The sequence below is a fragment of the Oenanthe melanoleuca genome, chromosome 1A (assembly GCF_029582105.1).
Source record: "Oenanthe melanoleuca isolate GR-GAL-2019-014 chromosome 1A, OMel1.0, whole genome shotgun sequence".
NCBI lineage: Eukaryota > Metazoa > Chordata > Aves > Passeriformes > Muscicapidae > Oenanthe > Oenanthe melanoleuca.
The window spans coordinates 1-285608 of record NC_079334.1 but is presented as its reverse complement, the minus strand read 5'-3'; the positions used below and the strand labels follow the sequence as shown (position 1 = coordinate 285608).

The window sequence follows — 285608 nt, the reverse complement described above, 5'->3', positions numbered from 1 at the left end:
AGCTGAGCAAGTGCTGCTGAAGATCCCTAAACTGTAACACCTTGAGCTCTCAGTGTTGGTGTTGGAGTTTAAACAACTCCAAAAGTTGTTTAAAACCCAAAGTTTGGTGCTTCACTTTTATTAGAAGAAAACTAGACTTCAAATTTTTCTGAAGTTCTTGAAATTACTCAATTAAAGATTGCTGCTGCTGCAAACTGGGTCCAATTTATGGGTTTGACATGAACAAGTAGGTTTAGATTGTGCTGAATTGAAAATAAGTTTTAAATTAAGCCATGCAGGTTGAATAAATAACAATAAACTGCAGACAGGCAACCAAAAATGAGTCAGACGTGATGTGATGAGTCATTCATGTAGAATACATGAATTGTACAGAAATGTCAGTTTTTAAGCAGAACTTCATGTGAAAGGGAATTGGGAGTTTCTCTTTGGGTATTTCTGTAATTTATTAAGTGCATATAACATTAAGGATGTTTTTCTTTGAATATGACTTTCAGGGTATTTGAAAAAGTCTTCAAAGTATTGTCAGCTACATTTGCACAAAGGGTTTTGCCATTTTTTGGTGTTGCTGTTGTGGCACCTCTGCAGTGAGAGTACCCAGCCACTGCAACTCCTAGGCTGGAATTATATATATATATTATATATATATATATATATATAGTGTGTGTGTGTGGTTTTGTTTGGTTTTTTTTTACTAGGGAAGAGTGAAATTCTATGGAAAGAAGAGGGATCAGAATTCACTTTAGATTGTAATTGTGCAGTTAGTTTTCAAATCAGAAATAAAGAAATCCAGGCTGCTGGCAGTCAGATCATGCAAATCCCTTTTTCAGGGCTCATCACTGACTTGGCATCATGAATCCCACAAATCATCTGCTGTCCTGTTATGGGCTGTAAATGTGCTCGTGTGGAAAGGTGTGATTAAATGCAGTCCATGCCCTGGGGCCATCAGGAGTGCTCCTGGATAAAGGGAAAGTCAAACGCATGGTGAACAAGCCCCCAGCAATTTCCTGCTGTGTTGCTTAAAAACAAAGATGATTTTATTTCCTTCCTGAATATCAGGATAATTGCACATTTCTGGAAGGTCTGATCCTAATAATGGAGAGTTAAAGATGAGTTCAGATCAGGATTTAAAAGAAATCATAGCTCAGTGCTGGGGGCTGCAGGCTTTAATTTGGCATCTTATAGAAAAAGTATGGAAACACAAACCCAGCTATTCCTAAAATCATTATTGTGTCCTCCAGGATTAGTATTAGATCAAGGGGCTCTTTCTGAGCTTGGTTTTGTGATGACATCTATTAGTTCTGTTCAGAGTAACCAAAAAAGTGTGGTATTCCTTCTGGATTTTCAGAATGACATGCAGTTTAAAATATCAAAGTAAAATCCAAGACAGATCATATTTATGGATCCATTTTAGTTGTTGTGATCCATACTTGGCTGTTGGCATTAATTACATCTTGTCCAAAAAAGGGTACATCATTGCTTTTGGATGTAAATTTGGGCCACTTAGGGATGGGCCAAAGGTGAACTCCACTTTGTGGGGAAGAACTCTGAGCAGAGTCCTGTAATTACAATTACTGCTCTGAGGAGGACAGCTGTGTATGAGCCATCAGAACCAAATAAACAAAATCATTTCTTGTATGTGAATAACAAAAGCAGAGAGTCCTGCAGCTGCTCCTGGACCTCTTTAGGCCACAATGTCTGGGGCCATTTCTTGTAGTCACAAGAGTCTTCCACTGTGAGTATTAGTATGTAAAATATGCCAAAAGCAGTGTTTTAAATAAAAAAATGTTCTTCACAACATTTAGCTGAACAAAGAGTAGAAAGCCTTTGCTCCATTTGCCTTCAAATGGTTAATGTGGTGGGAGCAAAGGCAAAGCAATATAGACCTTAGGATGCTGAAGAATGGAGCTTTTTGTGCTTTTTTAAAAGAAACAAATGGTAAACATACATGATGCCACTGTAACAGTAAAGTTGAAGGGTTTGTGTGGGGATTTCCTGAATTTGTAAAAAGTCCCACATTTGAACAAGGCAGTTTCTGTGTGTTGTATTAACTACTATTAATTACTGTTTGATACACAGAGTAATTAATGCAAGAGCAGTTCCTTCTTTTTCCTTCCATATTTTTGTGGTTTCATGTATCTACAAATTTTTTATATTATTATTTATAAGTGATGATTTACAAAGTGTGAGCTAGGGGAGCCAAGTAATGCTGTGAACTAGGTTTTCTTCCTAGACATAGAAAATCCCTTCCCAGCTGTCCCAAACAGTGCAGTTGACCCTGGGCTGCAGTTAATCCATCCTTTTCCTCCAGTCTGGGGCCAGGCAGTGAGCTCAGGAGTGGGGCAGGGCTGGGAGGCACAGGAGAATTGGGGCTGTGCTCTGTGTCCTGGGAGCAGCTCCACTCTGATGCCCATGTTTGCATTGTTGTGTTGTATTGGTGGCTGACTCACAATCCCAGAGATCTTGCTCCTTGCTAATCCAAATCATCCATGGCAGGGTGCTCTGACTGCTCTTGAATTCCCTTTTAAACTGACCCCATGCTTCACTCCCTGAGCTGTTAGAAAGTTTTAATCTCCTGTCAACACTTGGCTGTCCTTCCTGGCAATTTAAGCTCATTATTTCTTGCTCGTTTACAAAGAAAAAAGAGAAGATACTTCCTTCTTTTTTTATTTTTTTTTTTTTTTTTTTAATTTACCTAGTTATTTTTCTATTTTTGGAGCCAGTTTGTTGCTAAGATGTTTCATAAAGGAGTGTTCTGGTCCCTGAACCTTTCCTTAGGGCCCCACTTGTGTCTGGCCAGGGTGGAATGAGAGGCACTCCCAGCACTGCTCCTGTCCCTGTGTGCTGCTCCAGGTGCACCAGCACTGCCAGGAGGGTTCAGGGCTGCAGGGTGTGATGAGCAGAGGCTTCACAACTCCTTTACAACCTGCAGAAAGCAGCCAGGCTGTAAAGGCTGTGGGAGCAAAGCCTGCTGTTTTCCCAGGGTGCATCCCTGGGGATGTGTGACCGTCCTGCACGAGGCACCCAGCTCAGACCTGCCAGACCAGAGCTCCTGAGGGAGGCTTTCCAGAGCACCCCATTGCTCCCAGCCCCTCTGTGCTCTGAGTGTGCTGTTGTACACTCATTTTCAGCCTGCATCCCTGGGGGCTGGCAGCACAAGCTGCAGTTCTCCTTAGTGCTGGCAGTGTGCTGCTCCCACAGCTCTGCATCCCTCACACCTGGGGCTGGGGGCTGTTTCTTCCTGCTTGTCCCTGGCTTTGGAGCTCATAACTGAGGCAGTCTTTAGTGAGAGCTAGGCAGGCTCAGGAGCAGCAGAAGCAGCACCTTGAGAAAGGAGGAATTCCACATTTGTGACCTCTTGTGCAGCAGCACATGCTCCACAGCAGCTCTGCTGAGGTGCCACATGCCAGTAAAAGCAGAGGGACCTGCCCCTGCCCCAGCCCTGCACAGGGACAGAGGTCCTGCCTTGCTGGAGCTGGGTTTAACTGAGTCACCATTCACAGGAGAGGTGGCCAAGCCAGCAGCTGAGGTCACACCTGCATTTCCAGCAAGCAGCCTGGCTGCAGATTCTGGTTCCTTTCTGCACTTTGTTTCTGCAGCTGAGTGCTCTGGATCCCAGGGCCAGGGAATTCTGCAAATGTTCCTGTGCTCCTGAATGCACTGTGCAGCAACACAGGACATCATCAATAGCTCCTGATATCAGCCACACATCCCTGATTGCTGCATTTCACTGATCCCCTTGTGGTAACTGAGCAAAGCCACTCTCGAGTCTGTCACTGCATGATTTTCCTATCAAAGTCCTTTTCCCATAAAACCCTATGCTGAAATGTTCCACAGCCTTAGGAAAACATCTGACTTCCCCTCCCCAGTTGCTGCCTGCCAGAAGCTTCTCTGTTTAAAATGAGACCCCCAGACCATTTGGGGTTTATCTACAATAAAGCCACAGATGAGGTTCCTCCTTGGCCCTGCAGCTGATTGTGGAACTGTCAAAGGAGAGAGTAAATCAGAGTTTATCATAACCAGGCTGTGCAAGTCAGACAGGAACCAGTGCAAGGCACAGAACCAGCCTAGCAGCCATTGCAGTGCCCTTTGCAAATCCATCATTTGGAAAAAGATAAGCATCCAAGGAAAAACAAATGCCTCTTGCTTGGATGCACACAATTTCCAGCACAGAGGTGGCTGCCTTGAAGTCCCAGCTCTAATTTAATTTGCTTTATTTGAAACATTAATTAGAGGTGATGATGGAGGAGGGAAGGGGCTGTTTTGAATTCTGTGGGGGGGTTTATTGGCTCTTCTTCTATGTCTTTAGTTTGGACTTTTTTGAGGGTATTTTGAGGTTTTTTTGGGGTTTTGGTGGTTTTGTTTGTTTGTTTTAGTTTGTTTGGGGTTTTTTAATCATACTTGCAAAGTTCTTTGTCCTGCCTGATTATCTTGTGGTAATCTCTAAACAGATTATCACAAGGAGAAGGTTTTCCAGTTTTCTAGAAATCAATTAGATATTGGACTGAGTGAACACAGAACTGGGATCAGAGGGGATGTGCACAATTCAGTATTCAAAATAACTGAGTTATCAGTTGTCATCTGAGTCTACATGTAAAACCTTCTTGACTCAGATTATTGAGTCATTTATAGGAATTTCTGTCACAGTTTTCCTGTGGTTGTTACTTAAGAGCAAGTGTAGTATTGCTCTAGACAAACAAAACTACAGGAAAAAGTTTTGGCTCAACCATTATTTGCTGCTTGATTAAAGTGGAGGCAGCTAAAGGGGTGGGAACCCAGTGTCACAGGGAGATAAAACCCATTTCCTTTATGTAGTTCTTTTGTGTTATGGTTTAGTGGGTTTTGGTTAGTTAATTGGTATGGAGTTTGGTTTGGTTATTTAAGTGCAGAGGGACAAAAGGAGAGTGGAAGAACAGAAATAAAAAATGAAGGCTGCAACCTGTCTGCCTTATCCAGGGTGAATGCCAGGATCCTGTCTGGGTTTTGTTTCATCTGCTTTCTTGACTGGAAATTCCATTGTCCTTGATGCAGCTTGCACCGTGCCTGGTGCTGTTCATCAAGTTTTGCTCTTCATACATCAGGAGCTTGTGACAAAAGCAGTAATTTCATTAGAAACCCCCTGGCCAAGCTGCAGTTGTCACTCTGCATCCCAGAGCAGCACAAGCAGAGACAATGCTCTGTGCTCTGCTCCTGAGGCCCTCAGCTCTCACTAAAGATGCTTTGCCTCCTGTGAAAGCAGCTCCACTGTATTACCATCACTTCCTAAGTGCTTCTTTAGTGCTGGCTCTTGTGGCTAATGAGGGAATGAACCCTCTGGGCAGAGTTTGGGCAGGTCCTTTCTGGGATGGTGCTCAGAGCTGTTCAGGATGTCAGGCTGGGCAACCCCAGTGTTGCCTCTGCTCAGAGGTCCAGGTAAAGTTTATCATTTACCCTTCCCTTCTCTCCTGCCACTCTCAAACTCTGGATACAGGTGTGACCCTGTGCAAGGGTTTTGTCTGGAACATCTTTGTCATGCCCTCTCTTTGAGATATTTTTCAGCTGCCACTTCCCAGAAACTCTCTGGAACAGCAAGATGTGCAGTGGAGGATATGCTCACTGAGGTGCTATAGCTGTGTTTTACTTGGGTTTAAAACCCCCAAAACACTACAAAACAAAAAAATCCCAAAGCATTTGGGGATATATCCCCAAAACCTTGATTTTGCCTGGCACAGATTTGCCAGAAAGGTTTCCACCTTTGGCTTGCACTGACAGTGATCTTGTTTTCTGGCTGTACAATACATTGCAGGCAGAACTGAACAAGTAGATTAAAGAATTTGAAAGCACTTGTGACATCAGGGGATAGATAAAATCAGCAAGACAATTGAATCATGTTTTCAGAAGAAGATAGCATTGCAAAATGATTAAATCCATGGGCCATTTTAACTGCCTTGTGTCCTCTGCCCCACAATGTTGAGTTCAAAGCACCCAAAGCCTCTGCTGCTCAGGATTTCACTCTGAATTGCCTGTGCAGGGCTAGCAGGTCTGCCCTGGAAGCAGAACACCAAAACCTTGGTTTGAGCCAAGTTAAAGCATGGGGTGCTGTCAGGCCTTTCTCCCCAGAGGCTGCTGCAGAGCCCTGGTGGAAGGGGTGGGAGATTGAACTCTGGTGATCCTCTGCTCAGCTCCTGGATCCATGCAATCCCTCTGTGCCAGCAAACCATCCACCTTCCCTGATTGTCACTCCCTGTCCTAGCATGGGACAAAAGCCTCCCCATTATCTCAGCAAGGACTTCAATTAGAGTGGCAGGTTCTGTTCTAGGGGAATTTTTCCCCAAGTTTTTCTGCTGATATAATAGATACCAGACACTCCTGGAGAGGGAGAAAAATGCTGTCTCTTAGAAAGTAAATGTAATTAGAAAATCTGTAGAGGAAATTATCTGATGAGTTTTTCTTTCCTTTGATTCCTCTCGATTCTCTGAAAGTGATTTCTTTCTGAATCAGTTGTTAACTGAAATTGTATTATTGTCCTCCAGAAGGCTCAGCAGACCTTTTCTGTAATTTATTTTGCTATGACTCTGAGAGAACATCCCACCTTGTGTTGCTTTAACCTGGGAAGAGCTGGATTAGAGACTTCCCCTCTGTTATCTGCAGAATAAAATAACCCAGAGCTCAGGTGTGAAGCCTTTGTGCTCAGGATGAATGCTCTGGCCACCTTTGGCTCACAGGCTGATGGCACACTTAGCAAATAAAGGTGACTTTTCTAAAAACTCTGGACTTGATAAGTGTTGTGGTAAGTGATAGAAGAGCCATCTATGTATCTCAAACCAAAATTACAAACTTGGCATCTTTTCTTAGCAATGGTCACATGGTATTAAAAATGTTTTATGGAGGAAAGATTTTAAGCTATAAAATATTGTTTGTTTTTTTCTGCCTGCAGAGATAGCAGAATGTTTTGTCTGCACATAACCATTAGAGTTATGCTGGAGATGGAATATTGATTCAAACTTCTTGGAACTGCAGCTCAAAGAGAGAGAATTTATAATGGACAGGAAGTTTCCAAGAAAGGAAAGGGGATTTGTTTGTTTGTTTTCTTATTTTTACTTTTTTGGGGTTGTTTGTGCTTAGATTATATTTTAAATTAGCATACTATACAATAGTTAGTGTGTTACTTGTCTTTGGGTTTATTTCCATCTATATGCTTAGACCTCTTATTTAAACTGTTGGCACTACTAACCACCAGCAATATAACTAATTGTCTTTATTGTGGGAAGGCCTCAATGAATTTATGAACATGATTTTGTTTCACCAGAGCTATGTAGACAGGCTAAGGCAATCCATGGCTGAGGACTTCACAGTTTCAGTATCCCTCAGAACAATATATTTTATTAAACAAGCAGATAAACATTACATAGAGACAGCAGATTTTTTTTTTTTTTATTTGATTCACTTAATTTGATTTGGTTTATTTAATTTGTTTAAATATTAAGTAAGTGGTGCTCAGTGAAAAATGGAAGGAGATTATTTGATTAGGAAAACAAACAAGAGGAGCAATGAGAAGGGAAGCACAGAAGTGAATTCAGCAGGGATAAGAGAGAAGGAAATGAGGCAAGCAGGTTCTCTGAGGGATGAAGTGTCAAAGGAAAGCTGGGAGGAAATACATGGGATGAAAAAGGCAATAAAATCCCTGAACACAGCACACTGCACTGGTCAGTTCCAGAGGACTGGGGGATTTCTGGGAGATGAGAGGGAGCAGCACAGAGGGAGCTCTGATCACCCTCTGGTCCCCCGGGTATCTCATTCCCTGCAAGGGAAGCTGTGCCCCCCTGGGAGGGCAGATCTGTGCCCTGCCACACCCCTGACTGATGCTCCCTGCCCATGGCCCTGTAACAAAGCCCTGGCCACAGCAACATGGACACCAGGTGTGACACTGATCTTCAGTTATGGTCTGTGTGGATATTTGGGAAAGCCACTTGTTGCTCTTAGAGAGGAAACCTCAGCCTGGATTCTGCTCTTTCCATGGTTTTTAATGAAGTTGAGCCTGTGCCATCTGCCAGTCCTCTGGATTACATGGAGAACTTCCATAAATTGGTATATAATGTAGGTTTTATGCTAGATACTCACCTTGAGGCATTTCTTCACTGATTCCAGTGAGGACATAAGTCACCTCTTGCTGTAATCTCTGCACTATCATTATTAATTTATATTTTTATTTATATTTTTATTTGTATTTTATTTATATATTTATATTTATATATTTATTTTTATTTTTATTTTATATTTATTCTTATTTTTTTATTTATTTTTATATTTATTCTTATTCTTATTTTTATATTTATATTTATTTTTATATTTATTCTTATTTTTATTTTTATGTTTATATTTATTTTTATTTTTATTTTTATTTTTATATTTATTCTTATTTTTATTCTTATTCTTATTTATTCTTTTAGAGCAAAACGTAAAGGAAAAGCAGTTACATACATTCCCTCTCATAAACCTGAAATCTGGAGCCAGTACCTCAAAATGCAAGAACAGGCCATTAAAGACTGCCCACAAACAGGAGCCAGCTGTTTTAATTTCTTGCCAAGACCAGTTTATCAGGTTAGGATGGCTTTCCCAGCGTTTGTGCTGCAGACTTTCTCTGCTGTGGTTTGCTGTGGGATCCTTTGTGTCTCTGGTTCAGGAGCCTGACGTTCCCTTAGAGGCTCTGGATGAGTACAAAGTGTGGTCATGACTGGTGTTTGACAGGGATTTATGGTGATCACCTGCCTGTGTCAGCAGGAGTTACCTGAGAGCCAATCCAGGTGAGACCTGGCATCCCACAGCTCCTCCTGGCACTTCCCTGCATCTCATCTGGGAACATTTCAGATCTTTGTCTTCAGTTTGGTGCAGCTCAGTCCAACCTCCCCAACGAGGCTTCTTTGCTGATAAAACAATGTTTGCTTAAACCTTGGGAACAGCCAGGACAGAGCCACTGGATTCCAGCACTGCTTCCACGAGGGTGTCATGGCAAGGACAGTCATTTATTTAACCATCAGCACACAATTAACAGTGGAGCTGCTCCTGAACATTTCTTCAGGCTCTCTAAAGAAATGGGTGTTTGAAAGGAAATCTCTGATGTATCTGTACACTGGAACACACTGAAGAGATGTGTTTGGCTCAGGGCAGCAGTTTCTGGTTTCTCCAGCTGCAGCAACTGGCTCTGCTCCCTCCTTGCTGGTTCCTGAGCACCCCAGCCAGGCTGGGGCACATCCCTGGCAGGTGTGGCACTGCTGGGGCAGTTTGTGCTGCAGTTATCTCTGGGTGCAGGGCATGCCCTCACACTTTACAGGAGTTGATAAAGTCAGCAGGTAACAGAGGTTCACTCTGTGACATCAATACTGTGACTGCCCGTGCACATTGACCCCTCCATTCCATCTCACACTGTAAGCTGTTGCTCACTGTGTTTATTTAAGATTTATGTAGTGGTTTTGATGGCAAAAGAACTCAATACCTTTCTGCTCCTTGTCAGAATGGATACTCAGAAATTCCTGCTTATGTGTAATTCATTTGAGCTTCTCTATAAACTGCATGAAATGTTTTTTACCTGATTACTTAGGGAGAAAAAGAGTTCTGTTGTAACTCAGCTGCATAGGGGTCACATCCCTTTCTATCCTCTCTGATAAAAGAACTGGCATCAATCACACATTGCAAGGGCTTTATGCTTTGGCTTTATCCAGACATACAGACAGAGCAAAGATGTGTATTTTCACTCAACTTATTAATCAACCTATTCATCACAGCTTTGTCTGTGTAAGTTCTGAAGACCCAGGTCTGAAACTCTAATAATTAAAAAAAAAAAAAAAAAAGGTGTTTTCCTTTACCACTTTGCTTTAAAATCTGCAAGTCAATGCTCTGTCTGAGAGAAAAAATCTTCAGCAGATAACACCCAGAGCAAAGAATGAATAGCACTGGACACAGGCAGCTGAATTTCCAGCAAATCCACCTTGTCTTTGCTGAACTGGAGGCACCAAATCAACAGAGTATTAGGGTGGAAGGTGTTTTTTGGGGCATGAGGGTCAGGGGTTTTTGGGTTTTGTAGATTTGGGGTTTGGGTTTTGTTTGATTTTGGTTTTTTGGTTTTTTTTCTTTTTTTTCAAGGGTTATGTATATTGCAAGAAGGTTCATATCTCTCTTTGATTTAAAAAAAAACAAACCAAAAATACCCCATTTTTTAAAATGCATTTAAATGCAGTTTAAATGCAGTTTCTGTGCATATGACTGATTTTTAGTGGCCACTGGGAGTGCTGCAGGTGAGATGATGATATTCCAGCAAGCTCCCAGTCCAAAGGAGAGAGAGGGAACAGCAGGAAATGCAACAAATGGAAGGGAAGCTCAAAGAGCAGAGCAAAGAGTCAATAAAGAGCTCTTCCAAACCAGCAGCACCTGTCTGGCTCCACCAGGAGCATTTCCAGGGCAGAGAGCAAGAAGGGCAATGCAGAGCTCCACCAGCTGTGCCCAGCCAGCCTTTAGAGCATCCAAGCCATTGCAGGCTCAGGAGCAGGACAGCCTCTGCCTGCCCAGGGGTGTTCTGGTGTGCTCAGCTCCTCCTGCCTCTGCTCCTTCACCTCTGAGGGCTCTGATGCCTTGGCTCTGCTCTGTGGTTTCTGAACAGGCATGCTGTGATTGCACTTGGCTTGAAAATAAACCAAAAAAAACCCCCAATATCAACAAAGAAAAATAAGCCAGGTTTAGCTTGGTTTCACCAAGTTTGGCTTTGTGGGACTAGCAGAAGGAAACCTGATGTGTTCAGAGCCACCCAGGGGGGATGCAGAGTGCAGGTGATGTGCTGGATGAACTGGTGCTCAGTGCAAAGCTGCAGCTCCCTCCTGTGCAGGTGGAATTGTCTTGTTAAACTCAGACACAGCTGCCTACCCTGCAGCTGGGGGGGGCAGTTCTGGAAAGCTTTGAGTGTTTCAGGAGCTTTACAGTAAAAGGCAATTTTGATAAAAATCATTAAAGGAAACTTTAATAATGTAATTTAACAGGGCAAACTGAATGCTGCTGCAGCGTGCCTCTAAACTGGCAGGAGGTTTTCTTTAAGTAGGTGAATATTTGGTTTTGATTATTATTTCTTGTTGATTTGGAAGGGGGCAATTTTTCTTTGGGTTTTTTGGTGTTCTCTCTGGTAGGGGATGTTGTATGCTGGTGTATTTTGTGTGGGGGGCAGTATTTTTGTTTAGAGGAGAGGAAATACAAGCCAGCAGGCAAAGAGCAGTGCTTGAGTGTATCCTTGATTTCCATGCCCCTCATCCACTTAAGGAACTTCTTGTTCTCTATTTAAGGTCTTTTCCTTGAGCTTAAGGGTTGGCTCCAAGATATAAAAAAAATAAAAAACCAAACCAAAACACTTTTTTTTTTCTTTTTTTTTTTTTTTTCTTTCTTTTTTCTTTCTTTTTTTTCTTTTTTTTTCTTTTTTTTCTTTTTTTTTTCTTTTTTTTCCTTTTTTTTCTTTTTTTTCTTTTTTTCTTTTTTTTTTCTTCTTTTTTCTTTTTTTTCTTTTTTTTTTCTTGTTTTTTCTTTTTTTTTTTTTTTTTTTCTTTTTTTTTTTTTAATCAAAAGGCTACTTGGAGAGTCATGCTATGACAATTTGAGTAATTTTTGGCTGACTCACTACCAGAAGTTACTTGTACTTAGAGGCAGTAAAGGGGGAAATTTTTCAACATTTGTGCCCATTTTTCTAAGTCACTTGTTAGGTGACAGAGATTTCCAGGCTTGGCCAAGGAGAAATCTCTGTGCCAGTAGCTCCAGGATGCAGCTGTGCAGTAGAACAGGCTGGTGCAAATCTCTGCCAAGGCTGCTGATGCCCAGTGAGCTCCAGCTCAGATGTCCTTGCACAGTTTGCAGCAGCAGACACCTGTGGGCAAATGTTCTGTGCTGCAAGCTTTGCCCTTGTGCATCTCTCTCATAAATTGTTAGTAAAACATGCTGGGTTAGCTCAGATACCTTCTGTAAATTAAAAGGTTTGTTGTGCAGCCCCAGCTGGCACAGAAGCCACTGGAAAACCAACACAACAACTAAATTACTGTCCAGGTGATCAGTCTCCCCAAGGGAAGGTTGTGCCCTTAGACCTGGTGATTGCTTTTAACTTTTTTACAGGGAAGGCAGATACTTTTAAACGTGTCAAAGAAGTGGTTTGTGGAAATAGTCACTGTGCACATGTGCACCTGAAGGATATAGTTCAATTTGCCTAAAATGAGTCTGTGAGAAATGAAATGGGAGCATCCAGTATTCCCAAACTCACTGTGGGAGCCATTGATTTTAACTGTTTGATCTCTCAGCCCTGATCTTCTGCCAGATGGGTTTTCTGTGCCAGTCTGAGATGGGCTTGCAGCCAGGTGTGGGACACAGCCACAAGGATTTCTCCTTTATGAATGGGTAGTTTCAGACATGATTCCACCCCAAAAATTGTAGAACATGAACCTAAGACATGTGAAAAACTTGATTTTAATCAATAAGTTAAAGGTTAGCTAGATGTTTTAGGGGATACAAGAATGGTTACTTTATCCTACCTTTAAATGTTAATGTTAGTTGGTAGAGCAGAGACAGGGCAGAAGTTAATGGGGTTTATATACAAAATGGGAATGTGTCAGAGCCAGTTTTCTTGTGCACTGTGAGTACTGCTGATGTAAAACAAAATATTATTTTTTCATTGTTGTGCTCTCATGAGTGCCTGTGAACTTCTGGAAAGTCAGAGATGAAGTTTAGGGTGTTTTTTGGAGGGTATGTACAAAGAATAGGTGCAGATTGTCATTTTCATGTTTATAAACCACTTCAATAGTCTTGACCTGAGAAGTTTATTGAATCTAGTGCCATCTTTCCTGTAAAATAACATGCCTGGTGTCTACAGCTTTTAAGGATCTATTTTCTTCCTCCACTGTATATTGTAGAATTCTATCCTTTCCTAATATGGTGTTTGAGAGATGTTTTAAAAATAAATCATATTGACATTTGGGTTTAATTATAAATTTCAAAGATAGGAACACATAGTTTATACAATATTTCAGCACCATAGTCATCTGAGCAGTACACAATGAAAACTTTTTATTAGATTTACTTTAGTCAAGGAGCCCAAACACTTATGTTTTTGGGAATTTGTATATTGATGTGGAGGGAGAGCAGTTGTCTGAAACCAACAGCTGACTCTTCTGTACAGAAATAAACCTGTGGGGCCATCATAAGTTACTCAAGCTGTGGAGTGAATGCAAATTAGCTTTTATTGCCATTTATTAGCAGGTTTTGTGAAAGAGCTGCAGAAAGGAGTTGTGGCAGTGCTGAAGCCAAGAGTATATTCTGCTCACCAGCCATCAGTTTTGTTTTTTTTTTTTTGTTTTATTGTAGATATTTCTCCCACCTCTCAGGTTCCTTTATACTTCAACTTCTTTCATCTCTGCACAGATAATGCTGTATGCCCTGAGCACACTTCTTTATTAAAAGATTGTGATAGATTCAATACCATTTCTCTTAAAGTCTGGCAAAATGATCTATTTCTCCCAGAATACACTGATGTATGGGAATCTCCCTAAACCATGTCTCCAGGGCAGCCCTAAAGACTTGCTGGATGCAATCCAATGCCTTGCAGGACTCTGAAGGGCTTTTTGTCTCCCTCCTGTTACTGCTTCTAATATTTAGCAACAGTTCAGAACTTAAAATACAGATGAATAAAAATACCCAAGAGAGAGAAGAAAAATGGGAGTGGTGAAATAATATTCCATCAGCACTTTCTCAGAAGAACCTGGTGAGGCTGAGGAAGGAAGAGGTTGTTGAGGCATTGGATCACAGCTGGATGGGAGGGGTGGAACAGCTGGAGGTGCAGGTGTGGAACTCCTGGAGAGAGGATTTGTCTGCTGAAACCAGGAGGAAAAGACATGGGAAGGCAAAAACCTGCAGAAAATGAAGAATTCTAGCCTGATCGTGGGAGCTTTGGGAAGTTTTTGGAGGAAAAATTGCTGTTTGTTAAGCTAGGCTGGAGCAGGATGAGGAAGAGTGGCAAAAATTATTAATGAACCCCATAAGGACCAATAATAATCATGCTGATCAAAACACCTTGTAAATCTTAAATACAGTGTTCAGTAAGGGTTTTTCCCATCTTGTTTGCATGTTGGTAAAAATACAAATTTCAGTAAAACCCTGACAAAAAGTCAATGCTAGCACATGGAAGAGTGTAAATAATTACAAACCTGCAGATGTGCAACAGGCACTTCAGTCAAATATTAAAGTGTCCTTTCTGTAATATTGATCTACAGAGTGGATTAAATTATTTTTCATTTCAAAGTAATGGAAATAATAATCTTTAAATGCTCTAAAGACATTGGACCAGCTTTTATTACTCTGAAGAATGAGGGTAGGAATGTGTTGGTTAACAGGCTCTGCATGATTTATCTGTCAGTCAGATCCTGAAATAGCTCAGTCTGTTTTATACAATTGGTTTAATTTAGACACTTTAGGAAACTTGATCTTTGACTCTTCATTGGAGCTAGAGAATTATTGCAAAGTTTAAATATTGATTTCCATTTCCCAGTATGCCAGATCCAAAAATGGTAGTTAAATCTTTGGATAAATAATTTCCTGTAGCCTATAACTCATTCCAAAATTTGAAACCAAACCCATGAAAAAGCCCCTTGCCCTTTAGCAGGACAGTTGCCTTTCTGTACTGCAGAAGGATTTGTGCACCCCTCAGCACCCTGGTGAGCAGCAGCAGGTTTCAACCAAATAGCTCCAGTGCCAACTGCTTGTCCTGGCTTATGAATATTCAAATATTACTTAATTAAAGTAATCCTTAGAAATTAATTCAATGCTGTTGTTTGATAAAGAACTATCTTTATTCAACATTTGATATATAATGATTTTAGCTTTCTAGTAACACATCTGTTTGTTTGTTTTAATCCAACAATGATAAATTTATTTGGAGACTAATTAACTTTTTGGCTGTTTCTGTTTGTACTGCATAAATATTTTGAAAATACATAAATATTATCCTAGTCTTTTGGAGGATGTTTGGAGTAAAAGACTTTACTGCAGAGACTGTAAAGGCCCATGTGATTCTGACTTTCATGTCAGCTTTTACATACTTTGATTATACAAAATTATGAAAGGAAAGAAGGTGTTTTCCACTGACTTGTAATTTATTTTTGCTGTCAGGAGAGGTTTTATTAATTATTATTTTCTTGCTGAAATGTTTGCAAAGTCTTGTTGATGAGGTTTGGGGTGATAGAAGTGATATAGTAAGAAAACATTTAAAGCATAATTTGTGTTAGTAAGCAAACTGCAACAAGAAAATCTAATGTAGGTCATAATGCAGCATGTGTGGAGAAAATCCAATTTTTCTATTAGCTAGTGAAATTAATCAGGGCAATTGGGGTTTTTTTAGGGTTGTTTATGTTTTTCTTTACTAATTTCTGTAATGATCACACTTCTTCAAAACACAAGAAGGAAGCAGCAACACCTACCAATGCAATTATTTTTCTATCTTTTGTTTATCTTGCAATCCTTTGAAAAACCTTAGCCCAGCTGAAGCCTCCTTTAATGAAAATGTTCAGAAGAACAAGCACTGGCTGGTGTGTGGTGTGGGGGTGTGCACTGTGTGACTCTCCATTTTTCTGTTTGCCTGGAAAACACTTCCAGACCCATAAACACGAGTAAAACTGCCCAGCCCGTTTCTTCTGCTTCTGTCTCTTCTGGAAGAAGCAAGAAAAAGCACATTTCTTTTTAAAATCCTGTTTGTTGCTGGGGTGTTTTTGCTGGAGCTGAGCTGCTCTGCTGCTGTTCTAGTCCTGTGTGTTTCAGTTCCAGGTGGAAAACCCTGACAGAACAGTCAGGACAAACTCCTTTGGGTTGGTGAGGCAAGTTCAGACCAGGCTTCAGACCAAAAGTATTGTTTAAAGGACTCTGCACTGCTCCTCCATCTGCAATAACTTCAGCCTTTTTCCACTCTCCTTTTCTTTTTGTTTTTACTTTTTATTTTTTTCTTTTTCTCTGGTTTCCTATGCACACTTGTTGATATGTTAATGAACCCAGCAGGAGCAGATTTCATGTTCTGCAGGGTTTCTGCCCCTCCATATCAGTGCAGTTAGGCTTCCATATGATAGAATCTCTTTTCCCTAACACACTATTTTTTCAGAAACAGACAAGGAGTTTTTTCCCCAGCAAGTTGCAGACCTGCATTGACTTGCATGGGATATCTGTAAATTACAGAGCAGCTGCTTGAATTCCCACTGGTTTGCTTCTCTTCACATCTTGTTAAGGACAGAGGAAACACAGAATTCATTGTTAATCTAATTGAACTAATTACATTCTAAGCAGTCTAATTAAATACTTGTTTGTCAAATAACAATGCTGCTAGTACTTGTGGCTGCAGTTACAGGCAGTTAATGTGCAAACCCTGTGGAGTTTTTCCTTTTCTTGCATGCTGCCTTCCCCCTTTGCCCCTCTGGGTGCAAGGCTTTTCATCTGTAGTGGCTGCAGCATCTCACCTGGAAAACTCAGGCACTTTTCTTCCTTTACTGCTGTGTGGAGCCACTTTGAAATAAGAATTCTCTAAGAATGATTCTTTCTATGAAGTACATTTATCAGGAGCCTGAAGATGTCTTTTCTTGAGGTGCAAGTCAAGCAGCAGAGGGGCAGCTGTGTCAAGGAGCCAAAGCAGATCCCTGTCTGTAAATCTGCTGCCACGGCTCTGCAGGGAAAAATGGCTCTGCTGAGGAGTTTGAGTGTGAAAAGGGAATTTATAGGATGGAAGTAATAGCATATTTCATGTTTTGAAACTATAGCACCTAGACAAAGGATGGGAAATTTGGGAAATGGTTTGCATGTTGCAATCAGCCCTCCTCAGCCTCTGTTGGTGGTAAGAGACTGGCATGGGACAGGTTATGAGGAAGCAGAGAGCACTGAAAACCTTTTGAGTGGTGACTTCAAACAGCCTCTTTTCTCTTTGGTTATCAGCCCATTTAGGTGTTTTATAAATAGCAAAGATAGATTGTCAGATACCTTCAGTAGGAAAGAGCAGGGGCAGGACAGGGAAGTAATAAGTTATATGAGATACCAATCTTACTTCCATCAACAAAAAATGACTCATGATTCATAAAAGCCTCCTTTATACTAGAATACATTGTTTAAAATTTTGTTTAAAAATTAAACAGAATGTCTGGCATTTCAGCAGCTTTAACTTCCTGCCTTGATTTCTAATGGACATTCTATAAATAAAACATATTTCAAAGCTTGAATTCCCCTCAGAAGGGCAGTTTTGGTGGGATGTTGTTTTTCAGTGCAGCCCCATGAATTTGCCAGCTGAGCAATGCTTTTGCAAGCAAAGCAATGAGTGAGAGGTGAGCTTGGAGCTGGCAAGTCAGAGTAAGGCACCTAGAGAAAACAAACATGCAAAAGAGCAAGCTCCCTGCAAAATGCCAAATGCAAAGCTAAATTGGTGCCAAGATTGCTGTTCTGAGCAGAGGTGCAGCAGCACAGTGGGATTTCAGCCCATTCACCCCCTGTGAGCAATCCTCTAATGAAGGAATCAACTTCACAGCAAATCCTCCTGCAAGGCTCCAAGCCCTGAGCAGTGACAGGGAAATATTCAGTGCCCAGTTCAGTGGGATCTGTGGGGAAGGAGGAAGGTGGGAAGATAATCCCTGTGCCACTTTCTTGTCACTCAGGTTACTGGCAGATATTTACAGAAAAGAACCATTTTTTTCTGGAGTGTTTGACTCCACAATCCAGAGAGCAGCACAGGCACTGGAGGTCTTGCAATGATTCCAATAATTCCTTGAGTTTCAATCAGCTCTTCTGGTCCAGGAGCCCCACTCAGACTGGGAAGGAGGACTAAGACTCGACCACCCTTTAAAAAAAACCACATTCATTCCAGGGATGTACAGGGCTGCAAAAGGCTGCTTGCTGCCCTGCAGCAGTGTCTGCACTGCTGTGAACTTGTGCAGAGATCAGGTGGTTTAATTTTTGGGTTGGTTTGGTTCCAAGGGAGCACAGAGTCCCCTCCAGGCCACCCTGTGCTGCTCTCCCCTGACTTCCCCACTCGTGCTCCCCCTGGGGCACAATCACAAGCTGTGGGCAGAAGCAGAGACCCTGTGGAAGGGGAATCACAAGGGCTGACACTGGAACTGAGCAGTTTCTCCAGCTAATGTGGCAGCAGTGTGGGTGGTTATGTCATCAGAGAAAAGGCAGTGGGGGAAAGGATGGGTCTGCTGTATGTGTGACTGAGGTGAGTTCTCTCTGGTTTATACTGGTGACTTCAAGTGGAAAAAGAGAGCTCCCCCAGCCATCTATGGTTCATGTCCTGCTGCCTTCCAGCAAGGCAAGAGCTCCCCAGGGCCTGAGCACTTTTTTTTTTTTTTTTTTTAAAGTACAGTATAGGCTGTACCATCACTGAAGTGCTTGGAGACTTACCCAGCAGTAATTTTGTCTGTGGTGGTGGAAACCTGGGGGAGCAGTGAGACTTGCTCTCAGGGTGTCCTGAGACAAACCCTAAAAGCTGAGAATGGAGCTGGGTTTGGGCCAGCAATCCTCTGGGCACAGATTGGTTAATCCATGCATTGGAGCATTTAGAGCATGCATTGGCACAGACTGGTTAATCCATGCATTGGAGCATTGAGCATGCATTGGTACAGACTGGTTAATCCATGCATTGGAGCATTGAGCATGCATTGGTACAGACTGGTTAATCCATGCATTGGAGCATTGAGCATGCATTGGTACAGACTGGTTAATCCATGCATTGGAGCATTGAGCATGCATTGGTACAGACTGGTTAATCCATGCATTGGAGCATTGAGCATGCATTGGCACAGACTGGTTAATCCATGCATTGGAGCATTGAGCATGCATTGGCACAGACTGGATAAACCATGCATTGGAGCATTGAGCATGCATTGGCACAGATTGGTTAAACCATGACTGGAACACTGAGCATGCATTGGCACAGACTGGCTAAGGCGTGCATTGGAGCATTCATTGGAGCATTTAGGGCATGCATTGGCACAGACTGGTTAATCCATGCATTGGAGCTTTTAGAGCATGCATTGGCACAGACTGGATAAACCATGCTTTGGAGCATTCATTGGCACAGACTGGCTAAACCATGCACTGGAGCATGCACTGGTTCATGGATTGGAGCATGCTATGGCACAGACTGGCTAAGCCATGCATTGGAGCATGAATTGGAGGTTGCATTGGCACAGACTGGCTAAGCCATGCATTGGGGCATTCATTGACACAGATTGGTTAATCCATGCATTGGAGCATTCATTGGCACAGATTGGTTAATCCATGCATTGGGGCATTTAGAGCATGCTTTGGCACAGACTGGCTAAGCCATGCATTGGTTCATGGATTAGAGCATATATTGGCACAGACTGGTTAATCCATGCACTGGTTCATGGATTGGAGCATGCTTTGGCACAGACTGGTTAAACCATGCTTTGCAGCATGCACTGGTTCATGGATTGGAGCATGCATTGGAGCATGCTTTGGCACAGACTGGCTAAGCCATGCATTGGGGCATGCATTGGCACAGACTGACTAAGCCATGCATTGGAGCATGCATTGGAGCATGCATTGGAGCATGCTTTGGCACAGACTGACTAAGCCATGCATTGGAGCATGCAGTGGAACATGCATTGGAGCATGCATTGGCACAGACTGGCTAAGCCATGCATTGGAGCATGCATTGGAGCATGCTTTGGCACAGACTGGCTAAGCCATGCATTGGAGCATTGAGCATTCATTGGCACAGACTGGCTAAGCCATCCACCCCATGAGCATCCATTAGAGGAGCTGTCAGTGCAGGCTGTGCATGCCTGGAGGTTATTTCAGTTTTTCCTGCACTTTACAGAAGAATTAAGCAAGATGCAGTGGTGTTGTTCAGAGAATGCAGTGATGACTTGTCTTTACCAGTCAAGAGTCCAGGACAAGGATCTGGAAAGCCAGAAAACATCCCCAGAAACATGGACATAAAACTGTGCCAGAGGGAGGAGGGAGCAGCTCCAGGCTCCAGCACAGGAGAGCTGACTCTGCTGTTACTGTGAGACCAAGGACAGATTGTCTACTGGCTTTGGATCAAACACTGCCTCAAAACCAAGATAATAGGAAAATGTCCTTTTTATTTGACTTTAATTTTTTTAAGTGCTTTTTTATCTTGCTCATTTAAAAGTCTGTGCCTCTGCTCTAGGAACAGTTTTTTTCCAGGATCAGAGATGTCTTGCATTCCTCAAGTGCAATTCATTCCCAATAAAACGCTCCATGTTCCATATCAACCATTAATGTTTCCAGATTGTAAACCTGACAGGTTTAAAAGATTTATTCTTGTTTTCTATTAGAGTGAAGCTCAGACTGTGAGGTTAACATTTAGCATGCTGTGGAGACTGAGCAGCTCTCTCTGTGTCCATGACTTTGCTCTATGGTGAAACTAAACTGGCAAAATACACCAGGAAAAGCAACTCCTTTTCCTGAAGTGACTGAGGTCTGAAGAGTTGTGGTTTAGACAATCAAGGCAAGAAATAAAGATGCAAAATACAAAATATATTAATACTTTTTTGTTAAATTTGTGGTGGGTTTTTTTAAAGTGTCCTGTAACAAAATATTGTGCTGACTGGGGACAAACTAAATCCTTTTCACTTGCCTGATGAGAAGCTCTGGTTGTACCTATTTAGGATTAGCTAAACCCCCCTTGAACAACCAGGGGAGGTTTTTGTTTGCCTGTTTAATTCCTGCTTGGTAATCAAGACTGTTGTAAGTATTTACAGTAAGCTGTGTTTTGCTTCTCAGTGGGTAAGCAAGCTGTGTTTTATATGAAGCTTATGTCTGTAAAGCAAACACAAAATCTGATTCATTGTTCCAGTGTGGGAAAAATACAACTCACTGTGAAAAAATCACACCAAGGGATTGATCTATTTATTTATTTTATTTCTATCATAGAATGGTTTGGATGAGAAGGGACCTTAAAGATCACCTGGCTCCAACCCCTGTGGTAGGCAGGGAGACCTTGCACTGGCCAGGGGCTCAGCAAATGTGCAAATGAACCTGTAACTAGAAATATGTTTTCCATAACACCCCAAAAAAGGGATTGTCTGATACTGGGAGCACTTTTTAAAAAAGTAAGAACTGGTCTTAAATTTCAATGTTCATTTAGTGCACTTAATTCCACCTCCCCAGGCATAACTAGAGATGTGGGAAAGAAGTGGTGACGTGAATAGACATGAATTATGGAATTAAAATAAGTTCTGGATAAAACTCTGTAGCCAAACTGACCTTTATAGATGGAAATTGTTTAGTAGAGAGCTTAAAAACAGTAAATGGTCCCACATCTGGACCCCAAGATTGCAGTTTGGCTTCACATCCAGCCCTGGAGGCAGCAGGCACGTCCTGCACTCAAGCAGAGGCAGCAGCAGCACCTCCTTGCACCTCTAGCTTAAATCTTTCCTTTTTTATTATTATATTTATTTTATACTATATTTATTTATTTTGTTATAATTACTCTTGCTTACTGACTGTGGGCTTAGCCAGATAAGGCCAAAAAGGACCATATTTATCTGGCTATTTATCTGATATTGTTTGTCTTATGCTTTGAGGTGATCCTAGGTCAGCAAAATAGGATAATTTTGTTTTCCCTCCAGAAAGTCTGTAACGTGGTTTTGCATCCACCTCAGCAGATTGTGTTTGGTTGGGTTCAGCACTGCCCTGGGCTGGCAGTGGAGATTTCTGGTGTGGTGCCAGGTAATGCTCACTGCAGATGTCTCAGGGCTCCTACAGGACACGGAGCTGCCACCCTACCAAAAGTCAATTTGTGCTCCTGTGGAATAAGTAAAGCTGCAAGTTTGGGTGTACTGGGTTACTGGACTTGGTTCAAAGAAACATCAGGGAAAATCTCCCAGCAGTCATTCTCCTTCTCTTTCTTTTTCACCAACTGGGAAAAACCAAAAAAATGAGAGAGGAGAATTTTCTGGCAGCTGCACCTTCTATTTAGAGGAGGTTCTGGTTTACTTGTTTTGAACAGTTCATTGTCCTTTCAGCTCCTGCTGTGTTTTTCTCATTTATACAGATTTCAGCAGTTTTACTACTTCTGTACCTAACTTATGGATTATACATCACAGCCATTAACTTTCATGGGGTCTCTTTGCCCTCAGTTTAATGTATATACTAAAACTGGTTTACTCAATTTGTAAGCATTCATGAGAATTAGACTGTTTTTTAAGCAGCAGCACCAGGGTTTTGCTGAGTAATAAATGTAATTTTTGGTTTGTTTGGCACCTGGAGGTAACTCTGTACTAACAAACTGCTTTTCTCTCTGCATTGTGTATCAGCTGAAAAGCTGCCACAAGATTCACTTCACTTCCAAGAGTTATTATAAACACATCTTCTGTGTAAGAGATTGAAATATTTTGAATTAATATGAGAAATATTACCAAGCTAGTAGATGATTCTGTATTCTTACAGATGTGTAAAATATTCTGTATGCAAACATGCTCCAAAAAAAAAAAATCTTAGTTTTGTGTGCAACATTGACTTAGAGCAGAGCCACAGGAGAAGAACTTTATTTCATCTTTTTCTTTCATGTAAGCTGGCAGCATTTTTAAAGCAGCTCTTTCACATCAGCTCTGTTCATAATTGTTCTGTTTTGGCTGGTGAGGATTATTTGCTGAAATACCACTTCTTATCTTCCATCTCTGTGCTGGCTCTTGTCCACTTCTCAGCTACTCCTCTGCATCCTCTGACCTGCTGGCTTCTTTGGGAGGTGATTTATAGTGCTTTAGGTTGTTTTGTGTGCTGCCTGCTTTGGGGGTTTTTTTCTGTGGTTGTTTGTTGGTGTTTTTTTTTTTGTTTGTTTGTTTTTGTTTTTTTTTTTTTTAAGTAGATATCCCACTATTGTTTTAGCAAGGAACATTCAGATTTTTTGTGAATAAGTGTGAAGGTGGCTCTCAGTGTGTTGTAACTACAGGGCACTCATGAAGGAATAAGATTATTTAGTTCAGAGACATAGCTCTTAAGATATTAATAAAGATTTTATTCTTATATGACAGAAGAGTTTCCATGTTGACATTTCAAACTCAATCCCTTACTGCTTTCATTGCCACCACTCTGTAATTGTTCAATGACTCTAAGAACACAAAACATTTCCTACTTTCTTTAGCAGGAAATACAGAACACTTTCTCCATGAGGACAGTAAGGGATTGCAGGAATTTTTCCTTTTTTTTATTTAAAAAAAGCTGGTTTTAATAACAACCTGGAATTACCCACGTATAGCCCATCAAGGCTTTTATGATCTTCAAAACAGGGAATGCTTTTTGTTCCAGTGACTTTTGTGAAGCCACATACCAGAGTGATGAGCATCAGAAACCCTAGAGAGGCAGGAAGTCAGAGTCCTATAAGGATAAATTCTTTTCTTCTCTGGGCTGACTTTTTCTGTAGAACATACCATGATGTGGCATTAGCTCCAACTCTAAGAAGAAATCATTATTATTATTATCATTTCAGGCTGTATAAGCCTTGTTCCTTGTTCTAATTTCAGGTTTTACATGTGCTGTTAGGCAATTTCTGCTGTGAGCATTCAGAGACTCGATGATGGTTATTTGGTTAGCCACCAATTTCCTTTCTCATGCTCTCAGGCTCAGATTTCTGACTTTCATCTGGCATCCTCAGACATCTCACTAATTGTCCTGCAGCAGACAAATCAAGAGCATGTTTTACAAGTCATGTGTGGGACCTGCCAACCAATGTCAATTTGGAGGTTGCCTGGATACAGATCTTATTTGTGTTTAGGGTTATTTAATTAACTCCTTCATTGCAAAGACAGAGAACTGAAGCATGCAGTCCAAAGTCCAGCCAATGCAAAGACTCCACAGGCTGTAATGAGTTTTGGCTGGGACAGCCCTGCTCTGGCTGTCAGCTCCATCACAGCTGTAGCATCAGAGAGGAGAATTCAAGGAGCTCAGATGGAGCTGGGGGAGGCTGCAGGAGGGGGAGGATGTTATTAGGAATGCCAGACCAATGGAAATGCATTTGCAGAGAGTGTTGTTCAACATGTCATGTAGGTTACAGGAATGTTGAGCAGCTGCTGCAGCTCTTGTCAGTCTTCCTGAGCTCCAGGGCTCTTGGGGAGGATGGATGGGGAATGGCATCCCCGCCTTTCCATGGTGTTTCTGGGGTGCAAATTGCAGGAAATAGGAAATGCTTGATATCACTGTGCACTGCTCAGTGTTCACAGGAGACACAAGGAGGTGCAGAAGTTGTAAAGGCATTGTTTTAATAGTCCCTCTCTGTAAACCTGTAGGAGCACAGTGTAGAAATGGAGCTGGTGTTTGAGATAATTGAGGGAGGTTTGGGTTAACTGAGGGGCTCAGGCCTCTGCAACTCCAAGATGTTGGTCAGGGAGGAGCCCCTCGTTCATTTGGCATCAATCTATGGTGAATTTCATCCAAGAGGAGAAATGGAGATAGAAAAATACAACAGAATTTGGTTCAGATGAAATCAGATGCAAGGGAGCTCTCAGCAGCACCTGAAACCTGAGTGGATAATCAAGCTGCATCAGGCTGCTAGTGCAGGATAAAATGGGGCTGTCAATTCTTCTTCAAATCAGCCAGAGGTACAGAAAGTACCCAGAGCCTTGATTGTGTGCTGGGTGCTCTCAAGCAAGCTTAGAGCAGCTGGAAATAACCATTACCATCTATCTTTTACTCTAGTTGTGTCTGCCAGACCAGGTTTGTGCTGAAATGAGATGGTTTAATGTAAAACATCTGATTTTGGCACTGCCATAAGTAAGAAGCAAAGATCAAAATGCAGAAAGCCATTGAGAAAATGAACTGATGACCCAGTTCAGGAATATGGTGAAGACTCTTTCAGCATGTACATGACACATATTTATGTGGGCTGAGCCACCTCTTTCCACACCACTCCAGAATTCTGGATCCCCTCTGAATGGTCAGGAAGGGAGGCTCAGATCCTCTGCAGGGATGATGGGCTGGATTCACAGCCTGACAGACTGTAGGTGCCTCATGCACCAGAGCTTAAGGAAAAAATCCTCAGGGCCTTTATTGAGTGCTATTTACCAGACTTGGTTTGTGCCATTGCTAAATCCATATAACTCACTGGGTTTCTTTGAGATTATGTGCTGTGGAAATACTAAGGTATTTCAGAAAGGTTTCTTTTACTTCAGTACAATCTGTCCCAGCTCAGCTTTTACAGACTTTCATCTGGTAGCTACCTTGCAGCCCATTAGTTCCTCAGAAAGGCTGATCCAGGTTTTGTAATCTTTAAGTTTTTGGGTTTTTTTTTCCCAGATGACTTTTCACAAGCCAGAAGTTTCTCTAAAATCTCTTTCTTGACTCATTATTTCCTGGCAATTCTAAGCCAGTTCTTTGTTTTCTATTCCAAGAGTCTGGAACACCATAATATTTCTCACTCAGTTTTTGAGGAAGACTTGTCTGGTTGTCATGTAAAAGTTTCAGTGCCCAGTTCCAAAAAATCATAAAAACTTTATTTAATCTTTTAGCACACCAGTGTTTCACTTAAAACAATCCATCCAGTGTTTTTGCAGCAGTGATGGTATGGAGATTTTAGGGAAGTAAGGTGTGTAAGGATATATTGCCTCTCTTTCTACAACTGGCTTCTCCTAAAAGAAAAATAAAAGAAAATATATTTCTTCACACAGTGCTGCTTTGTGCAGCTGTCCCACAGTAACTGGAAGAATATATTTTTAATAAAATGTTTTAGAAGAGTGCCAAGTCATTCCTGAAAGCCAGCTCCTGTCTGAAGTTCTTTTTTCACCTGTTTGCTGCCCTCCTGAACCCACTGGGATATTGAATAACTTCTTTTCTATTTTGTTTCATTCTGTGTGAGTGGTGCCTAACACACTGTAAGCATTAACATCAGGGCACAGGAATGAACTGAATGAATCTGTCCAAGACACACATTTTAATGAAAAGGACCTGTCCCTAAAACCCTTTTATCACCCAGTGCTTCAAGCAGCCATGGCCATTGCTGTAAAACCTTAACTGGGCAGGCATTGGTCTCAGTGTCCACTAAATATCTAGATTAAATCAGGAAAGCTGGCCTTGTTCACCATCAAATAAAATACAAAGTCCTGAATCTAAGATGTTTTACCACCTTATTTTGTCAGTAAAATAAAACTGCAATTTTTTCTCATGGATCAGCACAAGGGAAGAGGTGTCAATCTTTGCTGTAAAGAACATTTACAATGTGAAAGTGTTGCACAAGAACAGCTTTCAGCTTCTCCTTCCCTGGGCTTTGGCTTTGAAAATTATAAGATATTGAAAAGAATAATGCGACTTTAAAAAAATCCCAAAGAAATGCACTGTCTTAAAACCAAACCCAATACCAAATGTTCTGCCCCTCACAATCTCTCCTTTACAAAAAAATCCTCTGGAAAAACCAAAGAGAAAATGCTTTCCTCTCTCCATTTCAGGCTACAAACTCCACAACCCTTTTGCTTTTTATTTTGGTTAGCAGCTTGGACTCCCTCATGAATAACTAACCTGAACAAATATTGTGCCTTAGATCATTTCAGGGGAGCAAATTCCAAAACAAGCCAAGAAACAATAGACAACAATTTTTTTTTTTCTCAAGGATGAAAACTAGGTAATTAATTATCTTCCTAAGGAGGAGAGTTAATCATTTACTGGTGCTTTTTCCATTAACCAAAGGACAAATTATCCAGATTTTTAAGTAAGGAAGGAAAAAAAGGAGCTACACACAGTAGTTTTGCACTGCCCTCAGCCCTGCTGTGCTGTGTGCATATGTAATAATATCCTGAGCAAAACAAGGGCTGGTTTATGCAGCCCATGCTGCAGAGGAGCCCTGGAAATACAGGAATTTTACACCAGGTACAAGTGTCATGCCTTGCAGAGGGCATTGCCTTCTTTTGCTGCCAGGAACTTTGTGGCCAGTGAGAATATTCATCTCCAGACCTGCTGCTGGGGCTGGGCAATGCTGGATTTTAGGATGCTGGTTGGAGTGCAGGGGCAGGGAGGGGATGGCAGCAGTGCCAGGTTTGGGCTCCTCCTGATAGACACAAACCCAGCCAGTGCCCCTGGCTCACACTGCCCCAAAATCTGATTATCCTGGGCTGTGGGGGCCCCACTGCCCCAAAATCTGATTATCCTGGGCTAAAGGCCCCACTGCCCCAAAACCTGATTATCCTGGGCTGTGGGGGCAGCTCCTCCTGGGGAGATAAAGGTGCTCAGAGCATGGAGAGCACAGTGCAGCCCCAACTGAGGAGATAAAGTGCTCAGAGCATGGAGAGCACAGTGCAGCCCCTCCTGGGCAGATAAAGGTGCTCAGAGCATGGAGAGCACAGGGGTAGAAACAACTCTGAGAGGATGAGAAGGAAGGTTTGCTGGTCAGACCTGGTGGCTGGCAAAGAGCAAGGCCAGGCCTGGGCAGCTCTCTGCAGTTCTGGTGTCATTTTTGGGCACGTCTGTGGCTGAGCAGTTCTCTCTCTTTTCTCTTATGTGTCTCTTCATCTCTAAAGGTCCCACAAGATCTTCTTTAGCAAGTGAGTTCTTAGAGTTGAAAGACCAGAGCAGAAATCACCTTGGTCCTGGGGAAGGAAAGTGACCCTGCTCCAGAAAACAGTGATGCAGACAGAGCAGCAAGAAAGATTTGTAAATTTTTGGCAGAAGTTTTAGAGATCAACCAGCTAATTTTTATTTTTTAGATGTAAAATATTTTGCTTAGAACTAACCTCACAGACATCCTGTGGCCAGAGTATTTGTTTTTGAGCTCATATTCTGAGTCCTTTTGTAGTGAAGGGAGAGGAAACCCTCAGCGCCAGGGCTGCCACATTTGATGCATTTTGGACACTTATTTAGGGATGGAATGGGTCACAGCTTAGGGAAACATTGCACTGAGAGGTCTGGGTGAGTGTCTCAGATTTGGATGTGTGTTGTACAGATGTGCCCCACTGCAGACTGACACACACTTTGTGTGAGGGTTTTTCCATATTTCAGCTTTTGGGCAGAACTTCTCTCTGTGCCCCTCTCTCAGCTGGAGATTCATTTTCTGATCATCAGCTATGACACAGAATATTGCTGCTAAGGTCACTGGGAAAGAAAAGAAAATCAAAATCTATCCAAACAGCTCTCTAAGTCAAATGAAAATGGTGCCTTCACAAAATGTGATGCTTTAATGGAGATTCTAAAATGGGTGTGTTTCTTGTTTGGGTCAAGCAAGTGGCTTTCAAAGGAAATCCTTAGGATTCAACTGGAAGAAACAAGACAATAGAATTCAGCAAGTCTCTATCACAGATGGTAGAATGCTGTGTGCTCCACTTTTATGTTATAGTTAACACAATATGGAAATAATCAGAATGTCTGTTTTCTTTTAACTTAAAATTATCTGAAAAATACTGTCCAACTGCAGAGCAGAGAAGCACTTAACACCACTCTAATTTATTGAAGCAACAGGAATGTTTGTGCAGCCTCCCACACAGTTCACCTTGTTTTCTTCATCAATGCTAATTGTTAACTCCATCTGGAAAACTCTTCCCCTCACACACCTCAGATAACAAAGACAATAAACTATTGAGGAATAGTATGGGCTTGCTTTTCTTTTTTTTTTTTTTTTCCTGATGATTCTTCCTTTAGATGTCTGTTTCTAGGACTACACAAGGACACCTGCTCCAAATGATTCCTAATGGCTTAATTTGGCTTATTTAAAACGTTAATTATTGTTTTGCAGCCTTTGTTTAGGATCAGATTCCTGAATTTGTCAGAAATTGCAAACAAAGTTCCATGCACTAACTGCTGTGGCAGCTGTAAACAATATCCACTGCTCCCAATAACATTCTTCAAGTTGCAATAAATTTGTTTCTCTGCCTGCTTTAGTGATTTAAGTGCTTGAAGTTAAAATTTTAAAGCAACCACCTCCTATTAAATTATGGTCATAAATTGGTGTAGTAACTACCTTCTTAATGGTCAAAGAGTGCAGCCAAAACCAACAAACCTGTTCACTGAAGGAAAATACACATCAATATATAATACTATATATATATATATGGTATATCAATATATATACACATCAAGATAAACTTAAAGCACATTATCAGTTGTTTTCTTAGGTAGTTAGATGGGGTGGGTTTAGTTCCTTTAAGAACAGCAGGCAGAAAATCATCCTGTCTCCTTTTCATGGGCATGACAGGTGGAATATCTTCAAAAACCTGTGAAACCCATACTGGTTGGCAGAAAAAAGGAGAATTTAGCACTGGTCATTGACTGAGTCAGCCTGACCCTTGCTGTTGGGCACAGTTCAGAGCAAATTTGGAATGGCAAAGGAACAGCAGCACCTTCTTCCATAATCTGCAGTGCTCAGCACAGACCTGCTCTTCTCTAAAAAAAGAGAGTCAGCCCCACAGAACTGCTGAGTCTTGGCCACAGTGACAGACCAGCAGTGATTTTATCCTGTCACAGGGACAGACCAGCAGTGATTTTATCCTGTCACAGGGACAGACCAGCTGTGATTTTATCCTGTCACAGGGACAGACCAGCTGTGATTTTATCCTGTCACAGGGACAGACCAGCAGTGATTTTATCCTGTCACAGGGACAGACCAGCTGTGATTTTACCCTGGTCACAGTGACAGACCAGCTGTGATTTTATCCTGGTCACAGTGACAGACCAGCTGTGATTTTATCCTGGTCACAGTGACAGACCAGCAGTGATTTTATCCTGTCACAGTGACAGACCAGCAGTGATTTTATCCTGTCACAGTGACAGAGCCAGAAGTGATTTTATCTTGTCACAGGGACAGACCAGCTGTGATTTTATCCTGGTCACAGTGACAGACCAGCAGTGATTTTATCCTGTCACAGGGACAGAGCCAGAAGTGATTTTATCCTGGTCACAGTGACAGACCAGCTGTGATTTTACCCTGTCACAGGGACAGACCAGCTGTGATTTTATCCTGTCACAGGGACAGACCAGCTGTGATTTTATCCTGTCACAGTGACAGACCAGCAGTGATTTTATCCTGTCACAGTGATATAACCAGCTGTGATTTTATCCTGTCACAGTGACAGACCAGCTGTGATTTTATCCTATCACAGTGACAGACCAGCAGTGATTTTATCCTGTCACAGTGATATAACCAGCTGTGATTTTATCCTGTCACAGTGACAGACCAGCAGTGATTTTATCCTGTCACAGTGATATAACCAGCTGTGATTTTATCCTGTCACAGTGACAGACCAGCAGTGATTTTATCCTGTCACAGTGATATAACCAGCTGTGATTTTATCCTGTCACAGTGACAGACCAGCTGTGATTTTATCCTATCACAGGGACAGACCAGCAGTGATTTTATCCTGGTCACAGTGACAGACCAGAAGTGATTTTATCCTATCACAGGGACAGACCAGCAGTGATTTTACCCTGGTCACAGTGACAGAGCAGCAGTGATTTTATGCTGTCACAGGGACAGACCAGCTGTGATTTTACCCTGTCACAGTGACAGAGCAGCAGTGATTTTACCTTCCCCCTCACTACACCCCATCACTCCAGCAAACCCTCCCTCTTGTGTGCCCTGGTTCAAACCCTGCTCAGTGCTTGTCTCAAGCCCCTGCCCAGGAGGAATGCTGGGCAGTGCAGCAGGGTGGCCATGCCAGCCTCCTGTGTTGATATATATTCCCTAATATCTCACTGTCTCCTGAGTATCACGATTTAGAGCTCAATAATAGGTTGCAGATATTTCAAATCCAAATGACTACTTGGTAAGCAAGTTGTTTTACTGGACCCTGAGTCCATTTCACTTAGATATGGTTGCCAAATTCTGAGAGTAAAACTTGTAACCAAGAATCTTTTTTTACTTTGTCTGTTTTGGTTTTTTTAAAGATGAGGAATTAGAGTAACTTTTCAAAACACTGCAGAAAAGTTACTACTGAGAAATTTAATTTGTTTGGGAGTTCAAGGTAGCCTGTGGCTACATACATGTACACAGGACATGGTCAGTCACCAGTAATCACTAGTGGAGTCCTGAGTGGGCTTGTATTTTGCTGTTGCCTTTTGGTTTTTAATACCTTTAAAATTATGCTTCCCCCGTAGCATTTGCTACATTTTGCATGTATTTATTCTAATTTGAGTCAAGGAAGGTGTTAAACAGCCTTTTGTTCATAGCACAGGGTGATCTAAACCTCTATTCCAGGACTGGTGCATCTTTCTCACTGTCTGATACCAAGAGTGCACAGTGTGCCTTTAGGTTAGAAATTAAGAATGCCTTTCCATTTTTATGTGATATCTGTCACTTTGGGTTTTGGATCTTATAAGAACATATTTTATGTGACAGGATTTTTGTAACCATGGCATTTTTAACTTTAGATTACAGAGGATCCTTAAGAACAAGTGTTTACTCTGTGCCTTACAGCTAAAAACTGCTGCCAGTAAATCTCCCATCTTTAATGAAGGTTTTGCCTAATGGTGACAGCAATTAGTGCTGCTGTCAGCTCTGTGCCAGGACTTGGAACTCCAGACCAATTTCAGCTCTGCTGTCACTCCAGACATTAATTTCAGACTTTTTGTTGCTGTTGTTGTTTCACTTAGGGCCATCCAGCTGACCATGTGTTTTTCATGGTGGTTTGACTAAGTAAATGTGAGATCAAAGCATTCTGCAGCCACCTGAAATGGTAAATGACCATGTGGAACAGATGGGAGCTCTCAGTCTCTGGCAGGTGGGAGATTTCTCTGCAGGTGGAATCCCTCCAGCTCAGCTCTGTGCCCCTGCAGCACACTGAAGGGCAGGGCAGGGACATCCACCACTCCAACCTGGGGAAATATGAGAAGGAACAACCAGCTCCTGCTCAAGAATATAAAATTATCTGCCAGAGAGGGTAGGACGTCAGGAAAAATACCTGGAGGTATCAGAGCTGCTGAGAAACCATGTGATGGACTATTTCCAGTGAGATTTTCACTGAGAGAGATTTAACTGTGCTGTGTTGAATTGCTGGCTTGCTGAATTGATATCATTTCTAGATTATAATGTTTCACAGCAAGTTCATCCTGTTTGGAGAGGAAAAAGTAAGATTTCTTGTAAATTTACTGGTTTTATGAACAGTATTTTAAGTTCTCTCTGGTTTTATTTTAGATTTTATGGAGCTACAAGAAATCTGTGTGTGGGATTGTCTCCCACAAGTCTTGTAACAAAAGGGATTGAACACAGGGGCACTGCAGCTCAGTTCCCACCTGCTGGAGTTTAATCTTTAACCACTCAGTTCTTCTGTGACATGCTTAGGACTACTAATGCCATAAAGCCACATGGCATCTCTTAAATTAATTTGTACCCAGCTAATAGAATCCACCTGAAACACCAGGCACAGGTCAGGGCTGGAGGGTGTTAATGTGACTAATTCCTGCCTGGGCTCAGCTCACTGAAGAGCTTGTGCTTACACCTGCCTGGTTTGCTCTTGGGGCTTTCTGTGGCATTTCTTACTGAAACAAGCCAAGCCAAAGCTCAACAAATCTGTGAACAACTTGCAACACAAAAGGGCAGAGGGGTCCAAAATCCCAGTAAAGGAATTCCAGCTCAGAACCACCTGCTAGATCAGGAAACATTACAAAGGGTCCTGGATGGGTGTCCAAAGATGTGCAGTTCTATACAGGAAACACTCCAAGAATTCCAGTGAAGGTTATGCTAGTAGTTATTGGATTCTGATAATCAGAATCTTAGAATAATTCATTTTTTTAAAAATTAAGCATATTATTATTAGCAGCAATGACACTGGGTGCAAGGTATTGGTATTGGTATAAGTATTAATTCCAGTGAGCTGATGTGTGGTGAACTGAATCCTTAGAGATGCTGTGCAACTGGACCATTTAAAAATGTACATCATCTTCTTGTGCTGAAAATTCTGTTTATTTTGGGATTGGAGAATATAATTTAGTGTTCTGCCTGGAGATACTGGGATGGAAGTTCTGCCTTCCAGAGTGGTCAAATGAAAGCAAGTTTTAATGATATTTTTTCCCTGTTTAGAAGGACAAAACATGGAAAGTTATTTTAATGGGACTATACTGATATTTTTTCCCAAAGTATCAAGCCTTGGGTCTGCATCACATGGTGGAGCCCCTGCATGGCACTGATGGAGCAGACACCATGCCCAGGCAAATGGAATGTTTGCTTTAGCTGCATTTCCAGAACTTGGTCCAGAATAGCTGCAGATGTACACACACACACATGTGCCAAATCTGCAGGAGACAAAGAACACCCTGGCAGCCTGACTGCCTTTGTGGCAGGGGTATTCTCTGGCTTTCTTTGGCTGGTTCCTCTCAATAATTTGTGTTCTGCAAACTACTCCAACAAGATAACCCTCCAATCAAGATCACAGCATTTGGGTAGTTTGGAGTTTACCCAGAGCCTGGTGCCCAAAGAGGTGCCCCTGGCAGTGGTTTGTGCCTGCAATAGGGAGAAAATCTTCTTTTAAAGATGTGTCCAAATATTGCAGCCCCCTTGGGAATGGAAGGGCACACATTGCTGGGGACCAATATAGAACTTCTTATCAGAACTCTGAATCACACTCTGGCCCCAAAGGAGCAGAAATAGAATAATGGTGTCACTCCAGAAGAGATTTTTTGGCTAAGGGCTGTACTCAGATGGGTTCTCTGTGGCTGGAGCTTTCTTCTAAAGAGAATTGAGAGGTGCTATTGCCCAACTGGGGCAACTGGACTGGAGGGGTTTGTTCAGTGTTTGTCTCTTCTTTTGTTTGTTTTCTGCAGCACAGCTTGGTCACTCCATTGGAGCAGTTATTGGACATAAGGGGAGGTGAGCAGAGATGTGAGACTGAGGCACAAGAGCAGAAAGGACAGTCTGAAATCCAGAGCAGGGCTGAAATCCAGAGCAGGGCTGAAATCCAGAGCAGGGCTGAAACCCAGAGCACAGTCTGAAATCCAAGCACAGTCTGAAACCCAGAGCTGGGCTGAGGTGCAGCCCAGGGTGCCAGTGCAGAGCTGCCCCTGCTGCAGAAGATAAAATTCCTCTTCAGTGAGTCTGTACAGAGCCAGCCAGGTCAGGCATCATCCACAGACAGAAAATTATCATTGCTGCTGAACAGCTGACATGAGCTGAAAGCAAGGTGGCAACAGTGCCATGAAATAGTCTGTGCAGTAATTCTGATTATTTATATATTCTGATTTATATAAGAGAAGCAGAGACCCTGCTAAGCACTAAATAAACTTGTGCTGTTGTCCACTGCCACACTTTACTATTTGCACAGTCATGGTGAAATTTTGAGAAATACAGATTATATTACCGACAGATGGAATTGTTTCTGTTTAAGAACTGATGATTTTTATACAGCTTTTATTTAAAACTATGAATTTTTTGAATGCTTGTTGATGGAAATTCAGAACAGCAAATTACCAGTTTCCTCATAAAAGTGTGTTTTTCTCAGTCAAATCTATTTTTCAAGGACTTCATACACTTGTGCAACGTACCATGTAACTAAATTAATTACATAGCCAGCATTTTTATGATATTCAAATGCCATTTGGGGAAAAGAATTGCTTCTTGAATAATTCCAAAAATCCTTGGACATACTTTTCTTACAGATGCAAAAATCTCCCCATCCCTTCTAATAACAAAGATGTCACAGCAAAACTTTTAATGAAGATGCATTTGTTTGTAGTTGCTATAATAAGACAGCAGCAAGGTGTGAAGGAAACTCACTCCACTGAGATATGAACAGTGGGAGGATAAATAAAATAACAATATGGATTTATCATTGCTGTTGTCTGGGCTTGGTCCCAAGGAATGATTCTGGTGGTGTCAGCTCTCAGTGCCAGTGATTCACATGCCAGCTTTGAAAGTGCTGGGCTGCACCAGAAAGGAAAATTAGGTGAAGAAAACATTTCGGATAAACTGAAAAAAAAAATGTTATTAATTTATTTTAAAAACAATGTTCCTTTTAGTTTTCCTGAAAATTTGTTTTTAAAAAATGAGTTTGACTGCAGAGATATGTTCAGTTTTGGGGATACAGCACTTTTTCATTACAGGGGCCACTCAGGAAAGCATTTCTCTCTGGCTCTTAAAATGGTATTAATCTAAAAATGTAATTCTGTCTCTGTACATGAGAGGTCCAGTGACATGCCTCAGGCAGCAGTTATTTGTCACCATCCCTGTAGCAGAAGAAAGATGCTTTTAGCAATTTCAGCTGACATGAACTTCAGGCATGAGAAACCCAGGATCAGACTGAAAAACTGCTGCCAAATTTCATTAGAATGGGGAGGTGGCCAGGAGCTCTAATACCTTTTCTTGATTTTGTATGATAAATGTGGGTTTGTATTGTTGGCTTTTTTTAAAATATAAACCACAAGCTTTGCCTGGCTGAGCTGAATCTCAGTGAGATCAGCCACCTCTGCCATTCAGAAAAAACCCCAAACCAATGCCACTCTCTAGATCTGAGCAGGGAGACCCAGCCAAGGGCTTACATTAAATTTCATTTTCCACCATTATGCAAAAATCAAGACAGCTGTGCAGCCCCAGCACCCCTCTGCTGCAGCCAGCATCTTTTGTGCCTGTCAGGTTTCACAGGGCATGGGGCTGAAGCTGCAAGATGCATCACCAGAGTCATGTCAAATATGGATTTGTGTTTGTGTTTGTATTGGTACTTGTATTTGTGTTTGTGTTTGTATTTGTGTTTGTAGTGCTTGCCAGCACACAAATATATAAAAGATGGAGCATGCATACAAAAGATAAGCCCACAGACATTAGGTCAGGTTTGCACAGAGATATGTTGTAGGGCCAGTGAAATCAGAACACAGGGAATGGCAACTGGATTTATAGCCCAGAACTGCCATCTCTCATCCCCTGTGCTGACTTTCTGGGTGTCAAAGGATCTGGTGCTGGAGTCAATTGGTAAAGATGAAGGAACACAGGTGACAGGGCAGGGCATGACAAGAATGGCCAGAGGAAAGCTGACACAGGTGATGGGTGATCATTGTTGTGTTTTCTGGAGGGGTTTTGCTTTCTCTTCCCCCCTTTCCCTTCCAGCTCTCTACTGCCTTATTCTTCTCAGGAAGATGGCAGAGATCATACAGATTATTTCAAAATAGGTGTTGACCAACAAGGTGTGCTTAGTACAAGATGAGAAAAGTGTCCTTAGCTCCAGGCTGAGCCCTGCCCTGAGCCAGGCTGTGCTGCACAGGTGAGCCCTGCTCTGAGCCAGGCTGTGCTGCACAGGTGAGCTCTGAGCCAGGCTGTGCTGCACAGGTGAGCCCTGAGCCAGGCTGTGCTGCACAGGTGAGCCCTGCTCTGAGCCAGGCTGTGCTGCACAGGTGAGCTCTGAGCCAGGCTGTGCTGCACAGGTGAGCCCTGAGCCAGGCTGTGCTGCACAGGTGAGCTCTGAGCCAGGCTGTGCTGCACAGGTGAGCCCTGCTCTGAGCCAGGCTGTGCTGCACAGGTGAGCTCTGAGCCAGGCTGTGCTGCACAGGTGAGCTCTGCCCTGAGCCAGGCTGTGCTGCACAGGTGAGCCCTGAGCCAGGCTGTGCTGCACAGGTGAGCCCTGCTCTGAGCCAGGCTGTGCTGCACAGGTGAGCTCTGAGCCAGGCTGTGCTGCACAGGTGAGCCCTGAGCCAGGCTGTGCTGCACAGGTGAGCTCTGCCCTGAGCCAGGCTGTGCTGCACAGGTGAGCTCTGCTCTGAGCCAGGCTGTGCTGCACAGGTGAGCTCTGAGCCAGGCTGTGCTGCACAGGTGAGCTCTGAGCCAGGCTGTGCTGCACAGGTGAGCCCTGCCCTGAGCCAGGCTGTGCTGCACAGGTGAGCCCTGCCCTGAGCCAGGCTGTGCTGCACAGGTGAGCTCTGAGCCAGGCTGTGCTGCACAGGTGAGCCCTGAGCCAGGCTGTGCTGCACAGGTGAGCCCTGCTCTGAGCCAGGCTGTGCTGCACAGGTGAGCTCTGCTCTGAGCCAGGCTGTGCTGCACAGGTGAGCCCTGAGCCAGGCTGTGCTGCACAGGTGAGCCCTGAGCCAGGCTGTGCTGCACAGGTGAGCTCTGAGCCAGGCTGTGCTGCACAGGTGAGCTCTGCCCTGAGCCAGGCTGTGCTGCACAGGTGAGCTCTGCCCTGAGCCAGGCTGTGCTGCACAGGTGAGCTCTGAGCCAGGCTGTGCTGCACAGGTGAGCTCTGCCCTGAGCCAGGCTGTGCTGCACAGGTGAGCCCTGAGCCAGGCTGTGCTGCACAGGTGAGCCCTGCTCTGAGCCAGGCTGTGCTGCACAGGTGAGCTCTGAGCCAGGCTGTGCTGCACAGGTGAGCTCTGAGCCAGGCTGTGCTGCACAGGTGAGCCCTGCCCTGAGCCAGGCTGTGCTGCACAGGTGAGCTCTGAGCCAGGCTGTGCTGCACAGGTGAGCTCTGCTCTGAGCCAGGCTGTGCTGCACAGGTGAGCTCTGCCCTGAGCCAGGCTGTGCTGCACAGGTGAGCCCTGAGCCAGGCTGTGCTGCACAGGTGAGCTCTGAGCCAGGCTGTGCTGCACAGGTGAGCTCTGAGCCAGGCTGTGCTGCACAGGTGAGCTCTGCCCTGAGCCAGGCTGTGCTGCACAGGTGAGCTCTGCTCTGAGCCAGGCTGTGCTGCACAGGTGAGCCCTGCCAGCAGCACAGGGGGATCCTGGTGTTTGATCAGCTGCATTGCTCTCTCTTTGGGAAGCTCAGGGAGCACAGGGCCAGCTCTGCCTCCTGGGGTGTTTGCAGGATGTAGCCAGGGAACCCAGGCACCATTTCATGCCAGTTTTTCCACTGGAGCAAGTTCCAGCTGAGTTCCTTGCACTTGTTGGGCCAGACACTCTGCGCAGCAGATGGTGAGTTTGATCTTTTATTATCAGCTTTTACAACCCTGATGGTTTTTGGAGAGCTCTTGTCTTACCTTTGGCCTCAAGAGGATGTTATTTATCTCTTCTTTAAGCCTGGGAACAATGCAAAGTGAATGTGAAGTGCTTTCATTCCTGTGCTTGTAGGGGGGATTCTAGAGAGCAGTTTTCAAAAGGGCTTTGCTACCTTTAGCTCTTACTCCTTGTGTTCTTTGCAGAGAATGCACTTTATTTTCTTTTCATGTCCACACAACTCCAATAAGCAGCCAGTGAAAATGTTTTTAATTCCAGAGTGACTGAGATATTTTTAATCTATGTTGAATGCTGTGTCTTTTGTCTGAGAATCTGACTGATGTAGCCCTGTCTGCTTGGGAATATTAAATGTACTTGGAAGTGGATAGGTTGCTATTAGCTGAAGTTTTTTATCATCATTGTCATTAGATTTGCTAGTCTGAGCTCTTCAGTGAAGTCTGAGATGTTGCTATTGCTCTTAAGGCTCCCACAGATGTGCTGGGGCTGGGAATGCAGGGGCAAGCGGGAGATGGGAGGAGTGTGGAGGAGAGTTTGTGTAGGGAGAATATCCTGGAAGGAAAGACAGCAGGGGACACACCAGCAGGGACAGGAGCAGCCAAGGGATGCACAGCCAAGGAAACAGCCCTGTGCTCCCAGGGACAGAGGAGCTGCAACCAAGAAAAGGGAGATTCAGCTGCCAGGACAGGAGGAGCACTGGGGCAAAGAGCTGCAGGATCCTGGTGTGCCAGGGACCAGAGGGGCTGGGCAGGGACAGGGCAGGGACAGTGGGACAGGACAGGGACAGTGGGACAGGGCAGGGGACAGGGCAGGGACAGGGGGGACAGGGCAGGGACAGGACAGTGGGACAGGGCAGGGACAGTGGGACAGGGCAGGGACAGTGGGACAGGGCAGGGGACAGGGCAGGGACAGTGGGACAGGGCAGGGACAGGGCAGGGACAGGGCAGGGACAGTGGGACAGGGCAGGGACAGTGCAGGGACAGTGGGACAGGGCAGGGACAGTGGGGCAGGGCAGGGACAGGGTGAATTGTGTTCCCTGGGCAGCAGGAGGGTCCCAGCTGTGGGCCCTGGCAGGGGGAGCAGCTGTGTGAGCGAGGCTGCTTTGGACAGGGGGTGACAGGGGCTGGGGGGGCAGGAGCCTCCCTGGCTCAGCCCACGGGAGCTGCAGAGGGTGACCCCTGTTAACTCCATTTCACAATGTTCCCTGCATGCCTTCTGTGGCTCCCAAGTAATGCATGACATCAGAACTCTTAATAAAAACCTCCTGCTCGGTGCATTTTGTGTTCAGCTCTGTTAAACTTGCCTAGTTCAAAATATCCAGTGCTATCTGGAATAGGAGGCTAATTACTTTTCTCTAAACTTGCTGAGCTTTGTTGAATCTTTCCCTAAGGAGCAAAAATGTGAATATATATGCTTTAGCTCCATGTTTTTGAAAATCACCTTTCAGCTGTTCAACCTGGTACAGGCTGATAAAAACATCAGTCACAATTAACTTGTGGTTCTGTTGTTGAGCCTCCCTCCATCCACGTTCATGGCCTGTGTCTCAGGAGTGAGTGCCTGGCCCTGGGCACCACTTGAGCTGCCTGGAGCCCCTCAGGGCAGGCAAGAGCAAGGTTTGCACATCCCCCAGCACAAGCCAAGAGCTGATGTGGGCAGGGGAGGCTGATGCCAGCAGCTAAACCAGCTGCTCACCAAGAACAACAGGAAAGTATCACTGGAAATAACTGCTTGGCTTTCCCTTTGGTGATGTGGGGTTCCTATCTGATAAATACTAGATGGGGATCTCTCAAGACAAAACAGAAGATCCATCCTTCTCCTCTGCTGCTTTGCAGAGTTGGTTCCAGACCTTGTTTAGCTGTGGCAGAGGCTCACAACATTCTCAGTTCCAAAGAAAGGGGTGCAGTGACTCTTTTTGAGTCTGAGCTTTCCTTAGAGTGACAGCCAGAAATCAGCTCTCCATTCAGCTGGCACAGGGGCACTCCAGGGCACTTCCCTCGAGGTAGATTTCTTGTTCTGAGTGTGTTTAGCCATTTGCAGGAGGTTTCTGAACCCCTTTTTGCTTTATCAAAACGAGTCAGGCTCAGGGGCAGCTTCTGGAGCTCCTGTAGGACAAGGAGAGGGGCACGACCCGAGGCTCTGCTCTTTAAATCAGAATTTCTTTGGAGTGTAGGATTCAGCAAAGGGCACTGTGTCACAGATTTTCCAGAGTGCTTTTTCTGAACAAGCCAGAAAAAGATTTGCCTGGAGGGACACATGGACACAGGAATAACTGCTTTAACATACAGGGTCTGGGGTTCTGAAGGGAGAAAACAACAGGAGTAAAAGGTGTGTGCCATGAGAGGCTGGTGCCCAAACTGAGGGACAAAGCCTCCCTTCTCCCTCCCTATTAAGGATTTCTCACTGAAGCCTTTTGGAAAGAAATTGAGCAAATTCATCTTTAGCTACACTGAACAGTTTATAACCAATGTTGTTCTCCTTTGCTGCCCTCATGCAGATGTTTGACTCCTTTGAGGATGCACTGTGAGGGCATTGCTAGATCTAGTGGAAAAAATAAATAAAAGAAGATTGTAAATAAATATCTACACATAAAAGCCCCAGGCCTCTCTGGACACATACTTTTAAATCTATTTATTCACTTTTTCCCCTCTGTTTTCATATTTAGATAGGGCTGGCTGTGGTGCAAAGCAGAGCTCTGTATTTTTGTCTGGTAGGACATGAGAAAGGGCAGTGTGCTAACTCTATTTATTTATCAGTGCCTTGTTTTGGTTAGACTATTTTTTCCCCTGGTGGCTGTGCTGCTGCCATTGGTGGGCATGGTTTCCCTTTCTTCCATCAACACAGAAACTGGCCCAAGGGAATTGCATGGATTGCTCCCCTTTGGCCTCTGAATTGTCCAGGTCAAGATCTTTCCCTGCTTGTCCCTTTCATCATCACCTGGCCCTGAACCTGCTCATGTGAAATTGCAGACATTTATCTCATGTTTTATAGGACATGAGCCCTCAGCAATAATCTGCTTCTTCTCTAGCCCAGAAGCCACTAAGAAATTAACTCTGGATGAATTATGAAAATACATGGCAGTCAAAGAGCAGCTGTAGATTCTTGTTGACAACAACTCTGGTTTCTAATGTTTCCTCAATTTTCACTTACACATATCTGAAGTTATGATTAATCCAATGAAATATTCAAAATTGCCCAAGAAAATCTAACTTTCATAAACAGGATTTATCCTAAAGCCTCATAAAGCATTCTGACAAACCAATCTAAACTTTCTTTTGTGAGGCATCACATGTTGCAATCCTCACATCTCTGCTTTCCAGGAGCTCTGGAGGAAGAATTTTCATCTGCTGGAAAACAGCATCTTTCTCTGCAGGGGCTTACTCATACCAAGAGCAACTGTATTTCCCCCAAAAATAACAAAAGTGTGTTTCTTGCCTGTGGATTAGGAAAAATCTCTAGATGAAGAGGAAATGCTAGGAAGAAAAACAGCAAGTATCAATATTTACCAGATGCTAGTGATATTAGAACTATTAATTTATGCTAATTTTTAAAGAGTGTGCATAACAGGTCCTAAAATTCCTCATGAATCTTGTAGCCATGTCCTTGTTCTGGGCTCTGTCTGCCACAGCAAGTGCTCTGCCCCTGGCCATGGGTTTTTAGTGACTTCACTCATCTGCTGCCCTGTGCTTCTTCATAACAGGTTTGCTGCAGAAACACTTTTCTTTTTAAAAAGGACAGGCATCACATAAACTCTTCAGAGACAATAGACTCTGAGGTTGTAAATATATTCTTGTCACCTTGTTAACATGAAGAGAATTTCAGTTTGAGAAGAGGAAAAGCTTGTGAACAGGCAACTACAATAATAACAGAAAATCACTCTCAGCTTGATTATTCTGGGAGTCTTTGTCCTGCCCAATGGTGCCTCTTTATGACAACCTTTATTTCAGGACAGGATACATAGCTCAACTTAACTAAAATATAGAAGTGGGACAGGGACAGTCAGGGACACAGCAGGACACTGTGCCACACCCACGGCCACCCAGCTGTCCCCAGGCTTCAGAATCCCCAGGATTCTGGCTGCAGTGATTTTTTGGGAGTCACAGGACCTGGGACAGGTTTTGGTGCCCAGGGTTCCATCCTGTGCACACAGGGCAAGCTCCTCACTGGAGCTGAGGCTGTTTTAGCTCAGTGGGAGGAAGGCAAATGGAAATAAAGCAGAGGCAGCTACAGGGAGCTGCTCCCACTCTTGTGCCCATGCCCTGGGCTTGTGTTCCTGGGTGACACCTTCAGCAGGACATTTCCCCTCTGTTCATGGCACCAGCCTCCTCCTGCTGCCCCAGCTGGGTTGGGCTCACTCTCTCATCCCAGCCCCAGTTCAACAGAGGCTTTTCCTCCTCTGAAATGTGAGTGTTGGTGTGAAGATGCTTTGGAAAGGAGGCTCCTGGCAGGCCTTGAGCCTGCTGCCAAATTCCTTCTCTTTTTAAGGGAGCTTTGCAAATTTTAATGACAGTGTTTCTACAAAGTCCTTGGGGAATTATTTCATGCATGTTCTTGCTTTTAAAGAGAAAGGAGTAGCTGTGGCTCAACCACAAAACCAAAGATGTTTGTTTAAAAAGATGTAATAGATTTTCTGCAATCCATACCCACAATCAATGAGTTTACAATGTGTTTTCTAGTCTGTTTGCATGGCTGGTGATGGGTGATGGAAGCTTAAGCTGTAAATGGAATTTATTCCTAAAAGAATAGGTGACAAGGCAGTGTGAGATTTAATTCTCATTGCATGAATCACTTCTTTTGCACATGTCTCTTTGCACTTGATTGGACACACTGATATTTTAAATGCATTACAAATTTAATCAAAAGCATTAAATAAGACACACAGCATTGAAATTGCAGCCAGGAAAACATCTGGGACTAGGGAGAGGGAATTATTCTTGCATAAAAAAATAAAGATTCTATACTTTCATAAATTAATTGAATAAACAAAGGCATATTGAAGCTCCTCAGGAGTTTATATGGAAGGTCAACTAATGGCATTTCCCAGGCTGCAAATCAATGCATGGATCTGAATAGGATTTTGAATTTAATCAGTTTCTGGGATGACTCCACTGGACTTTCTCCCCTGCAGTCTGCAATGGGATCAGGAGCATTATTCCCATCTGCCATGGGTTCAGAGCTGTGTTCCCAGTTCTGGGGCTGGAGGCTCATCCACAGGTGTGTCCATTCCCCTTGGGAAAACTGCAGCTTAGGGAGGAGCAAGGACTTGAAGTGAGGTTGGTAATGAGGAGATTGTTCTACTGCACAGAAAATAGGATTTAAAAACTTACAGACAAGTTCCTGCTGCTCTGATCTGACCCAAGACTGAGGGACAGGATTTTGCCTGTCTTCCTCTCATGCTAAGAAGAAAACATGGCAAGCTGCATTCTCCATGAATAAAGCTGGAAGGAACTGGCCTGAATGAATAAATGGGACAGGTGTGTCTCCTTCCATTGTGCAGACAAACAAATAGCTGTGTTCTGTGAAAAAAACTGTCAAATTACCAGCTGCACAAAGCCAAAACCCTCCTGTATGAATGGGCAGGGTCCCAGCACCTGGGTAAGCTTGGTGCCTGCTCATCTGGTTCTTCCTATGGCTTCAGATATTTATTGAAATTTACTCCCTAATAATCTTATCAAAATGAGACAATGTAAAAAACAGCTGCTGTTCTCATTGTACCAAGACAGTGAGCATCACCAGATTTATTTGTTCAGCTTTCTGTTTGTTTTCCTTTTTCTAGAAGATTTTTTAGAGGAGGAAGTTTACTCTTAAAGCAGGAGGAGTCAGGAGCTGTCCTTCTATCTAGTTTAGAGAGTTGAACAATGAAAAATGGATTCACTGAAGTCTGGTTAAAATTCTGGCTTTGTCTAACAGGGGGGAATGTGTTCTACAGCTCATGTTTTCAGATTGGATCTAACAAATCCATCAAAGCAAATATACAAGTTATTTCCTTTTGCATTTGTAACAGAGGCTGTTCTAAGCTCATCCTGAACTGTCACAGGAACTTTCTTTCCAGTGTTTAGGGTGATAGAGAACCCTCAAGTCCTGCCTGTTTCTGGAAATGTTAGCATCTCATTGCAATTTTGGCTTGGTTTTAGTTAATTTGTTGTGTCAGTCTGGGGGTACAGGGACAATTCCCTCTTGGTTAAGGTGTTCTCCCTTCCAATGTCTGCAGTCAGACACAGAGATTTCCTTTCCTTCCAGCCTCTCTCTCCCCATGGTGCTTACAAGAAATGTTAAATAGATGTTTTCCTAAGACCCCAGGGGTGGATATATGGAAATATTTACAACACAGCTGAAGCAGTTCCTGTGAATGCTCTGTGCTCCAGAAGGGTCTCATTTTTTGATGTTTGATTTTTTTTTAAACCTCACAGTAGTCCATTTTAACAAGCTGTGACATCCTTTAGGGATGGAGGTAACCACCTTTCAGCCAGTCATGTTTTTAAACTCTGGCAAGCAGACTGTGCACTCCATGCAAGTCTGAGCTCATTCTGCAGCCTGTCCCAGCACAGACAATTAAAAGGAGAGCTAAGTGACAAAGACTGTATCACTGCATTAAGCCACCCATTCCTTCATTCTAGATTTTAAAATGTAAAAGTGAGATATTAAAAAAATCAATTTTTTAAGCCTGCAAAATTAAGAACCCATGGAGTGTCTCCTGCCTGCACATGCCAGCCTATGTGGCTTTAATTCTCTTTTTTTTGCCTGTTTTAATTATGATCCTGTAGTGTTTTTCTGACAGGATCCCTGCTTCTTTTGATGAACAAGATGGATGGCACTCATTTAATTACCCTCACCTAAAAATTCAGTAATCTTCATTGTTTGGCATGAGGCCTCTTGCACCCACTACTAAAACTGAAGAAAGAATGAATTCTTTTTCCCATAGGTTATTTTGGCAGTGCCTGGCACAGTTTTGAAGTGCTGTAAAGGTTTTCTTCTGTCTTCACACCAAACTCCTGAGCTGAGGGGATGATGCAGTCACCATTTTACATCCAGAAAAGAATGAAATTACATTTGTTTTTAAGATGTGAAGCCTGCAATTTCTCAGGCTTCTGGTTGTTGAATCAGGATTTTATGGTTTCAGAGCCTAGGTCCTCATGTGAGCTGCAGCTAGGATTTCTGCAGAATCACACATTTTACATACAGAAAACCAAAGCACAGTATTCATGTCTACTGCAAAAATGTGAATTTTTAATGCTCACTCAGTCACTGATGGACAGACTTAAAATCCAGGGTTTGGTCAAATTCCACTTGCATTTTCTTCCTGTACAACTCTATTTAATTTGGACCCAGCCAAGAAACACTGTTGCAAATATATGAATATTTCCTTGAGCTTCTTTAATTTTTCCAAGCAAAGCCAAGCTGACACATCTTCTCTCCACCTTTTCCCCAGCACCCAAAGCCTGCATTGGTCACCCTTGCAGAGCTCAGCAGTATTTCATTCAGAAATACTTTATTAAATAAAATTATTAAATATTAAATATTTATTTATTAAATATTTCAAGCAGATGTTCTTCCCACAGCACCAACTGAATTCCAAATGAATCCATCAGAGCTCTGAAATGCCCTTTTTGGTTTAAACAGCTGGGGGTGGAGGGACTCCAGTGACAGCAACTATTTCTCTTTGTGCTTTGGGATGACCACATCATTTTGGCTGAAAAATGTCCAAACACATTCAGCCTGAGGCAAACCCTGAGCAAAGAGAATTTGAGTCTTAGTGGCTTCAGTTTTTAATGAGGTTCCTGGACTTCAAACAAGACCTTATAAATAGGAAGCATTATGCAATCTTAATAATATCTTGTGTTACCAATCTGCTCACAACAAACCAGTCAGCATAAGTGAAATTCCTAGGCATTCTGTGGTTATTAAAAATTACTGTTCTGTGACTTGCTGCTGGCCTTCCAGTGTAAATATATTGAAAAAAAAATAATAATGCTTTTGCTCTTTAAACTTGATTTTCTTCAATTTTCTCCAAAATTAATGGATTATATATTGTGAAAAAATTTGTTGCACTTGGCTTCTTCTTCCATCCCTGTAAGAGATAATTTTCTTTTAAGTGATGGTTTCTGCAAACTGGACATAAAATGGCATTGCCTGGATGGGAAGGGCCCTCCCAGCTCATCTCATTCCAGGTTTTTTCACCCAGGTGAGGCAGGTTGCTCTGGTTGTATTTCAGGTGTGGGAAGGGCCCTGGCAGCCCCTGTGGATAACTCAGGGGATCATCCATGCAGGCACCAGTCTCCAGCACTGTTCCATTCTCAGGATGCAGATGGGCTTCCCAATAAATCAGCCATTGAAATGAAGGTTTTCCTCCTGGAACAAACTTCTGAATTAGCCAGAACAGGCCCCAGGCACAGGAAAACTGGAATATTGGCTGCTCCAGCAGTAACAGGGCCTGGCTTCAGCCTGATGCTCTTCTCTGATCCTGAGCTGCTCCCCTGGTTTGCACTGAGCTGCCAAGTGGCTTCTCCCTGTTCTGCTGCCCTGCAGCTAAATGAAATACAGGTGTTATCTGGATAACAGAGCAGAGAAGGAGTTCACTGGACTTTGAGCTGTTAAAGCAGAGGAACTCCAGCTCAGGCTCTCCTGAGAGCTCATTTTCAGTGGCAGGGTTCAGTGCTGTGCATGGGGAGGCTGCCCACAGACAGCACAGATGAGGAACATTCCTGTGCAGAGCTGGTGAGGCACTCCTCACTCAGAGCTGTAGGAACATGTGCCTGTAGCCCTGAGCACTGCATGCTCAGCTGCTGCACTTTGCTTTCTTGATTTCTACAGTTCCCATGGCCTATCACAGTTCTTTTCTTTTCTTTTTTTTTTTTTTTTCCCTCCACCTTTTGTTTAGTAGGAATATTGAGTCTTTTCCTGAACTTACCTGCTCTAAGAACAGTGTTCAAGGCAACCTTAGGAAACTTTGATGGTTGTTTTTCAAGAAATTAATAATGTTAACATGCTCAGCTTTCTAAATTCATTTCAGCAATTTTATTTTCCCAAAGTGTCGATCTCAGTGAGGCATCTCTGAACTCCAGGAGTGTAAAATCATGTCCAGGTCCTGCTGCTGCTCTGCTGTGGGGCTGGGGCAGGTTCTGCTGACACCTGGGTACCTGCACATCTATTTGGGAAGTGTCATACTCAGGATCAGGAGTGGCACAGCAAAGAAGGATGTGTTGCAATGTTTTATAAACATCTCTGAAATGCCTGAAAGGCAGTGCTTGTAGTACTGGCAATGTCTTTTTATTACATACTTGCTCTGGGCTTTTTCTTTTTTTTTTTTTTTTTTTTTTTTTATAGACTGTGTTTTGCTCTGAGTTTTGCTGACATCTCCCATGTGTTGCAAGACAGTTGGGGCATGTCTCTCCTTTTATAGTCACAGCCTGTTTATGAATCAAAATAAGGAAATGGAGCTCCTGCCACAAGCCCCCAGCACTGATATCAGAGGTTGATGACATTCTCAGCCAATCCACAGTAACATTTTGTCAACCACTTCCCCCTAGGTGATGACAGGTTTCAGGGATTAAGAGTTAATACAAGGTGTATAATTCCATTTCCAGTCTTTCCTTTCCATTTCCCAGTCTTTCAGTCTTTCCAGTCTTTCCTCCAATAATAATAATAACAATAATAATAACAATAATGATAATAATAATAATAATAATAATAATAATAATAGTAGTAGTAGTAAACGGATTATTCTTTTAATTTTGAGCTTCTTGGCCCATTTCTGAGTGCTGCTGAATATCCACTGCTCCCCAGGAAATCAGAGCTGTGCACACCCATGTCTGGAGCACCCAGCTCTGTGTGGTAGCTGTGGACTAACTCAGAATTACAGCAGCAGGTGGGTGAGCTGCTCTCACCCCGTGGGTGTTTTCAGGTGCACTCTGCAGCACCAGGGCTGCACTCTCAGGAGCAGAGAACAGCCTGCCTTGGGAGAACCCCCAGATCCTCTCGTTCCAGCCCAGCACTGCCCTCACAGGAAGGGATTTTTCCCAGTGTCCAACCTAAGGCTGCCCTCTGTCAGTTTGAAGGAATTCCCCTGGTCCTGGCGCTCCAGGCTCTTGTAGAAATTCCCTCTCTCTCTTTCAGGCACTGGGAGGCCACTCCTGAGTCTTTTCTCATTTGTGGCACTGCTGGCTGAATTTTGTAGAGGAGAGCAAATTTTTTATGTTCTTTCCATAAATTGCACCCCCTGTGTGGTATTGTGAAATTTTGTCTATAAATTACTGACAAAAGTGAGATTTTATAGTAATGGACAGGAAACTATTGTCATGCAAGACACTTTGGTTTATTTGGTTGATTCTAAAGGTTTGACTTGATCCCTTCCAGAACTCATGCTTGAATTGCCAAGTTTTTAATTTTGGAGTTGAACTTTCACTGAGAATTCTGCAGACCTGGGCTCCTCATGTGTTATGCACACTCATTTTACTTTGTTTAAATCTGGTCTAAGTTTGGGGAAGGTTTAGGAGCAGATAAAAACCTGCACAGGTTCTGCATAGATTTAGTTTTCATTGCTCAGGAAATTCTCTGTGTCTATTACTGCTGCTGGGACACACTGCTGTGGCAGCTTCAGGAAACCACCAGGAGAGTTACTGAACTTTATTTCTGTGATGTATGTGATAATTCAGTGTACTATCCACATTAGAAAGTAAAGCATTTTTCTGTTTGTACATAGAAATTATCTTTCTTACAGGTGTAGTTTGAGAGTTTAGATCAATAATGAAAAATCATTCCTGTGAAGGGAAATAAGAATATCCTTTCACATAACAGCTGGAGGAAAGGCTTGACACTGAAGTGTCACATCATTTTTAAGGTTTTGGGGGTTTTCAGTAATCTTTTAAGACCCTTGATATTTTTCCTATAATTTAATCAACTGCTGTAAGTGTCAGTCTGAAGGGTGACTGCTGGGAATTTGGGTAAACAAGGCAAGGTGAAGGACTCTAGACCTGCCGAGTCTTTGTGCAGAAAAATAATATACAGCCAGCAAATATACAAACTGGAGCTGCTGGGAAAGAGCAGAAAGATGATGAGAATTATAACCTCTGGAGCCTTGTGCCATTTAGAATTAACCTTACTGAACAACCTGGTGCCCTTTCAGTTGAACTAGAGCCCTGGCCAAATTTCAAATCTTTGTCCTGCCTGACAGGTTTGTTGAACCTATAGCCCAAGACCAAGGCTGTGACTCAGCTGTAACTCTTACAGATCCCACTGAGGCTTTTGTGCCAGCAGCAGATCCTGCTCTGCACCTTGGCTGTGCTCTGGCTGACTGAGGGGAGCTCTGTGGGGCTGCTCTGAAAATTCCAGTTCAGCTGGAAAGGCCAGGAATTCCCACTTTTCTCCAAGTCTGGCCAGTTTTTTTTCCAGGGTGGAGAGCAGAGTGTATTTAATTGGAGCAAGCAGAGGCAGTACTCCCTAGCTCACACCTTTCCTCCTGCATGGGGTCAGCCCAGCAGAGTGCAGGGAGGCTCCTGGTGGCTCATAGCCAGGGAGGAGCATCCCTCCCTCTGGGTCCCTGCGCTGCCTCTGGGCTCCTGAGGCAGCTGTTGGCACATCACAGGGCCAGCCAACACCTTTGTGCAGTGCATTGATGCTCTCATCAGTTCACAGAGAATGGATGAACCTGTGTGTAACTCTGCTGGAGCTGGTCCCATCCAGCTGAAGGAGTGCAGCTCTTGTTTGCAGGAGTCCAGCACATCCATTTTGCACTCAAACCCAGGCAGCAGCTCTTGGGATGAGGCTGCCTGGCTGCTGCTGCAGTGCCAGCCTGTGCTGCACCCCGGGGCTCAGGGCTTGGTCCCAGGGATGCTCCCAGGGATGCTCAGTGTGGCTGGAGGGGAGGGCAGAGTGGCACAGGCACGTTCAGCTGCTGGGCAGTGAGAGCCCAGGGCAGGAGCTCACAGGGACATTCACCTTTTGTTTTCAGAACAGCAGGGAAACCTCCTGCTCTGACTCATGCTGAATCGAGCTGGTGTTGAACTTGCACTGAATGCTGACCTCTGCACTTGGCAGAGTTAACATTAGCCAAAGGTGATGGTGCCACTGATTGCAGGTGTGCAGGAGCTCAGCCCTGCCAGCTGTGCCTGGGGGCTCTGCCAGGTGTGTGCAGGGTGATGAGGAGCTGGAGCTGCTCTGGCTCTGGTTCCACCTGCCTTGGGAGGTAAAGCCTCCTCTGCTCTGCTGGTAATTGTCAGCTGCTTACTACTGACTCTGGTCTCCGTGGTGCTCTGTTGTTGTTGTTTGCACTCTCCTACAATGCCAATTGGATTAAAGGTCAGGTTTGGCAGCACTTTCCATAAACTCTAGAGTAAGCCTTGCTGATAGCAAAGGGATTGTTTGGAGTGACTAGTGGGAGAATTGGCTCCTGTATCTTGCTCAAGAGAAGTCAGAAGGTCCAAGTCCACCAAGGATTCATGTTATCATCAGAAATGCAAATAAAGGAGAGGGGAGTCACGAGGCTGGAGGAGGGATGATGGCTCAGCACCTTGGGCACTCCCAGGTGAGGGGAAACCCCAAAGGGAACGCTCAGGCATTGGGGATATCATAAATTCCTGAATTCAGTGGACTGCAGTGAGTGGGACCACAGCTACAGAGGTTTTTCTGAGACATTTCCTGTCCTCCAGACATCCTGTGTTTGTGCCCACGTTTGCCATGCACATCATGCACTCTTTGCCCATGATGTAATTCCTTTGACTGCAGTCCACTAATTTACATTTTAGCATCACTGGCCATCCAGTGTTCCATTTCATGGCATTATCAGAGATGTAATTAATTAATGAATTAATCAGACTTTACACAATGCAATAATAGTAGGTATCACATTTCCCCTGATTGTTCATCTTCTCAAAGAATCTGAGGTTTGGAACGAGCAGCTCTGTGTTCTCCTGGAGTCTGCAGGTTTATTTTCAGGTGCAGGGCACTTCAGGGCTGTGGTTTGCATGGCTCTGCTCTCCTGCCAGCAGGGCTTGGAGAGCAGGAGCAGCCTGGGCAGTAAAGGCTGGGTGTCACTGGGCTTACAGAGCTGATTATTACAGAGGAAATGGTTTTCTTCTCACCTCATGCTGCTGTTTTCTGAGCTAGATCTTTATGTAAGAGCTTTTCTTTCTTGCTCATCTGTTGGGATTTGCTGTCTGTTATCCCTCAGCATGAAGGATACCAAGAAAGTTCTTGTTTCACTCAACTGAACCAGAATCAAGTGTGGTTTGGCCAGGATGGTTTCAGGTCTCCATTATGATAATGTGCCTGGCCTTTTCACTCAGCTCAGTTGCTCTGTGGTTTGAGTGGTGAGGGAAGAGTCCTGATGTGTTTGCACCATCCAGCTTTTCAACACCATCCTCTGCGTTTCTCATAAGAGCACACTTGGAAGGAAAAATCCCTTGGTGCCACGTGGATGGATTTTAGGTAATTTTTTCCAAGAGCAGGCACCTTAAAGAGAGCAGGAGCTGAGGGGTTTTTGTCTTCTTGAAGAACTGATTGCAGCTCCCAAGTAGAGTTTTATCTAATATTTAATGTAACCTTCCACAGCTGCTCACTGTTTGTACAAGGAGACAGAACTATGTAGTTTAAGTCAAAATGTGCAAGGCTGAGCCAAAATATGTTCATAACTTGAGGCTCTAAAGATTCTTGTCTCAAGGCTGTCTTCAAAAAAAGCCATCAAGTTCAATCCTACAGCTTTTACTGATGATATAGCCCATGGATTTTCCAGCCTGATAATTCCTGAATTCCATGTGCTCACCAAATCCCTGTGGCCTGTTTCACCCACAGGTAACACTGGCAGGATTTTAATTAGCTGGGCTGAACTCCTAAGGACATTTTCTATCCTGTGGAATCAAATCTAGCCCTGTTAGACAGTTGAGGCATTGGTGTGTGGGGGATTTCAGACCCATCTCTGAGCCCAAGCTCTCCTGGGAAGGGCTGAAATCCACAGAAATGCACAGGAGAATCCAGGCACTTTACCCAGCAGCTCAGCAGTCCCACACTGCACAGCTTTGTGCACCAAACCCAAAATCACAGCTTGCCAAAGACTTGCTCCTCACCACCAAAGCCTCTGTGCTTCCTCCACACACCCACCCTGCCTTTGGTAGATTGGTCACAGGAGGGAGGGAAATTCTAACACAAAAAAGGGGTAAAGCTGTGAGAAATAGGCTCAGTTGTACTCTACAAAAATAAAAAACAAACCAGACCTTAATTTCCCTTGGATTTTAGTAGGGGGCTTTGCTAGTTAGGGGACACCCAGAGAAACAGCCATGGGTCTCTCTATAAAATTGCCTTTTAGGCATAATTCACCACTGGCTTTTTAAAGATGTGTTTTAAATACTCTGAGGTTCAGTCAAAATAATGGAAAACTTGAATATGTGTGTCCTTATTGGTCCAAGAACAAGAAGTTTCAATCTAAGACAGCACAGATTACATGATATCTTTGGTTGAAACAAGAATATTAATCTAATCTTTATATAATAATACATCCAGAAGTGGAACTTCTGGGCCTTGAAGCTTGAACTTTATACAATAGTCTTGTTCCAATAAGAAGTATCACATATCTACCTTGTCTACTTAAATGCATGTTTTAAATGATGGATTAGTGGCTATTTTGGGTGCATTTTTGCTGTGTTATTATCTTGAGTCTCACTTAACTTACAGAACTGTTTGCAAAGTTATGAACCTGTACTCTTTATATGCCAAACTCAATCAGGATCTCTTTTTTAGTCACACTTTCAAAAGAAGTACAGTTTACACAGTCCCAGAGTGTGGTATTGATGTATTCTTGATTTATTTGTGTTATGTTTTACTTTACTTTTGTTAGCCAGAGAAAAGAGGACAGCTTTTAATGAATTTATGCAGAAAGAACAGGTAAAAATAACTAAGGGCCCCCATAAAATGATTATTTCTGGAAGTGGGATATCTGTGGAGACACTGCAATCATTTCAGTGCAGAGGAAAGGTTGTGTTAGCATCACTGGCACTATAAACACTGCAATATTGATAAGGTGTGTTATCCCAAGCCTTTAACTGCAGCCTTTGCACTGTTTGCAGCACTGGCTAGCTGGATCTCAGGGATACATGCCAGTAAATGCAGCCCATGTCCCTCACTGTGGCTGCACATGACTGGCACACCAAAGAGCAGCTTGGCAGGGGTGAATGGGGCAGGAGGGACCCTGCCCAGCCCTGCCCAGTCACACAGCTCTGTCCATCCCAGGGATCAGGCCCCCAGGGGCACCAGATGCTGAAATGCAGCTCCAGACCTCTCACCCCCACTGAGGTAAGAGGATTGCCTGCTGCTGGTTTCCTGAGAAAGAAATTAAAAATTAGGATATCTGGGTCCAAGCTGTGTTGGCTGGGCTGCTGATGGGTGGGAAGACAGAGAGGATATGCAGATAGAGTTCCTCCCTTTCCCCATTTCCCCCAAATTTCAGTTAAAATAGGACCCCACCCTCTGGAAGCACAACTTCCCCAAGAGCCCTGGATGGCTGAAGAGCTCTGCACTCCTTTGCTTTTGATAATACACTCCTGAAGTATTTATTTATTTAGAAAAAGGTTTAAAAGATTTTGAAAATTCTTGAGTAGCAAGAGACATGTACACCTGTAAGAGTGCTTTCTGGTAAATTCTGAAGTAGAAATTAATCTTTGACACCTTCAGGAGGTGCTTTGAACTTGTGGTACATCACAGAGCAAGCTCTGTAGACTCTCTGCACACACCCTGTGCAGCAGCCAGTGCTAGAGGCAAAGAACAGCTGAAGCTGGCAGGAGCACAGGAATACAGCAGCAAAGAGAAACTGCAGGGAAAAAACGAGGAGCAATGCTCAAGTTTCCATGTGTGCCACAGGTGTGCTGAGAGCTTGAACTGGGGCTCAGACAAGCCCCACATGGATCAGGGAGCTGAGAGGGATGCCAGGGACCAGCTGCAGCATCCCCACTCCAGGAGCTGGGGAGGGAACAGTGGGCAAGGGGCCAGGCCTGGGAGCTGTGAGGAAATCCAGCCTCTGGCTCAGGATTGCTGCTTTGTGGTGCTGATCCCTGCTGCCCACCTTGGGGCTCCAGGGAGGAGCCTCGGGGTCCTGCCCCTGAGGGAATGAGCAGAGCCTGCTCTGGGTCTGTCTGTGGCACTGGGGAAGGCAGGCTCTACAAAAGCCTCTTTCCCCCTGCACTTCTTCTGGCTCCTTTCAGTTATCCATTCCCAGGTAAATTCTCTCTGACCTGGTGCCAAAACTCCGAGGTGCTGGTCAGTGTTTGTAAGGCTGCCTGAATGACCCATGTAATTTCTCAGATTACTGAAAAAATAGGGGGGAAATTAAAAAAAAAAAAAAATCTAGTAGGGCTGAAATAAAATAAAGTTGGGCACTTGGTAAATTTATATGCAAAGGGATTATAAAGGGGACATCCTCCCAGCTGGATTTTTCCACACTCCCATCAGTTTGTGTTGCTTTGTTTATTGACCATTGCAATATCTTCCTTTGTCTTCATAAATCCATTATATGCATCCAAGACAATTATGGGCATGGCAGTGATTTTGGCAGGGGTTAGGTGAGAACTGGGAAACATTGGTCATTATTTTTGTCTACATCATGTTATAATATCATATTATATATATAATATATATAATATATATTATATATATTATATATTTTATATATATTATATCTATTATATATTATATGTTATGTTATGATAAGATTAGAATAGAATAGAATAGAATAGAATAGAATAGAATAGAATAGAATAGAATAGAATAGAATAGAATAGAATAGAATAGATAATACTTGGTTCTCCTTTTGTAGCAATGTTTGTCGTGTGGAGAGGCACTGGTGGAAATTCTGGGGGGAGAGGTCATTGCTTCTGTAGGGATTATTAAGATCTCAGCTTCAGCACCCCCATTCCACACTCAGATACACGATTTGGGGTTTGTTCAGCAGTGTGTGTGTCCTGACAGATATCTTCTCCTTTCCTCCATAACAGCCAGCCAAGAGAACACTAATAATTCAGATTGAAAGGGGAATGATGGAAATAGATGGTCCAGATAGAGATGGGAAGAGACAAAGAATTTTCTTTGGAAAGAAAGGAAAGGAAAGAAAGATTGGCTCTTATTTTCCATTCAAATCCTTTAAATTCAGCAGGTCATGTGCTAAACAATTTCAGGAGAAACACTTGCTGGGCAAAACTGCAGAGTTAATTTTGGGGACCCATTCCATCAGAGCCCAGGGCTTTGTCCCTGCTCAGACCTGGACACAGGAGAGGAGCCAGAGCCCCTGTGGGCAGGAGGGAAGGAGCACAGGGGCAGGGGGATCACACCTGGCTGAGCCAGGGAAGGAGATGCTCAGCTGGAAGCAATGAGGCAGAGCTGTCCTGCCCAGCTGGAGGATCATCTGGGGCCTTTTCTTGGGCTTTTTCAAAGAACAGTCTGTGGCTCAGAGAAATCTGCTCTGAGGGTGTGTTTAAACTGAAGGTTGTTTTTGGAAGCAAAGCTAAACTTCAGAATGCAGCATTAAAGAAATAGAGGTGGAGTGTAGGGAAATTAGAGGAATTAGAAGTTAGAGCAATGTTCAGCCCTTGTCCTGTGGTCAGGCTGAGTTTGTCAGCACCTTGTTTTCACCATAACTTGAGTCATTTATACAGTTAGATCTTGATATGTGCATTCTTTGGAAAAGAAAAGCATTTCTGGTGGTTCAACTATTCAGTTAACTGCTATTAGATGATAATTTTTTCCTATGTATGGCCTGATTAATTTTTTTTCTGTATTAGTTAAAAATTTCCCCTTAAAATTTAAGTACAAAATCCCAACAGAGATCATAGTAAGGATTGCACTGTGTTATTGGCTCTTACCAAAACCCCAATGAAGGAAAGAAAGGGAACAGCATCATAATTTTGATCTGTGCTTCTTGTTTCTGTGCCTGACCAGCAGGATCACAAGAAAATCCTTTAACCTTTCTTGCTGCAGTGACAAGACAATTTTAATACTTCTACTGAACTTCATTTGGCCTAATAAGTTCCTATAAAGTGCTTTGATCAGCTTATTTAAACATGAGCCATCACTGAAGCAAGGCCTGCTCTGGCTGCTGTATTTTCCAGTGCTGAGATGAATACTGATAGAACAACAAAAAGAGGGATACAGGAGAAACCTGGAAAAATATTTTGCACATTCCCTGTCTGCTTTATCTTCCTTATTTTTCCCCAAGGAAAGAAAAGTGTAATGGCAAAAAGCAGGGTATTTAGCCAATCTCTTACAGAGGAGAAAAGCAAAATTCCTTTCTGAAAAGTAGGACAATGCTACCAGAAGTAGGGCAGCTGACTGCTCAGTCAGTGCCTCTGGGTTCTGAGCATTGTGCCACCTCCTTTGCACACTGGCTCCAGGCAGGACTCCCCACAGGGCTCAGGAGGATTTATCTCAGCAGATAAACCACAGCACCACACACACCAGGAGAATCACCTGGGGAGCAGCTGGGACTGCCTGAGCCATGGCAGAGGGAAATGTCACTGGCACTGAGCTGGGGCCAGAGCAGATGGGAGTGGGGAGCAGAGCTGCTGGGCTGGAGCTCCAGGGGGACTTTGGAGCTTGGTGCTTTAAGGGTGAGATCATTTCCATGGGATCATTTCAGTGCAAAGGGGGCAGGAGACAATGCAAGGAGAATGTTTTAAGGGACCTTTTCAATGCTAAGTGAATTCTGAGGGGCTGGTGGCACTTTTGGGAGGGCAGCATTTCCAAGCCGTGGATCTGCAGGCACACCTTGGTTATTCACATCCCAGGGTGGGTGTGGCTCCAGGAGCAGAGTCCAGGTACACACACCTGGCCAGCCTGAGCCTGCTCAGGGGCCAGCCCAGAGCCTGAGCTGGGCTCTGCTCTGCTCCTGCACAGCTCAGGGCACCCTGAGGCACAGGGGAGCCCAGGCTGCCTCCCTGACACTTCTCACAGTTCTGTCCTGCCCCATCTGAAAACACTTACACACATATCTGTGATTTGCCTTGCTAGGGGCTGTGCTGGGATGTGACCTGGCAGTGCAGAGGGTGTGTGGGAGGTGAAGGTGAGCCCATCCTAGGGTGCAGAAACTCAGTGTACCTGCAGTGCACTGCTCCTGTCCTTCAAAAGGAGTAGGTGCATCTGCAAGGGGTCACTCTGAGCCAGCTCTGCTTGTGTGCAGCCAAAATGATGCTTCTCTTGGCAAGAGGGGAGGGCCAGTGCTCCTTTACACAGTTACCTACAGACAGGATTTTAAAGGAGAAATTTCCCCCCATCCGTGTCAGAAACACGTGTCAGCACCCAAGGCACAGAAATCATTTTTTCCCTGGTTTTAAATTTTAAAGACTTCATAAAAAGAGTTAATCAGGGCGGTGGCTGTGAAGAGATGTCTCAGAGGATGCAGGTGGAAGTCAGTAAGATCTGAAACATAATTTACATTTGAGAAGTGGTGCAGCCAGAAATGAGGTTTCCTTTGGAGTTCCTAAGTGGGTGTTCTCTCTCAAATCATTCTGTGTCTGACCCACCAAGTGTGGAGCTGGGATTTAAGATAGGCAGAGCTTCACACATCAGAACTCCCATGCTGCTAGGCCAGGGCAGGATTTTTGTGAGGAGTGCCAATGCACAGCTGAGTAACAAAACCTGTGACCTTTATAATCTCCTTGGGGCATGGAGCCTGAGCCCGGGCTCTCCATTGACAGAGACAGGGATAAGATGGCCAAGGACTGAAACACCATCCAGAGACATCCCCAGGGCCACTGAAACAGGGACTGGCACCTCCTGGCCAGCTCCTGTGAAAACACCTTGGCCCAAGGTGTGGGAAAAGGGGGAGGCCACATATGAAGGAGCTAAATCAGATTCATGATTTCAGTCCCTGTGTTCAAACTGCACCCAACTAATGAGACAAAAAATGAGGGAAAGGAGAACTGAAGTTTGCATTAAGGACAGCTCCTGGGCAAAGCTCAGCTGAGGGAGGACCAAGTGGCCTGAGCAGGACAAAAAGGGGCTGAGGACAAAGGCCAAAGGCATCAGTCAGAGCCCCAGGGCTGCCCCAGGAACAGCCAGGTTTATCTGCAGGTTCTCTGTGTGGCAAACAGGAGGCCAGGAGGAGAAGCTGGCTGCATTTGGATGACAAGAGGGTGACCTTCATACCCCCTGCTCACCAGGCATCTCTGAATCTCTGGGGTCTGGCCAGGGTCTCAGGACAGACAGACTCCTCTCATGTTTGCACTTCCCAGGGCTTGCAGGGGAATCAGGCACCTCTGCACTGGCTGCAGTGAGATTGGGAAGAACCATTACATGCACTTGGTTTGCTTTCATTTATGCATAAGTTCTTAATTTTTCAGTCCTTGACATTGCACTATTCTATACAGGGCAATGCTAAAGCTCAGAGAAATGCTGCTCTCTCAGAGTTTGCACAGTGCTTTGTACTATGGAAATGAATGGGCCTCTAGAACTTGTGGATGAATAAATCAAAAATTTTACCTTGAGAAAACAACTGAGGGAATAATAAGGGAATAACTGAGGGAGCAATAAGGGAAGTGATGTTTGCTTGTTTGTTTTGTGTTTTGTTATGCAAACTGTCTTCTAAGAAGGTAAAGTTAGAAATTAGCACAGGCTTCAAAGGGAGAGAATTGGAGTCTCTCCAGAAAAGAGGGAACTACTTGTCATCTGTCAGGACTAATCTTCCTCAAATGTTTGAGAAAATATGATCAAGATTAATTCTTTATTCTTTTTCCTACCAGCCTTGTCCATTTATCTGATGGGAAGGCTGCAAGGATGTTATTCCATACAAGGAGGAGGGGTTCTTGGTCCAAATATTTAAAGCCACCCAAAAAACCAATGTTAGCTTAAATGGTCTAGATCATGAGGATGAGGGTTCCAGCAACTCCAGGAACATGTTTGTGATCTTCAGAGTGCTGTAATGACACTGAAAATATTACCCCAGAACTAAGTCATGATAGAAAAAAATGCTAGAGTTTCTTATGTAGATGGATTTTTTTAAACTTGCAGTTCTTTCTTAAAAAAAGTTTTGATTCTGCTGTTTCTGATTAGAATATAAGTGAAATTGAAAAAATGGTTGTATTATATAATGACTATCTGCCTTCTTCTGCAAGTGAAAAATTATCACTATGTTTTTTTTTAAATTAAGTTGTTCTAACCCTTATCCTGTTACTTTAAAGTTGATTTCTATTCACAGTACCTCACTTGTGCAATGAGTAACTTCCATTTTTTGTGATTTGGCAAACATGAATGCATTCATTATGTCTTGGTTAGATACCAGAAGGTCCAGCCACAACTATTTAGTGAGGCAGAATAAATGACTCCATTTCTGTACCTCTGCAACTTCATCAGTGCTAAGTAGTTTTACAAATGCATTGCAATCATCTCTAATTGGAGTCAAGGTTACATAAATTCAAGCCTATTTTAAAATCAGGAGTGTTCTTTCTGGCCAGCCCAAACCTCCCAACCCTTGCTCAGCTCTCAGCAGAGTTTCTCCCCCTCTGCCACCAGTGCCCAGAGCTCTGCAGCTCTCTCCTTGCCTGGTTTTGGTGCTCAGGGGCTCCTTTTGCCTGGTTTTGGTGCTCAGGTGCTCCTTGCCTGGTTTTGGTGCTCAGGGGCTCCTTTTGCCTGGTTTTGGTGCTCAGGGGCTCCTTGCCTGGTTTTGGTGCTCAGGGGCTCCTTTTGCCTGGTTTTGGTGCTCAGGGGCTCCTTTTGCCTGGTTTTGGTGCTCAGCTCCTTGCCTGGTTTTGGTGCTCAGGTGCTCCTTGCCTGGTTTTGGTGCTCAGGGGCTCCTTTTGCCTGGTTTTGGTGCTCAGGGATTTCTTTTGCCTGGTTTTGGTGCTCAGGGGTTCCTTTTGCCTGGTTTTGGTGCTCAGGGGCTCCTTTTGCCTGGTTTTGGTGCTCAGGGATTTCTTTTGCCTGGTTTTGGTGCTCAGGGGTTCCTTTTGCCTGGTTTTGGTGCTCAGGGGCTCCTTTTGCCTGGTTTTGGTGCTCAGGGGCTCCTTTTGCCTGGTTTTGGTGCTCAGGGGCTCCTTGCCTGGTGTTGGTGCTCAGGGGCTCCTTTTGCCTGGTTTTGGTGCTCAGGGGCTCCTTTTGCCTGGTTTTGGTGCTCAGGGGCTCCTTGCCTGGTTTTGGTGCTCAGGGGCTCCTTTTGCCTGGTTTTGGTGCTCAGGGGTTCCTTTTGCCTGGTTTTGGTGCTCAGGGGCTCCTTTTGCCTGGTTTTTTTGCTCAGCCCAGAGCAGAGTTTGCTGTCCCCATCCCTTGGTGCTCCAGGCTGGATGGGGCTCTGGGCACAGGGATGCTCTGGGCTCCCACAGCTCTGCTGGAAGCTGTCCCTGGCCATGGCAGGGACTGAAACAGGCTCTAAGGTCCCTTCCAACCCATGCTATGATTCCAGGATGTCTGAGAACAAAAACCACTGCCCACCATGACCATCTCAGACAGGTGCAAGGATGCTTTGCTTTATTCTCAGCATTGGGCTCCTAGCACAGGAGAGCTCATTATACAGAATAAAAGTGGCATCTGTGACAGGAACTGCAGTTTGAGTGCTATCAAACACACCTTTATTCCCTTTTCCTCCCAGTCTCTTTGCTTTCACATGACTGCAGTTCAGGATTTCACTTTCAAATAAATATTTGGCACTCGTACCCAAAAAGACAAACAAATAGAGAAGAATTTGCCTGAGTAAGCGAACACTCCTATTCAAAATTCTGTGGCTGGATGAAGGGATAAGTGACAACAGTGATGAATAAATAGTGCCTGGGCCTGCCAGAGCCCAGCATTAGAAAGTATAAACAAAGCAGTGCAGAAAACAGATGGATTCACTTGAAGTTTTATCCTTTTTCAGTCAGGAGATGCTAATGAGGCAGGGAATGGCTGGCACAGGGGCTGGGGCAGCACTCAGCTCCTTCCCCAGGGCCACAGGGCCACCAAAGCTGCCCCAAGCCCAGCATGGAGCCAGTGGGCAGTGCCTGGGAGAGCTGCAAGCACCTGGACTGAGGGAGTCAGGTGGGAGCTGCTGGGGTGAGCTGGGAGCTGCTGGGATGAGCTGGGAGCTGCTGGGGTGAGCTGGGAGCTGCTGGGGTGAGCTGGGAGTAGCTGGGAGCTGCTGGGGTGAGCTGGGAGCTGCTGGGATGAGCTGGGAGCTGCTGGGGTGAGCTGGGAGCTGCTGGGGTGAGCTGGGAGCTGCTGGGGTGAGCTGGGAGCTGCTGGGATGAGCTGGGAGCTGCTGGGGTGAGCTGGGAGCTGCTGGGCTGAGCTGGGAGCTGCCGGGGTGAGCTGGGAGCTGCTGGGGTGAGCTGGGAGCTGCTGGGGTGAGCTGGGAGCTGCTGGGGTGAGCTGGGAGATGCTGGGATGAGCTGGGAGCTGCTGGGAGCTGCTCAGGTGAGCTGGGAGCTGCCGGGGTGAGCTGGGAGCTGCTGGGGTGAGCTGGGAGATGCTGGGATGAGCTGGGAGCTGCTGGGGTGAGCTGGGAGATGCTGGGATGAGCTGGGAGCTGCTGGGGTGAGCTGGGAGATGCTCAGGTGAGCTGGGAGATGCTGGGATGAGCTGGGAGCTGCTGGGAGCTGCTCAGGTGAGCTGGGAGCTGCTGGGGTGAGCTGGGAGATGCTGGGATGAGCTGGGAGATGCTGGGGTGAGCTGGGAGATGCTCAGGTGAGCTGGGAGCTGCTGGGATGAGCTGGGAGCTGCTGGGGTGAGCTGGGAGCTGCTGGGGTGAGCTGGGAGCTGCTGGGGTGAGCTGGGAGATGCTGGGATGAGCTGGGAGCTGCTGGGATGAGCTGGGAGCTGCTGGGATGAGCTGGGAGATGCTCAGGTGAGCTGGGAGCTGCTGGGGTGAGCTGGGAGATGCTCAGGTGAGCTGGGAGCTGCTGGGATGAGCTGGGAGCTGCTGGGGTGAGCTGGGAGCTGCTGGGATGAGCTGGGAGCTGCTGGGGTGAGCTGGGAGCTGCTGGGGTGAGCTGGGAGCTGTCAGGTGAGCTGGGAGATGCTGGGGTGAGCTGGGAGCTGCTCAGGTGAGTTGACAGCTGCTGAGGGCTTGCAGAAGCCACTGCTGCTCACCCAGAGCTCGTGGGCAGGGCAGGCAGCTGCAGTCTGTCCAGCACTGGGCACTGGTGCCATATGGAGACTCTCTCCTGAGGAAATCAGCTTTTGTCTGCTCCTCCTGGAACCCCAGGAGTAAAGGTTGCTCAAAAACACAGCTTGTGGGGTTCCCAGCCACAAATTGGTTAAAACTGATTTTAAATATAACAAAGGTATGCTTGAAATGGAACTCCCAGCTTGAAAGTTTGGCAAGCTCTGGTGCAAATAGCCAAAATATAAAATGTCTGGACAAAAAGCCAAGAAAAAGCACGTCTGTGTCTGCACATGTGGATTGGGATACCGTGCCTAGAAGGAAATGACAAGGGCAATACCATCCCCCAGTGACAATTGCCTCTCTTTGGGCTCTCAGGGAGGTTTCTAGCAGTGGCTCTCACTTCTCCTGGGCTCCAGCCCCGAGCCTGCTGCTGCTCTGCTGCTGCTCTGCTGCTGCCCTGCTGCTGCTCTGCTGCTGCCCTGCTGCTGCCCTGCTGCTGCCTGTGCTGCTGCCCTGCTGCTGCCCTGCTGCTGCTCTGCTGCTGCCCTGCTGCTGCTCTGCTGCTGCCCTGCTGCTGCCCTGCTGCTGCTCTGCTGCTGCTCTGCTGCTGCCCTGCTGCTGCCCTGCTGCTGCTCTGCTGCTGCCTGTGCTGCTGCTCTGCTGCTGCCCTGCTGCTGCCCTGCTGCTGCTGTGCTGCTGCCCTGCTGCTGCCCTGCTGCTGCTCTGCTGCTGCCCTGCTGCTGCCCTGCTGCTGCTCTGCTGCTGCCTGTGCTGCTGCTCTGCTGCTGCCCTGCTGCTGCCCTGCTGCTGCCCTGCTGCTGCCGTGCTGCTGCTCTGCTGCTGCCCTGCTGCTGCCCTGCTGCTGCCGTGCTGCTGCTGTGCTGCTGCCCTGCTGCTGCCCTGCTGCTGCCCTGCTGCTGCTGTGCTGCTGCTGTGCTGCTGCTCTGCTGCTGCCCTGCTGCTGCCCTGCTGCTGCCTGTGCTGCTGCTCTGCTGCTGCCGTGCTGCTGCCCTGCTGCTGCCCTGCTGCTGCCCTGCTGCTGCCCTGCTGCTGCTCTGCTGCTGCTCTGCTGCTGCCCTGCTGCTGCCCTGCTGCTGCTCTGCTGCTGCCTGTGCTGCTGCCCTGCTGCTGCTCTGCTGCTGCCCTGCTGCTGCTCTGCTGCTGCTCTGCTGCTGCCCTGCTGCTGCCCTGCTGCTGCTCTGCTGCTGCCTGTGCTGCTGCCCTGCTGCTGCCCTGCTGCTGCCCTGCTGCTGCCCTGCTGCTGCTCTGCTGCTGCTCTGCTGCTGCCCTGCTGCTGCCCTGCTGCTGCTCTGCTGCTGCTCTGCTGCTGCCCTGCTGCTGCTCTGCTGCTGCCCTGCTGCTGCTCTCCTCCCTGGCTGCACCTCTGCCCTCTCCTTCCCTGGGCCTTCCTCACTCTTTCCTTCCAGGAGGAGAGCTGGTCCCCTGTTTGCCCCACAGCCTTGCATCATTGGCCACTTAATATTTATTTCTATTTATAAACCCATTATATAGCAGAGGTGTATCCAGCCTGTGCTGCTAACAGATGAAATTACTTTTGCTAGGACTATCTAAAGTCACTTTTTGCACTTATTTCCCTTCCAGGCATTGTGAAAGCTGCTCCTGGTCCTTGATCCTGTCCTGGGAAGCTCCAGGTGACCCAGGTATAATCACAGCCAGCACAGGTGGGATCTGTGCTGGGACACCTGTGAGCTGGAATGTGTCTCATGGGCTGGAAAAAGTATTTTATAGCTCCATGAAAGGTGAGGGGAATCTATAGCTGCAAGGTTATTTTAGAGAGGGGCCAAGAAAAACCAGGGCTGTGACTTCTCAGCAAGCAGGGAATTTATTCATTTTTTTAAAAGTGCTTGAAAACAAAAACCCTGATGCTCCCTGCTTTCCCATTCACTTTCCATGTCCTGTAACCCACCTTTGGTGCACTCAGCTAAGGGTTTCCATGAAGTGAGGTATTCATGTGTGTACACAGACTCATTTATATGTGAGGTACAATTTCCCCACAGTGACTTTGTGTCCTGCATGAGGCTCAGGGAAGAACTGACCCTAATTCTCTGGCTCCTCTGTGCTCAGATCTATGTGCTGAAAGGAGTTTAATTAAACATCATCATGTTGCTGCCTTCTGCTGTCCTTGCTTAGGTTATCCCTCATCTGGCAGATTGGAGCAAATTCCCCAAAGAGTTCTGGTTCTCAGTCCATTTCCTGATCAAACAGGTCATTTCCTTGTCCTGCAGGGAAGGACATGCCTGCCATTGACTGTGAAATCACAACCACACCTCAGTCCCATTCCCCCCTCCCCTCCATTCCCTTTTATCCAGGGAGGTGCCATGGTGCTTGTCCTTTATATTTATATATCCACATGTGCTATCCCACACACCAAAGCATTTAAGAAGCACTGGAGGCTTTGGGAGGCTGCAGAAGAGCCATGGTGACACCCACTGCTGAGTGTCCTGGACTGCTGATAGAATTTTGGGGCACCAATCAGCCACACAATGATCACAGTCAGGTAAGGCAAGCAATTGCAAGGACTACTCCTAATTGAAAGACTCCACAGCTGCCAGTGTGTCTGTCTGTGTTTTCCTAACTGCAGTTATCAAGTGGACTGGATGTGAAAAAACATCTGTTTCATATGAAATACTAAGAGGCAAAAGGGCAACAGTGGCCATGTAACTGAACAGGTTGTTTCATTTCAAACACCCTGGAGCAACATCTTTTCCCTGCTTCTGTCCATCCTTTCACTCTCAAAACTGATCCTAACAGTAGCTGCTGCCAGTGTTGAAAGGGTGTACATTAAGGTATTTTATATAACTGTTGAGTGCAAGATCATTTTTATTATTACATTAACATGAATTTGTATGTGCACATTTTTTGTCAGTTATCAAATGTGAAAAAAAATGTAATGATATTCTACTAAGTGAGAATATATTTGTTGTTCATGATCAGTGAATGATAACAGCTGCTACCACAGGTAAACAGATCACACATGATTTCCTTCTGTGTCCAACAGCTTCAGAATCATAATCCTGTCTTAATGTGAGGGGAGAAGAACTGGACACTGGGTGGATGAAAATTCCTTTGCTTTTATTTATAAATTAGGATTTACAAGCAGTCTGATTTAACAGTCTGCTGGGAATGTGCTCCAAATGTTGTGCTTAGAAACCTTTTCTTCATGAGAAGAGCAGGGCAGGCAGCTGGGTTTGCTCAGGCACAGTCACCTAAAGGTTTGTGTGTTTGATTTGGTCTCCTCAGGTGATTTCTGTCAGAAATTCTTTGCAGTCCCACCCCAGAGCAGGGTCCCACCACCACCCAGGGTGCAGCAGAACCTCCTTTCCCTCTGTGCTGCTGCAGGTGAGCCAGAAATGTTTCATGATGTGACACAAGAACCATTTTTATATCCCAGATGGATTTTAATGGCTTGGGAGGAAAAGTGCTCCTTCTCTACTCCTGTGTACACAAAAATTCTGAATGTTCCCATGCTGAGATAGGAGTCCCACTGAATATTTAATGAGGATGTGCTACTGACAACTCAAAAAAAAAAAAAAAAAAAAAAAAAAAAAAAAAAAAAAAAAAAAAAAAAAAGCAAAAGAGAATGCATGGAAATATTTACCATCTATCTCCGTCCTGTTCAGTATTTCAACTTACAAGAGAACTTGCTCTCTAAAGGTTTTTATATAGTTTTTCTTGTTTTAAAGTGGGCTGAACATGGCTTGGTGATGTTGGCATTGAACTCATAGTTGGGTCTTTCGTGGGATGTTTTATTTTGGTTTCAGTTTTTGGGGTTTTTCAAATCTTGAAAGGCAAGTTTCACTCTGGCAGTAAATTCTCATGGTTAAATGAGGGTGAGTTCTTCCACCATCTAAGACAGAGTTTGTTGTTTTTTTCAGTTTGTTTGGTGGTTGTTGTTGTTTTGTTTTGTTGGTTTTGTGTTTATTGGGGTTTTTTGTTGTTTTGGAGGGGAGGGGATTTGGTTGTTTGGGCTTTGTTGTTTTATTTCTTTTTCTTTGTTAATTATACTTCCATATTTTCTGACAATAGTTCTGCTTTGTAACCTGGATCTCAATTTGTTCCTTTTTATTTTCACAGAGTTTCCTTTCATTATTTTGCATTTTAAAGAAGATAAAGACACCAAATACCACCAAAGCTACATGTCTCCAGGAATATCTCTATTTCAGTCTCAGATGTGATGGTACCTCAGCACTGGCTGGGATCCTCTGTTCTCATCAGCACACACCATCAGGTGAATACTATTTTTATTTTTCTTTTGGAGGAAATTTGTTGTTTGTTTTCCCCCCTTTTTTCACTTCCTGGGTCTTCCCCTGAAGTTGCTGAAGCACTGTAAATCCCTCTATGTGCTGGAAAGCACTAAGCCAGACAAATAACTCTAACAAGATGAACCATGCCTGCCACAAAGAAATGAAGATGCTCCAGCCTGGTCCCACACCCTGAGCTCCTGCAGGGATGCTCCAGCCTGGTCCCACACCCTGAGCTCCTGCAGGGATGCTCCAGCCTGGTCCCACACCCTGAGCTCCCTGAGCTCCCTGCAGGGATGTTCCAGCCTGGTCCCACACCGCTCCAGCCTGGTCCCACACCCTGCAGGGATGCTCCAGCCTGGTCCCACACCCTGCAGGGATGCTCCAGCCTGGTCCCACACCCTGAGCTCCTGCAGGGATGCTCCAGCCTGGTCCTGAGCTCCCTGATCTCCCTGCAGGGATGCTCCAGCCTGGTCTTGAGCTCCCTGAGCTCCCTGCAGGGATGTTCCAGCCTGGTCCTGAGCTCCCTGAGCTCCCTGCAGGGATGTTCCAGCCTGGTCCTGAGCTCCCTGCAGGGATGTTCCAGCTGGTCCCACACCCTGAGCTCCCTCAGGGATGTTCCAGCCCTGGTCCCACACCCTGAGCTCCTGCAGGGATGCTCCAGCCTGGTCCCACACCCTGCAGGGATGTTCCAGCCTGGTCCCACACCCTGCAGGGATGCTCCAGCCTGGTCCTGAGCACCCTGATCTCCCTGCAGGGATGCTCCAGCCTGGTCCCAGCACTGCTGTGCTCCTGTGGCACAGCCTGCACAGGAACTCTCTGTGTCTGTGTCTGATCACTGCCCCAAATCTGGCCCCAACAATATTTGCTCAGGCACAGGCAAAGTCTGGGAATGTGATCTTGGCCCGTGCCTGGAGCCAAAAATAGAGCCCAGCAAAGGGGCACAGGACAGAGCTGGCTGAGGCTCCCCCGTGCTCCCAAACGTCATCTGAGTGTTCTCAGAGACTTTGTGGCTCCCAGGAGACCCAGCTGAGCCAGGGCTGTCTGAGTGCAATGGGCTGGAGCTGCCACAGGCAAGTCCCAGGCAGCACATGAACCCACTGGCTCTACAGATGGGATTCTTTACAAGAGCTCTGTAACACAGATTTTGTGAATTAAACTGTGGATTAATATAGATTTTTGTGATTTTAACTTTGAATTAATATTGATTTTAACTGTGAATTAATATAGATTTTTGTGATTTAAACTGTGAATTAATATTGAGTTTTGTGATTCAAACTGTGAATTACCACCCTCTCACAGTTTGTGTCCCATTAAACATACCTGCAAGCATGCTCAGGAATTAATAACTGATTAATAAATAATTAATTGCTGTTACTGAAGGGATACCTTGTCACTCAGGAGAATATTCACAAGTGGGAAACAGGGTCTGGTTTCCAGTGCTTTAGCAAAAGCCCCCTCAGTTTTTCTGTAAGAAAATGTAACAAAGGTGTCCAGAGTATGGATGTAAATTTACATTTTGTTTGTTCAGGGAGCAGCTGCACTTAGGCTGGCCCTCAATCCTCAGTTATCTCTTACCAGCCTTCCTCTGTACATTGATATATGATAGCAATGCCAAATCCAGCTTTGGAGCCATACCTGGAGTGAATAGCTAATAACTTCCTGATTCATGTTTCAAGCTTTGCAGGTAACCTCATTTTTGAGACTGAAATGCCTATTATTTTTTTTTTTAATTTTTTTTTTAATCAACTGTGTTTAGATCAATATCTGCTGCCTATGAAACTTGCTTGGATTAAGATTTCATTATGAATTTGAAATGGCCCAGATTTATTTAAGAGGTTGTCTTAAAAGATCTCTGATAGACTTGGGCAATTTATGATTATATTTCAGAGCCAGCTGCTGACTACAGGGTAAAACCAAACCCACCTCACAATTCACAGTTTTGTTTGGCTCAAGGTTTAAATCCAGTTCACAGACAGGAAGGGCTGAACTCTCCACCCCAAGATTTGCTCATCTCCTTTTCAGCTGTATTACTAACAATCCAAGTGAAAATGTTGCTTTTCTCCTCTACAGGGCCTGTTTTAGCTCCTGAGTCCTTCTGTAACTGCTGTGGTGGTGCTGCATTGATAAAATATTCAAATGTGAATGACATGAGCAGGAGCTCTCTGGGAGGAATAAGGAATCATGCTACAATCATGAAGAGATCACATTTTAAAGCAACCAAATGCAGGTCCATGGACGAGGGGAGCTGAAATTCCTGGGATTTGTTCCAGTGTCTGCCCAGGTACTCTTTATGTCATCAGTCTTTGTGGAGCAACTTCACAGGTGTCTCACATTCCCAAAGAGAAACCTAAATTTGGCCCAATGTACACCTGTGGTAAGCAGGTTTCACTTTAAAAAGTCAGTGTCTCATTTACTCTTTTACTCAAAGGCAGCCTTGGTAGCTGGGTGGTTGTTTTTTTATTTCTCATTAATTAAGAGATAAACCCTTGTTTTTCCATGATGTACATAATTTTCAGTTTCCTTTTGAAGGATCTGCAGTTCAGCTGTTGGCAAGAGCAGCTGCCCTCAGTAACTGGCTCTCTCTGAAATTCAGCAGAGATATTCCTGCTTTCAGTAATGCATTTGCAATAATGCTTTCCTCCCCCTTCAGACCTCTTTGAAATCAAGAACTGCACTCAGTGACGTGCTGACAGTTTTACATAAATTAATGAAAAAGAAGCTGGAAGTGGTTGACCAAGACTTATTTATTATTATTAAACTGTGTACCCATGTTGCTCTTCTGAAAAGAAAATTAAGAGAAAAAGGAACTGAAAAAAGCTCTTGAAATACATGGTTTAGAATTTATTCTGTACCTCAACCTACAGTATACAATTTTAAGAATCCAGGCTTCTGGTTTGAGGTGAAAATTCTTGCTCTAAATTGTAAACAAGATTGCTTTCCTGGTATTGCTTAACATGCTGAGAGGATGTGAAAATGGATGTTTCCAATACTGGAAAAAACATTAGCCCAAAGCTGGTCACTTAATAATTGCTTAAAGAGAAAAATACTAATCATCTTGGTGCCAAATCACAAAGGCACCAAACATTAACATTCCTGCAGGATATTTTATTGCTTGCCCTTTGTGCTAAAAGCCCAAAATGCAGGATTCCCATGGTGCAGGCTCAGAGTGACACCTGATGTTTCTGGAGCAGAGCCAGCTCCAACACGAGCTCTCCCTCCTGTGCTCTCCTGTCCCCAGGCCAGCACCAGAGATGGAATTTCTCATTCCTGCCACTTCTGGTCCAGGCTCTCCAGAATTACCCTCCCAGCCCTCTGCAGGTGCAGGCTCTCTGAGAACACAGCTCTACAGTGGCTATGTTCCTCTATAAATCTTAAAACATGCATTTATATTTTTATAATTTTTGCTGAGAAAGCCATACCAGTTGGAAAAATGTTATATTATAAGGTTATGAAGCCTTGGGCAAAATCTCCAGCTCTGAGTGAACATAGAGCTCTCTATTGCAATAAAAACCTTCATATCAGCACCTTAAGCTGCTGTACCACTTATGGCTTTACAGTCTATTCCTAACCCAGTTTTTACCCCTTCTCTCAGCACAGGTTTAATTCCATTAAGCTCAACAAAGCTGCTGTTAAAATTTCTTGTGTCCTTGTGCTGGTGTGAATGGCTGTGGGAGTCAGGTCAGGCTGAGATGGGAACATGCAGCTCCCAGGATTTAACTGGGGCCAAACCCACCTGTCCTGAGCCTAAAGCTTCCTCTGTGGTGTGTAACCACTTCAGCACACAGGTGAGCTCCTCATTTCCCCAAGAAAATCATCTCCTGGCAGGTGTGAGCCTGGGCAGTGTTAGTACCTGTACACTGCATAGTGCCTGTAAATGTTCTGGTCCTTGTAATGGATAATGCCTCTGGGGCTGGTAGGGGAGAAAGCATTAAAGCAATCTGATATAAAATGGATGGGTTTAGATGATAGATTTAGTTATATCCCCTTTGTGCTTAAAAGGAACTGATTAAAAACACCAAGATTTCAGATCTAGGAAAACAGCCTGTCAAGGTTCACAAGTCTATCACTCTAAGATCTAGCCCCCACTGAGAGTCAGTGTCAAAGGGCAGCACTGTTTCACAGGTATTTTTGATTTATTTGTTCCTCAGTTACTCACTTGGGACCCAGTCCCCAAGCTGAGGGATGTCTGTGTTGTGGGGTGGAGCACGGCAGTCCAGGCTGCTGGATTTGGATTTGGGACAGTGATTCATTTCTCTGCATGGCCAGGGCAGTGCAGAAGGGGGTCAGGCTGTGGGGTTCCTGCAGAGGGACCAGATGTGTGGAGTCTGGCAGCAGAGAAAGGAGGGATATTCACGATGGAGACACCTGTCCCTGCCCCAGTGGGTACTTTATGTATTCTAAACGTATTTATTTAATCTTATTTTCAACATTTGCATTATAAATCTTGTAAGGCAGCCTCTGGAGCAGCTGGGAGCCAGGTGTCCCTGCCCCTCTGCAGGGCTGTGGTGTCACACCACTGCTGCTCCCTTTTCACCACAGCTGTTTGTTATTTATTTACACAAAATGAAACAGATTCACCATCGAGGCCGGCAGGATTAACAATATTCCCCGGGCAGGAACCGAAAGCACAGCAGAGGAATGGGTGAGAGGATTTGCTGCCAGCACCCCTGCTTTGTGGCTGGTGGTTTTGGGGAGCTGCTCCAGGTGCACCAGACAGGGACAGAGCTTCTCTTGCAGGTGGAGGAGCTGAGCCTGAAATCCTGCCAGCCAGGAACTGGAGAGCTCGGCTCTGCTGACACTGCAAGGCTCCTGGACAAGCCCAGAAGGAACTTCAGCACCTGGCTCAGCTCTGGGAGGACTGCAGAGGCAGCTGAAGGATTTTGGATGCAGGCACTTTAAGGTAAACAATCTTTGAAAACCCCACTAAATACTTATGTGCATCTTTAGATACTTATCTGACTGCAATAATGTGATTCCAAATCCATTTAGAACTTGATTCTTGAATAGTAAGACTTTGCATTACATTTTTTTCATTCTAAAAAAAACTTCCTAGCATGGTTCAGTGAGGGGCTGTCATTAATGAGTTATTAATGAGCCTGTACCTTTGATTGTGTGCTTTACATGTCAAGTGAGAATTGTTTCAATCAAATTAAGTACATTTTTGCCTCATCAGTAGAACAAGTATTTATTCTTAGCTTCCCTTTACTGAGAGATTTGGTCATTTTCCTTGCAATAGACTAGTTATAACTTACTTTCAGTCTACTTTTCTGTTTCCCAGCTATTTAAGCAGAACTGGTTTTGTTAGTCTTACTAGAAAAAGATGCTTTGAAAATATCTGTTCCATTTCCTAGGACAGAAGTTGCACACTTACATACATACTTATAAATGACAAAACCAGGAAGCATAAAACTTAGTGTACTTACACAACTACTGAAAAATAAAAGTCATTTGCTGACATTTTTTTGGTACTGTTAGCTCTGGAATAGAAGGTAAAATGGAACTGACACCAAAGACAGTATTCAGGTTAGGAAATAACTTGATTTTTCACTGTTGTCACCCAGAACTGTAAAAAAACAGGTTACACAAAACAGCATTGGAATTCCTGATAGAGGAACTTGTGACTTCCTTGTCTTTCTACAGAATATTTCTAAGAATGAGGGGGAAAAACAGATTAAAAAAAAATAAAAATGAGAGAATATTTGGTGTTTAGGGACCAAGGAGAGCTGGATAGTCCAGTCAAATCAAAATTGATGAGAAGTAGGGCCCCATCCTACAAACATTGATGTATCCACTCAAATTTGCTGAGTGACCAGTTTAAGTGTATATTCAGAAAAAAAAAAGGAATAGTGGAAGAGTTAAAATTAACTCAGTGATCAGAAAACTAAACACCATTTGAAGCACAAAATAAACAGAGGGTCCTATGCAGATTTGAACCAGCCAGTGTACTTGTAATTATTGCTTTTGAAAGAAGTTGAATATTTGCTTTCAAAACTATTACTTCAGGTGGCTTCAAAATTATAACATACAGGATTTTAGAAGTTATTTTTTCCTGAACCTAAACTTATGAGAGAGAGAAATTTATGGCATAATTATCTAATGTTAGCAAAACCTAGCAGCCAAATTTCTGGGACAGTCATTTGAGTACTATGAAGGTTGGATCTCTAAAAAAAAAAACCAAACAGCAGAACAGAGTGCTTGTAAGGTTGTACTTTCTTAAATGCCTCTAGTGGAAATATAACAGACTTAGAGAGTGAGCAGCTCAGTTCTGTGCTTGGGAAAAATCTGAATCTGCCTGTTCTTCACAGTGCATGAGATTCTAATTGTTTTCCCAATAGAGTAACTGCAGTTCTTTCTGTGCACAGCACAATGGAAGGCAATGGAAATTTTCATCAATCAAAAAATTTGATTTGTCATCAAGTGGATGTTCTCCACAATACAGGACTTAATTTTTGTTCATTACATACCTCAGTCATCCCCTTAAGAAGAAAACCTTGAATCTGTGAATTAAGTGAAACAGATGCAGTGTGGGTGTTGTGAGTATGGCTGATCTCAACCCCAAAATAGCATTATTTACTACTTCTTTGCTGAAAACGGTATGAAAATAATCTAACTCACATGGTAAATATGTTTCCATGCCACATTCACTATTAAAATCACTGAATCAGCAAGATAACTCACACATTAAAGTTTTTACTACATACTTCTCTGGATGCTTAATGAGTTGCATGACCAATCTGTAATTTTGAAAACTTTCAATCTAATTTCATGTGATAGTCTGTGAAACGCCCCTGAAGTCAGGAAAATGCTGATATTTTTGAGTAAGCATATTTTCAAGTGCTCCAGGAAACAGATGTATCAATCTGTCATGCAATGTACTGGTCATTACCTAAAACTACTGAGGATTTTAATGACTTGGAAAGTTTGGAAAATAATTTGAGATCCTAACATAGAAAACTAGCATTGAAGTCCAGAACATCATCATCATGTGTAGGTTTTAATCACAGTACATTTCACAAATTAGCAAACTGGCTTTTTTTTTTTTTTTTTCCCCAGTTAAAGGCAGTTGAGCTTTTTTAACTAACTGGATGTTCACCTTTATTTTCTTACAGACCTTTCTGTGACAGTAACCCATGGAACTTGCTGGGTCTGTCTCCTCTGAAGTCCCCAAGAACTTTCCACCATCACAAGGAAGATTGAGCTCCAAATGGAAGACAGAAGGGGTAACTTTTGGTTTCCACTGCAGTGTGAGTTGTGCAGTTTCCCTGGTGGAGGTCTGACACAATGAGCTCATCCTATGCAATGGCTCCTGTTTTCTTTGGGATATTACAGACACCTGTTTGCCCAAAGTGCCACAAAGATGCCTCAGCAGAACTAGAACTCGAGTCAAGTCTTGAGCTGTTGACTATTTGCAGGGGCAGAGCTCTGCCTTCCCAGAATTTCTCTTCTCTGGAGAAGGAAGACAGAATTTTTAGGTGACTATAAATTCCCCTTGCTGTTTTAGAGGTACCTGTCTGTAGACAGCCTGATCCAGTGGAATCATATGCTGAAGAATGAACTAACACAAACACCCTCCTGCCTTTCCCCTTCCTTGTGTGTCCCTGCACACAAATCTCCTAAATGGTCATTACTTCTCAAATTCTGTGCAACTCATGTTCTGTTTGGCTCAACACCCACCACGTTTCCCACCTAGTATTGATTTTGATGGAGATGCTGAAATCAAATTGCTGCTGCCTTTTTGAGAAGGATCTTCACAACTTAAGTGCCCAAAACAGCCTTAGGTAGCAGAGGAATAAAAGATAATTACACTGTTTCATTCAGAAACACGCAGAATTATTTTTATCAAAACACGTGGTAGCACAGCAAAGTTCATCTTCCCGTGTACTAATCAATACACACGAATTTTTGCCTTGACTTTGATCATGCTACCCAATACATGATGTGAGAATCAATATAGCAGGAAAAAGGACTCTGAATTTGACTTTTCAGCACAGAACGTGGCAGATGCCTGGGAGAGCTCTGGTCTGTTTCGTGTGAGACTGGAAAAATCCTAAAACGTGTCCAGCTAAAAAAAAAAAAAAAAAAAAAAAAAAGGTGCTGCTTTTAATCTAAACAGAATAATTAATGTTTTAGCTTAAGGAATTTAGGAATATAGTCAATTGTCTGTTTTGATCTATGTATTATAATTCAATAGGGGGTGGCAGCAAAAAAAAATAAGGTTGGGAGTGTTTATTCCTCTAGTTCTTCTTTTTGTTTTCATTATTTCAAGTGTCAACATGTCTGGTATCAGGAGGTGTGAGTGTAAAGTAACAAAGTGGAGATAAAGTAAGATGTAAGCAAATGCCACTCAGAAGGAGTATTGGGTCAAAGATCTGATCTATGTGATTTGCAGCTGCTGCACCTGTGGCATCCAGTATTGCAAGATCCCCAGTTTTATTTGCATTCTGTTTGATGCATCCAGACTTAGAAACACCTGAAAGATGTGTATTTTTATTTAAAAAAACCTGAGAAGGAGCCATGTAAGCATTGCTCTCTGGGCAGTGGCTCTGGGAGGTTGATGTTTAGGGGAGATGGAGCCCAGCTATGTTTTTCTAGGTGTGCATGGCAACCTGCTGATTGCTGTCTCGCCAGAATAAACTCTAAACCTTCCCAGCTGTTCTTAATCTGGCCCCTTAACCTTTAAAAAAGCCAGAGGCTTTCCATTCCTCAGAGCCAAACTCTGCTAACAATATCTAGGTTGTTTTCAAACCAAGCTTCAAACATAAAAATGACTAATAAATCCATATTCCATAATCGTTAGGCTGGAAAACTATTATTTTAAAACAGACTCAGTTTTTATGACCCATTTCTAATAAAAATCCCAAGTATGCTTCACTAATGCTCCCATTCCAGATACTCAGACCCCGGATGATAGGCATGCTATCCAGATAGATACACCAATAAATCTGTAAAGGCTGTAAATCTGTCTCAAATTAGTGATCTGTAGATGTAGGAGGGGGAAGAGGGCTGGGAAATTCTGTTTTCTGATCTGCTGGTTTCCTGACATAAGGCTCTGTCACCTCACAGCTGGTGACTGTACTTTTCTGTGGCTTGGATTAAGTGCTAAATACATTACTCCACACTCTTTGGGGGACCGGGGTTTTGCACAGACTTTTAGTCTGATTCCACTGGTGTGAAGAGCAATTTTGGGTCAGAGTCACGACCAGAGGAGGGTGAGAGAGGCGGGTTTTGAGGAAGGGAACAGCAGCTTTGGGATGGAGCTGCAGCCCAGAGATCCACAACGCTGGGGGATTCCCGTTCGGGCTTCCTCCTGAAACAACACAGCCCGCAAGGATCACAAACTCACAAACATCCATCTTCTTGACTCTTTTACTGCCTCCTAATTGCCCCCACCCTGCCAGGCGGATTTATGCCCGGCCTGTCGTGACCGGTGCCAGGGAGGAGATGGGATAATGGGATGGGATGGGATAATGATGGGATGGGATGGGATAATGGGATAATGGGATGGGATAATGGGATGGGATATTGGGATGCCCTTCCCCTCCCCGGGAGCCGCTCCGGCACCGGCCCAGCCCCGGTTCCCCTCCGCTGCTCGGGTACCGCCCCAGCCCCGCTCCGCCGCTCGGCTCCGGTTCTGGGCTCGGGGCGGGTTCGGTTCTGGGCTCGGGCAGCCTCCCCTCCCGGCCGGGCAGTGCTTTTCCCGAGTACAGCCCAGCCTTCAGCAGGGAAATCCTCTCCTTTCGCTCGTCCTCTCCTCCTCTTCCCCAGCAGGCTCACGTTCAAGTTCCTCCCGCTGTTCTCTCTCTCACCCTCCCGGCAGGACTTCGCAACTTCCGCGGTTCCGCTGGCCTTTTATTAGACTTTTTTTAAGCCCTAGGCTTTATGAATTTTTTTCTCCTCTGTCATTTTTCATCGCCGCAATCTGCAGAGACAGGGATGCTCCGGGCCGGACCCTCGGGCAGCGAAGGATGGCCTAGAAATTGGGCAGCACTTCTGAGATGCTACATCTGCCCTTTCCCCATTTTCTTACGCCGCGTCTCTCCCAGTCCTGTACTTAAAAAATAAATTTTAATTGACCGCCCCACCCCGCTGCCCCAAGCCCGAGGTGGTCGCGGCGCTGCGCGGAAGATGCGGGCGCTGCTGCGGCGGGGAGCGGCCGCGGCCGGCGGGCACTGACCCTGCCAGACCCTGTCGGACCCTGCCGGACCCTGCCCGGCGGGCACCGACCCTGCCCGGACCCTGCCCGGCCGGGCCCAGCCCCGGGGCGAGCGCCCACCGCCCCTGGGTGCGCAGCGAGCCCAGCGCGGAGCGAGGGAGCGCGCCCGGACCGCGGGAGCCCCGGAGCGGCTGCAAACTTTCCCCTCGGTGCTGCGGGCTCCTCTCGGTGCTGCCGGCTCCTCTCGGTGCTGCGGGCTCCTCCCGGTGCTGCCGCTCCTCCCGGTGCTGCCGACTCCGCTCGGTGCCCCCGGCGCGGTGCCCCTGTGCCCGGCCGGCGCCTGGCTGGGCGCGGGGCGCTGCCCGGTGCGGGGCGGAGTGCGGGCGGTGCCGCTGCTATTGCTGCTATTGCTGCTATTGCCGCCGCTGCTATTGCTATTGCTCCTATTGCTCCTATTGCTGCTATTGCCGCCGCTGCTATTGCTGGTATTGCTGCTATTGCCGCCGCTGCTATTGCCGCTGCCGGTGCCGCTGCTGGCCGCCTGCTGCGGGGGGGAAGCGGCGGCGCAGACGGCACTGGCGGCGCGGGAGGAGGAGAAGCAGGAGGAGGAGGAGGAGGAGGAGGAGGAGGATCACTCGCTCTCCCTCGCCGCCACGGGGGTGGTGCTGAGCTGCCTGGCCGCCGTGACATGGCTGGTGCTGAGGCTGAGGCACGGCGTCCTCATGCTCGCCGTGACTAGCGCGGCCAAGACCACGTCCCTCGTCGCCTTGGAGAGGGTCCCGGCGTCCTGGCGGCCCTACCTGGCCTACCTGCTGGGGCTGCTGGGCATCCTCGTGGCCGGCTGTGCCGAGCGGCTGTGGCCGCCGCGCCGCGCCGCCCCGCCGGCCGAGCGTCCCGCCGCGCCCCCGGCCCCGCAGCCCCGGCGCCGCTCCAGCTCCATGATCTCCCCCGAGATGTCGGCCGGCGGCGGCAGCAAGACGCACCGCAGGACCTCGCTGCCCTGCATCCCCCGGGAGCAGGTAGGCACGGCTGGGGACGCGGTCCCGAGCTGCGGGGGAGCTGCCGGCGCTCGCTGCGGGCTTGGCGCGGAGCAGGAGCAGCCGGGCTGTGCGGGGCAGCTGGGCTCTCTGGAGCAGCCGGGCTCTGCTCTGCGGGACAGCCGGGCTGTGCGGGGCAGCCGAGCTGTGCGGGGCAACCGGGCTATGCGGGACAGCCGGGCTCTGCTCTCCGGGACAGTCGGGCTCTGCTCTCCGCTGCAGCCAGGCTCTCCGGAGCACAGCGCTGCCCGGGGCTTTCCTCCACAGCTGCGGCTTTCCTCAAGCCGGCCGGGGAGTCTGGGCGGCCGTGCCGAGCCTGCCCCAGCGCAGCCCGCGGCTGCCCAGCATCACTTGGGAATCGCTCTTTCCTAGAAAGGCGCCTCAGCCTTTTCGAACCGCTTTAGGCTCGGCAGGGTGTGTGTCCGTGAGCCCGCGGCTCGTCCCGGTGGGAGAGTCCCGTGTCGGGGCGGTGGCCGGTCCCCAGGCTCTCGGTGCCCTTTGCCTCCCGGGCTGCTCCCGTTGGTCGGCAGCCCCGCTCCCGCTGGTCGGCAGCCCCGCTCCCGTTGGTCGGTAGCCCCGCTCCCGCTGGTCGGCAGCCCCGCTCCCGCTGGTCGGTAGCCCCGCTCCCGCTGGTCGGTAGCCCCGCTCCGCCGGCTGCGGGGCCGTGCGGGACACACGCGGCCGATCGCAGCTTGCTTTCCTCTGGGAGGCTCTGACCGCAATGGCTGAGCGAGAACTTCATTGCCGGCGATGCGCCCGGGTCAGCGCACACCTCGGGAGAGCTGGGGAAGGGAGCAGCCAGGCGCGGGTGTCTGTCCTGCACACAGCCCCATACAGGCTGTACAGCTTTTCCTAAACAGAGCCCCATACAGGCTGTACAGCCTGTCCTGCACACAGCCCCATACAGGCTGTGCAGCCTTTCCTCTATAGAGCCCCATACAGGCTGTACAGCCTTTCCTCTATAGATCCCTATACAGACTGTACAGCCTTTCCTCTATAGAACCCCATACAGGCTGTACAGCCTGTCCTGCACACAGCCCCATACAGGCTGTACAGCCTTTCCTCTATAGATCCCTATACAGACTGTACAGCCTTTCCTCTATAGAACCCCATACAGGCTGTACAGCCTGTCCTGCACACAGCCCCATACAGGCTGTGCAGCCTTTCCTCTATAGAGCCCCATACAGGCTGTACAGCCTTTCCTCTATAGAACCCCATACAGGCTGTGCAGCCTTTCCTCTATAGAACCCCATACAGGCTGTGCAGCCTTTCCTCTATAGATCCCTATACAGGCTGTACAGCTTTTCCTCTATAGAACCCCATACAGGCTGTGCAGCCTTTCCTCTATAGAACCCCATACAGGCTGTACAGCCTTTCCTCTATAGAGCCCCATACAGGCTGTACAGCCTTTCCTGCACACAGCCCCATACAGGCTGTGCAGCCTTTCCTATAGAGTGCTGACACGGACTCAGTGCGCTGAGCTCTGCATTTCGGGTGTTCCTCACTTGTCATGAGATTTAATATTGCCCCGCAAAAGTGTCGCAGGATGGGTTGCGTGTAACTGAGCGTCTTTAAAAGCAGCAACCCCTGCTGAGCAGTGCAAAGACCTGGGGGGAAAATAAGTATTAGAAGGTGTTAAGCTTTTTTTTTCTTTTTTTTCCCAACTAGTATTGAAAATTGTTCTGTGCGCTGTGATCAAGTGAAGCACGTTGTCATACACCAAAGGTTTTCTTTCAGGTGACTTGCTGGATAAGCAGCAAAGTATTTTCCAAGCAATGACATCCAACTGTATGGTGTGGGATGGCTGTTTGTTTCTGGAAATGGTTCGGTTACATCCCTTTGTGGGTTTTGACATTTCTTAGAAGAGGGCCTGACAACCTTAGATATTTGAGACTTGTTTTACAACAAACGTACTTATTTATTTAACAGTTTCATTTAGGTAAAGTAAATATTTACCACAGACAAATACAGTGTGAAAAAGTAGAAAACTGACCCCGTTCTGGCTTTAACAGGAACTGAGAGGGAATGGTGTAAGAGTAATTTGTAAGTACAATAAGGCACGAAAATAAAACTGTTACAATAAGGCACGAAATTAGAACTGTTTATGCTTACTTGGTGATGCTAGGTATTTCTTGTGGTTTCACACAATACACATTTGTAAGGTTTTAAACATAGTTTCCACTTGCTTTCACACTTGCAATAAATGCAGCCTTTTAGTTACCATCTCTAATGCAATCATTGGGAGACAGGAGCCCGTCACCGTGGTCCTTGTCCCTCTTAGGGAGGGACTTCACATCCCCTGCATGTACCAGCAGTTAAACTGGTGGTGGGGGACACCATCCTTCTCCCTGATGCTGCATTTCCTGGGGTCAGTGCTCAGCCTTGCCCTGAGCAATTCCCACTCCCAGGCTCTGGAGTTAGCTGGCAGCTGTTCAGTTCACCCGCTGCAGCATTTTGGCAAGTTTCTCTTTCTTTTGTTCTCACTGTTAATCAATAGTGGGATCTGGTATTGCTTGTGACACTGTGTCATTGGAAATGGATGATTACTTTGGAGTTTGGGGAGACTTTCTGTATTTATTTTTTTTTATCACAAGGTGGCTGTGTGTATGTGAACTTCTCTCCCTAAACTCTTAAATAAATGCTAGTGTGATAGAAAAATGGAAAAGCCGAAACAAAGCTCTTAAAGAACTAATGGGAGAAGTGGGACTGTCTTACAGCAAACAAAGTTTATGTTTATAGCAAAAATCAGCGCCCTGCAGACTTAAAGACAGCACAGGTAAATGTTTTTTTTTGGACAGTTTTAAAATGTAACATGTTAAAAATAGAGATGAGGGCTTTGAAAGGAAACCAGGCCTTCTCTGCCCCCCTGCTTTTAAATAACATCCCCTGAATGTTTCTGGTCTTGTTTTTACATCAGTGAGCTGCCAGTAGTTTTCGTCGGGAAATAGATCCACTTTATTGCTTTGAAACACAGACTCCAATTTAGTGAGGAACATTAGGCAAAGTTTGAGAGATCCTTTCCATCACCTCCTGGGTAACCTTTCCCATTGCTGGGCTTTTATTTTTCCAGAATTTGATTCCCTTCATATCTGATTGTTTCTGTAATATGAGATACTATGAAATCTGGAATTTTGGAACTTTTCTTTTTTAGTCACACACATCTCTATTATAATCTGCATTTTTCCCTACTGGAATTTGAGGGTGAATCTATGTGGCACTGTCAGGTAAAGGACAGTACCAGGAATTGCAAACTGTAACGTGGATATTGTATTAGCATAACTTGTGTTATCTGCCTGTCAGTTCCAAAAAGAATTTGAAAAGAAAAACCTTCATTAAAAAAAAGCCACCATCCAGAATTCAAATGATACCATGATGCAACCTTCTGTGGTTGCTGAAAATCTTCTTTCCCCATTTTTGGTTTAATTCTGTGCTTTTTGTGGTTGCTTTTTGTATGTGTTTTTTTTTTCTTTCCCAACTTCGGCAAAGTTTTTTGATTAAATCTTCCAGACTGGTGTGTGGATCTCATTGAGAAATGTGTGCTCTTGCTCCCAGCTGAGTGTTGTGTGCCTGTGATTTCCTCGGGCTGGCTGGGGATGATCAGCGCCCTGGGGCTCACTCACCGAGATCCGGCTGAGGATGCAGAGAGGCTGTGAATGGAGGGATGGGACAGGCAAGGAGTGGATGAAGAAATACCGTCTCTTTTTTGCTTTTTTTTTTTTTTTTTTCTCCAGTAAAAGTGTCACCAAGAGGATGGCTTCGGGAGTTTTTTCCAGGTTTTTATCTCTTTTATTCTCCAACATTTTATCTCCTTCTGGAAGTGCAGGGGGGAGGTTGGTGGGGGTAGGGAGGGGAGCACGAACATGTTCCATGTGTTGTTTTTAGCACTAAAATGTTACAATGCCCATGTGCTCCAGGGCTTGTGCCTCCGATCACCGTGTTACTCTCCACATGCAGCAATCCAGGGGGTGATTTTGTGATTTTTGGTGCTTTGGGTGGAGTGCTGCACAGAGATCGCAGCTGGGCAGATTTAAACCCTGCTGGAGACTCCTGCTTTTGTTTGTTTGTTTTGTTCAGGGGAACGGGAAGCTTTCAGCTACCCTGGATTTATGACTAGTGCCTGTTATTTACAGCTGCTGCAAGTGGTTTGGTTTGCTTTTGTAGGATTGCTTTTTGCCCTAGAGGATGTGGGGGTACGGCCCACAGGAGCGTCTGCAGCCTGTCTGAGTGACAGAAGCTCTGGTGTCCCTGCAGGCCAGCAGCTCCCCCCTCCCAAGGCAGGCAGGTTTCCTTTCACATTTCAGTTCTGTTCCTTCCCTGCTGGCTGGGGGCAGGAGCTCTTGGCTTTGCTTTGCCCACACGCTCGGAGGGTCTGTCCTTATTGCAGGCTGGGCTCGGTGCCCGCCCGCGCCGCCGCAGCCTCCTCCTCTCAGAGCTGTTCCTCCTCTCAGAGCTGTTCCTCCTCTCAGAGCTGTTCCTCCTCTCAGAGCTGTTCCTCCTCTCAGAGCTGTTCCTCCTCTCAGAGCTATTCCTCCTCTCAGAGCTATTCCTCCTCTCAGAGCTGTTCCTCCTCTCAGAGCTGTTCCTCCTCTCAGAGCTGTTCCTCCTCTCAGAGCTATTCCTCAGAGCTGTTCCTCCTCTCAGAGCTGTTCCTCCTCTCAGAGCTGTTCCTCCTCTCAGAGCTATTCCTCCTCTCAGAGCTATTCCTCCTCTCAGAGCTCTTTCTCCTGTTCAGAGCTCTCTCTCCTCTCAGCGCTCTCTCTCCTCTCCGAGCTCTCTCTCCTCTCAGCTGTTTCTCAGGGCTGCAGCTCCGGTGCCAGGCTCTCCTGCCTTCCCCCAGCAGCAGCAGTGGGTTTTTGCTCAGTTTTTGGCTGGTTTTGGTGGGGCTCTGTCGGTGGCTCTGCTGTTCCCAGCCTGGGGGAGTTGGGCCGTGGGTATCCAGCCTGTCTGGAGCTGAGGAGACAGCCCTGCCTCAGCTCACACCAGAGATATCCCTGCAGTGATAACAGCTCAGAAATAGTGCAGAAAACGAAATGTAGTTGTCCGTTTTTCTTTTTTTTCCGAGGGAAAATTGAGGCTTTATCTCTTCTCATTGTTTGGCTGTGAGAGCTTTGTTAGTTCCAGGAATGTGTTGCTTCTTCCCCTTTGCTGGTTCTTCCTCGTTTTGCCTTAAAAAGTAGACAAATGTACCTTTATGTTATATAAAAAAATTGATATTATGGATCCTGTCCTCTGGCCTGAAAATGGGAGAGATCAGGGTGCAACATAAAGAAATTTAAAATTTTAGAGGGGAGATGGCAGATTGAGTTTAGATACTGAACTTTGTGTGGAAGGCATAGGTCTCCTGTTAGACATGTGAGGTTTTATATACCATATACCTCCTGCTAATAGGGTTTATTGAGCTGTAATTACTGCACTAAGATTTACTGGCACTGCCATTTAGGTCACTGAAAACTAAGGAATACTGAGGAGTTATGTCATCTGGTGACTTGCTGAAACACAGCAGTGTAAAATATTTAAGTAAGGCTCCAGGAAAAATCACCCAGGGGTTCCAGAGGTAATGCTTGATTTTCTTTTGCATGGCTTCATTTACGCAAGCCTGCTCTACTCGGGTTTTTAAATTTTTCTTTCAGTCTCACAAAAATGTTAAAACTGCTGCTGAAACTCCCATGAAAGGCTTAGAATCTATTTTTGTCCATTGGTTAAATCAAGAAATGTATATTATGGTGTATTGGCAAAAAAAGTCTAGTACAGTGGTGACTTTCTGCTCCTTCTGCCTGAAGTGTGAAAATGCAGAGCTGGGGAACTGAAAGAAATCCTGTGTACTCTGGGTTGTCATGTTAATTAAATAAACAGCCAGAACAGTGACCCTGTGTATGAAATGTGTTTTGAGAAGCTTGTTGGGGGCTGGAGGGGGCAAACAGTGACACATGATGTTTTGTTAACTGTGACATTTGTGTGAATTTCTCCTAATCTGCTGCTGGTGTTCTCACATCCCAGCTGGTTTTGGGGAGACTGGGGCATCGCTGCGTGGTGCAAACAGAAGGAATATTGCTGGGGCTTTTTTCTTTAATATAAAAAGTGATCTCAGCCTGGAAGGGAAAAGGTGGCTGGGTTGTGCAGAGTGCAGGGAATGGGGTGAGCTGGCTGCATCCTCAATGACTGGGGAATGAGAAGGGCACTGCTGCAGCTGGGCTGTGAGCCCTTTGCTGTGGTCCCTCAGGTGATGGATGGGAGATGTTCAGCTTGTAGCACATCCCCTGACAGATGAGGGATCTGCAGGTCCAGATAACAAAGTGGAAGTTTTATTTTGTGCCTGGATTTTTCATTTTTTCCCTCTGCTTGCTTTTGAAGAGGCTTTTTATGAATTGCCAAGCATTTCCTCAGAGTCTCCTCTGTGTTAGTCACGTGTCAGTCAAACACACACCTCTCGTTTGGGCTGTGTAGGTTTTCAGGGTTTGGGAGGAAGGTGGTGGGGTTGTTTTCCAGAGATCATCTCCAGAGGTTCCAGCCCAGCCTTTCTGTGGTTCTGTGTGATGTGCTGGTGGGACAGATGGTCCCTCACTGCTGCTGGGCACAGGACATGGATGGATTTTCACAGTTCCACAGTGGCATTGTTAATTTTGAACCTGTCAAGGAAAGGGTTTTGTGTCAGCTGGCACTGCTGCTCGCTGGAAGGACTTTATGTGTGAGGTTTTATAATGAAATTGGGCCAGTGAAGGTGTGGTTTGGAGTGTTGTATCAAGTTTTGGTCAGACATGCAGAACAACTGGGACTCACAGATAGCCCCAACTTCTGAGTCTCATCTAAGAAGAGACTGAAATTCTTCCTAAAAACAGATCTGACTGAGGAGTACTAACAAGGTATTTGTCTAAAAATGAGAGGATATAAAAGAATTTGGGGGGAAATAAAAGGAGGAAAAAATATACCCCCAACCTCAAAACAAACTCCTCCCCAAATTTTTTATTTTTAAGCTGCTACAGAGAAGTCTGATTGTGGTAGAAATATTCACTGATTGTGGAAAATGTGTATGTCACAAGGTGTGAATGAAGCTCTTCCAGCATAGACATTTGTATTCATTATTTATTGAAGTGTACAGGTTTCTGATGCCAAACAGGGGATGAAAATATTTTTTTTTAAATCTGACACTAGTTAGGAAGACAGTTCCCAGTTGCTCACTGCTGTGCTTTAGTGACTGTCCTGCTTTACCTGAAGTGCCTGCTGACCTGGACCTGTCACTGCACGACTCTCTGTACTTTTACTGCAATTAAATACTGAAAAAACTTAGGGAGAAGGTATTTGTGAGCATCAGTACAGCTAAAGGCTCTCCTTCTGCCCCTGCAGGAGGCTGGAAAGTTTCCAAACCTCCAGGTATCAGAAATAGCTGAGAGCATAGCTGAGGCCTCCCTGGCTAGCACCCCCAGCCCACCAGTGAAATATCTGGACTTGGAGTGGTTTGTGTGACTTTTGTGTTTGGTAGGTTGCTGAAGTTGGCTTGGTTTTGTAGTGAGATTTATACTTTGGTTTGAATTTTAGAATAAAATCCAATTGTACTCTGCGTCATTTTGCCGAGTTTTTATTTTTTAATGGGATTTTTGTCTGCCTAGCTCTGTAGGAATGGTGCTTTTCAAATACCCTCATGATGCTTTTTCTGGTGGTTGCTGAAGTCCTGAGGCACACCCTGCTGACGGTTCAAATAAAGCAACCCTTCCTCTCAGACTGCCTGGTGCTCTTAGAAATATCTCAGCTTTGTTAAAAGCTGTGTGAAGTATAAATGTGATGATGCCTGCTGGAAAACTGTTGCTGTGTTTTGAGGATCAAGTCACAGAGGGTTGTTGGGTTTATCTTTTCTTTTTAAAAAGCTTCTTGTTTCTGCTTGTCTTTGAGTAAATCATAATACTGGATGGGAACAGTTATACTGAACTTCAAAACTGAGCACTGCTTATTCTGAGCAGCATCCTTCTGACTGGTTTTTGAGTAGATTTGTCCATAATCACAGTTGTGAAGTGAGCTCTAGGTGGGGAGTGTTTGAGTGGTGAAGGTTAGTTGTGTTCTGAGCTGTGGCAGTCCCAGCAGCTTGGTGATACCTTGCTGGCATCTCAGTGTGCAGGAGCTGCTGCCAGGGCTCCACCAAATCCATCCAGCTGTGCTCCCTTCTCTGAGCAGCCATCCAGCTGTGCTCCCCTCTGTGAGCGTCCATCCAGCTGTGCTCCCCTCTCTGAGCGTCCATCCAGCTGTGCTCCCCTCTCTGGGCAGCCATCCAGCTGTGCTCCCTTCTGTGAGCAGCCATCCAGCTGTGCTCCCCTCTCTGAGCGTCCATCCAGCTGTGCTCCCCTCTGTGAGCAGCCATCCAGCTGTGCTCCCCTCTGTGAGCGTCCATCCAGCTGTGCTCCCCTCTGTGAGCGTCCATCCAGCTGTGCTCCCTTCTGTGAGCAGCCATCCAGCTGTGCTCCCTTCTGTGAGCAGCCATCCAGCTGTGCTCCCCTCTGTGAGCGTCCATCCAGCTGTGCTCCCCTCTGTGAGCGTCCATCCAGCTGTGCTCCCTTCTCTGAGCGTCCATCCAGCTGTGCTCCCTTCTCTGAGCGTCCATCCAGCTGTGCTCCCCTCTGTGAGCGTCCATCCAGCTGTGCTCCCCTCTGTGAGCATCCATCCAGCTGTGCTCCCCTCTGTGAGCGTCCATCCAGCTGTGCTCCCCTCTGTGAGCGTCCATCCAGCTGTGCTCCCCTCTGTGAGCGTCCATCCAGCTGTGCTCCCCTCTGTGAGCGTCCATCCGGCTGTGCTCCCTTCTCTGAGCAGCCATCCGGCTGTGCTCCCTTCTGTGAGCAGCCATCCAGCTGTGCTCCCCTCTCTGAGCGTCCATCCAGCTGTGCTCCCCTCTGTGAGCAGCCATCCAGCTGTGCTCCCATCTGTGCAAACGTGTGCCAGATTGTGCGATTATTGGTTAGTTATTTGTAGTTATTTGAGTCGTGATTTTGATCAGTCACCACTCCTGTCTTAGAAATGACACGTGCAGTGTGAGATTTGGGGACTGTGCCACAAGGCAGCTGCAGAGGAGCAGAGCCATGACTTCTGTGGTGTCCTGGTGCAGACAGGCACCATGAGCTTACCTGCTGAGCTCTGTTGTGTGTCGTGGTTGTGTGTGTTGTTGTTGCTGCTCTGTACTTGTCTCAGAAACTGTGGACTGGTTTATATTTGTTATTTATTAAAGCAGTTCCCTGAGATTCGCTGCATTTCTGTTGATTCTGAATTCTGTACGAGCTGAAATGTTTCAAGATAATTCATGTGCCATTACCAAGGGTTGGTTTTTTTTAAGACCAGCTTAGTGTTTCTGCAAGTGCCATTCTTAAATGCAGTGCTAATTGTCCACTGATTACAGAAAGCTGCACATGAATAAACATTCTGTTAAAGGCTTTAATGCTGTGCCTGTGAGGGATGGAGCTGCAGGGATGGTTTGGAAGTTAAAAGGGGGATGAGGGTGGGAAGGGGCCTGAACCTTTCCAGCAGGCTCCTGCTCAGGGTTGCAGAGCATTCATCTTTCCTGTGACTTGTGGAGAAGCAAAACTCCTTCAGAAGCAGGCAGGAGTATCCATGGGTGTGCAAATTCCATCGTTTTAGGCAGCATGGGCTCTGCTCATGCCTCATTCCAGGGACCATAGCAGGAAATGTGCTCAGCAGCAAAGAGAAATATTGTCTGTGCCTTGCTGGGACTGAAAACTGACTTCTGGGCCACGTGCATTATGCATAGATGAACAAGAGGATCCTTCAGATTAGCCTTAAGACTTCCTGACTTGGGTGTGATCTGCCACTCAAACAGACTTTTTGAAAACCCAAAATTTTAAATTCTGGATATTTATCATATCAGCATGCCTGAACATGCTGTCATGTTTAGATCTTTAGATTTTCTTTTGGCAACTGAAACTCATATGTGTTTAATAAGTGGTAGAATTCTTAGTTGTAATAATATGTGCTTATTTCATGTCCTAATCTGCTTTATGTATTGTCTCTTCTCAAATGAAAGTAGTAATGTGATGCTGAGAAAAACTTTCATTTTTAAGCTGAAGTCACTGTATTGCAAAATTTACTGATATGCACTTAAAAAGCCCAGCCCAAAAACTGCTCAGACAGTGGGAGCAGTGAGGAAACAGCTTCCTTTGCCATTCAGTGCATGAGAACTTGGCCTGGGGGGCTCTGGGTCTTCTCTTTGGTTAAGGGTTTTAGAGCTGAGATGAGAGCAACAGATTGTCTCAATCATTTATAATAGCAGGTTAAGGAGATGAGAACTTCAGGGAGAAACTTGATAGCCCAGGGAGTATCTTTGCTGTGATCTTAATGCATTGCTGTCTCAAACAGTGAGTCAGTGCTTGCAAGCATAATTATGCCATACACCATCTTTTGAGTGCTTCAATCTGCAGTTGCAGATGCTTTTAATGACATTTTAGATATCCAATGTCTTAGCTGTGTGCAGGTTTGTTTTCTTTCTCCATGTGTTTATTTAATAAAAAGCAAACAGAAATGTCATGATGCTGATGGCCACATGCTTTGAGTTAGCAGCTTCCTCAGTGCCACTCCTCTCAATGGCCAGAAACTCTTTTTTGATCTGGGCGAGCTTGCATGGATGAGCTGATCATTCCTGCCTCATTCCATTTGCTCTGGTGAAGGACAGGCCAGCAGCTCCAGGGTGGGCTCTGGCACCTGGTCCTGCTGCTGTGTGTTGGGAAAGGTGAATGAGGTTTGTTTGCTGGTCTGTGGGTGACCCAAAAGAATGGCTGCAGTTGTGTCTGGTGAGATTTTCCTTAGCTCATCTCACTTCCCTCCCTTCAACCAGCACCTGCTGATACATGAGTTGTTGGTTTCTTTGCTTTTGGCTGTGTTTGTTTGTTTGTTGGAGCAGAGGGATCCACCCACGGCTGGCAGCCTGTGAGGATGCTGCCTCGGATTTTAGGGGTGATAGAGTCACCTGGCTCTAATGCCAAAATTCACTGATGTCATGGAGGAAATTTCACACATCAGAGCCAGTTTGCTCTGGTCACAGGTGTGCAGTGAATATGGGAAGGCAGTTTCAGATGAGCACAGGTGAAATTTCCCAGTGGTGGATCGAGTCTGTCCTAAGAATGTGCATTAACTGGAGAAGGATGCTCACTGTTCCTTCATTCGTTAGCAGCAAAACAAGGAGGTGACTGCTGTTCTTCCAGCTCTCCCCCTCCTCGTGCTGGGTGCATTTGCTGTTCAGCCCTTGCCCTCCATGGGTCCCAGGCCCTTTCCCTTTCAGCTCTGTGCTCTCAGTGTGGCTGCAGTGGTGCTGTGCCTCCTGTGACATCACAAACATTTGTCTTGGCAGTCCTTCCTCTGCAGGGCTACATCTGACCGTGGTGAAGATGACTAAGTAGAGACAGATTTATGTGGAAATCTTATTAATACCCATAAAAGAGAGAATGAGGGCATAAGAAATTTGGCTCCAAAAAACAACCAAAAAATGCTGTGTTCTTAGAAACATTTGGCATAGCTCCATCATGCCTTTTGTGGGAACTGCTTCTTTGTCTGGCCTAATCTGGGCTCCTTTTTTTTTTTTTTTTAAAAAAAAAAAACGATTACTAAAGACTTCCACTTTTCCCAAACTTTCTCACAGTAGAACACAATTCATTTTCACTTTGGTAATGCACAAATCAGTGAATTATTTCAAAGACAATGAAGCACAGATGTCTCCCCTTGTTTCTCAGCAAAGATTTAATGGTAGCCTTGCTGTGAGATCTTTCTCTGCCTCCAAATGTCCATAGATGTTACATGGTGCTCATTATCAAAGCAGTTTACTAAGAAGGATAAATAATTTTCTCTTAGAGTGTGTGAGGGCTGGAAGGAAGCTGTATCAGAGATGTGAAATCATAATTCAGTTTCTTTCATAACATGTTGGATACCAGGGTTGGGAGAGGAGTTTCTGGAGCCTGGTGTGTGCTGAAGCTCGTGCTCTTGTCTGTGCAGCTGCACTAAGATGTTCTGCCCAGAAAACTCATCTTCATTTATGGCATAATCCATAGTATGTATAGAAATGTTTTACAAATAAAAGTACCTGCATGTGCTCATTACCTGCATGTGGGCAAAGCTTTTTTTCCTGGAAATAATTTCCAATATACTGTTCCTGTTGGATGTGTAGTTGTAAAAAGTTCTGGTTTCTTTTAGCTGTTTCTGAGATGACCTAGGCATTTGCTTCACTGGGATATTGTGTTTTAGATCTTTAGCTGATCCATGTGCCAGCAAGTGTCTGTTCCATGTGTGTGTTATTTTTCCCAGCAAGGATGATATTCCCAGCTCACTCCTGATGTGACCACATACTGTTTGAAATAGGAAGCAATAAATCAGCTTTTAGGACTGGCTTATGAGCAAGATCTTATTCTTTATTTGTTTACCTCTGCTCCTGGGATGTGTGCAGTTTTTAGGCCTGCTGTTAGCACTGCTACCAAAATTGTTACCATTTCAGAAGATCAAAGCAGCAGTGAAATGAAGAAGAAAATAGGAAAAAATTCCTGTCTGGATGAGATGATGATTTACATCTTGTTATGTTTGCCAAGGTAAAAATCTTCACTGTGAGCTGTTGCTTGCAGCCTGAGAGGCAGCTCCCATCCCTGTTCTTAGGCTGCAGTCCCTGATCTGGAGGCAGTGGAAGGCACTCTGCCTTGGGCTGACCTGGAGGGAATTTAGATCCTGCTTGCTGGGAGGTGAAATTGTTCTCTTGGGTTTGGAGTGCCAGGGCTGTGCCCCTGTGATGACAGCAATGGTTCCTAGGATGGCACAGTTCTTCTTGTTAAGTCTTGGGAGGCTTCCACCCTCACCAGCCCTCTGCTTCTCTTCCTGCACTTTTTTGCAGTAATGCTGCAAGAAAACATTTCCTCAGGCCAGAAGGTTTTTTCATTAAGTGGTTTTGTCAGATGCTTCCACACGGAGCTGCCAGCATTGAAGTCTTTTATTTCTTTGGTTTTTGAATATTGTGGCTAATCAGTGTCCCCTCTGCTAATCTTGCTTGTGTTTGTATTGGTGTTCTGACCCTTCAAACAGCCTGCAGACTTGGCTTGGCCTTCTGAGGTGCAGGATGCATTCCCCTTGTGCTGAACTGCATGGGCAGAAAGGGCATTCAGCATCTCCCAGGGATGAACATGCCTGCAGATTCTTCCTGTGTTGCCTTCTAAATGAACCAGTGCTGTGGGACAGCCACAGAAATCACAATTGCATCTTGTCAGTGTCAGAGGCACCGCTGGCAGGCGTGTGCTGCCACTGTTAGCCCTGCCCTGCTCCCTTCCTGCAGACTGTCCTGGATCTCTGGGGGACTCCTGGAGGCTGAGAGGGAGGGACAGCTCTTTGTGGTGGCTGCAGTACATCCCATTGGCCTGGCTTGAGATAAATGAGGTACTGAGTCAGGAGAGGGGATTAGTTCTATGTTCTTCTGTCCTGTCTTCTTCCTTGCTTAAGCTGTGTGATTTACCTGAGCTGTGTGATTTACCTGAGCTGTGTGATTCACCTGAGCCCAGCCTGAGCTGTGTGATTTACCTGAGCCCAGTTTGAGCTGTGTGATTTACCTGAGCTGTGTGATTTACCTGAGCCCAGCCTGAGCTGTGTGATTTACCTGAGCTGTGTGATTTACCTGAGCTGTGTGATTTACCTGAGCTGTGTGATTTACCTGAGCCCAGTTTGAGCTGTGTGATTTACCTGAGCCCAGCCTGAGCTGTGTGATTTAGCTGAGCCTGGCCTGGGCTGGTGCAGAGTCCATGGCAGATGAATTTGGATAAAATGCAGTTTGAAAGAAGGATGGTTCTCAGTGTTACCCTGTTTACCATGGAGGCCAAGGGCATCAGAGCTCTGGGCTGGATGGAGCCTGCAAGTCCAGAGTTCCCTGGAATTGTTCTGGTACTCTACAGCTCCTCCCTGCTCTTTAGTGCAAACAGCATTCCTTGAGAGGCCTGGAGGGCGGAAATGGCTGCGAACAAAACCCATATATTCTCTGATGTGTCAGAAGATAGCAGAAAAGAATGGTGAGCTCCATGTCTGCTGGTAGCTGATTTCATCCTATTCACTTTGTGGAAGTGGAAAGCTTGGTTGGGTATTGGGGAACACTTTTCTGTGAATAGCAGCAAGCTGTGTGGGGAGATTTCATCTGTGTGCATGAAGGGTTCTTCCTGAGCAGTGCTCTGGGTATTTTCCAAGGGGTCTCAGTGTCTCTTTTCCCTGGAGACCGTGCTGGGTGCTGCCAGGGTTCCCTGCAGCTGCCAGTGGGCAGTGCCCAGCTGTGCTCTGCAGTGGCTGTGTGTGTCCCCAGGCAGTGGCTCTGTGTGTCCCCAGGCACACTCTGTGTGTCCCAGGCAGTGGCTCTGTGTGTCCCCAGGCAGTGGCTCTGTGTGTCCCCAGGCACACTCTGTGTGTCCCCATGCAGTGTCCCCAGGCACACTCTGTGTGTCCCAGGCAGTGGCTCTGTGTGTCCCCAGGCAGTGTCCCCAGGCAGTGGCTCTGTGTGTCCCAGGCAGTGGCTCTGTGTGTCCCAGGCAGTGGCTCTGTGTGTCCCCAGGCACACTCTGTGTGTCCCCAGGCAGTGCCTCTGTGTGTCCCCAGGCAGTGGCTCTGTGTGTCCCCAGGCACACTCTGTGTGTCCCAGGCAGTGCCCACAGGCAGTGCCCATCCTGCCCCAGAGCTGGGTGCTGCCCTGGGCAGGACTGCTGCAGAACACATCACAATTTGTGTCTCTCCTGCTCTTGCCCTCCTCTGGTGCAGGAGCTGCTTAGTTTGGTTATCAGCTGGTGTCACTTCCCCCCTTTTCTTCCCTCTAAATGACAGTGTTGAAGTTGCAGGTAGGCTCCCAAGTGCTCTCCATCTTGGCCTGGCTACAAGCTGATTTATCATTCCCCCTGTTGAGGTGATGCTTTTGTGGCTGCCAGGAGAGTGCTGCATGGCCTGAGCGAGACAGGGTGGTGGGGTGTGCTGGGCTTGGTGTGTGGGGAGGTTTCCTAGCAGCCAGATATGGCACAGCAGCACCCTGACAGCCTGGCTCCTGGGAGGGAGCAGCACTGGGCCTGGGAGAGAGCTCCTGTGGGATGGAATGGGGATGGGAATGGGGAATGAGAATGGGGAATGGGGATGGGAATAGGATTAGAAATGGAAATGGATATGGGGAATGGGGATGGAAATGGAAATAGGGATGGAAATAGGGATGGGAATAGGAATAGAAATGGGAATGGGGATGGAAATAGGAATGGGGTTGGGAATGAGAATGGGGAATGGGGATGGAAATAGGATTAGAAATGGAAATGGATATGGGGGATGGGGATGGAAATGGGAATAGGGATGGGGAATGGGAATAGGGATGGGGATGGGAATAGGAATGGGGATGGAAATGGGAATAGCAATGGAAATGGGAAATGGGGATCGGAATGGGAATGAGGGGATGGGGAATGGGGATGGGAATAGGAATAGGAATAGAAATGGAAATGGGGATGGGAAATGGGAATGGAAATAAGAATGGGAATGGGGATAGGGATGGGAATGAGGATGGAAATGGGAATGGGGATGGGGAATGAGAATGGGGATGGGAATAGGAATAGAAATGGAAATGGGGATGGGAAATGGGAATGGGGATGGGAATAGGAATGGGAATGGGGATGGGAATAGCAATGGAAATGGGGATGGGAATGGGGATGGGAATAGGAATGGGAAATGGGGATGGCTGTGTGTAGGGTACAGCCTGCTCTGTGCCCCATGCCCTGCTGCCCAGCTCTCATCTGCTCAGGTTTTAATGCTTGTTGTCACTCCCTCTTAGTTTGTTGTTGCTTTTTTTTTTATTGTCATTTTGCTCCTCACTAACTGGCTGGTTCCTAAAGGCTGTTAGAAATCTCAGCATGGCAGCTGTAAAATTGCCTAATCAGCTCCAGGAGATAATCTGTCCTAGGGGAGACCTTTGAATGCACTGCCTGTCAGCAGGAATAGGTCAGATGCCTCCAGGTAACTTTCTGGGAAGGGAGTCTTGTTTTCAAAACTGTATCTGCCTGCTTTGTTAAGAACTAAGGAACTGGTTAGTGGAACCTGTCATAAAAGTACTCTTTTATGGTTGTGCTAAATCCTCTTAAAGAAAGCAAATAGCTCTCTCATTAATGCTGCTCTGCTCAGCATAGAAGTAAAACAGCTGTGGTGACTGTCAGAGCTTTAAGAAAGTCTTGAAATTGGGAAGAATTTCTATTTGACCAGTTGATGAAATTCAGTGGGCTATGGCAGTGCATTCTCATCTCCATTTTCTCCTTGGACTCTGAGAAATATGTTGAATTTGGGCCTGAGTTCAGAGTTGCATTTTAGGAGGGTAGGTGACCCCTGGGGGAGTTAAGCTGTAACAAGAACTAAGACTTTCATAGTTTTCTTGTTAAGTCGAATGCTTAAAAATATGTGAGGTTTGGTGTATCAAACTTGAAGAATAAATCTCTTCCTTCCTATGCTGGATTCCAACATTCAGCAGTGGAAATATTGAAGAATGTTGGTTGGAACTGATGCTGACCATTTTGGTGGCCTGAAATACTTGGTTAAAACTACTTCCAGAGCCTTTTATAGCTTGGAAATGGCAGAATTGAATAGCTCTGAGTTATGCTAAAGCTCCTTCAGATGTCCTGCCTTCCTTCTCTTGAACTGGGGAAGCAGAAGGGAAGAAAAGCCAGGATCAGGCAGCCAGCAGTGCTCAGGGTTTTGCTTTTCTTGTTCTGGACTTGCCCTTGTGAGGCTGCAGGACTGGCCTGAGTCACCTCCTCAGCACCTCTGTGTTTCTCCAGGCTTTGTCCAGGGGGCCAGCCCTGGGTCCTGGCACAGCAGGGTCACTCTGTGTATAGAATATATACATATAGAATACGTATAGAATATACTACATATGCATTTATGGCTGGTTTAACTGATGTGTGGGCACATGCAGGCCTGATAATGGATGGCAATAAGGAGAGGGAAGAGAGGAAATAAAGCACCACAGCTGTGATTTATCAAGATTGACGTGGAAACAAATATTATTCTAGTAATCAGAGGAAATTCTTTGTAAAGCATGCACAGGAAAGGTATTTTCACCCACCTCAGCGATTTCCTGCCCAGCTATATCCAAAGAAAATCAGACTTCTTCCCCTGCCCCCCCACTAAGGGTCACTTTAAAATTATTGTTTCCTTCTCCTTCATTTCTCTTGATGCTGGGCTTTTGTTTGCTCCAGGTGTTCTTTTTTTCTCTTGTCAAATTCTTCTTTAAGTGATTTTTGACCTGGCATGTAAAACTGTCTCTAATTGTATCTTAAAAAGTTGCAGGTTCATCTCTCAAACTTCATCTGCCTTGGGGCAACGCTTCACTTAGGACCTGCAAGTCCCTAAACCTCCCTAGCATTCAATTATTTTTGTCTTGGTTTTAGGATTTTTTTGAACTCTGGTCAATACCATTCCTGCTTCAGTTGCCTGACAGAAATGCAGCCAAAAGCCTTTTTGAGGTGGAAATTAAAAAAAAATAGAAGGGATAAAAAAGGAAAATACCACTTAATTGGATGCTCTGCTTTCTGCTGCCCAGAGAAGTTTCCCATTTCTCACTGGCAAAAAGACTTTGAATGCCTTGTGCTCATAAGTCTTCCCTCCATGTGTATCACAAACCACAAACACACCATTTGTCTGCAGGGAATTAAATTCATAATTTGAAGAATGACTAGAAATAAAAACAAATCTGGTTAACATCATCCATGACCTGACTTGATTAAAAATAATTTCCCCCTTGAAAAACTGTTCCAAATGCTGTTTCTGAATGAAAGTTTAGGTAGCAACAGTGGCTGATAATACAGGACAGAAAAGGATTTGCAAGAAGCATAACCTCAAGCTCCCTTCTAGCCTGGACTGAGCACACAGACTGGAAAAGAATGATAGATGAGCACTAAATAAAAGACTTCTGGCTGGGGCTTTTCATGTTTTTCTTCTGTGAAGTTAATGCTTAATGATGAGATTTATGTTTTCAAACACAGCTTTATCTTCTGAATATATTGTAGAAGGCTAAATTGTGGAGAGAGGGGAAAAGTGAGGGACTGGCTTGAGTCACCTCCTCAGCACCTCTGTGTTTCTTTGTGCTTTGTGAGGTGGGGCCAGCCCTGGGGTCTGGCAGGTCTTGCCTGTTGCTCAGTTGGGTTTGGGGGGTTGTGTTGTGGTTGTAAATGGAATTTATGTGTCGTTTTTCCCTATCTTTTGCTTTTATCAGTTTAGATTTTAAATCAGCCCTGGTCTACAAGACATCTTGTAGAAGGATATTACAGGGATGTGGTAATGGCTTGGGGGTGTCTGATCTCCCAGGGGAGCTGTGATTCTGGAAATGACAGAAGAACTGCTTCTGGAGAGTGCCATGGCCTCAGAGAGCTCAGTGAGCCAGGCAAGGAGGGAGGAAGGCACTTGGGGCCAGGAGGGTGCAGATTTCCAGGACTGGTGTAATCCCTCACTGGAGCAGTGTGTGAGGGAGCTCTGTTTGTCTGTTTGTTTGTTGGTTTGTGCTTTAGATCCCACACCCTGAGATGGCCCAGTGCTTGTCCCAGGTGTCAGGCCAGGCACCAGCTTCTCTCTGCCGTGGCAGGGCTGGTCCTGCTGGCACTGTGAGTTTTCCTGCAGGAAGGAGAAGTTTGGGGCTGCTGAAGGCAGCACAAGGGGGGACTGTGACTCCAGAGCCTGCTTCATCACCTCAGTTAACTTCCAGGCACAAGGTGAATAAATTCCATGAAATCACTGGATTTCACTCAAAACACTGCATACAAAGGAGTATTTTGTATCCCAGATGTTTTTAATTGCCTCTATATTTATAAAAGTGACATTTAATCAAAGTAGTTCTGAATAGGTTTTTGACCAAAACTGAAATTTATTTGGAATGTTTGCACCGGGGAAAGCACTAGTAAAACTTTATTCTGCTTGATACAAATTATTTATTTCAAGGACATTTTATAAGCATATTACTAGATGTTTACAGATTGGGATGTAGGAAAAGGAGAAGGAATAAGTAGCAATGTGAGGAGGGTTGAAATGGATAAAGCAAGCTAGTCTGTATCCTGAATTCATCTGTGCTGCTCAAAGAATGAGTGATTGGTAGTTTATGGGTATAGGAACTTTGACATTACTTTTTAATTCAGTTTCTTTGAGATGCAAAAATCAAGCAGCTTCTTTTATTTCCCTGCTGGGAGATAGCAAGAGATTGATGAGCTCCCATCAGAGATTCATTGGTCTTTCCACCTTGTATTTAAAAATTAAGAGATTAATTCACTAATTGGAAAAAGGACTCAGGTAATTTCAGAGTCTGAAAGACTGTCTTGACAACTGAGTAACCTGCTAAGTGTGTCAAACTCTGTCATCACAAACTGGACCAGTGGCTGCAACAGAACAGGAAAAGGTCTGTGGAATGAATCCAACTGCTGACACATTTCTGGCCATGAGAGAGCAACTGTATTTTCAAAATACAGCAAGAGAAGGCACTTTTTCAAGAAGCATTGGAAGATGGTCCTGCAGGGTCTGGAGGATGCACATTTGAACAGGAGCAGGCATTGTGACTGCCAGAAAAATGAATCAGCACCATCATCTGCCTTCTCCTCAGGGTGGCAGGTTTCTAAACTTGGATTTTATGACAGAGCTGTGGTGCTCTCAGGCTCCAAGCCATGTGTTAGTTTAATCTCTTTGTGCAGGTGAAAGAAAGGTGCTGGTACATGTATTGTTTCTTTGAACTAGGCTAACTCCTAACTTTTCTTCTGGATTTTGTAACTGGATGTTTTGTGGTGTGCTTGGGAGCTGTTTCTTAAAAATGAGTGTGACGACATTGGGATTCTGTTTGCAGGGAGTGTTGCTGTGTAGGGCAGTGATTTTGGATGGTTTTTACTATCAAGGAAAAATAATTGAGCTTGGCCAAAATTTTGTAGAAGTTAAGAAAATCCATCTCTGTGTCTCAAGCCTTGTCCTTGTGATGGTGTATATGCAATTTAAATCCTCCATCATCCAGCTGGCCCCTGTGCCATGGCTGCTGGGCAACCCCAGGTGGCAGAAGCCATAAATCAGTGTTTGTGTGGCCAGCCCAGGCAGTCACAGCCCCGTGGGTGCTGTGCTGTGTGTTTGGCTGTGCTTTGTTCCTCCTGCTGGGAATGGCTGAGAGGACTCTGGAGCTGCCCTGGGTGAGGCAGTGGATCTGAGCCCTGCCTTGCAGCTCCTGCCCCTTGTTTTCCTGCTTGGTTCCAGAGGGTTGTCGTGCCCTTAGTGGGACCTGTGGCATCAGTTCCCATCTGTGGGTTTGCAGGACAGAAGAAGATGGGACTGTTCAGGTCACAGGCCTGAGGATGCTTTGGCAGGGGTTGTTGGAGTCTTGGGGGCAGATACAGCATCCCAAGAGTTTTCACTCTTCTTTCTTTGCTTCTCCCTCCTCCCCTTTGGAAAAAGTTTTCCAACAGAAACACGTACAGCATGGGGTTTTGGTTTGGGGTTTTCTATGAAAACTGTGACTTTCTCGGTTTGCTGTTATGTCCCTTCCTCACCACTCGCCTTCATCACCCTCTCTCCCAGAGACAGATGCAGAACTTTGTTTGAAACAGATGGAACTGGAAGCAGACCAAGGAAACCTTCCAGCAGGTGTTTCCTGTGCCTGGGGCAGCAGAGCCCCTTTCTCTGTGTGCAGCTGCTGTTCCAGGCCTGGGAGGGCTGGCTGCAGGTCTGAGCTCTGGGATAAGGGTGGCAGGCACAGTGGCACAATTAATGCTGTCAGAGCTGGTTGGGCTTCTGAACTGTGACTAGAGTTGTGTTTCCAGCACATTGTACTCATTTTCCTTTCATTGTGGTCTGACAGTACACCCTGAGCTCAGTTAATTAATTTCTTAATCCTGAAAAGGCTCTTGAGTCAAGTCTGGCTGTGGAGTTTGGGCTCCAGGAGTCCAGGGCTGCTTCACAGCTGGAAAAAGTCACTCTGCCCATTAAAACAGGAATTAACTGGCTTTAAGGGACTTATGGCTTTTTTATCTTAAGAAAACTGCTCAGTAATAAGAAGAGCTTAGATTGTGATGGTCTGCTGATCAAAATGAAGGTGTCCTGCTTGATGGTGTTTCCTCAGGCTTTCAGTGTGATGAAATTCTGTCAGTGTTAACACAAACAGGATGAGTATTTCTTTCATGGATGTCACTGAAAGAAGTTCAGAATTCCCTGCATGTGTGAACACTTTGGAATCCTTTAGTGAGTTTTATTGATTAATTGCATGTTTTAAATTGGCAACAGCAAATTGCTTGAAGGGGTCACAAGTAGAGGATTGGTTCTGCCTCTCCTGCCTACAGCTTTTTGGAAGCAGTGTGTGTGTTGGCAGTCAAATAACCCTGAAACCTTCAGGTTTGTTTCTCCTCATAAAGTTTATTGTGTGCACCTCCCTTATGTGACATCTTATTACCAAATTCAGGTAAGATGGAGAAACTCACCAGGCTGGAAACACTTCAGATTTTATATGTTGGAGGTCTTGTCCAGCCCAAATGTTCTGTGATTCTGTGATTAATTATCTGTATAATTACAGGGACATTAATATTTGTGTATTACAAGGACATTAATCTGCAGAACAGGCTGAGGTTGGAGCCTTGGCATGAGCTGTTTTATCATGGGAGGGTGGGTTTGTCTGGAGAGACACATGGGTGGATGACCATCTGCTTGGGCATCCCCATCCCCTCTTACACCCAGGGAGATTTTCTCTGATGTGAAGAAAGCACTGACTGGGAATCACATTTATCCATTTTTGTTACCTCTTAAAGGTGGCAATTTTCATTCTGTAACCATAAGATACTAGTATGAACATGTGCTTGGACGGAAAGATTATTTTTTAAAATCCTACTAGCCACCTCTGTGTAAATGCAGACTTGATTTTTGAGATTTGTGAGCATTTTGATATCTGAACTCTGTTTTCAGCTGAAGGAAAAATAAGACCTTTTTAATATTTGGAAACTGAGATGCATACATAGGTTTACAAACATGTTCTTCTTTTCTGATCATTCAGGTGTTCAGGTGAATGCTGTAGATGTTTCTGTCTAGTCCCAACGTTGTAATGTGAGGTTTTCATTCTCCACAGTTCTTACACCTGCAAGACTTTTCTTGGGACAGGCAGGAGTGCTGTGAAAATAGAAGTTTTGTTTCTTGGTGCTGAGCTTGCAGCTGGTTATGGTTAGTTCTGCAGTTCAGCAGGACCTGTGCTCTCTGATGCTTTTTCAGGTAGTTTAATGTACATTTTGGTGATGGAGCTGTGGGTTTCTGAGGGTTAGTGTTACTGTTGATCCCCTGATGGTCTGTGCAGGTGGAATTTGCTCCTTTTCTCCTGGAGGAGGTGGCAGGGGAGGCTGGAATGTGCCACCAATGTCCCTGAGGCTGTGGGAACTAAGGTCAGTCCTGGAACTTTGACTTGGGTGTTACAGTTGGTATTTCAGCTGGGAAGGAACCTGTACATATTGCTCTTGTGCTTCTGAGGCAGAGAGTGAAAGCACACAGCTGGAAGGACAAATTTCCCAGCAGATCTGGGAGTATAGGTGGATAGTTACAGGGACTTGCCCAAAAGTCTGTGAGCCAGAGGGGAAAGAAGATACACACTAGTGCTAGAGAGGAGTTTAGAAGGAACCCAGATTGTAAATCCCAGCACTGGTGGCTGTGATATTTGGGATCTCTCAGGCTGTGCTGGTTTTGCTGGCACTGGAGCTCATTTTCTCCCAGTAGCTGGTGTGATTTGTGTTTGGGGTTTGTGCTGGTAGCACAAGGATGCTTTAGCTCTAGCCAGGCAGGATTTACACAAGGCCTTTTCTTCCTCCCCCACCCCCAGAAGGGAGGCTGGGGGTGCACAAGAGTTGGGGGGGGGACACAGGCAGGACAGCTGACCCCAGCTGGCCAAAGGATGTCCCAGACCTCATGGACCACGCTCAGCATGTTCTCCTGGGAGGAGGGGGATGCTTGCAGTGATGGTTTTTCTGTTCCTGTGACAGGGCCCTGCTCTCCTGGGGAATCCCTGCCTGTCATGGGATGTGCTGAATGAGCTCCTTGTTCCATTTGCTAGCATGTGTAGTGTTTGTTTTACCTCTTCAAATGCCATTGTCTGAACCCAGCAGTTCTCCCACTACTGCTGCTCTGATTCTTCACCATCTCAGCAGGGACAGTGAGGAGTGGCCCTGGCTGGCCCTAGGCCAGATCTGTCCTTTGGGCAGCCAGACTGTGCCAGCCAAAGGCAGCCCAGCCCCTGGGCAGCTTTTCCAGGGCTGTGGCAGAGCTGCCGGGCCAGCCTGCTTTGCTGACCTGCCTGTTGGTGTTTCTCTGCCACACCTCTCTGTCCCCTCCAGGATCTGCTGCTGCAGGCTTTCCCAGGTGCAGAACAGCTCCTGGTCGGTCAGGGCTGCTGCAGGGCTGCTCCCTTGGTGCCAGGAGCATTGCAGGGCTCTGTCATTCTGTGTCCCTGCACTCCATCCCTGCTCTGGCTGTAGGATGCACTGGGTGCTTTGTCCAGGTGGAATGCTCAGGGGAACAGGGAAGGAGCTCTTCCTGCCTCTGCCATCCTTTTCTTCTCTCCCTCTTAGACAGACAATGTGCTAACTGCTTGTCTGAATTGCTGCTTAAGTTTTGTGCTGCAGCTCCTAGCACTGTTCAGAGCACCCCTGCTGGCTCTGGGTTAACCCCTTCAGGAGTGCACAGATATTTCTGTTCAGCAAATGTCCTGGCTGCCTGCTGTTTCTGCCTTGGCCAAATTACTGCTTTCAGAACAGTTTCCCACACACAGACAGTAGCTGACCAAATGTGAATAGCTGTGTTAGGCATAAACAGGGCTTGTAAAGTGCAAAGTTGTAGGTAGGTGTCTGTTTTCACCCTTCTTTTACTCTCTGACCTGTAAATTCTGACTTGTCGTGCACTCAAGAAGCAAGATGCCTCTGAGGTGTTGAAATTGTAGTGGTTGATAAAATATAATAGCAAAGAAACCATGCAATTTTCCTGCAAATACAGACTGCTTTGTTTTTCACTGTATGATGTATTGACTACAAGACACCTTGTGTGTAGTGCAAGGCAGTGGGAGGTTTCAATAACAGCCACAATTCTTGCTGGTTTAAAGGCATTCTGGTCTCTCCTGTTATTGCAGAAAGAGGGGTGTGGATGTTGCTCAGGGAGCTGGTGCTCTGTGAGCCTGCATCAAGAATAATGCTGGACAAACACTGGCCCTGTCCTAAAACCTGTTCCCCCATGCAGACCTGCTCTGGTTGTGCCTTCTGTGAGACACCAGCATCTCTGTTCTGTTACTTGCTGGGCTCAGAAGGGACATTGCTCCTTTGCTGAGTGCACCTTCAGCTGCTCATTCATCTGCCCAGGATTCCCTAATGCCTGCTGGTTTGTGCTAAGGAGTTTCTGGGAAGGGAGTCATTGAATCTCTTTGTGAACCCCTGGTTGCAGTGCTGGAGGTGCCAGCTCTGTAGCAGGCCTGGTTGTGATAAAAAAAGAGTTTAAAGATTTCACATGTTTGATTAAAAAAAAAAAGTTTACAGCTGCAGGGATTTGTTTGTTTCTCCCTTGAAAACTTGCAAATGCATGAAATAAGCCATTCAGTAGGAGTAGATCTGTTTAAGAGATGAGTGTGGCCAGCTGATCAAAGGAAGGGCTTTGATATTTATTGGGACAGGAGTGCAGACAGACTGACTCATAAAAATCCTCTGCAGTTTATTATTTTGGGTGTTGCTAAGCATTAAGTTTTAGAGAATGTATGTGTGACTAACATTTGATTTGGGGAAGATTTGCTAAGTCAACCAGAAAGAAATAAAGCAAATTTATAATCTCACATGTCTTTAAACAAGGCTTCAAGTGATGACAAAAATAGGATGGAGTTACTGTGAGGAGAATCAGTAACTGTTTGTGCTTTCAGATGCAGTTTCCATGAAGCTGGTGTGCTGCTGGGTAGGAAAGGATGGTTCCTGTCAGCCTGGAGAGCTTTGTCCTCTCACCTGCCTCTCCAGGCAGCAGTGCACAGGGGCTGCCTTCCAGCTCAGCTGTGCTTTTGCTTTGGTTTCTTCCTCCTTGGAGTAGCAGGGAAGGCTGTGGGACTGCAGAGAGAAGCATTCCCATTTCCCACCCTGGTCTGTCTGGTCCCTGCCCCAGGCTGCACCCAGCCCTGCACAGCTGTGCTGGTGTTGGATGTGCTCCAGCTTGCTGAAGGAAATATTGTTCTTTTTATCCCTTCCCTGAGGGCAAAAGTCCTTCCGTGGTCCATTTAATTACTGCAGGTTATTGTGATTGAGATTTCCACTGTACCAGCGTGTGCCAGGGATTGCAGAGTGCTTTGTTCTCAGTCCTGACCTGCACCTGCCAGTCCTGCTGGCACCTTTGGTTGGTCAGGAATCCATCCCCCCTGCCACTTCTACCAGCAGAATTCTGTCAACTTGGCTTTTTAACACTCATATGTAACTTACAGCCTTGTTAGTACTGAATAAGAAACAATCTGAAGTTCTGTAAATTGTAATTTAGCTTTTTTTTTTTAAAGCAGTTTCATTTTGTTGTTTTTTCATTTAGAAACTTGTTTGATTTCAAACTTCATTATTGCAGGCCTTAGAAATATCCTGTGGGGTACAAGAGAAGAAAACTTTTACCCAATTGGTTTCTAGTTAATACAGGAATCTGTGATTTGGATGATATTCTAAGTCATTTTATAACTAGCACAGAGCTCCAGTGCTTTTCTGTTGGAGTTGAAAATATGACTTGTGAAGCCCATCTCTGCCAGAAAAATGACAAAACTCTTCAGGCTTTTCTGCTCTTTTCATCCTTCTTTCACACATCCCTAAAAGGTTTTGAAATCTGATAAGTGTTCAGGCCCTCTTTGCAGCAGTAAACAGTTCAAATAGTGGAGCCATGTGTATTTGTGTGGAGTTTTTTTCCCTCTTCTCGGTTCTCTTTGATCTCACTGTGGCTTTTGGCAGGAGCAGCATCAGTGCTGTGTGCCCTGGGACCCCATGCCATGCCCACAGGTTCCTGCAGACAAGCAGGGCACAGGGGAAGGACATCCCAGCATCTCCCCTCCAAGGTTACCCCTTGGTGATGGATTTATTTCATCTGCTTGTCTGCTGCTCTCTGTAAAAATCTGCAGCTTTGAAGAGGGTGAGGAATAGGACCCTGCTGTCCCTTTGATGGGAATCTGGGCTGGAATTTTCAGTTTTCCTGTAATCCTGTTCTTGGGAAACTCTTCTGATCTCCAAACAGAAGTCTTGTCTCCCTGCACACATTTTCTCTTCTTTCTGCTGCACCACTGTTCATCCATTCAGCTGCTCCAGCTCTGCCATAGGATTCCCTCATTCCCCCTTCTTTCTGGGATCCCTGTGCTGCACAGAATGCTCCTGTGGAAGTAACCTTGCAGGGAAGGTGATGTCTCACCTTTAGTCTGTTTAATCAGCAAGGGCTGATTGAGGCATCCAGCTCTAGTTACTTTTATATTTCTACATCTGTGTGCAATTCTGTGTGTGTATTCCTTTTTTCTTTCTTTTTTTTTTTTCAGTTTTTCTGGAAATAAATTATAATTGACTTTCCAAGTAGAAACATCTACATTTTAATAATTTTTCCCCTCATCTCTATGCCAAGTGTATCTTGGCTCTACCCAACGACCTGATTAAAAATACTAAAACACACTTAGCAGTGTGCAGTGGTACATTTATAGCATCTGACTTGAATGTTTGTTTCATAGTCTGGGTTGTAACAATCTGATTCTCAGACTGCCATTGACGTCAGTTTAATAGGAAAATTCAAATAGAACCTCTATTAGATTTTCACTATTAAGTTAACAATCAAAACTTTCTACAGATGCCTTACGTAGATGAGGCTGCTAACAGAAATATTACATTAATAAAAATCAGACTTCCAGAAATTACAAAAAACCAACTACACAAAAACCAAACGATTTTGTTTTCCATTTTCTAGCTCACAAAAATATTTGCTGTTTAATTGCCCTAATGGTTTAGATGGTAAGTATGGGGAGAAGACAGCTCCTGGCTGTTTGTGGTCGTGTTGTAAATCTCTTGGCTTTTACAGAGCTGGAGAGCCCTTCCAAAAGTGTTTGTTTTATCAATTTCATTGCTCTCAACTTCACTTTTCCCCTCGGGTTCTGTGGCAGCTGCACCAGCTCTTTTTAACCTGCCTGGTCCAGCTGCTCACAAGGTCCTGAAACAACCAGAAAAACCCTGGAGGAAGCAGCTTGGGTCCAGACAACATCTGCCAGGGTTTATGTCATCTCTCAGGGTTTACATCATCTGCCAGGATTTACAACATCTGTCAGGGTTTGCATCATCTGTCAGGGTTTGCATCATCTCTCTCAGGATTTACCTCATCTGTCAGGGTTACATCATCTGTCAGGGTTTATGTCATCTCTCAGGGTTTATGTCATCTGTCAGGGTTTGCATCACCTGTCAGGATTTGCATCACCTGTCAGGATTTGCATCACCTGTCAGGGTTTACATCACCTGTCAGGATTTGCATCACCTGTCAGGGTTTGCATCACCTGTCAGGGTTTACATCACCTGTCAGGGTTTGCATCACCTGTCAGGATTTGCATCACCTGTCAGGATTTGCATCACCTGTCAGGATTTGCATCACCTGTCAGGGTTTACACAGTCTGTCAGGGCTGGCCCCAGCCGTAGTATCAGTGATTCCTGCCCTGAAGACAGTGCGGTGCATGGCAGCAGGTGATGGATGAGGAGACCAGGCTGTTGTTCATGTGCAGGTGGCTGTTTCCTGCAGGGAGCAGGTAAATCAGGTAACCCAGGAGCTCCAGGCAGGGAGGAAGGAGGCAGGGAGGAAGGACCAGGCTGTTGTTCATGTGCAGGTGGCTGTTTCCTGCATGGGGCAGGTAAATCAGGTAAATCAGGTAACCCAGGAGCTCCAGGCAGGGAGGAAGGACCAGGCTGTTGTTCATGTGCAGGTGGCTGTTTCCTGCAGGGAGCAGGTAAATCAGGTAACCCAGGAGCTCCAGGCAGGGAGGAAGGACCAGGCTGTTGTTCATGTGCAGGTGGCTGTTTCCTGCAGGGAGCAGGTAAATCAGGTAACCCAGGAGCTCCAGGCAGGGAGGAAGGAGGCAGAGAGGAAGGACCAGGCTGTTGTTCATGTGCAGGTGGCTGTTTCCTGCATGGGGCAGGTAAATCAGGTAACCCAGGAGCTCCAGGCAGGGAGCTGGCAGGGAGGAAGGGGGCAGAGCGGGCAGCCTGGGCAGAGCTGCTGAGGAACCTGCAGTGCCTGTGGCTGTGTGGCTGCCCAGGCCTTCCACATGCTCAGGGGCTGTCAGGGTGATGGAGAGTGCCTCCTGCATTCCTGGGCAGGAATTTCCCCTAAAAGCGAGCAGGGCTGTGCTGGCAGCAGCTGTTCCAGGTGGGCTCTGAATCCTGCCCATGCCAGAGCCAGGACAGGAGCCCAGCCTGTCCGGCCTGTCCTGCTGGGCTCTGTGTGCACCTCTGCAGTTCCTCCTGTCCCTGCCAGCGGGGTTAACCAGGCTTCCAGCACACAGCCCTGTGCTCCCTGCTCTGAGGGTTTTGTCCCTTGAGCAGTGTTCAGCAGCACCGTGCAAAGCGTGGCACAGAGGGCTCATGAGCTCTGTGTTCTCAGGACAGATGAAGGTGCTTTCTCTCTGCCCTCCTCCGCCCCCTGTGACTTCGGGAGGTGTTTTGGATGAATGTCCATTCCCTTAAACGCTGTTATTTTGTCTGCCGTGAGATGACAACGTTCCACTGAGATGTTGGACAGCCTGGGGTAACAGAGAGTTATTGCCATGTGCAGGGTTTGTGTCCGTGTGTGACAGCTCAGCAGTGACAGCACCTCCAGCGTGTGAGTCTGTCTGTCCGCCAGCTGTCCTGCTGTCCTGCAGCTTTCCAAAAGCTCTCCGTGCTTTTTAACCCGACCAGAGCCCTCTGTGCCCAGTCCCACTCGGTAACTTTGGGTTTCCTCGCCCTTCTCCATCCCTGGCAGGACAGTGCCTCAGGAAGGGGGGACCAGGGGGTTCTACATCAGCAAAAATTGAAACTACTGCTCTTAATTTCGGCCACGTCAGTTTGCAGGGGATCTTGTGAAAGCTCATGCGTATTTCTCAGAGTGGTTGGAAGGATCAGCAGCATCTGTTAATGTGGCTGGGGTAAATACAGCCCAGGGCTGTGAGCAGTTGTGCCAGAGTAGCTGTGTGCTGTCCTGGTTGTGTGTGTTCTGTTTGCAAATTCCAAAGAAGAATCCCAGGTCATGAAGAACAGTGTCCCAACCTAAAACACCTTGAAATAGTTTTCAAGCTTTAAAAATATATAATCATCTATGCTTAATCCTCTGATGATTTCTTTATGTAGTCAGTGGTCAGACTCTAATTTGTGCTCTGTTTGTGTAGGGATGAGTTAAAATCTAGCTGCTTTCTCATGCAGACAAAGACACTTCAAATGTAAACGGGGTACACACTTACTGGGGAGGTGCTGAATGCTTGCTAGGGAAGTGATAAATAGTGTATTTGCTGTAAAAGACACAAATATCAAAAGGCAGATAGTCAGTTTGATGGCAGGTGGGGAAAGTTGCCTTTTGTTTGTTATATTATTGCTTTGAAAAAAATGCCTGAAACTCCAAGCTTTTCGTGCTGTTTACTGCTTGCAGTGCAATGCAGACTGATCTGTTTCCAAGTGGGTTTGTTCTGATTCCCATGGCTCAGCACAGTGCTTTCCATTACCGAGGCAAAGGCAGCTGTAACACATCCAGGATCTCTGTTTCCTTTTACAGAGTTAATTCTTTGAATTTTTGGCAAATTGACTCTTCATTTGTCAGTGTCACCTTAATCTGCAAACAGATAGTGAGCAGTCCAGTCTACTTTTTCATTTCTTTGTTTAAAGAAGTAGACAAAATAAAAACAATTTGCTGAGATCCTTTCTGATGGTCCAGAAGAGGAATGTTGTTTTCTGTGTCTATAAGGTACTATTACATTTCTGTAGTAAAAGGAATTTTTTAAGTCTGTAGGCACTGCCATGGTGGGATTTTGCTTTATAATTATGTTTAGGTGAAGTGCAAGATGCAGGGTCCCTTACTGGAGAGCCAGATGCCTATTTCAGATGTGGCTGTGGATTTAACCTGCTGTGCTTGGCATACCAGGCCTCTTCTAGGTCTGAATTACTCCAACTAGGAAAAAAAAAAAAAAAAAAAATTAAGAAATCCTGCAGCTATTTGGACTCAAAATTCCCTTCCCTCCTATTAGCAGCTGAGATTTATTATTCTGTTTAACTAGCTGGATCTTTTGTTGATGAGAATTGGCATCCTGCAGTGGCATGGTGTGTGTCCAGCAGTGAATGGGCACCTGCACTGTGCTGTCAGGGCAGAGAACAGTGTGATTTGCTATCCAGCTGGGGAGCTGTGTGCAGCTCAGGCAGCCCACAGAGGTTCAGGAGGGTGACCCTGGGCTCCCCTCTGCCCTGGGAGCTGGGGCAGAGCCAGCCTGGGGGGTCTGGTGTGGTCCAAAACGTGTGGTCTTGTGGCCCTGGTCCAGCCCAGCCTGTGTAAGAGGTGTTGTGTCAGCAGGTGATTCCAACAGTGGCATTTTCTCCTGCAGCATGGGGAGTAACACAGCTGCAGCTCTTTAATATGTGCAGGGAGCACAGTGCCAATGCTCTGTGCATTTCTCTTCTCCCAGTGCAGCCAGGAAACTGCAGCTGGGGCAGAACTGGGGCTGTGAGGGGCACAGTGTGGCAGCTCAGCCTCCCTGCTGCTCCTGCTGAGCCCCAGACTGGGGGTGAGGCTGGGGCTGGCAGGGAGCTGGGCAGGGAGAGCTGTGCCTCTGCAGGAATGGTCCAGAATGGGTCCTGTGCAGGAATGGTCCAGAATGGGTCCTGTGCAGGAATGGGTCCTGTGCAGGAATGGGTCCTGTGCAGGAATGGTCCAGAATGGGTCCTGTGCAGGAATGGGTCCTGTGCAGGAATGGTCCAGAATGGGTCCTGTGCAGGAATGGGTCCTGTGCAGGAATGGTCCAGAATGGGTCCTGTGCAGGAATGGGTCCTCTGCAGGAATGGGTCCAGAATGTGTCCTCTGCAGGAATGAGCTGCTCCAGAGTCCTGGCAGTGCTGGGACTGGTTCTGTGTCAGGGATCCAGAGTGATGCCAGCTCTGCTCTCAGCCCTGGACTGGTTCTGTGTCAAGGATCCAGAGCAGTCCCAGCTCTGCTCTCAGCCCTGGACTGGTTCTGTGTCAGGGATCCAGACTGGTCCCAGCTCTGCTCTCAGCCCTGGACTGGTTCTGTGACAGGGATCCAGAGCAGTCCCAGCCCTGCTCTCAGCCCTGGACTGGTTCTGTGTCAGGGATCCAGAGCAGTCCCAGCCCTGCTCTCAGCCCTGGACTGGTTCTGTGACAGGGATCCAGAGCAGTCCCAGCTCTGCTCTCAGTCCCAGCCCTGCTCTCAGCCCTGGCTGTGAGGTGATGCTGTCTCAAAGCCTTGGGAGAGCCAAGTGCAGCTCTCAGCCTGCTTGGGGTGACCAGCAGCTCTGTTAGACTCAATTAAAGGTAAATAATAAATAATCACAGTAAAGCACCCCCTGCCTTCAGAGGCTGCTCTGCTGTTTATTTCTCGGAGCAGGGTCACGCCTGCAGCCATTCCTGGGTGGTCTGTGTGTGAGATGTCAGCAGCTTGGGGAATTGGCTTTGCTGGGGTTCACATCTGCTGAGTCACCTGCTTAAAGATGCTCCATTTTCAGAGGGTGAGAATTTTTCTCCCCTGGCACAGAGGGTGGTTCTGAGGTTCAGCAGGGCTCCCACAGTCCAGGCTTTCCTTGCACTCTTTTAACTTTTTAGTGGCTGCAATATACAGAAAGCCTCAGTTTCATGGTTCTTCTTGGACCTTGTCCAGCTTCTGCTGTCAAAGTACAATTCAGCAGGAGCCCTTTTAGAATATTTACCTATTTTTAGTATCTGAGAGTTCAGCCTGTGGTGTCCTTGATCCTCAGAAGAGTCATAGCAGTGGTGCCTTGGTGCTAATGAATGCTTGATATCTCTATTTGGGCTTTTCTCCACTGCTTTTTAAATTTTCATTGGGTTAAAAGTTAAAGCCCCCTCTGCTTTCCTGCTCTTAAAATCCAGTTTTGCTGTCTTCTCTCCCTCCTCTCAACACCCCTTTGAGAGCAAGAAGGAATGGTGTCTCTGGCAAAGAAACAGGTAAAGTTTGGTTAGTAAGTGGAACTGATTTAATTAAATCTCCTTTTCAGCCTCATAATGGAGTCATTGAGGAAGGCAGAGGAGTAGGAATGTGGCTTCTGAGTTTTTTTTTCTCTCCTTTCTCTTTCCTTTTCCCATCCCTGCAGTCAGTGAAAATAAAATGGCTTTCTAAACAGAATACCCTTCTTTCTGGTGGTTTAAAAAACAGGCTATGTTAAAACTGAAATCCAGTTTTTATTATCTCATCTTTGCATTCCTGAAAATTCTAGAGCAGCTTTGATGAGTGTACAGTGTTTGCTCTGGACACATGCCAGTGTGAGTGAGGATCCCAGATCTGCCTAACACCACCTGAAACCTCACAAACACTGAGCAGTACAAACCTAATGCCACTGAAGGCTGCTTTCCATCCTAATTAGCTCTTGAATTATTAGTTTTGCTCTGCCAGCTCACTTTGGTTTTTTATCTTGACAATTGATGTCAATACTAGCATTGCTCAGAAAAATTGGACTTGGAATTTTGTTGAAATAGGTTTTTTTTTTTGGTTTTGGAGCCAAAGTATTTTGCAAGACTGATCATTTTAGCTTTTTTTTTTTTTTTTTTTTTTTTTTTTTTGTTCAGGGGAAAATGAAAAAGAGTTCAGAAGAAGCTCAGGGAGAGGGTGTGCAGGTGAGGGTGCAGATGCAGGGGGGCTGTTGGGGACTGGCTTCAATGTGCAGGGCTTGGTTCAGTTCCTGCTCTGCATGGCACAGAGCACTGTAGGGTGGAAAATACTCTCTGACCTTTGAATTGGGTGGAGTGAAAATTCAATCAGGCCTTTCTTACTGCCAGCAGATTGCTCTGACTAATGGTTTGCTTTCCTGAGCTGGAGAGCAGGGATTTTTGATTTTCAGAATGAAGTTGTCACACTGGAGTGCTGGGCAGGAATCCTGCTCTTCCAGCAGAAGGGATGACTTGTGTGAATCAATCTCAGGGAGCTAACATGGAGACAGAGAGTGGTTTATGGGATTTATGTAGTGCCAGAGAGCAGCACTTGATAGCAGGCTGTTCTCTGCCCCAGACCTGCTCCAGAGGCAGAGCTGGCTCTGCTCAGGTGGGTGTCTAACACAGCACCATGACATTCACTTTGGCAGTTCTGACACCAGTGTGGTCATCTCTGTGCCACAACCTCCATCAGGTTGGTTGTTTGTTTGGAATTGCTGTAGATGGGTGATTTTTTCAAAATGCACATTCCCTGTGTGTCCATGTTCCCATATTGAGCAGTACAGGGCTCTTCTCTCCTTGGGGAGATGCCCTGACTCTGTAACAGAACAGCTGTGCTCAACACCAAGGACTTTGTTTGCTTCCACATCATTTGTTCATGTAGTCTTCTTCTTTTGCCAGCCCCCTTGCCCCCAAGTAATGGTGCTTTCCTTTTGATATTTTAATTTTTTTCTTGAAGCTGCTTTGATGGAGAATTCAGCTTTTTCTAGGAAACAGCCATTCCGGGTTTATGACTCATTTGTAGCTGGAATACCTACTGGGGCAGTACAGCAGCCTTGGATGCAGTAAAGTGAATCACCATGACAAGTTCTACATAAGAGCTGTTTGGTAAATGCACTGATACAATAGAATGCCAAATGAAACAATTCCTCACTTTCTTCCTTTGGCCTGAGCAGTTACTGCCCTGAACATGAAAGAAATTGATGGCCAGTTCCTTAGACATGTTAAAAAATTGGGGATGCATCAAGAGTTGGGTGCTGCTTGCAGTCTGTGTAGAAAAGGCTGAGCTGGATCACTGGCTGTACCAGGTTAAGGTCTGCTTTGGCAGTGGATTTTTGGGGCAGTGTTCTTGTGGGTGAAATGAACGGGATATTTTTAATAACTTCTCATTAGTGGGTTTGTACTGGTAGGAGACAGGGCTCCATTTCACTTCATATGTCTTTTCCAGCTGTGGTCAGTAGCATTTGATACTGCAGAGGAGAGAGAGGAAACCTCACAGCAGATTTTAAAAATGGGTGGAATTCTTTTAGAAGCAGCTCTGTGAGCTGAGGAGCTCCTCTTGAGCCAGCCAGGCTTTCTGGGACTCAGGAACAGTGAAATGGCAGTGCCCTCTCCTCCAGGGTTTGACCTCCTTAGCCAGCACAGTGGTCTGAGTGGATTTCTCCATCACTGATTCACAGCTTTAGTTTGCTTTACTCAGCAAGAACTATTATAAGGTATTTTTTAATTAACTGCACATGATCTGTGTTTCAGGAATGGGAGTTGAATGAAAAGTTAATTTGGCCAAGCTGTGCTTATGCATAGCTTAATATAATAGTCCATGCACACTCAAGTGTGCTCTCTTGCACTTCATCCTCTCTCATCTTTATCACCAGTGCTCCTGTGTTGCTTGTTGGGCTCCAGTCCTGTAACTTGAGAGTCCTGAAGCTGGAAACTGCTTAGAAAAAAATATTCTGTTTTTCTCCTTGAAACTATAAAAGCATTAGAGCTGGACAAAGTGTGTCTCAACTTGTTTGATAAATCTATGGAGAGGATGGGTTCTGACAGCTCTGCTCTGGGGTGTGCTGGTGCTCACCTGGTGCTCCCACCTTAAACACACAGCATCACAAAGCTGCTCCCCACCTCTGCAGGGTGTTTGCAAAACCAAGCAGACCACGGTGACGAGACTTAAAACATAGTCTGGAAGTGGTTTGAAGTCACCATCAAAAAGTAGTGGGGCAATCTTTAAGGCAGTGTGCTGGGTGTTCTCTTTTTCCCTTGGCATTAATGGTGTTGGTAATGCAGACAAGGCATTGTAGTGAATTCCCAGAAAAATGCCCACAGAGAGTCAACTATATTCTCTGCTTGTCCATTTTTCATTTATTGTTGGCATTGCTTAGGGGATAGGTACAAGCCTGATGACAGACTCTGGCCTGGCTCCTTGGTTCTGAGACTACAGAAATGTTTTTATCTTTTTATATATTATCTAAGAAGTCTTGTAACAGATCTGTCTCTTCCCTCTCACCTCCTGCACTGTGGTCTAAACTAACCTGTGAAATAATTTTACATCTTCTTGCATGCATGGAAGAGAAATGACTTTGGACTCATCAGATATGATCACCTTCAGTAAAGCTACAGGAAGAATGGGCCCTCTGTCACCTTAGTGAGGAATTATTATATTCTGAAAAAAAAAAGGTGATTGGAGAGAGAGTGCTGCAGAATTAAAATCTGAAGGAGTTAGCAGTCAGGAAACTAAAAGAATCATAAGCTTTGTTTAAAAGATGAAAAGTATTTTTTCTCTCTTCTGGTTTCTGAGCCTTTAATAAACCTGCAAGTCATGGTTTTAAGCTTTTTCCTTTTATTTATTTTTATTTCTCCACAAGCATGAGAACTTGAGTTATCTTTTAATATAAACAAAACAAAAATGCTGCAGCTGAGATCTTTGGATTCTCACGGAGTCGTACGGTTCCAGCAGCTGGAGCTTTAGGGAAAATACGAAGCTCTTAATAATATTCACTCCACCCAAACGGGTGAAAGTTTGGACTTCCTTGAGATTGCACATTTCAGTTAAATCAAGCTGCATTCCCATTGCATATGTTTATTTACATGGACAGAAATTCAGCTGAGGGAGTGCAAAGGAAGTGGGCAGCTTTAGGATGTGTGGGTTTTGAAGACATTTTGAATTTTTGGTTGTTATTTCCTTCCTTTCTTAGTGGCTGTGCTTTTCCATCTGTGTTGCACTTCTGATTCCTCCTGTTTCCTTTTCCTTGCTTTCAGCACTAGAGGATTTCAGAAGTTCCTTAGCTGCTGGACCTAAAGGCTCTTTTCTTTCTGCATCTACCTTCTGCAGATCCTATAGTGTGCCTGAAGTGAGTCCCTTCCCTTTGACAATATGTAGCTGTTCCTAAAATTTGAACTAGCAGCATGCTTGCAATGAATACTTCAGATATTAAAAAACCAGGCCCAGCCAAGAAACACTTTGTATTTCCAGTGCAGATGTCATTGCTGTGGGCAGGTGTGGTCATTGCAGTCCTTCCACCTTTGGATGGGTTTATGTCTCTCACTGTTATTTTGCCATCTACCTTTTGCTGCTGTGAGTGGCAGATGCCTTGCAAGCCTTTCCATTCCCTGGAGGGGAACTATCTGCAGAGTTGGTGAAAGATAATCTTGTGCATAAAGCTGCTTCTCCTTGTGGGAAAAGAATTCTCTCTTGGTTTGTTGTTTTGATTGTGGGGTTTTTGTTTTTTGGTTTTTTTTCATAAGTGTTTCCTTAGCATGGAAAATGAAAAGTTGTAGTGTTTTGTAGTTCAGAATTGCTCCATATTAAACCTTTAAAAGGGTTGTCTCAGCTCATGACTTCTGTACTTTTTAAATAAATGGATGAAAAAAGTCTGTATGTTGCTACCCATAAATCTCACCTGACTGACTTGCTGTGGATTTCCCACAGATCCCAGCACATGTCAGAGCTGTAGATGGATTCAAGGGGAGGCTGATGAGCACTTGTTATCCCTCTTGGTGCTCTGGGTTTGGGATTGAAATGTTTGGAAGTGGCAGCAGATCCTCAGAGCTGTGCTGCTGGGGCTGGCCCTGCTGCCTGTCACTCCCCTTTCCACAGGCCTGCCAGGAACAGCACATTTCATACCATGCCCAATTCATAAATCCCTCAGACCGCTGATGGTGTGCCTGACTGAGCTTTCTTCTGGGGTGTTTTTAATTTTCAGGCCACGTTCATTTATTTTGATCTGAAAATTACACGATTGCCTTCAGTTCTCCATTTTATTGCTTCTTTTAATACTTCTTATTTGCCTTTTTTTTTTTTTTTTTTTTTCCTTAAAACAATAAGGTCTTCCCAGTGTGCAGTCACACATTTTTCTGTTTTTGGTAACTGATGAAGAAGCTGTGTGTTTCAGTAGACTGGGAGTCCCCCTGAGATGGTGACATCAATGTGGGTATTCTGGTTGGTTTGTGTTGCATATGGTTGTTATGCAGCAGCTGTTCATTCAGCATCCAGGGTTATCTCCAGACTGTTAGCAGCTATTCAGGAGTGCTGTGCTCTGTGGGAACCAGTTCTAGGGCTTTTACTGTTGTGTGGCCCCTGCTCACTGGAGAATAAGGCAGACTCCATTCCTGTTTTTCTTTGACATAAAGTCTGGGTTTGGAAATTTCCTTTTAGTTTGTTCAAAGACTTTTATTGTACAGTAATGCCACCCTTCATCACTTCTGCATCAACTTCTAGTGTTGAGCAAATGACTGGAACTGGTGTTTTCAGCCTCAAACTGAGTGGGAGATAACAATTGTCTGAGTGCCTCTCCCGAGTTCCCAGTCAAGAATTTCCATTTCTGGATAAGATTTCGATCCTGTTGGAGTTCTTCATCCTCCTCTTGCAGTGCTGTTGTCTCTGTTAACTTATTTCATGCACATATGTCTGGGTTTTAGCTATGGTCTCTTCCCAGTAGCTGTCTTTCCTTCCTGCCTGCTGTAACAGGAAGGTTTGTGGCTGTGACCAAGCCTGGCTGGCAGGGCCATGAGCCCCTCATTCCCTGACCTGGGAGAGGATTCTCTAGGTCAGGGAGTTCTGCAGGATGGGGTGAATGAGCCTGTGCCTCCTGCAGGGCTCAGCTGCATTTTGTGCTGCCTCAGGTTTATCACACATGCAGTTGTGTCCCCCTCCCTCCACCCTTCCAAAAGGCCCTTTTCCATCCAGCTCTCCTTGTAGCCTCCTCTCTGTTTAAATTACTTCATAAGGGAGATCTGCTGCTGTTTGTAGCCCTCTCTGACTCGCTGCTGGTGCCAGCTGAGGCTCCCCTTGGCCGGGGGACAGGCACAAGCCCTGCTCTGTCCAGCCCTGCCCAGAGCTCCCAGAGTGGGGCAGATGGAGAGGAGCCCTGGTGGTGAAACCTGCTGCAGGCATGGAGAGCCACAGCCTCAGCAGGAAATTTAGATTGTTTTCCCCTCCAGTGGCATATCCTGCTCTGTAGTGGTTCTGGTGGTGAGGCCACTGTGATAGGTGACAGAACAGTGTTGCCTGTGCCTTTGTCCTGCAGGAATTGCCTGTGTACAGTACTGGAAGGTTCATGGAGCACACTGTGACCCTGCAGGCTGGGTCATTATTTCAGTGCCTGCTGCATCATTTCTGTGCTGCTTGAGCTCAGGGCATGGACCCATTCCTTCACTGCATCAGGTGGCAGGGCAGGGGGGAACACACCAGGGCAGGGCAGCCAGGGCATTTGGGAAAGCTCCTCAGCCTCCTGTCAGCTCCAGCTGTCCATCTGCCAGCTGCACCCTCTGGGAGCTGGGGAGGATTCCATGGCACTTTTCTCCCTGGAGAAGTCTTGGATGGCTTGGCCTGATGTTGGTTTTGTATGTGAATACATAAACATTGCAGCAGTGGCAGTAAGAACCCCCTTTTATCAGAGATGCACCTTGGAGGCTGGGAGCTTATATGTCTGGAGCCAAGACTAAATCCACTCAGTGCTCGCTGGAGCCCTCCTGAAAATCAGCATCCCTCAGCTGACAGTGCCAAAGCAGCAGCAGTATTAAAGTTTGCATGCCAGGAAAAAGGCCAGCCAGATTCTGTGTGGCTTTGTGACCCCCTGGGACAGGCTGAGGAGTGGCAGCAGAAGGTTTCTGTGTCCCAGGACCTGGAAGTTCTGTGCCCAGGCCACCCAGGTGTGCTCCCCCAGGGCAGACTCCTTGCCATCCAGAAGGAGGGCTTGGCTGGCACTTTACTGATACTGCTGTACAGACAACTGTCTGGACTGTGTAATTTTTCCTTCTTTTTAGGCACCTAGATACAAAAGCTGAAACTGGATCAAGGCTATAGGCCTAACAAATCCTAAGTCAATTACTTTCTCTGCTGTACCACTGTATTTTTTTTTTCTCCTTAACTAAGTTAAATGAGGGTGAAATCAAAGAGGAAAAGATGCTGTTGTAATTTATTGTCTTTTTTAAGACAAGCATGGAATAGTCTTATCCCACTTTTCCCATGCTCAGGAAAAAAAGCAGAGCAAGAAGGGTTGGGTCAAGTCAGCAGAACTGTTTTACTTGTCCCATTGTGTGTGCTCCTCTGAATGGAACTTGATGCTGTATTACAGCAATTTACTCTGTGACAGAAAGTGTTCAGAAGCCTGTTTTGGGTAAATGTTTAACTCTTGATAAATGCTGTATTGTTCTAGCCAAGCAGCAGCACAACCATGTCAGCATTTGGTGCCTTTCCAGCCTGCACACCTCGTTCCCCTGCCGTGCTCTTGTTGAACTTGAGTGAGATCAAGGTACACTGGGGACTGTCTGAAGGACAGACTGACTTCAGCCAGCACTCTTCAGAGTCAGGCCCATCTCTGGTGCAATATCCTCATTACCATGGAGGAAATATCCTCCTGTTACTCATCTCTTCTTGCTGGTGTGCTGGAGAGCAGGTCTGGTTTTGTGGGACCAGCTCTGGATCTGGCATGAGCAGAGGTAGCATCACACTGTTCTCTCCTGTCCAGAGGAGACCAGCAGCTGGACTGGGTGACACTGCTTACTGAAATACAGCTCTGCTGTCAGAGGCTGAGCTGGGCTGGTGAGAACTGGCTGAAGGTGTGGGGGAGAGCTCTGATCCAGCAGTTGAGACTGGGAAAGCCAGGATGCTTCAGAGACCATAAAACAGAGCTGCTATTTCAGGCAAGGGAGAATGTTTGGTCTAGCCAGTGGTTGCCTCTAAAAATACTTCAAATATCACTCAAGTCAAAAACAGGACAGGCTATATGAATACTTAGCAAAAGGAGAAAATGAACCAGCAGGCATCTTGCCTTTCAGAACATTTCACTGTAGGTGAAAAACACTTTATTCTCCACATCTGTCAGAATTTCCCATGACAAGCCTTGGTTGGAATAAGCAACTGTGAGCCCAGAAGTACATCTAGACCTGGAAGCAGATGTGTGGGGCAGCTCTGCTGCAGAGGTTTCTGCTCTCTTCTTCTCCCTTCTGCTGTCAGGCTCCTGACTCCTGTTTTCTGGGAGGAGGTGGAGGAGCAAATCATTCATGAGCAGAAGCCACAGGAACTGCCCAGAGCAAAGAGGCACCAAAAGGAGTGGCCATAAAAAGGGCCAGGTCTGTGCTTTACCCAGAGCTATTGGGTGTGATCAGGCAATGCCCTTGAGCAGAGAAAAGACTGAACAGCCTGTACTCATGGCAGAACTCTGCTGGAAAGAGGAATTAGATGTGCTGAGAGCATGGCAGTAAAGATCAGAGTCTTCACCATATCCACCCAGTACAAGCAAGCAATGTAGGGACAATGGTTATGGAATTTCCAGCAAAACCAAATCCTAGTGGCTTGGGGATTTTATTTTTTTGTTCTTCAAGCCAATGAGGCAGTGCTTCAAGGTGACTGGTTTCTTTCAAGGTAGTAAGTGTGTTTTTTTGTAAAATGAGAAATTTCATCAGGATCAAAAGAGTTTTTAAACAACACTGCAGAGTTGTCTAGAAGAGTTTTACCTTTTGGTTAAGAACTCAAAGCAGGCACAAGCTTTCACAGCTTGTGTTTTCCTGGGAATTTGGTGGTGAGCAGCCCACGTTAGGAATCCAGACCTTTTGCAGCTGCAGCAGTGTAAATGCCACTGAACAGGGCACTCTTTTAAGTTGGGACGTTTTTATTTTTGGCTTTTCTTCCCCATGAAAGCAAGGCTGTGTAAGCACCAGCAACGTGCATATGGTTACAGTAAAATGAAAAGTTCCTGATGCTCCCTGCAGCTCTGAGCAGCTGGCAGAGCTTGCATGGGGACTGGATTGATGCAGCTCCTGCCTCAGCAGCACGTGGCTGCTGCAGGTGTGAGTTCTGAGTGAAACATTCTGCACCTGAATTGGTGCAGTGGTTTGCAAAGGCCTCCAGGTACTGCAAGCTTTCTTCTTAATGAAATTAATCATCACATTGTCTAGGATTCTAATTGATGATTCTCTCTCTCTTAGTGTGTTGTGTTCTTCCTGTGCTTCATATTTGCACCACCCATCCTGCTGTCCTTACTCTTTTTTTTAAATATTTATGTATTAGCACCTTATCAATTACAGAACTGCTCTTTTCTTTAGAAGCAAACGATCATCACCAGATGATGATGATTCTTCTCAGTATAAAGTTGTATTAATGCTCTTCAGTGTAAACAAACTGTATCCTAAAATACTTTCTGGGACCATCTGGTAACCTGGACAGCATGGAAGGAGATGAAAATCTTCCTGAAAACCTCAAAAACAGCCATGGAGGGCCAGAGGGATTGTACATGTGCAGGAAGGTGTTTCAGTAGGGAGAAGCATTATGTACTGAAGCTGAAAGTGATGAACTCAATGTGTGTTTGCCAGTCCAGATCAGTATTGGTCTGGCCATAGTCACTGTTTTCCTGCCAGGCTGGATCCCTGTGGGAATTCCCAGCAAGTCAGGCTGCTCAGTTCATAAAGGCACTCCTTGTTTAGTTGTGGGTGTGCCAGGAGTGTGTGTGTGTGAAAGAGCTGGGGCTGAGATCTGAGATGCCCAGCAGCCTGGGATGTGCTGCCAAGCCTGCAGATGTGGCTCTGAGATCCCTGTTTGCACCCAGCCAGCAGCCAGTGACCAGCACCCTGCCCCTGCAGTGACCCAAAGCAGAGTGAGGGACCTGTGCCCACCCTGCCCCTGGAGTGATCTGTCTATGCCCACCCATCCTCTGGAGTGATCTCCCTGTGCCCACCCAGCCCCTGGAGTGATCTGTCTGTGCCCAGCCAGCCCCTGGAGTGATCTCCCTGTGCCCACCCAGGCTCTGGAGTGATCTCCCTGTGCCCACCCAGCCCCTGGAGTGATCTGTCTATGCCCACCCATCCTCTGGAGTGATCTCCCTGTGCCCACCCAGGCTCTGGAGTGATCTCCCTGTGCCCACCCAGCCCCTGGAGTGATCTCCCTGTGCCCACCCATCCTCTGGAGTGATCTCCCTGTGCCCACCCAGCCCCTGGAGTGATCTGTCTGTGCCCAGCCAGCCCCTGGAGTGATCTCCCTGTGCCCACCCAGGCTCTGGAGTGATCTCCCTGTGCCCACCCATCCCCTGGAGTGATCTCCCTGTGCCCACCCATCCTCTGGAGTGATCTCCCTGTGCCCACCCATCCCCTGGAGTGATCTCCCTGTGCCCACCCATCCCCTGGAGTGATCTCCCTGTGCCCACCCAGCCTCTGGAGTGATCTCCCTGTGCCCACCCAGCCCCTGGAGTGATCTCCCTGTGCCCACCCAGCCCCTGGAGTGATCTCCCTGTGCCCACCCATCCTCTGGAGTGATCTCCCTGTGCCCACCCAGGCTCTGGAGTGATCTCCCTGTGCCCACCCAGGCTCTGGAGTGATCTCCCTGTGCCCACCCAGGCTCTGGAGTGATCTGTCTGTGCCCACCCAGCCCCTGGAGTGATCTCCCTGTGCCCACCCATCCTCTGGAGTGATCTCCCTGTGCCCACCCAGGCTCTGGAGTGATCTCCCTGTGCCCACCCATCCTCTGGAGTGATCTGTCTGTGCCCACCCAGGCTCTGGAGTGATCTGTCTGTGCCCACCCATCCTCTGGAGTGATCTCCCTGTGCCCACCCAGGCTCTGGGGTGATCTCCCTGTGCCCACCCATCCTCTGGAGTGATCTCCCTGTGCCCACCCAGGCTCTGGGGTGATCTGTCTGTTCCCCCCCAGGCTCCAAGGCCAGCTCTGGGCAGCAGGGACCTGCAGCCATGGATCTGCTCCCCTGAGCTGGTGGGAGGCACTCAGGGGATGTCCTGGTATTTCTGAAATTTGCCTTTATCCTTCTGGACAGTATTGATGTTTTTGATGTTTCTACCATATTTCGCTGTCAGAGTTGCACGCTGCTCTCGTGTGCAAGCTGGGAAATGTGTTTTTGGGAAGCAGGAGTGGACCTGTGGTATTTTTCCAGCTGAAGGAGCACACTGGAGCTGCAGCCTGGCCTCTCTGACGTGCTTTCTGCAGTTGAGGGCTGCAGCTGCTCCACTTCTGTCTCTGTGACGCAAATCAGAGCACAGCAATGGCTCTGCCTCAGGGAAGAGAGACAGCCACTCGCTTCCCCTGGCTGATAACTGAGCAGTGATGGCAAGAAACTGGGGCAAAGCAAGGTTGAAAAGCAGAGTCTGAATTTTGTTATAGACTGGAGAAACACAGGTGCCTCTTGCCCGGCGCAGAAGGGAAACAGAGCTGTGTGAATGTCAGAAATAATCAGAAACCCAGGGGAAGAGATGTTGGGCTGTAGAGTTTGTGTGGCTCAGAGGGATCCTGGCACGTGAGCAGGTTGGGCTCTGTGTGCTATCAAACATGGTGCACTCAGCCCCCTTTTAAAGGGGATTCATTTCCACTGCTGACTTCAGCCATAAGAACCTTGATCCTCAGCAAGCACTCAGCCCATATCCACAATCCCAGGCACAAAATGAAGAGTCAAGTGTTGCACCTGCAGCTTGCAGTGGGCAGTGCTGTGGCAAGTGTTGGACCACTGTACACTGCTGCTGCAGGTCCTGTGAGTCAAGTACCTGAGTATTTCCTTCTGGTGCTACTTGCACCAGCAATCCCCACGTGCTATCATGCAAAATAATTCCACATCTATTTCAAGGCTGAGATTAATATTTTATTTTTTTTTAACTGCAGCTTTATTTTTTCAGCCAAGGTAGGAATAGATTTCAGGATTGAATAATTACCATCAAGCTAACTAGTTTACAGCACTTGACTTAAAGAAATAATTTAGAAATATGTTTATATGTTTGCTGCTAGCAGTTTTTATTGGTGATAAAGAGGCTTGTTGACTTCTTTGCTGGAAACTGGATTTATGTCTTGGTTTTCATGGCTGGAAGCTAAGGATGTGCAGGTGCTTTATAGTGGTACCTGTTTAACAAGATCCACAAAAGTACTCAGGAGCCTTTCAGTCACCTGGAGGTTTTTGGGCAGCCCACAAGTGACCTACCCACACTTGTAGTCATTCTGAAGCGTTTTAAGTTTTTCCTGTGGGGCCCCTTCTGTAAATGCAATTTCCTCTGGCTGATGCTCTGAACAGTTCCTCATTTTGTTAGGTGTTGGCTCAGCTTAATGTATAATATAATACAAGCAAATTTTCACAGGTCTTGTCCTCTAATGTAATTTTATATTATTGTGCCATTTAGGGTGATAAGGGAACTTTCCATTTGATCCAGTTGTAACCATAATGGAAAGTGAAGTTAAGATTAGAGTTCTGTCTTTTTTAGGACTCACTTCCTTCATAAGGAGAAGGCAGAGCTTCAAAATCCTGTGTATACAGAATATTTATTAATGGTGTTTTGTAGTATTTGTTTCCCATCTTTCTGCTGTCTTCAAATTAGTTATGAATGCTCACTAACTTTATTATGTCAAATCAATATTAATATTGATCTAATAGTAATAAACTAATAACTCCTGCTGTAAAATGCTTTAATATGAACTTCCAGAGGAATATTAAAATGTATTAGTCATTCCTTAAAGCTGATTGATATGCTAGGGGGTTTCATAGAAATACAAAGCCTAGATGGGATGCATGCAGTGCTAGCCTGATTTCAATACATTTTAAATCTTTTTCCTGCTGTTTATAGTTATGATAATTGGATGTTAAAGACTTTCAACAGTCTGATGCTGACTCTCTTTCTTTATTACTTCCTGCTCCTAATCACCCTTGAACTGGATTCATCTCTGCCACAGACATATTGTTTAGCAGAAAATTCCTTGCCACTATTTGTATGATTTTCCAAGGCTTTCCAGTTCGTCAGGAAACAAACTATTTGTGGTTGTCTCTTTTTGTGCTTGGCATAGTGAAGTGTGACTGAAAGTCAAGTTCTGGAGGGACACCTGCAGCTTTAAACTTCATCTCTGTGATGCTCTGAGGCTGTACAAATAATGGGCTGCTACTAGAATCTGCCACTTGTCTTGAGTGACATCTCCTTTGTATTAAAAAAACCTAAGAGTGGAGAGGGATGCCCATGGCCAGTGTGAGCAGGGATGAGCTGGCAGGGCTGGACACAAGTCACTGACAGGAGGGAATGGATGCCCATGGCCAGTGTGAGCAGGGATGAACTGGCAGGGCTGGACACAAGTCACTGAGAGGAGGGAATGGATGCCCATGGCCAGTGTGAGCAGGGATAACCTGGCAGGGCTGGACACAAGTCACTGACAGGAGGGAATGGATGCCCATGGCCTGTGTGAGCAGGGATAACCTGGCAGGGCTGGACACAAGTCACTGACAGGAGGGAATGGATGCCCATGGCCAGTGTGAGCAGGGATGAACTGGCAGGGCTGGACACAAGTTAATGACAGGAGGGAATGGATGCCCATGGCCAGTGTGAGCAGGGATGAACTGGCAGAGCTGGACACAAGTCACTGACAGGAGGGAATGGATTCCCATGGCCAGTGTGAGCAGGGATGAGCTGGCAGGGCTGGACACAAGTCACTGACAGGAGGGAATGGATTCCCATGGCCAGTGTGAGCAGGGATGAACTGGCAGGGCTGGACAGGATGGTTCACAGGTCACTGACAGGAGGGAATGGATGCCCATGGCCAGTGTGAGCAGGGATGAACTGGCAGAGCTGGACACAAGTCACTAACAGGAGGGAATGGATGCCCATGGCCAGTGTGAGCAGGGATAACCTGGCAGGGCTGGACACCATCAGTGCCCCAGGGCCACTGGTGCTCTGTGCCAGGGTGCAGCTGAATGCCACATGTCACAAAGACTGATGTCCTCACTCCTCCTGCTAATGGGCAGGCAGGCAGCACACTCTGACATTTCCCAGATGAACAGTAACAGGGCCAGATAATTGGGTGTGCTGTCCTACACCAGAGCAGCTCAGTGCAAAGGTGGGCCCTGGCTGTTAATGAGAGCCATTAAAAGACTGAACAAAACAAAACAAAAAAGGCATTTTTTTTCCTGACATGGGGTTTGGTGGTAACAAATTAAGTGGGGTCTTGTCCAGACCTGTTGGTGCTTCACTGTTAGGAGAGGAACAGGCTGGCATCTCATAGTCTTTAGTGTAAGAGATGATGGTTTAGACACTTGTTTGCAGGAATACACAAAACAATGAAATATCCCTCTTAACTGGGACTGAGAAACTGAATTCTTAAAAATGTATCATCATCATCATCATAATAATAATGTATAATTCTTGTTTAGCACACTAGATTTAGTGGAGTGTGAGGTAAACAGAGCAGTTCCATGTGTTATTTCAGATGCTGGATGTTCTGGGAGTGTCTGTGGCTAATGCTTGAATAACCAGCAATCACAGGAAAATGGCAGCCATGCCAAGAAAGAAACTTATTGATTATGGATGCATTTCATCTTCTTGTGCTAGTCAGAAAGAACCTATCCTGCAGGAAGTGCCAAGATCATGGCTCTGTTCTTTGATGTTTTTAGCACCAGAATTACTGTGGCATCATCCAAGACTGCTCATCCTTCCATTGCAATGTATTGGTGAATAAAAGGGTGTGCAGGTTTCTGAGCAGGGAATGCCTGGGATTCCTTCTTTCATCCTTCCATTGCAATGCATTGGTGAATAAAAGGGTGTGCAGGTTTCTGAGCAGGGAATGCCTGGGATTCCTTCTGTGACCAGAGCAGCCAAGAGCTGCAAGGCAGGACATTCCCTGGGTGAATGGAGAGAGCAGACAGCAGGGAGAGAAGAGGTGATCCTTTCCTACCTGTGCAGATGTCCAAAAGCTCATAGTACGTTCTCCTATGTCTTTGTTTGTCTGTGTTAACCCCTATAAGATTTTAGGGAATATTTGACAGGCAGGAAAGGAGTTCCCATGTTCAGTACCTGCCTCTGATGAATGCTTGAGCAAATGATCACAAACAAGTAGCTATGGCCAAAAATGCTCATATGTTAGAGAAACTAGACTTAAAGGATCAGAAAGATTTGAACACGGTTATAAATGTACATTTTTTGTAAAACTTTGCTTTTCTGGAACAATGTTTTTCTTCGTATGTAAACTCGTTGTTTAGTGAACAGCAATGCACAGTATCCCAAATATAATTTGATGTGTTAAAATCTGAGTTCCCTTCTTTTGCTGCTTCTTAGAAATCTGACCTTCAAATTTTATCTTTGATTTTTTCTCAAAGAAAATTATTTTGTTTTGTAGTGCCTGATTCATTAATATATATTTTTGCTTTGTATTGTTTCTGTTGCTTACTTACCCTTCAAAGCATCTTTGATCAAAGAAACTTCTTCAGGTGATGTGGATTTACTTCATCCTCCCACCACAGCTGATTAAAATGAAGGGGGAGGTGAAATGGGCTGCTCAGGGTCAGTGCTGCAGTTTGCAATGGGAGGAGCATTTCCCAGAGATTCCTTTTGCCCATCAGACCAGTGATGGGGAATGAGACACTGAAATCAAGAGTGTGTGCCTGGTAGTTTTGTTTTGTTTTGTTTTGTTTTTTCTCTGCCAGTGTCAGTGAGTGCTTTTGCATTGCTGCTCTGTTACTGCTAGTCCCTGGATCAGTTCTGGGGAGCTGAAGGGCTCTGAGCCCGTGACTTTCCCTGGGCAGAAGAGGCAGTGATGTGCCAAAGCCAATCTGGAGAGCAAACCCCTCGTCCTCCCTGGCTGGTGAGAAACCACCTTTTTTTACCTTGTGCAATGAATTTGTGTGATTATAAAGGCAGAGATGATACTGGAGGTGACATAAAGACACTCCTTGTCTCTTCCAGGGAGTGTTCCAGCTTACTCACAAACCTCCAGGCTTAAACTGGAAAAGAACCCATGTAGAGATCCCTGAATTCTGCTCCTACAGTTATTCTCAACATTGCATACCAAACCATGCTTCAGGTTGAAAATCTTCTGTCTGAAAGATCCATTGCCTGGTTTTAATTGGGTTTTTGGGGGAGGTTGGTTCAGTCTGATCCTGCTTCGTGCAATAAATGATTTCCATGTAATGGTCAGTGAACACTCCAAGGCACATCTGCTAAAGGATGCCTTTGACAGTCAGGCTGATTTGTTGGCTTAGTGGCAGATTTGGGATTGCAATCTCTTTTCAATTCAGGGATCACTTCAGTAAGACAATAATCCTCTCCATTTTTTCACAAGCCTTAGGTTTGCAGGTTTTTCTTTTTCCATGTCTGTTTTAATCATCTTACTCCTAATTTTTTCCTTCTCTCTAGGCATACTTTGGTTTCTCTTTCTTCATAAACAGCTACCAAACATGATTACAGGGAGTTTTGTTGTAGTAGAGCTTGTATGTGACATGGACACTGTTGTGAGCTCAGAAACTCCCCTGGGTGAAATTACAGGATTGTGTGGGCTGCTCTGGCTTCAGAACAGAAACATCTCTCTGGATTCTGAAATCCACATGGAAATGGCATTTTGGAAATGGCTGTTGGAGACAGGCTTGGCTGTGGTTTCAGCGTTTGCTGCAGAGGTAGGAGAGTCTCCTGCTCTGGGTGCTGTTAATCTCTGTCAATTGTGTGCACAAGGGCACAGAGACTCAGCATGACACAGACACAGTGGGACATTGTTGTATTCCCTAATATCCATGTCACATGCCAAGCCCTTCTTTTCTTTTCTTTAATAAACAATACTCAAACTGCTTTAACAACTTCAAGGCTAAACCTGTGCCACGATTTTCCAGAAGTTAGGATGGAGATTTACTTTCTTCTTTAGTGACTCTTCCAATCCTCTGTGTGTAGTTGTTAAGCTGAAACGTGCCTGTATTTAACACAGCCTGTGTCACTTCTCAGTCACAGACCTATCAAAAAAAGTCATTTTGTGCTCCCAAAACCTCCTTTTGGTGCTTGGGAGTTGCATTAGGAGGTTTGCTTGGTACAGCTGGAGAGTCAGATCCCTAAAAGTGCTTTCCTAACATTTTTTCAAGGTTTATTTTCAAAGTGGGTAGGTATGAGGAGTTCCACTCTGGGGATAAGCAAACTGAGGGGGGGAATAAGTTAGATTTGCTCAAAATGGAAGCTGGGTCTTGGAGCTCTCTACAACTCTGTGACCACTGTGTCAAGGAGCCTTCATTTATTAATTTACCTGTGTTTTTTATGCATGCATCAAACAAGTAAAGTGCTTCCTCTGGAGGTTGTGTCACTGGACAGAACTGTGGGTATGGAGGAATAGGATTGACAGCTGAGTGAGCTGAAGGGTTCCCAGCTTTGCTTTGGCAAATGCAGAGTTGCCTTTGGGATGTTTTTGCCCTGGTACAGTGTGTGCCCTGCCAGAGATGCAGCTCAGCTTTAGAAATGTCTCCTGGAGGAGAGACCTGAGATACTCTTCATTCCTGCTGCTGCTCTCATAAAACATCTGAGGGAAGAGACTTCTGTGTGAAACACAGATGTACAGTTGGGTAAATCCATCTTTTTATGGCTTATTGTAAAAGCTATGGATGGAGAAAACCTGGCGTGAACCTTTCTTTCTGATGTCTCACAATCTGTTTCTAAAAGCAGAGCTAATTAGAATAAATAGTTGATCAGGTGTTTTCTCATTCCTGGTCATTTTAAGAAGGAGAAGTTGAAACCTTTGTAGTGTTCTACTTTCTTAGGAGTTATTTTGAAGGTTTTTTCCGTTGTACTTCTATTTTTTTTTTCCTTTTTTCCATAATAAAGTTTGAGTTTGGAAGAGTGTGTGAACTGGAAGTAGCAGAGTTAGCAGTCCTCTCCTCTGGCTTCCTAAAACAGTGCAAGGCACTGAGTCACTTCTTGCCACTAATAAGCTGCGTCATTTTGCCAGGATCAGAATGTTCCAGTCTCAAAGCAAATAGTTTGAAAAGTGAAAAAGCAGTTGTTCCCATACATGTGTGTGCTCATAGGCACAGACATGCTGCCCCTCTCTCCCTCTGACATCTCTGCTTACCCAGAGTGGTGATTGATCCTTCTGTGTGGGGGCAGTGAATTAATAAATCCTTTCCACTGCCACACAGGTAAAAAGGTTGATAAGCCTTTATTTATAAATGGGGAAAAACAGGTGGAGATTCCATGGGAGAAAAAAGAGAAAAAAAAAGGTGGGGAGAATGCTAATCTTGTCAGAGTCACTTCTTTTTGTGCTTTGATTTCACACATTTGATTTGTTGTATCCAGTTGTGAAGTGATTTCTGCCCTGTACAGGGGTGCTGTTGCAGTGCTCTAAGGTAAATTCCACAAAAAGCCAGGTGTGCTCCTGCTCCTGGCTGTCTGCAGGTGTGAGCTGTGCTGAGCATTTGATGTGAACTTTATCCAACAGGAATGAAAAGCACTGTTTTCATCCTGATTGTTTTGTGTCTGTTTATCCTCATGCTCTGCAAGCAAACCTGGTCCATTTTGCCATCGGGATAAGATTTCATCAGGATAAGTCAATTTTCATGTTTTAATGGCTTCACTGGTAGAAAATTCCCCTCAGATGAGGAGAAGGGGCTAAAGAGGGAAGGCAGAGAGAGGAGTGTGTGCAGGGACCATGGCCAGAGGGGTCAGGAGGGGATGGCTGAGGCTCAGGGCCAGCTCTGGCTCCTCCTGGGTGATGACACAGCCCTGGCAGTGAGTGCACATGGAAAGGAGTTCAGTATTCCTGGAGCACTGCTCTGGAGCAGCCAGACCCAGGACTTCAGGGGCTGTGAGACTATTGCTAAGAGCAAATGAAGGACTTGTTGTCAATTTGCTGTTTCAGATAATCCTAATGCTGGGTCGTGGTTGTTAATGAACAGCAGGGAAGTCTGCAGTAGCTGTGATCATTCTGGTAATGCTGAGAGAGTGTGAATGCTGGACATCCCCGGAGTGCCAGGCTGCAGAGAGTGTTGGTGCTGGCTCTGGAGGGCAGGGGTTGACACTTGTGAGGTCACTAAAGCCATGTGCTCTGGGGATCCTTTTGGTCTTCAGGCTCACAGGTTTTGAAGCTGCTCTTGATTTTACTTTCTACTTAGAGAGGCTCTTTTTAAAAATGTCCTAAACATAACAAGGCATCTGAGTAGTGTAGCAAGGGTGTCTAGTGACCTGCTCCTTCAGTAAACAGTCTGAAAGTTGGGTTTCCAAGGAGGCAAGGTGACAAGCAGTGACTTGGCAGACAGATTCAGCTTAGATGTACAGTCTATATTTTACATGGTTGGTTGATCAGGTTGTTTGCCTGCTGCCCTGGCTGGAAAAAATGCTATGGGAAATTTCAAAACAAAGACAAAAAGTTTTACAGCAAAGAAATACAGCTGCACTCTTTCAGCCAAATATGAGTTATTGTGGCAGCTGCCTGAATGAGCTGTGTCCTCTCCAAATTATGAAAGGAGAGAAAGAAACCTTTATGTTGGAGTGCATATACCTGTTCATATCAAACTGTGTGTACCTGCTATATCAAACGTGATTTTTATTTCTCTTGTGAGTTTTTGCTTTGTGGTTTGTTTTGTTTTATTGTGGGGTATTTTTTTCCTGGTATGTTTCTCAAGCTATTCCTGGGCTGTTGTCACTGAGAACTTTCCTTTAACATGAGAACATATTTCCCTGTTGTTACCCTTTAGTAGGCATCTAAACTTCTAGAGAAAAACATGAAATACCAGAATATTTGTGCTAGGTCACAGCTCATCATGCTTTAATTGGTTCCATGAAGAAGAAAAGAACCAAAATTATGCATTGCATCATCTATTAAAATAGAAATGTGTAGTAATCTTTAGCTATTTAAATTATCTGAAAATAGATACAAATTCTGCATAATTTGTGTGCATCAGAGTGTCTTGCTAGTGAGTTTTGGTCATGAGTGTCTTTATATTGCAGAAAGCATTCAATTTCTGGTGACAATCATGAAATATTTGTTTTTAGCTTAGTTTCTTCCAGTCCCAGAATTCCATTTTTTTGTTCCCTGTGCAAATCTGTGCTTTCCCCTGACCTCTAAAACTTTGAGCCTGCTAGAGACAAATTTATCACAGTATATAGAAAAGTGAAAGGAACTGATTTCCTACAAGTTATGTGAAAAGATGGGTGGGTAAAGAATTCAGTTCCCCCCATTTCACAGCTGAGAGAGCCAGCAGAACCTGGGAATGGTGGAGCTGGGACAGACAGACAGACACAGCCAGCACAGCCTGGGAATGGTGGAGCTGGGACAGACAGACAGACACAGCCAGCACAGCCTGGGAATGGTGGAGCTGGGACAGACAGACAGAGGCAGCACAGCTCTGGGAATGGTGGAGCTGGGACAGACAGACAGACAGAGCCAGCACAGCCTGGGAATGGTGGAGCTGGGACAGACAGACAGAGGCAGCACAGCCTGGGAATGGTGGAGCTGGGACAGACAGACAGAGCCAGCAGAGCCTGGGAATGGTGGAGCTGGGACAGACAGACAGACAGAGCCAGCAGAGCCTGGGAATGGTGGAGCTGGGACAGACAGACAGAGCCAGCACAGCTCTGGGAATGGTGGAGCTGGGACAGACAGACAGACAGAGCCAGCACAGCCTGGGAATGGTGGAGCTGGGACAGACAGACAGAGGCAGCACAGCCTGGGAATGGTGGAGCTGGGACAGACAGACAGACAGAGCCAGCACAGCCTGGGAATGGTGGAGCTGGGACAGACAGACAGACAGAGCCAGCACAGCCTGGGAATGGTGGAGCTGGGACAGACAGACAGACAGAGCCAGCACAGCCTGGGAATGGTGGAGCTGGGGCAGACAGACAGACAGACAGTGCAGACTCAGCTCGCTCAGGTGCTGCTGGGCTGTCACTTTGCCCAGGAACTCTCCTTTTCAGAGTTATTTACTGCCAGCTGGTTTAAACTGGAGCCCCTCAGTGTGTGGGGCCGCTCTCCATCCCCTCCATCCCCTGCAGCTCTCATGCCAGGGCACATTTTCCATGACTCCGTTGTTGTTTGAACATCAGGACATTGCAAAAGCCTCTCCTGGGGAAATGGAATGTACAGAAGCAGAGGGTGACCTGTGCCCACCCACAGGGGCTGCTGACTGCAGCCTCACGTGTAGTGTCAGCAGTGGGGAACCTCAGAAGGACAATGTGGGATTTCAGTGATTCCAGTGAATGTTTTCTATTGACAGGCAGGTCTCACCTGTTCCTGCAGAGACTGGCTGCAGGGAGTGGCTGTAGCTCCTCACCTCCCTGCTCCTCTCTTCCTCCCTTTTCAGTAGAACTCTCCTTTTCCCCTTGGTAAAATGCAGTGAGCAGGAGAGAAGATAAGGAAGGGCAACACAAGGTTTGGGGTTTTGTTGGTTTTGTTTGGTTTTTTCAAAATTTCTTTGCCAATAGAATATTATATGCAGCAGTCATCAAAGAAAAATGTAAATAATCAGGCTAAGGTGTTAGCTTGTGCATGTTACAGAGTTCACTTTGGAGGAGTAGCTTTGGTGGCAGTGTCATATGACAGGCTTCATTAGACAAGGAAAGGTTAACCCTGGTAAATTTACATAACTGAGGCTCAGGGGGAGCATCCCTGGGTCACCCAGCATTCCTGTCAGAACAATCTGGAGTTCTGAGATTGTACAAACTGAGGAAATCCAGTTCAGTGTTGTGGTTGGAGCCAGTGGCCCAGGTGATTTCAGTGTGAACACAAGTGCCTTCGGGTTCTTCTGAGTGCAGGATTCGGTTTGTGAGGTCGTTCACAGACTGCTTGTGCTGGATTTCTCTTGCCTTCAGGAGAACCAGCACCTGGGGCGGATGGAGCAGAGCTTGAGGAGCCTGTGCCAGTGCTGGCAGTGTGCAGCACAGGACAGCAGCTTGTGGCTTCTGTCTGTCTGTGGCCAGGGCACTGGAGAAGGAAAATAAAAATGTTCTTGCAGTAGAATGCACCGAGTGCCTCAGAGGGGAACAAGCAGCCAGAACCTGTTTGCAGCATTATCTTCCTGTGTCTGTTGGAGGCTGCCCATTGACAAACTGGGGAAAACTCTCTCCTGTTTGGAAGGTGTCTCCCCTTCAGGAGTGTCTGACTGTGAGAGAGAAAGAGCAGTAGCCCTGATGGGTACTATCTACTACTATAAATCATTTACTCGAGATAAAATTTTGATAAGCATTATAGAGAAGTGACCTCACTGATTTATTATTTCAGTTAATGTGAGCTGTCACTCTCTGTTTATTGCCCCTGTGGTTAAAGTTTATGGAAGTTCCTCAAAGGGATGCCCTTGAATCTGGGACTTAATGACTTCTCCCTCTGCTGAAATTACAGCTTCTAATTGGAGCAGCTTGGATTAATTTCATTTTAAGCATGAGTAATCATATAGAGCCCTCATGTATCAGAACTCAAGTGCACACACCTACAGTGTTAAAAGCCAAGAAACTCCTGGCCAATGACACATCTCAGAGCTTGGAGAGGAGTTTGAAAATCGTGCTGATAAATGTTGTGAAGCTATTAGGAAAAGCCTTTTGGCCCAGAGGGTGAAGCAGTGAGCAGCTCCCCAGGGAATGGTCACAGCCCCAGCTGCAGAGCTCTGGGAGCCTTTGGACAACTCCATAAAGCACAAGGGGGGCTATAAAGCACTCCTGGGGTGTCCTGTCTGGGACAGGAGCTGCACTTCAGTGATCCTCAGTGGTGCCTTCCAACCTAGAATATGCTGTGGTTCTATGATTTCATATAAATGAATGCACCTATTAAAAAAAACCCAAATCTTTAGGGTTTGTGAGTTTCAAGCTCTCTTCCCACGGGTCACTCACAGGTACAATTAGTGGATTTGGTCTGATTTGCTTTATTTTCTCCTCCAAGTGTGAGGGAAGATCTTGATGTAGTTCTGAGATGGGCACTGATGGGTATTTCCAAGAGAGAACCTCATCTATTGTACAACTTACTTAGACTTGCAAGCATTGAAAGTTGAATTAATTAGGAATTGTTCAGCTTGATCTCAGATTGCATTTCAGGACCACAAAGATGCAGACCTGAGTTCCATTGGTGGATGTTCAAAGAATGGAGAAGGTCTTATTCATTCCATGCAAAATAAAGATGCCTCATTTCAAACAGCACCAGGTCAAGAAATGGAGGGTTTTAAATCAAATTGCATCCTGATTTATTCGAACTAAAAGGCTCTTAAAATGTGAGGGAAGCCTAAAAAATCTGAAGTGAAGGACAGGTGTCCCCTTAAGAAACCTCCACAAAAGAAGTGTGAGCGCTGACATTTCTGTCCTCAGGCAGTGTTTGTATTTTGGAAGGTGTGGAGCCCGTGGCAGTGTCTGAAGGTTGTACAGGTGTGTGCTGAGAGATCATGGAGCTGGCACACCTCCATCCCCAGTCTGCTCTAGTCAGGTTTGCTTCCAATGCTGTGCTTCAGCCCTTGCTTGCTTTTATTCTTGATTTTGTTAAAACTGCCACTGCAAAAAAAAAATTGTAACAGATTCTCCTCATATTTCTGCAGAGAGAGGTATTTAAGTTTTGTGTGAAGGAGGGGCTCAAGAAGTTGCAAATTTTACTTGCTATATTTCCTTTATGTAGTGGGGTTTTTTTTTGTTTTGTTTTTTTTTTATGTGGCTGCTCTGGCCAGCTTTCTGGGCCACAGCAGGTCTGTATCTCTGCCAAGCACACGGTGTACACCTTGTACAGCAGTGGGAATCATTAACCTGCATGTACTGTAAAACAGGTTATCTCCCTCACACAGGTGAGAGTCAGAGGGATGTGTGTGATAATCTGTGTATCAGGTGAAGCCCTGGACTCTGCTGTGTGTCCAGTTTCTCCTGGCAGTGCTAAGGAGCCTGGTTCCTGCAGCAGGGGATGTTCTGGCTGTGCTCCCTGGGACTGCACAGGTGGGGAGGCTGGGAGTGCTGTCTAGCACTCTGTAGGTCAGGGCATCCCCCAGTTTGTGCCCAGGTTACTCATTCCCATTTCCTTCTTGCAAGCATTGCTGCAGCTTGTGCCCTGGTGTGTGCCTGTGTCAGCTGTCTCAGGGTGAAAACACAGGAGCTGCAACAACTGGGCTTTGCCACTTACACTGCCTTCAAAAATACATTTATTTCACCACAATGGGGATTGGTTGGCCTGTTGGAAAAACCCCAAGCCAAACAACTTAGATTTTTATGGTGACTTGTTGGTTTGTTATGACAGCATATGTTTTGTAATACTGTGCAGAGAAACTAAGAAAAATCAAATGCAGGGTTTCTCATTCTAGAAATAATTGGACTGAGAAATAAAGCACTGGAAATTTAATGGGAGACAAAGAAATGAATGCAGTAGGCAACAGTGAAAAACCTCCTTCCTGTTTTCATAATTTTATTATTTGTTCAGTAATGGAAACATGATGTGGGTAAGTTTCCCAGAAAATCTCCAATTTCCTCACTGACTTTCTGTGAGGTAACTCAGAGACTTGTCAAAATCTGACCTATTTTCACTCTGCTGTTTACATGTAGTCCTAAGCTGCTTCTCACTAAAAGAAGTTATTTGACTTTGAAACCTGATGAATTGAAAAAAAAAAATGAAAATGGTGAAATTAGACTTGCTACCTTTGTTGCTTGAGTAAGGTCCATGTTCCTTCATTTGATTGTAAGGAGCTGCTGTTGGTTACATTAATGGATGTGGGATTAGATAAATTGGTAAATTAGATAAATTAGGTAAATTGGCTGTAACACCAGTCTGGTGTTTGTTACAACTACATATTGGGGAGTTGGACAAGATGTGCTGCAGGTCCCTTCCTGTGGTTCTGTGAGCTGTGCCTGGAGCTGCAGAACCCCTGCCAGCGTTCAGCCAGTGTGCTGATGGCTGCTGGAGGGTCAGTAGTGCTGTTTATTGGCATTTCCACGGTGCTGAGGCACCAGTGTCCCTTCCTGCAGTGCCTTGTGGCTGCTTGGTTGTGCTCCAGCAGCTCTCTGGAGGATCCAACCCTTCCAGGCTTGGAGCTGCCCACACCTGGGTGAGCTCAGCCTGCCAGAGCAGCTTCTCTGGAGCTGCAGGGTGTGCAGAAACCTCCCTCTGAAACTGCAGCAGGCTCTGGGAAAGGGGCTCTGGGGTGTGCAGGGGGCTGGGAGCCTGCAGCACACACAGTGAGAGCAGACAGGGCTCTGCTTGTGTGCTGACAGCTGAAATGGCCATCAAAGGTTTTGTTTTTCCATGACCAAAATACAGGGGCATATAAACTTTGATGGGAGGGAGTCTGAGCTACAGCTGTTAGATCCAGAGGCTCAAAAAGGCACAGCTAAAAAGGCAGGATTGGTAATTGATTTTGCACGTGTCTTTTTCTTTTTTTTTCCTTTTTTCTTTTTTTTGGGGGGGAAGGCAGGGCTGAAATAGCTCCTGTAGCTCTTTGTAGGGAGAGTAGAAGTGTTTGAGTGGGTCCCTGAGCTTGCCAGTGATTTTTCAGAAGGTTATGAAAATGGGAGAGGCAGTTCACCAGGATTTTTACTTGTGTGAATTAAGGTTTAAATGAAGAGAAGGGATAAGAGAGAGATGCTTGTTATGATGACAGTTACTTTTTACAGATGGACTTTATTACAGTGATGTAATAAATTCAGGGAGCTCTTCCTCTCTCAGTGTTGATTCTCTTGATGATCAGACAATACGAGGGGAATGTGGCAGGGAGAACAGCTGGGAGATTACAGCAGGATGCTTGGGCACTAAAACTGTCCTGCACAGAGATTTCCTGGGAGTGATGGGCTGTCCTTTGCTCCTTCTTGCACTTTATCTAACCTGAGCTGGACTGAAATCTCAGCTGTGGGTTGTGCAGTGTCTCTGCAGACTCCAGGGAGCTGTTCATGACCTGCCCAGGCTTTGGTCTCACCTCTCCTGTGCCAGTGTGCAGCCACAGGACAGCAGGGAAAATGGGGGTTTCTCAGAGAAAAGCTGAAAAAACCCCACTGTACTTCTGAGTATCCTGTGGCATTGCTGGAAACAGCTGAACACAACTTTTAAATGGCTTCGATAGCCTACTTATAAACCACGGATTTGAAATATTTTTGCTTCCTGTCAGACAGCTGAAGAAGTGGCAAACTAAATATACAAGAGAAGAAATTGGCCAAGGCTGAGATTTGATCATTATAAATTTGATTATTTTTTCTTTGTACCACAAGGATGTTAGTCTTTGTGTTTGAGTGCTGGGTTTTTTTGGTCTTTTGGGGTTTTTTGAAATCTGCTCATGTAAACAAAAATTCCTGCAGTCCATCTCTTTACTGGACTCATTCTTCCTCTGCCTGCAGATATAAATAGAATGATGACGTCTGACTCTCCAGGCTTGGTGCATCATTCATACAGTACATCTCCTTTCTAGGTCACAAAGCTTTCCCACATCCACTTTTTTATTCAACACTCTGGCAGTGCTCAAGAACAAAGGATTTCTGCATCTGAAAGCAGTGCCTCATTGCAGGATAGCAGTGGGGTACAAAACAATGAAAATATAGCAGTGATGCAGAATTGTAGGATCTCCTGATTTCAGTAAGAATGTGCTTACTTTTAGGAGTGACTCACAGATAGACCATGCTGAGTTTGAAGGGGCTGTTCAATTCTGTTTGTCCTGTGGTTGTTCTTGGGAGGTTTTATTGAAGGGTGTGGTAGATATTACACAAGACCAAGGAGGATATGGTGGAGTTGCCTTCAAAGTGAATTTTCATGGGGAAATCATTATATTAGGTTTTATTTTACAGACTCAGAACAGAATATGCTGATCTGACTCCGGTGCAGTTGAGGGTTTTTGGTGGCTGATGGGTTCCCAAATCGTGTCCTGAGAAAGAGAGCTCTGCTTTCCAGCCTTGCTGGCCTGGCTGCTCCCTAATCCAGAGGAACAGGCAGCTTTCAGGAGCTTGTTGGCATTTCTCCAGCCAGAGATTAAATCACTCCAAGGCCTTTTTTTGTGAGGGCTCCACGGTGAAGTTGTTTCAGCAGGAATGCTTTTTGCTTGTGTCTCCCATTGCCATCTGAGTCTCCTGAGAGCAGGGGCTGGCTGGCTGAGCTCTGCAGTCCTTGCCAGTCCAAGTCATCCTGTGGCTTTTCGTGGGCAGGCTGGAGGTGCCTGGATGGGGTGGGAGCACTGGGTGCATCTTAACCCCATAAAGCACTGTGATGCAATAGTCTGTGACCCAAGACAAAAGCTGGAAATCTTACTCATGTCATCCCAGCTTCTAGGCAGGCAAACAGGAGCTGCTTTTAACCAGAGTTAGACCAGGCAGTGCTGCTGGACAGAGACTGAAGTGCTGCTGAGATTTCCAAGGTCTCAGTTCTGCACAAGTGTTGCTTTGAGTGATGTGGTGCCAGTTTAGTGCATGATCTAGACACTGTTTTCATCACAGAAGATTTTCCTGGGCCACAGTACATTTGGAAAGTGATTTATAACTTGGTAAGTACTTGTAGCCTTGTAATCTTTTTTAAAAGAAGTTGACTCTCACTTTGCCAACCGAGACATTTTTAGCTATTAGCATTTTTAATAGTTGATTTTTATTATTTTTTTTTTTACCACTACCTCCATGCTAGCTGCAGAGTAAAGTAATTTAATTGTGGTTTCTAAACAGATGTGCTTGGAAAAAAACCTGGCCAGAAACAGCTCATCAAAAGACAATTCCTGGTTTGTGATACATTTATTATGTAGCATCCTCTTTCTTTTCTTGCCCCTTGTCTGTCAGCTGAAAACCTGCTCAGGGTTCCTTTTAGAGGAGTTCCATTGTGGGCAGAGCAGCTGTGTGCGTGTTGTTTCCTTTTCACAGAACTCAGTGGGAATGTGCATTGCCCTGAGGAGAGCAGCTGTTCTGAGCCAGGTCTGACACACAAGCAGTGATGTGCAAACACTCACACGTGTGCACACTCACATCTGCCTGGGGCTTTATCCCTCCAGGGCCCAGGGACACCCTCCTGTTTGTGACCATGGTCACAATGACAGCACTTGCCACAATTCACCACGCTGCCCTCCCTTTGGCTGGGGCTGCAGCCCTCTCTCTGCCTCAGAGATCAGCTGCAGAGGGCTTGGTTTGTGTGTTTTTAACAGCCATGGAAATCAATAGCAGAACTTCCCTGTTTTAGTGGTGTAGGATCCTAATCTGTGCACACACTTGATTCTTGAGAGGAAACCATTGTGGTGGTTTGCTGGCAAGTGCTCCAAGGCAATCAGCAAAGCACTCCTGTGATTCTGCTAACCCAGAGGAAACCACAAGCCAGTCTGTCTTGGGTGGTTCCTGTGATTTTTCTCATACCAGCAGCTGGAGCCTTTTTTTGTCCTTTTCCTGTGATGCTGCAGCTCTTCTCTTGGCCAGGCTCGTGCCTGCACACCAAGCATTCAGGTTGGCTTAGGGAGAAGCTTTCTGCAGATACATTTTGGTGTCATGGAAAGTCCTCTGATCCTTGCCTTTCACCTTCCTCACTAAACATGCAGGTCACATTCATTCCTTTCTTTACTGTACTTGCCTTGTCTTGAAGGCTGGTGGCATTTCCAGAAATTCTGAATCTGCAGCTTGCTTTTTCTTTTTTTTTTTTTTTTAATCTTACCTCTGTGATTTTTAATATTAGTCCTTTCTGCAGTGCACAAGGTGTTCAGTACCAAGCTTCTTAGGCTTTGCATTGCAGTGCTGTGATACTGCCTTGGTTAGCACTGGCATCCAAATTCATGACCAGTGTGGATGTCTGGGCCTTACTGCCTAATATGAGATGCTTTCCAGATGGGTTTGAGGGGCTGGGCAATTTAATTTTGGCACTAAGGGATGATCTGAGTGCGTTGTGGAGGGTTTGCACGTGCAGGCAGTTGCAGCAGTGGGAAGAGATGAGCTGTGCATTTTGTGATGGAGCTGCCTGTGCCAGTGGAGTTGGAGCCCCTGGGAGGCTCAGCCTCTGCTGTGGAACTGGAGAAAGCAGCTCCTGTCTGGTGGGAAGGATGGCTGGTGTTTGTTTGCTCCTGAGTGCCAGCACCAAGGGTCACTGTCCAGCTGGGGCCTGGTTTTGATTCCCAGCTTTGCTCGTGGCTCTGTGTCTGGAAAGACCCTGCTTGGCAAGAATGCACAAGTGGCTTGGCCCTCCCTCAGTGGCTGTGTTTTCCTGTCAAATACCCTGGAAACATGGGTTATTTAACTGGTTTCATTTGCCTCTGCTGATTTTGAAGGCAAGCAAAATGCCATCATCTTCCTCCTTTGGAAGTGCTTTGCCTGTCCATTTTCTTTTCTCTCCCAGAAGAAAGGGATTTTTCTGCTTCCAAACTGGATTTCATGATCGTGGGATCCATTTTCCCAACGTGCCAGGATTCTCTTTCCAAATGCTTTGAGTGCATTAGCAAAATAATGCAGTTTGGAGAGCATCTTAAACAGAGATTCACCTTTACTCACCTCTAAATTATTGTGTCCTTGTTGTGATACAAGCAAGCCAGTTTTTCTTGTAAACAGGAATTTATTCACTACTCAGTCAAGTTCAAATTCTTTTTGCAGCCAGTGGAGAAGCTGCATGACTTCCCTTTATTTTGGAGGGTGGAAATAAATTTGAAGGCTGCATGGATTAAAGTGCTGCAGTCAAGGCAAGTGGAGTTGACTTGGAAGCAGATACTGCATTTCTACAGAATTGTGATACAGAAATTTTTTGTAACAAGACAGAGACAGGTGTATTTCTTTCATCAGTGAGGATAACTTGCTTCCTTATTCCCCTGCTTGTTTGTGGTGGTCAGACAAAACACCCAGAAACTGAGTTTCTGCAAATACCATTTTCAAGGTGCTGTGGTTTCACAGTTAGTTTATCTAAGTTCAGGTGTTGTAGGCAGAGTAATAGTGCTTTCTGACCATCTTCATCCCTTCTATACCAGCAGTGCTGCTGAATCAGTTGCACAGTAAAATGTCAGGAACTGACCCTGCTGAAAATGGGGCTTTGTGGGGGTTTTTATTTGGTTGGGTTTGTTGTTGCTGTTGTTTTGGTTGGGTTTTGCTGGTTATCCCTGGATTGTTTCAGGTTTTGTCACCAGCCTGGATGGAATTGGTTTATCCAGTCACCCAGCAGCACAGTTTTCATGTGCCATGTTTGTCTCTGCAGGATGTCAGCAGGCTCTGCCTGTTCACACCCTGCACATCAGTGTTCATGGCTGGCCACTGATTTCCCTGTGGCCTTTACATTTAGGGCTTGCTCTAAGTGTACAAACTGCAATTTTACCTAATTTTATGTAAAATTCCGTTCTATGTAATGCCCAGGAGGTGAGATGAGCCTGGAATCCTTTCAAGGAGGTGTTTTTTCATCAGGGTCATCTTAGCAGTTCCTTTGTGGCTCTGCAGAGAATTAGGAGTTGGCAGGGTGGGAGGAGAGCAGACAGACTGCAGGGGGAAGAACTGATCTGAGGCTGGGCAAATGGAGCTTTTTCCATGGAAGAAAATGCACTTGACAGAGGAGCTAGCAGCTGTACTCATCTTTGCTCCTCACTGTCCCAGTCTCTGGCTCACAGAGAAGCTGATGATCACTGTGGGTGCTCAGCATTCATGGAAACTGGCTTGCCTAACTCCAGTTGTTCTTCAATTTAATATGCTGCAGGTCCAGCTTTGGATGCTTTAGGTGAGACTGCAAGCTTCAGAAAACCTCTATAAATAGGGGTGTAGCACCTGCAGGTTTCATGTCTGGACCTCAGGGGGTCCCAGTTTTATTTCATCCCATTATCTTTAATCTTTCTTCCATTGGCTTAAGTCCCTTGTTTATCAACAAGTATAAAATCCTTTATCCCACAGGTACTGCTTTCTTATTGAAGTAACATTACATAAAGACTTAAGTTCAGAGTATCATGCCTGCTGCTTTTCCCCCATCATACTCAGAGGGATTATTTTAATGTTTCATGAACCAGGCATTTCAGGCTATTACAGGTAAAAATGCTGCTGCATGGAGTGTTGGAAATCCAGGTGGCAGCATGAGAACAGGACCATGAACAGCCTGCAAAGGCCTGGTTAGAGCCACTGGTCTGACCTGGTGAACCAAGCCCAGTATTCCTTTTTTTTTCCCATTTTCTCCCTTGCAATCATGGTATTTGATAGAGATATTTTTGTTGTAGATGATGGAAGAAAAAGATTTTTTTTACTTTGATCCTTATCACCCAGATTCTTTTCCATACTTTGCTTAAAGGAATAACATTAACTTCCTCAAGGTAGGGAAGAGTTCCATTAATTAGTTGTTCATAGCACTTTACTCTTTCATACCTTCTCAAAATACTGCTTCAAATGTATCATCTTTGTTCTTGTAACAGAAATTCCATCAGGGAACACAGTATTGAGGAAAAATGATAAAAATCTATAACAAGATAGAGGATTAATTGATGTGAATTACTGAATATTTTGCTCAAAAACAATGACACTTGATACCTTGCCTTTGGCAACTAGGGCCAAATATAGAGGAACTTCCTGATTCTTGATTTCAGTGTTTTTATTATTTTTATTCTTTGAAACAAGGTTTGCACATCAATTCATTACTAAGTTTTCTTAGTCATGGGCAGATTTACTTCCTGTTCTGCTCTGGAAGATACAGCTTAAAGAAATACCCCAAATTCTGTTTTTTTGGTTTTTTTTTGTTTTTTTGTTTTTTTGTGTTTTTTTAATCCTAAATCAACTGAAATATTGTTCTTTGTAATTTTTATAACCAAAAAAAAAAAAAGGCCAAGAAATGCAGGTTCTTGCTAGAACCTGTTCTATTTTTCTCTGAATACTGGGTTTCAATATTTTATGCCTTCTGTGTGGTTTTTTCCTGTCCTGAGGAATGGCAAATGATCCCAATGCATTAAAAAAATATCAAGAAGTAGTTTATGCTCTTAAACATCATTGTGTGGAACTAGAAGAGGAAAAGGTTTGGATAAGTGAGTGGGTCTGTTTTTTGTGAGGATCCCCATCTGCAGCCTTGAACTGACATGCTTGTGTTGCTGTGTTATATGAGAAAACACTGTCACATTACACTCTTATTCTTTTGGCATCTGAGGATATTTTTAACAATTCTCTATTAAAACAAATTCAGAAAAAGCACTTTTTATGGTAGTATGCATCACCAGCTCGTTGTTTGACTTTTGGCTTACTAGTCTGGTTAAAATACAATTTCCTGAGAGTCAGAGGTACTGTTCTTTGTTTTGTGCCTTTGCTGTAAACAGTGGCACTGCTTCTGCAGCTGTGCCTGCTGACTAAGCAAATTGTGCAGTTCACCCATGGGATAACCTCAGAAATAAGAAATATACATAAGAAATTTTTATTGTAGAGCTGGGAAGTACTTTGGAGGGGTAAATTCAACCAGTTTTTTAAAGTACATTTTAAAGTCACTCTACTTTCTTGTATTTTATCAGTAATTTTTGTCTTGAGCAGATACTTAAAAGCAGTCAATTTTCATGTCAGTAAGCAGAAAATGAGTTAGTTTATGTAAGCTATACCACACTGTTCTTCATTAAAGAGCAGAATGGCTCAATACCAGTTCTTCATTGCTCTGCTGGTTTGTATGTATGTACTATACATATACATAGATATATATATATATATGTACTAAATATATGTATATATCTGTGTACTACAGTACAGAAGAATATTGGCACCACATCTGTAAATTTCTGTTACTGTGCAACTATCCCCATGTTGTCTGGTCTCCTTAACAATACAAGCAGCTGAATGGTGTGGCTGGAGACAAAGATAAACATGGAGTTGAAAGAAGGTGAAAAGTTGAGATTGCCTGTTTATAATATGCTTTTTTATATAGCTACAGGGAGGATTTAGTAACAGCTGTGTCAAATGACTGCTTTTTATTTGTGGTTTTATGCTGGTTCTGACTAGGGTGCTCTCTACTGCTGTGTGCTTCTAGCAGTCAAATTTCAATTTGTTCTCTTGGCAAATGGCTGAGGCACAACAGAAATTTTCTGTATAGGTGAACAGGAATATGTTGTTTTCCTTTATTTCTTGAACCCTTGGCATGTTTTTTCTATATCTCCAAACTTGAGTGTTTCCCATATATGTTCTGTATGTATGTGTTGATTGAGTTCATCTTTTTGGTTGCCATAAATGAGATTTCTGTCTCTTGCACCACTTAGCAATGCCAGACATTTATTTTGGTTTAAGCTCCATTTGTTCTTAAAGGAGAGGTTATAAAACCCATTTATGAACCCTGAGGTTGAGAAGGATGATTATCAGTGAAAATATGAAATTTTAGATGTTGATGAGACAGAGTCTGTATGTCTGTCAGGAAAGGATTGCAGCAAATAACAGGCACTCTTCTCCTGTGATTTCCACATTGATACCAGGAAAATGGCACCTTCTTTGATGGTGTTTGGTCTTAAGTAAAAAATGTGGGTCTTTATTGCCTGTCTTTTAATACAGGAAGGAATGAATCCTGTTGGTCTGGAAGGCAGGGACCCCCAGATTTGTGAAGGCTGTTACAGCCATGGGCAGCACCTTGCCCCATTCAGTCAGGAATTGTAAAAACATTTGTAGAATGTGGGTCTTTTATCTGAGGATCAGTGAGGTTGATGTTTTTATGGCTGCTCTTGCAGATTTTTCAAACCATATTTTGGAGGATTGGAGGAAGATTGTGGAATGGCTCAGAGAGAATGTGCTCAAAGTAAACATCACAACACCCTTGGGTTATCCCCATGAACAGGAATATTTAACAGATTGAAGAGACCTCAGCAGAGATCTGTTACATTCCAAGATCCCAAGGCATGTTACAGCCATTAATTAACAGAAATAATAACTTCCTTTGATGGCAAGTAGTGTTTCCTCCTGATGAGGCACAGAGGATTAGATGCTTATCTCTGCTCTTAAAAGAGACTTTTATAAGTGCCTATTCTTTTCCATTTCCACTTTCATGTGAGGGTGTGTATCTCATCACCTCACTGTAGGTTTAATTGCTTAATTGCATCCTCCTCTGCCTCTGCATTGATGCTAGTGGAGGAGTAAATCACTTTGCTCAGAGGACAGACATATGTGCTGGGGTGACTGAAAATTGAGTACAATTTTGTTATTTCAACAAAAAACTGAAAGCAGGCACTCTTGTAAGGAGTGAATTTTCATGGAAAACACAACTTTTCTCTCACAAGACTAGTGGCAAAGTTCTCTTTTAATATATATGTACATTCATTAGCATATAGTAGCTTTTAGCCTAAAGGAAGGATGTCAGCTCAAGTGGAAGAAGTTGATGTGAGATTAAAAACCACAGCTGATGGAGATTTTGTTGGTAAGAGAAAGAAGGTGTTCCTTTCTCCCAGCTTACTGTTATGCTGACTTCTGCCCCATGAGGTCCCAGGTGTAATTGTTCTTTTTTGCAGCTGGAAGTTGAACTGAACAGACATTTATGGACCTTCCTGGGGTGCAGAAGGAATGTCCCAGCCAAGGAAAGCACTGTGAAGTTACTGATGTACATATTTAACAAAGACAAAAAGAATCCTACTCCACAGAAGCAAATAAACTGCAGTTCTCCTGGCAGGATTCAGGAATTAATTCAGGTGCTTGGAATTTTAGGAGGAGGTTCCAAGTTGGGTCCAACGCTAAGGGAGTGATCTAAAAGGTTGTTGCAGAAATTATATTGCATTTGCAGATCTTTTCCAAGCCATTTGTGGTGAGCAGGCAATTTATTCAGGTGCTGAATGTTTCCTTCTCTAGGGGACTGGGGTAGGTGACCCTTCCTCACAGAAATGATGCTCCTTGCTCTCCTTCATGGACCTCTTCCAGAGGAGTCCAGTTTAGAAAAGAAGATACATGGAGACAAATCAAAACTTGGTGTGTGTGGAAGTGGCAGGGAAATAGAATTACCTTGTCTTTGGGACTCTAAAAGAGTGTGTCAGCTGCTCTGACCCTGGAGTTCACGCTGAAAACCTGATTTAGAGTACAGATCAGGAGTGTGGCTTGGTTCTGCCTGGTGCTGACTGCATCTCCAGGGCGATGGGAGCTTACAGGGCACTGCAGCCTTTGCACCTGTCCCCGTGGAATGCTCTGCCTTTACAGAACCAGCCAAGTCTTTCCTTCCTTTTTCATCACATCTGGCTCATAACAGCATAGCTCTTTTATTTTCAAAAAAATATTTTATTTTTATATATTAAATATATATATATATATAAAATATATTTTATTTTCAGAAAAATATTTTAAAGCCTCTTAGGTACAGAAAGGAGAGGGAGAGTGAGGGGAGAGAGGCATGAGTGCTGCACCAGGTTTTGTTTTCAGTTTAGTTCAGTTTGTGAGAACAGTGTTCATTGTTTCTGTGGCTTTCTCTCTGGTCCCCACAGGTGGCTCTTCCCCATCAATGCCTGCTTTGTGTGAGAGTCTAGAACCTGCTGAACCCCCTGCAGGTGTCATACCTTGTCTTTTCCTTGCCCAAAAAAGCTCAGCTTCCTTTCTCTTCTTCTACCAAGAGATGTTTCTACCCTTTTCCTCGTGCCTCTTGCTGACTCTCTGAAATTCTTCCTGCCCAGAGTTCTCTCCAAGTTCTGCCATGCTGATCCTGCCTGGTTGCTGGTTTGTCCTTTGCAGTGCAGGGCTGCTATCAAGATACATAATCCATTACCCTCTTTTCCCCACAGCAGCCTGTCTTTTCATGGTGATGACTGGGAGATGAAGGGTTAACATGGCTGAGAAATAAGTCAAATGCTTTAGTCAAATGGCAAAAGGCACCATAAGAATGATGTATGTAAAGTTTCTACATGAGAAGGTTTAAAATGCTCATTTTCTTCTGCCTAAAATATTTTAAACATTATTTTTAAAATAATGATAATTCTAGACTTCTAATCCTTTCGGTTTCAGACTTTAAAAGATAATAATAATTTGTGTCTCCTGCATGAGAAGAAGTTTCATGTGCAGCTCTGGGGGATTTTCATAATTGCATTCATGCTTGATTTTTTTCTTGAGTTCTTGACAACGGGGATATATGAACACATGACTCTGGGAGGTTAAAAAAAGGACAGATGAATTTAAATTTAGAGCCAGTACAAAATGAGAGTCAACACTGAAGAGTGAATATTTAACAGCTCTTCTGGACGTTAACCTCAGTTTACAGCCTCAGAAAAAACCCTGCAGCCTCCCTGTGTGTTGTTTGTGGCTGGGGTCTGCTCCCATCCCTGAAATTTTATGCACTCTTAGACTTTATTGCAAGGAGTTTGGCTTCTTATTCTTGATTCCCAAATTTTAAACCTGAACATGAATTTTCTTCATGAGTCACCAGTCTCAGTTTTCCAGATAATTCTGTAATTTTTTGGGGTTCTTTTTATCTTCTTCTTTGGATGTATACAGACAACTGGTTCTATTGCACTTTGATGCTTTTTAAGTATTCACAGTGAAATTGTGTAGAGCTGTGGGGTTTAAATTTGTATATCTATAGTGAACATTTTCCTATAAATCTGTGATTGACTCCTGGAAGTATTTAAAATCTGTTTTGAAATAAAAGCCTCAGTTACTTCCATGGTTGGTGATAAGGTAAAGGCAGCTCAAGGCATAAATTTGCTGCAGACTGTCTGCACTGGTTTCAGGTGAAGTTGTTATGCTGATGTGGGGGAGCAGGCATAGATCTAAGAGGTGGAGTATTCTAGAACAGTTCTGTGATGTTATAAGCAGTTTTGGAAAACTGTTTGCTGCTTTGAAGGGGAAAGAACTGTGCTATCAAATAATGGCCAGAAGAACCTATTTATCCTGTCCTGGCTTCCCATGAAGTCCATTTCTGAACTATGTCCATAGATTCTTCTGCAGTGGAAAATTCTTCCATTCCTCTACATTATAAAGAACAGATCACTTGGAAGGTTATGTGAAAAAAAAAATTACTTGATGAGTAGGCTTGTTCTGCCATGTCCTTACTCAGTCATTTCAAAGCAGTGCTCCACTTCCCATGCCTGCCATCCTGGGGCAGCTCCTGCACCTTCACTCCCTGCTCAGGTTCACAATGCCTGTTTGTTTGGTTTTCCACAGCATGGAGAAGTTTTTGGTGTAAGATGCACCACATTTATCTGCAGTGCTGCTCTGCTGGTCGGCTCAGTCTGCCCTGAGGCTCCAGGTGCTGTGAGAGGCTGTGACCAAGGATGTTCCTCCTTCTGAGCTTTCTGGAGATAAACCTTGTCTCTTAAAACAAGGAGTAACAGCAGCTCAGTCTGGTCTCCAGTTCCTGCCAAAGCAATGCACACAGGCACTGACTCCTGTGCTCTCAGCCCTTTCTTTTCAGCAGTTTTTGGCAATTCTGGATTAATCTTTGAAGTGTCTACTACTCAATGCTCTATTCCCCTGGCAGCAGATTTAAAAAAAAAAAAAAAAAAAAAAAAAAAAAAAAAAAAAAAAAAAAAAAAAAAAAAAAAAAAAAAAAAAAAAAAAAAAACCTCAAAACTTTTACAAAAGTTTTTCCTAGTGATTTATCTACTCAGCTGAATGCCAAAAACATTTAATTAATTAATTAATTGCCAAAAACATTTAATTAATAAATAACAAAGCAGGTTAAGGAACCTGCATGCAGCTTACTTTCCAGAATGTTTTTCCCATGTATTCTAACTTAAGGGGAGGAAAAATGACTCAAAGGCCAGCTTGGCCTCAGGAACAGAACTGCATCTTGCACTGCTGAGAGTTCCTCATAAATTGCTATATACATCATCCTTTGATCTCGCTCTGCTTAGCTTAATTTAAAAAAGAAAGAAAAAAAGAAAAAAAAATTTGTTCAGCAGATAAGAATATTTTGGGAGTTATTTAAATTAGCAATTACTCTGCTTACTGTCATTAAATGCCTTTCCCCAGTCCTTCTCCCCTGCCCCTCATGTAGCAGTAAGTGAAACAGGACTAAAGGATAATAACAGTACAGTCACAGGTGCTGGAAGGCAAAGCCTTTAAGGGAATGCTGAACCTCTTTGCTGTTCATGTTAAAAGTGGTGTGGGGGTGTTTCTTTTGTGTTTCTCTCTTTTTTTTTTTTTTTTTTTTTTTTTTTTAAAAAATACCCACTTCTCTTTCTTTTGTCTGAAACTTTGGGTCTTGACACAAACAAGACATCTTTTGTAGAGGAAAATCAACATGAAGCTGTAGATGGTCTAAAAAGGCGTTTCAATGTAGTGGCAGCAGTTGGAATGGGCTGAATAATATAAAAATGTTCCATCTAGTATTTGGATTGTTGTTACCACTTGCTTTCCAGAGTGTATTTTAATTTGATTTCTTTCCCATTTCCTTTGTTTGAAATATTCAGCAAGTGTTTGTATTTTTCAGTTTCTTTAGATTTTACTGCTGCAACTGTGGAATTTATTTTGGCCTTGTAGATATGAATGATTTGATATTTTCCCTGTTCTTGTAAGGCATCCCATTGCTCAACCTCTGTGAAGCAAAACATCTTTGAATGTGTCCTGTTCACCACCAAGGGTAATGGGAAAAGACTGCTGTATCACTTCATTTCATTTTGTGAGTTCGTTTGAAATTTAATTTGAAAGCACAAACACAGATTGGCAAGGCTTCCTACGTGCCACAAGGGACCCTTGGTCTCAGGAGGTTAGCAGGTTTAGGGACCAAATATTTAAGGTTTCTGCCATACTTTCCATTCCTGGTGGCTTGGGTAAACCAGAGTCTACAGCTGAATTCATTGGTGTGAGTTTTGTGAATTCAAACCTCCTTTGTACAAACCTCCTGTTCTTACCAAGGCTGGCTGGCTGCAGTATTCCACAGCCCAGGCATTTTCTGGAAGGCCATTTCTGTTACTCTGTGAGAAGCACATTGACTCAGGGAAGCACACATCTGCCGGGGGTGGGACATCCATCAGCATTTTCCATGGCTCTCTGTTGGTTGTGTTCCAGGCTGGATGTCTCAGCTGCTCTTTGCTGAGCTGTCACTTTCACAGTGTGCTCTTCCCCACTGAAGATCCCCATTCCTGAGTGCAGCATTTCATGCTCTCCAGGGCTGCTCTCTCCCTTAGGAGGGCAGGCTGCTCTCCCTTGCCCCGAGGTGCTCAATAATTGATCTGTATTGATTCAGGGAGCAGCACGCAGGGGTGGCAGAGCTGCCAGGTGATGTCACACCTGGAATGCAAGGAGCAGGGTGCCTTGGTACAGAAATCACTTGTGCTAACTGCACAGCAGTTGGCTGACATGGAAGTGGTGTGTTTATCCAGAGGGAGTTTCTGAGGGTCTTCTCTGGAGGAGCAAGGGCTGAGCAGGATGAAGAGCAGTGAGGATGAGTGCAGCAGCCTCTGTGCCTGGGAGGACTTTGGGCTGGTGTTCCTCAGCTCTTCCTCACCCTGAGAGCTGCATGCACTCTTCTCATCCTGCTGTTCCATCCATGCTGGGTAATACCACATTGTTCCCAATGGCTTTGTTTCACCAAGGCTTTTCTCTTTTTCATGAAGCGTTTGAATTGTTGAGTTTCTCTGAGCTGTGTTACAGCTCTGGCAGGCTGTGTAACGCCATTCCTGAGGAGGAGAGGGCAGGAGGAGGCAGGAGAGAAGCTGAGCAGGGGCTCAGGGAGATCTCTCAGCCAGCAGGAGCTGGGGAATTGGCTGGAGCAGCAGGAGCACCGGGGTTATGCAGAGAGCAGAGCCCAGAGCATCTTGGATGAAGCCCCAGGGACCTTTACAGACCAAGAAGGATCTGGCTTGTGCTGGATCAGGTTTCTTTCCACGCAGATGTTGTGTTAGCTCTTGCACTGCCATTATGTTGGACCTCTCTGGTGTGACTAATACTGCACAGATTTCACATCTTTTTGTATCCGTGAATATTCACATGTAAGGAACAAGCCTTGAAAAGATTTCTCTGCTGCTTGTCCTTCTACCACCCTGAAGTAAAATAACTTTCCCTACTGGGTTTTAGAAGATGAAATAGGGGGTGAGTGTGCTTTCATGTGCAAATCAAAATTAACTCACGTGCTTTGCATTTCCAAGTCCAGAACTGTAAAAACCCAATGTGTTTGTTCTTTATGCCCCAGTGTATAATAAGGAAAGTGGTTTCTGACCTTCCTTGCTGTTTTCTGTGAGTGCTGCTTTAACTCTTCTGTGAGTTAAAGGACTGGGAAGAGACTGTGGACATGATATGTAAACTTTATGATAATGCCTCATAAATGCCAGCTCTGTGAAAAAACTCCACTGCTTCTGCTTCCTGTGTTTCTCTGCCATTCCCTTCTCCCCTAGCAACAGCTAATTTGGGAAGTGGCTTCTGATGCTCTATTCAGACAGTGTGTGCAGTGCCAGGGCCAGACCTGGTGGGGCTGCCAGAGCTGTGAGCATATGGGGTGTCCACAAGGAATTAAAGCCAAGCCTCCAGGGCTGGGCAGAGCTTTCCAGAGGAGCAGGATCTGTCAGCAGAGCTGCAGCCCATATGTAATCCCTGCAAATCTGGGAGGGAAATGCCAGTGCTTGTTAGACCATGCATTAAATATCATGGAACAGATGTTGAGAGAGCCTTCCATTCACTCTGCTGCTAGCACTGAATGGGCTTTTGTGCTCCCAGTCTGCATTCTGAAGTCAAGTGTAAAGATATGTTTGAAAAGGAGAAATAGTGCTAAGTGCACCCTGCTGCCATTCATGTTCAGACAGTGGGTTTTTTCCTCCAGTATCTCAAATTAATTACACTGAAAGTATTGAACAGTACTCGAGTTGTACAGAATATGCAATTACACCATGAGTATTTGTTGGTTTTAGTGAGTTTGTTGGTTTTTGGTCACATATATGTACACCTCTCATCTGGCAGAGAGAATTTTTCAGAAAGAGCAGTTTTGAGCTCTAGCCTTAGCATTTCCCAGGGCCCATGTTATCTTCGTTCTCAGGGTTCCTTCAGTATTTCTATTTTAATGGTATTGCTTGTAAAGGGCTTAGAAGGCTGCAAGGAAAATTAGGTGTTGTGCTGTTTTCCTGAATCCTGTTCAGAAAACTTTCACTGCTCTCCTCCACTTGCTTTTCCCCCAGTTCTCTGCTTGTTTTACACCAAGGTGAATTACCTGCAGCAGTTTCCTGTCACTCCCTCCTGGGTATAGAAGAGTCTGGGCTGACTTAACCTCTTCCTCATGCTTAGTCAGCTCAGCTTGTATGAAAGGATTGCACTTGAGATTCCTGGTCAGGGTCACACAGGGGGACTGTAATTTTCTCATTTGTCAGTGCCCTGACAAAAGCCCAGGCTTGTGCATCTCAGGGCTCAGCTTGTTTGTGCCTTTGCTGACATTAAAACACACAGATAAATTTATCATGTTATGTGTGGGCTTCTTGGCCTCTCTCAACGAGGGTGGTCTGGGTTTTACAAGAAAAAATAATGTTTAAGGATTTGTTGGATTTTTGGGGTTTTTTTGTTGTTGTTGTTGTTGTTGGGTTTTTTTGTTTGTTTTTTGGTTTGGTTGGTTGTTTTTGTTTGGTTGTTTTTGTTTGTTTGTGGTTTTTTGTTTTGTTTTTTTTTGTTTTGTTTTGTTTTAAAGAGAGAGAAAAGCCAAACTGTCAGAAAGGAGCAAGATACAACATTCTCAAGAACTACATCCAAATTTTAGGGCTTAGGAAGAGACATTCCCAGAAACTAAGGAGTAGTATCTGCTTGTCAGGGAGCTCTTGGATATCTGATGGCTGCTGGGTGAGGGACACTGAACTGGAGCAGCCAGGAGCTGTTCAGGGGCTTCCCAGCCAGAAATGTGACTGCAGAAAGTCCCAACCTGGAAAAACTCAGCATTTAAAGACATTCCTGGTTTTGGCTTAATTTATCAGTTGCCAGAGAATGGTGCAAAGTGTCTGCATTTTGGACACCAGTGCAAAGAAAAAAAATACTTTAAAAGAGTAATTTTCATTCATCTGCCACCATCTCATTCCTGTCCAGGTTTCATATCATGCCTCCTCTTGGACCTAAGTGTGTTTTGTAAAGGGAGAGGGTCAAATCAACAGCAGGTAGCCTGGAAAGCACTGATGGGGGCTTGCATTTTATCCCTTTTTTTTGTTTGTTTGTTTGTACACTCTGTTTTTATCTAAGTCACTAGAATTTTCAATATCCCTTTCTCAATCATTGTGGTTGTGCTTATTCTTGTTGTCTCTCTGAAAAACTGTGAGAAACATGAATTCACTAACTTGGCTGTGCTTTGGGTGGAGTTAGACCAGATGAACTCCAAAGGTCCCTTCCAACCTCAGTTACTCTGTGCTTATAAAATATTTTAATTAATCATGTGGGTTTTTCTGAGCTTTGCTCTCAGTAGTTTCACTGTGCAGCACTTTTGAGAGAAGTGGTTTTGGAGCTGAGGATAAGCTGTCTTTCCATGTTCCCCTGGGTTTTGTGTGTTGGCCTCAGCAGCTGTGGGGGCATCACCTGGGAGTGAAATCTTTAAGGCTTCAGTGGCATCTTGGTAGCATTTGCTGACCTGTGCAAAGGAAAGGGTGGGTAGGGGAGCAGGGTGCCCCTTCTGTCACCCCGTCACAAATACTTAAGGAAGTGAAGAGGAGAACATGATTTGAGTATTTTCAGCCAAGGAGGTAAAGATGACAATGGGATGAACTCTGGAAATAGCAAATGAGTTAGGTAGAGAGTTTTTCAGACCTTATTTCGAAACAGAATTTGTCACTTGTTCTTAAGTGTTAAATTATGTTTCACTGTTTAAAGATTAATAGAAATACATGCTAGCCAAAAATGACATGAAGCTTTATTTTGAGAAGAACCTGCTCTTGGGGTTAATTTGAAATGTTGCTGTTTCTGGGCCCAAGATGATTTCTGCTCCCCCCTTCCCTTCATTTTGACTGAGCCACGAAGCCAGAGGATTCCACCACTCATTTAGCTCAGCTTTCCACTCTCAGCATGCTTGTGTTACCCATTTCAGAATGCTGACCAGATGAATTGATCACTTAAAATATTACCCTGCTTCAACCACAGTTTGCCTCAAACTTAGCACTCTGATATAGTGCACTGTTTCCTGAGACCACGTTTCATTTGAGATTGAGTGCTTTGGAACCTGGAAGTTCATTTTGGGAAGGGAGGAGGGAATCACCAGGGCAGGATAGCAGATGGCCATCTGGGTGCTCTTCCCTTCTGCATCCAGCCATCTCAAACCTCTCAGGTCTGGGAAGGACATGGGGTGTGATCTGTTCTTCCTGGTCATGGTCAAGCATGTTATGCATTCCTGTTCATAAACAAACGAGTTTCTAATTCCTGACTTACTGAACGAGCATGGAGCTCTGCTAGCATTGCAGTGCTTTTGGTCTTCACTTGGAACTTGCCTTGAAACTGGATTACTTTTAGCATCAATAAGAATTTTTATTTGGCAATGGCTACTCCTGATCTTTTCCATTTTCTATGGTTGATCCTTTGGTGGGAGGTACTCATCAGGCTATGTGTTAAATTCCACTAATTTGTCTTACAGCAACAGAAATTGCTATGGCTTTGTCTGTTTCTTATTATTTCAGAGTAATGGCTTTTTTTAAAGTCTGTTTTATGTTCATTCTGTTGCAAATTCAATGGAAAGAATGTCCCAGGACAAGGGGAAAGCATGTCAAATAGCAGGAATAATGGAGAGCAGGGTCTCAGCTGGGCGCACTGGTGGTCTCAGACGTGGCTAACACTTCTTGCTTTTATTTTGGTGAGCCCATGACAGGGTCAGCCCTGCTGCAAAGTGGCACAAGAAGTGTCAGCTGTCCTTGGGCTGCCTGAATGGGCTGGTGCCTCTCCCTGGCAGCCACAGGAGTGACCCTGTGCCAGACTCCAGAGTCCCCAGAGTGCCATTTAAGCAACACCCACAGCCCCTGTGAATGGAGCAAGGAGAGCCTGAAATCAGAGTTTTCAGGTGGCTCATGGGCTGGCCCCAAAGTGCTGCTGATCCAGTGTTAGTGGAACTGGGAGTTTCAGACCATCAGGTGCTGCTAGCACTGCTTGTGAAGCATGTGTTAGATAGAGTGGGATGATGATACTGCTAGGGATGGCTGATCCCAGTTCTGCCTATGTTGAAATGTGGTGTAGAAGAGTATTTTTTACACTGTGGGATTTCCTTAGGTGATTTTATGCTAGGGCTGTTAGAGAATACAAAAAAATCTCATACATAGGCCCGTGACAGGAATGGTTTGTGTCTGTTCACTGACCCAAGGAGTAAGAAGCTGAATCCATTATACATTTTTCTGTTTATTTCTTAACTGCTTTGTTTTGCCTGGCTGTAGGTTCTTCTTTTAAAGAATGAAGTTGTTGCTGAGTATACATGCTGCTCTTCTCTCCTGTCTCTGTTCTCAGCACTTCAGTTGTAAATTGTGAGGTTTGCATTAGGGAAATGGAGCTCATTTAAACAGCAAACTTAGCAAATGAATTTGGAATGGATCTGTGTGTGTTTGAAAGAGACCCCAAAGAGGTTGGAGAAGTAGCCATGGCAATCTGAGGGTGCTGGAGGAATTGTGTGGGCTAGAACAGCCCAGTTTGTATGTTTGCTTGGGGTTTTTGTTCAACACTTGCACTGCATCACATCATCCTATCTAAAAAATATGGGTTCAGCTCCTTCCTCCTGCAGTTCCTGGAGAACTGGGGAAACGGTTTGTTTCTAAAAGGGGATAGTTATATCTGTATAGACATAACAGTATATAAACCTCTTCTGGTACCTTCTGGTATGGAGATACTTAAAAATTGAGCTAGCAATTGCATTTGCATGTCTGAATTACTGCCTTAGGTTTTCAAAAAGGAGGGAAAGGAAAACGAGACCCATTTCTGAGGTCTGTGGTCTAAAGGAGGGGAATATTTGCACAGAGCTCAATAACATGAGCCTTACATTTGTAGCCAACACCTTCTCCTGCCAGTTCAGAATAGGAAAATGTGGAGCCATTATTCTCTGTGCTGTCTGTGCAGTTCAGATGTAGCTGAAAACAAGTTGCTCCCTTCACCCTGAGTCCAGAAAGGGCTCTGTACAACATGGAGTCTGTGTGTGTATTCTGCCAGATTTATGAGTGAGTCTCTTAAAGCTGGCTGCTGCTGCTCTGCTGAGTAAATGCAGTAGTCCATTTGTAAAGGAATGATGTGTGCCTCCATCCCTGAGAACAGAACTGACCTCACAGCTGGCACTGAGCCCTGGTTTTGGCCACTTGTGCTCCCCTCCCTGCTTATCTTCTCCCTTCCAGGACTTCACCAAGTAGTGCTTTTGCTTTCCCTGGTCTGGGAATGCTTGATCACCTCCTTTTTGCAGGCTCATATAGAATTTATTTCTCTGTGTTTCTGGGTAAGCACTGAGGCAATTTCGCTCCTTAGAGGCGTTTGGGGGAAGATTGTTAAGAAAGAAAAAGATTGTTTTTATTGATATGCACTAGAACCAATAATAATTTCCAGGCTTTCATTTGGGGCCAAATATGAGCACATCTTTTATTTCTTTCTTTGGCTAGCAGAGCAAAGTGTGTGTTTGGAAAAAGCTTCAGGCTGCAGAGAGGAAGCTCTTCAAGCACTGGCTTCAGCAGATGGAATTCCTACAGATCCTCACCCCTGCTCTGTGATCCTCCTTAAGGATCCAGCATTTCCATAGCAGTTTGTTTAATCTCTTGTGAAAAGCTGAGAAATAATGGAGCAGACAGGATAAGCTGTGCTGCCTCCTCCACCCTTCTGCAGAGATGTTGATGGTTAAACCAAAAGCTCTTCATTGATAAAACCTTCCCCAGGCAGGGGGCAGTTCTCCATTTCCTGACCCATGCACAGATCTGTGAGAGGATTTTTCTCAGGAGCACTCCTCCCTATTTTCCATCTGCTGTCCCTGGATTGTTTCCAGGGAAGGAGAGAAGCCACCAAAAGGAGCAAAGCAAACCCACCAAGCCTCTGCTCTCAGCCCCAGCTGTAGGGTGATTATTGCACTGATCCCAGACACCAGCATGTCAAAGATCCAGTTTCTTCCTCTGGTAAACTGTCCTAGACCTCCAGTAGCTCCAGGGTCATCTTGCTTGATTAGGGACAGCAGAATTTAGTCTTGGCTTGTGCTTGTGCATCTGTAACATTTTAATCCAGCAACACATTTTAGTTATTTTAGCATGTAGTCCTGCAAACAAATACTTTCTTACTTCTGTCACTTACAAGGTTTATTTGAACTAAATTCCATTATACCAAATAAATGTAAACAGTACTTCTGCATAATACTCCTATCTTGCATTCCAGAACGTTTCACAAAACCTCCAATTTTCAAGTTTTTATTTCTTGGAATCACCACAGGCCAGGAAGCAGTGGAGCATTGTTTGAAACCTTTACACTTCACATTGCATGAGAAGCTGGTGTCTGTGCTGCTCCACTGTCAGCAGGAGATCAGCCTGGAGTCTGGGCCGTGCTGCAGAGATAATCATGTTTAGGGGAGAGGGAGGACTGAGAAACAGCATATGACACAGAGGCCATGGGAAAAACTAAAGCCTCCTCCTCTGCCACAAAGCCTGCAGTAAAGCTGGGCTTTGGTGGGGCACAGGAACAGCTACAGATACATGTATATGTGTGTGTGTATATATATATATATGTATGTATAGCTATAGAGAGCAGCACCCTCACATGTGTGGGTGACACTCAGTGCAGGATGAATCTGAAGAAAAACAATTATTATTAATGTCTGGCAAAAGCATCTGCTGGTAGAAGCCAGGACAGTCCCAAAAAATGAGTAATTTTATGCTGAGAGAAGATTTGGGCCTGGAACTAGGCACTGGGGATCTAAGGAGGAGCCCTCAGTGTTGCTAATAAATATCCTCCTAGGCAGATTTGTCACTCATGGTTCTGAAGGTTTTGTGGCTGCATGAAAAGAAAGTGCTTTTATTTCTTGAGCAGCTGTTCCTTTGAATGGGTGCAGCTGTACCACAGTGCTCTGACACCAGTTGCTTCGTGATTTAGGGTGTTGGTTGTAGCCAACCAAGCGGAGAGTTGTTGTTGTTTTTCCCTGTGTTGAAAATCTTGTGAAATAGCTGGAGCAGGCACAGCTCAGTGTGTGTGAGGTTGCTGTGAGAGCTTTGGGGCCATGCAGTGGATTGTTAGCATTATTACCATTATTAGCATTATTAGCATTATTAGCATTAATTTGCTGCCTCTGTGTGCTCGACCTGCCACGTGGAGCCCCTAAAGCCTCCTGTGGCAAGGGCAGCACTGAGCTGTGGGATGAGCTTTTATTGTTGGAAGGACCTGGAAACAGGAGCTGTGAACTTGCAGGCAGTTCAGAGCTGAAATTTTTCCATAATCTCACTCCAGAAGGTTTTTTTGGAAAGTTTAATGGAATGCTGTTTGGCACTTTTTTGATGGGAGTGAGTGTGCATGTCTGAAGGAGAATTTTTTTTTTAAACTGTCCCATTCTACCAGTGAGTTTCCTGAACTCAAAGCTTTAGCAGAGTTTTAATCTTGGCTCTGCTGATTTGCTCAATGGGCCTGGAGAAGGAATCTGTCTTTCTGTTGTAGACATAAACTATTAAATGTCTACAAAAAGACTTTATGGTAATGTATTTCAATATTTTGCAGATAATTCTGGAGTTTTAAACCATCATCTTTTCGCAGAAGCAAAACTCAGAAGACATTTCTGCTAGTCCTGTCAAAACTGAGGTGAAATATCAGGAGGTGCAGTTTGTTGAGGGATTGTTTTGGGTTTTTTTTTTTTTTGTTACTTTTTTAATGTAAATGACCACCATTTCTTCAAGATAAGCAACTCCTGTAATTATGCATGCCAATTAATTTGTGTGCTGTTGTTAAATATCTAATTTTTTAGTAAATGAGATAATGGCATTGCAAGTAAAACTATACCATTGCACTGTTTTCCTTGAATGAAGATGCCCAATTAATTTCCCTTTTCTCCTCCAAAAAGGGCTGTGGGATTTAACCCGTGAGACAGTTTTATTGTGCTGGAGAGGCAGGTAAAGGCCTTTAGTTTCTGTCAGTTTTTAAATCCCCGTGGCCAGGGGAGGGAGATGCACAGTGAGTTTGGAGAAGTGAAGGAGCTGGGAGAGGAGCACAGAGTCCATCCTGGCCCTGGGGAGCCTCCCGAGGTGTCCCTGCCTTTTTTTGTTTTGTTCTCCCTTTTTTTGTCACTTGTTTTGTTGATTTTGTTGGTTGGTTGGTTGGTTTTTTGTGATTTTTTTTTTTTTTTTTTTTTTTTTTTTTTTTTTTTTTTTTTTTTTTTTTTTTTTTTTTTTTTTTTTTGGGGAGGTGGGGAGTGAGGCAGTAATGATGTTTGGTTTTGTGGCTTTTTAGTTAAGATAATGTATTTTGGTTTTGTGGCTTTTTAGTTAAGATAATGTATTTGAAACTGCCTCTTTTTTTTTTTTTTTTTTTCTCCCTTGCACTGTGCTTTTGGGAAGTTGTAGGGGAGTTTTGCTTGGTTTTGTCTGGTTTTGTTTAAACTTTTTTCACCCTAGTTTCTGTGTGAAGTAGCATGTATGAAATTTCTTGTACTGTTCTAGGCCTTGAAAAGCTGCTTACTGGCAGGTTAATATAGAGACATTGATTAAAAATTCAGTGTACACCACTGAAGCCAAGTTGAGTTCCTTTAATGGATTGCACAGTCTGCCCTGTGGTTCAATGGGTAGAAAACACAGCAATCCTTTTTGATAAGTCTCTTTTTCCCTCAGCAGTTAATGCAGTTAACTTATCTAAAATTCCCAGGAATTACTTGTGAGCTGATTTGAATTCTCCTCATGGTTATCAAAACTGGGAGTTTTGAGCTCTGCTTGCTTTTTTGATGGCATTTATAATAAAGTGGGAACATTCCCTTACACAAATATCCCTTTTTCCTTTTCCCTGAAGAGAACACCCACCAAAGACAGGTGAAAGTCTCTGGAAATTCAAAATGGCAACGGTTTTTAGTAATTTCAGAAAACATTTGATATTTTGGTGACCAAAAGTGACACTGTTTTGGGGTACCTCATCTTTTAAGGAGTACAGCACCTGCATGACAGAGGCTTCAAATTAATTTGATATGTCTGATTAATTATTCTAGGTTAAGTCCAATTGTGTGATACTTAACAGGCATCTAGTTAATCTTTCCAGCCAATTTTTACTCTGGCCATGACTGGTGGGTCTTGGGTCCCACCATATGCCAGAGTTCTGGCTCCAAACCCAACATTTAGGTAATTTCTTCCTGCTGTGCTATGAAGTGATTGAAGCAGATGTTCTCCTCCCACTCTTTACCTGTTCCCTTACACCTTTTTATTCTTTCCCTTATTGCAAGGCAGTTATGACATTTCCTACTCAGTTTGGTCCTTCTGTCACAATCTCACCCAAACTTTATATAAATTGTTCTGAATGCCTGTAGAGGCTCTTTAGCAGTGACTCCATCTGAAGCCATCATTTGTGTGAGCAATCAGGCATTTTTTGTTGTTTTTTTTCCCCTTGCCATGTGTTGAACAGGTATCTGAGCCAATCAATATTTGGCATTACTGGTGGATTATGGCAGCTCCATTCAGCAGCTTCTGCACTTTGGGTTAGACAGGTAAAGCCTGTGTAACTGCAGAAAAATCACTGAGCTCACTGCATCAGGGGCTGCAGTCAGCTCTGGGGGGAGTTTCTGCAGTTTTGGGAGTGGATGGCACCTGTATTTCTGCTTGTGTTTCAGTGCAGGCTGTGCAGGAGGGCAGGGCTGCTGCACAAGGGAGGCTCCAAGGGTTTGGGTAGGGTGCCTTAAATCCCCTTGGCTTCTGTCTTCAGCCAGGAAGAGGCAGTAAATGTCTAGTATGTTAGATAGTAAAAAAATAAAACTGCTAAGAAAAGAAAACTGCTTGTAATTACAGTCCATAAACTGGTAATAATTCTAAGCATCTCAAAGGTTTTAATTTGTTGCACTGACTATAAATCATTTCGTCCACGGCTTGAATTCTTGCAAACTACCTGAATTGTGGCCTAGGGAGTATTTGTGACTCAGGGAGAGTATTTTCCACCTGTTTCTCCTGGGAATACAGAATATTCCCAGCTTCAGCTGTGTGAAGGCTGCATAGCCCTGCATGGTAATCAGCATGTGCTGCTGTGTTAATGGTGTTGCAGGCAGGAGCTGTACTGCAAAGTGCTCACTCCTGAGAGGGGACAGGAGTGGCAGCCTGAGGGAGCACTGCTGGGCCAGCTGGTGTGGGTTTGACAATAAAACAGTGCCAGCACCAGCAGCCCCAGCCCAGCCTCTGCCATGGGCTCCGTCCCCACGGCTCTGTTTGTTTCTAATGGCTCTCTTAAATGACAGCTTCATAAACTCAGCTATCCAAAACAAAGGCCCTGGAGTTTACTTTGGCCATCTCAAGTAAATTTTCCTAATCTAAACATCAGCAGTGCCTTTCATAAATCAGCCCAATGACGTCATCCTTTCAATTAGCGAGGCTGGTATTTGTGTTCTGGCCCCAAAAGCTATTTGGCCACTTAATGTTTGCAGGTTTTGTAGTAGTCCAGACTTCTCACCAGTTCCCAGTAACGTGCTTGAAGTGGGAACACATTTATCAATAATTGCCACTTTTTCAGTGCAGATAGCAGACAGTGATTAGTTGCTAACCTTTTCTGTTGTCTACCAGAAATAACAAGCACAGTCTGTGGACTTTAAAACTGTTCATAATATATCTCACAGTTCTCACTGGGGGGCACAGGCATCTGCAATTTAATAGGTGTTAGGAAGAGTAGGGAAATAAGAAAAATTATTGGGTGGGTTGTATTTCCAGGAAAGGTAAAACGAGGTAGTGCTAAGAGCTGGGAGTGAATCATCTGTCTGCCTGAGCGTGCTAGTTTGTTTTATTTCCCTGTAAGTACTTGAAACTTGACTTAAAAGGTTATTTCAGAGAGGTTCGACCTCAGTGCCCCTTTGCTGCAGGTTGGAGGGATCCAGCCCCTGCTGGCAGGGAGGCTGTGAGCAATGCTGGCTGCTCAGTTGCAGCAAATCTTCTTCTGCAGATGAAAATGCCTCCACCACGTGAAGAAGGTTTATTCTGATAAGGTTTTTAGCAAAATCCACCACCTGCCAAGAAACAGTCAAGCAAAGCAACAGTATTCTTCCTCTTAATCACACCTTCCTCTCCCTATGTGGAAATAACAATAAAGGCTGACACGAGCTGAAAAAAGCCAGAAGTGGTGGAGCCAAGCCTCAGCTCCTGTCCTCAGCTCACCCTGGCAGCACATGGACACATTGCAGCACAGATGCTGTGAAATGTCACCTTCCACATCGTGTCAGCTGAGCTTGAGCCCCCTGAAAGAGAAACCAGAAATTTCCTTAAACACACAGACTGCCCCATGTGGGTTTGATGTCCCTGATGGGACCTGCAGCAGAAGGGGTCTCGTCCTTGGCTTGGAAGGTGCAGGTGTTTGAGCTGGCTGTGGTCCCTGTCAGGGTCCCTTGGAGCACCCTGAGCTGGGCTTCAAGGGATGCTGTTCCTGTTTGCAGCTCTCTGCACACAGCAGCCTTCGAGCAGCACTCCTGCTGCTTGTCTTTCCTATGGCTTAGCTGGGCTGGGAGCTCTGGGAGCTCGACAGAGCTTTTCCCATTTCTGTTTCCCAGTTTCCGAGGCGCTCGGAGCCCTGGCTTGGCAGAGCTGTTGGGCTGCAGCACAGGCTGTCAGCAGACACTGGAGCACCCTGTGTGTGATTTTAGGGAGGCAGTGTTCTGGGAGAGCTGGAACAGTTCAGGACAGGCAGGAAAATGCCAAGTATCCCCTTTGCTGGTGGGATACTTGCAGGTCTCAGCCCATTTCAGTGGTCTGCCTCCTGCTTCCTGCTTGGCCATGGATGGGGCTCTCATCACAAAGACTTGGCTGTGAATTGGCCACAGACTTGTTTGAGAGTGTGGAGACTTGCCCTTGATGTTCTGTAGGGTGTGTTTGAGTCCTAGGGCTCATGGTTTAAAGATGGCTGAGCTGATCATCCTCCCCTTTAGTCTTCAGGCAAGTGAGCAGTGTGGGAGTGAGCATCACATCCACTCAAACTCAGGAGAGGGTGTGGGTGCCTTTGCTGCAGTGCAATTCCCTGTAACCCCGGGAAAGAAGGAGGAGTGCATCAGAGCTGGAGATGGGAGTCTGTGGCTCTGGGTGAGACCTGTGCCCCTCTCTGCACTGAGCTCTCTGCCTTGCCTCCTTGATGGGGGGTGCTTTAGGTCACATCCAGCCAGATGGGTGTCATGGCCATTCTTCTATGGGTGGAGGGGATTTTTCATGGATTTTGGGTTGACTGGATGACTTCCTTCTTAGGGGATGAGAGGATATTTTTCTGATATACAGTCAAAACCTTCCCTGTTGCAACTTGAAGCCATTTTTTCTTCTCTTACCCTTTGTTACCCGGGAGGAGAGAAAACCCTCCACCTCACTGCAGCTTTGATTCAGGTACTTGGAGAGAGTGACAAGGTCTTCTCTAAGCCTCCTTTTCTCCAGGATGAACAACCCTGTATCCCATGGCTGTTCCTCGTTCTCCTGACCCTTCACCAGCTCTGCCCTTCTCCGGACACGCTCCCAACTCCTCAATGTCCTCCTTGCTATTTGAGGTGTGGCAGTGATGATCTCAGTCAAGGGACACTCTTGTGGAAATACTCATTTGGAGGTTTTGCCCTCGAGGAGGATCTTGGTTCCTCACATAACTGGTTCAGGATTGCTGTGCTGCAGAGATGCTGAAGCCATCTGGAGAGCAGGCCAGGGGTGGGTGCTGCTGCTGGCCTGATGGGTAAATCCTTGTGCAGAGCAGGTGAGCTCTCAGGAATCTGCCCAGGAGCAGGGGAGGGAAGGGTTTCTGTGTGTGCTGGCTCAGGGAGCAGTGCCTGGGGGTTCTGCTGGGGGCTGGATCGTGCCCTGCAGGTGGCTGGAGCAGGCAGCTGGTTATCAGGGGCACTCTGAGGGATCCTGGCTGACCCTGCCCTTATCTTATCTCCCAGTGCCTTGTCTGTGCCTTGTGCAGCAGCCCCTCACCTGTCTCACCTGGAGGGAAAGCTTTCTCCCTTCTCTGCCCAGGTCAGCACATGGGGCTGCTGAGGTCTGCTCCCTGCAGAAGGGAACAGGCAGCAAGGGAGGCTGTGTCTCTGCAGGCCAGCATTAAAACCATTCTGAGAGGATTTTCCCTCAAGTTAAGGCAAATAGTTGCAGAGCACAGAAGGCCCATTCAGCTGGGGAGGCTGGTTCGGTGGATTTGGGGTTTGCTGGGTGAGCCTGGGTGAAGGGGATGAAGTGCCCACAGAGCAAGGGTGGCTTCCACCATGGAGATGACATCTGTGGCAAAGCCATGGTGTCATTTCCTTCGGGCTCCCTTGTTGAGAGGGAAGGGCTGGCGTGGCCAGCACTGCTTTCCCAGCCCTGCTGTCAGTGCTCATCAGTCCATCTGCTCGTCCCACGTTCTGCTGGAGCCTCCTGAGTTACAAACTCCAGCTGGATTGTAAACCCTGAAGGGAATAACCTCGAGCTGTTGTGTGTGGGAGGTGAAAACATGCAGAAAAGGGGTTTCCTGCAGTCTGAGGCTGAGCCTGCAGCCAGAGCACACAAGAACACAGCACAGGAGGATGCTGTCATCTGTAAAAAGTGAAAGCAGGAGCAGTCTGGATGGTTTTTATGTGTATGAGAATCTGCATTTGTCCTGGAAAAGTGAAGGAATTGACTTAGAGAGGTGCAGGAGGTTGTAAGAGTGAATGTATTTTGGTAATTGAGCAGCAACCACAGACTGAGGAAGCTGAGTGAAGTGAGATGAGTGCGTGGCTAACTCCTGGGTCAAAGCTGACAGCATAGGCTGGATCTTCAGGGGACAAACTGCCTTCTGCATCGGTCTGATTCACTTAGTTAGGTATGGATGGTTTTCAAGAAGGGAATCTGAGCCAATCTCACCATTCAGGTTTCTCAGTGGTGCTCTGGGGTGAATTTTATCAAAATAACCTATGGACTTTTTAACAAATCCTTTCAAGAGGCTGAAAGACATGTAAATCTTATTTTCAGTTCTATGCATGGCAATTGGCCTTGGGCTACACATAATAGGTTCAACAGTTTCTAGGGCCTGTAATTTTGATGAATGGGAATAATTGCTTATTCTTGGGCTCAAGAATGCAAATTTTTAACAGTTACAGAATAAACTCCACTTCTGAGGCTTCCAGGGTACAGAATCACAGAATATCCTGAGCTGAAAGGGATGACAGGGGTCATGGGCTCCAGCTCCTGCCCTGCACAGGGTGGCCCCAGAGGTCAGAGATGTGTCCAGAGTGCTGTCCAGATGTTCCCAGTGCCCTGGGGGTCTGTCTGAGTGCACAGCCACCCTCTGGTGAAGTGCTCTGCTCTCCCTTTGCACAGCAGCATCAGAGCTGTAAATCACACCAGAACTGCAGCAGCACCATGAGAATTCATGTGGAAGAGTTGGTCCAGTGGGGTTGAGTGTGTCAGAAGCTCTTGAGGCAGTCTCTGACCAGTGATGAACACAGCAGCTAGACTGGCTCCCAGTAGCAAAGTGTCTTTATTTAATTTTAACATCTGGGGGGAAAAGACTGAAAGCAGATGATTTTATTTAGATAGATGTCCTACTTGAAGCTTTTTCTCCTTACATAAGCTTGTGCAAGTATTCTCCCCAGCAGAAGTGACAGTTCATGCAGTGGGAGATGAAAGACAAGGATTTCTCTTCCCTCTGGGTTCTTTAGCCTTGCACTTGCTCAGGGCCCCTTTAAGCTGCAGTTTCCTGGCAGGTGCTATCCAGAGCTGTTTGCACATACCTGGGGGTTTGTTCAGCACTTTCACCCTGCAGTCTGTCATCAGTAAACCCAGGCTGGTTTTGGGCAGTGGGGTTGGCAGTGCTGCTAGCAGGGCAGCTGGGGAGCCCCCAGGGCTCAGGGGATGCTCCCTGCTCTGCTCTTGGAAAGGCTGTGCCTTTTCTCAAGTGCATTTCCTTTGGCACACACAATTGTCTTGTAATACAGAGGAAGGAGAAACTAGGTCTGAACAGGTGCAAGGGAGAAGTGTGAAAAAGAAGTTGGAAGAGAAATAGAAATATTCCTGTGCTAAGGCTCAGGAAATGGGACATGCTGTGCCTTTCTGTTGGGAAGACAGTGAGTGTTCCACTGAACTTGGAGGTGAAATGCAGCAATATTGCCTTGGCCATGCTTTTATCACATAGCCATGGAAGTGCCAGGAGAGGTGTTCAAGGCTTTCAGGACATAATCGATTTGAAACTCATTTTGCATCTTGACTGCATGAGTATAAAGGCTCCTTACATCTTCAGGCTGAATTTTGAAATTATTTTAATCTCTGTATTAAACTGGGTGATCATGTAACTGAGCTGAAATAAGACAGAATTCCTGCTGAAGCAGGAAATTTGCAGTTGATGTATTTCCTCTCAACAGTCCTCTAGGTGATGCCCTCCCATTTCTACTTCTTAAACTAATATGCAGTGAGACAATCTGCCTCTCCCTTCCTCTCCCCAGTCCCTCATTCTGGGAGACAGGAATTAACATGTAAGGGCAGGGAGAGCCATGCACTGGCCTCCAGAGAAAACCTCTCTCTCCTGAGAGCAGCACTGAGCTGCAGGTGCAGTCAGCCCAGGGTGTTGGGTGTTTATTATGTTGGCTGGCTAGCAAGTTTTGGGGATAAAACCAAAGATTCCTTATGTCATCCTTCCCATGATGATAAAGGCCTTGTATTTTTTATGCAGAATTACCATTTTCTTGTCTGAACCTTTAAGAGCTAAATTTAATTTCATACCTCTTCTTGGGTTTTTTTGTTTGTTGGGGTTTTTTTTTTGTGACTGACCATTTTCTGTTCAGGAAATTGGATTTTTGCCTGGATAGGCATTGATTTATTTGGGCCAGAAGCTATATGGGACTGTTAGCATTATTAAACACAGGACCTGAACTTGCTGTGATAAGGGACTCATGTGCTTAGCTGGTCTTCAGCTTACTCTGTAGGAGACTTTTAAATATATAATCTCATTTTCTCAAGCATTCATAACAATCTATTTACACGTAATTTAGAGGTCTGTCAGATCTCCAGAATTACCCTGTTAAATTATTGGAGCTAACTTTTAATGCAGGTTGTAATTAGTTACTTGTTCCAGCAGGGAATTAAAATCAAGCTGTTAGCCTGCACATCTTCCCTGAAGAACAGAAAGCTGTGGCTAATTATTCTGATGGTGTGGGACTGCTGGCTGACTTACAGTGCAGGAAGGGAATTGTTTGGAATATAATTTCTTTGGAGCAAAGCTGTGCATTGCATCTGTGTTGAGGACGTAACAGTGAACTGTGATGGCTTCCTGCTTTGGAATTATTTGGAATTACTGGCTAATTGTTTTAGATATTGCATTGATTTCCATGCAGCAATTTAAAATCAAAGGGCAGGGAATGGGAGGGGAGAAAAGCTGGAAAACCTGCCAGAAAAGAAACCATGGATGAGGATGAGCAATGTTTGCTGGACAGACTTGACTCAGTAGGTAATTTTAACAGAAGATTAGTATTTAAGTGCTCAATTGGCTTAAGAAGAGCAGGGAATGGAGTCACATCCTTGTATAACCATTATGTGCTTGCTCTGAAATGCTTTGTACATGAGGAGGGTCTTTACCCAAAGGCTTTGTGGCACTTGAGGAGGAAAGGTTTGCAGAATTAGTGGTGGTGAATGCCAGGTCTGTTTTACCATGGTGTGTGAGAGGACACACCAGCAGTTAAAGTGGCTTTTGTTTAGGAGGTGAAGAACACAAATAGAAGAGAAACTTTTCAAATTTCACTCCAGCCAATAGGAAGCAACAGCTTGAGAATGTCCAGGTGGGAAAGCAGCCAAGCCACATGGGTGACAAGAAATGACAGCAAAGGGAAAATGTCAGCATTTGTGTGTGCATATGTGTGCATACATATTTATATAGGCACAGAGCCAGCCCATGGCAACTGAGTCTAGGAGCTAAGGAAGAATGAGCTAGAAGTTCCCATGGACAAACCAGGAAAGGCTGAGCCAAAAACTAAGAGGTGACTAGCTGGATGCACACAAAATCAAAGGCAGTCATCATGTGTAAGTACTCGGTGGAAGATGAAAGAGTCTCTTCTTCACGGAGTGGGAGACCAAGAGTTTTGGATTTCCCCATGGCTGTTGAGCAGCTGTCTTTATGGGGAAGGCCATCTGTGTGGAGGATCTTGGCACAGTCAGTGTGCCCCAGATGACAGCAGTACACAGGAGAGGCTGGAGGGCATGCACACATCTCAGTGTCACCTTCACTCGTGGATTCCATGTTAGACCATGCAAAGAGCTGGTGACCTGGATCCTGGAGCTGCCATATAGGAGAGCACATGTGGGACAGACCTATAGATTAGTGTCCAAACTGATTTTTGGAGAGGGGGAGGTAGGCGAGAAAGGAAATTCCAAATATTCACTTCTCAAAAAAACACTGAAGCCAAGTAGCCAGAAATATATTTAAGTGCCTAGAACAAGAAAAAATAAAAACCTACTGCAGATTTTGTGGTTTAGTAATTCCACTATCAGGCTGAATGGTGGACCTCAGGGAATGTTCATCAAATGCAGAAATGCTGAGGAGCTAAGAGAGACTGTCATTATCCTGCAGAACGGGTTTAAACTCCAGGATTTATCTGAGCAAGTTGCAGTGTCAGTGTGGGAAATGAACTGCAGCTCAGTTTGATAAATGCAGATTAGGGTATTTAGGCAATCCTAAGGAGGATGGGAAACAACCTACTTGGAGCAGCTATTTAAGAAAAGGACATGGGTTTTTGTTGTTTTGGTTTTTTTGTGAATCACAGGGCACACTTGGAAAAATAACATTATATTGGCACAGTCAGTGCCAATGAACACCTAAAGTACACTATTGTATCAGCAATGACAAATCACACAACCTTTCTGCTTTGCTCTGAAATTGCAAAACTCTTTGGCTCCAGAAGAAGGGTGACAGTCTTGTGCTTGAAATGAACCTGCTGCTCTCCACTTCTAGATTTATTGGCAGTTTGGAGCTTATTTTGATCTCTTTCAAATAATTATGCACATAGAAGATGTTTTGATGACCAAAGTCTGGAGTTCTTCATCCTGGGAATTCCTTCTCCAGATCAAAGCTAATTTGAGAAGAATACACTCATAAATACACATGCAACTCATCAAATTCCTCAATCTACTCTATTTTGTCTTTGTTTTTGATCACACCAATGCAAATGATTTCTAGTCTTACCCTTTTGAAGTTTGTTTAGGGTGAAGTTGGCCATAACAGTTGTGTTCAGAAGTGTAGAAATGAACCTTTTCCTTGTAATTAGAACTTAATGGAAGAAACAGGGTCTGCAGAAATTGGAAAGAGGAATTCAGTCCTTTAAAAAAAAAAAAAAAAACAAAACAATTAGGTTAACTTTCAGGAGCAGCTGTTTGACTGCAAGAAACAAAGGGAGAAAAATACTGAAGGAATACTGGGATGATGATGAGAATATAAGTAGTATTTCTGATTTAAACTTCTGAAACACTAGTCCCTTCCAAGCTTCCACTGGATCCTTATTTCTCTCTCACTCTTTCTCTCTCTTTTTCCCCCTACACCTCATTTACTGCTTTATTTCTGTCACATTTACCACTCGCTATATATGCATTTCCACTTAGCTGGAATTCTGAAGCTGCAGATGCAAGGGTGAGTCACTTCATTGGGACTAGAAGCCATAAGTATGTGTTTAAAATAATAGCTCAATACCTTAGACAAATGTCAAGGTGTGGTGTGATTTTAAATTCCCAATCTTTGCTAGATGGCTGCAATATGTGTTGACTTTCAGGCTTTAATTTAGAAATGCCCAGGAGACACCATCACAGTTTGACTTTGGAGGGGGTTCCACTGGCTTTAGCACCAGGTGTAAGTTTTTTAATGACATAAATGTGTGCTTTTTCTTTGAGTGTCTTTGTGATCCTTGTTACTAAGGCAAGTGCCACAGGACCCTGCAGCAGAGGGTTGTCATCTGCAGCTTTCCTGCAGAGCTCAGTAGAGCAGATGGGCTGCACTGTTCTGCAGCTCTTAGGGCTGAAATGGTTGGTGCTGCACTGGCTGTCACATTGGCTGTGCCAAGGGAGACTAGAAAAGAATTGCTGTTTTTTTGAGATCCAGGCTGTAATAAATGGGTCAGGCACAGGATGACCAGGGCTCTGCTGCCACCAGTACATGCACCAGTGCCCAGTTAGCAGCTGACTGGGTTCATTTCCTCAGGTGGGGGTCACAGTGGGTGGGTCACCTGCAGGTGCCTGAGGCTCTGCTGAGCCCCAGCATCCCACTGTTGTGTGTCCTTCAGGTGGAAAGGGGAACAAAGGCAGTGCTCAGTTTTCAGCAGGACAGATGGAAGTCCCTGGGGAGCTCAGTGTCCCTGGGTCTCAGTGTCCCTTTGGGGTCTCAGTGTCCCTTTGGGATCTCAGTGTCCCTTTGGAGCTCAGTGTCCCTTTGGGATCTCAGTGTCCCTTTGGAGCTCAGTGTCCCTTTAGAGCTCAGTGTCCCTTTGGGATCTCAGTGTCCCTGGGGGATCTCAGTGTCCCTGGGGGATCTCAGTGTCCCTTGGGGGTCTCAGTGTCCCTGGGGGATCTCAGTGTCCCTTTGGGGTCTCAGTGTCCCTGGGGGATCTCAGTGTCCCTTTGGGGTCTCAGTGTCCCTGGGGGATCTCAGTGTCCCTTTGGGATCTCAGTGTCCCTTTGGGATCTCAGTGTCCCTTTGGAGCTCAGTGTCCCTGGGTCTCAGTGTCCCTTTGGGATCTCAGTGTCCCTTTGGGGTCTCAGTGTCCCTTTGGGGTCTCAGTGTCCCTTTGGAGCTCAGTGTCCCTTTGGGATCTCAGTGTCCCTGGGGGATCTCAGTGTCCCTTTGGGGTCTCAGTGTCCCTTTGGGATCTCAGTGTCCCTTTGGGGTCTCAGTGTCCCTTTGGGGTCTCAGTGTCCCTTTGGGATCTCAGTGTCCCTTTGGGGTCTCAGTGTCCCTTTGGGATCTCAGTGTCCCTTTGGGGTCTCAGTGTCCCTTTGGGGTCTCAGTGTCCCTTTGGGATCTCAGTGTCCCTTTGGGGTCTCAGTGTCCCTTTGGGGTCTCAGTGTCCCTGGGTCTCAGTGTCCCTTTGGGATCTCAGTGTCCCTTTGGAGCTCAGTGTCCCTTTGGGGTCTCAGTGTCCCTTTGGGGTCTCAGTGTCCCTTTGGGGTCTCAGTGTCCCTTTGGAGCTCAGTGTCCCTTTGGGGTCTCAGTGTCCCTGGGGGATCTCAGTGTCCCTTTGGGGTCTCAGTGTCCCTGGGGCTCAGTGTCCCTTTGGAGCTCAGTGTCCCTGGGTCTCAGTGTCCCTTTGGGGTCTCAGTGTCCCTTTGGGGTCTCAGTGTCCCTTTGGGATCTCAGTGTCCCTTTGGGGTCTCAGTGTCCCTTTGGGATCTCAGTGTCCCTTTGGGGTCTCAGTGTCCCTTTGGGGTCTCAGTGTCCCTTTGGGATCTCAGTGTCCCTTGGGGGTCTCAGTGTCCCTTGGGGGTCTCAGTGTCCCTTTGGGGTCTCAGTGTCCCTGGGTCTCAGTGTCCCTTTGGGGTCTCAGTGTCCCTTTGGAGCTCAGTGTCCCGTGGGGTCTCAGTGTCCCTTTGGGATCTCAGTGTCCCTTTGGGATCTCAGTGTCCCGTGGGATCTCAGTGTCCCTTTGGAGCTCAGTGTCCCTTTGGAGCTCAGTGTCCCTTTGGAGCTCAGTGTCCCTTTGGAGCTCAGTGTCCCTTTGGAGCTCAGTGTCCCTTTGGGGTCTCAGTGTCCCTTTGGAGCTCAGTGTCCCTTTAGAGCTCAGTGTCCCTTTGGGGTCTCAGTGTCCCTTTGGGGTCTCAGTGTCCCTTTGGGGTCTCAGTGTCCCTTTGGGGTCTCAGTGTCCCAGGGTCTCAGTGTCCCTTTGGGATCTCAGTGTCCCTTTGGGGTCTCAGTGTCCCTTTGGGGTCTCAGTGTCCCTGGGTCTCAGTGTCCCTGGGTCTCAGTGTCCCAGGGTCTCAGTGTCCCTGGGTCTCAGTGTCCCTGGGTCTCAGTGTCCCTGGGGCTGTGCCCATCACAGAGCTGCCTGCATGGCCCTGGGCAGGCTGTGCAGGCAGGTGATGGCTCTGGCTGCTTGCCCGGGGTGGCTGCCCTGACACTGTACCTGGCAGTTCCTGTCTCCAGCACAGAGCCCTTGCACTCCTCTCTCTACGGTGTCATGGTTGTTCCAGATTGAGCTGATTGCCAGCACAGAGTCTCTGCCTTTTGTTAAAAGTGACAGACCTTTTGAGACTTACAGGATTTAATGTTCTTGACTGGCTCAGTTTTCAGGGTACTGTTTCTTCTGCATTTGTAATAACTGGCAGAGCTCCTTGTTAAATTCAGTAAGAGCAAAAGCATATTTCCACTGAAATTAATACCTCAGGAATGAATTCTGTTTTAGTGGGAAATTTTCCAGTCTGTCTGCACTTTTATTTTGCTCACCATGTGAGTCCTTTCATATATTTCACTCTATTTGCAGTTGTTTGCAGTGCCATGTAACAGAGCCATATATAGGTGTGAGTGCTTTTCTGTTCTAAACCTCTGCTAGTCTGTGTGTGCTTGTCCATGGAGTGGGTCACACTCCAGTCTAGGGTCAGAGTGCAGCAGCATCAGTAAAACCCTGGTAGGGTGTTCTACTGAGACAATTCTTTGTTTTCTTTTGATGTAATACAATTTATTCATCCAACTCATCTTTGATACTCCAGTTTGTTTACACCACAGGCCAGTGTCACCCACTCAGTTACTTGGATAAAAAAAAAGTTACTAATTTTGTAACTTTTCTTTTTCCTTTGGAGGCTAGACTTCTAGAAAACTTCTATTCCATTTAGAAGAGTTGCTGTGCTTGTGGACATGGAAGTCAGTGAGTCCTTTTGCTGCCTGTCAGATCCATCTGTCTGTCACTACACATCAAATACCTACAACAGGTTATGTAGTTATGGGACAGCTGTTGACTCCTTCTGCAGGAGGTATAATGTGGATCTCTTGGTGTCTAAACTCACAGCAGAATAAAGTTCTGGATGGCCATATCAGGGGAGGTCTCTGTGCTTTGCTGGAAGAAGGAAGTGTCCTGTATTGCTCCTGCTGTTTCCAGGGTGTTGGGATGCTTGTGATACATTAGAAATAAAACAATCCCAAAACAGTGTGCACCATTGTGGGGCCATGCATTTTCTCTATAAACTGCAGTGGCATCACAAAAAAAGGCTTGAATAATTTTTTGAGGTTCTTCATGTGGCCTCCTGTAGGTTTTAGTGAATGATTTCAGCAATACCAGTTTACAAAGTCACCACCCTTCCACTGTTCATTTTTCCCTCCACTGAGACTCAGAAATGTCAGAGAGCTCCCATTTCATTTTGATATGAAGAAAACCAGATTAATTTAAGCCACTTTCTTAACATGGATTTGACATTAAACTAAAAGAAGCTGCATTTGTCTTTCCTTTGCCTTGAGGCATGAGAAAAGTGGCTTGTATCTGCCTGCAAAAGATCATTTTAACTTTTTATAGCCTTCCAGTTGATGACTGGCCAATGATTTTATTGACTGTTAAATGGTCTGTGTCTCACTGAGGCTTGGAAAATAGTCCATACCAGGAAAGCCATGGATGGTCACTTGGTTTGCAGTCTGTAAGGGAGAGTTCCAGATCAGTTGTTTCTTTCTGTTGGTAGGTGGGATTTGAAACCTGTATTGCTCATAGCTCATATCAGGTAACGTGGCAGGAAGAAACTGGATGAAATGGAGCTGTAATAGATTTTATCAGTAGAAAATGCCTAGAAAAGTGATGTGACAAATGCAAAGGGAACTTCACCTGTACTGTATCTTCAGCAAATCTCTGTGTGTAACACTGTATGGAAAAAGACAACAGCAGCAGGCTGTGACCTGAAGCCTTTGCCGTGAAAACCCCCACAACAACAAACCAACAGTTCTCTTGTTATAAGGTGATCTTTTTTCTGTTGCTAGGCTGAGATAAATTCTGTGTAACTATCAGGAGGAGAAGAAGGAAAACTGTCTCTTTAAACCTTTTGATTATTTCCTCTCCTTTGCCACCTTTCCAAGGGAAGACTTAGTTAAATATTGTTGGCAGGCCCCCAGAAGATTTTTGGCACGCTGAGGGCAGACACAAACAGGCAAGGGAATGCTTTCTGTGCCTGCAGTGAGGCTCTGGGGAGCTGCAGATGCAGCTCTGCGTGGCACAGACACCCGTGGGCAGAGCAAACACACAGACAGGAGCTGGAGGGGGAGAGGAGCTCTGGGGCTCCGGGCCAGCACTCCCTTCTGGCCTCAGGGTCATTGCATCTGCTGCTCACATTCAGGTGTTCCCTCCTGACTCGTGGCATGGCAGGTCCAAAACTGTGGCTGATGCAGGGTTGGGGGCTGCATGCTGGAAACCAGCTGTTTGCTTTGACCAGAAGTTGTCTGGTTTTCTTTTTTTGTTGCATATTGGGAATTAGGGAAAATGAGATTTATTTCGGAGTGCTGGTTATCTTTTGCTTTGTAGCACTAAGAAACTCTGATTTCAGAGGATGGATTTTCACAGGACTGTGGCCTTGGGCCAATACCCCTTGAACAGCTGTCAGCCTTTCAGCCACATGTTCTTCCATGCAGAGCCTGTTTGTGCTGTAGGTGACTTTGTTAAGGTAGATACTGACACCTTGCTTGGCTGTTTTCTAGAAAATTAATTCTTTATGGCATCAGTGCACTCAGTCAGAGCAGTTGGCAGGATCCTGTGACTCAGGGAAGGTGCCAGGGCAGAAGCAGCACCTTGCCCTTTCAGCAGGGACCAGCTCTGGAGGTGGCAGAGCCAGCCAGGAGCCAGGTCAGCAGGAGTGGGGCTGGAGCTGCTGCAGGGCATCCTGCCCCCAGCTCCCCTGGCTGGGACAGCCATCCCCACTGACAGGCTGAGGGGCAGCTTCCCATCTCTCTGCTCTCTCCAGTCTGCCCTGACAGGGCTCAGAGGGAAGCTGGAGCCCCTTTTCCCCAGGGTGCATACAGCAACATCAGAAATATTAAGTACAGGAACTTTTCACAGCAAGGGCTGTTGAACAGTGTAAGATGTGGCACACCTGGGAACACCCTGAGTTAACCTGCTTTGAGCAGGCACTTGGGCTAGGTGACCTAGAGAGGGCTTTGTCAGCCTGAATTATTCATGATTCAAAAATTTCTGTCTTTCACTGTGCTCTCAATCAGAGTTTCCCTACCTGACTTCAATCCAGATCTCAGGTTTTAGTCCAAGCTGAGGTTTGCCCATAATATTTGAGTTGTGCTGGTTTCTTAAAGAACCTTGCTCATTCTAAGCTTGGTGCCTGACTGACTATCCCTGCAGTTCAGGAGAGTTTTTGCATTCGTGGAAGGTGGAAATGTTCAGGAATTGTGACTGCAGCAGTGTGAATGGTGCAGGCTGGGCTTTGCTTCAGGCTGTGCCCAGTCCCAGTGATGTTTGCTCTTTGGGAGCCTGTGGCACTCATGTGCCAGCCTCTCTTGGGCCATGGGAGCCCCAGGTTTGCACCCAGGTAGCCTCAGGGACCTTTGTGCCTGCACTTTTCCTTTTGCAGTGGTGAAAAGTACTCTGTGAAAGGCCAGCGTGGCAGGGGAGCAGCACTGTGTCTCCCCAGAACTTTACTGGTGCAATAACAAATAAAAAGGGTTTGAAAATGTATGGAGTTTCTTAGGCTCTGTGAAACCAAGAAGAATAACTAGATTTTTCCTAGTTACTTGTGTCTCAGGTGGCAGTATGTACTCCCAAACTTCTTTTCTTGTGGATCCTTGATGCTGTTCCTTTTGAAAAAAATATTAAAAACTACATTTAATAATTTAAAAATGCCATACTGCTTTGACAGTTCTTTTTAAAATTTTTTTTGATACTTGGTTCCCTAGCAAGTAATATTTAAAAGCACTGCCTAAGTAACCTAGAAATTTGTAGATTTATTTGCTTGCTTGCAAGAAAGAGCACTGTCATAGGTTTGTCCTCTTTCAGGGTTGGTTTTTTGGGAAGTTTTGCTGCTCCCAAGTTTCCCCTTCACTTTTCTCTTCATTCTTTTATGCCTGACACTTCTTGAGGTGAATATTGAGTTTGTGTTTTTCCTGTCATTAGTCTGGCCTACCCCAAGGAAAAGTTCAGACCCTTCCAGAGAGAGGATCAAAGAGGTCAGTTATAAAGGAAGGGTGGGAAGGAGGGATGTTTTCCTGCCTTGCTGCATCAGTGATGGAGTGTGCAGAGCAGGCTGGTGCCTGTAATGCTTGGGGATGGCTGTGTGTTCCTGAGCTCAGCCCTGCAGAGAGCACAGCCTGCCCACGAGCCTGGGATGGGCTGGGGAGCTGCAGAAGGGAGGGATGGGGAGAGATCTACCCCCCCTGTGGAGTGCAGGAAAAGAGAAAGGAGTGGAGAATGGAGAAACAGGAAGAGTCTGCTTTCTTCCTGCCCCTCGGGGGACTGTTGCTAGACAGAGCATTTGATGAAGAAAATTCCATGTTTGGGTTTTCAAACAGTTGAATTTCAGCTGTGCTGCTGGCCTCTGAAGCTTGGGAGTAAGTCCAAGAGAAACAATCTTCCCCTCCAGAGAGGTTTAGCTTGCATCATGTCGCTGCTTTGCCTGCACACATGAAGTGATGTAATGAAAGAAAGTGGAAGTGCTGCTTTCAAATCTTGCTCTCAACCAGCTTCGGGCCTGGACAGGGGAAACTAAGAACTCCTTGTAGTCCATATTTGTCACTGTGTAGATTAAAGTGAAAAACGTTCAGCTTGGTCTTGGTTTTGTGTGTAAATGCTGGATAAATTCCACACCCCCTTCCCCCTCCCCACGAGCCAGAGAGGGAAGGAAAATGTTGATTTTGGAAAGCTGAGCCCTCGGCACAGGAGAGGTACTGATTTGCAGCTGGGTTTTTTCTGGGGTTTCTGTGGGTCTGGTTTTTTCCCCTCTCCAGTACAAGGCAGTTCATTGAGAAAACCTTAAAACAGCCTGTAGAGCATGGCTGCAGTCTCACCTACCTCTGCAGCCCGCCCTTCTGTCAGCACAGAAAACAAAATGCTACGTGTTCTCACCATGCAGAGATTGTCCTGTGTTTAAGGATTTCCGTGTTTCTCCAGTGAATTTGGAATTATGAGTCAGGACCTTTGCATGTTTTACAGAGTCGTGTCAGTGCCCCACATAAGGAAATAATTCTGGGTGACCTCTCAAAAGCAGTGAGCAGGTTTCTCACATGGTAGAGTTTGCTGCAGCTTACACTAAAAACAGATAATTGTGGTGACCCAGAGGTGCAGCTTGAAGTAGCAGTGTTGTGGAAGGTGAGCCTTTCCCATCCCCTGCTCTGCTTCTGGCAGGAGCTGGGCACAGACAGGGCAGGTTTCTGCCAGGTCTCTCCCTGCCTTTGCTCATCCTTCAGGAGCCTCTTTGGCTCAAAACTCGACAGCTTTGTCCTCCCCTGAGCTTGTCTCAGGGGGTCCCAGGGCTCCAGCAGCTCAGGAGGGAATTTACAGCCTTGACTAAGTCAGCAAAACTCTCTGGGGTTTATTTTGGCTGTCTTCTTTTGGAGTGAGGGGAGTGGGGAGGGGAAAAAAGAAGAAAAAAAAAAAAAAAGCAGCTTAATTTTTTGATATAATTTCAATTCTTAGTCATAGATAACTCTCAGAAGAGCAAATGAAGCCAAAGTTCTCTATGTGTTTGAAGAAGCCTAGGGTATTTTTAAATATGCTCATAGTAAGCATATGTTTTTAGCTAAATGTGCAGTGGTATATACAGTTAGTCTTTGAAACCCAGTACAAACTCACAGTTGGTGTGACCTCAACTCCAGGAGCTTTTTATGGCTAAAAAATAAAAATAAAAAAATCTTAGATATAAAAATGTTAATGTTTCAATAAAATGTATTTTTTCATGTTGACCAGGTCACTAGAGCTACTGTAGGCAGTAGGGCTGCTGCAGGAAGGTTTTATATTTAAATATAAAGATCCTCTTTGTAATTAGTTATTTTGATATTTTGCAGCTTTCCTTCTTGGAACTCAGAACATGTAAATACTCAGCCTTAGAAACTTGTTTGCTAAGGGAAAAGGCAAAGAAAAAAAAAAAAAACTCTGTAAATGAAGGGGCGAAATCACTTGTCTGAGGGCTTAAAAAACAAATTGGTTTTGAGACCTGTCTTGTTTTTGCAGTCCCTCCAAAGCCAGCTGATTGCTCCTGTACCAGTTGGTCTCAAATGGTCATTCCTTCTGTCTTTGCCCTGACCTGAGCACAGACATCAGCATCCTGCACTGAATTGGGCATCTGGTAAAGCAGAAGTCTGAAGTGCAGGTGCTCATCATTGGAATGCTGCTTCTCACTTTTCTTTCTTTCCTCCAAAATGACATAAATGACATAATACACCAGTAACTAAATAGCAGTGCATGTCCAAAAACCCATCTGGAAGAGCACTCATGGAAGCTCAGGTTTACAGATTGCTGGGTTAAAGAATGAGTTCCCAGGAAAATAAATCTTTAGCAAAGCAATATTGGTCTTCAGTGAAGAAAACGTTTAGAAACTATGAGAGGTGTTGAACCTTATTTTCCTTCATTAATTCAGTATGTGGTTGCCCAAAATTGTGATTGAAGGGTTGCTTTGTTCTTTCTGGTACAGACTAATGTTTCGACTGAATCAGGTAAATGGAACTTGTCTTGCATAACTTTAAAAAAAAATCTGAACCTAAAATGATTTTTGATTATACTTTAACGAGACACAGTTTCTGAGCTTGTTCACACTGGATGATTTCATTGCTGCATCGTTTAAATATTCATGAAACTTGAAAGAGAAATGAAGGCAGGTCTCACTTTTCTAACTGTATACCTCACCAAACTCCACTGAAAAACATGGTAAAAGAATTTACTGAGCTTTCAGAAGTAAGGAGAAGGCTAAAATGATGGCAGCCTGCATGAGCTTAACCAGCCTGCACCCCACAGTCCCCTTCATGTTCACCCCATGCCCTAAACCTGTAAGGTAATAATGTACATCTCCTACATGTCTCTGCATTTGTATTCCCTGTGCTTCCCTTGATCCACTCATTGCACAGAACAAACTTGTGCTGGAAGTAAATCTGTGCTCTCCACTGAGGGCAGCAGCTTTTTCTCAGATTGCATGTTTGAGGATGCCAGAATATGTTTAGAGAATGAGTCAGGAGATTGCAGAAGGAAAAATTTCAGGGTGAAGATGGGTGAATGATGCTCTAGAGTGATGACTTTTTGTGCAGTAGCAGGCAGTTTGTTTAGAATCCAGATTCTTCTGAGTGAGTTCCAGTTTTTATGACAGCTTGACTCCTTATCTCATTTACTGAATTCTTCCAGAGATCCGTGGGTACTCTTTTGAATATGGAAAGAATTATATAATAAGAAAAATTCTCAGAAATAGGCCTTGGACTTCTCATACTGTACCTTTCAAATCAGTAGACTGATTTGACCTGACACTCTTTGTCTTAGCTCTTTCTTCCTTAAGGAAGTTTTATTCAAATAAATATTTCTGGAGCTTTCAGATACAGTGCTGATGAATGTTAAAAGCTCCCAGAAAATAAAGGAAGAGACAGGGGAATTTCCATAGCTTGGAGTGAAATGTTAGTGCCATATATATACTGGAGAAAATGCAGCTGCTCATTCAAAAGCATTTGCAGGCAGCACCTATTCTGTTTGCCAAACCAGAGTGTTTCCCCCTGCAGTGAAATACCTCATGGCCACTTCATTAACTCCATGCTGTGCAATAGAAGGAGTGGAGTAAAACTGGATTTTCCCATTAAAAAGTGAGGGTCTTTGTTTATTTGCAGCCTTTTTTCTCTGTCCATAATTCAGGTGAACCAGGTTTCTGGCTGGCTCTGGCTGTGGGAGGGCCATGTGTCCAGCCCAGGCTTTGGAATGTGCCAGTGCTCTGCACCAGTTCTGGCACATTGCTGCCAGCCCTCTCTGCTCCTGACTCGTTTTACAGGTGTTTTTGCTGCTATCTTCACTCAGCTGTGGTGCCCTGCATCCCTGGCAGTGCCCAGGGCAGGCTGGATGGGGCTCTGGGCAGCCTGGGGTGGTGGGGATGTCCCTGCCAGGGCAGGGCTGCTCCCTAAGGCTGTTCTCTGCTCCTGGGATTTGGGTTTTGCCAGGTCCCACTGTGAGTCCTGGCTGCCCAGAGCCCCTGTCATTGTCACTGCAGCTTTGTCCCCAGGACTGCCCCATCCCTCTGCAGTCCCACTGTGAGTCCTGGCTGCCCAGGGCCCCTGTCATTGTCACTGCAGCTTTTTCTCCCCAGGACTGTCCCTCCAGCTCCTGGTGCCCCATCCCTCTGCAGTCCCACTGTGAGTCCTGGCTGCCCAGAGCCCCTGTCATTGTCACTGCAGCTTTGTCCCCAGGACTGTCCCTCCAGCTCCTGGTGCCCCATCCCTCTGCAGTCCCTGCAGTGCTGTAGCCTGGCTGGAGCTGAGCCACCCCTCAGCAGTGACTCTCAGCTTTCACAGCAGCAGACAATGGCACTTTTCACCCCTCTGACTCCTTACTGTACCTAGGAGATAAGGCTGTTTGTTTAGCCTCCTTCTCAGAAGTGTTTATAAATCTGTGTAAGAAGCTGCTCAGCAGTCTGCAGGCACAGAGCAGCACTGTTAATGAGTGAAATGGGATACAAGTGCAGCTGGGGATGCTGCACTGAGACAAATGCTCTGGCAGTTTCCTGCCAAGGTGCAGGGAGCCCCTCCAGCCATGTTAGTGCTGGGCATCCCTCAGAGCCCCAGCAGCTCTTTTCTCTCAGGTTCAGCCCCTGGACACAAAGAGCAGGGGCTCAGGCAGTCGGTCCAGCCCCAGGGTGGTGTCCCCCAACATCTGAGCTCCTGTGGGGATGCAGCCCTGAGCCCTGCAGAGCTGTGTGCATCTCAGGGGCAGCTCACAGGCTGGCTGGCTGCAGTGAGCAGGGCAGCAGGGGCAGGGGAGCTTTGCTGGTTGAGCATGCCTGCACTGCTGCTGGGCACTGGCAGCAATTACTGTCACCCTCCTGCAGCTGGGTGCCCTGCAGCCTGTGGAAAAGCCTTGGAGCAGGGACGGCAGGTGTGCAGAGCCAAGGTGATCCTTGTTCTTTCTTACTGCCATAGATTTTACTGTAAACTTGTCTAGTTGTTAGAGGGATTCTTTCACACCATCCAGTGGAACCTTGCTTGATGGCATAGCAGTGATTCTTCAAAAGAATGGGGGGTCTTGCTTCACTTTTTGTGTGGTTTCTTTTTAAACTTCAGACCTGTATGAGGTCATGCCCACATTTGCTTGATGTCTTTATTTTTGTCTTCATAAATAATATGTAAATGAACTTGAGAGATAACATATTGATAGGTAATAGTGTGTATCTGGTTTCTTAGACTTATCATGACCTCATCACATTGCATCTACGTATAAAACATATCCTCCCTCTGCACATTGGACACCCTGAAGCCTCCTCACAAGCAGTGCAGGGCAGCTAAACATGAAGAGCAAGGTCCCGTGCCTGGTTCTCATGGGCCTATTTTTAGTTTCTCATATGGGAAGAATGGCAAAAAATAGAGCAGGACTGTGACTGAGTGCACAGGATGTTTGTAGGTTATTGGACAGGGTGTGAGTGTGTCTGTGCCACAGGATTTGAGGACTGCAGCCCCTGTGCACCCATTCCCAGCACTCCCAGCAGAGCTGCTGCAGCTGCAGCACTGTCTCTCCAGTTTTAACCTGCTGTACTGTGGCTCTGAAGTGCTGTTCCCAGCCTTGAGCAGGGACTGCTGGCCTGGCAGAGCTGCATTTCCCCACTGAGAGCCTTTCTTGGGTTCCTCTCTGGGTTTCTTGGTCCTCCCTGGTGCCTGGGGTGCAGAGGGTGCTGCACTGGTGCAGAGGGTGCTGCACTGGTGCAGAGGAGGCATTTAGAGCCTGCAGGTGCCACTGCTGCATCTTCCAGATGTGCATCTTTGGAACAAACTAAAATGTTTCCAAGCATCAGGATCTTCGCTTCTTTGGTTACTGCTTTCACTTTCTTCCTCTGTCCTGGATGGTTTTTTAGGTGTTGTTTGGAATGATGGGCTCACTCTGGAAGGCTGGTATTTCAAAAGTGCAAAGTGCAGTTCTCCTCTGGCTCTGTGACTCCAAGACAAGGAGCTCTTTAAGCATATTATATTTTTATGCATATTTTCAAATCATGGCTTGAGAGGAATCAGGTAAGAGAAAGGAACATACACATTTGATGTCTCTTCTCTTAAAAAAACTCCCAAAACTAAGACTAAAACATTTAAACATTTAAAATTTTAGCAAAATAACTCTAGTAGCTATTAAACTTTCATGGAAATACCTGCCTCATATTTTCCAAGTCACTTTCCACTGCAGCTATTTCCTAACTAAATAAAATGTCCCGCCTCATGAATGACCTGCTAGCATTTAAAAAAGAAAAAGGTGAGCATCTGATTAGGCAAGGCTTGTCTTCTTTGAAACCTTTAAAAGGAGGGGGTAATACTGAAAAAACAAAAAAAGCTTCCTATCCCCTGAGACAGACAGAAAGGAAAACAAAAGCCCCAAGTTCCCCAAAGTGGAGCAAGAATTGAAAACATTTCAAGAGTCCCCTCCCTGTTCTGTTTGACACTTACAGAATACCTTAAAAAACAGAATACTTACAGAATACTTTAAAAAACCCCTTGAAATACTGACTTGACTGGAAATGAACAATTAAAAGCTCTGGCCTTTGTTGTTCATCACTTACATGAATTACATGGCAGCTCTGCATGAATTTGTTGGTATGGCTCTGAATCTGGTGTGCAGGACTGAATTGTTCAACTCTCAGTTCCCTGGCCAGTAAATGAGCAAATTATTCCAGTAGCAGAAAGGGCAAATTTTTACCTTGCCCTCGTGTTTCCACCCATCTCTGTCATTCTCTGTTTATGTGAAAGGCAATGAGGAGGAAAGGCAAATATTTCCCTGTCTCCAGGATTGCAGGCAGTTGGAAGGGATGCTCTGGTCACTCCAGTCAGAGCTCCAGATTTTGCTTTTTTAGGTGTGACTGTAGTGGGAGTGCATCTCTTCTCTATGATAGCACACAGACCTGAAAAGCCATTTTCCTACAACTAGTGTGTAATGATCAAGAACCCAAACCAAACCCAGTTTTTCTTTTAAAGACTGGCTCATCAGGCAGCCAGCTCCATTCCAGCTTGGATGAAGGCTGCCTCCCCTGTGTGGCACATCCTTCAATCTGCATTTTCTACAGGCACAGAATACTCCAAACAGGTTACAAAAACTGATGAGTGGCCTGTTAGAACTGCAGAGTGACTGCAAATAATGAGGTGTGGAACAAGAGCAGAGGAATAGAGCCTTTCAGCAGTCTGCATCTAAGATGTGTGTCCAGTTTCCCCTGTTCTGAGTGTAAAAGCAGCAGGAAGGTCCCAGAGCACGAGGGAGCAGAGCAGCAGGCTGCAGAGCCACGATTTGTTGGTTGGTTGGTTTCTTTCCTCATGTGGATATTCAGTCTTGTTTGCTTGCTTGTTTTTTCACTCTGTTAGTTCAGAATTAGAGGACAGTATAAGCAGGGTTGTTTTCAAGGAGGGTTGCTGTTTGAGTGTGTTTTTCAAAGCTCTTTCCATCTCAGCCTCACCATCTCAATAATGAGCTTTTCTTAGGTCTAGGCATCTGGTCATGCTGTTCCTTTATCAGTTATGTGACAACTGGTACTTTAAATAATCATCTTTGGCCTTTTTTAGTCTTCCAGGCTGATTGATTGGTTAAAAACCATCTTTACAGTGGTAGCCACAGAGGTTTTTGTTCAAGTGTAGCTGCTGGTTTGAGGTTTTGTTATTTACAGGACAGTAAATTTTTCTCCCTTTTTCTCCCTTCAGGTACTTGTGTCTAAACCAAAATCTTTAGCTGATTCAATTTGTGAAGCATCTGAGTTTTGAGGAAACCCAGGTTTAATTCTTCCAGTCAAGTCACCTGGTTGTGTTGTTTGCTTATATGCTCTTTGCCTTCTGAGGGCAAGGAATTAATCTGTACCTCTACAAGATACTTCATACTAATCACAAATCAACTTTTCAATAAATAATCAGAAGGCTGTTTAATTGAAAAACAAACCAAAAAAAAACCCCAAACCCCAAAAAGTCTCCTGTATTAGGATGTGATTAAATCTGTAGTATCCAAAGTGCATTTTTAACTCAAGCTCTTCAAGTGAAGACTTGGCATGTATTTGTGCTGTAAGACAGTAGGAATTTTTGTGCTGTTCTGTACTGTTGCCATAGCAGATATTTAGGCAGTGGATAAGCCACTGGGTAAATTTTCACATGCTTTCTGACCTTCCTGAGCTGGCATTGCCTCGTCCTCTCAAGTAGAGCTGAGATAACTTGGCCCTTGAGATAAGGAGAGATAAAGTTATTTTTAGCATTAGCTTGCTTTGGTTCTGGCATTTTGTTCTGGCCTGCCCATCCTCCTGAGTGGAAGGATGCAGCTTGTTTATTGTGTTTTGCCATATCTACTCTTCTGGCTTCTGATGCCAGGCAGAGCTGAGGTTTACCCTCAGCAGGTTTCCCACAGTGCTGGGGCAGCACATCACAGAGCAGCCATGAATATTCACTTTTCACTCCTTGTATTTATTTTTATTCTCCTCCTTGCAGCCCTGGTAGTTAAAAGCTTTCTTTCTCTCTCAGAGGAAATGTAGTTTCTTTTCCTTCCCTCCCTTCCCTCTCCCTCTTCCTCTCTTTTTTTTAATGATTTTAAAGGTTTGTTGTTTTGTTTTTGGTTTTTTTTTTCTGTGATTCACATTACAGGAAGTGAAGTTTCTAAGCAAACACGAAATGCTGTAATTTTTACAGCAGCAGAAAATAACCAGCTGTGTGTTGTGTGAGTTGCAGTAGGAGTGTTTAGTGCTGTTGTCTTTGGACATTCCAAATGTTTTGAGCTTATCAGGAGCTGTCAGTGTGGGCACTGCCTGTATTTCCAGACACTTCTTTCTCCATCCTCTGTATTTGATGCTGTGGGAAATGCCAATGGAGGCTGGACACCCCTTTTAGTCACAGGGCCACCAGAATGTGGCATCAGCACAGCTGGAGCCCTTTCCCTTGGCTGATTCCTGGTGTCACACTCCAGTGCCCGGGCAGTCTCCACTGGCAATGTTCACCTTGGTGTGGCTCCTTGCTGAGAGCCAAGCCCAGGCAGCTCCTTGGCCCACCTGGATCTTCCAGGTGTTCTCCTGAAGCACTGCAGCTGTTTCACCCTGAGTCTCTCCCTGCAGACAAAGGAAATGCATCTTCAGGGCCGTGCTGGGGGAGCAGGGCGGGCGTGTGGCAGGAGAAGTGCAGGGCTGGCAAAACTATTTGACTATTTATGTTCTATATTTAGGTATGAGAAGGGAAGTTATTATTTTTTTTGTCTCCTGTAGTTCTCCCAAGCCCATAAAACATCTGTTTCCCAGCCTCTGTCACCCTTGCCTGAACCAAGGCTGTTGGTGGCCCTGGTTCTCCTTCAAGGAGCCTTTGCTCTAATAAAGGAACCCCTTGAGAGGGCACACTCAATATCCAGAGTGCAGCTGCTTATCTCTGGTGGAACAGGGCTCCTGCTGCTGATCCACAGGTGAGCAGCAGCATCCAGGATTTCTCTTTCTGAAAAGAGGAATCGCTGGGAAAATGGAAAGAGAGGAAAGTGGAGCTGTTGTTGTGAGCACTTGGATGTCAGAGGTGCTCCACACTCTCTGTACATCAGGGGGTTTTGTGACAGAGCTTCTCTGCTGGCATCTGGATCTTCACCTGCTCCTGGGGGGGCCTGGCTGTCCTGAGAGCTCGGGGTCTGGGCACAGCTGGCAAACTTTCACTTGGCTCCAGTTATCTCCTCTAGCTGAAGTCCTAACTGAGGAAAGGGGATTGCAAGATGACCCCAGATACGGGGGATAAATGATATTTTTTTGTCCTTTGAGTTTTTCTGTCTTTCCTGTTTCACTTTCTAAAACTGTGCTTTCTTCAAAAGGAAGGCTGCTGGTCCATGAAGCCTGTCCTCCTCCTGAAATGTAGAGAGCTGAACAGTTCATTTTCAGGAGGAGTGATAAGATCTCCTGGCAGCCAAAAATAAGAATAATTCTGTTCCCTGGTGTATACCCCTGCCTCCCCCCAAAAAAAGAACTTGGACATAAATAGCTGATCAAAACAAAGCCCATGGTCTGATCCCATGAACTGAAGATATTTAGTTTCTGTTCCCAGTTTTGCAGTACTGTGCTTGGTAAATGCCTCAATTCTCCATCTGTGAAATGGAGATTTTTTTTTTCCCCTCCTCAGGAAGGCTCTGTCTGAGTTAGCAGGTTTGTATGAAATGCTCTAGAAGTGGTTGCTAGTGGGATTTCTCTGATTTCAGCTGACAGATAATAGCAGGGAGGGACTCAAAGCCACTGACAGACTCGGACTGTGTTGAACCACAGCTCCTGGAGCTGCTTCCAGACACAGGGGAGCAAAGGACATCTCCAGCCACACTGCACTGACGGGAGTGGTGACATTAGCACCGGGGCTGGCACTGGATCTGTGGCAGTACACATCTGGAGAGCTCCTTTTCCATAGCCAGACAGCCAGATCTGCACAGCCTCTGAGCAGAGGTCCCCCTCCTCCCCACCCTCTTTTTATTTCTTGTTTCTTTTGATAGTTAGAAATATAAACACCTTTCCATGTGGACCCTCCTGGTTAGGGTAAAGTGATATATTTCTAGTAAAATAACACTTTTGCTGAATCAAAATAGCATTCTTGCACAAACTGTACGTGAGAAGATGAAAGAAAAAGTATTTGGGACACAGGAAAAAGGAACTTAAATTACTTTTTCAGCAATAAAATGAGGGGAGTGAAGACATTGTAATGAAATTAATAGAATGGAAGGTGGGCCAATCCAGCAGCAGGGAAATTTATGGCCCAGATGTGGTTTTGCATGCATTTCCTCTGGACTGTCACTTAAAATGGTGAGAGCCCCAAAAGTGTGTGCAGCTTGTTTTCTGGAGCTGGGTCCTCTGGAGGCAGCAGGGTCAGGGATGCTGCAGCTGTGCATGGGATGCACCTTGGTGACTCCTGGCACGGGGTTAGAGCCACAGAGCTGCAGTTTGTCTGTCTGTCTGTCTGTCCTGGCAGCTCTGCTGTAGGGCCTGGCTGGGCATCAGGAGCACAGCTCTGCTCTGCCAGTGCCCTGAGCTCTGCCCATTGCCCAGAGCCAGTGCAGCACCAAGGTTTGGTGCCTGTGGCCCCCTAAATCTGAGGCAGGTAATCAAATCCTCCTGCTCTCGGGCTGAGGCCATATTCTGAGGCCAGGAATCTGCATGCAAATTGCCCTTGTGAGTTTTCTGTGTGGCAGTTGGCCTTTTTGCTTTATTTTGAACCATGCAGTTGCCAGGGTGAGTGGAAGGGGTGCCTGGTTTGCTGCTGCAGAGCCATCTGAGCCCCATGAGAGCAGCCTGGGAGGACAGCTGGGGGAGCTGGGGGATGCAGTGGGTGACATGTGTCCTGCTGCAAGGAGATCACTGAGCTGATTTAATTAGTTCTGTTTCACAGGATTCATTCCTGCTCGGGTCACTGCTACATTCATCTATTTGCTTTTTTCCCCCCTCTCAGCAATAGACAAATGCAGGGTGATAATTAATTTGGCAGGTTGATTGAGATTGGGTGGCAGAGAGGGGAGTTTTCCTGGATGAGTGATGAAGCATTGCTGGTTGAGCTTAAAGTGAATAGTCTGAAATAGAAAGTAGTTAGTTTAAAATCCCCCCAAGGGTGTGTTTAAACTGAATGTACTTTGAGTTTTGACATTGAGGTTTTTCACTAAGCTACCAGGCTCTACAGTGTAATTTTAGGACATTTGCTAGATGGGATCTAGCTGTTGGAATACCAGTGCTATTCTTCTGCTTTGTGAAGCCTCAAAACAGGAAAAATGGGGTGTTAATGGAAGAAGTGGCTGGTTTGTGCGGGTGTGAGGCTGAAACAAGCCGTGGCACAGCTGTGCTTTTCCTGATCCAGCTGTTCCAGCCAGCCCTGGAGCTGGGGCTGCTCTGAGTGCAGGAGGCTGTCAGGGCTGCTGTGGGAGGCCAAATTCTCCTTATCTCAGAGTTTTCATTACTCAGGGCTGCTGGCACTGTGCTGCCCCTCTGCCCTGTGTGTCCTGAGCTCAGCAGGGACCATTGCTGTGGTCACCTGCCGTGTCTCACTGCAGATGGACACCCATCTCCATGTCACCACAGGCCAAGTCTGTTCTGCTCCTTTCAGGGTGTGCTGATGGTGTCACAAGAGATGTGACTTGGTGGGACTGCTGGAGTCTGCTGCTCACAGAATTTCCACTTTGGGTGGCACTGCCACCTCTGGTGTCTCTGACCAGGAGTTGGGATGTTTCCTCTCCCAGTCTCTCCCCCCTTCCTCTCTGTGAGTGTGCTGGGAGGGTGAGCTGGCAGCAGTGACAAAATGCCCTGCAGTGTGAGGAGGGAAGGGCAGAGGGACACAGGCAGGGCACACTGCCCTTTCCCTGCTGCAGTTCCCCTGCACTGGAGCTGCTCCCAGAGCTTCAACACCTGCTGACACCTCCCTGCTTGCTCAGAGCTGAGGGCTCTTTTCTGCTGGGACTGCCAGCAAGTCTGTCAGCTTGGTGATAGTTTGGCCTTTTGTTGGGTGCTTGTGGTTTTTCCTGTGAGGTACTTATCCACTGGGAATTGAATGGGAAAATTCCCATTTTTGTGCAAACTGCCAGAGAATGGTCAGCTATTTGATTAATGCGCTTCCTAAACCCATTGGACTAATCTGCCTTCCATATGAGCCGTCATGATCTGTCTTCATATTGAGGGTGATCTACTGAAATCAGGTCTTGACTGAAAAATGCCTGAAATGTTTACCTGCTTTTCCAGTGGGTTTTTGATTGCTCTGCAAAAAGGCATCCCCTCCTCCTTCAAGACATTTCAAGACCCTTCTGTGCACTGGTGACTGGCCCAGAAGGGCACACGTCACCTGGGAGGTTTTGTTGGCAGCACAAAGTGCAGATGACACCTCCATGACACTGAGATATCTGAAAGGATGGAAAGTGAGAAAAACTGTGCACTGAAGAGAGAATAGTGTTGGGAACATACATGTCAGAGCAGATTGTTTTGTAGCAGCCTTTAGACTCCTTAAAAAAGATTACAGATACCTCAAGATGGTTTCAGGCTTTGCTGACTCTGCTGCAGGAGCTGTGCTCTCTGACTTTTCTGGGAACTTAACTGGACCAGAACTGCACCAGAATGGACTTGGCTGTGTAGCTGTGAAATCCAGGAACTTCTTGTGTGTACTGTGAATAGCAAGCAACATTTAAATAGTATGCATTCATATTATAGTATATATTATATTATAGTCTATATTATATCTATATTATATTATGACTAGTATACATTAATAATATTTTCACCAGTATACATTTGTTCTTTGTCACCTTGCTGTTATGTTTAGGACTCCTGACATTGCTGTGTTGCCCTGGCATTCCCAGACTGAGGAATCCTCCAAGTGACTGTTTGTAAATGATGTCTGTGGCTAAGGTGGGAGGCTACCAGAGTAGCTGTGCCCACAGTTGTATCTCTCCACTCAAGATATTTTTCTCTGAGGCTTTGGTTTTCGTGACTATGCTCAGAATGGGAAAATGGGTGTATGAGAAATTTAGTGAACTCCTTTACTTGTGGATTACTAGTCCACCAGATCAATATGTCTCATCTACCAGATCGGTTCAAGGGGATAAGAAATCTATTTATGATCAGTTTAATTGTTTTACTCATTTATTTTGAATTTAAATATATGTATTAAGATCATTGATAGGAAGCCTTTGTTAAAAAATGTGCAATACAAACTCTGTGTGGCATTGAGGATCACTGAAGAATAAGAATTGCTTCCAAAAAAACAAAATAAAAAAGGGGCAAAAATCACCACCACCTCCTTTCCAGCCCCCACTCCCCCCAAAATCAGGTCTTTTCTCTATTTTACTACCAGTCTGCCTCCCAAACCTGTTGTTTAAAATCCTCTTTGATGTGTGAAGGATTAATAGGGAACTGAGAAATTCAGTGGTAGGAGTGAAAATAATAGAAGCACGCATGGATTTGTTTTACTACTGTCATCTGTTTAAGTAATTGTGACAAAAATTTGTATAAAACCAGATACAGGGTGGTGTGGAGGTGGATATTCCTGTACCTTTTCTTCTTCCCACCTACTTTTTTAATTTCCCAGCAGCTTCACATTGTCTGAAATTAAAGCTGCTCATTTTCAGGGGTGCTGTGGAGCAGGGGCACAGTAGCTGCCCTGAGCCCAGCTTGCTGTGACCTCTTTTTGCCCACTCTGTAAGGAAGCCAGGGTGGGCCAGGATCCCTGGAGAAGTCAGATGCAGTTTATTATGCACTCTGGAAATACTCAGAGTGAGTCCCTGGTTTAGTGCTCAGGGTGGTTTCCTCACTGTGCCTTTGGACAGTCCCTGCTGGTGCCTTTTGGGCTGTCCCCTGTGCTGCTGTGCCTCTTGAGCTCCCCTCAGCCTTGCTCCACCAAGGCCTGATTCTCTCCATCCTGTAGTGCCACAGTGCCTCAGTATCCTGCTCTTTGTCTGAGTGCAGCACCTGAGCACTGACCCAGCACTGTTCTGTGTCCCTGCAGTGTTCCCTGACCCAGCACTGTTCTGTCTCACTGCAGTGTTCCCTGACCCAGCACTGTTCTGTCTCACTGCAGTGTTCCCTGACCCAGCACTGTTCTCACTGCAGTGTTCCCTGACCCAGCACTGTTCTGTGTCCCTGCACTGTTCCCTGACCCAGCACTGTTCTGTCCCCCTGCAGTGTTCCCTGACCCAGCACTGTTCTGTGTCCCTGCACTGTTCCCTGACCCAGCACTGTTCTCACTGCAGTGTTCCCTGACCCAGCACTGTTCTGTGTCCCTGCACTGTTCCCTGACCCAGCACTGTTCTGTCCCCCTGCAGTGTTCCCTGACCCAGCACTGTTCTGTGTCCCTGCAGTGTTCCCTGACCCAGCACTGTTCTGTCCCCCTGCACTGTTCCCTGACCCAGCACTGTTCTCACTGCAGTGTTCCCTGACCCAGCACTGTTCTGTGTCCCTGCAGTGTTCCCTGACCCAGCACTGTTCTCACTGCAGTGTTCCCTGACCCAGCACTGTTCTGTGTCCCTGCAGTGTTCCCTGACCCAGCACTGTTCTGTGTCCCTGCAGTGTTCCCTGACCCAGCACTGTTCTGTCTCCCTGCAGTGTTCCCTGACCCAGCACTGTTCTGTCTCCCTGCAGTGTTCCCTGACCCAGCACTGTTCTGTGTCCCTGCACTGTTCCCTGACCCAGCACTGTTCTGTGTCCCTGCAGTGTTCCCTGACCCAGCACTGTTCTCACTGCAGTGTTCCCTGACCCAGCACTGTTCTGTGTCCCTGCAGTGTTCCCTGACCCAGCACTGTTCTGTGTCCCTGCAGTGTTCCCTGACCCAGCACTGTTCTGTGTCCCTGCAGTGTTCCCTGACCCAGCACTGTTCTGTCTCCCTGCAGTGTTCCCTGACCCAGCACTGTTCTGTCTCCCTGCAGTGTTCCCTGACCCAGCACTGTTCTGTGTCCCTGCACTGTTCCCTGACCCAGCACTGTTCTGTGTCCCTGCAGTGTTCCCTGACCCAGCACTGTTCTCACTGCAGTGTTCCCTGACCCAGCACTGTTCTGTGTCCCTGCAGTGTTCCCTGACCCAGCACTGTTCTGTGTCCCTGCAGTGTTCCCTGACCCAGCACTGTTCTGTGTCCCTGCAGTGTTCCCTGACCCAGCACTGTTCTGTGTCCCTGCAGTGTTCCCTGACCCAGCACTGTTCTGTCCCACTGCAGCATCCTCCTGATACTGGAATGTTCTGTGCAGTCTCTGGCAGAGCTCTGCATCCTGCCCTGATCTCCCAGCCAGGTTCTGACAGGGATGGAGGAGGCAGCTCCCTCCAGGACTTCCAGCTTCCCCAGGGTAGCATCTTCATAGGGCTGAACTCCATCCCCACATGGGGTCAGCCTGCAGAGAAGCCATTCATTCTTCAGACCCGTGCCTCCAGTCAGAGCACTGCCAGCTTCCAAAGCCTCTGCTGTGGTTTAAAGTGCTTATCTCTACTTCCAGCTGTTGTCCAGCAGCACAGAAACCTTTGAAACATCATCTTTGATTAGGGAAGCACCTTAATGGATCTTAAATGCTCACTCCCAATTTACTACTTTGTTTGTTTATTGTGGTGAGTTATTTTGTTTGGATTTTTCATCCAGTCTTGGAACTGAGGCTGTCCTTGGTGACCTCAGGGCTACAAGATGTTGGGAGCACTGGGATGGAGAGTTTCCTCTCCACAGTGGCCGTGCTGACACGAGCTCACATCTGGCTGAGCAGCACAGCTCTGACATCTTGTGCTTTGTGCTGACCCTGGAGCTGGCCAGGGCTTGTGGAAAAGGGATTGTTTTCCCAGTTCCTGGGGCCCTTTGCTGTCTGTGGCCTGCCCGTGCCTGTGTGTGATCCTCTGAGCACTGAGCAGGGCAGGCACCTCTGACATCTCGGGCACGGTGGGCAGAGCAGCACGGTGTCAGCACCAGGCACTGCTGAGCCCAGCCTGCTTGGCCACTCCTGCTGATGGTGCCCACACCAAAATCCCCTCCCTAAACCAGTCGAGTCAGTAAATCATCCCATTTATCTTGATTACTGTGAAAATGCAGGGAACAGTCTATCGGACAAAGGAATCGTACTCAAAACAGCATGTGCAAAAACACCCTGTTAGCTTCTGTGTGACCTGACTCCTGCATGTTTGTAAAAATAAATGTTTCCTTTAATATGTAATCAAGGAAATAATTTGTGCTTGCTTTTTTTTTTTTTTTTTTTTTTTTGTTACCAAAAAAGGAACTTATCGGGAACATTTTGTGCCTACATGCTGGTAACAAGCAGTTTCTTATTACCAGTGGAAATCTGATCCTGACTGGAGCATGGCTAGCCCCCCTTCAGTCAGAACGTGGGTCATACTGGGCCCCATTCAGCTGTAAGGAGGCAGTGTCAGAGAGCCCAACAGAGAGGCACTGTTCACATCCTCCACATGCCCGTTCCACTCAGTCTCTTCCAAAGAGGGGAGATGTTATGCTCGTGTTTAAATAGGAGCTCTGCTATTTTGGTGGAGGTTGAGGCCAGGTGCCAGCCTCATTGGACACTCACATCTTGCTCTTCTCGATGCTGATTCTAAACACAAACAACTCTTAAAGCTGCTGGCTACTGCCCAGACAGAACTGCTGAGAATCTCATTGGTAATTGATTGTTACCACTACTAAATGTGCTAAATCCTTGCAGGGGTGGCAAAAAGGCATTTTTGCAGGTTCTCAGCTGTTGGGGAGAGTGCAGGCTGCCCCACTGATGTATCACAGCCAGTTCAGAGGGAGATGTTGGATTCAAGTGGCTCCCAACCACAGATGGAGCAGAGGAGCAATTTCTCTCCCATTCCTGTGCTTTGCCTTGTGTTCACCTCCCACTAGAGAGAGCAGGAGTCTTTTATGTTCCCTATAATGGAAATGAGGTATCAGCCACTGCCTAAATCTTTAGAATCCAAGGGAAGGAGCCAGTGAGCTGGGCAAGGTTCTTAGGTGCATTTGGACTGTGTGATCCTGTCATTCTTCTTTAATCCCATTTATTGTCTTTGGTGACTAGTGGCTGATTTAGCTCACCATCTGATTGTTTCTGGAACAGTTAAAGTGTTGTGTGTGTGTAAGTATGTGTCAAAATAAAATTCCAGGGTAATAGACTATAATCTGAATAGAATTAGAACAGACTTGGAATTGATTTAAAGGGGTTGTATTAAACAGTAGATATAACTGTTTCATTGGTCCTCTTTAATACTTGCTAAAGGAAGGATCTGCTCGTTCCCTCTAATGGAACTGTGTTGAGTGTCAAATTTGCTTTAATAAGTCCATGTGATTTCAAAATGCTGTTGCATTCTGCTGCTGAGGACTCCCTCCCCTTTCAAAGAATATACATGGGACTGCTTGTATTTTAAATATTGGGCTTTGTTCCTGACTTGTGCCCAGCTGGGGAAGTCCTTATAATAAGATTATGCCTTTTCTATTTCTCTGACTGATTTTTGGGGTTGGGGTTTTTTTGGCTGGCTTTGTTGGAGAATTTTTTTTTTTCCCCAGCCATTGCATAGTTAGCAGTTTTGCTGTTTCAAGGGTACCAAAATTAAAACCATGGTCCAGAAAAGATTATATAAATTAAAAACAGGACTTATAAACAGCTGAAAAGATTTAAATTGTCATAGTTTACTTTCTGTCTTATTATTTATTTAGATCTTCTACAATATGTGTGGATCACATTTTCCTGCAGTTCTCTAATACTAAAGATGATGAGACTTATGGTTTATGAATTTTAATGAAAGTTGAAATACTTATGTAATCATTTGCTGGGGCTTTAATTAAAAAACCTTATAGGAGAAGAACTGCATTTAGGAGGCGAGGGCTGAAGATGCTCATTTTTAAACAGCTTTGTTCTGCTCCACTGTGGGTATCTCAGATACCTGATGCAGACAGTCCTTTGTACCATTCCCTACTCCTTGCAAGGTATGGTTGCATTAGCAAACATAACTTTTTAAACCATAACTGAGAAACCTCATGGTGTTTATGGCTAAACCTGAGATTTGGAGCATGGGCCACCACCCTACAGCTTCAGTAGGGCATGGTCCTTTCACTTCTCCTTTTCCTTCTGTGACTGGGATTTTGGGTCCTTTCCATCCCTGCCTCCTCCCCTGACAGTCCTCAGCTGGAATGGGAGTGTTTTCCCTGGAGACCTGTCAGTCAGGTATTGGGGCAGAGCCAGCTGGTTTTAGTGAAGCCCTTGTGCATTCCTGAACATGTCAGAGTGGTTCTTGCTGCTAAAGCTGCTTTCATCTCTATTAAAACTGTCAGGGATGGGTTTCCAGGGCGGGTTCAGCTGAAATGTAAAGTAGCTCCTTTTCTTCTGAGAGAGAAGCATGTAAGCTGTGTAGGAGTTTGGTTTCAGCTTCAGCCCTCCCTTTCTGCTGCTGACACACTTAGCCTGAGGTGCCTGGTCAGTAAGAATAATATATTTGATGTTATTTGATTGTTTATCATCCCTCTGGACCAAATTGATTCCAGAGAACTTTCAGAGGAGCTGGTGGAGTCTGGAGCAAACCCATCTGTCAGTGATAAACACAAATCCCCCTACTTCCAAATGCATTTTTATGTCAGTATCTCTGTTTGCATGCATGCACCAATTAAACAGTATATTATTTTCTTTTTCCATGATTTCAGAAGGTTGACTCACTCAAGTGGATTTATGCACACACTCTGTTTTTTCTGAGTGTAATTGGTTTGTTGTTTGGTTTGGTTTTTTTATCTTTGTGGAGTTTTTTGTTTTTTTTTGTTTGCTTGTTTTTGGGCTTTGTTTTTGCTTTTAATTCTGTTTTCTTCATCTTTTGATTTCTATTCAGCTTCTGGAAATCATGATTGCTACCTAGCCCAGTAGTTCAGGCATACTTTCTTTTCTCCTTTTTTGGGTATCATGCTGCAGCACTTACTGTTTGTCCATGAAAAGAAGATCAGGTTCAGAAGTACCTGAGCAGAGTTTGCTTGTTGAGCTGAAGGGTGTCACACTGGGGCAATCATCCCTCTGTAGGATGCTGGCCTGGCAGAGATTTTGTTACAACCTCTGGGGTTTCCTCTTTCTGTCTTAAAGCTGGAGGCCTTTTTGGGTGGTATCCTTTTAATTTCATTTCATTTTTCATTCCTTCACTCCTGTGTTAATAGGGACCACCATATGCCAAGAACACTCTAGCATGAGATGAGCATGGTTTTTCAGAGGGAGAAAGACATTTTAAAGCCAAATAAGATTTTATAGAAACAGGAGGAAAAGGTTGGCCTCACAGGTCATGGATTTGACTATAATGCTTGCAAACCATGTCACTGTTGTCACTCAGTACATCCTGGCACAGAGAGGGAGCAGTGGTGTGGGCTTTGTTTATGCTGCAGACAATGGACCTGTCTGCAGAAATACAGACATGACTGATTCCACCAAGCACCTTTGTAGAGAAGTGAAATTGGCCAAGGGCTGTGTAGTTTGCTATAAGGAGTTTGCTTATATAATGGTGACAAAACCAGGAAGGGGTCACTCTGTTGGTTGCAGTGAATTTGTGACTGTCTCACTGGTGACTTTGGCTTCTCTTCTGCAAGGGATGTTGAAGGTACTGGGAGGTGAGCAGGGATGGGTTGTCACAGCCTTTGGAGTCACTTTTCAGTGTGACATTGGCTACACCTGTCTGTGGAGCCCCAGGATTGCCCAGGTGGAGGGGCAGGATTGGAGATGGGGAGCACCAGGCAAGAACAGGGATCAGCCTGAGCACCCTGTCTAGAGGTGGATGAATGTTTCAGAGGATTGAGGTGTGAGGTCAGTGGTGATCAAGTGACCACATCAGCCTGCTTTGCTGGGCCTGGCTGCACTGGGAGCATCCCCACTCGTGGGAGCAGCAATTCCAGACCTGGCACCCCTCATTTTTTGGGTTCAGGGGGGTAGGAGCAGGGAGGGCCTGGCAGGGGGATCCTGTGCCACTCGTGTTGATGTTAACATCAACATCAACATTAACCCTTCTTCCTTCACTCTGAGGCTTTCCCACTGACAGGAACCTGCAGGTCCAGGAGCCCTTGGCATGCTGGGTGGGAATCACAGGTGGTCAGACTCAAGCTGATTTCATTTTCTTTCAGCCAAGTGAATTAAGAGAGCAGGAGCTCCTTCCTCCCAGGGCACAGGAGCTAAAAAGCAGAGGTGGAGAGGGTTTTTTGGCCCAGAGAGGAAAGCCAGGTGCAAGGGTTCTGGCAGAGGCTCTTTGGAACACATAACCTTTGGTAGGTGCATCTCTTGGTAGTTTCTGCAAACCAGTTATTTACTGAGGCCAGCTTTCCTAACCATCAAAGCTGTGCTTCATGCAGTGATGAAGAACAAATAGGGAAACTCAGCAGAGCCAGTGTTCCACCAACAGTACGTGGAAAATAGGAAAAAAATTGCAGTAAAAGGAGGGGACCAGTCACGAGGCTGTATGAGGTAAAAAAATGATGTGACATTTCTGTCTTTGATGCCTACCTGCATATGTGGTTTGTCTCCAGTTATGAAGGTAGATAGTTGTAAGTGATAACTTAAAAAGAAGGGGCCCTTGGAAAAGAAAAGGATAATAGGAACAGTTAATGGAGAAGATAAAAAAAGCCTTCTCATCACAGGAGGTGCATGTGGCTATCCTGATTTTGTAAAGTAGTTTTAATCTCTTGTCCTGGGATGAGTGTTTTGAAAGCTTTTCTGCAGTGAGTGTGGGTTGTAAATCTCCTGGCCTACCTGTGAACTGGGAGATGGCATTTCCTATGGGAAAGAATGTTGGGAAAAATGAACAAGAAAATGTTGATGACTGTAAGTCATTACATGTCACATGAGCTCTCCTGTCTTTCCTTCATGTATTTTTATATTTGCATCAAATACTTCTGTGTGTAGGCACAAACAATGCCCAGAAGAAATCCCTGAGTAGATGTACAAAAAAAACCAACATAATTCAATGGTGAAACAAATTTAAAGCTGCTGCTAATTATCATAGCTGATATAAAATGTACATTGCTGATTAATCAAATGTCCCCTGGTTTTGGTAATCTCCTTGTTGATGTATCAGCTGTCCTTTTGCCAGATCAGCATTAAACATTTGGCTAAAGTGAATCTGTGGCAGTGGGAATTTTATTGGCATGAGCGGAGCTGTGCCAGATGTGTTTGGGCTCTGAATGTAGAGGTGCAGTGTTATTTTATGAAGCTAAAAGCTGTGTGAAATAAATCATGAAAGCAAACCTGTTTGTTTCCCAGAAAAGTGTGTCATAGATATACAAATGAGCGTCTCAGTTAAAACTAATGAGTGCAATTTATCACTTACCTCTGCTTTTCTTTGTTTCAGCTCATGGGGCATTCTGAATGGGATCACAAACGAGGACCCAGAGGCTCACAGGTCAGTTGCTCAGTATTTTGTGTTTGATTTTGGCTTGTGCTGCATTTGAGGCATTCAAGCAAGTTTTCCATCTGAGCTTGGCAAAGTTGTTAATTCTGTTAATGTTTGCAGGGTTTGGAGCAATGGAAAAAAGCATAAAACCATGACAGCTTTCATTAATATGATTTTTGAGCTGTAGTTCAAACAGTTGATCCAGACAGAGCTGAGTCATCCCACAGAAAGGTTTTTTTCAGTAGCAGAAAGATGGATTAGATGTATGGAGAAAGCATTTCCTACTCAGCTGGCTCCATCAGGACATCAGAGGAGTACAATTTCAAATCATGTGTGTGTGTCTTGTTTGGTTTATTGTTTCTGTGTTTTTTAACCTGACAAACTTGTAAAACTTGGATGACCCTGTCAGCAGGAATCCTTTGATTATTGACCAAGGTTTTGGAACTGTGTGGGAAGGTGCAGAGAAACCACCTGTTTGCTCTTGACCCATCACTGGAAGGAAATTGTACCACTAGTGTTAATGGTATCACAGTACATTTTTAAATTATCCATGGAATTACAATTGCTGCAAATGAGACATCACTACCAATACTGATGTTCAGGAATTTTCCTGCTTGGAAAATATGCCTCAGTTATTCCACTGCAGCTTTAGAATTCTCTCTTTTACATGACTCTGAAAATTGTCTAGGTAGGAATAGTATTAATCCTGATTTAATAAAGTTCCTTGAAGGGTTAGGAGAAATTGAGGAGGTTCTGATTTTTTGCATGTAATAGAAAAGACTTTTTCGTCCTTTTGTCATTCAGTTATGTTCTTGCCTGTTTGTGTCCTTTAAAAAATGCACCTGTTGTAGAAAACAAGATCTTGCTGAAAAATTAAGGTGTTTGCTATGCTTCAATACCTTAAAACCTAGAAAGAAAAGAAAGGGAAGTGGAATCACTGGTTCACCATAATGTAAAACTAAAATCCACATGTGGACTCATAGAGGTAATCTATCATTAAAAAGCTGTGATTCAATGAAGGGTTTATTTTTTAAAGCCAATAGGTTTTCTATGGCATGTGTTGAAACAGGAGAGGAAACCACTCCAGTGCATGTCATGTTTTTAATGGCCCTTTGGAGAATGTGTTCCCTTTCTGCACGTGGGAGTTCAGTGCCAAGTGCTGTAGTTACAGGTAGGGATGGATGTCAGCTGAAACCCACTGAGGCCTCTGGGGATTTCTGTTTGCAGCAGTTTGTCTCGTGATAACATCTGCAATTCAATAGAATGTAAATGGCACAAGTGAAAAGCTGTCTTTACAATATTTAACTTGCCCATGATTTCTGCCATGACCATCACTGCTCTCCCCTTTTCAGAGACTGCCCACATATATGTGCATGTATGTTGTAGGATTCCTTTTACTTTACAATAATTACACTATTAAGGCTACTCTAATTAGATTGGATTATAGGCTGGCTTACAAAGAGTGGTGAGCTCCTGGCTACATACCTGTTCTTTTTTTTCCTTTCTTTTTTCATCCCTGAACACAGCACTGCCTGCTGTAAAGTGCTTCGTGCTGAGGATTGACTCTATGGATTTGAAATGAAGCAGGAAGTGCAAAATTAATTTCATTACATTTCATGCTTAATTTTAAATATTAACACATGTTAGAATTAAGAAGTTAGGCATGAAACTTCAAAATTGAGTTTCAAATTAAAGAAACTCCTAAGTGTTTAGGAATATTTAATCCAGAAATCTCTCAAATACATACATGCAGTCTGCAGAAGCACATCATGTGAGGGGAGGATATTCATACCCACTTGTCATGTTGGCACATGCCACAGGAAAGTGTGACTGGCAGAATTAATCTTTGGAATATTATTGCTCTGCAGAAAGACATGCAAATGGTATTTTAATCATTAAATGGTACTTTAATCATTCTGCTGGAGCACAGTGGCTGCTAGTCCCGAGCTCTGGCAGGTGGGACCCAGGGCACACGCTGTGCACTCGCTTTTAGCAGCTCCTGGGTGTGTGGGAGTGCTGTGTGCCTCTGTCATCAAGACTTGTTGGGCTTGCTGGGGATGTAGGCGTAGCCCAGAGCCAGGGGAATCGAGCAGTCGTTCCTCCAGCACCGTGAGGGAGTGATGCTGGAGAGAGAAGCACAGGTCCAGCGTTTTTAATTCTCTTCTAGAGAGCTCTCCATTATCCACCCGAGGTGCTGCGTTTTACCCCGCCAGTTCCTAAGCAACAGCTATTTTCAGACTGAGTGCATCTGGTGCTGGCTACCTTCTGGAGGCTCCTTCCTGCAGCCAGCTGGTGAGGGAGCTGGGCTGCTGTCCTCAGCTTTGCTGGGCTGAGGGGCACGGGTGCTGGGAGCAGCAGGGGCTGGGCTGTGACCGCAGCTCCCAGCACCTGAGAGCACCGGGGCTCTGCCACACGGGATGAGGAGCAGCAGGGGCTGGGCTCTGGCCGCACCTCACAGCACCTGAGAGCTCTGCCACACGGGATGAGGAGCAGCAGGAGCTGGGCTCTGACCGCAGCTCCCAGCACCTGAGAGCACCGGGGCTCTGCCACACGGGATGAGGAGCAGCGGGAGCTGGGCTCTGACCGCACCTCACAGCACCTGAGAGCACCGGGGCTCTGCCACCCGCGATGAGGAGCAGCAGGCAGCACTGAGGCTGCTGTGGGACACAAGGGCTCTGCCACCCGCGATGAGGAGCAGCAGGCAGCACTGAGGCTGCTGTGCTGCTGTGGGACAAGCCTTTTTCTCAAGCCTGGACAAGCCTTAGAGCAGATTGAGGAGGATGAGCCGGAAATCCCTGTGCTTGCTGAAGCGCAGGTGGGAGTCCATTCCCGCTGCTGACCAGGTACTGTGCTCTGGGTTCTGCTGCCCTGGCCTGCCCTCAGGGCACTGGCAGGGACTCGCAGGGGTTTAGGGGTGTAGGCTTCTCTGAGCACACTGAGACCCAGCTGATGGCTGCTTGTCATTCCCAGGATGAATTCTGCAAAACCTTGGTAATGCTGGTTTTGCCAGAGCGTGTGCTAGTGAAGGTGGAGATGCCAAGGCAGCCCACCAGGGCAGATCATTTATCCAGTGAAGTCTCCCTGTCTCAGAAGGGAGACTTTGCTAAGGGCTTTAGGAGTGTGTTAAGCTGAGTGGCCAAGGAAAACTGTGTTGTGCTGTTGATGGGTTCCTCAGAGAGTGACTTTTCTGCATTTCTTACATGTGTGTGTGTGAGGCACTGAGGCACTGGCAGAACCTCAGAGTCCTCTTGGCTGGGGTGTCCTTCCAAATGTGCTAACCAAGAGGGAGCAAAGCAGGTGTCAGCAGAGCATATGTCAACATCTGCTGGGAAAAGCAAATATTGTCACCAGAAGCAGGACTAGGATGTGATGAATGGCAGTGTGATTAGAATATTTCCTACTTCTTGCTCCAGGCACTCCAAGATTCTCTGTTTTGTTGTTTGTTTGTTTGTTTGTTTCACAACCTTGCTTGGGAGGTACAGATAATGAAAGAAATCATTACAGAAGGAGTATTGGTAAGCTAACAGCTCTAGTCTCTTCTCAATCATAATTCCATCTCAGTTTTCCATTTATAAACAGTTGACTATGAATGGTAATCTTTATCCATAGAAAAGAGACAATTGTTTGACAGGAAGAAGGATGGGCAACAGAAATGCATCCCAGTTTTTGAGGAGCATCTTCCTCTGTATTTTTACTAAGAGGGAGAAGGGCAGGGCAGATTACGTACTGTATCTTATGGAGCTGTAGATTTTGAAGATAAATCATCCTACTCCGAACTTTTAGAGATCTGAGACAGATTAGTTGCCAAAAAACCCCCTCCATGCTGTCACATTAATATTGACAATAAAATAATGAGACATTGTTGATTAATACAGTTTTATTGTAGTGAAAGGAATTTAATTGATCCAGATGAGTCCAGCATTCTTAAATTTCCTAGAAAAAAAAGATAGATAAATGCTCTGTTAGGAAGTGACTCACTGGTCATCTTGTTTGTGTTAAGAAGGCGTAGAGACACTAATGTTATTTCAGAGGAAAGCTGGTTTTCAGCCTTCCTTTTCCAGCATTTCCTCTGGATCACTTTTACCCTGGTGTTGCATTGCATCATGCATCATCCTGTAACAGTGTGGGGGAGAAGAAGCTTTCCTCAGCTGGGTGTGGGTGTGCTTGGCTGCCCTGGGCTGGGTCTCTGTCCCACCAGCAGCCCCTCGAGCCCTCTGCAGGGTTTCAAAGGGCAGAGGAAATTCCTGATCCGTCTGGGAGAGTGAGACTCAGAAACTGGTGCACGTCAGTGCAGTTAACCTGGCTTGGTGTGGGCTTGGAAGGGCTGGCTGAAGGAAAATGCAGTCACTGTGCAAGGTGACAACCCCAAAGAGTGTTTTAGGCTGATCCTGTTCACTATTATTGTATAAAAATAATAGCTCTGCCTTTTGGTGCAAATTCATTCTTCAGTCCTTAAGGGGATGCAGTCACGTGTTCTAGGCTGACCTTGACAAAATCACTTTATATTTTGATAGGTAAGTAGTAGCATTGTAGGTTACTTCTCTACTCCGAGCAGAAAAAATATATTTGTGTTAACAAATAACAAAACTTCTCCAGATGGGCTTATTGCCCCCTCACATGAAAACAAAAACCAAACAAAATACTCAAGGGAGGAAATAAAATCAAACTGTACAAGAAAGATTTCTGCTGGGGCCCTGCCATCTCTTCAGAACAGCGAGAGGTTTTATTGTTTAATATTACTCTTTTTTTATGCTTGTGAATACTTTACTTGTTAAATAAACAGGGTTTTTTCCACTTTTCTCCAAGGAAATCTTTTCCTGAACCAGTGCTAGAAGGGGCCACTTGAGTCAGCTTTCCAGAGGGACCCCTTTGGAAGTTTCCTCCCAAATTTGTCCTAAGCCAGGACCGTGGGATGTTTGGCTTGGTCTTGTTTCTAGTGAAAAATAATGTGGCAGGTCTGACTTTGAGAAAGTGAGATCTGTGAGTCCACAGTGAGGTTAGATACTTTATTCAGACATAGCTTCTGGGACTTTTACGTCATAAAGTGATTTTTATTCTTCATCTGCCATTCTCTGCATGAGATGAAATGGCACCCAGAGCTGTTTAGGCAGGATGTGCAGCCTGAGAAGTGAGGGTAGAGAAAAAACAAGGAGCTGTGGTGTCCACAGACAGTCTGGTTGGAGGCTGTTAGTTTGGGGGGATTTTGGAGCTAGGTTGTTACATAATTTTATTTTTGATCTTTTGAGCATTGTTTATGCTCTCAGACACTACATCACAGAGGTCTCCATGGTTTCCAGGCTCTGGTATGACAAAGGAATTTTCCGCTCTTTGTTTTGTATTTTATGTGTGTCAAAGAGTGAGAAAAGCAGATTTAACTGTGAGCCCTGAACTGGATCTTTTTGGGTTTGGTTGATGAAAAATGTCCAACCTACCTGTTCATTTTCTTATGTGGAAGATGTATCTTTATCCTGTGGGTGTTTTTCATGGGTAAATTTATGGTAAATAGTGATAAATTAAATACCATATATTGGCTTCTATGTTAAAAAAAAATGTAATATTTCTTAATTCTTGCGTCTTGCACGGCTTTGTCAATAATTTCAGAAGGAATTACCTTTATATAGCTGAGGACAAATTTGTGAATGCTTTTCTTTCTTGTCCACCCAGCTGTTCACAGTGCTTGAATGCCCTCCCTGAGGTTTCAGTACAGGTTTGGGGGGTAGTTCTCTGTTGGTTTTATTTGCTGTATGTGCCTGAGGATCTTGTTTCTTAGACTCATGCTAATTTTTTATTCCTGAGAACTGCAACTGAGAATGCTTTAACCAAATTGATATGGATTTAAAATGTTGTGGTAACCAGATGAGCCAGAAGTGTTAAATATTTGCTGTAACAGTACTGAGTATTTCCATCTATGTGAAATTCCCTGTAAATTTCATGAGCTGTAGCCTTTGAGCATTAGTTGGTTTTGATACTGGTCCTAAGACCAGAATCTTCCCACATTATCCCATGATGGAAACTTCTAATTGTTTCCTTGATGACTGAACTGGAAAACACAACCTAGGTTTCCACGATGATGTAAGAAGAGCATATCAGTAGTTACTGTAGGGATTTATATGTATATTTATATGGAGAGTTGGAAGGAATGCACTGTGAACTGAATAAAAACAGTAATAGTATTTTAGGTAGGAATTGGTGCTTACAGCAGTGCAAGCTGTGCTGGGTCAGTGATGCTCCCTCCCTGCAGCAGCAGCAGTCACAGTTTGGGCTGGGCTGGGTCAGTGATGCTCCCTGCAGCAGCAGCAGTCACAGTTTGGCTGGGCTGGGTCAGTGATGCTCCCTCCCTGCAGCAGCAGTCACAGTTTGGCTGGGCTGGGTCAGTGATGCTCCCTCCCTGCAGCAGCAGCAGTCACAGTTTGGGCTGGGCTGGGTCAGTGATGCTCCCTCCCTGCAGCAGCAGCAGTCACAGTTTGGGCTGGGCTGGGTCAGTGATGCTCCCTCCCTGCAGCAGCAGTCACAGTTTGGGCTGGGCTGGGTCAGTGATGCTCCCTGCAGCAGCAGTCACAGTTTGGGCTGGGCTGGGTCAGTGATGCTCCCTCCCTGCAGCAGCAGTCACAGTTTGGGCTGGGCTGGGTCAGTGATGCTCCCTGCAGCAGCAGCAGTCACAGTTTGGGCTGGGCTGGGTCAGTGATGCTCCCTCCCTGCAGCAGCAGTCACAGTTTGGGCTGGGCTGGGTCAGTGATGCTCCCTGCAGCAGCAGCAGTCACAGTTTGGGCTGGGCTGGGTCAGTGATGCTCCCTCCCTGCAGCAGCAGTCACAGTTTGGGCTGGGCTGGGTCAGTGATGCTCCCGGCAGCAGCAGCAGTCACAGTTTGGGCTGGGCTGGGTCAGTGGTGCTCCCTCCCTGCAGCAGCAGTCACAGTTTGGGCTGGGCTGGGTCAGTGATGCTCCCTGCAGCAGCAGTCACAGTTTGGGCTGGGCTGGGTCAGTGATGCTCCCTGCAGCAGCAGCAGTCACAGTTTGGGCTGGGCTGGGTCAGTGATGCTCCCTGCAGCAGCAGTCACAGTTTGGGCTGGGCTGGGTCAGTGATGCTCCCTGCAGCAGCAGCAGTCACAGTTTGGGCTGGGCTGGGTCAGTGATGCTCCCTCCCTGCAGGGTCTGCAGCAGGCTGTGCCAGGGCAGCATGCACAGAGCCATACCCTGGGAGGGTGGGACACACTGCCACAGCTGCAGCCTGCAGGGTGCTGAGCCACAGCTGTGGAAGGGTGAGCCAGGGGTTTCTGAGTTTGGTGTGACATTGCAGCATGCAGCCCCCTGTCCCTGTGAGTTCATGTGAGCTGGGACACGTCACCACAGAGATCCCTGGGCCCAGCCAAATCCCTTCTGCTCCACCTGAGAACAGGTGACAAACAAAAATAGGGGGCTTTCCTGGTAAGAATGTTTCTGTGGGTTTTCTCAGTTAATTGTTAATAAAACCTTACATTATTCTTTCATTTGCAGAAAAGCTTTCAGAGCTTTAGTGGCAGTGCAGAGATTGGCAGGGTTGGGGTGTTGTGAGGAAGAGGCCTCAGGGATGGGCTGTGGGTTGGTTGAGCTGGGAATTGAGCTGGAATATTGAATATTGAGCTGGGACTGGGGGAGGAGAGTTGCTTTTGCACAGCAGGGAAGGTGCAGAAAGCCGAGTCTGGGATGAAGGAATGATCTAGGAAATACTTTCCAGTGCAGCAGATGAGTGATGCAGAGCAGAAAGCTGTCTCAGATAATCTGCCTCAGTTTGGTCCTTGCATCCCTTAGAATGAGAGCTGAGCCTCAGGCACTGTCTGGGGCTGTGGGACCGTTTCTTCTTGTCCTGCAGGCTGTGCCCTGCTGCTCTGAGGTAAGACAGGATCTGTCACACTGGCACTGTGACCCCGATGATGAGGGCAAACCTCCTGGAACTTCCCACATCCATCACCCCTGGGATGGCGAAAAACCTTTTAAATGGTGTCAGCCACCCTGTGAATCCTCTTTGCTCTCAAATCCTCCATCTCAGAATGACTGGCAGGGGAGCAGGAGTGGATTGGAAACTCAGCAATGACTTTCACTCTGTCATGTGGCTATTTGTAACTGAGCAGAAGCTCAACACAGACTTCCAGAGATGTTCAAAACCCTTCTCCACCATTGCTGCTCCCAGGTTTGCAGTGCAATGCTGGTGCCAGTCAGGCAGTGCAGGTGTGTGGCAGAGGAGCTTGCTGACAGTATCAGCTTGTGTTTGATTATTCAGGGAGCAAGCTGCAGTCCAGGCAGGTGCAGTTTGTGGGATCATGGCTGTGCTGCAGATCAGTGCAACTGGAAAAGGAATGAGTGCTGAAATGCAGGAGTGGGGAATCACATCCTGCTGGAAACACTGCTTGAAGCAGGAGTACAAGGAGCTTGGCCAGTGCCATTTCTCTCAGTAGTTTGAAAAGCAAAGATAGTGGCAGAGGCTGAATTGTCTTCTTTTGCCTTTTCTTTTCTCCTTTTTTTTTTTGGCCAAGCTTCTCCTTAGGCTGGGGTGCATGTCCACTGCTGTGGTGCAGCTGCAGATTGCATGGCAATTGCATTGGGAAGATGGATTGTGAGCTGTCATCACTCAGAGCAGAGGAAGGAGATTTTTTTCCATCTGGGGTGGTTAGATTCTTGAAATACCCTTTAATCTTCCTGGACTTTTCTCTTTTTCTGGCAGTTTTGATAATTTAATTTTCAGCAGTTTTCATAATTTTGTCAACTCGTTTGTTTTCAGAATCCTGTTTTTTTAATATGGCGTGATTTTCTGACTAAAGCTTATATTTCTCAGATCCCTTTTATCAGTTCAGAGTTTTAAGGTCTTCTGGTTAAGGGATTTTGTTCATGTGCTTTTTTGGGGGTTTGGGTTTTTGTTGGTTTGTGGTTTGGTTTGGGTTTGTGGGGTTTGGTTGTTTTTTTGTTTGTTTATTTGCCTTGGGGTTTTTTGGGTTTTGTTTTCTAGTTGCAAACTTAGGAAAAAGTTGTTTGTTGGATTTAAGAGGATTTGAAATTTATTTCCATCTGATGGTTAAAGTTGTTGGCTACCTTTAAGAGCCATAAACTTACAGACATTCAGAGAATTTAACCCCCTGAAATTCAAGTCCTCTGCTTTAGCACGAGCTAGAATTCCCTGTAGGTTTTCAGAGTGCAAATTCTTTGAATTGCCAGAATACAGGCATTGATGTGCCAGTCTGTGAAAGAAAAGCTACTGAGAATGTTCTGAGACCAGAAGAGGTGAGTAGTTAAAAATCAGTACAACGTTGTTCCTTAGTCTCCTGGAAATGGTTATGCTGGGTAAAATTTTCCAAGTAAAGGCAAGGGGAAATGTCAGTGCAAAAGTTCACAGTTTTGAAAAAAATTTAAGCAACTGAAAACAGGGACTTAGGAAGGGAGTGATGGCCAACATGATAATGACTGACACAGTCAGATGCTTTGTAATGAAGGAAAACCTCACCCCACATTAAAATTAGGTAGCACTGGGGCTTTTGTGATGATAGAAGATTCCATTTTTGTTCCTGAAAACTATGAAAAGCTGAGAGTCGTGCCACAAGGAGTTCTTTTAATTTCCTACATCACCTTAAATTTCAGTTACTGCATGTGTGCATTCCAGGTATTTGTCACCTTCCCAAGCACATTCTTTAACACAATCGTTGCAAAATTGGTGAACCCAATTTTGGAAAGAATGTGATTAATGTGCTTAATTTTTTCCTGAGCAGCCTTCAGCCAGTGTGCTCCCACTGGCACGTTAATAGCAGCACTGCTGGGGGATGTGGGCTGCTCTGAGCTCCCACAGTGCCACTCTTGTTGGAAGATGTCTTTGTTAATCAGGACTAAATGAACTGGCTCTATAATATTCACTCTGTAATGGAAACTTCATCTTAAAAGCATTTTTATTAATACTTGTTTGTTTGGGCTTTTTTCCCCTGAGTTTTATGTCCGTACTGGGGAAGATATGTATTCTTTAACTGCTGCTCTCTGGGATAGTTTTAAAGAAGAAATAAGTGAAAGTATTTCCTATTGTTCCTTCCTTAGAAGAACACATGCTGAATTCTCTAGTAGCTCATTTTATGAGTTTCCCAGAGGAAAAGCTCACAGCTGATCAGCTCTGTCTCAACAGCAGATGTTCTTTTTCTTGACTTCAGTAGTAAGCTATAATTTTGTTCTATGTCTGATGGATCAGTGTGCAAAATTTCAAAATGAGTTATTGGAGCAGCCTCCTGAGATTTTTGAATAAGATAGGGCTGGAGTAAATCTTAAAGTCATGTCATAAGAAAGAAAATTTCATGTTGTGTTGGATTTTAGAGATCAAAGGTTCATTGTGTAATGGCTCTGCATTGCTCCATTTTCAATTCCTGAGTAACTTTGAATATTACAAGAGCAGTAGGAATTCTTACAGCCCATTAAGGAAGGCTGGAGATAAGGTGTTGAATCTGGAGTTCATAATTATTGAGTTGCTGGTGTTTATGCAGGACTACTGGTTATGGTAAATAGGCATGCCCTTAGAGAAGAGATAGAGGCATTAATTACAGAACTGCAAAAAGGAAAAAACCCCAGCATTTATCATGGGAAAGGTGTCTTTGTTAATGATCTGGGGGATGGACAGACTGCACCCTTAGGAAACTTGCAGGAGATGCAGAAGCAGGGAGAGTGGCAAGAGGAACCTTGCAAAGCCCAGCACAGGGGGAGAGTCCTCCCACCCTGGGGAGACACAGCTGCAGGCACAAATTTGGACAAGGGATGGACTGGCTGGGGAGCACCTGGGCACAGAGCACCTGGGGGTCCTGGTGGGCACCGGGCTGAACAGCCAGCAGTGTCCCCCTGTCACAGAGTGCCCCAGCAGTGTGCCCCGCTGGCACAGAGTGCCCCCAGCAGTGTGTCCTGATGGCACAGAGTGCCCCCAGCAGTGTGCCCCGCTGGCACAGAGTGCCCCCGTGGCACAGAGTGCCCCCAGCAGTGTGCCCTGATGGCACAGAGTGTGCCCCGCTGGCACAGAGTGCCCCCAGCAGTGTGTCCCCCTGGCACAGAGTGCCCCCAGCAGTGTGCCCCTGGCACAGAGTGCCCCCAGCAGCTTCATCTGGACTGCACTGGGAATTCCAGTTCAGGGAGGGGGTCCTTGGGCTCATCTCAGCAGCACAGCCACACCCGCAGTGCAGAAGGAGGGACACAGGAGCAGCAGAGTGTCGGTGCAGGAGCACCCGAGTGTCCATGGAGGAGCACCCGAGTGTCGGTGCAGGAGCACCAGAGTGTCCATGGAGGAGCACCCGAGTGTCGGTGCAGGAGCACCAGTGTCCATGCAGGGCCTCAGGAGTGGTGGAGGGGCTGGAGCTCCTGTCCTGCCAGGAGAGGCTGATGAGCTGGGGCTGTTCAGCCTGGCAAAGGGCAGGCTCAGGGATCTCACCAGTGTGTACAAATACCTGATGTGAGGGTGATGGAGTGGAGCCAGACTCTTTTCAGGGGTGCCCCTGGACAAGAGCCAATGGTACAAGCTAAAATACAGAATTCCTGTTTTACAATAGGGAGGAACTTGTTTAATCTGAGGGTGACCAAGCACTAGAACAGGTTACATGGAGAGGTTAAGGATCCTTCATCCTTGGAGATACTCTTTGTTTTCCCCCTGCACCTCCCCCCACAAACACACAAAATTCATGAGGAGGCAAAAAAAGCTGTAGACGGAAAAGTGAAGCCAGGAAAAAATCTTTCCAGAGCTGGAGCTATATTAAAATCCAGCTACCAAGGTAGTGATTTAAAACCTGCAATCCCTTTTCAGACTACATGGATAGTACTTTGGTGGAAATCCAGATAACATTTCTGTTTCCAGTAACTTTGCTTCTGAACCACAAGAGCTCACTTCTCTAAAAATGAGGAAAATATCATTCTGAATGCTTTCTATTCTGGGTATCTGATAAAAAGTTAGAGGTTTTCTGTCATGTACAGTTTTGAAAGTTCATATTCCATTCTCATATACGTGCCCTTGGCTTCAGAGAAACCCCACACCTACAGCATTTTCAGTTTTCACATCCAGGATAGGGGGGCCTGAATCTTCAAAGTTGCATGATGGATGTGAGCAGAAAAGTGGAATGGCAATAAGCTTTTGTGTCATACTACCGTCAGCCAGTTTTTATAGGTGTCTAAAAATAATAACTCTGTGCATATTGAGATTGTGTTTTAGGCCTCCTGGAGGGTTTTATGTGCTTGCTTCTTTTAAATTAACAGTTGGAGTTCAGTGAACAATCTACAAATAATTGTTTTAGATGAAGTTCTTCATTAAAATGCAGAATAGGAGGGGGGATTAGCTGACAAGAGAAGCTGCAGTGCTGCTTTCTATTACTTACAGCTCTGTGGGATGTGAAAGTGATGATCAGCTGAAGTCAGTGATTAGAATCTTCAAGGATCAAGGCTGCCTTTGAGACAGCTCTGTCTCAGATTGGTGATTTTGCTGGGGTTATGATGTGGTGCAGTGGACAGGGCATCACCCAGCAGGGCAGGCTCATGCTGGCACTGCACTTCTGTCCCCTGAAGATCAGGTAGGGTGTGGGAGAGGAGGAAAAGTAGAAGCTGAAATGGAAGTGCTTTGAGTGCTGTGAAGATGTGAGTGAGCACCTTCCTTTCAAGATTCAGATGCTCCTTCTCCATTCCACCTCACTCCCCCAAACACTGGGTCTTAAAGTTGGGAAGAAGAAAGTGGAAAAGTTACGCAACTGGGCACTGGATTCCTGAGATGCTCAAGGAGCTATTTTTGTTGCTACAGGCATTTGAAAAAATGTACTTCCAATATTTTGTTTTGGAATTATTGCTGGAGTTCTGAAGTCCAGGAATTTTTAGCAAGTCCTCACCATAGGAGCAGAAAGAAACAAATCCAAGATATTTTAATATGGCACACATAGTTCTGTTGTTGCCAAAGGGAAGTGCTCTACTTAAATGTCAAGACAATGTTAGCAACAACTGACCCAGGAGAAATGAGCTGGGGATCCCAGTCCAGTTTCTAATGGTGGAGTGCCTTTCACTGAAAATTCTACCTCAGTTTTTCAGTGCTTGGGAGGTGTTTATGGGTGAGGAATCTGCTCTCTGTTCATTTCTTCACATCAGTCTTTTCAGAGTCCTTGTGGGAGGGTGGCTGAACCTTTCTTGGTCAGCATGCCTTGTGTGTGCTCCAGGAGGAACCTCTTGAGGTGGCAGCCACAAGAAGGCACAGGACAGTTTCTGGGTCAGCCTTTTCTTCTGCTGGTATTTCAAAGTGCACCTCCTGTTTCCCTTGAAGTAGAAATTGCTGTCTCTTGGTACCAGCTGCCTTTACCAGGGAAATAATTAGGCAGCACTGTTTGAACTGATGTGACTCCTTCATGATCTCATTCCATCTCATCTGGAGCAATGTTCTCTGTGTTTCTCTCCCTTGCCTGATCACAACTCTTACTGTGAATCTTACTCAGAACCTGCCCCATTCACATTCCCTGCCATGCTGCAGTAACACTTCAGAGGACTTTTTTGGCCATTGCCATGAAATAGGAGTTTAACTTAGCCCAGCCTGTAAGTTTCTCATGCTGCCATAACATTTTCTATGCATGTTGATCATGGGTCTGGTTTAGGTGCAATTTTTTCAGCTCAGTCCTATGACTGTTTTTTCCCAGATGTTGCTTCAGCCTCCCCAGCTTGAGTTGTACTACTGCCCAGTCCTTCAGGGGTGTTGCTGGGTTCTCCTCCAGACTGGCACTCCAGACACGTTTTCAGCTGGCCAGGGTGCCTATCAGCATCTAGTAACTGACCTTCATCTCCACATCTGATGGCATTTCTTCTGTATTAGGGCCTCTGTCCCCTTTTCTTGCCTTAAGAAAAGTGGAAATGCCTCTTTATTTTTCAGTGGTCAGAAGCCAGTATAGAGCCCCTAGACCTGTGCTTGCTCTGAATTCCCTTCTAGATTCCTTTCAGGCCTCCTTTGTATCATCTGGCTGTATGTAGGCCCCCAAATCCAAGCAAAGTTGCCTTACCCTTGCCAACATCTTTTCTTTTACAACATTTCTGATACAGAACTTTTCCCATCCACAAAATGTGGTCCAGGTTCCTGCAACATCCATTGCTTTGGTATTTTAAGAAAATGTCTTTTTCAGTTCAGGAAAAAAAACAAACCAAAAACTTAGGTTTTTTTCATTATTCATGTCCATCCATTAGTACTTTTAACAACTTGATATTCTCTCATCAGAACCTCTACTTACCTTTCTTTTTTTATCCTGTATCTAAACTCAACCCTTTCAGTGTACCATTTGACAGTATCATAATTTAGCAATTCTCTCTAAACCAGGAAAATAAAACAAAAGATGAGTCTCTATTTTCTTAAGATGAAACTTATTTATAATTCATTGTCTTGCTGATGAGATTTGGTATTTGTGGTGGGTTTTTTTCTATTTGGAATATTTGTTCAGTTTTGTTGCTATTACATTTTATAAGTCAAACCCTACAGCCTTTATTATGCTACAAAGCCTGTTGTCTTACTTAAAAATATTGATAATTTACAAACAGAAAGTTGACTCTCATGGTACTATAACTTCTTTATTACTGTTTTTTGCTCAGGTTACAGGAAATGCAGTATTTGAGTTTATAAGCAGGGACACTTCCATGGCTGCCTTCTGCTAGCAAGAGAGCACTCTGTAATCCTTTCATAAATTTAATCCAGGCTTTATCTAACTGTTTCTTCACTTTCCCTCCTCTCCCTTCCCCCCAGCTCTCCTCTGGTGGTAAGGAACAGTCTGATAATTTCCTGCTTATATTTATTTCCACTCTGTTTCCAACAGTCCAGCATTATCCTGTAGCATAAACAAGCCTGCTCTCTGGGTATTTAAAAGAGTAATCATATCCCCTCCCAGCCATCAGTCTGTTACATTAGACAGGGTTGTTTTTTCTAGTCTGCCCATAGGTTATTTTCTTCCTTCATCTGAAGGTTCCATCCTGCATTTATTGCACTTCTGTAGAATTCAACTTTCTGCACAAATTGAACATAAATTAGAGTCTGTCTGGGAATCTGATTAAAGGGAAGACAATAAATCAAGTTTAAAGCTTATTTTTAACCATGCTGTAAAAGAGAAGCCACGTGGGTTTGCAGAGCTGACATATCCTCTAGTGGGTTCCCCAGAATTGTAGTCACTAATCTCAGTGGCAGCAGCCAGACTAACATCTGATGGAGGTGACAGGAGCAGTGTGGAGTGGCAGTGGGGAAGAGGAGCAGGGCACTCTGCCACTGGGCCTGTCTCTGCTCTCTGGAGAGCTGCAGTGACAGAAGTGCATGTCATGCAGCTGCACACAGGTGGCATTCTGGAAGGTCTAACACCAGCAGTGTGCAGTCTGGACTGGCAGGTTAACCTGCTGTGTGTGCTGTGTTTGATGAACAAAGAGCAAGGCAGAGGTCGAGCAAAATATAGGGAATTATTTGCATTGTGTGTGGATGGTGGAAAACTATAACATTCTTGGAAAATTGAAGAGCAAGAATTCTTAAATTAGGTTTAAAATGCTCTCTATATGTTCTATATAGAATACATAGAATGTATGGTATGTATGTATATATATAGATTCTAACTAGCAAATAAATGGAGTATAAAGATGGCAGAACTGCAAAAGACAGAGGTATTGTGCTTACTATATTTGTGCTTTATGATTTAATTCAGGAGAAAAAGGGAGGAGGAAGAATTCCAGTTTTAGAGAACAAGAACCGAGTTTTCTTGACCTTTTTTCTTCCTGAAGTTGTATTTAATTTAGCTAGTTGGAAAAGCAGTTGAAGAAAAAGGCAGGAGGAATATTCTGTCTTGCACAAACATGGACAGAAAACAGAAGCCTCCTCCAGGCAAATAGTCTCAGGAGAGGGAGTAAATTGCCAGTCATCCATCTCTCTTTCCTGGATTACCTGGTGTGCTGGAGCAGTTAAAGAGGAATCTATTGCTTAAATGCAATCAATAATTTGCTTTTATTGCTTTATTTTTCTTATTACAGCTTTCAGGTCGTGGTTGTAGTCAGGAGCTTACCCCAACACTTTGCTGAGATGTGCTTTCTTTTCAAAATCTGACGTTTAAAGGGAGGGCAAGGAACACTTCCAAATGTCAGCTGAATGGCAGAAATGATGACTGAAGTCCAATACTGTATTGCCTTTTAACCCAAAACAAGTTCTGAACCTGCATGAGGAGGTGTTTCCCATCAAGCTGTGTTTGCTGTTTGGGGCTGGTGGTGTTGGACACAAAGTCCTCCTTTGGGCAGACATTCTCCAAGAGACTGACAGCATTGGAGGCCTCTGATGTGGAATGGTTGAACACTGATTAACAGCCCATAACATACACTCAAGTATCTAGGAAAGGGATGGGATCTCACATCCTTTCTCAGATGCAAAGGTTGTCACATAGTGTGGGACAAATCTAGCAGTTGGGTGCAGGGTTTTTTTGGTCTTTTTTTTTTTTTTTTTCTGCTCTTCTTTCTAGATGGAGTTCCTTCAGATTTGCATTTTTTATGAGTAATGTTTAAATAATATATTTTTCATAGGTATATGCACAGACTGTATGGGGAAGTGGGAGGGAGGTGGGTGTCTGCTGCATTTAAAAAGCTGTCTTATGTAATGCAAAAAAATTAAAACATGAGGGAATGTGTCACATCTTTGTTAGAAAAATTTTATCTGTTGATATTTGGATCTGAAGCATTAGGAAAATGTGCTGTGGAGAGCAAACTAGAGGTTTGGTGTGTGTGCTGGGCTCTTCTGTTCCACAGCTGGCCTTGGAGAAAGCAGAAGCAGCAGCAATGCAGAGCCAGGATTTTCAGCTGTGGAAATTACTTCCTGGCCATGAAACATGCCTGTTGGGTTTTGAAACCAGTTTTTTGTGCTCTTGCCCTGATATCAGTGTTGTGGGGAAGGGTGTGCAGGTCTGCAGCTGCAGCTCTCCTGCCTCCTCAGCCATCTGCAGGACGTCCTGCCAAGTGTGAGGAGTTTTCAGGGGAGCAGTGATTTCTTGGATTTTTTACTTTAAGTGGTCCATCTTCTGTTGATTGACTAATTTTATTATCCTTTTAGAGGAAAGGCACAAAGTACAAATCCTAGGAAAGGATCCTTTTGGAGCACCCAGTGCTGATGAAGGAGATCAGCTAGGCAGTGCTCCTGGTGGAAATGCCATCGTTTAGGTTTCAGTGGTCTGCAATTGCAGCTTAAATGGCTTGCTCTAAACCTAATTAGTCAGTAATTTATGTTTCACCTCCCATTTTCACCCCAATGCCCTAATCTCTGTCACTACTGGAAATCCACTCAGAGCTGGACAGCAGGGGAAATAACCACTGACCTCATATTGAAGCCATTCCCTCTCTGCTTCTGGGGTCACACCAAGCATCACCCCCCATGAAAACTGATGGTCATGGAAAGAAGTTTGGCCACAGGCAAAACTTGTTTGGTTTTTATTTTGCTGTCAGCCTTGGCTGAGAGTGTCCAAGAAGTTTCAGCTGTTTCAGAAGGTGTCTGGGGGCTGGCAGGAAGAGGGGCACCACATGATTAACTTGATTTTGCTAAAATGCTTCCAGTGCTCAAATTGAGAAGGTGATTTGCCAGACAATTTGTATTTATTGCTCTAAGTAACTGGTATTTCCAGCCAAGAATACTTAGCTGGCACGTGAGCCCATTTGGGTAATTTTTTAGCTGCTGTGTGTTGTAGTTTGACATGTGGGAGCATACAGTGCTTCCAAGGGTGCTCATTAATTGTGGATTAACACATATTTATAGTTATTGTCTTAATTACTTCCTTGATTGAATGTAAAATGAATAATATACATGGTAGCATTCATGTAAAACACATGAATTAAAGAACAGGATCATAGGATCTTTGGGAAGAAGTTTTGCTCTTCCCAGCAGGAGAGTAACTGAAAGAATAAATTTATTTTCTTTGATACAGACACATCATTACTGGCTGCTACAGTAGGTACAAATTTCCTTTGACATTCCCACTGAAATTAGATCACCTTCCCTCCCTCTGTTTTCTGATAAAATTAGTGAAATTACATTACATGAAAAAGACTAAAAGGAACATGTGACCACAGCTAAGAGGCAAAACAGATTTCAAAGCAGATAACTTTTGTGCTGCTTAATTCTGCTGGACTCCATAGGAGCCCAGTACTGGATACAGTTTAAGTCTTCTTATCTAAATTACTTTATTAGAAATAGGAACTAAATATTTTTAAACTGCTTTCAAAGAGAAGCTGTGATCTGACAGAGGTTCTGAATTCTGAGACAAACACTGTTGTTGTGGGGTGTGCTGGTTTTTGGGAAAGGTAGCAGAGGGCATAGGGAAAGGTTCTTGAATAGAACAGATGCAGTATAGAAGAATCTATTCCTTTGCTTCTACTTCTGGTTTGCTTAGCCTAAAAATGATAACTACTAGTCACTAACTGAGTTTTGGGGTGTGGGTTTATGGGGTTTTATGTTTGTTTTTTTTTATAAAAGAACTCCAAACAGTGTAAAGTTTTACAGTGAATGCAACTAAAGGCAGATGGTGCAAAACAAATGTTTTTGAATTGAGCTGGCAAATTCTTAATTTTAAGATGAAAGGGTTCTTGTGGTGTGGCATTGTTGTTTCCTTCATGACTTACCAAACTCAGCCTGTTTTGGGCAGTACTGATTTTGACAGTACACTTGAGCAGACAAGAGAATTAGCTTTGGTTTGGGGAGCAGTTCAGCCTATACTGACTCAGACATATCCTCAAAAACATACCAAATTTCTCAGCTCCCCTGGCTTGTGTGCTTCCAGCAATGGAGAGATCTCCCCTGGTTAGCTTTGCTGTCTGTACTTCACTACACCACCCCATAAGCATCACTGTTGAGCCCTCCAGCATCTGTTTTCTGTCAAGTGTCAGTGGACTTGATGATCTGTATCTGCCTAGATGTTTACTTGCCTTTTGTGTTTTAATGTTCCTCCCTTCACATATGAGGCACTTGGAAAAGGATTAGCAGCACACGTGAGGAGTACAGCTCAGGTGGCAGCAGTGATGCTCTGGCCCAGCCCTGCCTCCTCTCCTGCAGGGATGCTCCGTGTCCTGCAGGCAGGATCCTCCCCGGAGCTGCTCCCAGCTCTGGCCCTGGCCGGCTGCAGGGTGTTTGGCACACAGAGCTGCGAGCAGAAAGAAAGCTGCCTTGGATTTGGCTGCTCGGTGATGTAGCAAGGGTGTCAGGAAAATTACTCCAGGATCTGCTAACTGATCAGAGTTACCGAGTTTTTAGCAAAGTAGGAATGGTCTGATGTTGTTTTGGCACTGCTCCTTTTCCGTGGTGGATGTGTTGTAAGCCTTTTTGGAAAGCGTCTGTGTTTTGCATGTCAATGTGCTAATCAAGTTTTAGGTACATGGAGACACAAAAGACTCAGTCATTGCTTCAGTACTTTTCTCTAAAAGCTCACTTCCAGCTGCATGCACATACACTTTGCTCCTATATAAATCCCTCTGCTGGAACAGAATTTGTGAAGCACAAAATAATTTTCCCCGGGATATTTGCTTAGATTATGTTTTCCCCGCATTATTTCAGAGGGGGAGAAGTGCCAAAGAGTTTGTGTGCTGGATGTGTGTGAGTCAGTGACTGAATGCCTGTTTATTCATCCCTCCATTTCCAGACTGGAGATTCTGTGGTGCCCAGCAGGCGAGACTCGGGGGCATCTGTGCCCCTGTCCACACTCTGGTGTTCCACCCCAAACCCTCTGTCCCATCCCATCTGTGCCCCTGTCCACACTCTGGTGTTCCATCCCAAACCCTCTGTCCCATCCCATCTGTGCCCCTGTCCACACTCTGGTGTTAGATCCCAAACCCTCTATCCCATCCCATCTGTGCCCCTGTCCACACTCTGGTGTTAGATCCCAAACCCTCTGTCCCATCCCATCTGTGCCCCTGTCCACACTCTGGTGTTCCATCCCAAACCCTCTATCCCATCCCATCTGTGCCCCTGTCCACACTCTGGTGTTCCACCCCAAACCCTCAGTCCCATCTGGTGATCCATCCCAAACCCTCTGTCCCATCTGAGTGCACTTCTTTTTGAAGCTAATGTGTAGCTTGGTTATTAGAACATTTAATGTTCTTCCTGCCCTCCAAGAAACAAAAAAAATTTAAAAAAAAAACCAACCAACACCCCCCCCCAGTGAATTAGAAAGAAACCAAGACTGAGAAGGAGATAATGCTGAGAGGGTTTTGCAGAGGAGCCTGTGTTAGAAGTGGAAAAGCAAAATTAAAAAAAAAAAAATGCAGTATCTCTCTCCCTGTCTCTTCTCTCTGCTAGTTCAGGATTCATCTGTGTGGGTTCTCCTGTGTCACTCTGCAGTCAGACAGCAGTGGAAGTGAGCGGTGCTGCTGTCAGATGTCTTCCACCCCCTTCTTATTCTCTTACTTTGAATTTAAATATTTTGAAAGTTAATACACTTAAATTCACACACAGATTTTTAACAAGAAACCCAAGTTTGTGGGTTTCAGTGTAAACTATTAGAATGCCAAGTAACTGAGGTTAAATTTTTGAATGCTTGTTTATGCCAACAATTTATAAGAGTGGAGGAAATAAACCTTTCTGAGCAGCTTTCCTAACAGAAAGTGTGACTTAAGCCAATAGAAATGTGTAAATACATAGTTCAGTGCCAAAACTGCCTTACATGAGATGGATTTATTATACACCAGACAGAAAGAAATTCAAATGCTTCAGGCCACATTGTGTGTTGAGATTTGAGTAGGGGGTGCTGAGTGCAATCTGTGGGAGATAAAGCTTGGGAAATTAAACTTTGGAAGAGCCCCCCAGCCGTGACATTTGTTGCTGTCAGCTCATGTGATTGCATGTCTCCAGACTGTGGGTGAACTTTCTGAACCCTGACATTGCAACTCTGCTCAGTGTCACAGCTACAGCATGTCAAGCTCATAACAAAATAAACCTCCCACCGGAAACAACTGCACTTTGAAGTTCACAAACTTGCTCTAGTCTTGGTTTTAAAAGAGCAGTGTCATATATCAAATAGACTGGAAAGTTATTTCAAGCTCCTTTCCTACGATAAAGCACCATGGTTTGGCCACTGCTGTAAGTGCAGATGTGTTCATTGCATTCCAGCCTTTGCCAGCACTTTATTTTATTTATGGCTTGCTCCATTCTGCTTTATTTTTAATACGTGCTGGTAACATCTGTCACATTGCTCCGTGCTAAAGACTTCAACACAGTGGTAAATTAAATTTAAAACTTCTCACAATGATATACGAGCTAGATTGGATGGCACAGCAGAGAACTCGGGGTTAGCAAAAAGGCAGGTTCACAAGTGGGAATTAGCTACCCCTTGTCAGAAATAATTTTCTCCTGATGCAGTTGGAAAGTACAAGCAGTAAGAGGCCAAGCTCAGCTGCAAGTCCAGCGTGCTCCTGCAGCAGCAGGCACTGCAGGCTCTTACCTGCAGTGGCCCCATCTGGTGAGATGCTCGACTCTGAGCACAGCTGCAGTTTGTACTCTGCACGGCTTCTTGTGGTTCCCCATTTCCCTTGAAATCCTTTCTGTCTTGTCAAAATGTGGCTAAAGAATGTTCTCTTGTAATAATTATAATTGCACACACCTCTGCTTGGGTGCTGAAGGCTATTGTAAAGGCAGTCAAGGACCCTAGTATGAGAAACAGATTTGATAATACCATTATGAAGTAGCAATAATGAAGTAAACACCTGCTAAACTTGCTTGATGGGAACCTAGGTTTGTAATATTTTTCTCTTTTTTGAGAGGGTAAGATTGAGCTGTCTCAGTGATCCACAACTTTGCAAGGCTGTTACTAATGTAATGTAATCAAATGACCTGTAATTTCTTACCACTGCTGATCCTAGTACAGAGATTTTATCTGGTGTAATCTCTGTTCTTCCCAGGGTATTAACACCTTTGCACTTTTGTCCTAGTGGAAATATTTATTAGCTTGTTTCATAATGGCCTATAAAAATGTGAGTATAGCACCTGCTTTGTGAACTTTAGGCTGAGCCTCTGTTTTTATTGCTGTAAAAGCTGCAGAAGTGCCCTGAGCTGAGGATGCCCAGCCTTTGGAGGAAGCAGTGAAAGCTGCCCAGGAGCCTTCCCCACACTGATGAGCACACTGTTCTGAGGGGGTGGAAGGGCACCTTGTGAGCTGTGGGCTGGGATTCCCATGCTCTGCCTGCCCTGGCTGGCTCTGTGTCGAGGCACATTCTTTCCACTGCCAGAGGTGTTTGCTGCACTATCAGCTGGGAAGCAGAGCCCTCAGCAAGGGGCTGGCACACAAGCAGAGGGCAGTCATCCCCAGCGGCCTGGCCACATGCACGTCCTTGGGTTTATAGTCTTTTTTTTTTTGAAATTAACAACTCAGTATTGAATTCAGGAGCCTGAAATATTTGTAAAAGCCTTTCAGTTTAGCTTCAGTTCACTTCAGTTTAGAGAAGACCTTCAGTGCAGCCAGGTCACCTGGCAGCCTGCTGTGCTGGTTTAGCTTGCTCAGCTCTAGTCTCCAAACTTGAAATATGGAAAGATCTTCTGGAGAGGGGAGGGCAGTGAAGGGCCAAGGCCTTCCCTCAGTATTGATTTCAAGAGGGAAGTCGCAGGTAGCTGGAACAATAGACAAATTAGCCTGAATTCTCAGATGTACCAGGCGAGGGAAGAGACAGCACTGCTTAGAGAGAGAGAGATTTCTTGCTTGGAGAGCAGAACAAAGCAACTGGAAAACAGGAAATAGCATTGGGAAATGCTCCCCACGCAAGAACAAACAAATATTTGTACAGGAGGATCTGCAAGTGGCACTGCTTTCCTCCCACACTATTGTGTTTGCCAAACTGACGGGCTCCCTCTGAATAAGTCCCATTTAATGTATGCATAGTGGATGGCAGTGCCTGAATAATCCCCACAAACCTTGAAAATTAGATGCATTTCACAGTCCTGAATTTTTGGCTATAATCTGGACATAATGTGAATGAGAAGCTCGAAGTTCATTGGAGTGAAGCTGCTGAGGCTTTCCTGGGAATGTCTCTACAGCCATTTCTTTCTTAGCTGAGTATCTCCGGGGTCTGCAGCAGCTTCGGGAAGTCAAACACACACTTGTCACACTGGCACAGGGAGGACAACTTTCTTTTGAGTGGGTGATTGGAATGGATGGAGAGGCATCTTGATTTTGAAGACAGCACAGTGCTCAGGATGGCCTCAGGTGTAGGGGTGTTTGTCATGGGTTCACTGAAACACCCTGGGGCCAGGGAGAGAAGGCATGAAAATGTCTTTGCTGCTGAACACGGAGAGTGCTCTGAGCTTATTTAAAGCTTTACTGGAGAGTGCTCCAAGAATCTGGGTGGGACGTAGTTGTGAACTCTGGAAATTGTTTATGTTTAAAACAGACATGATGTGATGCAGACCTGAGAGAGAGGAGGAGAATTCAGAGCATCTCCCTCGTCTGTCGTGTGCAGCTTTAAGTTTATTCACCGACATCTTCAAGTGGAGGCTTAATACCTATAAAATTATGGAAGGATGGTTTTGTTGTTTCTGCATTTTATGAAGTCAATAAATAAACCTTAAGCAGAAGTGATTAAACGTGAAATGGCAGCAGGGAATAGCTGTATCTCCCTCTATCCTCTGATTCATTCCTAAGTCAGGATTTACGACTAACTCAATTAAATACACACTTTCTGCATAATTGCCCATGTGCTAGCAGAAAGTAGTCAGTTGTCAGGGATTTTGTTCATTTCTGGTTTGGCTGCCTGAGAACATAAGGAATTGGGAAGAAACTGTGGAATTACCCATAAATTTTCTTAATTGAATTGAGCATAAGCTTTCAAGCTTAAGATGTGAGCACAGAAAACTTTCCAGTTTCCAGGCAGAGCTGTCTCCTTGCAGTAATTTACGCAGTGCTGCTTTGACTTGCTGCTAAGAACTCGCACAGAGGCAGAGATTAGGGATTCAAAGAGCAGTTTTGTAAGAAAAATGCCTCGGTTTCATTCAGTAAGAGGAGATGTGTTAAAGGAGGGAGAGAAGGGGGAATGAGCAGGACAAAGAAAAAGGACTATTATTTCAGGCAGGTTTGAATATTCAGTCAGGGGAACCTTGGTCCAGCAGAGCCTTAGGAATGTGCTTAGTTACAGCACTGGTGAGACAACTGAGAGCCTCCTTCCTCCGTCCTTCTCTCCTCATCCTCACCTATCCCGTGTGCTTCTAATTCTTTTGAGAAATACTGTCCAGGGGATTGCATTTCTGTCACAAAGCTACTGTAAAATTTCTAATCCCTTGTGCGAGCTCCTTTTCTCAGGGTTTAAATGTGCCTGGTGGAGGACACGTCCATCCTTTCAAAGTTTGTGTTAAAGCAGTGCTCTGCTGCCCTTGCCTGCATTTTGATGTGAATTGTTAACTGAGATCAGAAATAACTGAAGAGATCTTTGATAACTTAGCTTACTTTAATACAAAAAAATGTCTGCTCCTTTTGCATGCACATGTTTTAGCTCATCACATATAAGGTAACTTACATTGTTGATTTAAAATACTGGCTTTTTTCATGAAAATGCAGCAAATTTTTCTGTGCCAAATGGCATGTAATGCTTAGAAACAGTATTATGCCTTCTATTGAATATAATTTAAGATCAGTACCTGCAGCTTATGATATTATCCCCACAGGTTTTAGACATCTTTTGTACGTCATCTTTGGTTGCTTCCATCTTGTCATCATGAAATGCTGGTGTGAGGTTTTACTTGAACTAGCACAGAATTTCTTTCACTGTGCTCCAGATCAGTGTGCAAGAAGTGTGGTCAAAACAGCCACAAGAGTGGCACATTTTCCACACCCTGCAGAGTGGTGATGGAAGATCTGTGTCTTTGCCTGTAGCCCACGCTGAGAGATTCGTTCCTCACGTACAAACTGAGGGACCTGCCCGTGGCAAGGCAAGATCCAAGGGGGGATGGATGGATGGATGGATGGATGGGTGATTGATGGATGGATGGATGAGGGATGTATTGAGGGATGGATGGATGGAAGGAAGGAAGGAATGGTTGGATGATGGATGGATTGATGGATGGATGGATGAGGGATGTATTGAGGGATGGATGGATGGAAGGAAGGGATGGTTGGATGATGAACAGAGGGATGATAGAGGGAGGATGGATGGATGGGCAGAGGGAGGATGGATGGATGGAGGGATGGTTGGATGATGGACAGAGGGAGGATGGATGGACGGATGGAGGGATGAGGGATGGATGGATGGATGGAGGGGATGGAGGGATGGTTGGATGAAGGATGGATGGATGGATGGCAGGAAGGAAGGAAAGAAGGAAAGTGCTCCCTGTTGGATGCTCTGGCAGCACCACACTGTGCTGGCAGTCCCACACTGCGCTGGCAGTCTCTGCCCAGGGTGCCAGGGCTGCTCAGCAGGGCAGAGCTCAGGCAGGGGGCATTTGCCTGCACTGCTGGTGCACAGTTCCAGGCTCTGGGCTGCTGCAGGTTTCAGTAACAGCAGCCTGAAGCACACACACTCCATGGAACTCTGCATTCCTCCCCCTCCCGCCCAAGGCTTCTGCTTTTTTGGGGGAGGTGGTGGTTGTTTTTCTGTGCTGCTGACGTCAACAAAATTGCCAGATGGCATTTCAATGCTTTGCACAGAGACAGGAGCCTTTTATTACCGATGTCACATGGATCCCGTTCATTTGCATTCCCAGAAGTGGTCTAAAGCTTTTGCTCACTGCACAGGCAGAGTGCTGTGCACCTTCCAGGGAGCCAGAGGGCCTTTGTGGATATTGCTGCCTTGTGAATCCTTGCAGGGATGCAGGGTTCACTTCATGTTCACTTGGTTAATGTGGAAATACTGAAAGTCTCTAGACAGTTGTGCTTTGCAGAGGTTTTGTGAGGGTTTTTTTAAAGAACAGAGGAATACTTTTGTGAATTTAGGGTAATAAACAGACAGTTTAGCTCTAAGGGGGTTACTTACAGTCTCTCAGGCCCAGGTGACTCAGTAGCTCGTGGAACAAACATGCAAGTCCAATACTGTGATAAATATCAGCAGAGAAGAGGAGCTATCAGGGTTTAGATTTGGATGGTTCTATCACTAGAGCTGGGCTGTGGCATGACCAATGCATTGAAATGGAGCAGAGTCCCTTTAGAGCCCTGAACAGATGACTGGGAGCTCAGCACCAGACCACCAGATCAAACCATTTACCCCGTGGTGCCTGAGCCGTCTCCACAGCAGCTGGGCTGAAGTGGCTGAAGGCCAGGACAATCTCTTACTGACCTAGGAACTCCAGTACTAGCCCTTGTCTGCACCTCACCCAGAAGAGAGACCTTGTGATCAGATTTTCAGTGGACCTTGGAGAAGTGAACCTGGAGGAACCTGCAGGGCTCATAGGGGAACATGTAAATGTTGGAGAAGGGAAAGCCACACTTAATTTTGGGTAGCATGAAGGCTTCTGCTTCTTGCAGATTAATTGATCTTTGGAGCAGTTTCTCAGGTTAAAGGGAACAGAAGTGTATTTCTGTCTGAGAATGAAAGGTGGGAGCACCTTTTATTTTTCCTTGAAGTAAATGCAGACTGCCTTTGCTGGAGCACATGGACTCTGTGGTGATGCTGAAAGGAGGCTTAGTAATCTGGTTTTGGCATCTATGTCACAATTTGAAACCAAAGCTCATTTGAAACCTAAACCTGTCTGAGATTACCATAGGCTCCAGAATGGGCAATAATCTGAGCTCATAAACCAGGTTTTAATGCATTACTCTGTTATTTTCTATCAGTTGCAGCTTCAATGCCCCTGTGGTGCCTCCCTGCTCAGAGCACACTGCAGTGACAAAGATGTGTCTAAGTTCCCAAGGGCCATATGTCTGAAAAAAAATATGGAGCAGCATAACTCTGTCATTTCCAAGTGTGAATATTTTATTCCTCAGCAAAGTGCTATTGAAAGGCACTTTGAAATGCAGCATCACAGCTCCCCTCTGCTGCTTGGGAAGCCATGTGTTCCTGTTGTCTTGCTGATTTCCCAGCTGTGTGACATGCACTGAGTTCTGGTGATTTATCATGGTGTTCTGTGTATGTTAGGCATTGCTGCAGTTCACATGGTGTTAAGTGCTTACAGAGGAACACACAAATAAACATAGTGAATTATTGGACTCTTCAAATTTGGTACCATTATATTCTTGACTAGGAAGTGAAGAAATAATTTTACACTGGCTCAGAGCAGACTGGGTGATGTTGCAGAGTACGAAGAGTAATAACCAACTTGACCCTGCTTTCATAACTCCATTCTTCAACTGGGGAAAGAAAATGTAGAGTTTCTTTAGGGCTGGCATCTCAGGGAAAGTCATTGCTCATGCTGTGCTCCCATACCTAATTGAATTTCACCGGGGAGCAGCGATCAGCACTCACGTCGTGACTCACAGATCATGGAGCAGGAAACAGCCTGTCAGCTTCTGGGGAGCTGAGGGGGAGAGCTGCTCAGAGCAAAACAAAAATCTGTTTGGTGAGGGAATTCAGCTCCTGAGCACAGCAGGCACACTTCAGTTCTGCTGTGACTCCTGGTGAGGTTAGAGTCACTCTGCAAGATTAGTTTGCCCCTCATTTTTTCAATTTGTAAGGTCTTGAGTGCAGATGAGTCCTGTGGTGGGTGAAACACATGGCAAACAAGCAAAAAAGACACACCACTCTTTCTCATCAAGCATCAGAGGTTTTTGAGACTGCAGTTGGAACGTGCCCCTTCCATCCCAGATTAGCTGTATTCCAGAGCCTGACATCAGCTTGTACCCAGCTGAAGACATGCAAATGTGAATACTTTGCATCTTTTTGCAATTCACATCAATAACTGAAAGAAAGCATGTTTACAGTAACATGCATGTGGAAACATTGCTTTTTATGTGTATGTGTGTTATTTCTTTATTAGCATTTTAATGTGCTTTCGTTTTCTATCTTCCATTATTATTTGTATGTAGATGCTTTTAACAGCTCTTTTTTGGGGAAAAAAGTGTAATAAACTTCAACCTATTTTAGAAAATACTTTCATGCTAAGACACTGCACAATTACAGGTAGAGTTGAACATATTCAACAGCTTTGATAACAGACAGAAATAGAACATGGGGAGAAGAGAGAGATGTATATGTTAACCATAGGTGCAGGATTTATTTCTCTTAAAGGAATTCTGCTTTCTTAACACAGTTGTCAAGCACCACATGTATTTCTGGGGAGTTTTGTGTTCCTAGAGAAACGTCTGTAATCTTTCTGCTATGGAATATTTTAGTATGAGAGTCAGTTTAGAATGTTATGAGGCTCCCTCCACCTCCCCCAGATGCAGAAATTTCTTTGTTGTTTGTATAAGATTTGCAAGATGGTTGGGAAGAATGTGAACAGTGAGAGATGACTGGGCTAATACAGAAAAAACAGGGATTAAGATCTCTTTTCCTCCCAACAGATGATGGCATTTGGAGGCAGAGCAGTGCCATCTGGTGATCCCTGCACTGCAGGAGCAGCGTGCCCTGAGTGAACAGCTCTGCCTGGCTGCACCTGCCTGTTCCCTGGCACCTCTCCTGGCTCACCTGGCACAGGGTGTGTGCCCAGTGCTGTGCCATCCATGGCAGGGTTTGTGCTCTGGCCTGCAGGTGTTCCGGCTAGGTCTGCTGGAATTTTCTCGCTCCCATCCCCTTTTCCTGCTCTGATTTCCATCGTGCAGCTGGATGTGCTCATTTCTGTGCTGCCTGACCCTGCCTCTGCCCTTTGGCCTTCTGCTGTGCTGCTGACCCCGTGGGACCCTGCTGGGCAGGCAGCGACCCTCACAGGGGGAGTGACATTTTGGGCTGCCTTGGTCTGTCCCCTGGGAGCTCCCAGGCTGGGTTCTGAGCCAGGCTCCAGCACAGAACCTGCTCTCCTTCCCCTCCTTCCCCTCCTTCCCCTCCTTCCCCTCCTTCTCCTTCTCCAGGAAGGATGTTTGAGTCAGTGAGTTAAGGGATTCTCTCAATCCTTCAGGGAACAACCAAGCTGCAGGAACCAAATTAAAGCCTTTAAATGAGTTGAAATATATTAAACCACTCACATGAAGTAGACGTTTAAGTAGAAGTAAGTTAGTAAGTTTTAGGGTGAGTTCTAATGCTTTTAGTAAGTCAGAAGTCTAGATTCCACAGCAGCAGTGTGAGTTCTGGTGAAAATTGAAACATATCTTCAGTAGAGGCTCCAGGCCCACAGGTGTAGACAGAACTCAGACATAGTAGAGCTATAGTAAGAATATTGCTTACATTTTTCACATAGAACAAAATAAGTTGTATGAGTAGTTGTATATGTAACCTAACATGCTAGAAAACTAGAATTCTGATAAGTTAAGGAGTGGTAGTTCGAGTTTGCATCTGAGCTTGTTTGAAAAATCCTGTATAAGAGTATGTACTGGGGAGAGTTGTTGCTTTTAGCCTTTGACTTTTGCCAGAGCTTTTGGCCATTCACTTATTGCCACTGCTTTGCCATTGCTTTGCTATTGCTTTTCTGCATGCCTTTTGAGACTGATGTGCTTTGTAATAAGATGTGCTTTGTAACAGACAGCCTTTCTAACTATTAGCTGCTTTGCTTATTAGAAATACCCCGAGGAAGGAGCCAAGAGCTCCAGAGTTGGTGCCCTGAGCACCAGAGGTCCAGAACCTCCCAGGAGGGTGAGGAGAGGGTGCTCAGAGAAAAGGTTGTGTCATGGCAAAGGTGGATTCATAAACTGCCTATGCAGAGCTAAATGAACATCACTTTACAAGCAGGAAGAGTTACTGTGTATGGTTAGGAGTCTGCCCATGGACAGGTTTTATTTAAAACAATTTATTTTGTGCACTTGGTGGGACGTCCTTTGGCTGGTTTGCATTTAGGCTGGTCACATAAGCAAGCCCTTAGAGCAGACCCTAATTCTTATGTAGGGTCAGAAGATGGTTTTATTTTGTTTGACTGGTTTCAAAGCATACCCAAGCCCACACAAATCAGCTTTGAGAGTTGAATGTGAAGTCCTGTTCATAACCTGTCTGTCTCTAGCTAGCACAGCCTATAGGGTTTTCTCTATACACAAAACATTGTATAGTCTTTGGAAACCGTTTTTGATTTGCATTTTCTTCTCTGTTTACAAAAATGGCCAACTAAATGTTAAATCATTTCTTTCCATTTAATTCCCCTTGCCTTATTGAAACTGAGCTGTTAACATGGGTGTGAGGTACATTTCTGTATAGAATTAGATAGAGGCTCTGTATAGCATTAGATAATTATGTAGTTAGTTATGACTTAAAGGCATGTTTATACCATGCCAGAAAAAAGCCATCCTAACTGAAGGAATCTTTCCTGAAAGGCAGAACAAAGTGGGACCTCATCACGTTGCTTTCTCACACCATCTTAATTTTATTGACAGGAAATCAAACATGTTTCTTTGACCTATCAATGAAAAATAGAAGGACAAGTGGATAAAAGTGTTGTGCATAATTCATTTGGTTGGGTATTTCATTTTGCTCTAGCATCATAAAGAATGCTTCAGCTTCCCTCTCCACAGTAGTTGTAGCTTGCATTAAAAGAGGAAATGGATACAAACAAATTTTTACTTAGATTAAGGGTAGTCTTCAGATTCCTGGCAAAATGCCAACCTGTTGCACAGTGAGCATTATTGATAGGCATCTTCTGCTCTGTGTTGGCTAGGAATGACAGTAATTAAAAGAACAAATCATTTAAATGAAGTGATTCTTCTTTCTAGAGAAGGTTGTTTCCTAATGTAGTTGCCAGAAGTCTCTCAAATTCATTAGGAGAAGAGGGAGGGTGTACAGAGATAATTGATCAGCAATTTATGTATTTATTTATTTATTTACTTTAATGGGATAAATAGGATATCTGGGGCCACTTGTAACACTCAGATGGGAGCAGTCAGAAAGATAACAGAGAATAAGGAAGACAGAATCCATATGCTGCCTCAGCTGATCAGTCAGGGCACCGTATGGCAAACAACTGTTTCGATTTGCTAACAAATATGTTTACATAAAGCTTTGTGATGAGAGAAGTGTGTGACTGTTCACCAAGGCCAGGGCTATGAAGTGTTTTCTTGTGATTAAATTGGTCTTTTGTCTTATTAACCCCTCAAAGTTAAACTGACTTGGGGAGAGATCTTTTGCTTCAATACCTTGCCTTAGGTCATCAGTGTTAACAAACCTAAATGTTGGAGTCATCTCTGGAGTCTAATCCATTTTGGATCCCATTTAATTCAGCTATGAGCCTCTGACCACAAGAGACACACTAAGCCCTGCAGAAGTCTAATGCAAATGTGGGCACCAGGCTGTTCTTCACAAAGAGAAGTCAGTACCTTTTTGAAAAAAAAAAAGTAACTAAGGAACTCCATTTCATCATTTTCAAGCTAAAGATTTAAGTTTTGAGAAGTTGACGCCATTTCTTGTTCCTATCTTTTAATAAAACTGTCCTAAAATTGCTGAGGCAAAGCCAAAATGAGCCCTTTCTATCGCCAGAAATTCCAAAAGCAATAATTTTTCTGTCAGTATAAATACTTTTTGTGTTTGTCTAAAGTTGTCCATGCACTCTGAATCCTCGAGCTGCCTTGTGGAGCTGCTGTTTCTCCTTTGTGAGGACACCACACTGTTCTCTGTGTAAGAGAGCTCTGTGGCAGGACTGTGGGATTTGTCTCATCTGCAATTAGCTCAGTTCTGTGTGCACCAATTAACAGGATCAGCTCTGAGTTAAAAAAGCAAGTCTCTGTATTGATGTGTCTTCCAAAGTCTTTGATTTTAGGTGGTAAAAGAGATTGGTATGTTGGTGCTTCTTTTCTACACCTCCTTGTAAAATCTCAGTTAAGGCTGAAGCTGTCTACACCAGGAGCTTGCAGCCTGCCTGCTCAGTGGTAGTAAGTGTCCTATTGCACTTAATGGTGCCTCATCTCTGATTTATTGCTGGAGTACAGATGAACTACTCAAGTTCAGCTTCTCAAGAATATTTAACATTTAAAAAACCCCATGTGCAACCCACAGTTGATTTTTTCCCTAATATCCAGTCCAAGCACAAAACATAACTGTGGCGATAGCAATCACTGTCTAGTGAGGCTGCCAGCATAGCACCAGTGCTTCATGAGCTGTGTCTGTTTTTTGGTCTCTATGGTTCTGTTGCCTTTTGTAAATGAGAAGCTGGTGCTGTTATATTTAGATGTGAATTTGAATCCAAGCTTTCCAAAAACACAGAAGTGTTTGGCCCTCATAAAACAGTGCAGACCAACCCTGAGCCAGAGGTCAGAGTTCAGTGCAGTTAGATATTAATGATGCAGAAGTACAGATTGGGTCTGTCTCTAATTAGAACTGAGAAGCAGCCAGGGTGTCATAATTAGGAACATTACATGCATTTTACTTTTTTTCTTTTTTCTAAAGTGCAAACCAAGCATTGCTCATACTGCTCACTGCTAAAAGACACGAGTTGAAAGTAAGATTTTTTTCTTAGATTAAAACTGTGTACAAGACAAATCAATCACCACCTACATGGAAGAAATTAGAGATTGCTTAAATTACTTGGAAGATCCTAGAGCCTTTAGCATCCAGTGTGTAGATTAAAGGCCAGAACAGTAGTGGCTGGAAATGGCCATCTGATGCAGGCATTGACCTGTGGTTATCAGCTGTGTACCTTGTATCTCAGCAGGCAAATACTGGTTTTTTCATTCGTGACAGCAAAGGCAAAATCAGCCCACAGTAAAAACTAGCCTAGTGTGTCTTTAAGTTGGTCCTTGCAGGTCAGGGATGAAGTAGGTTGAAAGCAGTCCTCAGGGCTTGTCAGTTTATATCTGTGGTAAGTGAAAAAAATGATTTTAATATCATAGAAGGCATGTAGAGGATAGTGTTTTATATTTCTTGTGTATGAATTACTGTTTCTCTCTGTCCTGATCCTCATGGGAGAGTCTGCCTATGAATAATTAGGAGAGGTGGGGGATTTTCACGTTTTGTGCATGCTTAAAGGTGGCTTTTGTAGGTTGTGGCTTTAGATGTTAGTAGCTTGTACTTTAGAGAAATAATTGCTCTGCAGCAATGATGAAGGATTTGGGGGCTGCAAGTCCCTAGGGCTGCCGTTGCTTTTCTGAATGAGTCATAATACAAGAATCCAAAGCCAAGTGTTACAGAAAAATGATTAATTATTTTCACAGAGGAGTTCATTAGTGACATAAAGTCATGAGAAAGAGGAGGAGGCATCTGTAGCACTCAGTGGCTATTAACTGGTATTAGTGAGAGTGCTTAAAATCAGAAGAACTGAAATAACTCGAACCACAGGGTCTGATGGAGGAGAAAAAAATGTTGAAATTGGACCAATTTGTCTGCAGTGAGGCTCTCCCTGGAGTTTGATATGCAGAGGATTTATCCTTTTCCAAAGGTGCAGAATATCACTGCCTGCCTCTGGCTTCAGGGAAAGCCTGTTCTTAAAAATGGGCCACTGAATACCATTAGTGTTCATGGTCAGTGGAGAATTGCACAGGATCCTTCTGCTCTGTTGCTATGGCATATGGAGAACATGGCCCAACATATACATCAGCTCCTGCTGTCATTTCCAAATCCTGTCATAATTCCAGTAAGAACAGACTGAACATTAAAGGCTCTTTATCCACAGCTTCACTGATGATTACTTCCTAGTTTCTATTTTTTTTGTATTCTGGTTTTCAATACTCATTCTTAAAACCTTACCAGGTTTTCTCTTTTTTTTTTTTTTTTTTTTTTTCAGTTTATTCTCCTGTGGCAACTCTTTTTTAGTAATTGAAAATATGTTTGACACCCTGTGTAGCAACTCTTCACTCCACCCCTCCTAATCTTTTGTCTTCATGTAGAGGCTGCATTTATTTGCATTATATTTTTAATTATATTTGATAATGCTCTTCTTAGTACTGTTCAACAGTTCTGAGCAAAGGGCTGAGATGGATGTGAATCTTTAGTTGGGTTTATTTTCATACATATTTCTGCAGTCTGCAGTTAATTGTGATGTCACTTGTCAAGCTGCATCCCAAAAGGACCCTGAAGTGCTTTGAAAGAGAGAAAATATGTGGCCTCCTTTGGCTTTGCTCTGGTGTAACTGAGACTGTCAAGGTGAAAATGTGGGAGGATTAGTTAATACACAGAAGGCTGAATGGTGATTATTGCTTTCAGTGGATCTTTTTTTAACTCCTGCTGTGTGTTTGGCTGCTCCGTTTTAGCTCACCGTAGCATTAAAATAGCTTTCCGTGCCGAGCAGGCAGTTGGGATGTGCAGCTGAAAACTCAAATGGGTAACTCAGCAGGTATGAATAGATGGCTCACCCTCCCCTGTGTGCCCAGCCTGAGGCTGGAGCTGTCACAGTTTCCTTCATTCACACACGGACTGTCAGCTTCAAGCTCTCGGTTTGTGACCATCTCATGTGCAGCTGGAGGACAGTAATGTCAGACATTGAGGACAAGCCTCTGAAGTGCAGAATTGTTTTCTTCAGTCTGTGTTACTCAAAGCAGATTTGAGCCCTGTTTAGAATTTAATTTTTCCCATCTGCTGTGCTTTAATTAAAAGCAATAATTTTTAAAGTTCCTGGTTTAGTTGGAGTGGTGTCTAGTTTTAAGTAATCAACCCTGACTCTGGGATCTGCTCTACATCATCAAGTAGTTCTTTGGGCCGGATAGTCGTGATAGTTTAATGTTTCTAGGCAGCCAAACAGCACGGAAAGTCCCTTGGAGCTGGGTGACTGAGTCCCCAGGGCTGTGCTGGGAACATCAAACAGCAGCGTCAGAGTTTCCACGGGGTTTGCAGGCTGTGAGCAGCGGCTCTGGGCCAGGCAGCCCGGGCTGGGCTCTCCTCCAGGAGCTGCTTCCCTGGACCCTCCTCATGGTGGCCTTGAGCAGGAGCCATCCCAGCTGTGTGAGAGCCTCCACTGAGCTGGGCTTCCCCAGGAGCCCAAAGGCACACACTGGGCTGCATGGCCTCCTGAGCTGTGCCAGCTGGCAGCCCTGGGACAGCCCTGTGCCCTCCTGAGCTGTGCCCTCCTGAGCTGTGCCAGCTGGCAGCTCTGGGACAGCCCTGTGCCCCTTTCCCTGTGCTGTGCCCTCCTGAGCTGTGCCAGCCAGCAGCTCTGGGGACAGCCCTGTGCCCCTTTCCCTGTGCTGTGCCCTCCTGAGCTGTGCCCTCCTGAGCTGTGCCAGCCAGCAGCCCTGGGACAGCCCTGTGCCCTCCTGAGCTGTGCCAGCCAGCGCTCACTGGGGACAGCCCTGTGCCCCTTTCCCTGTGCCCTCCTGAGCTGTGCCAGCCAGCAGCTCTGGGGACAGCCCTGTGCCCCCCTTTCCCTGTGCCCCCCTTTCCCTGTGCCCCCCTTTCCCTGTGCCCCCCTTTCCCTGTGCTGTGCCAGCCAGCAGGCTCTGGGTCAGCCCTGTGCCCCTTTCCCTGTCCCTCCCAGGGCTCCCAGCTCTGCTCTGACAGGAGGAAATGTGGGAAATGAAGCACTGCTGTATGTCAGTACCAGTGGAGTTATTCCTCTCGAGGTCCCTTTGCTCAGATGTAAGTGACAGGGATTTTATCATGTTGCATTGGGCTGTGTCCAGTACTTGCACCCACACGGGTTCAGTCTTTCCTAGTCTGTAGGTCTTGATCATAACAAATCCAGTCCTCCCCCTCCTTGAGATTATTTCTGCATCTATCTTTTCATTGTTGCTTGGTTGCTAGTGACCGAGGATATGTGACGAATCTGGAAGAGCCTGCTGGGTGACCTGAAAGCAAGAGCTGATAGTGTGTCTCCCTTGAGAGTTACAGGTGGCACCAAAAGGGCATCTCAGCTCCAGTGTGTTCTGTGCTTCCTGCATGTGATCCCGTGCCCTGTGGCAGGCTGTGCACAGGGCATGAGGACACGTGCAGAGTGTGGAGGTGAGTGCATCAGGGAACTTTGGTGCTGGGTTTCTGACAGCCCACAGAAGTCACACAGGGCTGGCTCTGGTTTCATTTTATCACAACCAGATCTGGACCTACCAGAGCAGGGAAAGCAAAAGGCCTTACTGCACCCTCAGTTCCTGCTGCAGATTAAGTGGTATCAGTTTATGAAGAGTTTTTAGGATGGATAAAAGACTCCAGCAGTCTTCTTGTAAATGTCTGAGCCTCAAACGCTGAAATAATTCACCCCAGACAAATACCTGGCAGTATGTGTTTCAGTCTGAGCTCTTTGGCTGACAAAGCTGTCACGAACTGAAGGATCCTGTAATGGAAGAAAGTTAGTCAGCTGTAACTGTGAGCCTTCTGAGTGGTGTCACCTAAGGTAGAGATGCAGGATGTGGGGATTGCAGCTGCCTCCCCAGACAAAGTCATACATTCCACAGGTTTTATAAGAAGGGGAAAACATTATTTCCTTCTCAGTGTCTCTTTCTTAAAGAATGGTGGTGGTGTCATCCTCGTTTTCTAAAGAAAGTAGTCTTTCATGGTCCTGCTCCTCTGTGACAGTTTCAAACAAATGTGGCAGATGGAAGGAAGTTTCGGAGATTATTATCTTCCTAGAAATTTTATGTTGGCCAATGGTGGGATGCAGGAGGAAGGTCCAAAGCAGTGCCTTGCTTGGCAGTAGAAGACTGGTATTTTAATGAACTGTGGGATGACAGAGCCAGCCCCTGTGGGGCTGCCCAGTGTTCAGCATGCACACTAGCCCCAGGCAGGGCTGCCTGCTGCTGCCTTGGCCTCAGGCTGGGCAAAGGCATGCCAGAACAGGCAGGGGACACAAAGTGTGAGACCCATTTCATTAGGTCCTGCTTGCAGAACTACTTGGAAAGATTTCCTCTGGGCTCTGGCATCTTCCTGGCATGTGCCCATGCTGCAGACACACTTCATGTGGCAGTCATGGCATCTCTGCTGATCAGTGTAATTATCAAGGTTGTTATCAAGTAGGTCTGCTTTCTGTGGTGGTGCTATCCCAAGCATCTTGGAACAAACTCAAATTGTTACAGCTCAAGCAAGATTTAGAGTTTCCTCCATTGTGGGCTCATCTTTTGTGCCTCAGTGTCTGGTTTCTGGTTATGTGGCTCTGACTGCTTTAAAGATTGAGTAGTGAAGTCAGGGAGCACAGAGATGCCTTGGGAAGGTTTTCTCTGACCAGTGTGAGGAGATAAGAAGATGTTCTTTTCAGCCCTACCAAAGAGGGTGCCTGGCAGAGCCTGTGGCTGGCTGACCTCCAGAGAGCAGTGGGAATGCTGTGCTTAATGAAGGAAAGAGCATCGTAAACATCATCTTCACTCACCAGAGAGGGGAAAATCTGAAATCTTGTGTTAGTACAAAATAAGAGAGAAATAAAAATACTGTGGTTCTAGAGCTTTAAATAGAGAAAAGTGAAATGTGAAAGAATTGCATGCACGCTTTTTTTCCTTAGTAATTCAGTGGAAGGTGGAGTAGTTAAGTCTGTGGCGCCTTTAAAATGATTCATTATTTCCATAGAAGCCAATTGATGTTTATCCTTCAAATTGCTCTGTGGACATTAAAATAATGGAGAATTATATTTGCTTTTAATTTTGTTTCCAGACAGCTTGGCCTGAACGTTTATGATGTGACTTGGAAACCATATCAAATTGTGATTTATAGCTGCTCGTAATTGTGTGAAGATTGAAGATACGCTGGATGCCTCTTCTCTTTTGTTTTTTTCTCCTTGCCTCCCCCATTCTTTTGCTTACAAAGTGTTCTTGAGTGCAGTGTGGTGAAAGGCCAACATCTCTGCCTTCATTGCTTTCCCTTGTACAAGCCACAGCAAATGAAGATTTTATTTCTCCCTAACATGAGGCTGTGTGCAATGAATTGTGGTTTGTATCTGATAATTGCTTTGGGGTTTTTTTCCTTGCTTAAGTTTCAGCTGGTTTTGTGTTGTCATGATAATCACCCTTTTTGTAGAGAGAGTGGTGTTTTTTAGTTAAGCTGGATGGGAATCTTATGCAAAACATGAATGGGGAGGGGAAGACTTTTCTTGTGGTAAGGCATCTGTTAATGTGTGGATGTCGAATCTGCTCCACAGGTGAGCCAACAGGAACAGTTCATACCTAAATTTATCCATTGGGTCTTATGGCTAAAGGAATTTATTATTCCTATTTTCCTAAGGTTTTTTTTCCTGCACAGTTTTATCTCGTTTTTCCTCCTACTGAGTAAAAAGCTATTCTTAGACTTTTGTGCGTAATATAATTTAACAGAAGAAAACAAAGGGGATTTTGTGGACTGTAATAGAAAGCCCTGTGAAGGTTATGCAAATTTTGAAAATTTTTCTAGTCATATTGCAGAGTTCAAAACAAATGATTCAAATCTAAAAATTCTAAATTATTATTAAAATTTTCCAGAATACTGTTTTTATATTGAATATAAGAGTGTTCCTCACAGTTGTTTCCTGCCCTGACAAAATTATCTGTGTTATACGTGCTACTTTTGTGGTTTGGTCCTGCAAATGCAGCAGTGTGTTTTAGGGTTTTTTTTTTTTTTTTTTTTTAATTTCTGTACATAAAAGGAAGCCTCAAAACATGCAGCAAGGGCCCACTTAGGAATTCCAGATGGCACTGTGGCCTAAACCAGCTGTTTTTCAGCATTGCAAGGAATTAATTTTTCTTCTTATCTTAGTTAGAAATGAGCCTGTTTAGTTTTGCTTTTGTTCCCAGCCTGTTTGCTCTCTCATTCTCATGCCCCAGAGCATTTCAGTTTTAGTCACTGCATGACATTGCTGAAATCGGGGCTGGAATGAAGTCACAAAATGAACGGCAAGCCAGTCTTATCCAAAATTCCAGGGAGGGAGCTGCACTCACAATTATTGGCATACATGAGTAAATGAACACTGACCATTGTGAAATTAAGTTCACCTTATCTTAGCTCCTTGTTGTTTTGTTTTGATTTATCAAATTAGTTGTTTGTTAGTGTTGATTGCTGATGGTGTCCAAGCTGCTATTCCCGGCCTTGGAGCTTCAAGGAGTGAAGGGTTTGGAAGGAATCCAAGCCAGTTCATGCAGAGGCTGTGCATGTTAGTAGAAAACAACTTTCAAAGACTGAGCATGGATTTTGTGTGCACTTTCACTGAAAGAAGGCTCCCTGCATATGTATCTGTGTGCAGGTATGTGCATGTGCATATGTGCAATACTTATACATATATGCAATTACACTAGTCTCAAATTTCCACCAGTTTACTCTCTTGTTTCACATCATCATCATCATGATTTACACTAAATTCCAGGTTTCCTTGCCCTTTAGGGAAACATGTTATCATTTGCTTTCTGAATAATGGTCTGCAAAGCATATGCAGTTGTCTACTGATTTTTTTAGTGAAATATTTTTAAATGTTCTCATGCATTCAATTTGTAATAATTTTTAGAAAATAATAATTTAAATACCCATAGTTTTACCTAGCCAGGCTAGTCTGACTGTGCTCTAAACTGACCCTGAGATAGATGAACCATTCATAATTCTTGACTCACATAACTCACAGCCTTGCACTGTCTGGGACAAACCTGCCAGGTCTGAGTTAAGGCAGGGCTCACAGCACACACAGGCAGACAGGGAGCCCTGTGGCAGAAACCCACCTGGGACAAGGGCCCTGCCTCTCCCCACTTGGTGCTAGTCACAGAGACCAAGGCTGGCTGCTTTGCACAGAATCTCTGCTTTGCCCTCTGAGGCAGACTCATTTACTTCCTAGAAGTGTTAACCTCTGTCTCTGATTGGTGGTCAACAAGTCCAGGCTCCAGGCTTAATAGAATTCCAAGCTGTAGATGACACAGTTTTGCTGAAAACACAAGGCTTCTATTGCACTTTGAGTGATGTATTTGCCTCATTCCCCTTTTGGTCTGTTTGTTATGGCTGAGGTTAAGATAGATAATTAATTACTCCCATCCCAAGCCTTGTCCTTTAATTTGAGAACTTTCTTTAGCATCTGCCAGAATCTTCTGCATGCACTCCTGAGATGTTATGCAATGGAGGAGCCATTAAGTTAAAGGCAGGCATTAGTTTTTTTCAGTAAGATGAAGCAGCACTGCAGTAGATCAAGCAGTTTCTGGTCTGTTGTTTCACAGTATGGGAAAGAACTGTGGGAGGAGGCTGCAGGAGTGAGGAAGGCTCCTCTGGTCCTGCAGCTTAGCTCAGCCTTAGCAGGAAGGAGGGCACGGGGAAGGGATCAGGGAGTGAAACATCTCCTTGCCAAGGTCCTGGTGTCCACATTGTGCAACCGGGAGGACAGAGGGAAGAGGTTTAGCTAAACTTAACTAACATATCACTTTCCTTAGAAACACTTTTTATTGCCTGTGAATCCTTTTCTGAGAACGAAGCGCTGTGTTACTCTGCTCTTTGTGTTTTGAGGTCCAGGGATGCTGTCACTGATGAGTCATTCCTGGCTGGGGCTTTAATCACTCTCGTCCTCAGTCTGACCAATTCTGCTTTGCCTCTCCAAGTAACTCATGCACTCCTTGCACAGGTATAACTTCCCCATTTAGCAAGCTATGTATTTTATCTTTTTATAAGAAATACATGAAAGCAAATTAGTACGAAATGTGCTGCAGTGGTCTCTCTGGGAAACTGCACGTACACCTGCTAAGCCCCAAACCGTAGCAGCAAGACTGAGCTTTTGTCTCAAGGACACAACAAAGGGAAAATGGTCCCTCTTGGAGTGCCTTGAATTGGCACTTCCATGCAGAATTGATGGTGGGTTTTAGTGCACCAGCTAGTGAGGCTGAAATGTCACTTCTGCACTGAAATTCATGTGCCTGCTGCCTTTTTAGGTGTTATACTTCTGTGTCCATCCAAGTCTCACTGTTCTTTATTAGACTTTAAAGATCCTCAGACCTTTGCAATTGTACTATATAGGTGTCAGTTCACAGACTTGACAAGTGTAAAAAATCTGCCTTTTCCTCCATTTCAGTTTTGGTATAGCTGCCCAATATGCATTTGCTTGGAGAAGAATGTTGCTGCTACCATACCAGAATGCTGGAGTTTAGTTGCACTGAGATATTTTACAAATCTCAGTATATGCTTGGGATTAATGTCATTCATCTAGGCTAGCTCTGAGCATTACTTGTTCTAGGTTAGTTGCTGTGTAATTAGTACTCAGGCATCTCTCAAGAGAGTCTCCTCCCCTCCTAAACCATGTCTCCAAAATTGTTTGTGCAGATAGACCCTGGCAGTTGACCACGTGTCCAGAGGGAGCCTGAACAATTCATTCAGATGGGTTAAGTCAGCTGCAGATGGTGAAAGCTGTGAAATCAGACATGACAGAATTGCAGAGTCTTTGCAGACTGTAGATTGGTCTATTCAGCATTGTTCCCTGTATTTAAAGAATTATTTCATGTTCTTATTTTTCCACCTGCAGCCGCTTTGGCAGAAGCTGTGAAGAGGGTTCCCCCAGCTTGAGGAGTGCCCAGCAGGTTGTTTACTTGCTGTCTCACATGCTCTGTTTCCCCCTTCTCTAGTCCTCTGGCACCAGCATCACGGTGGATATCGCTGTCATGGGGGAGGCCCACGGGCTCATCACAGACCTGCTGGCCGATCCCTCGCTGCCCCCCAACGTGTGCACGTCGCTGAGGACGGTGAGCAACCTGCTCAACACCCAGCTAACCTTCCAGGCCATCCACAAGCCAAGGGTGAACCCCTTGGTGTCCTTCAGTGAGAACTACGCCTGCTCCGACTCGGAGGAGTGTCCGGAGAAAGGAGAGAAGCTGGCTATTCCCAAGGTGAGCCCTGCAGCCTGCTCCCCCTGGGGACACCACTGGGCTGTGTCAGCTGTCCCTGGGCTTTTGGGGTGAGGTGCTGTCTCTTCTTCCTTCCCTTAACTGGAAGGGTGAAACCTACAGAAGCCAATGAAAAATTCTCTATCGATGACCTTCAGGTGCTTTGGATCAAGTCCAAACTGTTGTAAGCCCCACAAACAAACAAAAATATAATCACAGTCATTAGTTTGACAAATACTGTGAGCTCATGGAAGCTGTCTTGAGAAGAAAAAGAAGACAGAACCTTAAATATGTGTATAATACTGCCTTGAAAAATGGCTTTATGAATGCTCAGGGATCAGGCAGGAAATAACCGGTGTTAACCACCCACACTTAGCAAGTGAACAGCTAGAAAGTGCACATCAGATTTGAAGTAGTTTGAGTTGTAGGATTGTTGCTAATTAGCTGTCCTGCAAGGCTTACATTTCATTTCTGAAACGAAGCCAAGATGCTTTTGTACTGCAGCCTCCCTTGTAAAACTCAGTATAGGCAGGATGCTTTTTTGTTTGTACTGTTTAAATGGCACAGCCAGCTTTCATTCCAGCATTTCCAGGCATCTGAATTGCAGTGCTCGTGATCCCTTTATTGTAGTTTAGTGTGGTGATAATTACCACCCCATCTGCCTGTTTAGCAGCTGTCTGTACGAAATGGATGTTCACAGGTTTTTAAGCACGTTCCAGCTTATTTTAGCCACCATATCTGTAGTGGCTGTAGTCTAGGCTCTGAGGGGAAGAGTTCAGTGCAAGAGCACTGCCACCACGTGAGCAAGCTCAGGGAACAGATACCAGATTGCTGCTGCATGATACCTTATGAGGAGAAGAGAAAGGAAGGATGGGGATGAGTTAATGCTACAGAGAACTAATTGGATTGAAGAATTCACTGACCTAAATGTATTATGGTTTGTAAAACAAATAATTTGCAGGTCTTTATTTAAAGTGTCTAAAAGCAGATTTAGGACCTTCACCTTAAGCATCTGACACTGAGCATTTACTGTAAGGAGATAATGTGTTAACATATTTATCTGCAACTTTGGGCTTCAGAACCACAGATGTCTTCCATCTCATATTTCTTAACCTTCTGGCAAAGTCCAAGCTCTCCATTGCAGATATATTTATTTTAGTTCTTAACTATAAACACTTCACAAGAACTTCAAAAGAGAAACAACTTACAAAATTACAGGATCTGCAACAGCAAATCTGGATCAAAAAAAAAGATCCTTTATTATCTTTATCTTCAAAAAGTTGAAAAACCTGTTAATTGGAGAAATGGAGAAATAAAAGAGTCAGGTGAAAGAAAAACTCAGGGTGGTCAAGAAAAATCCGCTGTAAACAGTGATGCTTTCTCTAAGCTTTTTGAGACATCGTATCCCAGAGCATGAAAGTTTTATTTCAGTGTGTAATCCTTGGGTTGGGTAGACATGGCAGGGAAAAAAGTTGGAACTCCCCTGCCTTACTTTTCTTAGAGCCCTTCTTGCCTTGAATCTCTGATCCTGAGGATTCATGACGGTTTAAATCACAGAGTAGTTGAGGTTGAAAATGCATCTGGAGATTTCCTAGGCCAGTCCTGTCCCTCAGCTCATTGGAAAGTTTCTCTGGGCTCAGCCTAGATCACGTTGCTCAGGAGGGTGTCCCAGTTGGATTTTGAGTATCTCCAATGCAAACTTCCTAGTTTCTTTGGGCAGCTTCTGTGTTCACTCCTCCTCACAGTAAAAAATATTTTCCTGCATTTTAATTAAATTTCTTGTACTTCAGTTCTTGCTCCACTGCCTCTTGTCCTGTCACTGCACCCCTGGCAAGAGCCTTTTTCTTCACACCCTCCTTTTAGGGATTTGTGTGCACTGGTAAGATCCACCCTGAGCAATCTCTTCTTCAGACTGAGCAGTTCCAGTCCCCCCTCAGCCTTCCCTGTGATGACAGGTGCTTCAGTCACCTTTGTGGCCCCGCTGGCCTGTTTAACACCTTTGGCCACAGGTGTTGTGGGGCTGTGGAGATAATCTTTTTTTAAACTTGGCATATGGAGGATGGTCCAGACTCTGCAAGCATTTAAAGCACTGGCTGTGTGTGGGATGAACAGTACCTGTGAGAGCCCAGACGTGAAGCCCCTCAGTGGGTGTTGCCAGGCGGAGCTGAGCGAGTGGGGATGGTTTTATTTCCGCGCGTGGGGGTTTGCCAGCCCGTACAAACTGCAAGGAACTGTCTCTCCGCAGCGCTTACGGAGGAGTTTGCCCCCAGGGCTGCTGAGACGAGTGTCCTCCACCTGGACCACCACGACCTCAGCCACAGGCCTGCCCACGCTGGAGCCAGCCCCGGTGAGGAGGGACCGCGGCGCCAGCCCCAGAGCGCACGAGGCGGCTCCGGCCAGGTGACACTGCCTCCCTCTGCTGCTCCCTGCGCCTTGTGTGTCGTGTCCTGTGTGCTCTGTGTCGTGTCCTGCACCCACGGGTCCTGGCTGTGGACCGAGTTGGAATTACTTCTTCATGCTTCTCTGAACTGATTTGCCAAAGAGGCACTGTTTTTGTCAGGTTATGCCAAAATGTAGAAAAAAAATTTAAAAAATCTACTTATGCTAATGAAGTGCAGAACTGGCCAGTAAAATTGGGAGAAAGGCAAGATATCTGATTAAAGTTTTCTTGATATGCAGGGGATGCCTATGTGGTTATTGCCACAGAAAAGCTGTAGCAATTAACCCAGCCATTTCTAAGAACACAGCTAATGATGTGTGTCATTAAACCAGCTCATAAAGCACTTTTCCATCTTCTCGGGGTCTGATCCCTGAGAAACACATGGTCCTCCTATGAAATTGAGAGAGAGCTGTGTCTGCTCAGCTGCTAGCAGCCAGCTTGTTTGGGGAAGTTGCAGAGGTTGTAATAAAAGTTGTAATACACATCATGCCACTGCAACAGGATTTCCTCCTTTCTGCCTCCGAGAATAGTTTTCTGTTCTAGTCAGAGAGGAGCAGAGCCTTCAAAGGAAGGTGGAGAGCAGTGAGTTCTGGTACCACCCTGTGAGAATAAAGTTCAGGAGCCCTCCCCAGCTCAGCAAGGGCTATCATTTGGGAGCTGGTGGATGAAAGAGTGGAGACATGCTTTGTCCTGGGGAAAGGAAGAGCAGAAGGAAAGCACTGAATTCAAGATGAGGGTTCAGAGCTCTGACATCAGAAGACCCACATGCTTTTCTGAAATTCAAAATTTGGTAGTGGAGAACAAGATAGGGCCTTGGAAAGCCCAACATGACCAGTGTTGTCTGTTGCATGGTTTAGGGGAATGCAGCCCCAAAGAGGCCAAGGTTGGCCTTTCTGCAGACACCTCAGTCTTTGCTGTGGCAGAGACTGTCAGACAGGGTGTGGAGGTGCTCAGGGCAGCCTGCAGAGTACCCTGGAAGTCTCATGCAAGAAAAATACGTGGTTTGCCAAAGTTCCCTTTGTGAGAAGTCCCATCTGTCTCAGTAGAAGTAAATACAAGGAAGCTGTAACCAAATGCAAACATTGTTCACTCACAGACCTGTGGTTCCTGGGGTGCATTTGATTTATGCTGTTGATCCCACTCATGTAGAGTGTAAGCAACCCAAGATGGGAATCAGAGGGAGAAGGAGAGCAATTAAATATTATTGTTGGTCCTTTCCTGTGGCTGTTATATAACTCTGCATGAGGAGCCAGCTAAGCAGGCTATCAATTCTTCCTATGTTTAATGTCTCCAGTTGTATAATTATAGCCCTGTCAAGCCTCCCAGCCTACTGTTTGCACTACTGCTTTCACAGCAGGGGAAACAATGTCTATTCCAGAAAGGGGGAAAATGAATCCTATAAGTCTAGCTTGAAAAATTTTGGCAGACCAAGAGAGATCTGCTTTCAAGGACAAGAATTTTGAACTGAAGAGAAAAAAAATATATCTTGGTTATCTGCCAGTTCCCCTGTACCAAATTCAAATGCACCACTGGTCACAGAGAGGGAAATAGTTCATAAGTTGAAGGGTAGGAGGGAGGCTGCCACTGGAGCTGCCCTGTGGCAGATTCTGTAGTTACAAAATGTGTGACTTGTTCCTCATGATGTGGGACATCACGTCTGGATTTCTATAGTCGCATATTTGCAAACATCCCCTGAAACTGTCAGTTTGAGATTAGTAATTCTTTATTCTTCCAGCTCCATGTCACTGAACTCCGTAGAAATTATAAGAATTTGGGCCCATGAAGACAACCAGCAAGTATTTTTGTAGGTAGTACTTACTATTCCAAAACAAGGTGTTTTTAGATGTAGCACAGTGTCACATGCTTTTTTTTCTTTCAGGCTGTTTTTTTTTCCTTCAAGTGTTTTTTCAAACTCAGCTGGAGCTAAGCTAGTTTATGAGTCTGTCTTCAGCCTTGGGTGTCAGCTCATCCCTGGGATGTGAGGCTGTGAGGAGGAATGGGGGTGCCTGGCAGACCTGTCCAGGAGCTCACAGGCCTGGGCAAGGAGCTGACATTGGATGGGTGTCATTCAGGAGAATGGTTATAAATGCAGTCTGCTTCCTGTACAGGAGATTCTGGCCTCTTCTGGCATGGGATTACAGCCCAGAGGCTGCAGGCATGAGCCCAGGCTGCTGTAGGGACACACCTCTGTTCCCCACACACAGACATGTGCACCTGGGTTCCTTCAGCACAGCCCCCAGTGCCTCCAGGGCCTGGGAGGGACGTTCTGGGGGTGCAGCAGGCATCTCACCTGGGGCACACCCCTGCCACAGCCAGGCAGGATGCTCCCAGCCCTCCCCATCCTCCTGAGGAGCTCCCCAAGGGGTGTTGTGTGTCTGCTGTGGCACCAGCAGTACAGGGCGCTGGGTTTCCACTTGTGCTGAGAATTTGTGTCACTTCTGGCTCTTTTAAGGCTCTTTATTAAAAGAGAACATAAATTTAAGTTTTGAGCCTCTTTGTCAGAACAATATAATGAAGGCATCTCTGTGTAAATAAGGCAAATTGGCCTCAGCACTGAGAGAAGTCCAGCTTTGGACTGTCTGCACTGTAAATATTTTTGCTGAAACTTGGTTCTGAGTGTCTCACGAACACCAGTTCAGCCAGCCCATAGATGTTTCCCTCTGCAGATTTTGTGCTGTTTCAGTGCCACATACTCCTTGCTGCAGACCTGCCATGAGGCTTTTTGCAGTGTTGAATGTTGCTGGTTTGTGCTCTGCTTTGGCAGCTCTGACTCCTGGAACAGCTCCATCCTGATGACAATCACCAAGAGCAGGTCCTTCTCCACCTCCTACGCCGTGTCCTCCACCAACCACCTGAGTGCCAGAAGGCAGAGCCGGCAAGGTGAGTGGGCACCCCGAGCTCTGCCAGCCTTGAACTCTCCCCGTGGTGCTTCTGCCTCTCTTCTCTCTTCAACCTGCTGCTTTTATTATTTTTCCATCAATATGATGTGGTTATTTCTTTTATTTAAAAAAAACCCAGCACAGTTGGTTAAAGTACTATAGATTTTAGTCATGCCCTTTTGACTCTTTTGATCTGTACAAGTTGGTCGTGGCACGATGCAGTAAGTGAAATACTAAATTGTGATTTATATTTTTGTAATTCCCTTGGCTGTAGCAGGGTGTTTTCCATAACATTGGTGGCATTAACTGTCTGTTCATATTGCTTGACTGAGATTTCCTAAAGCACAACCTACATAAATCCATTTTCATCTGGAAGTTGCAGCTCACTTGTCTTATACAAACATATCCAAGACACAACCTTTGTAACTCGAGGTCTATATTCACTATTGAGAAAATACAGGTCATTCTTACTGATTTTTAGAGATGAGAAGTATGGGGTTTTTCACTCAGCCTTTAGAGCCTTTTAAATAAACATTACTCCAGAATTTCTTTCCTGAAAGAAATTAAGATGATGACTTTGGAATTGATAATGAAATGTGTTCTATGACAGCAATGAAGCAGCTTTAATCCACAATAATGTGGCTCTTCTCTCTCTACACATGCAGTATAACCTGCTGTTTACCCATGCTTCAACTCACAATTCAAAATTATCACAAGACCTTCCTTTTTCATAGCAGCCTGCTTTTGATCCAAACACAAATACTATTGAGATAATATTAGTCAGAGATCCTGGCTGCCCAGCTATCAGATAGAAACTGATAGATGGCTGAGGCCATGTGGAAAAGTCAGAGAATCCCAGCTCAGAGATGAGTTTGCAGATATGGCTGCACAATTATTTTGCATTTCTAGTGCTGTCACATGGTGTCACCTTTTCAAACTGAAGAGAACCATACAAAAGATCTTTTCTTCTACAAAGCTGCTTTGTTTAAACACAGTTAAGTAGCACAGTATTTTCTTAAAAGGAATAGGCACATAGGCAAATGAATAAAATTTAACCTGGAAAATAATGGAGACATAGTAGCAAGTACCCAGGAATTCGCTTTAGAAAAAAATAAACATTTGACTTGTGATTTCAGAGATGATCCCAGTAAATCGAAAGGGAGAGGAGTGGGTGCATAATTGTGTGGAAAACAACAACAGTTTTACAGTTAGCATTTCTGTTTTCAGAAAGTATTAATAATCACCTCTGTTGTCCAAAGACAAGAGCTCCCCCATGATGAGGGAGATCTCCATTCCATCATGAGCAATTCCTAGGGATGCTGGTGGAGAGGAGTAAAAATTTTGCATCAGTGTTTTATGTAGAAGATTGATATTACAATACTCCTGACTATTTATAATCATATCTTTTTAGTTATGATTTGTTTTCATGTTTCAGCTAAATAATTCTTTCAAGTTGCTCTAGTTAATACAATTTAGGCTTTTATGTATTAGCCCCAATTGCAATATACAATTATTATTGCTAGAAGTTGATCTAGCTAAATCTGTAAATATATTAATTTATAAGATGTGTCTTTAGTTATGCATGAAAACATTCAGATTTTAAAATACTGCTAATTCTACCTATTTTGGCAAAAACTCAGGTGTTTTCATATGTAGTTTCACATCACACTGAAGTCACTATTTTATATCTTCAGCACTGCACATTTGAAGAAGTTGTTGAAGACCTAAGTGCATGGATGTACTTAAAAAATTCTTTTTTGTATTTTTATTCCTATATTGATGGTGAAAAAATCCTTGCTGTAGCAAGACACATTTTCTCTCACTTTTGCCAGTAAATGGTTGAATGTTGGATTGTTGAAAAAAGGTTTGCTTCTTTCTGGTGATTTTATTCATTTGTGGTTACCTTCCCTAGTAAATTTCTTTCTTAAAAAAACCAAAAACACACAAAACAAAAAATATTTCAAGAGACTGGATCCTTACCAGCAGTAGAAACTTGCTGTGATTAGAGACATTATTGTGAAAAGTGCTGTTTAAATTCTCAGCACTTATTTCCAATTGTTGAAAATGACCATATCTATTGCATCCTCTAATAGTTATGAATATTGCTTGGTAGCATACACCTCAAAGACAGATAATAATCCAACTCAATCCCCTGTGCAAGTAAAAGGATGTGAAGTGTTCTTAAAGACATATTTTTGTTGGATGGAAAGCTGATGTCTCAATGAATTCATAAATGTGAAACAGTTTTTCTGTATTTTAAAGCCATTTCCCTGTGTCATGGCCATCTGATAACATTTTAATTGCTCTGAAGGCTGTAGTGTTCTGATTTCAAGACTAGCATTATCTCCTGTTTGCAATCATTGAATTAAGACACTAAATGCATACTACATTTGCTGAACAAATACCCTTAATCAAAACAGAGATTCTGGATATCTCCAAATTACAGCACAGCAACTATCAGAATTTTTTTTAACTCTTGGATTGTCAACAGTAAATTGTATTTTAGCCTCCTGTCACAGTAAGTTGCTATCAGAAGAAAAACACTGGAACTGTACATGTATATCCAGCAAGGTTAATATTTCATAAACTTAACTCTACATATTGCCTTATTTTAAGATAATTATTGTGTCTGGAATGCATTTAGATAGAGGGCAAAATTCAAACATAAAACCTGTTTGAGTTCCTAAGGCCTTGATACCTTTTGGCTTTGAAGATGTGGTAAATTAACTGGGGCTGAGTTCCTGCAAACTTCAGAGCAGGAGGCAACTCAATTTCCGTGAATTTCCTTTTAAGATGGATTAAGTTTGCTCCTCTGCTCTTGGAGTCTCACTTTGTCTGAGACAGGAATTGTCAGGTGGGTTCCAGGAGAAGGCAGCACTTTGTTTAAACTCTGGCTGGCTGGTGCATTTCAGCTTGGCAAGGGACAGAGAGCTGCATCTGGCTGGTGCTGCACATGTGGATTTTGGCATTTCCACACTCCAGCTCAGGTGTGCAGTGCCATGTGCTGCAGTAAAGGTTGCACGTCTCTCTTAGTGAGCAACAGGTACTGAAAAATAAACTCAAGCTGAAGATCAAGGCCAAAATCTGTGAGGAGTGGCCCCAGAAGCACAGTGTTTTGTGTGATGTATGGCTACTAAAAATTGCTCTTTTTGGTTTATTGCTAGTCTTCAAACACGTAGAAATGCAAATTTTCTGGGAATGTGTGTAAGCCTTCCTTGACCCTGCTTTACAGATGGTGACAGAGGAACTGCAGATGGGAGCTGCCTGTTTGGGGCTGTGTGTCTCTGTCACCAGAACACGTTGATACCAACAGTAGTGCCACGAGCTTGTCTTTCATTTCATGTCCAGTTAGTGCATCCTGCTCAACAGGGAAAATATGCTTTGTATTTTGAGCCAGACCTTCAGCAGGTACAAGTGGCTGATAGTAATGGAGGCTGGACAGTAATGACAGCCCTGGGCTTGGCTCAGAGTGGAGATGGGTACTGTGTTATCTGTTTTGATTCTGGGGACTGTGCTGGTGCATCTCAAGAAGAGTATTTCTGCATGGTGAGCTAGTAGAACCATCTGCCACTTCTGTTAATTGACAAGACTCTTCTTGTCCTTGGCCAGGTATCCCACCAAATATTTCACCTCTCACCTCCCCGTGCCATTCACCGATTCAGGGGACGCCTGCCACGAGCCCTACTGGAAAAACATCTTCTGTGTCATTTCCAGAGCCTACAGACACTGACACCAAGCAGGGCTTAAGGCCACACAAAGTCTTAACTTCTACTCAGAGTGCTCCTGCCCTGTCAGACCCTGTTATCAGCCCCTCCATCATCTGCAGCAGGTAAGGTGATCCTTTGGAATGCCTTGGAATCATTTCACATGGTTCTCATGAACATGTTCTATTGCCCACATACAAGTTCTTGTGATTTACTGCAGTGTTTGTGTTGATAGTTCAGGTTTAGAGTACCTAAGTAAATGTGTAGATGAATGCTACAAAACACTTTTAAAGTGGAAGAGTGTTGGCTATATTTATTGCTATATTTATTGCTTTTACTCCTGTCATATGGACAGACTGAGTGCTAAATAAGTTCTTTGTCAACAACTGAAGATCCCAAAGGTGGATTTCATATTTGCAGCTTGTTTTTCTGGAATCCTGCCCTAGACATGAGCAGTCACCTTTAGGTCACAGACCAGGTCTTCCACAGCAGGCACCTGATGTTGCATAGAAAAATCTGCCTGCCAGGGCCAGCAATGCCTGAAGACTCTGTAATTTTGAGCCTTCTCTCAGGAGGTGTGGATCCTGTCTTCCCTAGGCAGTCAGATTAGGTACTGGGGGGATTTCTTTTTCAGAAATCAACTGCAGATGAGCTCTTTCTACTGCTAAGAGCTCCAGTAACACAGTTTGATTTCTTACTTTAAAGTAGCCCTTTATTATATATTATATATTATATATTATATATTATATATTATATATTATATATTATATATTATATATTATATATTATATATTATATATTATATATTATATATTATATATTATATATTATATATTATATATTATATTATATATATTTATATATATTAGGTAACACAGACCAGACCTGCTTTGCAAAATCAGCATTTTGGAAAGAAAGTTGTTGTGCTTGTCTTTGCAGAAAGGATTCAGTTGCTAAATCAAATTACTGGAGTGTGCAATATGTTCAGAACAGTGGGAAATGCTGGTGTTCCCAAGCCTGTTCCAGTGCAGTTCCAAGGTTGCTTTACTCACCAGATGTTACTTTTGGTCATAGCATAGTGGCCAGCCAGCAGAGAGCAGGGCTGTTATCAAGCCTGACTATCTTTGGAAATGGTTTTTAGTTTCTGACTTCAGTCACATGCCTTTGGATGTGTCTCAGTGTGCTGTGTGCAAGGCTGGGAAGTGGCTGGGAGAAAGTCAAAACTGAGACTGCAAGTTTGCTCAGGGGAGCCATCCTCCCTGGAGTTTGCAGTAGGGTCCAAACGGGTTTTTGAGATGGATTTAGACAGCTAAAGAGAAACTTAAGTGCTTTTAAGAGTTTTCCAAAACTATACCAAAATTGGGATTTGGACAGATTAATTTGAAATTAACACCATATTACACAACAGAAATAAAGGCATAAAGGTGCTGCAGTCTTATTAAGCTGTGCCTTTATTACCACTTCAACAAAATACTGTTCTTTCACAAGATTCATTTCTGGAAGCCTTCTTTTAAAAAGAACAGTTAATCACAAATGTCAAAAAAGAATCAATGCAAGGTTGTTGTAGATAGTAATTAAATTAATACCTTTTTCATCTTGTTCATCAGCCTGACTGATACAGGATTTATTTGCTTGCCTATGCACTACAGTATCATTGAATAGAGATTAGCATTTTTATTTCAAAGTCTTTCTGAAACTCAGGATGTTTGCAGGGCATACCAAGCTCCAGGATATGTTTGGGTGACTCAGTCAAAAGCTAGCTGGCTCAGGATTTAAGCCATTTTTATATGGTGAACTTAAAATGGCACAAAGATTCCAGTACAAAGTTTGACCAATCCAAAAAATTCTGTAATAGTTGCTTTGTGAAGACTGTTATATATAAGATATGCCACAAAATGCTGACTCAAACCAGAGAAAATGTTAAAATGTCAGGCTGGTACTTAGAGTTTAAAGGGAATTATACACAAGGAATAAAGCTTCTTAATGGAAGGGAAGAGACAGTCATTTTAAAAGGTCATAATATTGTGATCTCTCCAAAAAAGTGTTTCTGTTTGGATATGATGAAGCAAATTCTGCCCTCTTGGTTCTTATGTACTTGGTACGCTGTCACTGAAGTAATGATAAAATATAATTTCCCTCTTTAAGATGAACATATGCAAGTTTTAAGCAAGAAGAGTGAAGCCAGATCATGACTGTGTTCAAACTGAATTCTGTAAGATTGAATGGGACTCTGGCACAGTTTCATAATTTTAATTCATCTTTATAGGGCAGCTATAGTGCAGAACTAGGGGATTTATTTTGTGCTGGTATCCTTAGAGAATTTTAACAAAATCATTTAAAGTAATCACATAGTTTAGATTTACTGTTGAAAACACAAATTTAACGATGGTGGGCAGTTAATCCAAGGTCTTTCTGTATTTTTGTCCCAAGATCCAATAAAACTTTAGCACTCTCCTGTGATTTTGTCTGGAGAACACACCCTGGACCATGGCTTATACTGTATGACATAATCTCCCACTGCCAGCAGGAAATCATTTTACACAAGACTGTCTGAGGCACGTGGTTCTTCATATTGTGTTGGGTTTTTGATGTGTTTCAGCTGTGGCAGACCCTACAACCAAATAGAAGCTGGTGATGGGACACTAAATAAAAATGATGCTACTACACACACCCTGAGCAGAGCAGGTAATTCCTTGTCAAAAACACCTCATTCCCTCAGATTCAGTAATCATCCACTAAGAGGGCAGGCGAGCTTGTGTGTCAGAAAAGGAGAACACACACAGGTGAGTCCATACAAACTGTCTTTGAGGCTCCTTTCCTTTTCTGTGTGCGTGTGCAAACTGCTCGTGGAGTTACAATATAAAGGATATACTGTTTTCCTCAGTTTGCTTTGACAATGGTTCTCAGTTTTTCTCTTTCTTCATTCCCTGATGCCATGTTTTACACTCTGCAGGGTTTATCTTTAATGTCCTTGGACAGATTGCCCGGCTTCAGAGGCAGCCAAGCAGCAATATGCATTATGAGTCAGAGATCCTGTTACTCAGAAGGTCACAGGATGACTTCCATGAAACCCTTGCTGCTCACACCACGAGCTCTGTGATTTGTGTTTGTAGATGATCCTGCTCAGGCCACTTCTGACTACGAGACCAACAACAGTGACAGCAGTGACATCGTGCAGAACGATGACGACGCCGATTGCTCCAAGGAGCAGCCACGGGAGGGACCCAGCTGCAGGTCCTACACCCCTGAGACCATCATCCTGCATCCCCTGACACCACCTGAGGTAGCTCTGAGTTCCCCAGCACAACAGGCTGTGTGTATGCTGACACTGGGGCCGGAAAAAGCCAAAATAAAAGCCAAACTAGCCAAAACCCCAGATCCCCACAGAAGGAAAATGTGCTGCAAGATGTTATTGTAGGTGCATGTCTTAAACAGCAAATGGTGCAGTGTGGTGAACAAGTGGTGATTGTCTCACAGCATTCAGCTGTGAGCCTGCTTGAGATGCAGAGGGAAAGCTTTGTTTAGTTAAGTTTTTGTTTTTAGTTAAGTTGTCCACAGCCTGTTGTACAACTGAATTAATAATCTGAAGTTGGCAGGAGCTCTTGAAAAATTTATTGTAATCTGTTGGAGTTGGACACACTGAGAGAAGGCATTTTGCTTGAAAAGTTCTCCAGTTTCTAAGTGAAATGAAATTCCAGGAGTATAAAGGGAGAAATGGGAAAGGAGGGGCATAAGCCATGTTTTGTTTGCAGACCTTGAGGAACAGGTAGGTTTCAGTTTGAGGAGTACAAGTCTTCACTGGGACTGAGCTCTGTTAGCCATGTTAGTGCAGTGAATGGGTCCTGATGCAAAGCACAGACTGAGAGCTTTTCTCTCTGTCCCACAGTGAATTTCACAATGAAGGCAGACTCCCTTGGAAGTGAATGAATGGTTCCCATGAGTGAATGAATGAGTGAATTTCAGTGCTAAGTGCAGACACTGCTGTTTCATAAACAGAATTTGCTATCCATTCAAGTGAAACATTACAAAGGAGAGTGAGTAGCTGCAGGGCTGCAAGAAATGAGGACAGCTACTCTGAGCCAAGTAAAGTACCACTGACTTACACAAGATGCTAATGGACCTCAGCTTTTAAGAGCACAAATTTTTGCTTGAAATGCTTCACTGCACTAACAATCCTTTTTGTTCTGATTTCTGCCACAGGACAAGCCTGTACTGGCTCCTGAGCCTCTGGTTATGGACAACTTGGATCCCCTGATGGAGCAGCTAAATAGTTGGAACTTCCCAATCTTTGATTTGGTGGAAAAAATTGGGAAGAAATGCGGTCGGATTCTCAGCCAGGTGAGAGCTGTCCCTTATCTGCAGTGTCTGGGTGGAATGTTGGCAGATTTAGACACAGACATGTTAAAAGGCATTGTCCTGACAAGCTGAATATCCAAGGAAGTGTGGTCCCTGACACCTAATTCAAAGCTGACAGTATGAACTCTGTCTCATTATATTCCTTAGTTTTGAATGTCTTTATTTTTAAATTTAAAAATGCAAAAGAAAAAAAGAAACATGCACCTATTTTGCCTTCTGCTCTATGCTTATCTGAATATTCTCTTGAGATGCTTCCAGCTCTTACTGAGCTCTTTGGGTTTAGCATGGGAGGGCTAAACAGTAAATATGTTCAATGGATGCAAGATATGCAGAGTTTTGGTCCTCTTTTTATACTGAAGATTTCAGTATAAGATCCCAGAAATTAAAGATTTCAGATTTCAGGCTAGGAAAGAAAGCAGGGTCTGAGGAAGTGGGGATGGAAAGAATCCTTGCTATATTCCCTCATTTTTAAAGACTCAGAACTTTGAGAGAAAATTCATATAATACTACATAGGGAAGACTAATTTGCTGTGGGTCAGGATGGGAGAACTTAGAAGTCGTTCTTTCAGCTCTCAGGTTTTTATTCCTTCCTGTGGGTTTAATTCAGTCACTGACACAGCCTGTCTCTACCCAGCAGGGTTAGTGTCACTTTGCATAATCACTTGCTTGGCTGAACTTTCTACTCTGTTATGCCCCTTTTCCTGGCACACTGACAAATTAGTCATTTTTTCTTATAAAAATATTGAAGATTATTAAACAGGAAAGTCAAGTAATTATTTTTATTATTATTTAGGGATGAAAGGGATAAAAAGCCCAAGAGAGTCTGACTGAAGGAATATCACTTTACAAGGCATTATGTAGTGATGAGTGCTGGAAAGAAGAGAGAAAGTTAATTGGTACAGTGTGGGTCAATCATCACCCCACCCCCCAGAAGTACAGGGGTTAGTGTGTCAGGCAGATTCCAGTCTAACAAGCTCCAGGGAATGCTGGATCAGATCACAGTGCCTTGGTGGTCACCTGTTATTCACTTGGATTCACTTATCTGGTGGTCAACAAGGAAAAGGATGGCACGAATTCAGATTTATTCTGTGGTCTGCTTTTTAGTGTTCTGCAGCTTGGCAAGCAACATCTGTGTTTGACCAGCCTGCCAAGCATCAAGGTTCATTTTACAGAAACAGGCAGACTGGATATTGGATATATTTATTGGATAAATTCAGGGTTGCTCACTGAGGCAGTTTTGCACTAGACAGCGAGTGAGTGATTGAAATGCTCTTCTAGATAATACTGCTCATTTTTCTAATAGCATGGAATGATAATAGAATGATGAATGAAACATAAGGAAAACCAGAACTTTCTTTTAAAGGCATGGGCCAAAATTTGTTCTGGTTTTACATGGGTGGCTCTGTAGGCTCTAGGCACTTTACCAAGCTGCATGGGGTCTGGACACAAGTCCTCTGTGCTTCCCTCAAATTGCACCAAATCTCCTCAGTCTATTGCCCAAAATCTGCTTTTTTGCACAGGTTCTCAACATGTTATCCATTTCACAGTTCCACAAAATGAGGCTTGTGAAATAAAATAGAGAAGCTTTAATATTTGTGATGAGAATCCAACATTTTCTGTATCAGCTGTTTATAATAACTCCCTCTCCCTAACAGCAGAATGTAGCAAGGTCAAATTTGTTCACAAAATATAGATCATTATTGCCCCCACCTACTCAGATGTTGCTAATTAAATTATTTTCAGAGATCAGAAAACTAAGATAAATAAATATTTTTCTTCAGTTAAAAGCACCTTTCTTTCCTAGTTTGATTTTTAAACCCTGGGTTATTATTAACAGAGGGGGAAAAAAAGCTCTAATGATTTATTCCCTGTATTTTGATATGAAATGGACTAAACCATTCAAAAATAAAAGTAAATTAAAGAGCTGAATTAACTATGTTTGCCCTGCTAGGTTAAATTTATGAGATGGAACAAAGCAAAGTTGACACATGCCTCTAGGGAAGCATTCAGTTTACAAAGCAAATGCTGGCTTAGCATCTCAGAAGCTGCTTGAGATGTCTGTTCCTTCCTTGTGGGATGTTAAATTGATTTAGACATATAAAGAGACCCCAGACTGGTCAGGAAGCATGAAAGCATCTGTGCAAACTGGATGGCAAGCCCAGTACGTGTGGCAGTGACAGATTTCATGACAGGGAGGAGAGGAGCATGCATTTGGTCTCATTCAGAAACAAAGAGCCAAGCTCTCAGAACTGAGCTGTTGCTTCAGAACAGGCCATGAAATGCAGCAATATCTTGAGTCTCACTGAACACTCCTGTTGTAGCTCCTGTAAGACTAAAACCTGTGGTTTAGCTTTTGTTCCTGGCCACAGAGGGCAGTGGAGGTGCTCCTGTGCTGGCAGGACAGGAGCAGAGTCAGGGCAGGGTGACATCCCTGCAGGGCTCTGAGTTGGTCCCTGAAGAGCACATTTACATGTTTAATCAAGAGCAAGGAAGGAAAAAAAAAAAACAACTGCACAGTTGTTGTGTTTGGGGGTTTTTTGAAATTAAAAAATTTGGCTAGTTGACTTTGGGGAAGACATCAGTGCCCTTTTTTCTCTTCTTTCTGGCCTGTTTTTACCCCTCTTCCTCCCTATTTGCTGAGAGAGAGAAGGAGGGGAAATGGCATTATTGTCTGTGGTCATTAGAAAGCATAAACAGCCAAGCAAGTAATTTAGCCATTTTAATAACCTTCCTTCCTTCCCTTCCTTCCTTCATTAAAATGGCCAAATTACTTGCTTGGCTGTTTATGCTTTCTAATGACCACAGACAATAATGCCATTTTACTCCAAGTCAGAGGGAGCAGTTGTCATTGCTACACATCACAGCCAACTTTTCTTCTTTTCAACTATGAAATTTCCCAACCCCTAAAGTCCAAGGGGAGGAAAAACATACTTTTGTGACATGCTTGATTTAAGACACCTGTCCTTTACTGCCAGTGCAGATCAGTAAGATTTGGTCCTGCTGAATATTATTCCATTATGATTCCTCTTTTTATACAGAGATGTTTTGATGGAAATAAGTGGCTTACATTTGACTGACCTAAAACTAGAATGTAAGATTCATCTGTCTGTAGGTGAAATATTGGATCCCAGCTGATACAGTTAAGCCATGATTCTAGAGACATAAACAGGGTTCTATGCAGATTCCAATCCAAATTACACATAAGGTCACTGTGTTCACTCTGTCTAAATCAGGGGGATCCCATGGGGTTTTCAGAGAGTAATGTTCTGCCTTTTACAGGCCCTACCTTTTATCCTAAGCTCTTGTCTTGTGGTTCAGTAGTTGAGTCAGGGCAGGAGCAGCAGTGAGAGCAGAACCCCCTGGTCACTGAGGAGCCTCCTGGGTGGGACAGATGCTCATGATGCCTCTGCACATCACTGCCTCTCGTGGTGCTTGGCCAGAATTGGTTCACAGGCAGGTTTGTCCTGCTAGGAAATGACCACAAGGAGAGGCAGGAGGAAGAGCATTAATGCTGCAAATTTGTATCCCTTTTTCTTTATTTTTACCATGAAAACCCACAGTAGCAGGACATTTGGAGTTGATGTTCATCAAACTTGAGGTGCAGCTCACAGGTCCCAGTTTATAGACAAAATATACAGACACAAGCAGGTGTGGATAGATGTTTGATTTAGATTCAGGGGTAAAGCACAGTCTAATTTGTAACCATTTCTTGCCATACAGAACTCATCAGTCCAAAAGTGCTTCAAGTTGCTTAGCTCTAGGCAGGTCATTACCAGGCAGATGGCATCAAAAGGACAGAATTTAGCTAACAGCAGTAAATAAATAAAGGTCCTGCAAGGCTTTAGGGTCCAATGTGAGAAAGAAGTGAAAAGATCAGGCAGTGATTTTCCTGCGTCACATTGTTTTGTATGTCAAGTTCAGACTTGTCCTCAGAAGTTCCCATTTTGCATCAGCTGCTGTCTGAGCATTCATCTTTCCTGAGCATCTCACTCAGCCATTGCATTCTCCTTCCCAGCACATCCTCTCCTGGATGTTTACAGTCATCTTTGGGGCAGGAATGCCTAGAGCACCTCTGCCTCCTAAGCTGTTTGCTGCCTCTGATGTCCTGTTGAAATCATTTTTATCCTTTTACTTTCAAAACTGGAGAGAAGGCAAGGATACAGTACATAGGATCCACACAGATCCCTCCTGTCAGGCCTCTGCTTGTTCCTCCTTTTCTGGGAATTGATTTGACTCAAGGATTTGAGGAAATACTACTAGGAAAGCAGATTTTCACAGGGTAATTCAGCCTAAGGAGTTTAATATCTAATTTCTAGAGTTCTTCTCATTTACTTAGCAGCATGGGGTTTTTTGTTGGTTTTTTTTTTCTTTCAGGTATCATACAGGCTTTTTGAAGACATGGGGCTGTTCGAAACCTTTAAAATACCAGTGAGGGAATTTATGAACTACTTTCATGCCTTGGAGTGTGGATACCGAGAGATACCTTGTAAGTAAAAAATCCTGGCAGATAACAAAGCTTCCCTGAAATTTTGGGGATTTTCCATACACATGTGTATTGAAGCCTTTTTTCTTGCATTATAAAGCTACTTTTTTCTTCTAGTACATCATGACCAAATGGATGGCTAGGCAGATGCTGTGCTGAAACACAGCCTGCCATCTTTTTTCTTTGTATTTCATCTTTTACATTGTTTCATAATTCTGGCAAAATCTGCACAAGCCAGAAATCCTATAAAGCTATTACAAGTAAAGATTGTTTCCTGGTAATGCAAGTGTACTCCAGGGCCCCAGGTGGAGGTTCTTGAAACATTTAACTCCTAAAGTGGGGGGACTTGGACTTTTATACAGCAGCAGTGCAGTGCTGCCAAAGGAGATGAGCTTTATAATCACAAAAAATATGCCAAATATGATCACAAAAAATATGCCAAATACATGAGTGAGCCCTGTTCTGTAACTGCAGCTCAGCTGATGTTTCAGTGGAAAGCATTTATTCACTGAAAAACCTGTTTCCAGTCACCCCCAGTGTATTTACTTATTCAAATCAAATTTCTCAAAGTGCTCCAGCTGCCAAAGACTCTTGTTTTCCCAGGAGGAAAGAGTTCTTGCCCCCTTTAGCTGGCAGATAAAGCCAGCAGTGAAGAACATAGACTACCTTGTTTTCTCTGCACTCACAGAATAATGTGGGACACATCATTATAAGAAGTCTCTCTGCCAAAATACTAAAAACCAGTTGGAGCAGTTACAGGGGGAAGGATTTAAGGAAAGCTACTTCAAAGTGCTGTCAGCCAGGTGGTTTGGAGTGTGTTCTGGGAAAGTGAGAGATCCAGTTTTGATCCTTTCCTTGTGTTTGAACTGATCAGGGATCTAAAGCAGAGATTACAGCCTGAGGAGATCAGAGGTGGAAGTCCCACAGTCTGTTCTACTGAAGCTATTCTTTTCTGATTAAAACATGGAACTATTGATAGTCTCTGGGATTTCTGTGAGCCCAGCACTCTATTTCTTTGGTTTTTTTCTTAAGTGTTTTTTTATTTTACTAAAGAGGAATCTCTTTCTAATACAAAATCGTTTATCTTCCTTTCTTTCATTTCTGTGGAAAAGGTAGAGAGCTGTGATGCTCGAGATGATGTTGGTTTTGTCTCTGCTGGCCCGAGTGCCCCACGGTCCCACTAGATGGGGCTGCAGTCCCTGTGTCAGGAGCACCCTGACGACTCACAGCTGGCTGGTTTTCTTTCACCACAGATCACAACCGGATCCACGCCACGGACGTGCTGCACGCCGTCTGGTTCCTCACCACGCAGCCCATCCCGGGGCTGCCCACTGTCCTCAGTGAGCACGGCTCTGCCAGCGACTCAGGTACGGCAGCCTCTGTGCTGCAGCTCTCTCCTGAGTGTGAGAGAGGCAGAGCTGCGGGTGTGCGGAGCTTGTTGAGCCTGGGACAGGTGCAGCAGCTCAGGAGCACAGGGAATGTTGAACGTGTTCAGGTGTGTTTGTGTAACTTCGAAGGGAGTGGGATTGTTCCTCCAAAACCTAATACTTCAGCATTAAAGATGTGTGAATGCAAGCCTTTGTGGTCACCTTTAAGGACAGATCTTTGTTACTATTTGATTTTTGCAGAAGGTTTTTTTCTAGGAAAACCCCCTGTATTACTAGTGCTTTTCAGTGCTGTACCAGAGGCAGCATATACTTAAATCCTTAAATCCTTAAACCCTTTCTTGTTTTGCTATTTTACAGTTTCTGGGGAAGGCAGATAGTGCCATGCACTTGCCACTGCTTGGCTGGCAGGAAGTTTTCTTTGCTTTTCCTCACTATCTCCAAATAAAAATATTTGTTACCATATTGCTTTACAAGACCAGTCTTCTTCTGTTTAATGATTGCTCACTGCAGGAAGTTGTTCTTCTTGCATTTTTATATTAACTTCCCCATGTTCAGCTGTAGCAACTAGAGGAGCTGTCTGTGTTTTGTTAGGGTTCTCAGAGACTTGCTGGAAAAGCAGGAATTTGTGGGTTTGGGGATTTTTGTTTGTTTTGGTTTGGCTTGGTTTTTTTGTTTGGTGTATTGGGGTTTTTGTTTTGGTGGTGGTTTTTTGTGTGGTGTTTAATGGTTTTATTCCTGGAAAAAATTATTAGCAAGGGATTTCAGTGTCTTTGTAGGTGAGGTGGAATGAGAGGGGTTGAGTTCTGGGGCTTTTGGATGGTTTTTATTTGAAAGACATTATTTAGCTGCATGCAAGATCCATTCAAGGTTGTTCAGATTAAATAAGGGAAGCATCTCAGTATCTGTTTCTGACAGGTAAGCTCAAGATGCTTCAGAAAGAGGATGATAAGAGGATTATCAGCAAACATCCAAAGTCTAGACATTTGTACTGCAAAACACACACTGTAATTTAACTAATGAATTCTAGTCCATTGCTTTAAGGACTATCAATGTCTCGTGGACTTGTCTACATGATGAAAGAAATTGGAGGAAGGAGTGGGAAGATCAGGTTTCCCACAAAGCTCCGGCATGGCTGTGAATCCATGACTTACTGCTTGTAGCTTACATTGTTTGGGATTAGGTTTTGCTGGCTGGAAGATCCCCAGGTGGGATCAGAATTTGTTCCTTTCCATTTGTTTGCCTTATTGTACTGCATCATGGGCACAGAAAGCATTGAGGTCAGCTGTGTTTACTCTTACTGTAGATCTGCTCCTTCTCTCCCTGCTTTATTGCTTCTGTTACAGCAGGTCACTGAAGCAGTGGCTCTGGATTTTTTATTGTTTTCCTCTGTTTGTTTCTGCTCAGATTCTGACAGTGGCATCACTCACGGCCACATGGGCTATGTGTTCTCCAAGACATACACACCTACAGATGACAGCTATGGGTGCCTGGCTGGCAACATCCCTGCCCTGGAGCTGATGGCTCTTTATGTAGCTGCAGCCATGCATGACTATGATCACCCTGGCAGGACCAATGCCTTCCTGGTAGCAACCAGTGCTCCCCAGGTAAATGAACCTCAGGCAGTGTTGCTGTTCACTTTGGAAGGTGTTGATGACGGCTTCTCCTTGCTGGTAGTGCCTGTGGCTTCCATTAAGCACAAGTCTGCCAAGTACTTTGAAACAGCTTGTCAAAGTGACAGAAATAATCACTTCACTTGGGGATTGCTGGGAAGAGTCTTCTTACACACCCTCAGTTAGCAGAGCTCTTAGAAAGGTACTGATGAACTGTGTCAGTGAAGAAGGTGAAGCTCTGCTGACTAATAGAGAATCTGTAACTGTGGAAGAATTATTCCACCAAGTAATGCACAGAAAGATTAAAGAAAATAAAAAATCCCAGTTATGTAGTTGACTGTGCTTTGCAAGTTAATTGTGCATGACCATAACACACTTTTTGTTGTTTCTGTGGAATATGATCAGCTGCAGTCTTTTTATGAAATTATGTGGAGGCAGAAAGTGGAAAATAATCTCAGTGTTATAAATGTAGAACTGAGGCTTGCCTAAGGTTACACAGAAGTTGCTGCTAGTCCTGAGAGTTGAATTCAGCAATTCTGAGTCACACTTGATTGGCTTAATTATGACATCATCTTTCCTTACTTTATATGCCTGACCTGCCTGGCTTCAGCACACTATACTGAAAAATACTTCTATGGACAAGGAAATAAAAAAAATATATCTTAATGGTGGCAGGTCAAGTAGGGATACAGAAATTCTAGATTTACTCCCCAGCTTCCAACCAAGCTTCCTTCAAGTCACTGGTATCAGTTTGTGTCTATGAATTGATAGTAATGCTTCTCATCCTTGCAATGCATTTCTGTGATCAGGAGCTCTGATGCTCTGGCCAGGTGAATAGATTGGGACAATGTCCTATCTTTAAATCTAATTGTAAGAATCAAGTGCTATAGCTCTGTGTTTGTAAACATCAGAAAAGGAGGTTTACCTATTGACTCTAGTCTGAAAATAAATTAATAGGAAAAGATAATTTTCTTGTTATTTTATGACGGAATTGCCCTCTTATTTTGGTAAAGGTTGCAGCAATTTGGGGTTTTAGCAGTGAGGTGTCTGTCAGGCTGAGTGTGTGTTTTCAGGCTGCAGAGTGAATTTCCCTTGTTTCTGTGTTTGTGCATGGACCCAGCTGCACAGTGCACTTAGCCAGGACAGCAGTGCCTGGGGAGAGGCTAATCCTGAGCTGGGGCAGCACAGCCCTGTGCTCCCTGAGCCCTGGGTTGGGTTGGGTTAGGGTGGGTTAGGGTTGGGTTGGGTTAGGTTAGGGTTAGACTTAGGTTAGGTTAGGGTTAGAGTTACGTTAGGGTTAGGTTGGGTTAGGTTAGGGATTGGGTTAGGTTGGGTTAGGTTATGGTTAGGTTAGTTTAGGTTAGATTGGTTTAGGGATAGGGTTAGATAGGGGTTGGGTTAGGTTAGTTTAGGTTAGGTTGGGTTAGGGTTAGTGCTAGGTTAGGGCTAGGTTGGGTTGGGTTAGGTTAGGGTTGGGTTAGGGTAGTTTAGGTTAGTTCAGGTTAGGTTAGGGTTGGGTTAGGTTGGGTTAGTTTAGGTTAGTTTAGCTTAGTTCAGGTTAGGTTGGGTTAGGGATAGGGTTAGGTTGGGTTAGTTTAGGTTAGGTTAGGGTTAGGTTAGGTTGGGTTAGATTAGGGTTAGGTTGGGTTAGATTAGGGTTAGGTTAGGGTTGGGTTAGGTTAGGTTAGTTTAGGTTAGGTTGGGTTAGGTTAGGGATAGGGTTAGTTTAGGTTAGTTCAGGTTAGGTTGGGTTAGGGTTAGTTTAGGTTAGTTCAGGTTAGTTTAGGTTGGGTTGGGTTAGTTTAGGTTAGTTCAGGTTAGCTCAGGTTAGGTTGGGTTGGGTTAGTTTAGGTTAGTTTAGGTTAGTTTAGGTTAGTTCAGGTTAGTTCAGGTTAGCTCAGGTTAGGTTGGGTTAGTTTAGGTTAGCTCAGGTTAGCTCAGGTTAGGTTGGGCTGGGTTAGTTTAGGTTAGGTTAGCTCAGGTTAGGTTGGGCTGGGTTAGTTTAGGTTAGTTCAGGTTAGTTCAGGTTAGGTTGGGCTGGGTTAGTTCAGGTTAGTTCAGGTTAGCTCAGGTTAGTTCAGGTTAGGTTGGGCTGGGGGCTGAGCCCAGCTGCTGCTCAGTCCCTCCTTGCCCGCAGGCCGTGCTGTACAACGACCGCTCCGTGCTGGAGAACCACCACGCTGCTGCTGCCTGGAACCTCTTCATGTCCAGGCCAGAGTACAACTTCCTGGCCAACCTGGACCACGTGGAGTTCAAGCATTTCCGCTTCCTCGTCATCGAGGCCATTCTGGCTACTGACCTGAAGAAACACTTCGATTTCGTGGCCAAATTCAACGCCAAGGTGAGATCAGTCTGGGATCCTGGGGCTGGTCAGAAATGATTGTGGGCCTTGGTGGCACCCAGCAAAAAGGGTTTCTGTTTCCTCTGAATGCTCTTTTGGCTGCTGTGAAATATGGAATGTTAATCTGGCCTTTCTGTTCGGTTTTAATGATTTTTAAGTCAGTGACACAGTTTTTCTCCTTATACATATTTACTTCTTTTCAGAAAGTGCTTTAAGGCTAAAAATACTATTTTTTACATTCTACTTTTCAACATTGCTTCCTTGTTCACTGGCACTTTAGACCTTTTAGCAAAGCACTTGGGTTAAAAAATCAAAGCTGTTATTACCAAGTTTCCATACTGGCTACTTTAAGTGAATTTTTACTGATTTAGTCATACTCTTGTATTATCAGAACACAGAAATCAGAACAGTTTTGGCATTCTAATTTCAAATGCAGTGAAAGCATGGTCTTTCTCTTTCCAGGGGAAGGTCACTAAAGATCTTTCCTGCCTGCTCCATGTGAGCTGTAAGATCACAACCCTGAGAAACCATTCTTAAAAACTGTTTACAGTTTCAACCTAACTTACTGAAAATCACCTCCTATTAAGATATTTTAATAGACCCCATCACACATCAGAGCTGTTGGCATGCTAACTAGATACCTGCCTTTGGAGCTGCTACTGCCTTCTTGTTCCTTGTGAGGAACCCCCAAGAGCAGTGTGTTTTGTACCCAGCACTGCCCAGGTGTTTTGGTGGCATGGATAAAATGTTTTCCTGTGGCATCACTTAGGCTGGATCCGTGTGCTGACACTTTGAAGCCTCCACGTGTCCACCTGGTTTTGTTTTCCATTTCCCTGTAACATCTCTCACTTTGTCAGGCTTTAAGAAGCTGTAGAGAGAGGCCCTAGATGTGGTCCAGGGTAGGCAGAGAACTGGTCTGTGGGTCCAAAAAAGTCTGAGCTCCTTTTGCACTGCTGCATCTCATGTCCCTTCCAACCTTTCTGCTTTTATTTTAGAGTAGCTGATAAGATGGACCACTTTTTCTTGTGAGACATGGGGGAAATAGAGAAAAGGAAAAAGGGAATACATAGTTTCAGCCACACTTAGATCAAGCAGGGAAATAAGCTCATTACACACATATTCACGCTGCAATGAAGCCATCATGGTATTTTATAGTCATTTATATTTATACACCAATAGGTATCAACTTCTTGAAAAATGTTATGGAAAGATTTTATTCGTGTGCTTTCCTAGTAAATGCTGCCAAACAGGTGCATCATGTGCACATTTTTCATCTCAATGTTCCTTGGTTTTTACTTATTTTTCCTTTTCCATATTGTTAATTCCAGCCTGGGGTTAGCTCACCTGCTTTTGCCAGTGATTTTGTTAGATAGCTAAATATATTGCACAGTATCCCGGGTCAGCTCTTCCTCTGTGGCTGCCTCCTTCTGCCCAGGGTTGCCATCATGGTTTCTTGCTCCTGCCTGCTAGGTGAACGACGACGTTGGCATTGACTGGAGCAACGAGAACGACCGCCTGCTGGTGTGCCAGATGTGCATCAAGCTGGCCGACATCAACGGGCCTGCCAAGAGCAGGGAGCTGCACCTGCAGTGGACAGAGGGCATTGTCAATGAGTTCTACGAGCAGGTAAAGGCGCTGCAGGGCTTGGCTGCTGCTCTGGACACGCAGTGCTGCTGGCGAGGCAAAGCCGCAGAGATGGGGTGAGAGGGTGGCCGGGGCTGCATTAATCCACGGCTTTGCTGGAGCAGTCCAAGTCCATTGGTCTCTGAAGTTTCTGGTGTGTCCTCAGAGAGCTCTGATGGTGTTTCTGCAGGCTGAACTGTTCAAGTCTGGCACTGTGGACAAACATTGGCATGGTGAACAAGCGTTTCTTTCCTCTTTTTTTCTTCTTTTCCTGTTGTCAGTCATTGTGGCTGTCACCTCCCTCTTCTTTAGTGCAAACCCTGTTTTCATCCTTCCTTCTGTGTTCTTCCAAGACATCTGCTGGTTCTCATGCTCTCTGCAGTCTCACACTTTGATTGACATGCAGTCTCCAAAAGTGGGCACGACACCCTTGTTCAGGTGTGCAAACAGAGCAGTGGGGTTGTTTCAGCTTCTCTGCAGCCACGTGTCTGTTCACACAAGCAGGACCTTTACTGCTGGGCAGCACTACAGCCTGCCACATCTGCTCCCTGCACACTGATCCTGACCCACACCTCGTTCTAAGGCAGCAGTGCCAGCTCTGAGTTCATCAGTGCAAGTGCAGTGAGGATGCAGGGCCATGCTGGTGGCACAGGGAGGGAGGACAGCACACACTGATTCACAGAGCTGGCAATACAGCCAGGCACTGCCCCCCTCTTTCTAGGTGTAAGGGAGCCCTGAAGTGAACCTTTTCTCATTACAACCTCTTTAGCCCTGCTGAGTGCAAGGTCAGGGCTGTTCCCACACTATTCCTCTGTTTCCTGAGTGGGAACATTTGGAATGTTCTGGTCAGATTAAACCCCACATCCTGTCTTTTCCAGATGGAGCAAACAGGCTAAATCACTGAACCAGACAACTCACAGACTTCTCAAGGAGGCTGTGCACTGACTTGGAGTCACAGACTAATCCCCTTTAAAGCTTTTTCCACTTCCCTTAAATTTATTGCACTTACAGTTTGGGAAAAAAAAATCCAACAGGATTTGCTGCTGCCTTCTGGAGTGTGTGAAGAGACAGGGAAAGGGACATAATTCAGACATTGACCTGAAGCTTCTTCATTTCTTTCAAATTTCCTAAGAAAAAGAAAATACAGTAAACCTTACATATACCATGAATATAGCTGCTTCTATTTTTGTTTTCGTTTTTTTCTTAAACAAAGAGAGTGTGTCCCAAAACAACATTCATGTCCCAAATCTTCTTTCAGGAAATGCTTTTCTTCTTCATTACAACTGTCCCAACAAACTGTACTTGGCAGTTCTGGTGATGATCATGTGTGTCTGACTAGTGCATGCAGACAGAAGCAGTTAATCAGATGGAGAATGTGACTTTGCTTTTTTCCAATAAAAGTTAGATCAGAAGGAAGTGCCCCAATGTGTTAATACCATCAAAGCCTTGGACAGTGAATCAAGCTTGTGAGGCTGCAGATGTGGGAAGATATTGTCTTATCTGTTCCACAGTATGAGCCTGTGTTATTTTCCATCATTCAGAAATGAGGTTCAAAACAGAACATTTTCTTGGTTTTGGCACATTGGACTTGGTTTTGGCACATTAAGAAGGATAAGATATATTCCCAGTTTCTTTTATCTCTTATAACATCTGTTTTTCTTTAATGTATAATGCTACAAGAGGTGTATCTAACCATGTTCACCATGCCTTTGAGCATTACATTTTTTCCTGCAACTGGAAAAGACCTCTTACTCTCATTTCTAAAAAGGGGAATTTTATGGGAAGTTTGAATTTCCCTGGAAGTATTATCAAAAAGCACACATCTGTGCTGTGAAAATCATGAAGTATCTTTGTTACCAATTCCTTTGAAGAATTTCACTCCCATATAAATAAGAACTGCTTATTAAAAATGCGTTGTTTAAAATATTCAACATCTTGTTTCATATTGTTGCAGGATGTTTCCTTCTCTCACGTCCAGCATAATTATTTGAAGATAGGATAGACATATTAGAATTAAAAAAACAAATTGCAAGATGTTTCACATAATAAATCATATTTTAACAGAGAAATATAAAAAGAATTTGTAAACATTTCAATAGTCAGCATTTTTCCCAGTTCACAACTAGGAAATCTCAGATATGTTTCTGCAAAGAAGAGCAAGCTGTCACCTCTTCTTAATTTGCTTGCTATTTCAAGAATGGATGGCATGTTTCAGTGTTTTGTCAGCACAAATATTTTGTTTTTAGTGATTGAACGTAACATTTCAGGGTTGGTTTATTATAAAATTAACAAACAAAACGCAAGGAAATGAGATATTTGCTGTACATACTCCAAAATTTAGCTCTCATTTTTTGGCCTTCACCAAATACAGATGCAGATGGAGTGTTGGTCAGCTAGGAAGACCATTACTTCTGAAAAATTTAAGAGATAAATATAAGCAAAGTATAATGTAGTGGAAACTGAACATTCCTCTCCAAATTCTAATCTATATCCTTAGATACAGAACTGTGTTCTGCATTACAGCACCAAGTCACATATCAGGCTTGGTGATGGAGGTTAGATGTTTTTTGGGGCAAAGGTGGCATCTGGTCTTGTGATGTCTGCTCAGCTGAAAGCACACTGGTATCACCAGAAGCTTTGCTGTGATGGGGAATTGAGTATATCAGATTTGGTTCTGCAATGAAGTTTTACTTCATGAGAAGGAAGAGAAAAAACTCGTCTTATGCCTCCCTCTCTCCCCCAGAAAAGCTAACAAAAAGCTTCATGGGAAAGATTTACTGGTTTTGAACTAACAAATGTCATGCATTGCTTTCATAGGGATCGTGCTGATAGTCTCAGGAAACAAATATTTGTGACCCAAAGCCAAGAGGACATCTCCAGGTCACTTTTAATAAGGATGAATTAATAAGAAAATTAGTCTGGTGAGATAGCCCTGTCGTGTAGAGGTTGTTTTATTCCCTGTAAACAAGGTTGTTGTGAACTTAACAGTCACACAATCAGAAAGGATTTTTCTGAAGTGATGTGAAGAAAGGAAAGAAACAACAATTTCAGGTTTTCACGCAGTGTAAAGTTCAGGGCTAGGGGCATCCTTCTGCAGAGTCATTGGCATCCTAGTTAAATTCATATTATTGGTATCAGTAACACGGTTGGTGTCAGCTCCTGCTGGAGGAGAGCTGTGACATTTGACACGGTGGGAGGCAGGGTGGCACTGAGATGCTGTCCTTGCAGCATTTTTAATTGGCTGGATATGCTTTGCTCCTTTTGTGGCCCGGTTTTGTTTGGTTTGGCTGGAGGAATGACAGCTGTTTCATCTGCCCAGGGTGATGAGGAGGCCAGCCTGGGGCTGCCCATCAGCCCCTTCATGGACCGCTCTGCTCCTCAGCTGGCGCACCTGCAGGAGTCCTTCATCACCCACATCGTGGGGCCGCTCTGCAACTCCTACGACTCGGCTGGGCTGATGCCAGGGAGATGGATAGAAGACAGTGATGAATCAGGAGACACTGATGAGCAGGAAGAGGAGGAAACAGCAGAAATGGAAACCTGCGAGAACGCCGGGTCCAGTAAGTTGCTGGCACTTCCATTTTCCAACGAAACAAGTTCCATGTTGAGAGCAGAACACTCAGCAGAGGCTGCGAGCTGGCCAGGTTCAGCAGGGCTCCTCCAGAGTGGCAGTGAGTCAGTGCTGTCCTTGGTGAAGCTGCAGCACTTACACTAGCACTTGCATTAGTAATTACAAGAATAATCACACTTGTTAATGGGGATGCTCCACGGTTTCAGGACCAATGGGGTTCATATCCACCACTTACTTCTACCTTAGCTGGGGTTTCTGGTGGTGGATCCTCTGTCTGTGCATGAGGGCTTTCTAGACTCTTTCAGCACTGGTTAACAGACTGCAATAATATCCTGAAAAAAAGATATCCAGGAGAAGATTTTTCAAGGAAGACACTCATCATTTCCATGAGCTAACATGACATACAGGAATAATAGAATGGGGGTCTGAAATGCTGATGCAGTAAAAGAGTTTTTAACAATGGAATCATTTTAATGCAAATCTATTCAAGGTAAATGAAGAAAGGGAGGAGAATTGGCACTGAGCATTGCTGTGTTGTGTGCTGGGAGCTGCATCACTTGGCTAATCAGTAACTAAAGCTCATTCTCCTGCCTCTCCTCTAGAAAGGCAACATTGACAATATTTGCTGTACTGAGATGAAAGGTTTTTTACCTTTAAAGGAGGAATCACTTGTGGGAAGTGATTTTTAAGAGAAAATAATGCAGCTAGAGACCTCTTCCTTTCATCAGTTGAATCCTGCATTACCTTTTTCTTTCTTTCTTTCATATTCTTTCTCCCTCGGAATTTTCTACTACTGTTCCTTTGTTTCCCTCCCCTGAGTTATCTTTCCCTCTCTCCCCTGTACCCAGAGGTTTTAGGAAACAGCAGTCTTAGCTGCACTCATGAAATACCAATACATAGCTTTTTCCCTCAACAGCCTCACTTTTTTTGTTCTTTCCCACACACGTTCATGCCCTGCCTGGGTATCATCCCTGTTTTCTCTTGGGAAACCTGAGAAAGATTTGATGAGTGCAGTAAGTCACATATGGATGTGGAACTTAAAATCTACATCTCCTGATGTGCAGAATTAACCATTAATGTCACATGCTGTTTTGCAGGAAAGAAGAAGTTCAAGAGGAGGAAAATCTATTGTCAGATCACTCAGCACCTGCTTCAGAATCATAAGATGTGGCAGAAAGTGATAGAGGATGAGGAGAGGTTAGCTGGGTCAGGGCAGCAAGGCACGGAGCCATCCCCACTGCACCAGTCTTCAGAACAAATCCAGGCCATCAGGGAGGAGGAGGAGGAGAAAGGCAAGGCCAAGAAGGACGAAGAGGAGAACACAACTGTAGAACCAAACCAATGACGATATTTACAGCAGTATTTTCAGACAGATTGACTCGTGCACAGACTCTTTCTCAAGCCAGCACAGCATTTAGACACAACACTGTAGAAGTATGGGATGATGCGCCTACAGCTGTTCAATTTGTTTCTCTTTCCTTTGTATGGTGAGGTACATTGTGTCAACTCCTATGCTCAAGGAAGCTTTCACACTGCAACACCGGCTTTACAGACTTGCTTGGAAGAGATTTGGGGTGGGTGGAATTCTATAAATATATATATATATAGCCAGGGTTATTGGCTGCACACTTCAGCAAAATACATTTATTGATATATTATGGTCACTGTGATATTTACAGGAGAAATTATCTAAGGAAATGCTGCTTCTGAAGCACATTTGCAGTGAACAGTAAGGTACCAGTTAAGTAGCTTTTGCTCTTAATGCTGAGGGATAAAACTTCCAAAGCTTTATACGAATGCTGATATATCCTGCCAACACTTAAGTGTGAGTGAGGGGGTGTTTGCACGTGTGAGTGGATGTGAGGAGGTAGAGCACAGGCTGAGTTATCACCACACCAGCTGCAGCACATATCCCAGCTTACCACAAGAGACAGAAGGCCAGAACTGCAGGGAATTGGTGCCTGCAAGGGAACAATCCCGAGGAGATTTGCTTTCCCCTGGCCCTGCACTCCAGCTGTGGGCAGCAGCCATCCAGCTGTGGCCCAGGCTGCTGCTCTGGCCCTGCCCAGCTGTGCCTCCTCCTCCTCCTCCTCCTGGGCTGCTGCCCTGGGGGCAGTGCCAGGATGGATGTTTCCAAGGGATCTGCTGCCCACAGGGCAGTGCCAGCAGGGATGTTTCCAGGGAATGCTGCCCTGGGGCAGTGCCAGCAGGGATGTTTCCAGGGAATGCTGCCCTGGGGCAGTGCCAGCAGGGATGTTTCCAGGGCAGTGCCAGCAGGGATGTTTCCAGGGAATGCTGCCCACAGGGCAGTGCCAGGATGGATGTTTCCAGGGAATGCTGCCCTGGGGCAGTGCCAGGATGGATGTTTCCAGGGAATGCTGCCCTGGGGCAGTGCCAGCAGGGATGTTTCCAGGGAATGCTGCCCTGGGTGGCTGCTCTGTCCCCTCAGGGGTGCATTGCCCTGGCTCAGCCTGCTGCAGCTGCAGCTCCAAATGTCTCCTGTGAGAGCACAGCTCAGCTCCTGGGGGCAGGGGCCTTGCCCAGGACAGCCCAGGGGCAGGAGGAGCTGCAGGGGACAGTGCCAGGGCTGGCACTCGGCTGTGCCACAGCGTCAGCTCCAGGCAGCTCGGGGTTCCGTGGGAGCAGCTGCTGGGAGCACTTGGTGCTGCCATTCTGCTGAGAAGCAGCATGTTTGATCCCACCAATAGAATTTTTTTCTCCTTCTTTCTTCTTTTTATTTTTTTTTTTAAGAGAAAGAAAATATCAGGCTTGTAAGAACAGCAGATCTTTTGTTGTTGTTGTTGTTCATTTGTTTTCTTTGTTGTTTATGCTGTGAGCCAAATGTCTATTTAAAAGGTTGGATATTCACTTTCAATATTTTATTTCACAATATATTTGTCAATGATTAGCTATCTAGATGTAAATATGGAAAAATTTTTATGGGTTCCTGTAGATAGTGATATCTTTAAAAGAAAAAGAAAAAAAGGGAAAGGTTGTTTTGTAAAGATAATTTTTTTAAAAAATAAATACAAAAACATTTTTATACAGTGTAGCCATTTCCAAACCCCAGGAATAAAGTCTTGAGTAATTTGTACAGACCCTTCTGGGAAACCAGTGGTCTAGAGGATCAAGGCTTTAAAATACAAATGCTCTTGGGGACTGGCAGCACCAACCAGTACCCCACAATTCAGAGATTTGTTCCCACAGAGAGAGTTATATGTATAAACTTCAGTATCTCTGAAAAATCCTTGGACTTATGTATGCTTTTTCTACTTTGATTCTGCAGCCCAATACCAAGAGGGCTGCTTGTGAGAGTAAGATTCCTTGTGAAAGGCAGAGTTTGTAGAAGTCCTTTCTGTATTAAATTACTGACATTACACCCATCACTTTTTGCTATTGTCACACATTCACCAAATTTCATGATGCTGTTGACACCTCCCAAAATGTTGGAAAACATTCTCTATCAGAGCCAGTCACGTGTGTTACCACTTCAGAGTTCCTGCTTGCTCTGTGTTTCTCTCAGAGCGAGGTTTTGCTCAAAAGAGGGTTTGGGGTTTTTACTGGTTGCATTTGCCTGATTCTGTTCTGAATGATCTTATCAGCAGGAATGTTTAGGAAGTGTTTTCCAATGAGGTCAGGAAAGCTAAGATCCAAATTGCACTGCTATTTTAAAGGGAAGGGACATAGCAGAATTCATTCCAAAGAAAAAAGCTGTCTCCAAGATCTCAGCAAGTCTCGACCAATTCCAGCTTGCATTGTTTTCATCTCTCTTCACTTTAACCGTTTTATTTGGGCTTTTCTTCTACAGGTGATATGCATAGCTTATAGTATGAGAAGGATTTATTATTTCTCATTCAGTCCTTTAAAAATTAAACTTACAGAGATGCTTTAAAATGTCCCATCTCCAAGCACTTACTGCTCAATTTTCAGTGCATAACCACTGCGACTGGATTTTAATACTGGGTTTTATATTGCCTTGGCTGGAAGATGAAAAAAAATCTATTGCAGCAAGTGTTAGTGGGTGCCCAGCTGGTAAAATAACAAAGAAGCATTCAAGAAGGAGGCAAAAATCCTGTAAGTAGGTTTTCACATATTCCTCTAATCTGGCATGCATAGGGTTGAAAAGAACTAACTAAGAAAAGATATTTAAGAATGTGATGAAATAAAACCATTATATTTTTTGGTTGCCATTAAGTAAAAATTAGTGTCCACTTGTAATTTGGCTTTGTGCATTGCCAAGGCAGCTGTTAGAAACAGATACACCATTGACACCTAAGCCTGTTCATGGGAACAGTCACTGACCTGGACCTTTATGGTGAAGGAATTGCTGACTGACTTAAAATGAGAATGATTGATTGTTGTTTTTATCCAAACTAGAAAGAAATTCCAGAAGAAGCTGAAGTAGCTGCGAGTGCTCAGCTTGGTAAGAGGTGACTTTTCTTTTCCCACTCCAAAGAGTCAGTAACCCAATTCCTGCAGATGGCCCCTCCTCATGGATCTGATTCTCAGTCAATCTCCAGGCTGCTTAGATGTAACACAAAAGAAAACACCAGAGGGATTTTATGTCAAGAATGTGAAAACTTTCTTTTCTTTGGGGGGGGGAGAGGGGGTGGGCTTTGGGATTCATAAATAACAAAGTGGGTAATTTAGGGGGCTTGATAATATCTTCTAATCCAAAGGAGGCAAAAATTTTCTCCTGAAGTTACAGCAGCCTTTTGGATGAAGATCTTGAAGGTTTTCCACTTAGTGTAGTCCTTTGGTGTTGCAGGCACCAAATAAACCACAGTCTATGAAATATTTTTAGGAAGGAAAAACAAATTAAAGAAAATTAATTGCATCCAGTCAGCAAAATGCTCATGTTTTAGGTGGGTTGTTTACAATGTTGATTTGAATTGCTGGTACATACCATATGTAAAGCAGTGTGCTAGATAATAAAGAAGGCAACCCCCATTTCATCAGTGTTTTGCAGTGGCAAACCCAAAGTGTTTTAGTTTTCTGTTCTTTAAAAACAGGAAGAGAAAGGCTGGATGATATTTTCCATTTGGATATTTTGTTTTCCCCACTTTAATGGCACTTGGTGTCTGATCCTGTTCTAGTCTAGAAGTTTGCCTGAAATAGGAGGCTTTTGCAGTCCTTGCAGCTCCCAGTGCAGTGCTTTTGTCCCTATATTGGCACTTTTGTTGATGGCCACATGGTGTTTACCATGGAATATAACTTCTGTCAGTACCCTTGTGTTGCAGAGGGAACATGTGGGAGTGTGAAAGCCCCAGAGTATTTAATTACCTTGTTATTGTGGGAGGAGTGTAAGATACTAGCTTCTCAGATCCCAAATATGGGAGGTGGTGTTTGATGAGATGTTGCAAGCTGTGCATCAGAAATGAGGGGCCACCACCTGAGGGAAAAGGGATTTTCCTGTGCTCTTGGCAGGGTTTTGGATGGCCTCCATGTGTGGATGAAATGCTTTGCACAAAGCTGTGCCACCAAAGCCCCTCCTGTGACATCGTGCAGGGCACTGGATCTCACAGCAAACAGGTCAGATTGGGCAGGAAATGGTTCCCAGGGTAGATGTAATTTGAGAATGCTTTTGTGCATAAGGCAAGGATAGTTTTTATTCTGACATCATGTGCGAACTCCTCTCTGCATCATCATCAGCCTAAAGGTGGATTTAGGTCTTTACTGTTAGCATACCACTGTTGCAATTTCTTAAGATCCTGGTGGTCTGAATCTGGAAGAAAATTAAGGCTGTAGAGATTCATGTAGATGCTTTTAAAGGTCCCATCTAAGCAAATTTTGTTCGCAAGTCCCATTCTATGCATTCCATGCTGGACAATAAGTTCATTTGTTTTCTTTAAAATTCTAAATTTCTGTCTGCTTTATCACTAGAATTTTATCTTCTTTTTCTTTCTGAAAATCTGGCCCCATCTTTCTTCAGAAATGCCCTGGAAAGTCAAATGCAGTGTGGAATCCCAGAGAATGTTGTCAGTTTTCAAAATGAACCCTATGCATTTTTGAAAACCTAGCCATAAGTCTAATGCAGCAAAAGGGTTGTGGTTGGTGCTGGTTGCTAATGAAGCACTTGTGCAAAGTCTGTGTGTCCTGTCCATGGGGCTACCCCGTGGTCAGGGAGGGAGGGGGTCAGGCAAGGATGAGGGGCAGAAGGCTGGACAGAAGCACGTTCCAGAGTGCAGAATTCACCTCTCTGCAGGCACTCAGGGCTGCCTGCTCTCCTCAGCCTCAGCCCTGGCAGTTCCTTAGAACCTGAGGATTCCTCAGCTGCCAGAGGAGCTGGGCAGAGCTGGTGGGTTGTGCACCTGCAGGCAGCCAGTCAAACCAGCATTCTGTGGGAAGGAGAAAAGGAAATCATAGTCCAGTATCAGATATCATAAAACAAAATTTATTTTCCTTTTCTTTCAAAAGCAAATGCAATCCTGCTGAAATGGAGTAAACACGGATTTTCTGGGAGTTTAATTGCTATTTGATGTTGCAGAGTTAGGCAAAATGATGGCAGTGTTCAAGAGAAAATCATTATTTCAATTAATTAGAGAGGGGGAATCTTTTTTTTTTTTTTTTTTTTTTTTCCTATTTTTCAGTGAATCAACGAGTAAGAATGTCTGGGAATCTTGGAGAAAAATACATATTAAGTGATTTTGAACAGATGGAAGAATAATAGAAATTAGGTGTCTTAAGAAACATTGGAAGAGCTTGCAAGATTATTATCAGAGTCAAACTTTGATTTAGAGTGAAATAGTACCAGTACTTTTGAGAGCAATTTAGTATGATAAATCTTTCTTTGAATTTCATCACTCTTTTTAGCAAAACAACGTTGCTCTGCAGGTGAATCAAAGCAGGGTTTAGCCCTTGCTGTGGTAGTTATTGAGTCCCAGCACTGGAGGGAGCAGTGTGAGAATTACTCTCTATTTACAGCCTAAGTATGATTTATTCAGAGGCCATTAGTGGGATTTTCCTGGCAGGCAGGTGATCTTGTGATGGAAATGCATCACAGCAGCTCAGCAGGATGCAGATGTCACCTGGGTGAGCTCTTAGGACGATACAAGCTCTGGGGGCAGAACAGTGCTGGGGTATTTCTGAAGAATTCATTTCCACAGTGACAGAAGGGGGCAGAGCTCGAGCTGGTTATCAGCACTGCCCTGATCAGTCTGAAATGGTGAGCAATGGTGTCACTGCCAGTGTCACACAATTCAGTGTGCAGAATTCTCCCAAGTGCTGAGTTCAGGTAAAACCAGCTGGCCTTGGGTGAGGTCTGTCAGGCTGAAGGATGCAGTAAATCAAGAAGAATTTTTGACTGAAGTTGTTTAATTTTCCTTCATTAAGGAAAGCTTTGCTTGGTGCAAGAGGAGGAAAACAAAAAGGATATTTCACTTGAGCTTTTCAGGTTGCTAGTCCGTGCCAGTGGTTTCTTGCTGCCAGAGCTGTGTTTGGTACACCTGAGATGTGGGAATGGGGCAGCAGAGGGGAACTGTTCTGCCCTGGGAGCCACAGGAGCCTTTGTGCTCTGGGAGCACCACTGACATCTGCAGGGGTGACAAGAGGTGAGTTAGCCAGGGAAGCCTGAATGTTTCTGTTCTCTGTGTGGAAGCAGAGGAGCAGGTATACAGGACTTTGCCACAGCTGCAGGCCTCGTGTCCTTTCATGACTGAATCCTCTTGTCCTTAGGCAAAAACCATGGGAATCAGATCAAATAATGGCTTCAGTTTTCAACACTGTCTTCCTTCACTGCAGCGAACGCTCACAAACAATTGATGTGAATTAGCAACTGCTCTTTGCTTTAATAAGTATTTATTTGAAAGGAGTTGGGAGATTTTTTTTTTTTGGTAGTGCTTTTTTTGTCTCCTCTGACCCTAGTCATTTTCCCCCCATGCTTTCCTGAAAACTAATAAAAAAATTTAAAAATTAAAGCTCTGTGATCTGGTCAGAGAGAAAACAGTGAGGGGTTTGCCATGTGTGTACATACTGCTTTAGGTAGACAGCCTGCTAGTCTGTTAAATTTCCTTTTCAAAGTTCCTGCCTGATCCTGAAACACAGTGAAAACCTGTATTTGAATGCAAAATGGTGATTTGTAGGTGTTTGTAAACCTTGATACTGCAGAGGTGTTCCAAAGGATCAAAGACAACATTAATAACTGCTGTGTGATGTTGATGATATTTTTAATATTTCAACCATGCCAGCGTACTTTTGGTCATTATTTTTCTAAAGTTAAGTCTTCTTCTCTTGAATAATCAATATCAGATGTTTGCATGATGGAAAGTAATTTAAGTTCACTTTTTAAAAAGCCGTGATTTATACTGTGGGTTACGTTTGTTTAACAGATTAACATTTTCACTGATGGGTGGCAGTTTTTTTTTTCTTTTTAGTGCTTTTGATAGAAGAACAACTAGGACATTTTCCAACAAAAACACATTTTTTCGTCTTTGACTCCAGCTGTGGAAGAAATACCTTCCAAAAACAATTATTTTCCAGTACAGTTTGGCCTGTCTGGATAACAACATGCAAGTATGTATATCATGTAGAAGATGTGACTGAAAAAATTAAAAATCCCATTTTGGTGAACTAATCAAGAAATTAACCTGGCAGGGTACAACCCTTTCTGAATTAAAATCTTGGGTGTGCCAGTATAACTGAAGCACTTGACCCCCACCAGATTTGAGGGCCAAATTGTACACATTTTTTATTTTAAAACTGACAACAGGCCAGACAAAGTTCTTTTGCTTCAGGAAACACTGGGAAATTTGGTTGCCTTACATCCTGTCCTGTGAGGATTGACTCCTGGCCTGAGATCTTGGGGCAAAATTATTTTAACAATGCTTATTCACACTCAGCTGTAGTAGAAAGTTTCCACCGATCACTTGTGTACTACAAATTTAATCCCTCCTTGATTTTTTTTTTCACTTCAAAAGGTGAGAAAAAATTGGGGGAGTGTAATTTTATATGGCTCTATTTGAAAAGGGTTTTGTGTACCTTTATAATTCTTTTGAAGCAATATTTTAAAAAATAACTGCCAGCCAAAGTGGCAATGCAGAAAAGTGCCATCTTGTTTAGGATTTGTACACGCCAGTTTTTAACACAGTGTTCTTTTCACGAAGTACTACATACGTTAATTTATATTTATATATTGTCAATATTGTTGTAACCAAGCTTCTCCTTTCTAAACACTTCAGGAACAAGGCCTTGTATTTTTAGGTGATTTTCATAAACAGAAGAATTCTTTTCCTTTCACTAGTATCTTGCACTCGATACATGTAGCAATACTTAATATATTCTCTTCACAAATATTCGTTAAGTGATTTAGTTAATGGCTGATAAATGTTTTGTACAAAATAGATTCTGTACAGGAAAAAAAATCTTTTAGATAAACATTATTTATTTTTACTGTTTTGTAAGTTAGACACTATAATGAAGCTCCTTTTTGCCAGAATTACTGGAAGTGCCTCTTGGTAAAATGTATTATACAGTAAATATGTATTCAAAATCATTAGAAATACTTGTCACAAAATGAACAATGTGGATGTTGCAATGTGAAGACAAATGTACAACATAAATATAATTCTGTGGTATCCTATTGCCTGTGTTTCTTTTTCCTTTATCGAACGAAATGGGTTTCGGTGCCCAGCTGTCAGTTCAAGGGTCAGATTCCAAATTACTTGTACCCCCTTTAGACTCTGATTGAAACCCAGTGAAAGCTTTATTTGCATCTCAGGACCGGTGGTTGCCAACAAGTAGCTCAGTGCTGACAGTCTGGTGGTGGTGAAAGCAGCTGGGAGCTCAGCTGGCCGTGTTCCCAGCTGGGAGCGGGGCTGCCAGCTCCTGTCAGGGAGCTGTGGCACCTCTGGGACAAGCTGGAGATGCAGCTGAGTGAAATACTTGCAGTGAGGAGGGATGAAGGTGTCCCACAGTCCAGCTGGGACATGCTCAGGGACTCTCTGGTTCCTAAGGCTGAAGGTGCTGCCAGGGGAGAGCAGCAGAAGGACACCAGGTCCTCTCTGTAGTGCCTGTCACAGCTGGTGCGCCAGGGGGAAGCTGCCAGGTTTAAAAGGGTCACAGCCTATGGGGCTCTTTCTCCATGACAAATGAAAATGTTGTAGACATTACATTAAATTAGTTGGCTTAGAGGTTTTTATGACCTTTGTTTGCGTTTTCCCTTTGTTTACTTCTGAGCCCTAGATCCTGGCTCCAGGTACAACTGGAGCTGGGGACTGGAGGGCCTTTTATAAAAACTGACTTCAGCATTTCAAACCATGCATTCAGTGTCCCGTCAAAAATATCCTGATCCACTTTCCAGTGCTGCCTTTTTCCTGAAGCACCATAAGGTTATGGATTTCATGGAGAACTAGGAGCCACAGAATAGGAAGGTTTTGTAATACACCAGTTGGCTTTGGGCAGTTTCAGTATGTGAATTAGCTTCTTGTATTTCAGATCATAGCTGTTATAATTTTGTGTATATAAAGTACCTATTTTGTGGTTCTATTTTATATAAATATATAATTTCATTATTATAAATAATAATTGTAATAAAATGATCAGTAAATAGCCAGCCCTTCTCTGCCAGTTTTCCCTTCTGTCAGCGCAGGTTTGTTCAAAAGTGTCTCTCCCCAGCTCAGGGGATACAGCTCAGGATATCCGAGGGCCCAGGTGATTTCTGTTCCTTCTGCTTGTTTCACTTGCAGGTGTTTCCCAGTCCAGCTCGCTGAGCCTCCGGCTCTGACATTGGCACGTTCTTCATTCCAGCTCTGGCTCTGAGATGCTGCACTTGATGGCTGCTCCAGTTCCTTCCAGCTCTGGGTAAATAACTGGTGTCTCTTGTGTAATCTGTGTCCGTGTTCTGACCTTTGTGTCCATCTGTGTCACCTTTGTCACATCTGCATGCTTTATCAGCATCCTTCCGAGCCACGGTAGCCAGACTCTACTCGTGTACTTTCCTGCATTGTGCTTATTCCAGCACATGTACCTTTTTACTTTTTGAGACAGAAAGAAGTACACAAGATCTTCTCATCCATCTTCCTTCTCAGCTTTGGTAGCGCCTGCTTTTCACGTGCCATTCTCTCGGCCTTCTGTAGGGGGTGTGTTAGACCCTCCTTATGTGCCCTCACTAGTTCCATAGGTTCTATCTTTTCTAAGAGTGTTGGGCTTGAGACTTAATCCTCCAGAGAGTTATCTCCAGTCCTCATCCATGGTGTGTGTACCTACCTTGGCTTACACTGTATGTAGCTGTCTTGGCTTATGTTGCATGTACCTTTACTGTGTGCATCTCTACTGTATGGGCCTTTATTGTGCCCCTTAGCTCGGAGCTGCCCTGGCACCCGCTTGGGTAGAACAGTTACAGAACTTTATTGTTCCTCTCTTTTCTATGGGGTTTTGGGCAGGAAATGTGTGGGGATCACCTCTAGCTGACCAGCTCCTGCTGTCTCGCAGGTCCCTGAGGTGGGTTCCCATCTCTGCAGTCACCAATGCTGCCGATTTCCCTGGAATCTCCCGCTGGGTGTTGAAGGGCAGCAGCCGGGGGATGTGTTGAAGCATCCTCTTCATGCAGCGTTCCAAGCGAGGGTTGCAGTCAGCCTGTCAGCTGCAGAGTGTGACAGGGGGAGCGTGTGTGAGTCTGTGTCTGTCTGGGAGAGTCTGTGTCTGTCTGGAGAGTTTGTGTCTGTGTCTGTCTGCTCTTGTCTGCCTGTGCCAGTGTGTGTGCTGACTGCTTCTAACCTTGTGCATATGGTTTTTACCTTTTACCTTTGTCAACTCATTTTTAAATTTAGAATAGAAAGTCCCCAGCCAGAGGGTTGGGTTTTTTCCCCCCCAGCTGAGTTTTTTTCCTTAGTCCCAGCCAACAAGACTATGTTCATCCCCAGAGGTTGGGCATGGACAGTCCCAGTACCAGGGTTTTGTCAGCAGGAGGGTTTTTGAGGCATGGACAGTCCCAGTACCAGGTTTTTGTCAGCAGGAGTGTTTTTCAGGCTCCTAGGAGCACTGATGGCCGTGGTGTAATGGAGCAGTGGAGACAAGAGCCACGGTGAGTTTGTGTGTGAGCTGAAAGAGTCGTGTGTGGTGCACAAGTGTTCTTCTTTCTGTGTGCTGCTTCTGTGTTGGGTTTCATGTGTAAATAATAGCAACTGTAATCAACACTTCAGAAACAGAAAAATGGTTCTATTGCATTAATATATATTTTTGGTTTGTGTTCCCCTGTATTGTTCTGTGTTTGCACTTGCTGCTGCATTTCCATGCATTGCTCTGTATATAATTCACCTTTAGCAGCCATGTGTCCATGGAGTGTACCTGTAATTGAATTGGTACCTGTCCTTGCCTTTGTACACCTTGCTGTCTTTTGCTGTGAATAAAAACATTCATTCAATAAAGTTAAGTCGCCCCTAGTCAAGATACCCCACGTCTTCCCCTTGGCTCCTGTCTTTCTTTTTCATATTTGCTGTAGCATTAACTCTATTTCTTTTTCTCTCTATTTCTTTTCTTTTTCTCTTTATTTTTTTTTCTCTCTATTTCTGTCTGACTCTATTTCTCTTTCCCTGTTTCTAGTAGTCTCTAACTCTGTTTCTTTTTCACTCTTTCTTTTTTTTCTCTCTAATTCTATTTCTAACTTTGTTTTCCTTTCTAGCTGTGCAATTTGAAAAACAGCAGTACAAATTTTCAGGCTCCCTGCAAGTCAAAAAAAAAAAAAAAAAAACCACCAAAAACCCTTATGTTATTATTTAAAAATATTTACACCTCAATGTCACATCCTGAGGTGTCTCCTTAGACCTGAGATCACCTCTGGAGGACATGCAGGTGGTCTGGAACCCAGCTTTTTCCAATGCCCATCAATGAGAGACTGCAGGAGGCTGTTCTTAGAGGTTTTCATGGTTGTTTATTCTTCCTTATCTCAGGAATGCTTCGTCCAGCCAACAGCAGTCTGCTCGCCAGACGTCCAGGGCAGAATCTGCCTGGCAGAGGCAGGACTGATCTTTTATAGTCTAAATCACTACTAGGTATTTACAAATGGCCCCCAATACAATACAATCTTGTTACATGGTGCAGCTCTGTTCTCATCCAATCTAAGAGTGCCAGCGTGTCACCCAGCATGGATGACACGGAGAAGAAGGAGGAAGAGGTATCCACACCCTCAATTCTCCATGTTGGCCACGTGTCCCTTATCACAAACATTCTAGAACTCTGCTCATTCTACATTCTAACAGTCTAATTTACACTCTATTTATTTTTGTGGCTTGCATTTCTTCTCTCAATGTTGGTAAATTGTTCCAAGGAGCTAAATCCAGCCCCTGAGACACCTGGGTCTCATTCGAGGGTCTTTGGGGACCCCACCAGGGGGGTCTTAAACCTTCCAGGGAAGCCAGAGGAATACTCTGGACTCCCACACCTCAAGAGCCTGAAATTTTCTACTGCTGCACCAGACATACATGTTTTTTCTCCTTTTTCATATATACCAGGTAGGGCCCCTCATTAATACTCCAGATGGCAGTGACTAATAATTACCTTGATTGAACATTACATGCCTACTCTGGAGTACTAATGAGAGTAGTTATTAGTTATTATTAGTTAGTTATTATTAGTTAGTTGGGCAGTTAATTCAATATTTAGCTAACTAGCCAATTTCTCGGTGCACCACCACGCCTGTCACTCACCCAAAGATCCACTTCTCACACAAGCCCAGCCCGTCGCAACCCCAGCCCCGGTCCCTCGACACGTGGGGGCCCCAGGGTGTCACCTGCACATCACGGCATCTCCTGTGCCCGAGCGCCTCCGGAGGGACCCTGAGGCCATCCCCAGCGCTGATCCCGTCCCTCCCGAGGGACCCTGAGGCCATCCCCAGCGCTGATCCCGTCCCTCCCGAGGGACCCTGAGGCCATCCCCAGCGCTGATCCCGTCCCTCCCGAGGGACCCTGAGGCCATCCCCAGCGCTGATCCCGTCCCTCCCGAGGGACCCTGAGGCCATCCCCAGCGCTGACCCCGTCCCTCCCGTGTCCGTCCCCCCGGGACCCTCCCCCAGCCCCGCCCCTGCCCCGCGCCCCAGCCCTGGCTGCGCACCCGCCGCTAACGCCGCCTTGTGGGCACAGCGCGGTACTGCAGCCGCCGCTCGCACCGCGCGCTTCCCGCCCTCGCAGCCGCGGCCGCTCTCGCAGCCCGAGCTCGGCGTCACCCTCCCCTCTATTCACACACACCTCCCGCTCCCCGCTCGATCCGGACAGCAGCGGGGACGCCGCTGCAATCCGGATCTCCAGCGAGGAGAACAGCATTGCTGCCCTGCCGGATTGAGAAATCCCGGCGCAATTCCTTGGGGAGGTGGCGGGCACGGGGAGCTGAGCCTCAGGCCGGGTTCGGGCAGCGGCAAACGGGCGAGGAGGGGAGAGGGGAGATTCCCCGCAGCCGTTCAAGCCGGCCCTGCCGGGTTTGGGTGTCCCTGCCCCGAACCCGATCCCGCCGAGGGCTGAGGGAGCGGCGGGATGCGCTGGGCTGTGCCGAGCCCCGGCCCCGGTCAGGAGCGCCGGGCAGCGCCGGCTCCGAGCGGAGCCCGCCCGCCCCGAGCGTTTCCCGTTCTCCGCTCGGCGCCGGCATCGCCCCGGAGTCCCGCGGGCTGAACCCCGCGGCGGAGCCGGGACCGGAGCCGACCACACGGAGCCGGGCCAGCCTGGCTCACACGTTTATTTCCCCACGCGATTTTTAATTTAAAGCGGAAACGCTGCCGCCCGTCTCCCCAGTGCCCTTTATTGTCGGGCGTCTCTGCGGATTCTCTGCCCGCGCTGATCAGAAATTCCCGGCACTGCGGGCCCGGCGGGTTCGGCTGTCCCGGGCCGCAGGTGGAGCGGGAGCGGCAGCGCCGGGCGCGGAGCGGCTCCTCCCGCCCGACCCGGCCCGGTACCGGTACTGCAGCCCCAGCGAACGGGGCGGGACTGGAGCACAAGGGCCCCACCCGGTGCCGGGAGCAGCCCCGGTTCGGCCCGGGGAGAGGGGCCGGGCCACGAGCGATGGTCCCGCCCCGGCCCGGGCAGGACGGGACCGGGTGGAACCGGGCGGGACCGGGGCTCTGTGAGGCGGGACCGGAGACACCGCGGGCGGGACCGGGCGGTGATTCAGGGGCGGTACCGGGCGGTGCTTCAGGGGGAGGACCGGGCAGTGCTTCCGGGGCGGTACCGGGCGGTGATTCAGGGCGGGGCTAAGGGCGGGGCCAGGCCCAGCCAAGGTGTGCGGGGTCTCAGTGCGGCTGCGCGTGCCGGGGCCACAGTGCGGCTGCGCGGGGCGGGGCCGGGCCCGGCACAGGTGCGCGGGGTCTCAGTGCGGCTGCGCGGGGCGTGGCCGAGGTGATTTAACTCCAGGTAATTGGCTCGGCCGCCATTTGCTCAGGCTGAGCTCGCTGCCGACGGGTGGCTGCGTTGGAGCTCCGCGCACAGGGACAGGATGGATTTCTGCTTTCCCTCCTCTCAAACCCTCTCCCCCTCCTTCGTCCTCCTCGTGTTTCCCTCCTTTTTCTCCCTTTCCCGCCTTTCTCTCTCCTCCTCAAACCGACCCTTTCCCCGCCCCTTTCGGCCTCTCCTCCTGTTTCTCTCTCTACCTTTCCTCCCTCCTCCTCGTGTTCCTTTTCTTTTCTTTCTCCCCCAAACCTGTCCCCCCCCCATTCTCCCTCTCCTGTCCCCACCCCGCTCCCCTCTCCTGTTCCCCTCCTGTGTCCCCCGTCCCTCTCCCCCCCCGGCCTTTCCCTCCCCGTCCCGCTTCCCTCCCTGCCCCTTTCATCCCTGCGTCCCTTCTCCCCTGGCTGTCCCCGCACCGCGGGGTTCGGGGCGCCGCATAATAAAGGCCGGAGAGCCCGAGCGGCGCCCCCACCGTCCCTGCAGCCCCACACGGGGACTGCCCGCCCTGCGGGTGTCCCCATGCCGGTCCAACACACGGCCCGACACCGCCGGGGTTCCGGCTGTCCCTACATCACACCGGGGGTCCCGGGGTGGGGGGTTCAGGACGGGCCCCCTCGCTAGGAGGGGGTCCCGGGGGGGTGGGGGGGGGGTTCAGGATGGGCCCCCTCCGGAGGAGGGGGCCCGAGGGGGGGGGAGGGGTGTGGGTGGGACGGGGGCTCCCTCCGGAGGAGGGGCCCTGGGGCGGGGCGGGGGGGCAGGGCCCCCTCCGGAGGGGGGGGCCGGGGTGGGGGGGGGGCCGGGGGGGTCCGCCCCCTTGGCCCCTCCCACCTCGGGCCCTCCCCTCCGGACGGGGTCCGGCCCCGAGCCCCTCCCCAGGACCCTCCTCCGGACGGGGCCCGGGGGAGGGAGGGAGGGGTGGGGCGGGTGGGGGGGGAAGCAGAGGGGGTCACGTCACTCTGCAGCGTGAGCAGACCAAAAAAAAGTCACCACACAAACGTGTGCCTGCCCCTGTCCTGCCCGCCCCCCCCCCCCCTCCCGGAGGAGGGTCCTGGGGAGGGGCTCGGGGCCGGACCCCGTCCGGAGGGGAGGGCCCGAGGTGGGAGGGGCCAAGGGGGCGGACCCCCCATACCCCTCCCACCCCGGCCCCCCCCCTCCGGAGGGGGCCCCGCCCCCCGCCCCGCCCCAGGGCCCCTCCTCCGGAGGGAGCCCCTCCCGCCCCCCCTGGACCCCCTCCTCCGGAGGGGGCCCATCCTAAACCCGCTCCCCCCACCCCGACCCGCCCGGGACCCCCTCCTAAGGAGGGGGCCCATCCTAAACCCCCCGACCTCCCCGGGACCCCCGGTGTGATGTAGGGACAGCCGGAGCCCCGGCGGTGTCGGGCGGTGTGTTGGACCGGCATGGGGACACCCGCAGGGCGGGCAGTCCCCGTGTGGGGCTGCAGGGACGGTGGGGGCGCCGCTCGGGCTCTCCGGCCTTTATTATGCGGCGCCCCGAAGCCCGCGGGGCGGGGGAAAGAGGAAAAGCGGGCACGGAGGATGGGAATGGGGGACAGACGGGGCGGTCGGGGTGGGTGACCAAGGACCGAGGGCGGGGGGTGCCGGAGTGTGCGGGCCAGCGGGGACAGGGGACGGGGCGCTGGGGGGGGAATGGGAGAGTGGAGGAAGGAGGGGAGGATTGAAGGGGGTGCAAGGGGAGCAGGGAGAGGGGATGGGGGGCCCAGGGTTGGGGGAAAGGACGGTGGAAGGAACAGCAGAAGGAAAAAGGAATACGGCAGGGTAGGGTAGGGTAGTCATAGGGTAGGGTATGTATAGGTATGGGGGGGTGCGGGGGAGCCGGGCCGCGGGGGAGGGTTTGGGGGGGAGGGAGGGGAGGGCTAGGGGGGAGAGGGAGGGGGGGGGGGGTTGGGGGGGGGGGAGGGTGTGGGGGGTGGGGGAGGGGAGGAAGGGAGGGAAGAAAGGAGAGGGGGTAAGAAAAAGAAATCAAGAACAGAAATATAGAGGAAGAGAGAGACAGAGCCCGACCCGAGCACCACGAACTCCGAGGAGCAAACGGCTCCGCCGGGCTCGCGCAGGCCGTTTAAATCCCCCTCAGCCCCGCCCCGCGCATGCGCTCTGGGGCCCCGCGCACCTGTGCAGGCCCCGCCCCGCGCACCTGTGCAGGCCCCGCCCCCGGCCCCGCCCCCGCCCGCGCCCTTTAAAAGCGGCCCGAGCCGCTCCCGGCCGCTCCATTCGGGAACGCTCGTGCTGGGATGCGGCGGGATCTTCGTCCGGGCGCTGTGCCGAGCGCGACCCAGGGACCGGCCCCGGTGCTGCCCGAATCCTGAGGCGCTCAGGTAGGACCAGGGGTGGGGTTGGGTTCTGGCGGTGCCGCTGGGGGTTCCGGGCGGCGCCGCCTCTCCCTGGGCTGGCGGGTGCGGATCTCGGGGCCGGGATGGCCGCGGGGCAGCAGCCGCCGCCCCGGACGGGCCTGCGGCCGAGCCGGCGCTGCCGCTCCCGCTCCGGCCCGGCGGCCGCGGGACTCCGGGCCCGGTCCCGCCGCGGCCGCGGGGAGCCGGGGCTGTGCCGGTCACCCGCGCCCGGGAGAGCGGGCCGGGATCTCCCCGTGCGGGTGGTGGGTCGAGGCTGGAGCCGGCCGGGGCGCGGGCAGCGCCGTGCCGGCCCCGGGAGCCCCAAGTCCCGCCGCTCCCGTTCCCCGTGCCCGCCCAGCCCGGGGCTCCTGCCCGGAGCGCTGCGGAACGAGCGGGGCTGGAGCCGGCTGAGATGCTCCCCCTCCCCCTTGCTCTGCAACGCAAAAAAAGCTCTGCACCGGCAGAAGCTTTTATTGAAAGCTGAGACTATTCTTCTTTATTTCCAGATCACAGGATATAGTGGGGTCGAGAGAAATCCTGAAATCTGACTCTCAGGCACGCAGCATGTGGCAGAATTGAACTCACATCCCGGCCAGTACCTGGACTCTGCTCCAACTGACTGAGACAATCTCTGGGTCACAGGTATGAATCTCCTAAGGCTGGGAATCCTTGGCTCCAGCAAGGGAACTGCAGCTCCTTCTCTTCTGCTAAAGCTGCTTTACACACTAGCCCCTGCCATGGCTGTAGGGTAGAAGTGGCTGGCAGCTGACACTGATAGCAGCAAACTTTTCCCATAACCCTGATTTTCCTGCCCTTTCCAGGATTTACCCACCAGCTGTATGTTTTCTCTTGCAACATCTCTTTGCAGGGAGAAATGAGCAGGATAAGTCCTGAGGCTTCCCTTGCTGCATGACCAGAGCTCTTCTGGAGAGTGGCAGGGGGCATTTCCTGCAGGTGAGTGTTGCCAAAACGAAGCAGCTGCTGAAGCTGGGGCTGCTTTTGAGGCTCAGAGCTGCACAGAGGCCTCGGTGGCTCCTGCTCGCTGCCAGCAATGCTCCTGGGTGTTCCTGTGTGTCCCAGCTGCAGGGAATGGGGCAGGAGGAGGCCAGGAGCCCCTGGAAGGTACCAGCCCCTCCTGTGCCTGCAGTGTCCTGCCTGTGCCAGGCACACGGCCCGGGATGGGCGCTGGGTGCCCGGCGGGCGCTGGCACGGACACGGCTCAGGGGCTGCTCTGAACAGGCTCCTGGAGATGCTTCAGCCTGGACACAGCCACTGACAGCCCAAAGGCACCCCAAGGAGCAGCTGGCACTGCCTGGTGATGGCAGCACGGGCTGCGTGCAGAGGGGCTCAGACAGCAATTCCTGGTTCCAGCCTCCCAGAGCTCCCAGGCAGCTGCCAGGTGTGTCCTGTCCACCCCAATTGCCTTCCCTTCCCTTCCTGCCTGAGGCCTCATTCAGCAGCAGCAGCACTAAAGCCAAGGCAATCTTCCCTCACAGCTATCAAATGCCAACCGACAGCCTGCAGAGATGCCTTAAAATCACAGGTTCAGGTGGGATGAAGTTTTGTTTGGACGATGGTGGGAGTTTCCAGGGAGCCAGCTGGAAGTGCAGAAGGGATGGAAAGCTTTCCCAGGTGGGTCCCACTGGAGGTGTGCTGGAGGCAGGGATGTGCACCCTTTGCTGAGGGAAAAGAACTTGCTGAGGCTCTGAAAGGAGCTGAGCTGCTGCAGGGAGAGATGTCCTCCCGTGGGCACGGGGAGCTGCCTGGGCACGGGACGGGAGCGCCCCCCCGGCCCTGCCTTCTCCTGCTTGAAAATATCACCTGGAGCCCCGGCTCAGGGGGGCTAAATCAGCTGGACTCCAGGCAGCTCTGTCAGCTGCCCCCAGGGACATGGGTGGGGCTGGGGGATGAGGGCTTTAGATAGCCAATTGTTTGGAGCAGATGCCTGTCCCTGTCCCGATGCTGCTGAGCTTCCTTGGACGCTCTGCCCGTTCCTGGCACAGCTGGCGTTCAAGGGGCAGCTCTGCACGGGAATATCCACCCTCCGTGAGGCAC

At 45.3% G+C, this 285608-nt stretch overlaps 1 protein-coding gene and 3 long non-coding RNA genes across 7 annotated transcripts; all 4 read left to right on the top strand.

The window, feature by feature from the left end:
* The first annotated feature begins 52958 nt into the window (after nucleotides 1–52958).
* LOC130248534 (uncharacterized) lies at nucleotides 52959–75583 on the top strand. Of its 3 annotated transcripts, XR_008839644.1 has the most exons (8): nucleotides 63484–63537; nucleotides 65138–65236; nucleotides 65972–66125; nucleotides 68212–68422; nucleotides 69739–69926; nucleotides 70714–71041; nucleotides 73251–74232; nucleotides 74357–75583. It is a non-coding gene; the product is annotated as an uncharacterized LOC130248534 (long non-coding RNA). The 3 variants fall into 3 exon arrangements; XR_008839646.1 differs by lacking the exons at nucleotides 63484–63537; nucleotides 65138–65236 and adding an exon at nucleotides 52959–53112 and having other exon boundaries at nucleotides 70879–71041; XR_008839645.1 differs by lacking the exons at nucleotides 63484–63537; nucleotides 65138–65236 and adding an exon at nucleotides 63538–63636 and having other exon boundaries at nucleotides 70879–71041.
* Nucleotides 75584–76376: 793 nt separating this feature from the next.
* Nucleotides 76377–267221, top strand: PDE3A (phosphodiesterase 3A). Of its 2 annotated transcripts, none has more exons than XM_056515200.1 (16): nucleotides 76377–77313; nucleotides 195791–195841; nucleotides 237192–237452; nucleotides 239695–239849; nucleotides 242654–242769; nucleotides 246483–246597; nucleotides 249072–249157; nucleotides 249586–249755; nucleotides 250673–250810; nucleotides 255203–255314; nucleotides 256565–256678; nucleotides 258104–258303; nucleotides 260447–260650; nucleotides 262121–262276; nucleotides 265593–265833; nucleotides 266942–267221. In XM_056515200.1, exons 1-16 carry the CDS (start codon nucleotides 77017–77019, stop codon nucleotides 267187–267189), a joined length of 2664 nt encoding a protein of 887 aa, XP_056371175.1. In that variant the 5' UTR covers nucleotides 76377–77016; the 3' UTR covers nucleotides 267190–267221. The 2 variants fall into 2 exon arrangements, with proteins under 2 accessions (XP_056371175.1, XP_056371170.1); XM_056515195.1 differs by having other exon boundaries at nucleotides 246378–246597.
* A 9253-nt stretch (nucleotides 267222–276474) lies between these two features.
* LOC130265873 (uncharacterized) lies at nucleotides 276475–278230 on the top strand. The gene is made up of 2 exons (XR_008842693.1): nucleotides 276475–276641; nucleotides 277272–278230. It is a non-coding gene; the product is annotated as an uncharacterized LOC130265873 (long non-coding RNA).
* A 5219-nt stretch (nucleotides 278231–283449) lies between these two features.
* On the top strand, nucleotides 283450–285090 carry LOC130265857 (uncharacterized). Its single transcript, XR_008842685.1, has 5 exons — nucleotides 283450–283538; nucleotides 284060–284195; nucleotides 284422–284507; nucleotides 284701–284952; nucleotides 285050–285090. It is a non-coding gene; the product is annotated as an uncharacterized LOC130265857 (long non-coding RNA).
* The last annotated feature ends 518 nt before the right edge of the window (nucleotides 285091–285608 follow it).

Excerpts from the sequence above, each read along its gene's own strand:
- PDE3A (XM_056515195.1), top strand. The coding sequence starts at position 77,017 with ATGCTCGCCGTGACTAGCGCGGCCAAGACCACGTCCCTCGTCGCCTTG. Across the intron at positions 256,679-258,103 it reads CGGCTCTGCCAGCGACTCAG|ATTCTGACAGTGGCATCACT; the intron begins GTACGGCAGCCT and ends GTTTCTGCTCAG. Across the intron at positions 265,834-266,941 it reads CTGCGAGAACGCCGGGTCCA|GAAAGAAGAAGTTCAAGAGG; the intron begins GTAAGTTGCTGG and ends GCTGTTTTGCAG.